This window comes from Saccopteryx leptura, chromosome 11 (genome assembly GCF_036850995.1).
Source record: "Saccopteryx leptura isolate mSacLep1 chromosome 11, mSacLep1_pri_phased_curated, whole genome shotgun sequence".
NCBI lineage: Eukaryota > Metazoa > Chordata > Mammalia > Chiroptera > Emballonuridae > Saccopteryx > Saccopteryx leptura.
The window spans coordinates 64,430,028-64,673,820 of NC_089513.1; the positions used below are offsets into that span (position 1 = coordinate 64,430,028).

The 243,793-nt window shown below is 45.7% G+C and overlaps 2 protein-coding genes, 1 long non-coding RNA gene and 2 pseudogenes across 7 annotated transcripts; 3 read left to right on the forward strand and 2 right to left on the reverse strand.

Moving 5' to 3' along the window:
- Positions 1-5,798: 5,798 nt before the first annotated feature.
- On the reverse strand, positions 5,799-5,917 carry LOC136383596 (small nucleolar RNA U3; annotated as a pseudogene).
- A 47,581-nt stretch (positions 5,918-53,498) lies between these two features.
- On the forward strand, positions 53,499-61,609 carry LOC136383566 (uncharacterized). Of its 2 annotated transcripts, XR_010747426.1 has the most exons (4): positions 53,499-53,793; positions 56,292-56,387; positions 58,186-58,413; positions 59,296-61,609. It is a non-coding gene; the product is annotated as an uncharacterized lncRNA (long non-coding RNA). The 2 variants fall into 2 exon arrangements; XR_010747427.1 differs by lacking the exon at positions 56,292-56,387.
- Positions 61,610-79,560: 17,951 nt separating this feature from the next.
- ALDH1L1 (aldehyde dehydrogenase 1 family member L1) lies at positions 79,561-166,733 on the forward strand. Its single transcript, XM_066353561.1, has 23 exons — positions 79,561-79,575; positions 114,892-115,043; positions 116,859-117,093; positions 117,965-118,130; positions 119,962-120,063; positions 120,890-120,979; positions 121,854-121,991; positions 124,512-124,637; positions 129,734-129,825; positions 135,050-135,197; positions 136,815-136,934; positions 138,114-138,241; positions 143,729-143,879; positions 146,299-146,369; positions 149,916-150,021; positions 151,710-151,797; positions 154,666-154,759; positions 156,332-156,431; positions 158,414-158,512; positions 160,811-160,976; positions 161,895-162,000; positions 163,611-163,810; positions 166,429-166,733. The coding sequence occupies exons 2-23, from the start codon at positions 114,917-114,919 to the stop codon at positions 166,482-166,484; spliced, it is 2,709 nt and encodes a 902-aa protein (XP_066209658.1). The 5' UTR covers positions 79,561-79,575; positions 114,892-114,916; the 3' UTR covers positions 166,485-166,733.
- Positions 150,869-150,996, reverse strand: LOC136383605 (U4 spliceosomal RNA; annotated as a pseudogene).
- Positions 166,734-171,037: 4,304 nt separating the features above from the next.
- SLC41A3 (solute carrier family 41 member 3) lies at positions 171,038-241,937 on the forward strand. Of its 4 annotated transcripts, none has more exons than XM_066353092.1 (11): positions 171,038-171,108; positions 186,067-186,335; positions 206,663-206,770; positions 217,301-217,372; positions 223,065-223,209; positions 226,677-226,823; positions 228,723-228,867; positions 230,315-230,394; positions 232,501-232,635; positions 237,024-237,172; positions 238,974-241,937. In XM_066353092.1, exons 2-11 carry the CDS (start codon positions 186,099-186,101, stop codon positions 239,181-239,183), a joined length of 1,428 nt encoding a protein of 475 aa, XP_066209189.1. In that variant the 5' UTR covers positions 171,038-171,108; positions 186,067-186,098; the 3' UTR covers positions 239,184-241,937. The 4 variants fall into 4 exon arrangements, with proteins under 4 accessions (XP_066209189.1, XP_066209188.1, XP_066209191.1 ...); XM_066353091.1 differs by lacking the exon at positions 171,038-171,108 and adding an exon at positions 171,155-171,235; XM_066353094.1 differs by lacking the exons at positions 171,038-171,108; positions 206,663-206,770 and adding an exon at positions 171,155-171,235.
- Positions 241,938-243,793: the final 1,856 nt, after the last annotated feature.

Here is a 243,793-nt window from a genome sequence, read left to right on the forward strand (position 1 = left end):
TTGCCCAGGAAGGATGATTTGAATAACCACAATCCATGACCACTCTTTCTGAAGTGCTCATTTTTTCACTATGACTCATAGAGGGGTGCCAACCGGTGGTGGGATTCAGCTGGTTCACACCAGTTCAGCAGAACTGATACCTAATTTTTTGTTGAGTTCAGCAAACAGGTGTTAAAATGGCACTTGTCATCAGGGTTCTCTCTAAGGTGGGCGCCTGGTAAGCTGCCCAGTGTGGAAGTCACAAATTTATATTCCTGTTGGGCGGTGTTGGGCAGATAAAATATATTATGCTCACTTTGTTAAAGATGGCACTGCCCACGTGGAGGCCGTCACCCAGGTGATATTAATGTGTGTTGGGGGCGGGCTATGGGCAGGCAGAATCCTTGTAGCCTGGGGCTTGATTTGGGGATTAAGCCTTTCCTACCCTTTTTGATGTGGGGTGGTACAATCCCATCATGCCCCAGATAAGTAACTTTGTATTAGAGACTTCCCTATTTTGTATATTGGATTAAAGGTTTTGATTTCTGCACTATAAAATGGGGACAGAACGGGAGCTTGCTCTCTCTTGGTTCCTGAGATTATCATTAGAGAGCAGAGAGAGGCCATGTGGAGGAGGCCAGGAGAAGCAGCTAAGATGGCGGAATGTTGAGTGAGAAGCCAGTTTGTGCAGAGTTTGTGCAGGGAGAAGGAAGGAGATGGGGAACAGAGGTGAATAAGTCTGGTGAGCTAGAAACCTTTGATTCTAGGAAACTCAGATAAGTCAGTAGCTTTGTGAGCACTGAATGAGTGGGTTTTGGAGCCCAGTGTGTGTTTTTACTTGCTCACCGGGTGCAAGCTAGGATTAAAGATAATGGTCCATCAGTTTTTGGCTCCGTTGTTTCTTTACCGACTGTCTGAATCCAATGCGAACCTGCATGGGCCAGGCTGCTGTGATAGTGGCCCTGGCTACTGGCCATACAATTCCTTACTCTTTCTTCATGTTCATCTGTGCAACAGTGTATTCTTAGTGCCCATAGTGATGTTCATTCTGTCCATAGATAAAAATATTGCCAGTAAGGATGCCAGTCAAGAAGCAATATGGAAATACAAATATCTCAAATAACAGTTTTATTGTTCTTTGTCAGATATTATTTAATATTTTAAAGCTCTTCCTTATAACATAATGTAGTTTTGTGTACCTCTTTTGTTATTCTTATTTAAGTATTAGATGCATGAAATAATAAACTGCCTTTTGATATATTGTTTCTTTTATATGTATACTTAAAATGGTCATCAGGGCAGAGAACTGGTTGTTAGATTATTTGAATCCCACCACTGGTGCCAACCCCAGGGCCTCACATGAGGGAAAGAGGACTATGCCCGCACTGGGGAGCTTCCCCACTTCCCCTGAGCAACAAGCTTGAAGGGACATCCATGAACTTGGTCTTGCCTTGTCCACCTTGGCATTGATCTCTTGGGAACCTTCAGCTGCAAGTAAGGAAACACCAAGGAAATACCTGTGAACAGAAAGGACATTTATTTCACTTGAGAAGTTGAGACTAGGGGCTTCAGGGCAGGCTCAATAGCTTAACCTTGTTCCCACTGAGTGGTTTCTCCCTTCCCCAGCCCCTGGCAGCCACCAATCTGTACTGTCTCTATGGATTTACCTATTGTGGGTGTTGGACAGATAAAATATATTATGCTCACTTTGTTAAAGATGGCTCTGTCCACGTGGAAGCCCGTCGCCCAGGTGATATTAATGTGTGTTGAGTGTGGGCTGTGGGCAGACAGGATCCTTGTAGCCTGGGGCTTGATTTTAGAACTAAGCCTTTCCCACCCTTTTTGATGTGGGGTGGTACAATCCCATCATGCCCCAGATAAGTGACTTTGTATTAGAGACTTCCCTATTTTGTATATTGGATTAAAGGTTTGGATTCCTACACTATAAAATGGGGACAGACCGGGAGCTTGTTCTTGGTTCCTGGGATTAGCATTAGAGAGGAGAGCAGGGAAAGGCCACATGGAGGAGGCCAGGAGAAGCAGCCAAGATGGTGGAGTGCTGAGTGAGAAGCCAGTTTGTGCAGAGTTTGTGCAGGGAAAAGGAAGAAGATAGGGAACAGAGGTGAATAAGTCTGGTGAGCTAGAAACCTTTGATTCTAGGAAACTCGGATAAAGTCAGTAGCTTTGTGAGCACTGAATGAGTGGGTTTTGGAGCCCAGTGTGTGTTTTTACTTGCCCACCAGGTGCAAGCTAGGATTAATAATGATGGCCCACCAGTTCTTGGCTCCATTGTTTCATTACTGTCTGTCCAAATCCAATGCAAACCTGCATGGGCCAGGCTGCTGTGATAGTGGCCATGCCTACTAGCCCTATAGTGGGTATTTAATACAAAAGGAAACTTTTGGGCAAACAAGTGTGTTAGGCTTGCTCACTGGTATCTTGCCTGATTGATGCATGAGCTTGGGGCAGCACCACAAGTGTATGTAAGGCTGTAGCTGCTTGCCTTCAGGGTGGCAGATTATAGATTGCAGATTGCCTGCTGCAATTGAGAGGGGTCATGCTTTTCTATTGTTTGCCAGAGAAGGGTTTTTCCCCTCTGGCCTGTTAGCTCATCAGTCCAGAGAGAGAAAGAAATGGTTTTCTCTGCATCCCTGCCTGCTTGCTCATCCGCTGTTGCAAGACTCTAATAAATGGAATGGCTCACAGTTCCTTTACAGTCTACCCGAATCCAATGTGAACCTGCAAGGCCACGGCCACCCACCTTCCATCTGGCATAGTTGGTAGGATTTGGATCAGATCAGTATAGAGCCAATGCTACCCTTGAAGGGTTTGATAGAGGAGTGGTCATTGTTCTTCAGCATATGGTTCACCTTGGCTGTTCTTTTGGGGGCCATGAGCTGAGTGTTTTTTACAGCCCTTCAAAAAGAGACCAGGTGCCAAAGACAGCATGAACTGGAACAAGCACTGGAGAAGAAGGCCGACCGGGTTCGAGAGCTGCAGTGTGAGATGCAGGCTGAACACCAATGGTGTCTGGAACTGGAGCGATCTCTGGAGAAAGAATTACAGGTTTGTGAGCTCCAGTTTGCCCTGGAAGTGGAACACTGGCACTGATAGTTGATGGAGAAACAATTCCGGGTTCAAGAGCTTGAATCTCAGCTTCAGATCAAGAAGGTAAAAACCCAGCAGCCAAGAATCCCTCAGGGGCAGGCATAGCTGCCTCCACAGGTACTGGAGCACTCTGTGGTCTGTTCTTACACCCAGGCAGCACTGAGGGAGTTGGGGGGCACAATTTAGGCAGAAACCTACCAAGCCCCTGGTAGCCTGGTTGCTGCAGTTGTGAAACATAAGGGTGGATGGCATCATGCTCTCCAGAACATAGATGGAGAAATTGGCCACCATTACCATGCACTTCTCCTTAAGGCATTGTCTTCAGAACTGCCATGACAACCCAGGAAACCATACCCTGTTAGAGTGGGTGATGGCTGCCATTTGTACAGTCTGGCAGAATGCTGGAGACTTGCCAGGAGCAGTGAGTAGGTGGCATTGCTATAGTGAGCTAGTAAAGGTCCTTTGTAAACTAGGTACGAAGAATGTTTCTTTCAACCTGCAGTCCCATGGGCCAGATGAGGAAGTATTTATGGCAGGGATGAGGGACTTGCTCTCTGCAGTACCCTATCAGCCCTTTTTGGGTCACTAGTGGCTATCTTATGACCCTATGTGGGGCAGCCCATCAATGTGGTTACACAGATGGTAGCAGATTTGGGAGAGCTGGAGGCAGCATGGGATCATAAAGCAGTGAGGGCTGACCATGATGCCCCCCTTACTAACAAGGGAAATAGGTCTGTAAAGGTTACCTGAACACAGATGTGGGTAAATTTGCAGCTGGAGCAGAGAGGGAGAAATTGGATGGCAGGTTTAATAAAGGTTTTTTAGAGCTTTGGTGGCAGCTTGAGCTGGAACAGAAGTTCCAGCCACTGAAAAAGCAGGTGGTCTTGGCAGCTGCCAAGAAAATGACTGGTCAGGTTGCACAGTTGCAGGATTACTTGTTGGAGACAGTTGTAGGAAAGGAGGATCCTCTCCAAGACCCATTTTTCCAGTTTGAATAGGGGGAAGGCCGAGAGACCTGCCTCACAGGGGTGGACAGAAAGGCCTGAGGCCCCGTGTGAACTCGACAACCCATCCATCACCTTCTCATGTGCAGCAGGTGTTGGCATTAGAACATAATAGGTGCTTTTTTTTTTTCCAGCAACAGATAAGAGAACTATCAAAGTGGCACAGGTCTTGAATTGTTTGAACTTGCCAGGCCCTGTAAGCTTGCTAAAGGTTTTGGATGGGGCTTGTGGCAATGAACAGAGTGCTTACGGAAAGGCGCTAGGTCCGTTAATAAAGAGCTGCATGCCTGGTTGCCTGTAATGGAACTTTACCTTGGTGATTTACATAGATAGTTGGGCTGTCTATCATGGACTGATCGTTGACTGGTATAATAAACTCTTGCACTACAACCAGAGGGGGGCACTGGCTCCCTTGTTGGGTGTATATGTCCCTTTTGGATGGTGTGAGAGGCCCTGATGGGGGGAGGACCCAGCTACAGTGGAGGCCCTCCTGCACCAGGAAGCTGCTCTTATCCAGGTGCAGAAATGCACCAAGGACACTTTATGGTTTTCATAGACTCAACCCTGGACTATACAGGCTCTCCCACTTACTGCGGGGGAGGGGGCTAAAGATGAGCCTCCAGTTAGTATCTTGGGGGCAGAGGGCTCAGGGAGACATGGTGAAGGGTACCTTTGTAATTACTGTAACTGTATAACTTGTGCTGTTGCTGTAGTCTATTTATGTAATGTACCTCACTACTCGCACAAGGAGAATCACGGAAGATACCTGTTGTGTAGACTGTGAATCAAGCAACCCTAAAGGGGTGGAATGTTGGGCAAACAAGTGTGTTAGGCTTGCTCTCTTGTGCTTTGCCTCATTGGTGCATGAGCACGGGGCAGCACCATGTGTATATAGTCTATATAAGGTTGCAGGTGCTTGCCCTCGGAGCAGCAGATTATAGATTTTGAATTGCCTGCCACCACTGAGAGGGGCCATTTTTTGTTATTGTTCACTGGAGAAGGGCTTTTACCCTCCTGGCCTGTTTGCTTGTCAGTCCAGAGTGAGAGAGAGAGAGAGAGAGAGAGAGAGAGAGAGAGAAGCGATTTTCCTTGCCTGCTTGCTAGTCCGCCATTGCGAGACTCTAATAAATGGAATGGCCCACCATTTTCCAGATCCACAGTTCCTTTACTGTCTGCTGGAATCCAATGTGAACCTGCATGGCTCTGGTTACCGGCCTTACAGAAACCTACAACGTGTGACTTTTTATGTCCGGTTTCCTTCGCTTCACATAATGCTTTTGAGGTTCATCCTGTCTTAACACCTGTCAGTATTTTATTCCTTTGCTATGGCTGTGAGATAATAAACAATTTGGCCTTTGTCCCAGGGGATGAGCTTCTAAAGCCCTTGGGATTTTCTGAGTAATAGATATCTTTGTCATTTAAACGAAGTGACTGATGTTCTTAGATACCTTTAGGTCCAGGCTGATCACCAGAAAGTCCAGCCCCTGATTAGAGAAGGTTGGGATTTTCAGCTCTGGAGGGGAGAGGGGCTGGAAATTAAGTTCAATCACATGGCCAATAGTTTAAGCAACTATGCCTATGTAATAAAACCCAATTAAACCTCTGGGCACTGAGGCTCAGTGGTGTTCCTGGTTGGTGACCACATTGTTGTTGTGCCAGGAGGGTGACACACTCTCATTCCATAGCAGTGGGTGGGAATTGTGTCTTATTTCTCAGACCTGCCTGTAACTCTCTTCATTGGGCTGGCCCTCCAGATCTGTATTTTTACAATAAAACAGTAAGCATAAGTAACAAACTATAGAAATGATCCCTGAAAGTATAGTCTTAACAGTAAGCATAAGTATAGTGCTTTCTTGAGTTCTGTCAGTCATTTTAATGAATTATGGAAACCAAAGTGATCACAAAAACCTCTGAATTTATAGCCAGCTAGTCAGAAATATGGGTGGTTTGGAAGCTCCTCGAGGCTTGCAGCTGGTGTCTGAAGTGGGAATTATCCTGTGAACAGTGTCCTTAGCCTGTGGAGTATAATGCTGACTCCAGGTGATTATTGTCAGGGCTAAATTGTAGACGCAGTTTAGTTTTTATCAGATTAATGGTTGAATAACATTCCATTATATTTATATCACAATTTGTTTATCTACCCATCCATTGATGTACATTTGGACTATTTGCACCTTTTGGTTATTATTAATAGTGCTACAATGAATATGTATTAATATTTATTTAAATATCTGTTCTAAATCCTTTGGTTATCTAATTAGAAGTGAAATTGCTAGGTGATATAGTTATTCTGTGTTTAACTTTTTGAGAAGTCATTAAGCACATTCATTCACACTGGCTGAATTATTTTATGATCCCATCAACAATGAACAAGGGTTCTAATTTTTCTGTATCCTTGTTATCTTTGTCTGTTCAGGCTGTTATAACAAAAGAGCAAAGATATTGTGGCTTATGAAGAACAGAAATTTAATTCTCACAGTTATGGGGGCCGGAAGTCCAAGATCACAGTGCCAGCCTGGTTGGTGAGAGCCGTCTTCTTGGTTCATAGCTGGTGCCTTCTCACTGTGTCCTCACATAGTAAAAGAGGCTAGGAATCTTTGTAGGCTTTCTTTGATAAAGCACTAATCCCAATCACTAAGCTCCACTCTCATGACTAAAGAACCATATTTTTCGCTCTGTAAGACGTACCTGACCATAAGATGCACCTACAGTTTTAAGGAGGAAAATAAGAAAAAAAAAGTTCTGAACCAAATGGTGCGTTAAAATATTTAATAAAATATACCACAATAATATTTCAACAATGTAAACTCAACAGCAGTATTAACCACCATTAGCACTGTTATGAACAAATGAGAAGAGACTTTAATGTTCAAATACAGGTAGTGACATTTTAAAGAACAGAGGGGAGGATAAAGGGGAAGAGAAAGGCCTCGATAATATGACAAGTCTGAGGTCTTTCTTGTGCTTTTTTTTTTTTTCACAGCTAATAAAATAAGAATGAATTATGAGTGGAAGTGGTCCTTGAAGGCATACTTACCTTGGGATGATATGCATGGAGCTGTAATTAGGGTCCCAGTAGTCAGACCTAATTTATGCTGCCATCTTTCCTTCCAAGTCAATTCTGCCTTCTAGTCCTCTGCCTTGAAAACTGATTTCATTTCCATTTGAAAAAGTATATATACACATGCATTCATATTTTTAAGACATATGTGATGGCAAGCATATTATACATAATTATTTTTTATTTTTTATTAAAAAATGATTTTTCTGGACATCCTCTGGTCCTTACTCTCCCATTCCATACAGAAGCCCTCTGAGAACACATGATACAAAGTTTCCACATGTACTTTCATATTTTTTCCCATATTCAAGAATAAGCTGACCTAGATATCTATCATCTATCTATCTATCTATTTGCATATATGCAATCTCCTTATTGTTCCTTATTTTCCAAAATTGAGATCATAGTATACATATTTCTTGGCTCTCAGTCAACTGTACCATGTGAAATTTCTCCAAGGCAACCGATCTAGCTCTAATTTAGTGCTTTTTACTGAAAGTCTAATAGACCTAAGTGTGGCAATACCACACGTTTTCAACCATTATTTTATTCATAGCCATCCAGGTTATGTCCAGGTGTGTTGGCTTTTGCCACTATAAACACTGTTGCAGTAAAAGCTATCTGTATCTATATTCATATCTATGCAGTCTGTAGTCATAAGAGATGTTGATGTTGCTCAACATTTATTGTCATTGATGTCAATTGCAAAGACTCTTACATGTTATGCATCTTCCATAAGCCTACAAGGTTGTTCTTTCCCCCACATTTTCACTAGACATAGGAACTATGGATCTTTTAAAATTTGTCTCATTATTATTTCCATTTGTATTTTTCTGTCCACAAATACATTCAGCCATCTCTTTATATGTTTGGTGGCCATTTGGATTTGCTTCTCTATAAATCATCTATGCTGTGCTTTGCCCATTTTTCTATCAGACTGTTCATCCTTATCAACATATCATGTAGCTCTTAAAATAAGTAAATAAGTAAAATAAGTAAAATAAGCATTTCCTCTTCTTCATTCATTATATAAATAATAATAACTGTGTGTGGGACCAAGTGGGTACTAAAAATATTGAGGGGACCACTCTGTAAAGTACATAATTATCTAACCACTATGCTATACATCTGAAACTAATACAAAATAATATTGAATATAAAATTTTTTAAAAAATAAATAGATATTATAGCAAAGAAACAAAAAAGAATATGTGCCCAAACCAGTGTGTATAGCTGATTTTGATTGTTTTGGTGAGGGTACACTATATAGCAGAAAGACTTCCAAATGAACTTCCATGTCAAATTCAATGTTTATTGAAAAATATGTAATAAAAATGTACTATTTTGAAGAATATTTAAAAATTAGTAATTGGACTTCCAGTTTTGGCCCAGACATATAAGGAACCTGGAAGTCACCACCCTTCTCCTCATAACAAGTAAAAATAATACTTAACAAACTAAAAATATTTTTTATAATTGAAACATCAGAGAATTGAAATTGTAGGGTAAACCACCACTTCAAAACTTGGAGATACAGATGAACACAAATTATGGATTTAACTGTGTAGCCCAAAAGATATGCTAAATTCCTAACCGCCCAGTACTTCAGAATATGATTTTATTTAGAAGTAAGGATATTGCCTGACCAGGTGGTGGTGCAGTAGATAGAGCATCAAACTGGGATACAGAGGACCCAGGTTCAAAGCCCTGAGGTCACTGGCTTGAGTGCAGGCTCATCCAGCTTGAACATGGGCTCACCAGCTTGAGTATGGGGTTACCAGACTGAGTGTGGGATTATAGAATGACCCCACGGTCACTGGGTTGAGCTCAGAGGTCACTGTCTTGAAGCTCAAGGTTGCTGGCTTGAGCAAGGGGTCACTCACTCTGCTGTAGCCACCTCTCCTCCCCCATCAAGGCACATATGAGAAAGCAGTCACTGAACAGCTAAGGAGCTGCAACAAAGAATTGATGCTTCTCATCTCTCTCCCTTCATTTCTGTATGTCCCTATCTGTCCCTCTCTCTGTCTCACTCTGTCTCTGTCACACAAAAAAAGAAGTAAGTACAGTTGTCCTTCACCATATCACAGTTCACTTTTTGTGGTCTCACTGTATCACAGATTTTTTGCTATATCATGGGATTTTGTGGTATATAGGTATTTTTATATATTTATTATTTTAATTATTTTTGCAGTAAAATAAGCATTTTCTAGCCTAAAAATGAAAAACAATATAAAAATATAAAAAATATTAATTAAAATATATTAAAAGAATATTAAATCAAAATAAAATATGTAGCATACAGCAGAAGAGTAGACAAAGACTTGCATTTATGGAAAATGCAGCTACAGCCGCTTCTGCTTGAGCTAGTTTGCCCACGTGAGAACGTACATTGCACACTATTGGCTGATGGACAGGAGGCGACCAACCAGAGCACTGTGTTCTGTATCTTGGGTGGTGATTGACTCAGTGACCATAGCATCAGTCTCCTCTGTCTCCCACATATAGTATGCATTCAGCATCTCATCTTATCCATTTCATATCAATTTCTGATTGCTGCATGTAGTGTTGCTCTTTGGTGTTGTGTTTTCGTGAATTTTTGTAAAAATTGAATTTATTTTAAGCTCTATGATGTCACCCACACATTCTGCACCTTCTAAGGCTTCTGGCACTGAACCCAAGCACCAGAGGAAGATGCTTACCATCGCAGAAAAGGTAGAACTCCTCGACATGCTAAAGAAAGGGAGAAGCGGCCCTGGCCGATTGGCTCAGTGGTAGAGCGTCGGCCTGGCGTGCAGGGGTCCCGGGTTCGATTCCCGGCCAGGGCACACAGGAGAAGCACCCATCTGCTTCTCCACCCCTCCTGCAGCGAGGCTCCATTGGAGCAAAGATAGCCCAGGCGCTGGGGATGGCTCCTTGGCCTCTGCCCCAGGCGCTAGAGTGGCTCTGGTCACGACAGAGCGACGCCCCAGAGGGGCAGAGCATCGCCCCCTGGTGGGCAGAGCTTCACCCATGGTGGGCGTGCCGGGTGGATCCCGGTCGGGCGCATGCGGGAGTCTGTCTGACTGTGTCTCCCCGTTTCCAGCTTCGGAAAAATACAAAAAAAAAAGGGGGGGGGAGGGAGAAGCTATGTGGCTGTAGGCTGCCATTACAGGATCAATGAATCTTTGACTCACTACATAAAGAAGGATAAAAAGAATATAAGGGCAATGGCAACAGTGTCTTTTCACAAGACTGCAAAGAGGGTGGTAACTTCCTGCAATAAGGCCATTGTGAGGATGGAGTTTGCGTTGGCTCCGAGGATCAGTGACTGCAGGAAGAGGAATATCTTGCTGGATACCAACACCATTCGCAAAAAGGCCAAGAAGTTTTACAAAAATTTTGCTGTAAGTGGTGATGTTTGCAATGGTGACAAGGATGACAATGCAGAAGCAGGACCATCAAGTGCTTCTCCCACCAGAACAACCCCATTCAATGCCAGCAAAGGCTTGTTTGACAAGTTTCAGAAACACTTTGGACTTAAGAGCATTTCTCTGCATGGAGAATCTGCCTCTGTGCCTAAAGCTGGAGCCGAAGAGTAAGTGAATGAAAAACCTTCTTGCCCAGAAAAAAAGCAGCACCAGCAACTCCCCATAATTATGTTTCTCACTTGGAAGAAGACACTAATTACACCTACACCTTTCAACAAAGACAGAAGTTACGGACGAGGGTGAAGATACTGCACCGCCTGATGAAGCACCTGATGAAGTGGCGCCTTCAGGAGAGCTGTAATGCTCTTCTTGGCTGTGCGGTACATTCATCTCCTCATCATCACCTTCATCATCATCAGTACTGCACAGCTAATTCATCATCCTCTTCATCATTCAAGTTGTAGTATATTCAATGGTGAGTACCCATATAGAATTTTATACATTGTTAAAATCACATAGGTTTAAGAGTGTAGGAAGTGTTTAAGAGCATAGAAAGTGTTCATAAGAGTGTGGGAAAGGTTAATAAGAGTGTGGGAAAGGTTTATAAGAAGGTTTCTAAAGCCTTAAAATACATATAAATAATAAAATAAATATAAGGTTTCTACTTCACAGATTTTTGCCTATTGCAGGAGGTTCTGAAATCTAATCCATACGATAGACAAGGGACCACAGTAAGGATATTGAAGAGATAATTAGTTAAGTTAAAAAGAGGTCACACTGCCTGACCAGGCAATGGCGCAGTGGATAGAGCATTGGACTGGGATGTGGAGGACCCAGGTTTGAGACCCCAAGGTCGCTAGCTTGAACGCGAGCTCATCTGGTTTGAGCAAGGCTCACCAGCTTGAGCCCGAGGTCTCTGGCTCCTGCAAGGGGTCACTCAGTCTGCTGTAGCCCCCCTCCCCCGTCAAGGAACATATGAGAAATCAATCAATGAACAACTAAGGAATCACAATGAAGAATTGATGTTTCTCATCTCCCTTCCTGTCTGTCTGTCCCTATCTGTCTTTCTCTCTGACTCTCTCTGTCTCTCTAAATAAAAAAAATAAAAAATAAAAAAAGCCCAAAGAATCCACAAAAAGACTACTAGAAACAATAAGCTAATACAGTAAGGTCGCAGGATACAAAATTAACATACAGAAGTCAATAGCCTTTCTATATGCCAACAATGAAACAATTGAGAACAAACTCAAAAGAATAATCCCCTTCACGATTGCAACAAAAAAAAATAAAATACTTAGGAATAAACATAACAAAGAATGTAAAGGACTTATATAATGAAAACTATAAACCATTGTTAAGGGAAATCGAAAAAGATATAATGAGATGGAAGAATATACCTTGCTCTTGGTTAGGAAGAATAAATATAATCAAGATGGCCATATTACCCAAAGCAATATACAAATTTAATGCAATTCCCATCAAAATTCCAATGACATTTTTTAAAGAAATAGAGCAAAAAATCATCAGATTTATATGGAACTATAAAAAAACCCGAATAGCCAAAGCAATCCTAAAGAAAAAGAATGAAGCTGGGGGCATTACAATACCTGACTTCAAACTATATTATAGGGCCACAACAATCAAAACAGCATGGTATTGGCAGAAAAATAGACGCTCAGACCAATGGAACAGAATAGAAAGTCCAGAAATAAAACCACATATATATAGTCAAATAATTTTTGATAAAGGGGCCAAGAACACACAATGGAGAAAACAAAGCCTCTTCAATAAATGGTGCTGGGAAAACTGGAAAGCCACATGCAAAAGAATGAAACTGGACTATAGTTTGTCCCCCTGTACTAAAATTAACTCAAAATGGATCAAAGATCTAAACATAAGACCTGAAACAATTAAGTACATAGAAGAAGACATAGGTACTCAACTCATGGACCTGGGTTTTAAAGAGCATTTTATGAATTTGACTCCACAGGCAAGAGAAGTGAAGGCAAAAATTAATGAATGGGACTACATCAGACTAAGAAGTTTTTGCTCAGCAAGAGAAACTGGTAACAAAATAAGCAGAAAGCCAACTAAATGGGAAATGATATTTTCAAACAACAGCTCAGATAAGGGCCTAATATCCAAAATTTACAAAGAACTCATAAAACTCAACAACAAACAAACAAACAATCCAATAAAAAAAATGGGAAGAGGACATGAACAGACATTTCTCCCAGGAAGAAATACGAATGGCCAACAGGTATAGGAAAAGATGCTCATCTTCTTTAGCTATTAGAGAAATGCAAATCAAAACTGCAATGAGATACCACCTCACACCTGTTAGATTAGCTATTATCAAGACAGGTAATAGCAAATGTTGGAGAGGCTGTGGAGTAAAAGGAACCCTCATACACTGTTGGTGGGAATGTAAAGTAGTACAACCATTATGGAAGAAAGTATGGTGGTTCCTCAAAAAACTGAAAATAGAACTACCTTATGACCCAGCAATCCCTCTACTGAGTATATACCCCCAAAACTCAGAAACATTGATATGTAAAGACACATGCAGCCCCATGTTCATTGCAGCATTGTTCACAGTGGCCAGGTCATGGAAACAACCAAAAAGCCCGTCAATAGATGACTGGATAAAGAAGATGTGGCACATATACACTATGGACTACTACTCAGCCATAAGAAATGATGACATCGGATCATTTACAGCAAAATGGTGGGATCTTGATAACATGATACGAAGTGAAATAAGTAAATCAGAAAAAACCAGGAACTGCATTATTCCATACATAGGTGGGACATAAAAGTGAATCTAAGAGACATTGATAAAAGTGTGGTGGTTACGGGGAGAGGGGGGAAAGGGAGAGGGAAGGGGGGAGGGGGAGGGGCACAAAGAAAACTAGATAGAAGGTGACAGAGGACAATCTGACTTTGGGTGATGGGCATGCAACATAATTGAACAACAAGATAACCTGGACTTGTTATCTTTGAATATATGTATCCTGATTTATTGATGTCGCCCCATTAAAAAAATAAAATTATTTAAAAAAAATAAAAATAAAAAAAGAGGTCACACTGAAGTGGTGTGGATCCTTAATCCAATATGACTGGAGTCCTTATAAGAAGAGGAAAACTTCAGAGACACTGACCCACAGGAAGAAAATGCCTCATAGAGACTGAGGCAAGGCTACAAGCCATGGAACATCAAGGACTGGCAGTCACCACCAGAATCTGGGAAGAGGCAAATAAGAATTCTCCACAAGTTTCCGAAGGGGCATGGTTCTGTTGAAACCTTGATTTAGGACTTCTGGCTTCCAGAACTGTGAGAGAATAAATTTTTATTGTTTTAAGGCACTCAATTTGTGGCATTTTGTTACAGCAACCCTAGCAAACTTATACACAGAGAAACATAGCCAAGGTCAGCTTCACTAGTGCAGAAAACACTGGAACCATGGGCTGGTATAAATACCTAAATGGTATTTTTATGAATTGTTGGAGTCTGAGTGTGAACAAGGATGAGACTAGGCAGCTACAGAAGGCAGGGCATAATCTTGGGGGGGGGGTTCCTACACTTCCATGAATTTTACCTCCAGGAAGTCTACCAGATCCTTGTAGTGAAGAACCAAGAAAAATTACTCTGAACCTTTGGCAATAGGAGGTCATAACAGAGGCTAACTCTCCAATGAAAAGGACTTTGCCAGATACTTAGCTCATTTGCGTTGAAGGACAGTGATATGATTCTAGTTTTCATTAGGTTCGCTGTGTCACTCGAGCTGGGGAGAGAACAAAACTCTTAGAAACATCAGTGAAAGTCACAGCCCAGGGACACAGACCCGCTGAAAGACTGAGCTTTAATAAAAAAGCTATAGAATGGTTTCCTTCTCCTTTCTTACCATCACACTAATAGAACTTCAGTATACTATCAGTGGTTTACAGCTGAAAAGTTTGTAAGGCTCAGAATTTTTTTTAAAAAGGAGTTCTGAGGGAAATATAAAGACAATAAAGGAGTCAAAAACAAGGACACTATAAGAATTTGAAGCCTTTAGCACCTACAGTTACAGTAAACATTAAACACTGTCAAACCCCTAACCATATTAACATCTAACCTCACAGTAAAGGTCTACCTATTTCAGTACCTATTACCCAATATATTATGTCCAGCTTTCAACAATCAGTTACAAACCACGCTAAAAAGATAAAACTAAACAAAACACAGTTTTAAGAGACAAAACAGTCATTAGAACCAGACTCAAATATGACACATTATTAAACAGGGAATTCAATGTACCTATGATACATTGTTTTAAGGACTCTAATAAAAAAAAGTAGACAACGTGAAAGAAAAAGATAGATAATGTATGCAGAGATAATAATAGCAGGTAAACTTTAAAAAGAATGAAAAAGAAGATGCCAGAAATAACAAACAAATAATGTCTTTGATGGAGTCATCAATAGATGACCGAACATGGCAAAACAAAGAATCAGTGATCTTAAATGTATGTCAATAGAAACCTCTCAAACTGAAATGTAAAGAGAAAGAAAGAACAACAACAAAATATCCAGGAAACTGTGGGACAATCACAACATGTGTAATATGTGCAATATAAAATACCAGAAGAAGAATAAAGTAAGAATAGAGTAGAAAAAATATTTAAAGTAATATCGCTGAAACTTTCCAAAATTAATGACAGAAAGTAAAGCACAGATTTAGGAAGTTCAGAGAACACCAAGCAGGGTAAATATTAAAGGAGTTGTGTCTGGCATATCATATTTGAACTGTACAGAAGCAAAGACCAAGAGAAGATCTTTAAAAAAATAAACACCCTACCTAAAAGAAAGCAAGGAGAAGAATTACAGCAGAATTCTTATTATAAACCATACAAATAAGAGAGTGAAATAAAAATAAAAAACTGAAAGAAAAAAATCCATCAACCTAGAATTTTGTATCAAGCAAAATTATTTTTCAAAACTAAAAGAAAGATAAAGACTTTCTCAGACAAACAAAAACTAAGGGAATTTATTACTAGCAAAATTGTCCTGCAAGAAATGTTAAGAGAAGTTTTTCAGGGAGAAGGGAAATAATTTAGATCAGAAACTATGATATACATGTAAAAGGAAAACATTGGAGAACATTAAATGAAGATAATATAAAGTTTTTTATTTACCTTATTCTTCATTGCTCTAGTAAAAATATGCTTGTCCAAATTCATATTAATAACCATCTATTAGGTTATTACAGCATATAAATAAGTGAAAGAAAAGCCAGTAATTTTACAAGAGACAGAAAAACGACATTGAAATACTCTAACATAAGGTATTGTACTATCCATGAAGTAATATACTGTTATTTGAAAGTAGATATAAATTACTTGTTAATGAATATTGCAAATACTAAAGCAACTATTAACATTTTAAAGAAGAAGTTAGTTGATATGCTAAAAAGAGGAGAGAAAATGTAATCTTATAAATGCTAAATTAAAAACACAAAAATCAGAAAAAGAGTGAGTAAAAAATAAGCACAGAAAATATTTCAATGGGTTTATTTCAAAATAAACCCAATGCTATCAATAATAACTTTAATGGTCTAAATAAACAAATTAAAATACATAATCAGGGTGGATTTAAAAAAACAATATCCAGGAGATTCCAAGATAGCTTCAGAGCAGGTGGAAGCTACACTCACCTGCTCCCGACATCAAACTAGATTTATGGCTAAATTATAGAGCAATCAACATGAATAACTAAGTGAAGGCTAGCTGAACTAAAATATTATAACCAAGGATTTACAGAAGAAGCCACATGGAGACTGGTAAGAAGGGGGAGGATGAGGAAAAGGCTGGTACCCTCACCTATGTGTGGTGGTGGCTAAGAAGAAGAAGGGATATCTCTTCCCAAGAACATGGGTCTCAACCCCTGGCAGGGATCATCACCCCAGAGCAACAGAGGTGGGAAGAGGATCCTGCACAGCGTCTGGTGGTAAAAATGAGAGGGGAGCCAGTCCACCTTGAAGAGAAGGGAGTCTGTTAGAGACCCAGATGCCACCTTCCCAGGGTTCAGCACTTCTGTTGTTACAGCACCAGCTTGGAAACTGCACTGCCCAGTCCTCCAACTTCTGGTAACACTACTTTGCCATGTTTGGATCGTGCAGAGGGGTCTGCTGTCTGCACCCAGCAGGGACCTTTGGGGTGCTTTTTTTCTAGAGAGCTCTTGGCAGAGACTCAGACAATGATTAAACTGTGCAGCTTTGGAAAGGAGACCATTTCTCCCCATCTCTAGTGCACAGCTGGTGCCCCATCCCCACCCTGCCACTCCTCCTGTTGTGGCTCCACCTGCTGAATTCAGTTGCCCAGGAGGATCCGAGTGCTGTGAGAGCTGAAACTTTCAAAGTGCCTCTTAGGGAGGCTTTTGTTTGGGAGTCAGATGGGTGAGTGCCAGGTTATGTGGCTACATTATGGGGGGCCACTCTTATCTCCCTTCTGAGCTCAGCCCACCATATCTCAGGAAGGGAAAGGTGAGCCCCCTCCTACAAGCTTTTTGGCAACACCCCCAATGGGAAACTGGGCCTGCTTTACCAAGTCCTGGGGGCTCTGCCCTGCTGAGCTCAGTTCTGCAGAGTGGAAGGGAGTACTGCTTGGAGCTGAGAAATTAGGAGTGTGTTTCTCTCAGAGGCAATTGTCTAGGATTGGGACAAAGGGTTGGTTCCCTCCTACAGGCTTAGCTGGCATCACCCTCAGTGGGAGGCTTTTGATCTGTCCTCTCAAGACCAAGTTACTCCACCCTGTTGAGCTTGCTCCTGCAGAGGGGAGGGCTGGCTGTACCCAACCTGAGCCTACGGCATGCTCCTCCCGGGGGAGGTAGAGGTAGATATTTTGGCAGAAACTGAGTGGTGTACCTTTAGAGTAGAGATACATTTTCCTCATTGAGTGCATGACCATCTGGACCCCAAGCAGGAGACAACGAGCCCCATTGTCCTGAACCCAGTTACCTCACCCTACTGAGCTTGTTATCTGTGGAAGTGTCTGTGGGTCACAGCCAGCCTGCACCCACTTACAAACTTTTTTTGGAAGGCTCTGGAAGAAGACAAGGCAACCTTAGAAAGAGGCAGCATAGCCTACAAATGGAAGCAGACCTCAGAGAGTCTTGGACTTTTTAAAGATCTGTCCCCAGCTCTAAACAAGAGGAAGCCAACCCTGTGCCCAGACTGGCTCCTCCCAAGCTCTCTCAGGTCCAGTATACACAAACACAAACAGTGTATATTGTGGTAGCTCCTGACAGGTAGCCAAAGGCTGCTTACACAAAACATCTGACAATGACCAGGTACCAAAACCTCACCCAGGTGGACCCAGAGCCAACACAACCAGTGGTTGGCTTCAGAAACAACAGAGCTAGACCCAACTATCCACACAAGTGGCACACCCACAGGGGATTACAGCAGGCACAAGACCCTGTTGGAAACAACTAAATCTGAAGGAGTAGCCTCTGCACAGCTTTGCATACATAGTAATTAAAGCTTATCCTTATAGTCTGTCAGCCAGAAGAGATAGCTCCACCCACAATAGGGTCACTGTATTCAAGACTCAACTATAATAGGACAGTGTACATAACCCACAAGAAATATTTATGGAATATGGAGTTCAGGAGATCTGAAAGATTGTGCCACTAAACCTAACAAGACTCCTACATCATAAAGTCATCATAACAAATTTGGGAGTCATAGCAGATCTATCTAATAAAACAGAAACAAAATAGAGAGACAAAGAAATACACCTCAAATGAAAGAACAAAAAAATTCCCAGAGAAAGAATGAAATGAAAACAATCAAGATATCAGTTGCAGAGTTTAAAACAATAGTTATGAGAATGCTCAATGACATTAGGGGGAGAATGGATGATCTCACTGAGAACTTAAACAAAGAGATAGAAAACATTAAAAAGGACATAAAAGCCAGTAAAAAATGAAGAACATAATATCTGAAATAAAGACTATAAGAGAAGGAATTAATACTAGGTTAGATGAAGCAAAGGATCAAATCAGCAATTTAGAATACAAAAATAAAGGTAAGTAACCAAGCAGAGCATCAAAAAGAAAAAATTATTTAAAAAGATGAGGAAAGTCTAAGGCACCTTTTGAACAAGATCAAGTGTAACAACATCTGCAATATAAGAATACCAGGAAAAGAAAGTGAACAAGGGATAGAGAACCTGTTTGAAGAAATAATGGCTGAAAACTTCTCTAACCTAGCGAAGCAAAAAACCACACAAGTTCAGGAAGCACAGAGAGTCCCAATCAAGATGAACCCAAAGAGGCCAGCACCAAGACACATCATTATTAAAATGTCAAACCTTAAAGACAAAGAGAGAGCCTTAAAAGCAGCAAGAGAGAGACAATTACTTACATACAAGGGAGCTTCTGTGAGGTTATCAGCCGATTTCTCAACAGAAACACTTCAGGTTAGAAAGGACTGGCATTAAATATTCAAAGTGATAAACAGCAATGATCTATAATCAAGACTACTCTAGCCAATAAGACTATCATTTAAAATTGAAGGCAAAATAAAGAGCATCTCAGAAAAAAAAAAAAGCTAAAAGAGTTCATTATTACTAAATAAGTATTGCAAGAAATGTTGAAAGTCCTACCTTAAGAAGGAAAAAAATAAAAGAAAGAAATAGAGGAATATAGGTATTAAGAATAAAATGGCAACAAGTGAGTACACATCAATAATAACCTCAAATGTAAATGTATTAAGTGCTCCAATCCAAAGATATATGGTAGCTCAATGGATAAGAAAATATGGCTTTTATATTTGCTATCTACAAGAGAGCAACCTTATAACAAAACATACACGGGGATGGAAATATAAGGGATGAAAAAAGATACTCCATGCAAATGGAAATAAAAATAAAAAATAGCTCAGATAGCAATACTAATATCAGACAAAATAGATACTTTTTAAAAGGCCATAACAAAAAAAATAGACTTTAAAAAAAGGTCATGACAAGAGACAAAGGTCACTATATAGCAATAAAGGAAGCAATCAAACAATGCTATATAGCTCTTGTAAACATTTACACAGCCAATGTAGGAGCATGTAAATATGTAAATCAAATATTGGTGGACATAAAAAAAGAGATTGACAGCAATACAGTCATAATAGGAAATTCAACAGCTCCATTGACATCAATGGTTAGATCTTCCAGACAAAATATCAACATGGCAACAATGACCTTAAATAACATACTGGACCAGATGGATTTAATTGATATTTACAGAACATTTCATCCCAAAGCAGCCCAATATACACTCTTCTCAAGTGTACATGATACATTCTCAAAGATAGACCATGTATTAAGACACAAAGTAAGTCAATAAATTCAAGAAGATTGAAATCATATCAAGAATCTTCTCTGACCACAATAGTATGAAACTAGAAATGAATTAAAATATAAAAAAATAAACACATGGAAGCTAAATAGCATGTTATTAAACAATAAATGGGTTAACAATGAGATCAAGAAAGAAATGAAATGTTACCTGGAAACAAAAATGAACACAAAATAACCCCAAATCTATAGGACACAGTGAAAGCAGTCTTGAGAGGGAAGTTCATAGCATTACAGGCCTACCTGAATAAGCAAGAAAAATCTCAAATAATAATAATAATAATAAAGAATTAGACACAAAACAGCAAAGCTCAAAGTAAGTAGAAAAAAATAAATAATAAAGATAAGAGCAGAAATAAATAGTATAGATATTTAAAAACCAAAACAAAATATCAATAGAACCAAGAGCTGGTTTTTTGAAAAGATAAAAAATGACAAACCTTTAACTAGACTTACCAAGAAAACAAGAGAAAGAATCCAAATAAATAAATCATAAGTGAAAGAAGAGAAGTAACAACTGACACCACAGAAATACAAAGTATTGCAAGAAAATACTATAAACAACTATATGCTAATATTTGGACAACCTGGGTGAAATGGATAAATTCCTGGAATTATACAATCTTCCAAAACTGAATCAGGAAGAATCAGAGAATCTGAATAGATTGAGTACAGTCAGTAAAATTGAAACAATAAACAATAAACTCCCAGCAAACAAAAATCCTGGACCAGATAGTTTCACAGGCAAATTTACTAAATATTTAAAGAAGAACCAACACATATTCTTCTCAAACTATTTCAAAAGATTCAAGAGGAAAACTTCCAAGCTCTTTTTTTTCAAAGCCATCATTATCCTAATTCCAATATCAGATAAATATACCACAAAAAATTTTTTTTAAAAAGAGAGAAAGAGGCCCTGGCCGGTTGGCTCAGCGGTAGAGTGTCGGCCTGGCGTGCGGGGGACCCGGGTTCGATTCCCAGTCAGGGCACATAGGAGAAGCGCCCATTTTCTTCTCCACCCCCGCCCCCTCCTTCCTCTCTGTCTCTCTCTTCCCCTCCCGCAGCCAAGGCTCCATTGGAGCAAAGATGGCCCAGGCACTGGGGATGGCTCCTTGGCCTCTGCCCCAGGCGCTGGAGTGGCTCTGGTTGCGGCAGAGCGACGCCCCAGAGGGGCAGAGCATCACCCCCTGGTGGGTAGAGTGTCGCCCCTGGTGGGCGTGCCGGGTGGATCCTGGTCGGGCTCATGCGGGAGTCTGTCTGACTGTCTCTCCCCGTTTCCAGCTTCAGAAAAATACAAAAAAAAAAGAGAGAGAGAAAGAAAATTATAGCCCAATATCACTGATGAGCACAGATGCTAAAATCCTCAACAAAATATTAGGTAACAGGATCCAACAATACATAAAAAAGATCATATACATCATGATCAAATGAGATTTATTATGGGGATGCAAAGTTGATACCATATTTGCAAATTAATAAACATGATACATTACATAAATAAAATGAAAAATAAAAATTACATAATATCAATAGATGCAGAAAAAAACATTTAATAAAATTCAACATCCATTTATGATAAAAACTCAATAAAGTGCGAATAAAGGGATCATACCTCACAATAATAAAGGTTATATATCACAATCCTACAGCCAACATTATATTCAATGGGCAAAAAACTTGTTTCCCTTAAGATCAGCAATAAAACAGGAATATCTGCTTTCATCACTCTATTCAACATAGTACTGAAAGTCCTAGCCACAGCAATCAGACAAGAAGAAAAAAATAAAAGGCATCGAACTTGGAAAGGAGGAAGTCAAACTGTCATTATTCACAGATACATGATATCTTATATAGAATACCCTAAAGACTTCACCAAAACACTAACTCTAATAAATGAATTTGGCAAAGGGGCAAGATACAAAATTAGTATTCAGAAATTGGTGGCATTTTTATTTATAGATAATGAAATATCAGAAAGAGAAATTAAGAAAACAATCCCAGTTTTTATTGCAACAACATAAAGTACCCAGAAATAAATATAACCAAGGAGGTAAAAGACCTGTACTAAAAAAATTGTAAGATACTGAAAAGAGAAATTGAAGAAGATATAAATAAATGAAAACATATACTGTGTTTATAAATAGGAAAAAGTTAACATCACTAAAATGTCCATAGTACCCAAGGCAATCTACAGATTCAGTGCAATTTTTATTAAAATACCAACGGCATATCCCACAATATAAGAACAAATATTCTAAAAATTTATATGGAACCACAAAAGACCCTGAAAATCCTCAACAATATTGAGGAAAAAAAATTGAAAGTATGACACTACTTAATATTAAACTATACTACAAGGCCATAATTATCAAAATAGCATGGTATTGGCATAAGAACAGGCCTATAGATCAATGGAACAGAATAATAGAGCAAATAGAGCACAGAAGTAAGTCCACACATTTATGATTAATTAATATTTGACAAAGGCGGCAAGAACATTTAATAGGATTAAGATAGTTGCTTCAATAAATGGTGTTGAAAAAAATTAGACAGATACATGCAAAAAAATGAAACTAGACCACCAACTTCCACTATATACAAGAATAAACTTAAAATGGATTAAAGATTAAATGCAAATTGTAAAAACATAAAAATACTAGAAGAAAACAGAAAACACAGGCAGTAAAATTGTAGACGTTTGTTTTTTTTATTCAGTGGGAAGAGGGGAGGCAGAGACAGAATCTTACATGAGCCCCAACTGGGATACACCCAGCAAACCCACTAGAGGGAGATAGATGTTCTGTCCATCTGAGGTGTTGCTCTGTTACTCAGTAACTGAGCTCTTCTTAGTACCTGAGGTAAAGAACATGGAGGCATCCTCAGTGCCTGAGGCCAGCTTGCTCCAATCAATCCATGACTGCAAGAGGGAAAGAGAGAGAGAGAAAGAAGCAAGAGCGGGGGTGGGGGGGTGGGATGAAGAAGCAAATGGGCACTTGCCCTGTGTGCCCTGACTGGGAATCAAACCTGAGACTTCCACACATTGGGCTAATGCTCTACCACTGAGCCAACTGACCAGGGCCAATACTTCTTGTAACAATATATTTGCAGATATATCTCATCAGGCATGGGAAACAACAAAGAAAAAAAAAGCAGTTAGGACTAAATCAAACTAAAAAGCTTTTCTACAGCAAAAGACACCATTAACAAAATGAAAAGAGAACTCACGGAATGAGAGAACATGTTTTCCAATGGTACATCTGATAAGGGGTTAATTTCCAAAATATATAAAGAACATATTACTCAACACCAAGAAGACAAACAATACAATTAAAAAATGGGCAAAGGACCTGAATAGAAACTTCTCCAAAGAGAACATAAAGATGGCCAATAGACATAGAAAAAAATGCTCAATGTCTTTAATTATCAAGAAAATGCATATTATAACCACATTGTGATCTTACCTCATGCCTGTCAGAATGGCTATCATTAATAAATCAACAAAAACAAGTGCTGGTGAGGACATGGAGAAAATAAAACCCATGTACACTGTTGGTGGGAATGCAGACTGGTGTAGCCACTGTGGAAAATAGTGATGTTTCCTCAAAAAATTAAAGAAGAAATTGTTTTTTTGGCCCAGTGATCCCATTTCTGGAAATATAACCAAAGAATCATGAAACACTAATTTGAAAAAAATATATGTACCCTTATGTTCATTACAGCATTATTTATAATAGCATGTACAGTATCTGGAAACAGACCAATGCCCATTGGTAGTGGATAAAAAAGCTGTGATACATTTACACACTGGAATAATACTCAGCTGTAACAAAAGAAAAAAAATCTTACCTTTTGTGACAGCATGGATAAATCTGGAGACTATTATGCTAAGTGAAATAAGGCAGTTAGAGAAAGTCAAATACCATATGATTTCAGTTATAAGTAGAATTTAATTAATAAAAGAAACTGATGAAGAAAATAGAAACAGAGGAATGTATACATGGAACAGACTGACAGCTGTCAGAAGGGAGGGGGGCTGTATGAAAGAAGGTGAAAGGATTAAGCCAAAAACCATATATATATGGTGGAAGTGGGCAAAATGGGATAAATGGGAACAGATAGAGACTTTACTTGGGGTGAAAGGCATACAATGCAGTGTACAGATGTTTTGTTGAATTGTACAGTTGAAATCAGTATGGTTCTGGTGAACCAATGTCACCTCAATAAATTCAGTAATAAAAAAATTATAGGGAACTAGAAAATACCCAAATAACCACAGCAATCTTTTTTTTTTTAATTTTTAAGATTTAAAAATTTTTTTTATTCATTTTAGAGAGGAGAGAGAAAGGGAGAGAGAGAGACAGAGAGGGAGAGAGAGAGGAGAGAGAGACAGAGAGAGAAGGTGGGGAGGAGCTGGAAGCATCAACTCCCATATGTGCCTTGACCAGGCAAGCCCAGGGTTTCGAACCGGCGACCTCAGCATTCCAGGCCGACACTTTATCCACTGTGCCACCACAGGTCAGGTACCACAGCAATCTTGAGAAAGAATAAAGTCAGAGGTATCATCCTGCCTGATATTAAATTATACTAAAAGCTATAGTAATCATAACAGCATGGTACTGGCATACAAACAGGCACAGAGAACAGAGAGCCCAGAAGTAAACCCATGTTCATCTGATCAATTACTATTTCACAAAGTAGTCAAGAACATACAATGGGGTAAAGACAGTCTATTCAATAAGTGGGTTTGAGAAAATTGGACAGATATGTGCAAAAAAGAAATGAAACTAGAACACCTTCTTACACAATATACAAGAGTGAACTCAAAATGGATTAAAGACTTAAATGTAAGACCCAAACCCACACAATGACTAGAAGAAAACATAGGCAATAAATTGTGTGACATTTCTCTTGGCAGTATTTTTTCTAAGATATCTCTTTAGGTAAGTGAAACAAACAAATGAAAAATAAACCAGTTGGGCTATATAAAACTAAAGGCTTTTGAAAAACAAGGGAAACAATTCATAAAACAAAAAGCCTAATGAATGGCAGAAGATATTTGCCAATGAAACATCCAATACAAACAATCCAGTTTAAAAATGGGCAGAGGACCTGAATAGACATTTTTCCAAATAGGACATACAGATGGCCAATAGACATATGAAAAGATGCTCAACATTACTAATCATCTGAGAGATGCAAATTAAAACCACAATGAGATACTACTTCACACCTGTAGGAATGGCTATCACCCGTGAATCAACAAATAACCAATGTTGGTGAAGATGAGGAGAAAAGGGAACCCTAAGAATTGTTGGTGGGAATGCAGACTGGTGTAGCCATTATGAAAAACAGTATGGGCAGTCCTCAAAAAATTTAAAATGGACCTTCTTTATGACCCAGTGATTCCACTTCTGGGTATAATTTCCAAGAAGCCCAGAACACTAATTGGAAAAAATACATACACCTTTATGTGCATTGTAGTATTATTTACAATAGCCAAAATATGGAAACAACCTAAGTGTCCATCAATTAGTGAGTGGATAAATAAGTGGTGTACTATTATACAATGGAATATTATTGGGCCATAAAAGAAGGATGAAATTTTACCATTTGTGACAGCATTGGTGGACATAAAGGGTATTATGTTAGGTGAAGTAAGTCAAATAGAAAAAGAAAAATATCATATGGAATCTAAAGAGCAAAACAAAATAGAAACAGATTCATAGATACAGGTTGCCCCAGGGGAGGGGTTCGGGTGACTGGAAGAAAAGGTGAAGGGATTGAGAAGAGCGTAGTGGTGGGAGTCTCAAAATAGTCACAGGAATATAAAGTACAGCATAAGGAATATAGTCAATAATTCTGTAATAACTATGTATGGTGCCAGGAGAGGACTTCACATATCATGAGGAACACTTTGTAAAATATATGATTGTCTAACCACTGTGCCGTACTCCTGAAACTAATACAAAATGATATTGGATGTTAACTGTAATTAAAAAATAAGAAAAATATTAAAAAAATAATTTGGCATCCAAAAAGTAAAATCCAAAAGCAATATGTTGACTAGAAAAAGTTTTCTTTTTTTTTTTTCAGAGAGAGAGAGGGATAGACAGGGTCGGAGAGAGATGAGAAGCATCAATCATTAGTTTTTCATTGCGTGTTGCGACACCTTAGTTGTTCATTGATTGCTTTCTTATATGTGCCTTGACCACGGGCCATCAGCAGACCGAGTAACCCCTTGCTGGAGCCAGCAACCTTGGGTTCAAGCTGGTGGGCTTTTTGCTCAAACCAATGAGACTGCACTCAATCTGGCAACTTCGGGGTCTCGAACCTGGGTCCTCTGCATCCCAGTCCAATGCTCTATCCACTGCACCACCGCCTGGTCAGGCAAAAAAGTTTTCTCAAATGCAAAACATTTACAGCTTAAAAAAAGGGCATGGTAAAGTGAAATGGCAAATTAGGGAAGACCAGAATCTGTGCCGTCACAAATGCATTGAACAAACTAGCAAAAACGGCCAGAATCCATTGTTTAGAAATGCTGGAATGTCATTCAAATCTTATAGCAACCAGGAGAATGCTTAATCAAGAGAAACCAGCTGAATCTCATTAAAAGACCTCTGTGGCATTTTCATTTATCCTGCTCCCGTTCATTCCCTCCTGAGTGGTGGGCCTGAGATAGCAACCTGAGTTCACAGCACAGGTCCCTAGTACTGGGTGGAGAAGAACAGACGTTGTTCTGAAAGAACTGTCATTATGGGTTTTTCCCTGTCTGGTGGATGGCTCCCTGAAGAAATGAACCCCAGTCTTCAGTATTCCATCAAAAACATTTAAATACAAATATCAACATCACTGCTCTCTGGAACAAAGACAACATTTGGGGCAAACAATAGACTAACCAGTCAGTATGAGAGGAAAGTCTTGGGAATGAGATGGTTCTGAGAACAAAGGCTTTTAAAAGCTACCACATATTTTTGGGGAGCCCATAAGTTCATGTGCCTGCCCAGGGCTAGATGCATGTTTTAAAAAGACTTTAGAAGGCTCTAAGCTCCACTCTGGCTGACCTTCAGACTTTGTATGAGCCAGAAATGAAGGCTAAGGCAGTTATAAACTGTCAACTGAATGCTAAAGTTATGCCTTAACATACAAGCAGGGCCCATCTTGCAAAAACAGGGAGAGTTTTTCTCCTCAGGCATTTAAGCAAATCTCTGTTGGCTCCTGAGCTGACCAGTAGGCATGACCTCCATGGCCACACAAGACAAAGAACACAAATTTCACAAAGTTAGTTCAGAAAAGTTACTAAGCATACAAACAACACCTATGAGAAACAGCTTTCCTGGGGATAGAGAAGAATCTGATTTTCATAACAGTTATAATACTCAAAATGTTCAATTTCCCACAAATTCTCCAAGGTCAGCAGAAACCAGACAAAGACATTACAAGAAAGAAAGACTAACAAAAGTATCTGTCATGAGCACCTCTGCATGAATCCTCAGTGGAATATTCAACACTTCAATTCAACAATATATAAAAAGAATTATATACTGGATTTATTCCAGGTATGCAAGACTACTTTAACATTAGCAAATCAATTAATGTAATCTATCACATCAAGAGACTGAAGAAGAAAAACCAAATGATCATGTTTATAGATACAGACACAGGACCTGACAAAATACAATAGCCATTCATGATTAAAAATTTTTTAAAAAGTTCCAGCAAATTTAAAATACAAGGAAACGTCCTCAACTTGATAAAGATCACCAGAAAAATCCTACAGCTAGCATCATACTTAATGGTGAGAAACTAGATGATTCTCCTGTAATATCAGGGAGAAGGAAATTCCTATTCAACATCATACTAGAAGTTCAGGTAATGCAATAAGATAAGAAAGGGAAGTAAAACATACAGATTTTGAAGAAAGCAGTAAAACTCTATTTGTTAATGAATAACATAATTGTCTGTGTAGAAAATTCCAATGAGTCAGATGAAATTTCTAGAACTAATAAGTGATTATAGCAAAGAAGCAGGGTACAAGGTTCATATAGAAAGTCAATTGCTTTTTTCTTCTTCTTCTTTTCCAAGTGAGAGAAGTGAAGATATAGAGACAGACTCCTGCATGTGCCCTGACCAGGATCCACCCAGCAACCCCTGTCTGGGGCTGATGCTCTGCCCATCTGAGGCCATGCTTGCAAATGAACTATTTTTAGTGCCTGAGGCAGAAGCTTCATGGAGCCATCTTTAGCACCAAGGGCGATGCGCTTGAATCAATCGAGCCATGGTTGCAAGAGGAGAAGAGAGAGGGAGGGAGCGAAGAGGGAGAGGAAGGCTGGAGAAGCAGATGGCCACTTTTCTAGTGTGGCCTGACCAGGAACTGACCCTGGGACATCCACATGCTGGGCCAATGCTCTACCACTGAGCCAACCAGCCAGGGCCACTTGCTTTTCTATATACTGGCAATGTATGTCTGGATTTTGAAATTAGAAACACAGCTAATTATATTAGCACAAAAAGCAATGAAATATTTAAGTATAAATCTAACAGAATATGTACAAGATCCCTAGAACGAGGATCTAGGATCCAGATCAAGAATCTAGAATTTTATGGAGGATAACCATAAAACTGATTTAAAAAACATGAAGATCTGAATAAGTAGAAATATACTCCGTGTCTGTATAAAGGAAGACTCGATATGGTTAAGATGTAAGTCTTTTCCAACTTGATGTTATAGATTCAATGCCATCCCAACCAAAATTCTACTAAGTTACTTTGTGAATATCAACAAATGAATTCTCAAGTTTATACAAAATGGCAAAGGCCCAGAAAGACCAATACAGTAACAGTATTGAAGAAGAAAGTCAGAGGACTAACGCCACTTAACCTTAAGGCTTAATGGAAAGTTACAATAATCAAGACTGGTGTTGACTAGAGCAATGGTTTCCAACCGCAGGTCCGCCAGAAAATTTGTGCCTGTCTGCACAAGAGGCAACCACCATAATGTTATATGAAGATTATAGACCCAATGATTATAGACTTTAATCTTCATACAATATGAGGGTGGTTAACTCTCAAAAACTGCTGGTGTAGAGAACAGACTAAGATCAGTGAAACAGAACAGAGAACCTAGAAATAGATCTATAAATAAAGTCAACTGTTCTTTGTCAAAAAGCTCAGTATCAAGTCACAAATCATTTGATAGCATGTAACCTTGATGTGCTGTGATGAAAATGGCACTCTTGTCTCTGTGGTCTTAACCCCTAATTATGAGTAAACATCAGGTAAATTTCAATAAGGGAGCACATACAAAATGCTTAATCCTCAAACTGTTAAGATAACCAATAAAAAAAGGAAAAATCTGAGAAACTATTACAGTCAAGCGTAAGGATATATAACAAGTGAATATAATATGCTCTCTTGGGACAAAAGAATATGTTAAGAAAAACTAAAAATACTGGAATAAACTTTGGGTTTTAGTTAATAATCATGTCTCAGCACTGGTTCATTAATTGTAACAAACCGACCATACTAATGCAGGATGTTACTTTTAGAGAGAATTAGATAAGGGAGTATACAGACATTCGCACAATCCTCTCAATCTTTCCATAAATCTAAACAGCTCTAAAAACAATCATTTTTTTTTAATTTTGGGAATTTTCAGTGCATTGTGATAATAAAAAGCTGACTTTCTTTTAGTTGGTTTTCTAATTCTCTCCAGTCAAGGCACCCACTATTGTCTGAACTGAGGGTGGGACCACCTCCTCCACTGCTTTGTGTCTTGTATTTGTGTAATGATGATTCCTATTTTACTTGATATTTTTTCTATCTTCTTTATCTTGCAATTATTTTTTCTATTGGGTTTTTATCTTTTTATTACTAATATGTCAGAACTTTCAACACCTAAATACTATTAATTTTCAGTATTAATTTTCTAGGGTAACACAGGGCAGCTGAGAACAACAGAAATACATTGTCTCACAGTTCTCACTGGGGGCTGGAAGTCTGAAATCACAGAGCTGGCAGGGCCATGCCCTGTCTGAAACCTGTAGAGGAATCTTTGCTTGACTCTTCCTAGCTTCTGGTGGTTGGCCAGTGACTATTGGCATTCCATTGTTTGAAGAAGCATCACTTCAATCCTCCATCTTCATATGACCTTCTTCCGTCTGTGTGTGTCTCTGTCTTTATGTCCAAATTTTCTTTTTATAAGGACAACAGGTATATTGGATTAGGGCCCACTCTAATGACCTCATTTTAACTTGACTACATTTGTAAAGACCATATTTCCAAATACAGTAACATTTTGGGCTAATGGAGATCAAACCTTCAACCCCTTTTTTGCAGGTACACCTTCCAACCTAGAATACTCTCAGCAGGTCATTTCAGCTGTGAATTTTTTTTTTTTAATAGTGACATCTTTCTCTTTTAATATTTGTGGTGCTTTTTAGCATAATTTAAATATATTTTCATATAGTTAACTTAGTCATATTTTACTTTTCTGACTTCTGAAAAGACTTTCTCCTTCAAGTTTTTAAAATTATTACCCTGTATCTTATTGAAATGATTTTATTGATGTTTTTACATTTAAAATTTAATCCATCTTTATGGACAGAAACATCGCTTGAATTAAAACACAATGTATACATCTTAAAGACAAACAGTTCTAACCACACTGAAAGGGAAAATGTCTTCTGACTTTTTAATTTAGCAAAAACAACCCAGCAAACAATTAGCACAAAACAACCCAGTCCCCTGCCCACTTCCATGGAATCAGTAAAATGCACTGTTATCCAGGGTGGTGTTTAGTCTTGTGTTCTTTTTTGGCTTTTTTTTTTTCAGGCTTAGCATGAAAAGAAAGCAGCCAGAGACTCCTTCCTATCCTCCCCTTCCTTCAAAGGCTGTTCCCTTAGCAACACAATGAGAGCCTTAGAAATGAACAGTACAGAAAAGACTGGATTCAATTACTAGTCCAGGACTGTAACAGTCCTCAGTCCCCATCTCCGAGGAAAGAAAGGATGTCACCCATTCTTACATACATGTACAGACTTACACCCATGATCACACACATATGTTATAGTCAGAAAAAGTGGACAAATACAGAATTGAAAAGTACAACTCTATTATTGTCTTGAAAGGGATAATTAATATAATGACACTTTTTTTCCCCTTCCCCTGTCAGTGTTTTTGTCTCATTTCTTTGTCTAATGTATTGTATAGAATTTTGTGGACAATGTTGATTGACAGCATAGATCTTGAATACTCTATCTGCAGTTTCTAAGTGCCAGTGGCTCTGAAATCTAAAAATTATTTCACAAGATTGTAGCAAACTCATTAGGAAATAATACTTGACCTGAACTAATGTAAGCCATTTGTACTCTATGTGCACAACTTGGGGGAAGCCAATTTGGCTGCTGAGATACTAGTGCACTTGATTATGTAGTGCTGCCCCAGCCCCCACTGGCATTGTACCTAGTATATAGTATATATACAATATTGCCTTGAAAAAACCTGAAAGACTCTAATCATGAGATTGAGCTGATCCTAAGGGTCTCAGTGAAGGGTCTTTGCATTCTTAGCTCATTAAGCATGTATATTGTTTGATGCGAATAAGAATGCCTCTAGAATTCATTGATTAAACCTGACTTTAGCTGTTGGCTTGTGACAGATAATTTTAGTTTAAATAAAATTAACTTTTAAATTCAGTTTTAAGGGCTTTCCATGACATTCATATATAAAATTTTGCTCTATTTATGTTGTCTACCACATCTGGGTCATTTTCTTTTTCCATGAAAATAATTTAGTTGTATTTAGACCTCAGTATTTTCAGACTCCTTATTTTTGTGCTGGCATGTGAGGAGCTTGGCAATTGTCACCATATACTTACAAAGAAACAGCCAAACAAACTGAAAATCAGTAACTCTTCTTAGATCCACCAGAGAATTGAGATCACAAGGAAAACCAATGCCCCCAATATTGGAGAGACAGAGAGGTGAATACAGAGAATCACAAGTTATCAGAAATGAAACCTTTAAGCAGAAACCTCCTGGGAACTGGTGCTCAGAGAGAAAAACCTGAAGTATAATTGATGAGTTGCTAGAGCTTGATAAAAATTTCTTGGGGGGGGGGATTGTCACATCTTTGTGAATTTTGCTTCCAGAAACTTTACCAGCTTCTCACAGTAAAGATGGAGAAAAATCCTCTGTGCTTCAGGCAGGGGGGAAGGAAAAAACAATCCTTTGAGCTATACCTGAAGCACTCAGTTACTTTTATTAAGGCCTGCCCTTAAAGGAAACTATTTACCACATAGCCTGACTATTTTTGATGAAGGGAAATAACCAACTCCAGGCCCCTTTAGCTTTTCTCTGACCTAACAAAAACAAAACAACTGAGATGGAATAGTAAGGGACACAACCCAGAAGTGCAGGCTCACTAAAAAAAATGAGACCCTAATCCCTGGCTGGGTAGCTCAGTTGGATAGAGCATTGTTCTAATACACCAACATTGTAGGTTTGATACCTAGTCACAGCACATACAAGAATTCTACCCGTAGGATGATGTCAGAGTAATGGTAGCTTGAGAGATACTCCTGAACTCTCCTCCTAAAATTTCAACAAACTGAACAACTATAACACAGCAAAGAAACCCCAGCTGAGCTCTCAGGTGTACCTGAAAGATCCATGCACCAAATGGACTAAAGGTGGGATGGGGTGAAAAGGGGGGCAAAAGATAAAACATATTCACAGTGGACTTTGCAGAGGAGAGGGGACAAACCTGGGGTGACCTTTTTTTTCTCTGCTGGACTATGAGGAGGAAGGAAGGTCCGGCTCTCTGGATTTTGTCTGAGGAGTACGGAGAGAAAAACTTGGAGGGGCTGAATCTCCTGCTGCTGGGAGGAGTGGTGAGACAGAGGGGCAGAGAAGGAGGTAAACCAAAGCAGCCAGAGTGTGGGGTCACAGCCAGTGTTCCCATGCTCTGCCTGCAGCCCACGCTCGGCAGAGATGGAGAAAACTAAAGTGCGGCGGCCACCAGCCTCCCAGATCCTGCCTCCCTCACCTTGGTTGGGGTACAAAGAGTGGCAGAGACAAACCTCACAGCTAGATCTACATAGCCACTCTCTCCTCTGGGAAATGGAGATGCTCCATGTCCAGTCCCTGGGTTGGTTGAGACGTGGAAGGAGCTCCTGGGAGTCTGAGATTGCCATTGCTAAAGCTGTAAGGCCCTCACAACACACCCCACCAACTAGGGGGCTGCAGCCCTGCCTACATCATTGCAACAGCAACACCTCAGGAGACAGCCCAGGCACAGAGCTAAAAGCTGTAATACAGCAACACCTACTGGCAGAAACCTATCAGAACAGAATTTAAATTTTTTTCTTTTTTTCTTTATTCATTTTTAGAGAGGAGAGAGAGAGGGAGAGAGAGAGAGACAGAGAGAGAGAAGGGGGGAGGAGCTGGAAGCATCAACTCCCATATGTGCCTTGACCAGGCAAGCCCAGGGTTTCGAACCGGCAACCTCAGCATTTCCAGGTTGACGCATTATCCACTGCGCCACCACAGGTCAAGCTCAAAACAGAATTTAAATTTTACTTTTTTCCCATCTTTTTCCTTTTCTTCTTTATTTCTCTTTTTTCTTTTGATTTTTAACTTTAATTTTTATATTCCAAATTTTTATAGGTGTTTAGTTGCTGATTTTTTTGTTTGCTTTAGCTCAATTCTTTGATGGTTTTTCTTCTTTACTAGTGATTTTTAAAATTTTTATCTTATTGGATATTTTATTTTCATATTTTATTTTTTTTCAGTTTTTCTTAGGGTTTGAAACAATACCACTCTCAAATGCCATCAAGAAAGAACAAATGCAATACTATGACTACAGGAGACAGAGACATAGTTCAGAAAGAAAATTAAAAATACCCAGAAAAAAATCTCAATCAAATAAAAACCATGGAGTTAAATGATAGATAATTCAAAACTGAAGTTCTGAAAATACTCAGTGAGATGTGAGAAGACACCAATAGGCAAATTAATGGGCTCAAAAAACAAATAAATGAAGAAAATGAATACCTCACCCAGGAAATTGAAACTTAAAAAACAGAGATGGAGAACTAAACACATGAATTGAAGACTTAGGTAGAAATTTTAGCTAATAGAACAAGACAGATAGAGGAAAGAATCAGTGGCGTTGAAGACAGGCAACTAGAGACGCTACAGAGAGAAGAGAAGAGAGACTCATAAATTTAAAAAACTGAGAGAGCACTACAAGAATTGTCTGACTCCAGCAGAGAAAGAGCAATATAGGAAAAATTGATATGTCAGAAAAAGAAGAGAGGGAGAAGGGAATGGAGAGCCTATTTAAACAAATAATTGATGAGAACTTCTCAAGCCTATGGAAAGAGTTAGAGCCTCGATACAAGCAGCAAACAGAATGCTGAGTTACCTCAACAGAAACAGACCTACTCCAAGGCACTTCTTAATAAAATTGTCAAAAATTAACGACAAAGAAAGAAACCTCAATACAGCTAGTGAAAAGAAGACCATAACATATAATATATAAACAAAAGTTCTTTATGTTATCATCAGACTTCTCAGCAGAAACTCTACAAGCCAGAAGAGAGTGGACCCAAACATTCAAAGCACTGAAAAAGAGGAATTACCAGCCAAGAATACCATATCTATCTAAGTTATCCTTTAATTATGAAGGAGAAATAGAAACATTTACAGATATATGGAAGTTGAGGGAATTTATCACTGGAAAACACCCATTACAGGAAATACTCAAAGGGGATATTCAACCAGAAACAAAGAACAAAACAAATCAAAGCTACAAGTAAATGCTCCAACAAGGTCACAATAAAAACAAGAATAACTTGTGAAAACAACAACATAAAAAGGGTGGGGAGAAGTATCAGCAGTAGCAAAGGAGGATGTAGCACAGAAGCACTCATATGACAAGACTCTTGTACATATGAACATTTTTTTCTTAACCTAATGGTAACCACCCACAAAAAAGCCACTACTGAAACATATAACTTAAAAAAAAAAGAAACAGGGAAAGAAATATGAAATACAACAAACAAACAACCCCCCCAAAAAAACCCAAAAAAAACCATGACAGAAACAAAAAGAGAAGAACCAAATAGACAGAGAGCTACCAGAAAATAAAACAAAAAATTGCTTTAGAAAACCCTCAAGTGTCAATAATTACCCTAAATGTAAATGAACTGAACTCACCAATAAAGAGGCACAGAGTAGCAGATTGGGTCAAAAAGCAAAACCCAACCATATGCTGCCTTCAAGAGACACATCTAAGCTGCAAGAAGAAAAGTAGACTCAAAGTGAAAGGTTGGAAAAAATTCTCCAAACCAATAATATCCAAAGGAAAGCAGCTGTAGCCATACTCATAACTGACAATGCTGACTTCAGGACAATAAAGGTAACCAGAGACAAAGATGGACATTTCATTATGATAAAGGGGACAATTGTATCAAGAAGGCATAACACTTCTTTAAAAAAAAAGGAGAAGGCATAACACTTTTTAATATATATGCACTGAACCAGGGAGCACCAAAATACATAAGACATCTACTAATTGATCTAAAAATAGAAGCAGACAAAAACACAATCATACTTGGAGATTTTAACACACCATTGATGGCTTTAGATAGATCATCCAAACAGAAAATCAATAAAGAAATATTGGCCTTAAATGACACTCTGGACCAAATGGACATAATAGACATTTAAAGGACATTTCATCCCAAAACATCAGATTGCACATTCTTCTCCAGTGTGCATGGAACACTCTCAAGGATAGACCATCTGTTGGGCCATAAAACTAACATCAACAAAATTCAGGAAGGTTGAAATTATGCCAAACATATTTTCTGATCATAAGGCTTTGAAAATAGAATTTAACTGTAAGAAAGAAGTAAAGGATCCCACAAAAATGTGGAAATTAAACAGCATACTTCTAAAAAATGACTAGGTCAAAGTAGAAATAAAAAGAGAGATTAAAAAATATATACAAATGGACAATAACGATAACATGACATATCAAAATTTCTGGAATGTAGTGAAAGCAGTATAAGAGAAAAGTTTATAATATCACAGGCTTATATCAAGAAACAAGAGAGATCCTCAGTAAATAACCCAACATCTCACCTTAGGGAACTTAGGGAAAAAAAGAACAAAGGCAAACCAAAGTCAGCAGGAAAAAAGAAATACTAAAAATTAGAGCAGAACTAAGTGAAATAGAAAACACAGAAACTATAGAAAAAATTGATACAACAAAGAGCCAGTTCCTTAAAAAGATCAATACAATTGACAAACCACTGTGTAGACTCACTACAAAAAAAAATTAGAAGGACTCATATAAACAAAATCTGAAATGAAAAAGGAGAAATTACCACAGACATCATAGAGATACAAAGGATTATAGTAGAGTATTATGAAAGATTATATAGCACTAAATTCAACAACCTAGAGAAAATGGAGAAATTTTTAGAACTATACAATCTTCCTAGACTGAGTCAAGAAGAAGTGGATAACCTAACTAGACCTATAAGAACAAAGGAAATAGAAACAACTATCAAAAACCTCCCCCAAAACAAGTGTCCAGGACCAGATGGCTACATTAGTGAATTGTACCAAATACTCAAAGATTTGGTACCTATTCTTCTCAAAGTCTTCCAAAAAATAGAAAAAGAAGCAATACTCCCCAACACATTTTGTAAGGCCAACATAACCCTTATACCAAAACCTGGCAAGGACAACACAAAATAAGAAAACTATAGACCAATATATCTAATAAATACAGATGCAAAAATCCTAAACAAAATGCTAGCAAATCGAATACAACAACACATTAAAAAAAAACACATCACGGTCAAGTGGGATTTATTCCAGGAGCACGAAGATGGTTCCGTGTACGAAAATCAATCAACATAATACACCACATCAACAAAACAAAGAATAAGAATCATATGATCCTATCAATAGATGCAGAGGCCCTGGCCGGTTGGCTCAGCGGTAGAGCGTCGACCTAGCGTGCGGAGGACCCGGGTTCGATTCCCGGCCAGGGCACATAGGAGAAGCGCCCATTTGCTTCTCCACCCCTCCGCCGCGCTTTCCTCTCTGTCTCTCTCTTCCCCTCCCGCAGCCAAGGCTCCATTGGAGCAAAGATGGCCCGGGCGCTGGGCATGGCTCTGTGGCCTCTGCCTCAGGCGCTAGAGTGGCTCTGGTCGCAATATGGCGACGCCCAGGATGGGCAGAGCATCGCCCCCTGGGGGGCAGAGCACCGCCCCTGGTGGGCGTGCCGGGTGGATCCCGGTCGGGCGCATGCGGGAGTCTGTCTGACTGTCTCTCCCTGTTTCCAGCTTCAGAAAAATGAAAAGAAAAAAAAAAAAAAATAGATGCAGAAAAGGCATTTGATAAGATACAATGTCCTTTTATGTTTAAAACACTCAATAAAATCAAAATAGAAGGAAATTACTTCAACATAATAAAGGCTATATGTGACAAATCATCAGCAAATACCATACTAAATGATGAAAAACTGAAGGCTTTTCCTCTAAAATCAGGAACAAGATAAGGCTGCCCACTCTCTTCAATCTTATTCAACATAGTTCTGGAAGTTTTAGCCAGAGCAATCAGGCAAGAGAAAGAAATAAAAAGCATTCTGTTTGGGAAAGAAGATGTAAAGGTATCACTTTTTGCAGATGACATGGTCCTGTATATGGAAACTCCCAAAGACTTCAGCAAAAAACTATTAGAAACAATAAACCAATATACAGTATAGTCACAGTATACAAAATCAATGTACAAAAGTTCACTGCTTTCCCATATGCCACTGATGAAACAGCAGAAAATAAACTCAAAACAACAATTCCTTTTACAATTGCAACAGCAACAAAAAATACCTAGGAATAAACTTAACAAAAAATGTAAAGGACTTGTAAACTGAAAATTACAAAACATTATTAAAAGAAATTGAAAAAGACACAGTGAATTGGAAAAATATTCCATGTCCATGGATTGGAAGGATAAACATACTTAAAATGACCATATTACCCAAAGCAATATACAAACAATGCAATTCCTATTAAAATCCTAATATCATTTTATAAAGAAATAGAACAAAAAAATCACCAGCTTTGTATGGAACCATACAAAACCCTGAATAGCCAAAGCAATCCTGAGGAAAAAGAATGAAGCCAGAGGTTTCACACTACTTGACTTCAAATTATACTGTAGAGTCACAGTAATCAAAACAGCATGGTATTGGCAGAAAAACAGACATACCAATGGAACAGAATCAAGAGCCCAGAAATAAAACCACATATACATGGACAAATCATCTTTGACAAAGGAGCCAAAAACACACAATGGAGAAAAGAAAGACTCTTCAGTAAATGGTCCTGAGGAAGTTAGAAAGCCACGTGCAAAAGAATGAAACTTGACTACAGTTTGTCCCCCTGCACAAAAATCAGTTCAAAATGGACCAAAGGCCTAAATATAAGATCTGAAACAATAAATAGCATAGAAAAAAAATAGGTACTAAGCTCATGGACCTTGGCCATATAAAACAATTTATGAATTTGACCCCAAAGACAAGGGAAGTAAAGGTATAAATAAATGAACAGGACTATATCAAACTAAAAAGTTTCTGTGCAGGAAGAGAAACTGACAAAACAAATAGGCAGCCAACTGAATGGGTGATATTTGCAAACAGCTCTGATAAAGGGTTGATATCCAAAATATATAAAGAACTTACAAAACTCAACAACAAACAAGCAAACAATCCAATTAAAAAATGGGGAGAGAACCTGAACAGACACTTCTCCCAAGAGGATGTACAAATTTCCAACAGACATATGAAAAGATGCTCATCTCCACTAGCTATTAGAGAAATGCAAATCAAAACTACAATGAGATACCACCTTTGTAGTGCCGGTGGTTGAGGCCAGGTTCCAGTTGTGTTGTTTCCAGATCTTCTTGGGTTGGTGTCAGCTGGTGTTTGTAATCCACTTCGGGCTACTTGTCTGCTGTTACTGTTGTTTTTGCTGTTTGTGTCGGCATTTTTTATGCCTTAGCTGAATCAGGTATGAGGAGCCCTTTCTTAAGATACCATTCTAAAAAGGGTTGTTAGGTCCTGATGATGCTCTTTGTATCTGGTTGCTGGATGTGCCAGCCCTGGACCTCCCTGGCTGGAACCTGGTGCAGACCAGTGGGGGTCACTGTCTATGACTGGTCCTTAGCAACCTCCTTGGAGCTACAGGCAATCCAGAATTCTCTGCTGGGCCCTGGTGTTGTTGTAAATATCAACTGCACTTCTAGGTTGGCTTTTATCTACTCTCGGCCAATGGATGTGGCTGCTGTGTTCCAGAGGGGTGGTCTTCTCACTGGCCCTCTGTCGCCACCATTGCCTTTTTGGGCATTTGGGCACTGGCACTGACAGTGCCAGCCTGCTGCTGCCACTGCCACTGCCTCTGCGGGCGCATGTGTGTGGGGGGTTGCGGGCCACTGTGGCCCACCACAGACTGCCCTGGGATCGCTGGCCGCTAGGGGCCACCCATGAGCGCTGGCCTCTTTGAGAGCACCGGCCACCGCGGGCTGCCCCGGGAGCGCTGGCCACTGCGAGGCGCCTTGGCAGTGCAGGCACCGGAGCGTGGGCTCAGGTGGCGCCTTCACCGCTGCTGCAGCTGGGCTCGCCCGCCCTGTGACAGGTACTCAGCAGCGTGGGGGAGGGCAGTGTAGGCCAGACTTCAGCACTCAAAACCTGTGTTTCTGACTTGCCCCTTGCGTCTAAGAGACTCTTTGCTCTGACTGGAGTAGGAGAGCCTCCGGTGGGCAGGGTAATTGCTTCCCTTTGCTGGTTTTGCTTCTCCCAGGAAAAATGGCCCCTTTAGATTTGGGGTTTTGCTTCTCCCAGGAAAAATGGCCCCTTTAGATTTGGGGACTGACTCAGCCCAGGGCTTAGGGTGGCTGTCTCCCAGGCTCTTTCCCTGTGCCTCTGAAGTTACACTGTCCTCTTTGAAATTCAGCACTCTCAGGGCCCCTCGCTCCCAGATCCCTGGGTAAGTGGTTGAGAACAAGGTTTTTGTACAGTCCCTTTAAGACAGAACCTGGTTCCAGAGTCCTGTCTTCCTCTCACAAACAGTAACCTGGCTCTTCTCTTAGCTAATCACTGTCCACATGCCTCCCCTAGTCTCTGAGGCTCTAGGCTGGGGCTCTGGTCCTGGGGCTGAGGACCTACAACACTTTGGGCAACCCGCTCTGTCATGAGAGACCCTTTGAGCTGCCACTCACTTCTGAGAGCGGGACAGCTCTTTCGGCATCTCCGCCCTTCCTACCAGTCTCAGTGTGGTTTCTTTGGTGAGCCTTGGTTATAGAATCCTCTTAGTTTAGTCCAAAGTTGGTTTTTCAAGGTGATTGTTCCCAAGTTAAGTTGTAATCCACTTTGGTTCTGGAAGGTGGGAGTTGGAATGTCTGCTTACATCGTCGCCATCTTTGGAGCCCCCCTTGCTGTTTTGTTGTTTTTTTTTAATGATTTTAATGTCCTTTTTGATACTTGCTATCTCTTTATTTAGGTGTTCATTATGTCCATCCATTGTTGCTCTAAGATCCTTGAGCATCCTAAAAATCATTGTTTTAAACTCTGCATCTGGTATTTTGGTTATTTCCATCTCATTCAGTTCTTTTTCTGGGGATTTCTTTTGTTGATTCATTTGGGTCACATTTCTCTGTCTGCCCATTTTGTCTGTGTATTATGTCGTGCTGTCTGACTTTGAAATTTTTGTGTGGTCTTTATGAAGAAGATGGGCTCAGTGGTACTGTCCTCCAGGCCACTTGTTTTCCTTGTTCTAGGAATGCTTCTTGAGGGTACTATTTTCCCTCTTTTTGTATGTGAGTAGTAGATTCAGTTGGTTCTTTTATGGATACATTTCTCCCTTTGGCTGGCTGGCTCTAAGGGTAAACCTTGATCATGTGTATTCCACACTGTGCAGTGTCTGTCCTGTTGGGCATATTTATTCTCCACAGTGTCTGGTGTCTGCTACACTCCACCTTTGGATGTGCTGCATCCAAATTGATTCTTCTAATTCATGAACATAAAATATTTTTTCATTTCATTGTGTCTTTTTCAATTCTTTCAATAATGTTTTGTAGTTTTCAGAATATAGATCCTTCACATCTTTTGTTAAGTTTATTCTTAGGTGTTTTTATTTTTGTTTTTGCAATTATGAAAGGAATTGCTTTTTTGAGTTCATTTCCCAAAGTTTTATTGTTGGCATATACAAAAGCAATAGACTTTTGTATATTGATTTTGTATCCTGTGACTTTACTGTATTGGTTTATTGTTTCTAATAATTTTTTGGTGGAATCTTTGGGGTTTTCTATATACAGGATTATGTCACCTGCAAAAAGTAATATCTTTAACTTCTAAAAGGCATCCATATTGGGAAAGAATGTCAATATGGATGCCTTATGTTTATTTTCTTGCCTGATTGTTCTGTCTAGAAATTCCAGTACTATATTGAATAAGAATAGAGAAAGTATGCATCTTTGTTTTGTTCCTGATTTTAGAGAAAAAGCTTTTAACAATTTAGCATTTAGTATAATATTAGCTAATGGTTTGTTATATATGACCTTTATTATATTGAGGTACTTTCCTTCTATACCTATTTTATTGAGTGTCTTAAACATAAAGGGATGTTGTATCTTATTGAATGCCCTTTCTGCATCTATTGAGGTCATATAAATTTTGTCCTTTGTTTTGTTGATGTGGTGTATTACATTGATCGATTTGCATGTGTTGCATTATCCTTGTGCCCCTGGAATAAAGCCCACTTGATCATGAGTATTATTATTATTATTATTATTATTATTATTATTATTTGTATTTTTCTGAAGCTGGAAACGGGGAGACAGTCAGACAGACTCCCGCATGTGCCCGACCGAGATCCACCCGGCACGTCCACCAGGGGGTGATGCTCTGCCCATCCGGGGCGTCACTCTGTCATGACCAGAGCCACTCCAGCGCCTGGGGCAGAGGCCAAGGAGCCATCCCCAGCGCCCGGGCCATTTTTTGCTCCAATGGAGCCTCAGCTGCCGGAGGGGAAGAGAGAGACAGAGAGGAAGGAGAGGGGGAGGGGTGGAGAAGCAGATGGGCGCCTCTCCTGTGTGCCCTGGCCAGGAATCGAACCCGGGACTTCCGCATGCCAGGCCGACACTCTACCACTGAGCCAACCGGCCAGGGCTGAGTATTATTTTTTTTAATGTATTGTTATATTTGATTTTCGAGTATTTTTTCTAGGATCTTTTTTATCTGTATTCTTTGGAAATATTGTTCTGTCACTTTTTTCTCTGTGTTGTCCTTGCCAGGTTTTGTTATCAGGCTTATGTTGGCCTCTTAAAATGTATTGGGGAGTATTGGTTCTTCTTCTATTTTTTGAAAGACTTTGAGAGGAATAGGTACAAAATCTTTAAATGTGTGGTAGAATTCCATTGTGTAGCCATCTGGTCTAGGACTTTTGTTGTGGGGGAGGTTTTTGATAGTTGTTTATATTACCTCCCTGCTTATGAGTCTATGTAGGTTTTCCATCTCTTTGTGACTCAGGTTAGGAAGATTGTATAGTTCTAGAAATTTATCCATTTGTTCTAGATTGTTAAATTTGGTGGCATATAATTTTTTATAGTATTCTATTATGATTTTTTCTATATGTATGATGTCTGTTGGTAATTTCTCCTCTTTTATTTTTAATTTTATTTAAGTAAGTCATTTCTCTTTTTTCTTTAGTGAGGCTAGCAAGGGATTTGTCGATTTTATTGATCTTTTCAAAGAACCAGCTCTTTGTTGTGTTAACTTTTTTTTTTTTAGTATTTTTCTTTCAATATTTTTGAAATATTCATATATTCTTTAGTACTGTATTTGTTCTTTATTTTACTTAGTTCTGCTTTAATTTTTCCTATTTCCTTTCTTCTGCTGACTTTTAGGTTGCCTTTGTTCTTCTTTTTTTAATTCCTTAAAGTGTGATGTTAGGTTGTTTACTTGGGCTTCCTCTTGTTTGTTCATATAAGCCTGTAATGATATAAACTTCTCTCTTAGTACTACTTTTGCTGCTTTCCAGAAATTTTGATATGTCATGTTGTCATTATTGTCTATCTGTATTTATCTTTTGATCTCTGTTTCTATTTATTCTTTGATCCAGTAATTTTTTAGAAGTATGTTGTTTAATTTTTACATTTTGGTGGGTTTCTTTACTTCCTTTTTATAGTTGAATTCTAATTTTAGAGCCTTATGTTCAGAAAATATGCTTGGTATAATTTCAATCTTCCTGAATTTGTTGATGTTAGTTTTGTGGCCCAAAATATGGTCTATCCTTGAGAATGTTCCATGCACACTGGAGAAGAATGTGCAATCTGATGTTTTGGGATGAAATGTCCTTTAAATGTCTATTATGTCCATATGGCCCAGAGTGTCATTTAAGGCCAATATTTCTTTATTGACTTTCTGTTTTTGTATTGATGATCTATCTAAAGCCATCAATGAAGTGTTGAAATCTCCAAGTATGATTGTGTTTTTGTCTGCTTCTATTTTTAGATCAGTTAGTAGATGTCTTATGTATTTTGGTGCTCCCTGGTTCAGTGCATATATATTAAAAAGTGTTATGCCTTCTTCTTTTTTTCTTTATTATTTATTTATTTATTTATTTATTTATTTTTGTATTTTTCTGAAGTTGGAAACAGGGAGGCAGTCAGACAGACTCCCACATGCGCCCGACCGGGATCCACCCAGCATGCCCACCAGGGGGGCAATGCTCTGCCCATCTGGGGTGTTGCTCTGTTGCAACCAGAGCCATTCTAGTGCCTGAGGCAGAGGCCACGGAGTCATCCTCAGTGCCCGGGCCAACTTTGCTGCGGGAGGGGAAGAGAGAGACAGAGAGGAAGGAGAGGGGGAAGGGTGGAGAAGCAGATGGGCGCTTCTCCTGTGTGTCCTGGTCAGGAATTGAACCCGGGACTCCTGCATGCCAGGCCGACGCTCTACCACTGAGCCAACCGGCCAGGGCCTCTTTTTTTATTTTTTAAGAAGTGTTATGCCTACTTGATACCATGTCCCCTTTATTATTATGAAATGTCCATCTTTGTCTCTGGTTACCTTTGTTGTCCTGAAGTCAGCATTGTCAGATGTGAGTATGGCCTACACCTGCTTTCCTTTGGATATTATTGGCTTGGAGAATTTTTTTCTAATCTTTCACTTTGAGTCTACTTTTGTGCTTGCAGCTTAGATGTGTCTCTTGAAGGCAGTATATGGTTGGGTTTTGCTTTTGATCCCATCTGCTACTCTGTGCCTCTTTATTGGTGAGTTCAGTTCATTTACATTTAGGGTAATTATTGACATTTGAGGATTTTCTATAGCTATTTTTTTGTTTTATTCTATGGTAGCTCTATGTCTATTTGGTTCTTCTCTTTTTGTTTCTGTTCATTATTTTTTTTTGTAGTATTCCATATTTCTTTCCCTTGTTTCTTTTTTTTTAAGTTGTATGTTTCAGTAGTGGCTTTTTTGTGGGTGGTTACCATTAGGTTAAGAATAAAACATTCATATGTACAAGAGTCTTGTCATATGAGTGCTTCTGTACTACATCCTCCTTTGCTACTGCTGATACTTCTCTCCTCCCTTTTTATGTTGTTGTTTTCACAAGTTATTCTTGTTTTTATTGTGACCTTGTTGGAGTTTTTACTTGTAATTTTGATCTGTTTCTTTCTTTGTGTCTGGTTGAATAACCCCTTTGAATATTTCCTGTAATGGGGGTTGTTTGGTGATAAATTTTCTCAGTTTCTGTATGTTTGTAAGTGTTTTTATTTCTCTTTCATATTTGAAGGATAACTTAGATAGATATGGCATTCTTGGCTGGTAATTCCTCTTTTTCAGTGCTTTGAATGTTTGAGTCCACTCTCTTCTGGCTTGTAGAGTTTCTGCTGAGAAGTCTGATGCTAACCTAATGGGCTTTTGTTTATATGTTATGGTCTTCTTTTCACTAGCTGCATTGAGGATTCTTTCTTTGTCATTAATTTTTGACAATTTTATTAAGAAGTGCCTTGGAGTTGGCCTCTTTGGGTTGAGGTAATTCATCATTCTGTGTGCTTCTTGGATCTGAGGCTCTTTTTCCATAGGCTTGAGAAGTGCTCATCAATTATTTGTCTTAATAGGCTCTCCATTCCCTTCTTCCTCTCTTCTTTTTCTTCTTCTGATATATCCATTATTCTTATATTGCTTTCTAATGGAGTCAGACAATTCTTGTAGAGCTCTCTCAGTTTTTTACATTTGTGAGTCTCTTTCTTCTCTCTGTAGCATCTCTAGTTGCCTGTCTTCAATGTCACTAACTCTTTCTTTTATCCGGCTTGTTCTATTAGCTAAACTTGCTACCTAAGTCTTCAATTCCTGTATTAAGTTCTTCATCTCTGTTTTTAAAGTTTTAATCTCTTTGGTGACGTATTCGTTTTGTTCAGTATTTTGTGTTCTGAGCTCATTAATTTGCCTATTGATGTCTTCTCACATTTTATTGAGTATTTTCAGAACTTCAATATTGAATTCTGTATCATTTAACTCCAAGGCTTTTATATGATTGAGATTCTTTTTTGAAGATTTTTTATTTTCTTTTTGAAACATATCTCTGTGTTTTGTAGCCATGGTATTTGGTTTCTTTCTTTTTGATGGCATTTGATAGTGGTATTGTTAAGAATCCTAACAAAAAAACCACCTTAAAATATTGAAAATATAAAAAATATACTAATTTTAAAAATTATGACAAGTAAAGAAGGAAATCCACAGGAAAGAATATCAATGCAAAGAAAAATATCAGAAACAAAATATTCACAAAGAAACAAGAAGAGAAATATAATAATTAAAATGAAATTCAGAAATCAATAAGAGAAAAGGAAATAAGAACTTTAAAAAAAGGATAAAAGGAAAAAATGAAAAATTAATTTCAGTTTTGAGAGGTTTCTTCCAGTAGATGTCACTGTATTACAACTTTTAGCTCTGCAGTTTCTTGAGCTTTCCTCTGAGATGTTGCTGTCGCAATGATGTAGGCGGAGCCACAGTTGCATTGGTAGGTGAGGCTTGTTGTGAGGGCTTTACACCTCTAACAATGACAATCTCAGGCTTCTGGGTGCTCCTTCCCATGACTCAACAGACCTGGGACCAGACTTGGAGCACCTCTGATCTTCAGAAGAGAGAGTGGCTCTGGTGAGCTAGCTGTGGCATTTGTCTATGCTGCTATTCCATACAGCAAAATGAGGGAGATGGGATCTGGAAGGCTTGGGGAATGCACTTTAGCTTCCTCTGTATCTGCAGAGTGTGGGCTGCAGGCAAACAGCAGGAACACTGGCTGTGACCCCACACTCTGGTGCTTTGGTTTATCTCTCCCTCAGCCCTTCTGTCTTACTGCTCCTCCAGGCAGAAGGAGACCCAGTCACTCTGAGTGTCCCTCTTTGTACCCCTCTGACAAAATCCATAGAGCCTGGGCTTCCCTCCTCCCTGTGGTCCAGCAGAAGAAAAAAAAACAGTCACTCCAGGTTTGTTTCCTTCCCTCTCCGAAGCCCACTGCAATTATGTTTTATCTTCTGTTCTTCTTTTCACACCATTCTACTATGAGTTTATTTGGTGCTTGGATCTTTCAGGTGTACCTGAGATCCCAGCTGGGGTTCCTTTGCTGCATTATAGTTGTTCAATTTGGTGAAATTTTAGGGGGAGAGATCAGGAGTATCTCTCATGCCACCATTAATCTCCCCATTATTCTTTTGTTGCTCTTTTTGATGAAGTCAGACAATTTTGTAAAGTTCTCTGATTTTTTTTAGATTCTTGAATCTCTTTCCTCTTCTCTCTGTAACATCTCTCGTCACCTGTTTTTTGATGTCACTGATTCTTTCCTCTACTTGACCTGTTCTATTAGGTAAACTTGCCACCTCATTTTTCAATTTATGTGTTGAGTTTTTCATCTCTATTTTTAAAGTTTCAATCTACCTGGTGCAGTATTCATTTTGTTTTATGAGTGCATTATGTTGCCTATTGGTATTTACTTGTATCTCATTGAGTGTTTTTAGAACTTTAATTTTGAATTCTCTATCATTTGACTCTAAGGTTTTCATGTGATTGAGATTTTTTCTGGAGATTTTAAAATTTTCTTTCTGAATTACATCTCTGCCTTGTGCTCTCATGGTATTCAATTTCTTCTCCCTTGATGGCATTTGAGAGTAATATTGTTAAGAACTCTAACTAGAACAACTAAAAAAAGAAAATTGAAAAAATACAATGAAAAATTTAAAAATAATGACAAGTATAAAAAAAAAAAACCACAAAAGGAAATACCACCCCCCCTCCCAAAATAAAACACTTCCATGTCACTGCTGTTTTGTAAACTTTCCTTTCTTTACCTCACTGGGATCATGAATGTGAACAGTCCATCTGCTCTCTCCAGGTTCAAAGTAAGAGCAAGACTTTACACCAAAAAATTGGGAAACAGCAATCCCATGCCTACGTGTGTACTTGAAAATACTACATGTATATTGGAGAGAACTACGTGTGTACTCAAGAAAAATGTGTGCATGTTCACCAAAAGCATGCACCAGAATGCTCCTAGTACTGCTGCTCCTCATAGCCTTAGACAAATGTCCACCAGTGTTAGAATGAGGCAATCAACTGTGGTTTATCTATGCCATGGAATACTGCACAGTGGTGTGAATGAACTTCAGGAATGACGGTCATATAGTGTTTCATGGAAAAAGCTAGAATATCTACATTTTGATTTTATGCACATAAAACCCCAAAGTGGGCAAAATGGACTCATGGGGTCAGAAATCAGAAAAGGGTTTTTCTTTGGTGGAAGGAGGGTGAGGGATCAAGAGAGTTTCTGGGGGCTTATAATGTTCTGGGTATATACCCCCAAACCTTGAAAACATTGGTACACAAAGACATAGGCACCCCTGTGTTCATCACAGCATTATTTACAGTGGCTAAAACATGGAAACAACCAAAGTGTCCCTCAATAGAGGATTGGATAAAGAAGATGTGGTACATATATACAATGGAATGCTATTCAGCCATAAGGAATGATCACATAGTGACATTTATGACACCATGCATGAACCTTGAGAACATTATACTGAGTGAAATAAGGAAATCAGAAGAGGCTAAGAACTATATAGTTTCACACTTAGATGGGATATAAAACTGAAACTCATGGACACAGATAAAAGTGAAGTGATTACCAGGGTTAAGGGGATGTGGAGACATGGGGGAGAAAGTGGGGGAGAAGAGAGTAATGAGGGAAAAATGTACAGTGATAAAAAATGATTAGCCTTTCGGTAATGGGTACACAACATAATCAACAGTTCAAATGCTATAGAAATGTTTACCTGAAGTCTATGTACGCTTATTGATCAATGTTACCTTGTTAAATTTAATTTTCTAAATTAAAAAAAAAATGTGTGACTTCTTTGATCTGGATGATGCTTAATGGGTATTTTTGTGTTAGAGTCAGCAAGGTGTACACTTAAGGGATGCATTTTTCTATATGCATATTGCGCATAAAAAAGTAAAAAGAAAACAAAACGGTCTGGGCCATCAGAGTGAGGTGATGGTACTTCACAAGGATAAGAGTCCTGGCCTCCTTAATGCCTTCTAATTATGCAAGTGCCAGTGGGGTGCTGAGAGTGGGTGGAGTCTTCCCAAGAGCAGCAAAGGCATTTCCACATCTCCTTCAGGCTCTGAAGACCCCGGCAGGAAGGTCCACATCCTGGGGGACAGCCCTGTTGAGTTCTGGATCCAATGCTTTTGGCTGCAGCCCTGGAGGTGTCTCTGGGACCGCTGGCTGCATTGTCTGCAGGCAGACAGGGGGAGAGCAGAGAGGGAAGTGCAGAGAGGAGGATGTAGCTCAGAAGTGTGGCTGGGACAGGAGTGTGACCAGGAGCGGATGGCAGTGCACTGATCTCTCAGGTCCCCCTTGAATGATGGGAGAGGGGCTGGCCCTGGCCCTCCATGGCAATCTGGGTTCTGGCAGGCAGGGCAGGGCAGCAGCTGGGGGCGCCGGCCGAGCCTCTCCCTGAAGCCAACCCCAAGGCTCCAGGCCTCTGTCCTCATTTGCAGCAGGACAAAGCTCGCAGTCCTCTCCTCTTCTGGGAGGGCAGCCACAGTCAGGAAGTGCAGCCAGGACAGCAGGACACTCTTGTCACATAAATGAGATGTCCTAAGGCAGTAAGGTCTCAGACCCACGTGGACTCCGGCCTCGAACACTGGGGGTAGGCTGTTCCGTGTGGGAGGGAGGAAAGCCCGGTTGGGGGCGATGGCCAGGGCTCCCGGCTCAGATTCCAAATCTGTGACAGCTGACGGTTCTGTGCAGCCTCTCTGTTTTCAATTGAGTAAATTTTTGAGCAGGTAGTGTTTACTTGGTTCAAGAATCAAGATGATTTTTTTAAAGTTTACTTTTTTTTTTTTTTTTTTTTTTTTTTTTTTTTTTTTTTACAGAGACAGAGAGTCAGATAGGGACAGACAGAGAGGAAGGGAGAGAGATGAGAAACATCAATTCTTTGTTGCGACACCTTAGTTGTTGTTCATTGATTGCTTTCTCATATGTGCCTTGACTGCGGGCCTTCAGCAGACCGAATGACCCCTTGCTCGAGCCAGTGACCTTGGGTCCAAGCTGGTGAGCCTTGCTCAAACCAGATGAGCCCATGCTCAACCTGGCGACGTCGGGGTCTCGAACCTGGGTCCTCCACATCCAAGTCCGATGCTCTATTCACTGCGCCACCATCTGGTCAGGCTAAAAAAGTTTACTTCTTAACACCAACTCTTCCATCCCTGTCTGCTCTTCTGCGCCCACTTTAGACACGTTTAGGAGCTCTCCCAGTGTTACAGTTTATGCCAGTAGGAAATGCAAGCAAACAGAAATACACAGTCCACTCCATGCCTTTCTCATTGTTCTGTGCCTTGCTTTCTAAAAAATGTAACATGGCCTAGAGAGCTGTCAGGCCTGTGCACGGAGGGCCTCTTTGTTCTTTTGGACAGCAGAGCTGTGCTCCTGTGTCCTTTTAACCAAGGCCCCGTGCGCAGGCACTTGGCTTGTATGTGTGCCATTTTGCACCCATGCAGGTATGCCTGTAGTCATCTTTTCTGTTTTTGTCACCCAGACTTAATCCCCCACTGATCCCTGAGGCCCTCGATAGCAATGTACCAGCCTCAGCTCCCTGGAGAGTTGCTAGAGCTGCGTGTCATGTGGTCCTGACTTTCTGGTTGTCCTCCCCTCTTAGCCTGCACCCGCAGGAGGCCCCAGCTCAGGGAAGGGTGGACAGCGCCCGACCTCCTGGGACAGTCCCATAGTGGCACCAGTGTGAGCCTTTGTTTATAGAGACCAGGTCATTGAAGTGGCTCCTCTCGTCTTGTTCACCCACTCGGGTCATGGGTGTTTTCAGAGAGCCTTGAGTAGTTAGGTTCACAGGACATGGTGCGACTCCAGCCCCAAGTGTGCTCCTGAGTCCCCGGCGATGAAGTTCTGGTGTAAGAGTTGGGCTGTGTGCTAGAGACCTAGGCCAGTGTGGAGAGAAGCTCGGGAGGGTCTGTCCACAGTGCTGGCACCCCTGCGGCCTTGCTGGGCACAGAGGAGGAGTGAGGCACAGTGCCAACCAGCCTGAGCAAGGATTGGAGGGGTATTCAAATGACTTCTGACTCCCAAGCCAGATCTGAGAATAGAAGTGAGCTTTCTGTCTTGATCCCAAAACGGATTCCCAAGGTCAGTAGGGCTAGGCACTGGCCTTTCCCAGTGGCTTCTAGAAGGTCCATGACTCTCAAGGCATAGCGTCAGAGAATCCCAGAACTCACCCAGGAGCCTATCCTGTGAGGCACAAGATGAGGGGAACTGTACCAACGAAGAGCAGATGCCAAGAATCAAGAGGATGCATCACCTCAGGTTAGCGATGGCCATGGAACCAGAATGCCCCCTCTGTGCTGTGCCTTACTTTAAATCTAGACTGAGAAGTTTGTCCCAGGTTTGTGGTGAGACCGGGACCCCGGGCCCATGAATGAGGCCAGGACCCCTGGTTCACACATGGTACCAAGACCTCAGCCCATGTGTGAGGCCAAGACTTCTAGTACATGTGAGAAGCCAGGACCCCTGTCCACATGTGAAACCAGGGCTCCTTGTTCACATGAGAGGTCAAGACCCCTTTTTACATTAGAAGCCAGGATCTTTGCCTACCTGTGAGGTCAGGAACTCTAATCAGTGCGAGGCTAGGACCCCAGGCCCATGTGAGAAGTTAATACCCTAAGCGAGGAGGTGAGCTGTATGTTCCAAACATGTGCTTGTGACCTGAGTATAAAGCCCATTTTCTAATTGTATATGAAATCTAGGTCTTAGACCCAGGTTTCAATCTATCTGTGAGATTATTCATTATGTCAACATTAAATAAGTATTTATCAAGAGCAGAGGTATATCGTGCTGTTTTCTCCAGCGGTCCACGGCAGGGCTGTGTTTCCATGCCCTATTGACTCGGTCTTAACCAGGAAGGTGTGAACAGCAGCAGAAGCTTTAAGCGCCATCATGTGGTTGCATTATTGCTTTTTCCTCTTCCATCAGACTGGCATGACCTGGGAGCGGCTGCTGCTTCAGCCCTGTTTCTTGATGAAGGTGACATGGTACAGAGACCCAGCTAAGCTAAGGCCCAGACATAAATTTGAGTGAGAAATAAACCTTTTCCTTTCTACACCACTAGGATCAGGGGTCATTTGTTACTGTTGTGTAAGTTTCTTCAACTGACCAATATAAGTGCCTGCCTTGTGCTGGGCAATGTGTTCTGGGTGGAGAATATAGCAGTGAACAGTCTTGTAGGAACAAATCCTCCCCTCTACCTCCAACAGGGAAGATTGGGGGAAAGCAGGTTTAGGACAAAGTTCAAGAGTCCTGTTTTCAATATACTAAGATTGAGGTGTTCCTAAGATATCCATCCAAATGGAATCGTCAGGTATATGGCTGGATATAAGAATTTGCTGTTCATAAGAGAGGTTTGGGATGCAAGTTTGGGCCTCACTGGAACTTAGATTGCCAGTTAAGAGCTAGGCATTATCAAAAAATCCGGTAGCTCAGACAGCCTAAGGAAACAGAAGCATTTTGGAAACCCACATGATATCGGTTGGGGTACAGGGGAGAGGGCAGGAGGAGGATGGCTGTAATGCAGGGGTCGGGAACCTTATGGCTCGTGAGCCAGATGTGGCTCTTTTGATGGCTGCTTCTGGCTCGCAGACAAATCTTTAATAAAAAAAAAGTAATAATGTTAAAAATATAAAACATTCTCATGTATTACAATCCATTCATTTCCTACCGCTCATGTTCATAGTTGTGGGTGGCTAGAGCCAATCACAGCTGTCCTCCAGGACAACACCAAATTTTTATTGGATAATGCGTAACGTACACGGGTCATTGTATGGCTCTCACAGAATTACATTTTAAAATCTGTGGTGTTCATGGCTCTCTCAGCCAAAAAGTTTCCCGACCCCTGCTGTAATGCATGGAATGGAGATGATGGCTGTTTGTTTTCAAATTAATAAAACAGAGACCCTTGATCATTGGAGGACTTGAGAATGACCAGGCTGAAGAGATTTCAGGTCATATACCACACTCCTTAGAGCAATACTTTCAAGTTGGGTCTGCCTATCACTGGTGATATACAGGTCAGTGTTACAGGAGATTATATTACATATTCTATTAGCAGTTATTTTATAGTCGTTCTAGTTGTTTAGGTAGGTGCCTTTTATTTATAGCATCTGACACTGGTTTTTCATCTTCATTATACACGTATTTTTAAAAAGATATTTAAACTAATATATAATTTGATTTAAAAAAATTTTAATAATTGTACATACGGTACACAAATATGCCACCCAAACCGAGTGATGCAGGTTGGAGAAACACTGCCTCGAAGGTAATCATAGGACAGAGGAGGGAAAGGGGACCCAGTGAAGTTACGTAACCTGGCTGAGACCTCCCAGCTAGCCAGGGATGCAGCTGGGACTCAAGTCACGTCTGAAATGATGCTCCACCCGCTCTGATGTCAGGAGGGGAAGGACTGGGCTTAGCACCGGGGGGTCCCCCACAGAGGCCAGCCCTGCTCGGCCCTCGCGGCTCTGCTGGCCCCAAGTTCCCAGGAGTGGGGCAGGGCAGCCCTTAGAATCTCTACCAAACAGCTCATTTTCCAGCGCAGCCAGTAAGCACTTCGGACTTCGGTCTCTCTTGGGAACGCTCTGCCCTAACTGACTTTAATTATTAACAAAGGGCCAAGTGGCGTGCTTGAGTCCTCTGGGCGTGCTGAAAAAAATCAGCCTCCCAAGTAGGAAAACATGGTAATAAAAATTTCTAAATACAATTTGGGGAAAGATTATGAGTAGAATGGAGAGATGTATGGAAGTGAAACCACAGCCAAATTGTTTCATGTTTTCTTCTTCTTTTTTTTTTTTTTTTTTGTCAAAATGACAAATGACAAAATTATTTCAGGAGTAAACCCTGACTGAGATGTTATGAAAGCCACATGCCTTCTAAGGCCTCTCTGCAGGCTAGACTCTGTGCTGGTGGGGAGCAAGGCAGGGAGAGAAGGGGGCCTGGATCAGGAGAGAAAGTTCGGTTGGCTAACAAACACCTGACCTCTCCAGGTGGCCTGGAGACCTAGCAAGCTCATGAGCACATGAGACAGGGTCTGGAGAAATCCACTGACAGAAACCCAGAACCGAGATTACGACTTTGCCTCTGTTGTGCGCTTACTGTGACACCGATCAATTTCTTCTTGGAGCCTCAGTTTTCTCATCTGCAAATTGAGGTAATAACTGCTACTTCCTAGGGTTGTTATGTAAAGACAGTGAGATATTTATTGTGTGTGACACATGGCCTGGCATGCGTCACTTCCCATTTACATAGGAGCCTCACCTCTCTGCTGCCATTGGCTGTTTTTAATTTCAAGCAACAGAAACTGGTTGACTGTAGCAAGAACCAAAAAGTGATTTGGGTAGCTCACAGAAGCATGAAAATGTGAAAAATCAGTTCTTCAGAAGCGGAGCTAGGTCAGTCCCTGGCAAGCCCTCTTCTCGGGAAGCACGGGGCAGTGGCCTAGGACAGATGTTCTCCAGCTTAGTGTTACTTAGCTCAGGAGTCAGAGTCCTGGGGGACCCAGGGTATCATTGGATTGTCTCACAGGGTCTTGCCTACGAAATGCCTGGCCTGATTTTTCACCAGGACTGCATGCAATACGGACATGTAGTTTCCCACAGCAAAATTAACAAACACTCTCAATTGTATTCATGAGTAGCATGGAGAAAACATCCCAGGATTCCTAACCTTTGGGAGTGTGACTCTACCTGAAGCCATGAACCCTCTCTCTGTGACAAAGTCCCTCTGTGAGCAGTACAGGCAAGTTCCTGCGGAGTACTTCTAATGGTTATTGACTCCGTGAATCTTGCCTTGAAACCCCAAGTTGAGAAGAGCCGATATTTTAGAGGTTTGCATGGCAAAGGGAGGGAAGAGATGGGTGAGACTAAGGTGGAGGAGGAATTTTTAGCATGGAGGAGACCTAAGTAATCATCAGTGGGGGGTGGTAAGGTGGAGAAAGAGTCAGTAATGATGAAAGGAGGCCCCTAGGCAGCTGAGAGAGCAGGGTCGAGAGCGCTGGGAGCTGGGGAACTCAGAGAGGTGAAGGACACCTCCCCTCTGGAACTAAAGGGAAGGCAAAGAAGAGAGAGCAAGCGGGGCCAGGCTCCCTCAGCCTCACAGGTTTGCGGGAATGAGTGTTGAGCATAGTGTTATTTCTTCCACAGCATTTATTGAGCCTCTACTGTGTGCCAGGCCTTGTTGTAAGTCATGGTGCCTGTTGCCATGGAGTTTGAACAGGGCAAATAAGTGAGTAAAATTACAGTAGTAAACACGACTACTGCAGGCACTGCTCAGAGCTGGAAGGAACTGTACTGATATTGAAGTTAATTAAGAGGACAGTGGAAAGCACTTCCAGTCAGCAGCTGAATGAAGGGAAGGAGCGTCAAGGTGGGAGGCCCCAGCCGGGAGACAGTGAGGGCCTAGGCCCCGAGGGGCATCTCACTCCAGATCTGCACGCTCGCTGCCCTGCGCAGCTGCCCACAGGGGCCTCAGACGGAGTTGGCAGTAGAAGCAATGGTGGCTGAATGGACTAGGGGTGGATGACGTGTACCATGCCCTCCCCATCTGGGCCTGGGTCTGCCCTCATTCTCACTTCCCCGGGCACTCCCTTGCTCTCTCTGGAGCTTGCCAGGCACACATCTGCTCCACAGTCGGTGTTCAGCACACCTTTCCCCCGGGTGTGCCCTTCCCTAAGTGTGCCCATCCCCAGGGGCATGGCACCCTCACTTTTTAAGGACTGCTCAGCCATCATTCCATGATGAAGATTCTCTCTCTCAGCCCTGTGCTTAGTATGCAACCTCCCAACTCTACTCTTTCTCTTCTCCCCTTTAGTTCTCTCATTTCACACACCTTGTAACTCCCGTGTTTGTTTTGTTTACTGCCCACCCTGATCACCAGGTGTAAGTGCCGTGCAAGCATGGCATGTTTTTAAGAACTGTGTACTTTGCTGTGCCCATGACAGTGTCTGACCCATACCTGTGTTTCAGCATATGCTCATCAAAACAGCGAGTAGATGTTGCTGCATCCATCTCCCTTCTCTGAGTTTTTTTTTTTTTTACAGGGACAGAGAGAGAGTCAGAGAGAGGGATAGATAGGGACAGACAGACAGGAACGGAGAGAGATGAGAAGCATCAATCATCAGTTTTTCATTGCATTGTTCATTGATTGATTTCTCATATGTGCCTTGACTGCAGGTCTTCAGCAGACCGAGTAAGCCCTTGCTCGAGCCAGTGACCTTGGGTCCAAGCTGGTGAGTTTTTTTGCTCAAGCCAGACAAGCGCGCGCTCAAGCTGATGACCTCGGGGTCTCAAACCTGGGTCCGCCGCATCCCAGTCTGAAGCTCTATCCACTGCGCCACCGCCTGGTCAGGCTCCCTTCCCTGATTTTAACTTCTGGAGCATAGAAACCCTGCCTTTTTCATCAAAGCCAACACACAGTGGGTACTTGTTTAAATGTTGGTTGAACTTGGTGGCCCATCTGTCACAATGTTGCAGACACCAATAATTTCATGAAGGTTCAGAAAAACAAATATAATCAGGGTTATCCAGGGCCGGTGCTGGTGGGACAGCTGCCTGCACCAATGGCAAAGCTCTGTACCCCATGAGTAAGCATTTCATTACAAGGTGACTTCATGGGGGTTTGTGCAATCTGTACAGCAAATAACTCCCACAGGTCCACAGCATCATTCCCACGGGGACCTACGAACGCCAGAAACCAGGGGCGGCCCTCTCCTGGGAAGGGAACCCAGTGCCGTAATCAAACTGTCAGGTGAGAACTAGACTTATTGAGTGAGGGGATCCGTTCATAAGTTATGTACAAGACTAACCACTGTGCTGTGCACCCGGAACAAATATAATGGCGAATGTCAACTGGAATCAAAAAAGGTCAAGAAAAATAATAAAACCCTTCAACCACACAGACACGCACACACACACACACACACACACACACACACACACACTTTTTTAAATTAAATAAATAAATAATAAAGAGAAAATAAAACAAGGGACAAAAAAACCTCAGCAGTCACCGTAGAAACGGAGAGATGGCCTGGCCTGATCTTGACGGGGCACTTGCTGGAGGACTCGGGAGCCAATGGTCATGGCACAGGCCCTCCTGTTGCTAAGCAGGGCTCAGCATCGGCACCACGAAGTGCTGCACCTCAGTCCATCAGAGGCTGCAACGCCCAGGTCTTCCTTCTTCTCTTTCTTAGCTCGTGTTCTTACTTCTTGGCTGGCAGTGCCTGCCTGGTCTGGCCTTTCTTCAGCCAGTGGATGCCTTCCTCACCTTATAGTGTCTGTGGCTGCCTTCAGCGCTGGCAAGGCGGGTCCTGCAGCCAAACCACCCAGGGAATAGGTCTTTAGGGCATAGATTCCTGCCCTGAAGTTCCCAGAGGAACTTCTAAGGCAGTGGTTCTCAACCTTTCTAATGCCGTGACCCCGCAATACAGTTCCTCATGTTGCGGTGACCCCAAACCAAAAAATAATTTTGGTGGCTACTTCATAACTGTAATTTTGCTACAGTTATGATTTGGAATGTAAATACCTGATATGCATTATGTATTTTCCGATGGCTTTAGTCGACCCCGCTGGGGTCGCGACCCACAGGTTGAGAACCGCTGTTCTAAGGGCATGCAGTCACTTGTCTATTCATTAGTTCACTTGACAACGACACCTCTTTTTTGAGTGCTTCCTGCTGCAGACATAGTTCTGCATGCTGGGGATACAGAGTGAGCCAGCAGACATCCACGTCTAGATCCTACAGCAGAGAGGGAGAATGGTGACACAAGTCAGCTCACAAGTGTATGTCCTCGGCAAATGACAATGCTATTGCAGGCCTTTCTCCTCCAGTTCCTTCAGATCTCCCGTGAGCTTCTTTTGTCCCCAAGGAGAAGTCGAATTCAACAATGCTGTCAGTTTCTTGACTTTTTAAAATTCAAACTTCATTTTCCAAGTTTTGTCAGTCAGGAGAGGTTAGATTATGCTGCAGTAACATATTAACCCTCAAATCTCAGCGACTTCATACAGCACAGGTTTACTTCCCACTTGCTCTAAGTGCACGGTGGCCCACAGCTCTCCAGGGTGGCTCAGGGACCCGTTGCTGCATTGTGACTCCATCATTCCCCTCCTGAGGGACAGGGACTTAGTCATGTGCAGGCTCTTCTAATGGCACTTCTGCTCACAGCCATTGGCCAGGAGAGTGGTGCGCACATGGCGAGGTGGTATTACAAATGGGAATGCTGGGGTGGGGGTGGGAGGCATGGAGGATATTTGGGGAGTAGAGATAACTCGGCCACCACCTCCTCTCACAAAATAGATATTCCACAGCAAGGGGGTGTGAGGAGAGAAGTGGAGTTACACACACTGGGTAAGTTCCCAAAGGCGACAACAGCTCCACCAGAATAGCCCCTGAGTCACCAGTCGTGAGAAAGAGTCCACACGGTTCTTTCTAGGCTGAGTAACAGTCACCCACTGGCCCTGGTCAGCCTGCTGTCTGCAGAGCTTCCAGCCAAGTCATTTCTTTGTGTGGAGCCAAGCCCCACACCTGACCCCACATCACTGGCCAGTTCTTCCAGCATACGAAGACCCATTGAAGAAGGTGTGTGGGGAAGAGCCCTCTGCAGCTGAGTAGAGTGAGTGGCCACTGTACCAACCGGAGGCGAGCTGCTCTACACAGCCCAGACAGCTGTGACAAACAGCCTTGCCAAGTGAGACTGCATAGTGAAACTCGGACTGCAAAGGGAGAGGACATGTATGGGAGAAAGAGGCCCAGGAGGGCCCTTGGAACCCGAAGGGTAAGTACAAGTTAGTAGAAAAAGAGGGCAGAGGTAGCAGAAGAGTACACTGAAAGTGAGTGAGTGACCTTCAAGGGACCAAGAAGGGCATAAATTCAGTTTGGCAAAAAATAATCGGATCAAGTAGGCTGTTGCCTCATCCTGAACAAAGTCTCATGCATGAGTCCTTAAATTGGGAATGGGCCCCTGGAGTAAGGCAGGGGGATGACAGAGAGAAAAAGCAGCCCAGCCCACCCTGCAGAGTAGGCCTTTGGTTGCTCGATCTCACTGAAACTTCCCTGGAGCCTTCAGAAATGTCAGAGGAGGAGAAGCTCTTGTCTGTCCACCCCAAGTCCCATCGGTCAAGGGATGCCTCATGAGATGTGAACAGCTCTCGCATCTGGATTGCCAGCTGATGTCTGGGGATCTGGGAATCTCCAGGCAGGAGTCGCTGACAAAGTAAAGTGGAAGCCACACTCACACGGGAAAACATCCTTGTGTCAACTTCTATTTCCTGCCTTGGAAAACATTTCCAGAATGACCTGGTTTGAGTGCCAAGCTCTCAGGTGCCTCAGACTGTCACACCCGATCACATCTCCGGACAGGTCTGGCTTCAAGGCTCCCAGGGGAGCACAAGGCAGAATCTGCAGGGGCCAGGCATTCTGTGTGCATCTTTGTTTATTTTTTGTCTTTTTCCCCCTTCACTAAACTTTTTAAAGAAGATACAGAAAATTTTGATTAAAACATATCTTTCTAATTTCCCCCCTTGCTTTCGACCCCCCTTTCAGTGTGCAGGACACAGGCAGCCCAGACCAGGTGTAAGTACTTTGTTACTGGTGTTACATGAGCGACTTTTATAGTTGTCAACCATGAACTTTTATTTTGATGTATTATTTATTTTAGATTTCTACTATGGCCTGACCAGGTGGTGGCGTAGTGGATAGAGCATCAGACTGGGATGTGGAGGACCCAGGTTCGAGACCCCAAGGTCACCAGCTTTAGTGTGAGCTCATCTAGTTTGAGCAAAGCTCACCAGCTTGGACCCAAGGTCGTTGGCTCGAGCAAGAGATTGCTCAGTCTGCTGAAGGTCCGTGGTCAAGGCGCATATGAGAAAGCAATCAATGAACAACTAAAGTGCCACAACAAATAATTGATGATTGATGCTTCTCATCTCTTTCCATTCCTGTCTGTCTGTCCCTCTCTCTGACTCTCTCTCTGTCTAAAAAGAAAAAAGAAAAAAAAAAGAGAAAGCAATCAATGAACAACTAAACTTCTACTTATGCTAACTTGAATTACTGAACAAGACTTTGATTCTCTAATATTTTAGAATTCCACTGGATTGCATGTGGAATTAGAATGTTCATCCCATTGCCCCCTGTGAGGCTGAGTGAGCGCTGAGTGAGCCTGCCATCATCTTCACCCACCTGAACTCTCTTGGTCCTCCCATAGGTGATGTGGCCTCAGTCTGTCTGGGACTACCCCCACCTAGGTGAGGCCGGGTTGCTGTGGCCAAGGCCAGTAAGCCCAAGAGAAGTCCAGCCTCTCAACACTTTGATGTGGTGGTGGGGAGCCATTTCTTAGACATATGGGCCTTCTGTGGGCTCTGCACAAGACAAAACTCATCTCCTCTCCTCACCACAGAAGAAATTTTGCGTAAGGAATGACACATGCCACATCTCAGGCTGGGCTGGGGCAGAATGGGGACCACTGTGGACTGGAGGAAAGGAGGAAGTGGAGGCTGCATCTGGGGTCATCTTTGGCTCAAAGGCTTTCATCCAGAAGGGCTTCCCTCCCTGTGTGTACCGTAAGGAAGCACCTCATTGGTCTCAGTCTTGCTATGTGGGACCTGTAACCTGAGACAACTGCCCGCTTCCTCTGTAAACAGCTCAACAGGCTTCTTCCAGCATCCCTGACCCTCCAGGAGCCGCGAGGAATAAGGAATACCCTTGGTTGCTGGACCAACAGAGATTTCCCAGAGGCAGAGGCTGGGAGGGTGAAGCTGCTCGCCTCACTTCCCCATGAGGTGACAGAAGATGCCACTGATGCTGCATACCAGGCCCCATCCAGCTGGTGGCCTCACCTCAGCTCTGCTGGACTCTATGCTAGCCTTTCCCGCATCTTCATCGGCATTTGACTACAGAAAACACAACAACCAGTGCTAAACCAAAGGGTTCCTCTACCTAGTCAGGAGAAGGTGGGCAGATGGCCCAGAGCTCAACACTCTGGTTGGGGTCATGCTCTGCCATCCCGAGCAGGTGGCTCTGTCCCAGGTGGGCAGAGAGTGAGGGCATCTGCAGGTGCTGCCAGGGTGCAGGGAGGACATGGGCACAGCCCTTCCCATGGACACCCACTGAATCCCTTCACACTGTGTCCTGAAGCCACCCAAGTGGCAAGAGAGGTTGGAAATATTGTATTTTAATTTCTTCTAGTCCCCATAGAAGAAAAAAATAAGGGAGAAAGTGGGTAAGAATCAGTGTTGGTGAGCTAAGTGAGAGTTTCTGACACAGTTGTTAATGTTTGTTTTTATAGAAACACTCTATGGACATAAACATTCAAGGAACACCCAAAAGCCTACAACACAAAGACCAGCTTTCCACACGCCACCCGTCCACTTCCTGTTGGCTCTGCTTCCTGTGGGTGACCCCATTCACTTCTTCAAGTGCTGGTGTTTCCCACCCTCAGTCCCCAGTGCCTGGACAGTGCCTGCCACTTAGTAGTCGGAATTTTAAAACTAGAAGTTAAATACTAATTGAGTTGATCAATATATTGAAAGATTGTGCTTAAACTATTATTGATCAGTGAACAATTAAAATGATTTAGTTGATTTTTAGAGAGAAAGGGGAGGAGAGAGAGAGACCACAGAAACATCAACCTGTTCCTGTATGTACCCTGACCCGGAACCTCTGTGCCTTGGATGACACTCCAACCCTCCAAGCCATCTGACCAGGGCTCAATGGACAAGTTTTTAAATGTTCTAGCCAGAGACTTTGGACTTCAAACCAGCGACCTTTGGTCTCAAGCCAGCAACCATGGGGTTATGTCTATGAGCCCACGCTCAAGCCGGTGAACTCGAATTTTTGAACCTGGGTCCTAAGCATCCCAGGTTGTTGCTTTATTCACTGTGCCACCACCTGATCAGGCTCTTTTTCTTTTTCTTTCTTTCTTTCTTTCTTTCTTTCTTTCTTTCTTTCTTTCTTTCTTTCTTTCTTTCTTTTCTTTCTTTTCCTTCCTTCCTTCCTTCCTTCCTTCCTTCCTTCCTTCCTTCCTTCCTTCCTTCCTTCCTTCCTTCCTTTCTTCCCTCCCTCCCTCCCCCCTCCCTCCTTCCCTCCCCCCTCCCTCCTTCCCTCTCCCCTCTCTCCCTCCCTCCCTCCCTCCCTCCTTTCTTTCTTTCTTTCTTTCTTTCTTTCTTTCTTTCTTTCTTTTTTTCTTTCTTTCTTTTTAACATTTATTTATTGATTTTTAACAAAAGAGGAAGGAAGAGGGTAGAGACAGAGAGAGAGAGAGAGAGAAAGACAGAGACAGAGACAGAGACAGGAATAGCGACCTGTTCCTGTATGTTCTCTCACTGGGGATCTAATTGGCCACCTCTGCACTTCGAGACAATCTTCTAACCAACCAAGCCATCTGGCAGGTGCTGAATTTTTTCTTGTTTAATTATTTTGTTATTCTTAGAGTTAGATTTTTAAATTTGCTTAATTTTCAATGTAGTGATCTTAGTTTTATTATTTTCAGAGTGCCCCATCACACGTGCAAATGTGTAGTTATATTCTTTTGGGGCCTTCATCCTAGTGGATAGTCTGTGAACTCCTGTCTTGGCACTGCTGGGCCCCTCTCTATGTGGACTCCTTGTTGTCTGGCCTCCCTGTCACCCTGAGACCAACCTCTGCCCTTTTCTTGTACTGGTCCCCCTGTTTCCTTGATCCAAACCTTGCTGTTTCTTGGTTTATTCTGGATCGTACACTCTAGTGTCTTCTAGGAGAAAATGTGGTGTGTGTGTGTGTATATATATAAAATTTCAATACTTGCTTGTCTTAAAAAGTACTCCTTCTATTCTAGCTCTGAGCATTGAGTACACACTAACTTTGTAATTTTGGGGGTGGTACTTGGGAGAAATAGCTAATTTGGGTCTGGGGTAAGGGGTGCACAAAATGAACTTGCCACATTCTCTAATAAGAGAAAGCAAGGAACTTTCAAACAATAAAGGAAGCATGGCAACTGTGCTCAGAAGACTCGCTGAAGAGGTTCTTCTGGCCACAGATAGGACATTTGAACAATGGGGAAAAAATAACTGCAAAGAATTGACATACACAAAATATATAAAATTCCATGAGTCCCTAATGCTACTTAAAATAATGGTCATTGAGGCCCTGGCTGGTTCACTCCGTGGATAGAATATTGGCCTGGCATGTAGATATCCCAGGTTCAATCCCTGGTCAGGGCAAACATGAGAAGTGATCATCTGCTTCCCTTCCCCTCCCTCTTTCCTGTATCTCTCCCTTCCCCTCTCACAGGATCTGAGGAGAGTTTGATTGGTCAAAGCATCAGACTCAGGTGCTAAGGATAGCTCAGTTGATTCGAGCATTGGTTCAAGACAGGGGTTGCTGTGTGGGTCCTGGTTGGGGCAGATGTGCGAGTCCTTCTCTCTATCTGCTCTCCTCTCACTTAAAAAAAAAGTCATTGATCACTTGACCAGTGATGGCACAGTGGATAGAGCATTGATCTGGGATGCTGAGGTCTCAGGTTTGGAATCCTGAGTTTGCCGACTTGAGTGTGGGCTCATCTGGCTGGAATGCAAGCTCACCAGCTTGAGCATGGGATCTTTGACATGATCTCATGGTCACTGGCTTGAGCCTAAGATCTCTGGCTTGAGCAAGGAGTCACTGGATCAGCTGGAAATGCCCCCGCCCCATCAAGGCACAAATGAGAAGCAATCAATAAACAAATAAAGTGATGCAACTATGAGTGATGCTTCTCATATCTATTCCTGTCTCTCTCTTTCTCTCTCAAAAAAATAACATTAAAAATAAATTAATTAAATTAAATAAATAAGGCCATTTTTCACCTTTGGGAGATGCTAGTGAAACTGGGAAAATGAAACAATGAATTCAGGCAATGAACACAACAAAAGAGACACAATCAGATATTGTGTACTTCCTGGTGAAAGTAACAACACAATTTTAGAAGTATTCTCACCAACACACAAATAGGTCAACTTGAGTCCCATGCCTCTAGCTCCAGCTACCAATGTGCAGCAAAGGACTGTGACCCCTCCAAGTCCAGCAGAAGACTTGACAAGACAATCCACTTTGTTTCTTCAACAAATAAATTGCAAAGAATTGACAGAATGGGGTTGGGGGACAAGGATAAAGGAGAGGCAGAGAAAGAGGAAAAGAGAAGGAAAGGGAGAGAAAGGAAAAAAGAGAAAGATAGGAAAAGAGAGGAAGAGGGGAAAAGGTTAAAAGAAATTTAGGAGACATATCAACATTTACAATGTGTGGACCTGATCAGACCTTCATGTATTATATGTAACAACTGTGGGAATTTTAACACGTACTGAATGTTTGATGATATTAAAAAAATTTTAATTTTATGGTGTGATATGAGGTTGTAGTTGTTTCTTAAAAACAGTTTTACCTTTTCAGCAATACATTCTGAAATATTACAAATGAGATCACATGATGTCTGTTTTTATTAAAAATAAGCTAATATTGGGGAGGAGAAAATGGATATAAATAAACAAGACTGACCATGACTTGATAATTTTTAAAGTGGGATAATAGAAGCAGTAGATTTTATTATATTATTGTCTCAAATTTTGTATGTTTAAAATGTTTCATAATAAAAATTAAACCAAAAAAAGGACAACAAACTATAACATATATTTTGTAAATACTACTGAGGCCAACGCATTTTTAACTATTAAATTTCTTCAAAAAGAAGTTTGTTAAAGTGAGCTTAAAATACAATAATTAGTAGCATTCTGCAAATTATAAATATACATTTGCAGAAGTATTTCTAAAAACTTATTTATGTGATGCAAATGGGTTCTTGTGGCTTGGGATAAACTTTCTAGTGACATCACAGATTTTAATGCTGTATTTCTCTTAGACTTAAGAGATGATGACTTTTGAAGAAGTGTGTTAAGGCCTTGACAATAGGCCTATGGTAATAATTTATATTAATAACAAAGACGCACAGTTTCCACAGAATTGTTTCATAGTAAAAAATCAGTTAGATTCCCTATCTGCTGACATTTAGGCACTGAAGCATTTTTAAGTTAGAAAAGGTGTGTAGAGTAACAAGCACAGTAATGTGACTTTAATTTTGTAAAATAAACAATAGCAACATCAGTTACACCAGGGAAGTCTGAAGGAGTTTAATGTGTGTGGGGGATGGGGGAAGATTATTCTTCATCTACCTTTGGATTGGTTTACATTTTATACTTAGCGTAGTAAAGTTTGTATTAATTTATAGCCTTTTAATAATTTATATATACAGATCTTAGGTGTTCCATTTAATGAGTTTTGAAAATTGCATAATCTGTTATAACCATGACCCAAAAAGCTATAGAACATTTTCATTAACCCAGAAGGTTTCCTGGTGACCTTTTCATGTCAACTGCCCTCCACTTCATTATCAACACTGTCTCGGTCAACCACTGTCTGACTTTTATCCCATAGATTGATTTTGTCTGATCTTCCCATCCTATGGATGGAATCATACAGCATGCATTCTTCTGAGTCTGGCTTCTTCCACTTAACACAATGTTACCACATGTATTTGTTCCTTTTCTTTAATAAGCCATATACCACTGTATAGTTATATCACACTTTGCTTACTCTTTCACCTTTTGATGGCCATTTGGGTTGTGTCCAGTTCTTGGATATAATGAAAAACTGTTTTGAACAGTCTTATAAGACTTTGTATGGATATATGGTTTTGGTCGTTTGGTTAAAGTATCTAGGAGTGAAATGGCTGGATCATAGGGTATGTAATTATTAATATTTTCAATGAAGTACGTTGAAAAATAAAGTAAGAAAATGACAGCAATTAAAAAGGGTAGTTACTGGCCCGATAGGCAAACATCTGTTACAGGGAACACAAAAAGGTATGTTCTTCCAATTGCCTGTCTCAAATGGTGCCTCCTCATGACCCTTTATTATTTTTTAAATTTTATTTAAAAAATTAAATTTAACATGGTGATATTAGTCAATAAGAGTATATAAGTTTCAGGTAAACATTTCTATAGCATTTGAACTATTGATTATGTTGTGTGTTCATCACCCAAATTCAAATTATTTTCCATCACCTTATATTTGTCCCTCTTTACACCCTTCCCCTAACCCCCTTCCTTTTCCCTTATATCCCCTCCCCCTGACTACAACTGCACTCTTATCTATGTCCATGAGTCTCAGTTTTATATCCCACCTATGTGTGAAATCATACAGTTTTTAGTTTTTTCTGATTTACTTATTTCACTCAATATAGTGTTCTCAAGGTCCATTGATGTCATAAATGTCACGATGTCATCATCTGATTTGGGGGTAGATACCCAGTAGAGGGATTGCTGGGTCATATAGTAGTTCTATTCTTAATTTTTTTGAGGAACCACCAGACTTTCTTCTATAATGGTTCTACTAATTTGCATTCCCACCAGCAGTGAATGAGGGTTCTTTTTTCTCCACAACCACTTCAACACTTGTTATTAACTGTCTTGTTGATAATGGTCAATCTAACAGGTTTGAAGTGGTATCTCATTGTGGTTTTGATTTGTATTTCTTGAATAGCTAGTGAAGATGAGCATCTTTTCATATATCTGTGGACATTTGTATGTCCTCTTAGGATAAGTGTCTCTCAGTCCTCTCCCTAGTTCTTTTTTTTTTTTTTTTTTTTTGTATTTTTCCAAAGCTGGAAACCGGGAGAGACAGTCAGACAGATTCCTGCATGCACCCGACCGGGATCCACCCGGCACGCCCACCAGGGGGCGACGCTCTGCCCACCAGGGGGCGATGCTCTGCCCCTCTGGGGCATGGCTCTGCTGCGACCAGAGCCACTCTAGCACCTGGGGCAGAGGCCAAGGAGCCATCCCCAGCGCCCGGGCCATCTTTGCTCCAATGGAGCCTCAGCTGTGGGAGGGGAAGAGAGAGACAGAGAGGAAGGAGAGGGGGAGGGGTGGAGAAGCAGATGGGCGCTTCTCCTGTGTGCCCTGGCCGGGAATCGAACCTGGGACCCCTTGCATGCCAGGCCGATGCTCTACCACTGAGCCAACCAGCCAGGGCCATCCCCAGTTCTTAATTGTATTGTTTGCTTGTTTGTTGCTGAGCTTTGTGAGTTATTTATGTATTTTGGATATTAACCCCTTACAGAGCTGTTGTTTGCAAATATCATCTCCCATTTAGTTGGCTGTCTATTTGTTTTGTTGTCAGAGTCTTTTGCTGTGCAGGAGCTTTTTAGTTTGATATAGTCCCATTTATTTATTTTTGCCTTTACTTCTCTTGCTTTTAGGGTCTAATTCATAAATTGTTCTCTACAGCCAATGTCCATGAGTTTAGTTTCAATGTTTTCTTCTATGTATATTGTTTCAGACCTTTTTTTTTTTTTTTTTTTTTTTTTTTTGATTTTCCTGAAGTTGGAAACGGGGAGGCAGTCAGACAGACTCCCGCATGCGCCCGACCGGGATCCACCCGGCACGCCCACCAGGGGGCGATGCTCTGCCCATCTGGGGCGTCGTTCTGTTGCAACCAGAGCCATTCTAGCACCTGAGGCAGAGGCTACAGACCATCCTCAGTGCCCGGGCCAACTTTGCTCCAATGGAGCCTTGGCTGCGAGAGGGGAAGAGAGAGACAGAGAGGAAGGAGAGGGAGAGGGGTGGAGAAGCAGATGGGTGCTTCTCCTGTGTGCCCTGGCTGAGAATCAAACCCGGGACTCCTGCACGCCAGGCTGATGCTCTACTACTGAGCCAACCAGCCAGGGCCTGTTTCAGATCTTATATTCAGTTCTTTGATCCATTTTGAACTAGTTTTTGTGCTGTGGGAAAAACTGTAGTCATTTCATTCTTTTACATGTGGCTTTCCAATTTTCTCAGCACCATTTATTGAAGAGACATCCTTTTCTTCATTGTGTGTTTTTTGGCTCCTTTGTCAAAGATTATTTGCCCATATGTATGTAGCTTTATTTCTGGGCTTTCAATTCTGTTCCTTTGGTCTGTATGCCTGTTTTTCTGCCAATACCATGCTGTTCTGATTATCGTGGCTCTATAGTATAATTTGAAGTCAGGTAGTGTGGTACCTCTGGCTTTATTTTTTCCCCTCCAGATTCCTTTGGCTATTTGAGGTTTTCATGGTTCCTACAAACCAGGTGATTTTTTTGTTTTATTATTTTTAAAGAATGACATTGGCATTTTGATGGGGATTGCATTAAATTTGTATGTTGCTTTGGGTGATTTGGCCATTTTTCTGTGTTGATTCTTCCAATCCATGAACATGGGATATTTTTACATTTCATTATGTATTTTTCAATTACTTTTAATAATGTTTTGTAGTTTTTAGTATATAGGTCCTTTACATCTTTTGTTAAGTTTATTCCCATGTATTTTTGTTGTTGTTTTTGCAATTATAAAAGAAAATATTTTTTCAATTTATTTTCTAAAGTTTTATTGTTGCTGTATAAGAAAGCAGTAGACTTTTGTATATTGACTTTGTATTTTGTGACTTTATTTTATTGGATTATTATTCAAAATAGTTTTTCAATGGAGTCTTTGGGGTTTTCTACATACAGGATAATGTGATCTGCAAAAGGTATACCTGTACTTCTTCTTTCCCATTATGGATGCTTTTTATTTTTTTTTCTCTTGCCTGATCACTCTAGCTAAAACTTTTAGAACTACATTGAATAAGAGTGGAGAGAGTGGGCAGCCTTGTCTTCTTCCTGATTTTTAGAGAAAAAGCCTTTACTTTTTCACCATTGAGTATGATAGTAGCTGATTGTTTGTCATATATGGCCTTTATTATGTTGAGGTACTTTCCTTCTATTTTGATTTTATTGAGTGTTTTAAACATAAAGGGATGTTGTATCTTATTGAATGCCTTTTCTGATCTATTGATAAAATCATATGATTTTTTTTCTTTGTTTTGTTGATCCATTTGTTATATTGATCAATTTCCATATGATGAACCATCCTTGCACTCCTGGAATGAATCCCACTTGATTATAAAGTATTATTATTTTTAATGTGTTGTTGTATTCGATTTGCTAGTATTTAGTTTAGGATATTTTCATCTGTGTTTCTCTCAAGCATCAACACGGTTAGCATGATGACTTCTGCTATCTCATTACTCCTTAAAAACCACCTCCAGGCCCTGGCCTTTGGCTCAGTGGTAGAGTGTCAGCCTGGCGTGCAGGAGTCCCGGGTTCGATCCTGGCCAGGGCACACAGGAGAAGTGCCCATTTGCTTTTCCACCCCTCCCCTTCTCCTTCCTCTCTGTCTCTCTCTTCCCCTCCCTCAGCCAAGGCTCCATTGGAGCAAAGTTGACCCAGGCGCTGAGGATGGCTCTATGGCCTCTGCCTCAGGCGCTAGAATGGCTCTGGTCACAACAGAGCAATGCCCCAGATGGGCAGAGCATCGCCCCCTGGTGGGCATGCCAGGTGGATCCCAGTCAGGCGCATGCAGAGTCTGTCTGACTGCCTCCCCGTTTTCAACTTCAGAAAAATACAAAAACAAACAAACAAACAAACAAAAAAACCCCACCTCCATATCCCTGCCTCCATACTCCCCCTGCATTCGTTTTTACTCTTTTTTTTCATCTGGAATCTTTCTCATTTTTTCCTAATTTAAATTCAACCCAGCCCTGCAGGCCTTATCCTTCCAAGGAAGCTCAATGCACCCCAGGCCACCCTCACACTTTCTCATCTTTGATTTCTGCCATGTCTATATGTTCATCTCACACACTGGCTAAAGTCACCTGAGGAAGACTGTACCTGACTCTCCCTTAGTTTCATTTTTTTCTCTGCAATGAGCTCCTGGGGGCCATCTTCAAGCCAGGGGCTGTCACAGGCACTGAGGATACAAACAAAATAACTCAAGATTTGTTTTTACACAGGGGTCAACAGGTTCTGCCTGAAGCTGGTGAGGTCCCAGGCAAATGATTGTAAACTCCCTGACTGTCCACTTAGCTCTTCAAAGACATTTTTGTTTGTGACTCCAGTTTCTCAGCTGTATCCTGGTTCAAGGTCTGGAACTGTATTAAGGTTAACTCATATTTCTACCTCTATATGTGCTATGATCGGAACGTGATTCCCCCAAATTCATATGCTAAAATCTTAACCCCCCCCCCCAAGAAAATGATGATATTAGGAGGTTTGGCCATTGGGAGGTGACTAGTCCATGAGTGTGGCCCTTATAAAAGGCACCCCACAGAGCTCATGTGAAGACACATGAGAAATTTGTGACTTAGAAGCAGGTCCCCACCCAAGCATGCTTAGACCCTGATCTCAGATTTGCAGCATCCAGGACTGTAAGAAATACACTTATGTGATTATAAGCCCCCAGTGTGTGTTTTGGTATAATAGCCAAAACGAACTATAACAACATGTAACATCATGTTTTCCCATTTTAAGAATATCAAATACCAAAGAACACCATCCTGAATTCTATGTTGCCGCTGGGGAGAGGTTCTAAAAATAGGACATCAGGTGATACTATGAGCAATTTAAAAAATGAACTAGAAGAAGCACAGGGTAGTCTCACTTTGAATAGGAGGCCACAGAATTGAGCTAAGGGGAAGAAACACTGGCCCAAATTTGAAAAGAAAGTTGAGGTCATGTGCTTTGCTTGTTTTGATTTCCCAAAGGTTATAGACCTTAGTTAATATTTTCTTTGCAGGGTACACATAGTACCTCCCAGAGTTCCTAAAGGACAAGCTTAATCATCCTTATACAACAGAAAGCAAACCCATCTCTCCATCTGGTCACCCACCCACATGTCCCTGAGCAGACTCATCCTCTAAACGGCCCCTAGATTGGAGCCATAGTTCCATCCCCTTATTGAGAACATAAGGCTATGCAAGCACCCAGTTTCCTCAGCCACCTAGGGGTCTACAGAGAGTTCAGGCAAAGGCTCTCTCTGTTGGGCATGTCCTCAATCCACACTAACCACTGGTGCCTTTTTTGCGTCAGGTCCTATGCAGGGTTCTGGGGCCCACAAATGTCCTTGCAATTCAAAGAAAATAACAAGCATTTAGAAAATTATACATTAGACTATAATCTGTGCTATAAATATGGAATTCTGAAGGGAAGAGGCTGGAGAAGGCTTCCCAAAAGAGATAGTACACAAACCAAGCCCCAAAGCATAAGCTCAGGGAGGTAAAGTCAAGGGGCATTCCCAACACAGTAAGCTGGGCTGGCAGAAGTGTGTTTAGAATGACTCACTCAGAGATTATTACAGAGTTCTAGGATGCAGAAGAGCTGGTTTCTGCCACTTTCTGACCCTGGGCCCCATTTCTCTGTCTGGTCTAGAAAATGATGAGTTCAAAAACCACACATTATCACTCTCGCCATATTTCATTTGTTAGTAGAAAGTCACTGAGTCCAGCCCATGCTCAAGGGCTCAATGAACTGTATTTCTCCTCTTGACAGAGAGATTGTCAAAGAGTTCAAATTAGTACTGCTTACCAAATGGTCATTAATTATTTACAGTTCTCTTACTTGCAAAACATACACACCCTTCCTAACGTTCCCCCACCCCCACCCCCACCCCCAGTCCCATCCCACCACACAATGAGCTCAAAGTCCAGAATCTTTCCATCCAAATCAGGTTCCATTCCATCCAAATCAGGTTGCATTGTGAAGGACGCCCCTTGAGTGTACTGTATTTTGTTCAGTCTACCTCCTTAAGTACAATTGCTCTCAATTTGAAGACCTGTGAGTTCCAGAGAGAAGTTGTCTGCACCTTTGCTTCCAATCCCGCCCCACAACATACAATGGTGGGACAGGCATAACATAACCACTGTAGATAATGGGGACAGGGATGGGAGGCGCATGAGTGTTGCTAGTCTCCACAATTGTGAAGAACAACTGGGCAGAAATGAGAAGTTCCTTGATTAAGACTCGGTCTAACTCTGGCCTCTCCGTGCTCTTGGTTCCACTCTTGGACTCTCTGTTCTGCTCTCAAGTTATCCTTTTGTTCCCATAAAATGTAGCCCTGTTGGTATCTGTGTGCTTTCTTGGAGTGATTCTTGCCAGTAGAATTGGCAGGGTAGGGAGGGCAGTTCCAAAAGTCTCTTTATTTTGTACTATCTCTGATCCTTATAGTCCAAGCTCTAAACTGGCACTATTTTGCTAAATACTTCTTTAAAGATAACTTTGTGTGCTTTCTATAAATCTTCTTGACATTCACTCCTCTAGACCAGTGGCCCCCAACCCCCGGGCCACGGACCGGTACTGGTCCATGGACCATTTGGTACCGGTCCGCAGAGAAAGAATAAATAACTTACATTATTTCTGTTTTATTTATATTGAAGTCTGAACGATGTTTTATTTTTAAAAAATGACCAGATTTCCTCTGTTACATCCATCTAAGACTCACTCTTGATGCTTGTCTCGGTCACGTGATACAGTTATCCGTTCCACCCTAAAGGCCGGTCCGTGAAAATATTTTCTGACATTAAACCGGTCTGTGGCCCAAAAAAGGTTGGGGACCACTGCTCTAGACAACTGGTATCTCTGAGATAAAGTTTTTCTTTACCTTGGGCTTTGGATAAATGACAACCTTAAGATTCTTGGAAGACCCACTCTTTAACTAAATACTCTGAGGTGCCACTTTTGATCTTTTTGAGAACTTAACAAAGAATTTTACAGCTATACCTTTGGCTCCACACGTTTTAATATATATGCAAGCCAGGTAGGACTTTCAACATTCTGCCTGAAAATTTCCTTAAACCAGATTACCCAGTTCCTTGAGCATATTTTGTACTTTCCACGTTACTGCAGGCGACGGTGTTGCTAAACTTTCTGCTTAAACTTCCCTCCTCTCCTGCCTTGTATATCTGTAAAGCTTTGGTTTCTTTTCTGATTTTATAACACCTTTGTGGGGTGTCCAATCTCCAAGTCATTCTTTTGGTTCCTGTCATCACCTATTATTCTGCCTTCTCTATTCTAGCTTTAAGGTTTTTCTCACAATACATTACATTCCCATTACAGGTCTCTGACAATCAGTCATTTATTCTACAAATTTTATTGAGCACCTTCTGAACACAAGGCACTACATGAAATGTTAAGAAATTTCTGGGGACTAAATAAAATAGTCTTTGCTTTCATGTCCTAGTAGGGGAGGTATGTCAATCAAACAATCCCAGATGCCAGGATAAAATTACAACTGAGGTGGGTGCATGAAGGAAAATTAGAGGTCCCTCTATAGACATACACTCTGTTATAGTGGGAATGTGCTTAAGAAAAACTTCCCGGAAGATGTGGCATTTTAGTAGGAACCTCCCAAAATATTAATGAGGCATCTTTGAGGAAGAAAATAGATAGCATGTGGAAAGTGTATGAGTCAAGAAGATCAGTGTATGTGAAGGACAGCAAGGAGACCTGGAGGCTGCAGCAGAAGAAAGGAGAACAGCTCCTGAGAATGGGCTCGAAGGCACAGTAGAGAAGGGTCACCTCATTCATGGGTGTTTATCCCGGCATGTGGTCATTAAGCCATTCAACAAACATTTAGCATCTATTCTATGACATCATTGTGTACTTGGGAATACAACAGTGAATACATCACACCAGTTTCCTTCCCTCAAAGAGCATGGAAGCTAGTGGTAGAGAGAGAGAGAGAGAGAGATAATAAACATAATGAAAAAAAAATCTCAGCTATAAAATAAGCGCTGTGAAGAATTACAACAGAGTAATGTGCTAGAGAGTGGCTGAGGTACTTTAGACTGTGTGACCTAGAACAGTTTCTCCAAGGCTCTGCATCAGATATCTGACCTGTAAGCCACTACGTGAAGACGAGAGAGGACATTCTTCTCTCGTATGAGAGGAGAATGGTTCAGCAGAGGTCAATGTCAAAGCCGGAGGTTGGTGCAAGCTTGCCATGTTCGGGCACTGAACAGAGATCCATGTGGCTGTAATTCAGATAGAGACAGCCCTCAAAAGAAGAAAAGCCAGGAAGGGCATAGAATAGCCCAGCTGCGTGTGTGGCAGGAAGGGCATTCCCAGAAGGAGCCACCTAGATGAAGGCTGGAAGTCAGGGAACAACTGACGGGACTGATTTATTCTCCTCTGTATTCTTTTTTTCCCCCTGATGGTTTTTGGTCCAGAGGTAAACAGATAACCCTGCCTGATACAGGACTGGTCGGGATGGGAGCCAGGAGCGGGGTCGCAGCATCCGGACTAGGGGGAGGCAGCGCTGGCAGAATGGCTGGGCAGGTGGGCTGGACACGGGGCAGGCACAAATCCCGAAACGCACCAAGACACGCAGTTACTGCCTTTCTCAAGTACATGGAGGGTCAGAGCGCAAGGAATTTGTTGGCTCTACCTGTGTCCACAGTACCTGGTAGGAACTCGACACATTGTTTTTGAATGAGTGGGTGGGTGAAAATTATCGGATTTGGCAGAAGTTTCCTCTTACCAACTCAGCCTTGGAAGTACTCAGAACATCGGGGCGCTTTTCAAAGCCCCGTGAATTCTGGGAGGGTTCCTAGCAAGTCTTGTCTATCAACGCAAACAGGTCCAGAGAGGGTGCGCGATGCGCCCAGCCTCACGGTCAGTGCGCGTCCTTCCCAGCGCGGCCCACATCGGCTCTCGGCCCGCCCCCCGTCCCTGCCCCTCTCGCCTGGGTCTGGCGCCTCTCCCCTCCCGGGCTCTAATCTTGGCCGTGACTCCCGAACTGGCCAGGACCGGTCCCACCTCTCCGCCTCCCAGGCCAGCCCGCGCCAAGCCTCAGCTCCCGGCGCGCAGCACCCAGAGGTCCCTTCAGGCTCGGTGAGTCCCCGCGCGCCGGGCCCGCCTCCCCGCCCGCAGGAACGCCGGCTGTCCCGGCTCCGGGCCATGGGGGCTCCGGGCCATGGGGGCTCCGGGCCATGGGGGCTCCGGGCTCGGGAGCTCTGTGAGGCCTGGGGTCGGGATCTGGGCTTCCCCGTGGTGCAGCCGAGCCGCTCGCCTGGCCTGGTGTCTTCCAGCTGAAGGGTCGCGGCGGGGGGCTGGGTGGCCCCAGGCTGGAAGCTAACCGGAGCCGGAACCGCCCCTTGCGGTGGACGTGACAGGCCACGCTCACAGGAGAGAACACTGAGGTCTGGAGAGAAACAGTGACAAGCCGAAGTTGACACGGGTGGTTCGTGACAAAGGGACGATCTATCCCCCTGGGCTGTCTGCTCCCATTCCGAAGTTCCTTACCCCATTCTAGGTACAGGAAAGCTATCTCCTCAGAGGTCCTGTGCAGGAGAAGTTCGGACTTCGGAGCCCCAGTGGGACCCCACAAAGTCCTTGAGGTTGTCTCACTCAGAGCCCATCACCCTATACTCGACTGTATCTGTCGGGGCCTCTCAGCTGCCACCTGCCTAGGGGAGACAGAAACTCCCCCAGGTGCCCACAGAACTGGAAGTTAATAAAGTAAAGTACGTCCAGGCTTGCAGTTAAGAGGTGTGGGCTCTGGCGTTTCTCCCCATTCCCCCCCCCCCCACACACACTCTGTGATTTTAGGCAAGGAAACTCTGAATCTTAGTTCTTGGCTGACATTGGGCGGTGTGGAGGGCAGAGGCGCCAGACCGAGGGAAGAGGGGTAGCGCGGTGAACAATAGTAATAGTACTTATTTCTTCAGGTTGCTTTAGAATTACGTGAACCTATGCACCAAGTCTGGCCCTAGGAGGCCCTCTGTGCACGGTGACTGGTTACTAACCTTTGCAACAATGTTGGGAGACAATCCTGTGATATCCCTTGTTGAGGCAAGCAGACTGCGGTTCAGAGAAGAAAGCGATTCGCCAGGATTAACCAGGTCTACAGCCTCGGGGGGACTTCAGGAGAGATACTCCTCCGGGGACCCTGGCTGGGGGAGGGCGGAGGCGGATTAAAATCGATTGAGGCTGCAGGTACAGAAGAAAATATTGGGCCCCTTAAAAAAAAGAGGGGGGGGGGAATACATGTTAACCATATTTTTAAATAAAAAATATTACGTACTATTAATGTTAAAATTGCACATGTGAAACCAAACTTGGTGTCATTAGAAAAAAGTGTAAGGTTGGGGTTTTGCGGGGCCCTTCAGAAGATTGCGGGTTTGCCTGTCATTAATCTGCCTCTCCCTGGGAGGTAGAAGTGTGCAGCCAGCCAGGTGCCCAGCTGAACTGGCTGATCTCTGGGGAGGAGTCAGCTTTGGGCCCTCCAAAGGGCAATTAGAAGAATGGGACACCTGTGGCTGAATGAAGGCTGCAGCCTGGCAGCTCATCTTAGCCTTTGCCCCTTGCTAGAGCTGCATTCTTTGGTGGAGCACAGGACTACAGCCTAACAGGTGGCTCAGGGCGGCCGCCCCTGCGCCTGCACAGCACAGCTCCCTTCTCTTGGGCTGGGTCTGTTTGGGTATGAGATCTGTGAAGTCATGAACGTCTTGCTGCAACAGGGCAGCCCGCAGCGTTCTCAGAACCGCCTGGAGCAAGGACACTTAGGGGTGCCAACAGGAAGGAGGAATAGATTGGGAGCCTGCCAAGCAGGCCACGCGGGCTCTGTAGTCTCTTCTTTCCGGGCTCCGCCCCCTCGCTGCACCGGATTTTTTTCCCCCCTGCAGAGGGCCGATGGTTGGCTGAGGCCCCTCCCAGCGCTCCTCAACCGTGACCACAGCCCCCTCGTGTGGCCGACTCTACCTAACCACTTCCAAAGAAATCTTTTTTTATACTCCAATTTTCCGCCAGGAATACATGCCCAGTGTCCAAAACAAAACAAAACAAAAAATAAAATAAAACCAAAAAACAGAGCATTCTATAAGAAGATAATTACACTCATAAAAAAAAATACTAGGCCCCAAAATTCTATCCAGTGACTTTTAACATTTCTGAGTGAATCCTCCAGGCTTTTTACATTGCAGGAACACAAACAGAGACACCTGCACACACATCTTATTTGTTGGGGTGTTTTGGCTCATGAATTCCTGGGAACGAAACATTATGTTGTCGCTTCTGGCCACTGCATAGCTTGCACAGCATGAAGCACCATTATTTTAAAATACTCACATCTTTATTTGCTTGTCCAAACATAATTTAGAAGTGAAATTGCTAAGTCAGAAGAATTATTTTAGTATTTTGATATTTATTGCCAAATATTCCTCCAGAGAGTTTATATCAGTTTATCAGTGCACCAAATTATCTATCACATACCACTATCAGCAGTATATAAGACTGTCCATTCTCCATAGCCTAGCCAACATCAAGTATTTATATTGTTTTAAGTATCTTCCAAGTCTATAGGAGGAAAATAGTCCCTTTTTATTTACATTTTGACTACTCATGATTTGAATATGTTTTTATTTGTCTATTAGCAGGGGTTTTTTGTCAAATTCTTTCAGAGACATGTAAAATTTTCATGTATGAAAGATTATTAAATACTGTTTTTTACTCTTCTCCTAAGTGTCAGGCTTGTAAAGCCCCAAATTTGCCAGTATTTTTTTTATAAATAAATGTTTATTAATTTTAATGGGGTGACATCAATAAATCAGGGTACATATATTCAAAGAAAACATGTCCAAGTTATCTTGTCATTCAATTATGTTGCATACCCATCACCCAAAATCAGATTGTCCTCTGTCACCTTCTATCTAGTTTTCTTTGTGCCCCTCCCCTTCCCTTTTCCCCTCTCTCTTTTTCCCTCCCCCCCCAACCACCACACTCTTGTCCATGTCTCTTAGTCTTGTTTTTATGTCCCACCAATGTATTGAATCATGCAGTTCTTGGTTTTTTCTGATTTACTTATTTCACTCCGTATAGTGTTATCAAGATCCCACCATTTTGTTGTAAATGATTTGATGTCATCATTTCTTATGGCTGAGTAGTATACCATAGTGTATATGTACCACATCTTCTTTATCCAGTCTTCTATTTTTTTTTTTTACAGTGATTAAAGCCTTTAAGCAAACTCTTGGCCAATACAGCAAGAATCCATAAAAGAGTAGTGTCCTTAACATGTTCACCAAGTCCAATTTGCCAGTATTTTATAATACTTTAATGTTCTTTTTCTATATTTAATAACTTAAATATTTTTAAAACCCAATTGGACTATATTTTTGAGTAAGATGTGAACCATAGAGCTAGATTTATTTTATTTATCTGATTATTTAAATTAATAGGTGTGTTTCTTTAAGAACAGATTTTTCAAAACTCCTATGCTCCGCCTGTCAATTCCTGCCTTTCCCCCTAAACCCCTGACACCTATAGATCATTTCACTGTTTCCTTAGTTTTGCCATTTGGAGGCTTTTATATAGTTGGACTCATACACTATGTAGCCTTTAAATATTGGCTTCTTTCGCTAAGTAAGTGAAAGTTTTCTCTAAATGCAGGTGCATTTAAGGTTTCTTTATGTCTTTTTCATGGCTTCATAAATTATTTGTTTTTAGCATTGAATAATATTTTTAATTAATTAATTTATTTATTTAGACCAGTCTGCATTCCCACCAGCAGTGCAGGAGAGTTCCCCTTTCTCCACATCCTCACCAGCACCTATCATGTGTTGTTTTGTTAATGAGCACCATTCTGACTGGTGTGAGGTGGTATCTCACTGTGGTTTTAATTTGCATCTCTCTAATGATTAGTGAGGTTGAACATTTTTTTCATCTGTCTATTGACCATCTATATGTCCTCTTGGAGAAGTGTCTGTTCATTTCTTTAGCCCATTTTTTGATTGGATTGTTTATTTTCCTGGTGTTGAGTTTTACAAGTTCTTTATAAATTTTGGTTTTTAACCCCTTATCAGACGTATTGTTGAACATGTCCTTCCCATTGTGTGGTTTGCCTTTTTATTTGGTTTATGTTGTCTTTAGCTGTACAAATCTTTTTAGTTTGATATAGTCCCATTTGTTTATCCTGTCTTTTATTTCACTTGCCTGTGGAAATAAATCAGCAAATATATTGCTGTAAGAGATGTTGGTGAGCTTACTGCCTATGTTTTCTTCTAAGATGCTTATGGTTTTACTACTTACATTTAAGTCTTTTACCCATTTTAAGTTTATTTTTGTGAATGGTGTAAGTTGGTCTAATTTTATTTTTTCGCAGGTAGCTGTCCAATATCCCAACACCATTTGTTAAAGAGACTGTCTTTACTCCATTGTATGCTCTTACCTCCTCTGTCAAATATCAATTGTCCATAAAGGTGTGGGTTTATTTCTGGGTTCTCTGTTCTGTTCCATTGATCTATATGCCTGTTCTTATGCCAGTACCAAGCTGCTTTGAGTACAATGGCCTTGTAGTATAACTTGATATCAGGAAGTGTGATACCTCCCACTTTATTCTTCTTTTTCAAGATTGCTGAGGCTATTCGTGTTCCTTTTTGGGTCCATATAAATTTTTGGAATATGTGTTAGCTATTTTTGAAGTATGTCATTGGTATTTTAATTGGTATTGCATTGAATTTATAAATTGTTTTGGGTAATATAGACATATAATGATGTTTATTCTTCCTATCTATGAACATGGTATATACTTCCACTTGTTTGTATCTTTCTTGATTTCTTTTATTAATGTTTTATAATTTTCTGAGTACAAGTCTTTAATCTCCTTGGTTAAATTTACTCTTAGGTACTTTATTTTTTTTGTTGCAACAGTGAAGTAAATTGTTTCCTTAATTTCTCTTTTTGACAGTTCATTGTTGGTGTGAAAAATGCCTCTGATTTCTGTGTATTAATTTTATACCCTGCCACCTTGCTGAATTCAGTTATCAGGTCCAATAGTTTTTTAACTGAGACTTTAGGATTTTCTGTATACAGTATCATATCATCTGCAAATAATGATAGTTTTACTTCCTCTTTTGCAATTTGGATGCCTTTTATTTCTTCTTCTTGTCTGATTGCTGTGGCTAAGACTTCCAGTACTATGGTGAATAAGAGTGAAAGGGGGGCACCACTGCCTTGTTCCTGATCTTAACGAGATTGCTTTTAATTTTTGCCTATTGATTATGATGTTGGCTGTGATTTGTCATAGATGACCTTTATCATGTTGAGGTATGTTCCCTGTATTCCCACTTTGCTGAGAGTTTTAATCATAAATGGGTGCTGGATTTTTACCAAATGCTATTTCTGCATCTACTGAAATTATCATGTGGTTCTTCCTCCTTCCTTTTGTTTATGTGATGAATCACATTGATTGATTTGCGAATATTGTACCATCCTTGCCTCCCCAGAATAAATTCCACTTGATCATGATGTATGATTTTTTTCATGTATTGCTGGATCCGGTTTGCTAATATTTTGTTGAGGATATTAGCATCTAAATTTATCAGGGATATTGGCCTATACTTTTCTTTCTTTGTGTTGTCTTTGCCTGGTTTTGGAATCAGAATAATGCTCCCCTCATAAAAGCAGCTTGGAAGTTTTCCCTCCTCTTGAATTTTTTGAAATAGCTTGAGAAGAATAACAGTTAGTTCTTCTTTGAATATTTGGTAGAATTCACCTGTGAAGCCATCTGGCCCAGGGCTTTTGTTGGTTGGGAGTTTTTTGATAACTGTTTCAATCTCATTTGTTGTAATTGGTCTGTTTAGGTTTTCTGATTCTTCAGATTGATTTTTGGAAGATTATATGTTTTAAGAAATTTGTCCATTTTATCTAGGTTGTCTAATTTTTTTGGCATATAGTTCTTTATAGTATCTTCTTACAATATTTTGTATTTTTGTTGTGTCAGTTGTTATTTCTTCATTCTCATTTTTAATTTTATTTATTTGAGTTCTCTCTCTTTTTTTCTTGGTGAGTCTGGTTCATCAGTCTTGTTTACCCTTTCAATGAACCAGCTTTTGGTTTCATTGATCCTCTGTATTGTTTCTTTAGCCTCTATGTCATTTATTTCCACTCTGATCTTTATTATTTCCTTCCTTCTACTACCTTTGGACTTTACTTGCTGTTCCTTTTCTAGTTCTTTTGATGCAGGGTTAAGTTGTTTATTTGAGCTTTTTCTAGTTTCTTAAGGTATGCCTGTAGTGCTATGAACTTCTCTCTCAGAACTGTTTTTGCTGTGTAGCATAAATTTTGAGTTGTTGTATGCTCATCATCATTCATTTCTAGGAGTTTTTAAATTTATTCTTTGAGCTCATTGTTAACCTACTCGTTATTTAATAACATGCTATTTAGTTCCCATGTGTTTGAGTATTTTTTAGTTTTTCTGTTGTGTTGATTTCTAGTTTCATGCCATTGTGATCAGAGAAAGTGCTTGATATGATTTCTCTTCTTAAATTTGTTGAGACCAGTTTTGTGCCCTAACATGTGGTCTATCCTAGAGAATGTAGCATGAGCACTTGAAAAGAATGTATATTTTGTTGCTTTAGGGTGAAAGTTTCTGAATATATTTATTAAATCCAGTTGATCTAGTGTGTCCTTTAAGTCTGTTGTTAATTTTCTCTCTTGAGGATCTATCTAGTGATATTAGTGGGGTATTGAAATCCCCTACTATTATAGTATTGCTGTTGATCTCGCCCTTTATATCCATCAAATTCTGCTTTATATATTCAGGTGCTCCTATATTAGGTGTGTAGATATTTATAATGGTAATATCTTCCTGTTGAATTGCTCCTTTTATCATTATGTAGTGACCTTCTTTATCTCTTACTATAGCCTTTGTTTTAAAGTCCATTTTGTCTGATTAAGTATTGCTACCCCAGCTTTTTTTATTTCCATTTGCATGAAATATTTTTTCCATTGTTTTACCTTCAGTCTATGTATATTTTTTGTTTTGAGGTGTGTCTCTTGTAGACAGCATATGTACGGGTCCTGTTTTCTTATCCATGCCGCTACCCTATGTTTTTTGATTGAATCATTTAATCCATTTACATTTAAGGTTATTATTGATATGTAATTGTTTATTGCCATTTTATTCTTTAAAGCTATATTCCTCTTTTACTATATTCTTTTCCTTTTTTGTTCTGTTTACAACAGGCCCCTTAACATTTCCTGCAGCATTGGTTTGGTTGTAATGAATTTCTTGAGGTTTTTTTTTTTCTTTATCTGGGACACTTTTTATTTCTCCATCAATTTTAAATGATAGCCTTGCTGGATAAAGAAGTCTTGGTTGTAGGCTCTTGTTCTGCATTACTTAGAATATTTCTTGCCATTCCCTTCTGGCCTCAAGTGTTTCTATTGAGAAGTCAGATGTCATCCTTATGGGTGCTCCTTTGTAGGTGATAGCCTGTTTTTCTCTAGCAGCTTTTAATATTTTCTCTTTATCTCTTAGCTTTGGTATTTTAATTATGATGTGTCTTGGTGTAGATTTCTTTGGATTTCTCTTTAATGGAGTCCTCTGTGCTTCTTGAACTTGTGTGACTTTTTCCTGCATCAATTTAGGGAAGTCTTCAGTATGATTTCATTGAACAAGGTCTCTATCCCTTGTTCTTTCTCTTCTTCTTCAGGAACCCCTATGATGCAGATGTTGTTTCTCTTTAGGTTGTCACAGAGCTCTTTTAGTTTCCTCAGATTTTTTAAGCCTCTCTTCTTTTTGCTGCTCCACTTCTGTATTTTTGTTTATCTTGTCTTCTATATCGCTGATTTGATCCTCTGCTTCATCCAGCCTGCTTTTTTTTTCAGCCTGCTTTTAATTGCTTCTAGTGTAGTCTTCATTTCTGATATTGTATTTGTTATTTCTGACTGGTTCTTCTTTATTATTTCAGTGTCCTTTTTTTTTTTTTTTTTTGTATTTTTCTGAAGCTGGAAACGGGGAGGCAGTCAGACAGACTCCCACATGCACCCGACCGGGATCCACCTGGCACACCCACTAGAGGGCGATGCTCTGCCCATCGGTGCATCACTCTGTCATGACCAGAGCCATTCTAGTGCCTGGGGCAGAGGCCAAGGAGCCATCCCCAGTGCCCGGGCCATCTTTTGCTCCAATGGAGCCTCGGCTGTGGGAGGGGAAGAGAGAGACAGAGAGGAAGGAGAGGGGGAGAGATGGAGAACCAGATGGGTGCCTCTCCTGTGTGCCCTGGCTGGGAATCGAACCCGGGACTTCCACACGCCAGGCCGATGCTCTACCGCTGAGCCAACCGGCCAAGGCTTCAGTGTCCTTTTTGATGCTTGTTATTTCTTTATTTATGTGCTCATTTTTTCCATCCATTGTTGTTCTAAAATCTTTCAGCATTTAATAATCATTATTTTAAACTCTGCATCCAGTAGTTTGCTTATTTCCATCTCAATTCATTTTCTGGGGGTTTCTTTTGTTGATTTATTTGGGTTGTACTTCTCTGTCTTCCCATTTTGTCTGTATACCCTCCTCATTTGGGTGTATTTTTTGCAGAGCTGGCTAATCTGGTGTTGGTGTTGTCTGCCTCCAATTTTCAGTTGTGTTATTTCTAGGTCTTCTTGGGGTTGGCATCAGCTGTTGTTTGTAATCTGCTGTCCTGGTTTTTGTTTTAGGATAATGCTCTCCTGATAGAAAAAGTTAGAAAATAGTCCTTATATTTTTATTTTCTGCAACAGATTGTAGAGAATTTGTCTAATTGTTTCCTTAAATGTTTGTTGGAGCTTACCAGTGAACCCTGGTCCTTTCTGTTTGAGGATGGTATTATTGATTCAGTGTCTTTAACAAACATAGACTAATTTAGATTGTGTTTCTCCTTGGGTGAGTGTTGCTGAATTTTGTCTTTCAAGGAATTGTTTCATTTCATCTAACATCAAATTTCTGGGTGTAAAGTTATTTATAATATTCTTTCATTATTATTTTAATGACCATGAAATCAATAGTGATAGCCTTTCTTTCATTTTTGATATTAGTAATTTATGTCTTGTCACAATGGCAATCCAAGTCATGAGACAAGTGCTGGTGCAAAGAGAAAGATATTTGCTCAAGAGCTGGAAGCCTGAGAAGATGGGACATTTCAGAAACCCATCTTAACATCTCAGTGTAGGCAGAGGTTTTTATAAGGAAAGCAAGGGAAAACAGAACAAAGAAATCAAGGGGAGGAGGCTGAAAAGTTTTTTATGTTCAGGCCAGCACACTCTGTTCAGATAATGGGTTGAAGGTCAGTGTATCTCCTGGAGCTGAAAGTCTGAAGGTTGGAGTCTGCTTCTTATGTTCACACTGGAACTGAAACTGCTGATTCCTGCAAAGTGTACTTTAAAAATTGTTTTATTTTTTTAACATGCAAGCACTAGTTTTGAGAGAAAAGATTAGGTTAAAGTAACAAGCTGAGGTTGACACCTACTTCACAGGTACGTTTATATAAATTCTGTTCTATAGTTAGATTAATATAAGTAGTATAGCATATTCATTTTCTGTTACAGTTCTCCACTGTCAATTTTCTTTTCATATTCATGCAATTAGAGGTGTCTTCCTAAACTATTGGGGGAATGAAAGATTTAATTCTGTTGTAAAGCAGACTTTTGTGAGTTAAAAGCAGAGACAGTCTGACAGGTGGTGATGCAATGGATGGAATATTGACCTGGAACATTAAGGTCCCAGGTTTGAAACTGCAATGTCACCAGCTCAAATGTGGGGTTGTTGTTTTGAGTGGAAGATAATTGACATCATCTGAAGGTCACTGGCCTGAGCCCCAAAGGTTTCTGGCTTGAGCCCCAAAGGTCACTGGCTTGAAGCTCAGGGTTGCTGGCTTAAGAAATTAGTGGGTGCTCACTGGCTTGGCTTGAGCCTCCCAGTCAAGGCATGTGCAAGAAACAATCAATAAACAACTAAGGTGAAGCAACTATAAATTTATGCTTCTCACTCTCTTCTTTCTCTCTCTCTGTCTCTATCTCCCTTTCTCAAAAATCAATTACAAAAAGAAAAGCAGATACATTTCTTAGAGGTGCCTGTTAGGCAAATACAATTTTCCAACGCAGGAAAAACAAGCTATAAAAACTTTAAAACAATAAAGATAAGCATCACAAAGAAAAGAATAGTTTAACCTGATTTTAAAATTTCTCTTAACATGGAGTCCTTGTGGTATCCATGAAAATAGACTTGCAAATCAATTTTTACTTTCCTGAAAGAGAGGAATGTGGTGGCCCAAGGTCTGTTGCAGCCAGGTAGCTTTTGTCTAATTTTTGCAACACTTGTTTTTACCTGAGATAAACATGCAACAGGGGGAGTTGATGGTCACCCACACACACCCCTGTTTTGCTAACATGTAGACAAATTTGCTAAAGAAGCTATTTCTGTGACAGATGTATGAAGACATTATCTGTCCAGGTGTAGCATGTAGAATAGATAGGAAAATGTAAAAAATATTTTGTCACTTAGGCATGGAAGAGTTCTGTCTTTTGAAGAGATACTCTAGTCTAGATCTTCAGGAGTACATGTCCATTTCTCTGGAGTAGAGTCAGAGCCCTCTTCAGGTGGGGCTCTTTTTACTTGAATATAATAAACCCAGAGCTTTATTCCTGCAAGTTTCAAAGACATGTGTGTGTCATCAACAGATCATTAAGAGGCTGATCCATTGCTCAGCTCTTCTGCTCCTTAATTTCTTTAAGTTTTTATTTAGCAGGATTCTGTCTCCTCGTTAAAATGGGTACAATGGCTCATCAGTTGGGTAGGAGGACCTAGAGAGAGCAAACTTATGCAAGGCTGTTAGTGTTTGTCCTAAATGTTGTACATATTTTTAAAATTTTATCTCATGTTCTAACTCTAGGGAGCATTTGTTTCATCTCAAATGTGTTTACTGGCATAATTTTGCTAAGGTTTTTCTTTTTCATTTTTTTCTCAGTTAGATTCCCTTTATTCCGAGGTACTTTTTCCTCTCATGTTCTTTTTTTAAAAATTAATTTTAATGGGGTGACATTAATCTATCAGCGTACATAAGTTCAGAGAAAACATCTCCAGTTTATTTTGACATTTGATTATGCTGCATACCCATCACCCAAAGTCATATAGTCTTCTGTCACCTTCTATTTGGTTTTCTTTGTGCCCCTCCCTTCCCTTCACCCCTTCTTTCCCCTCCCCACCCCCGGTAACCACCACATTCTTGTCCATGTCCCTGAGTCTTATTTTTATGTCCCACCTATGTATGGTATCATATAGTTCTTAGTTTTTTCCTGATTTACTTATTTCACTCAGTATAATGTTATCAAGGTCCATCCATGTTGTTGTAAATGATCCAATGTCATCATTTCTTATGGCTGAGTAGTATTCCATGGTATATATGAACCACATCTTCTTTATCCAATCATCTACTGCAGGACTTTTTGGTTGTTTTCATGTCTTGGCCACTGTGAAAAATGCTGCAATGAACATGGGGCTGCCTGTGTCTTTATGTACCAGGGTTTTTGAGTCATGGGGGTATATTCCCAGTAGAAGGATTGCTGGGTCATATGGTAGTTCTATTTTTAATTTTTTGAGGAACCAACATACTTTCTTTCATAGTGGTTGTACTACTTTACATTCCCACCAACAGTGAATGAGGGTTCCTTTTTCTCCACAGCCTCTCCAACACTTGTTATTACCTGTCTTGTTGATAATAGCTAATCTAACAGGTGTGAGGTGGTATCTCATTGTAGTTTTGATTTGCATTTCTCTAATAGCTAATGAAGATGAGCATCTTTTCATATATCTATTGACCATTTGTATTTCTTCCTGGGAAAAGTGTCTGTTCATTTCCTCTTTCCATTTTTTTATTGGACTGTTTGCTTGTTTGTTGTTGAGTTTTATGAGTTCTTTGTATATTTTGGATATTAGGCCCTTATCTATGCTGTTTTTTTAAAAATATTATCTCCCATTTAGTTGGCTGTCTGTTTGTTTTGTTGTCAGTATCTTTTGCTGTGCAAAAGCTTCTTGGTCTGATGTAGTCCCATTCATTTATCTTTGCCTTCACTTCCCTTGCCTTTGGAGTCAAATTCATAAAGTGCCCTTTGTAACCAAGGTCCATGAGTTTAGTACCTATGTTTTCCTCTATGTAATTTATTGTTTCAGGTCTTATATTTAGGTCTTTGATCCATTTTGAATTAATTTTAGTACAAGGGGACAAACTGTAGTCGAGTTTCATTCTTTTGCATGTAGTTTTCCAGTTTTCCCAGCACCATTTTTTGAAGAGGCTTTCTTTTCTTCACTGTGTGTTGTTGGACCCTTTATCAAAAATTATTTCACCATATACCTGTGGTTTTATTTCTGGACTTTCTATTATGTTTCATTGGTCTGAGTGTCTATTTTTCTGCCAATACCATGCTTTTTTGATTATCGTGGCTCTATAATATAATTTAAAGTCAGGTATTGTAATGCCCCCAGCTGTGTTCTTTTTCCTTAGGATTGCTCTGGCTATTCGGGGTTTTTTATACTTCCATATAAACCTGATTATTTTTTGTTCCATTTCTTTAAAAAATGACATTGGAATTTTGATGGGAATTGTATTAAATTTGTATATCACTTTGGGTAATATAGTCATTTTGACTATATTTATTCCTATCCAAGACCAAGAAATATTTTTCCATTTTATTATATGTTTTTTGATTTCCCTTAACAATGTTTTGTAAGTTTCATTATATAGGTCCTTTACATTTTTTGTTATGTTCATTCCTAGGTATTTTATTTATTTTTTTGTTGCAACCATGAAGAGGATTGGTTTTGAGCTCATTTTCTGATGTTTTATTGTCAGTATATAGGAAGGCAATGGACTTTTATATATTAATTTTGAATCCTGTGACCTTACTGTATTGGTTTATTGTTTCTAGTAGTCTTTTGGGGTTTTCATTAAAGTCTTTGGGGTTTTCAATGTACAGGATCATATTATCTGCAAAAGTGAAACCTTTACTTCTTCTTTCCCAATATGAATGCCTTTTATTTCTTTCTCTTGTCTGATTGCTCTGGCTAGAACTTCAATAAGAGTGGAGTTGAGTGTTCAATAAGAGTGGAGAGAGTGAACAACCTTGTCTTTTTCCTGATTTTAGAGGAAAAGTCCTCAGTTTTATGTCATTTAATATGATGTTAGCTGATAGTTTATCATAGATGGCCTTTATTATGTTGAGATATTTTCCTTCTATACCTATTTTTAAGTGTTTTAAACATAAAATGATGTGTTTTATTGAATGCCTTTTCTGCATTTATTGAAAAGATCATATGGATTTTGTTCTTTGTTTTGTTGATATGGTGTATTCGTTAACTGTTTTATGTGTGTTGAACCATCCTTGTGATTCTGGGATGAATCCCACTTGATCATTATGAATTATTTTTTAATGTGTTGTTGTATTTGATTTGCTAGTATTTTGTTTAGTATTTTAGCATCTGTATTCATTAAAGATATTGGTCTGTAGTTTTCTTTTTTTGTGTTGTCCTTGCCAGGTTTTGGTATGAGGGTTATGTTGACCTCCTCATAAAATGTCTTCAATTTTTTGGAACACTTTTGAGTAGAATAGGAATCAAGTCTTCTTTGAATGTTTGATAGAATTCAATAGTATAGCTGCCTGGCCGTGGACTTTTATTTGAGGGAGGTTTTTAATAGTTGTTTCTATTTCCTCCCTGCTTATGGGTCTTTTTAGGCTTTCTGCTTCTTCATGACTCAGTCTAAGAAGATTGTACTGTTCTAGGAATTTATCCATTTTTTTCTATATTGTTAAATTTGATGGCATATAGTTTTTCATAGTATTTTACAATAATTCTTTGTATATCTATGATATCTGTGGTGATTTTTCCTCTTTTATTTTGGATTTTGTTTATATGAGTCCTTCCTCTTTTTTCCTTGGTGAGTCTTGCCAAGGGTTTGTCAATTTTGTTGATCTTTTCAAAAAACCAGTTCCTATTTTATTAATTTTTTCTATAGTTTTTCTGTTCTCTATTTTGTTTATTTATGCTCTGATATTTATTGTTTCCTTTCTTCTGCTGTTTTGGGTTGTCTTTGTTCTTCTTTTTCTAGTTCCTTAAGATGTGAAGTTAATGGTTTACTTGGGCTCTCTCTTATTTGTTCATATAGACCTGTAGTGATATAAACTTCCCTCTTATTACTGCTTTTGCTGCATCCCAGAGATTCTGATATGTTGTATTGTTATTTTCGTTTGCCTGTATGTATCTTTTGATCTCTGTGCTTATTTCTTCTTTGACCCACTCATTTTTTAAAAGTATGTTGTTTAATTTCCACATTTTTGTGGGTTTGTTTACCTTTTTTGCAGTTGAATTTTAGTTTCAAGGCTTTATAATCAGAAAATATGCTTGGTATAATTTCAATCTTTCTGAATTTGTTGATGTTATTTTTGTGGCCCAACATATGGTCAATTCTTGAGAATGTTTCATGTACACTAGAAAAAAATGTATACTCTGGCACTTTGGGATGAAATGTCCTATAGATGTCTATCATATACAATTGTTCTAGTGTTTCATTTAAGGCCAATAATTCTTTATTGATTTTCTGTTTGGATGAACAATCTAGAGCCATCAGCGGTGTATTGAGGTCTCCAAGTATAATTGTATTTTTATTGGTTTTTGGTTTTAGGTCAGTCAGTAGCTGTCTTATATATTTTGGTGCTCCTTGGTTTGGTGCGTATATATTAAGAAGTGTTATGTATTCTTGATTCAATGTCCCCTTTATCATTATGAAATGACCATTTTTGTCTCTGATTACCTTTGCTGTCTTGTAGCCAGCATTGTTAGATATGAGTATTGCTACACTTGCTTTTTTTTGGACGTTATTTTCTTGGAGTATGTATTGTTATCCAACCTTTCACTTTGAATTTGTTTTTATCCTTGTAACTTAGATGTGTATCTTGTAGGCAGCATACAGTTGGATTTTTAAAAATTCACTCTGCTACTCTGTGTCTTTTTATTGGTGAGTTCAATCCATTTATGTTTAGTGTAATTATTGACATTTGAGGGTTTCCTGTTGCCATTTTATATATTGCTTTCTGATAGTTTTGTATCTTGTTTGGTTCTTCTCTTTTATTTTTCTATCATTTGTTTTTGTTTGGTTGTATTCCATACTTCTTTTCTCTGTTACATCTTTTTTCCAGCCATGTACTTCTGTGTTGGTGTTTTCAGGGGTGGTTACCATTAAGTAATGGAAAGCATACATATCATGTTTATTGTAGTACATTATCTCATGAGTGCTTCTGCACTCCATCCTCCTTTACTACTGTTAATCTTTGTCCTCTCCCCTTTTTTGTTTCTTTGTCACAGATTAATCTTGTTTTTATTATGATCTTGATGGATCTTTTACTTGTAGTTTTGTTTTGTTTTGTTCTTTGTGTCTGGTTGGAAAACCCCCATTAGTATTTCCTGAAGTGGCGGTTTTCTGGTGATAAATTTGCTCATTCTGTATCTGTGAATGTTTTTATTTCTTCTTTATATTTGAAGGTAGCTTTGATGGGTATAGTATTCTTGGCTGGAAGTTCCTCTCTTTCAGAACTTTAAATATTGGGACCCACTCTCTTCTAGCTTGTAGAGTTTCTGCTGGAAAATCTGTTGATAATCTAATTGGCTTTCCTTTATATGTTGTATTCTTCTTTTCCCTTGCTGCCTTGAGAATTTTTTCTTTGTAATTGGTTTGTGCCAATTTCATTATGATGTGCCTTGGAGTAAGGTTTTTTTTCAATTTTAATGGGTGACATTGACAAATCAGGGTATATATGTTCAGAGAGAACATCCCCAGGTTATTTTGACATTTGATTATGCTGCATTCCCATCACCCAAAGTCAAATTGTCTTCCATCACCTTCTAATTGATTTTCTTTGTGCCCCTCCCCTTCCCCAACTCCCTCCCTCTCCTCACCCTGTAACCACCACATTCTTGTCCATGTCTCTGAGTCTCATTTTTATGTCCCACCTATGTATGTAATCATATAGTTATTAGTTTTTTTCTGATTTACTTATTTCACTCAGTATAATGTTATCAAGGTCCATCCATGTTGTTGTAAATGATCTGATGTCATCATTTCTTATGACTGAGTAGTATTTTATAGTATATATGTACCAAAGTTTTTTAATCCACTCATCCACTGACAGACACTTGGGCTGTTTCCAGATCTTTGCTATTGTGAACAATGCTGCCATAAACATGAAGGTGCATTTTTTCTTTTGAAACAGTGCTATGGTGTTCTTGGGGTATATTCCTAAAAGTGGGATAGTGGGTCAAAAGGCAGCTCAATTTTTAATTTTTTAAGGAATCTCCATACTGTTTTCCACGGTGGCTGTACCAGTCTGCATTCCTACCAGCAGTACAGGAGGGTTCCCTTTTCTCCACATCCTTGCCAACACTTGTTCTGTGTTGTTTTGTTGATGAGTGCCATTCTGACTGGTGTGAGGTGATATCTCATTGTGGTTTTAATTTGCATTTCTCTAATGATTAGTGATGTTGAGCATTTTTTCATATGCCTATTGGCCATCTGTATGTCCTCTTTGGAGAAATGTCTATTCATTTCTTTCACCCATTTTTTGATTGGATTGTTTGTCTTCCTGGTATTGAGTTCTACAAGTTCTTTATAAAATTTGGTTATTAACCCCTTATCAGATGTAGAGTAGGTTTTTTAGAATTAAGATAACTCAGTGTTCTGTTTGCTTCTCAAATTCAAGGCTTTAGTTCTTTCTACAGATTTCGGAAGTTCTCATCTATTATTTGTTTGAATATGTTCTCCATTCCATTTTCTATCTCTTCTCCTTCTGATATATCCATTATTCTTATGTTGCTCTTTCTGATGGAGTCAGACAATTCCTGTAGGGTTATCTCTTTTTTTTTTTAATTTGTGAGTCTCTCTCCTCTTCTCTCTGTAGTACCTCTAGTTGCCTGTCTTTTACGTCACTAATTCTCTCCTCTATCTGGCCTGTTCTATTGGCTAAGCTTGTTACCTCATTTTTCAGTTCATGAATTGAGTTTTTCATCTCTGTTTGATTTATTTTCATAGTTTCAATTTCCTTGGTGAAGTATTCCTTCTGTTCATTGAGTTGTTTTTTGAGCTTCCTAAATTGCCTTTCTGTGCTTTCTTGTATATTCCTGGGTATTTTTAGGACTTCAATTTTAAATTCTTTGTCATTTAACTCTAAGGTTTCTAAGCTATTGAAATTTTTTTCTATAGATTTTTTCTCACCGACCTGAACTAGATCACTGTCTTTCGTATCTATGATATTAGATTTCTTTTTCTTTAATGGAATTTGAGAGTGGTATTGTTAATAACATTAATAAGAGTTGACAAAAAAATTTTTTTGAGGAAACGCAGTGAAAAACTGAAAATTCTATTGTGCTAAGTGGAACGAAAATAAGTAGAATGGAGGGCCTGGGCTGGGGGGGTGACAAAGAGGCAAAAAATGAGGTAAAACCCACAAAATGCCACAAGGAAAAAATTTGGATCAAGAATGAAATAATTTGTTTGTAAATGATGGTTGAATGAGAGAAATAGTGTAAGAAAAAAAAAGAAAAGAAAAAACATACAGTGAAAAATGAAAATTCTATTGTATTAAGTGGCAAAAAAAACTATAGAATGGAGAGCTGGAGTTGGGGGAAATGCTAAAGAGATAAAAAGCAAAGTAAAAAGCACATAAAATGCCACAAAGAAAAAATTTGAATCCAGAATAAAATAATTTGTTTGTGGGTGAGATTCAAATGAGAGAAAAAGTGAAAGAGAAAAGAAGAAACAAAAAGAGAAAGAGAGAAAAAAAATTGAGTTAAGTTTTTTGGAATGTAACATTCATAGAAAAAAAAAAGAATGGAAAATGTAACACCTATGGGTGATAACGTTTAAAATGAAAAGAAGGCCCTGGCCGGTTGGCTCAGCGGTAGAGCGTCGGCCTAGCGTGCGGAGGACCCGGGTTCGATTCCCGGCCAGGGCACATAGGAGAAGCGCCCATTTGCTTCTCCACCCCTCCGCCGCGCTTTCCTCTCTGTCTCTCTCTTCCCCTCCCGCAGCCAAGGCTCCATTGGAGCAAAGATGGCCCGGGCGCTGGGCATGGCTCTGTGGCCTCTGTCTCAGGCGCTAGAGTGGCTCTGGTCGCAATATGGCGACACCCAGGATGGGCAGAGCATCGCCCCCTGGGGGGCAGAGCACCGCCCCTGGTGGGCGTGCCGGGTGGATCCCGGTCGGGCGCATGCGGGAGTCTGTCTGACTGTCTATCCCCGTTTCCAGCTTCAGAAAAATGAAAAAAATAAATAAATAAATAAATAAAATAAAATGAAAAGAAAAAAATAAAATGGAAAGAGGATAAAATGACCAAGGTGGAAGGAAAAAAAAGGATTAAAAATACAAGAAAAAATGGAAAAAGTTATAAAGACTGTGGATTTTTTTTCTGGTTTTGAGAAGTTATCGTCTTCCTTTTTCTTACTTCTCTCTCTTTTTGGCCAGTGGCACTTTACCCCAGGTTCTGTCCCTGTGGCACTCTTAGGCAGAGATTTGCTGTTGTGTCACTATGGTGATGACATAAACTAGGCCTTAGTCCCGTTGGTAGGCATGGCTTGTTAGCGTTTGCAGGCTCTGACAATGGGATAGTCCATTTTCCCAGAGCCTCTCTCCAAATCTCTCCTTCCTGAACCAGCAGCCTGGGACTCAGCTGTGAAGTTGCCCCAGCCACTGCCTGGAGAGCAAGAGGCTCTAAGAGCTTCTAAATCCCCCCTGTGTCCCCACTCAATGCAGGGTTCTGGGTAAGGTGTTGTCAGCCAGAGCCGCCAGCATAATAAGGCAGGGCTGGGAGCCAATTGCCTTTCAGGTATCTTTTTGTGAGCCTCCAGGCATGCCTCAGCACTCCGCAGATCTGCTCTCTACAGGCGGTCTGAAGCTGCCTGTGTGCCCTTCCCCCCACCAATTCCTCAGTTCTCTTCCCCAGGAGTGTGCTTTGTTAGCCTGTATGGCTGGCAGAGGTGCTGTGCCCAGACAGGTCCAAGTGTAGGGAAGCTGGTTTTCATGCACTTCCTGCACACTATTGTTTGGGACGCCGGGATTATTCAGAAAGTCTCATAGCCCACAGAGAAGGTCACTACTGACAGTCTCGGACCAAGCCCCTCTGTCTGGGAACGCGGGCACCCATGCCCAAAGCACCAGGTGGATTCACTCGCACATTGCCCGTGCTCCCTGACAAGGGATACTGGAAGTAAACAAGGCAACTGCTCTCCCACCTCTGCCAGTGTCTGCCGCTGTCGTTAGCTCCACTTGGCTGAGCCATGGACACGCTCTCTCCTTGGCTTGAATGTCTCTGCCCTAGCCCAGCTTTTTCCACGCCCTTAGCTCTCACTTTCTCTCAGTTCCATGTGAAAGCAGCCCTTGCTCAGGTCACTGAGGAAAGCGGAATACTCCATTCTCTGTCTTATTTCCTTCAGAGTGGGTTATATATTCAGCCACCTTTTTGCCCAATCGTACCTTTGTTTGATGTATGTGTATTTCAGATGCTCCTGAGATTGTTTTTCTGTCTCTAGTTGTTGAATTTGTTGAAGTTTCAGGGAGAGGTATTAGGAGCACTCCTCACAGCGCCATTTCCCTCGCCAAGGTTTTTTTCAATGTATGGTTTATCTTTTCAGTTTTTCAGTCAGTTGAGGTCTACATGATGCATGTAGTTTCCATGGGATCCACAGTGCTTTGCTTATATTCTGATGTAAATGAAGATCCATTGTCACTCTGAATCCTATCAGGAAGTCTAAACCTAGGAATATTTGTTTTGATTAAAATTTTGCTACTTCATTGCTTTTTTATGTTCTGGTGTGGTATGATTCTATCCATCCAGAAGAGGTATTTACAAAAACTAGTAGGAACTTGAAGTTTGTCCTAGGTATTTGGGAAAAATCAATTTGCCAGCCCTCAAAGAGACATATTCCTTTATATTGTAACTTTTTTTCTGTTATCTTGTGTTAAGTCTTGGGGTTATTTTGGCACATAAATGACATCCCTAGGTTATCCTCTGACTTGTTCTTTGTAGGTTTGGCCCCTTTAAGTGAGGGCAAACTAAATCAGCCAGTGCAACCCTTCCATAGTGTGTTCCCTCATGCTTCCTCACTGGGTATACTAGAGCCTCTGGGAGCAAAATCATGCCATAGGCATTAATTTTTCATACAGAACTAGAGTTAGTATTAGTAAATCCCCACTCATGGGCTCATTCTTCATCCCATTTGGCATAATGGGGTTTAAACTCTGACAGGTCCAAGCTGGGTATTGAAGCCGCAGTTAACGAAGTCTCTCAGGCGGCTTGTTTCGCTGCCCCATCAGCTACTTGATTCCCTTCAGCTATTTGGGAATTATCTTTCTGATGTCATGAACAAAGCATAATAGCAACTTGGGCTGGCAGGTTCACTGCTTCAGGTAAGTTCAGAAGTTCTGTTCGGTGCTTAATGTCCTTATTTCCTGAGATTAAGAGGCCCCTTTCTTTCCATATTGCGTCGTGGATGTGTACTATCAAAAAATAAAGCATATTTAGCGTCAGGATAGATGTTTGCTTGGCTGCCTTGAGACAGTGTTAATGCTCTGGTGAGAGCACTGAGGCAGCCTTCTAGGCCATGGAAGCTGCAGACTGGGCATGTGCCTCTGTTGCCTTGTAGATGGTCACTACAACATCCCCAGCTCTTCCTTTCCCATTTTCCATGAGGCTGCTTCTGTCAGTGTGCCACTCCCGGTCCAAGTCTACCAGCTGCTGGTCTGACAGGTCTGGTTGGCTGGAGTAAATCTGGTCAGTAATTTCTAAACAGTTATGTTGGAGGTCTATTACCTTACTCAGTAGTGTAGCTAGGTTTAAGATAGTTGTAGTTTGTAAGGGAACATTTGGGTTATCTAGCAAGATGGCCTGGTATTTGCCCATCAACCCTGGTGCTAGCCCAGGGGTTGGGAAGCTATGGCTCACGAGCCAGATGTGGCTCTTTTGATGGCTGCATCTGGCTCGCAGACAAATCTTTAATAAAAATAATAATAACGTTAAAAATATAAAACATTAAAAATATATATAAAACATTCTCCTGTATTACAATCCATTCATTTCCTACTGCTCATGTTCATGGTTGCAGGTGGCTGGAGCCAATCACAGCTGTCCTCCAGGACAACACCAAATTTTTATTGGATAATGCCTAACGTACACTGGTTGTTGTATGGCTCTCATGGAATTACATTTTAAAATATGTGGCGTTCATGGCTCTCTCAGCCAAAAAATTTCCCGACCCCTGTGCTAGCCCATATTTACCTTTTTGTTCCAACAGGGTTAGAAATTGATGTAGTACAAATACTGTGATAGATTGTCCCAGAGTGGATTTCTCTACTTCCCAAAGAACATCACAGGTTGCTGCTATAGCTCAAAGGCAGGGGGCCATTGCTTGGTGGTATTTAAGACTGAATAAGTAGCTACTGTGTCTACAAAAAAGTCAGTTTGTTCCCCACTGTATATTGTACCTGGGGCTCCTGTGGGGAAATAGTGATGGGCTGGGAGATGTCTCGAGGAGTCCCTGGGCCTCCTTATGCATCATCCAACTCACTGCCCTGTTCTACCTTCAACCTAAGAGCGCCCACTGTACAACTTTGATAGTGCTTCGGTGTGCCAGCACTGCATTGTTTGTGTCCTCATTCAGCTCTACAAGGGGGACCACACCAACAGGGCTAGGAGTTCCATTAGGATTGTCCTGGTGAAGCTGGTGAGCTCTTTATTAGTTTTCTTTATAACGAATCTTCTCTTATCAGCTATTCGAAAGATATTGAGAAGGGCCTGTACATCTGCTCAATTTGGGTGACGAGTGGCAAAAATTCTGAGGGTTCTCCTGGTAAGAGGCATTAGAGTGCTTTCAACTAAGCAAATCTGAGGTGGGATATGAAGTGTGTGCTCAATAGTAGCCAGCAGACTGACCTTGCTAGTTTGTTCCACTACAGGGAATTGTGTTAGAGCGTATTGCCCACCTCTGGTCAGGGGCACTCCCTGGCCAATTGGGTGCCTTGTCTTTGAGGTGCAGACTGTTTATCATATAGAGGTGGGGCCACTGCCCCTCTTGGCCCTGGCTCAGAGGTGTCTGTTAATGGGGGAGGTGGTGGTGGTGGGAGAAAGCCTCCCGCTGGCAGCCCTGGTACCCTGGACACAGGGCATTCAGGAGACTGGTTTTTCATTTTTAAAAAATAAACACTTCTGTAGCTTACACAAACCTTTTAGTCTCTTTTTTCTTAACTTATTCAGAAATAATCAACTTTAGGACAACCCATTTTCTTAAAAACATGTTGCCATAATATACCTTTTATTACCAAAACCATATATTTTTTCCAATTTAATTAAATTTTTAATTCTGACAAACCTTAATTTTTAGTGGCAACTAGAAGTAAGTAATTAGCATTCTTTAGATTGATACTTTTATGAACACATTTCATAACTTCTAGAAATAAGGTTCTTTCATTAGCAAACACATATTTTCAAGAGATATCACAGAGATAATATGAGCCTTTTTTTGTAAACCCAGGCAAAGCAAACATATATATGTATAGTTTATGTTAGTAACACTAAAAGACATCAAAATTAAACCTGTTTTAATATCAAACTTTTCCCCAGACCACATGATCCTCAAAAGCATATTTGGGGCAATTTTATTTTTTACTATCCACGTAAACCACATTGCTAATAATTGTAGAGAAGGCAAGATTTTTCATTTGTCCTTGACAACTTTTAAGGAGGCTGGAAAGGAGTGTGGAGAGATGTCAGGCTCGGGCAACTTCAGCCCCTTGATTTTTCAAAAATGGCACTTTCTTCTCTCACATTGAGGTGGGGCAGGGGCCTCTGCTGTTCCCAGAGCCTGAACAGAGTTTGAAGTAGTATTAATTTCCCCACTGTTTCTGAGACCACAACAACCCCAAGACTTCCAAGAGGAGGATTTATGGTGTGTAAAAGACTCATTTCCTCCTTTTTTTCTTCTTTCTGAGTTTTATTGTCTGGGAGGGGAGTGAGACCTTTTTCCTCACACTGAAATATCTATTTAAATTTTTTCTGAATAGAATTCTATTATGTAACAACATGAAAGCTGTACATAAGAGATCTTACACTATTTACCAGACCTTTGGCAAAGCAATTCTAATTGCAGTATGCTATAGTAGTTTAGAGAACCATTCAAGGGCCATCTCTCCTCAGAACCTAAAGTATACATTGGCCAAGTAGTATTACAATAGAAAATCGTTTTCTTCTTCACCATTGGGTCATAACTAATTAATTGTAGAGCTGTCTGCCAAAATTTGAACTAATGGAATTTTTTCTGGGATAGAGGTGACACATTCCATTTTACTCTGTTGTTACAGTTTTTCAAGTAGTTATTAGAATAAACTTCAAAAAACAATAATAATTTCCTACAGTGCACAGAATCACAAGCATTAGACCAATTCTTTAAGAGGTACAGAATAAGCTAAGAGCAGCTGGAACCCAAATTTTCATTTTAGACAGACAGATGAGAGATCTCAAACCAGATCCTCTGAAAGGAGGGGTCTTAGAATCTGATCTCATACCAACCGGTACTGCAAATAACCTTTACAAGGTCCAGATGACACAAAGCCCAAATGGCAAAGACAGAGGATTCCCAGTGTGCACAAAATAGCAAGAATTTTAGACAGTCAGACAGATGAGAGCTCTCAAACCAACTCCTCCTGTGGAGAAGTTGGGGTGAAAGTTGTAGAGCCTTATTCTTTGCCAGAACAGTACCACAGGTGACTTGTAGCTGAGTCCAGACTGAAAAGCCCAGATGGCTTGATAGAGAGCTCCCGGTGTGCACACCCATTCAGCTTAACCAGCGCAATCCGTCAATGCCCAGAGGCCCATTTCCTTTCACCAGCTAAGCATTTCAAGTGGCTGATGCCTTGAGAGAGAGAGAGTCCCCAAGATAATGAACTGTAAGCAGCTGCTGGGAAGTCACTGCCACCCCTGCCACAGGGTCAGCCTGCCACAAGCCGCTGAGACCCCAGCTTCGGCTCTCCAGGATTTACCAGTATTCATGTTTCTCCTGGCTAGCTTGCTAATAAGTATTACCAAAGTCAGGTCCTGTTGCGTGTCGCAATGAAAGCCAAACTTGTGAGACAAGTGCTGGTGCAAAAGGAAAGAGGTTTATTCAAGAGCTGGCAGCCTGAGAAGATGAAGAACTCCTATCCCAGAGTCCATTGGTGCGGTCTGTCCGCAGGCCTGCCACTGCCGCCTTGGGCATTCAGGCACGGGTGTTGCTGGTGCCAGCCTGGCTGCGGTAGCTGTGGCTTCTGCCTCACCTCCATGGGTGGGACTGCAGTGCATGCCTGGTCTGCAAGTCCTGGCCGGCCCCCTGCCTCTTCCCAACCCCTGCAGGGGGGACTCCATTCACTCTTCTGGGCTGCAAGCCTTGGCGGACCCCTGGCCTCCGCCTCAACCCCGTGGGTAGGACTGCTTTCACCAGATGGGCCACAAGCCTGGACCAGTTCTCTGGCCTCCAGCCTGCCCCCATGGGTGGGACTGCGCTCACGTGTACCACCTGCCCTTTTGTGAACACTCAGCAGTGTGGGGGTGGTGTTGTGGCTCAGACCCTAGCACTCAATACTGTATCCCTGACGGGCTTCCTGCTTCTAAGTGACTCTGCTCTGACTGTATAGCAGGAGAGCTTCTGTTTGGTTGGTGATCTGCTTCCCTTTGCTGGTATTGCTGGTTCCAGGGAAAACATTCACTTTAAATTTGGATAGTGACTCAGCCCAGGGGTTAGGGTGACTGTCCCTCAAAGTGTTTCTCCCTGTGCCTCCTAAATTACACTCTCTTCCTGCTACTCTGGTCCTCTCAGCTCTCCCCGTCCCCTGGAGCCCCGGGTGAGTGGTTGTGAAAAAGGTTTTCTGTGCAGTCCTTTTAAGACGAATCCTAGGTCTGAGAAATCTGTCTCTTTCTTGCAAACAGTATCCTGACTTGTTTCGCAGCTAAATACTGTCTGTACACCTCTTCTAGGCTCCGGGGCTGCAGGCTGGGGCTTGGGTCCTGGGGCCCAGGACCCTCCCCTCTTCAGTATAACCCCACCACCATGCAGGTTCCTCCAGGCCGCCCCTCGCTCCTGGGAGCTGGGCAGCCCTCTCTGCATTTCCGCTTTTCTTACCAGTCTCAGTGTGACTTCTTCGGTGATCTTTGGTTATAGATTCCTCTTGGTTTAGCCCAAAGTTGTTTTTTCCAGATGATTGTTCTTCAAATTAAGTTGTAATCCACTTTGGTTCTGGGAGGTGGAAGTTGGAGCATCTGCCTACTCCATCGCCATCTTGCCGCCTGTCTGTTGGCTTCTTTTTGTATTTGAAATTTCCCATTTGCCTGTCTGTGGATGCAGTTTCTATTTTTATAATGCAACCGTGTTGATTGATATTAAAGCCTCCATAGATTACATTTTTTCCAGCCAATGAAGTTTCATATTATGCTTATTTTATTCTATTAAAGAACTCTTTTTCATAGTGAGGTAAGCCTGCCACATTAGGAAAAGAGCAAGCTTTCCATTGGTATAGCCACCTGCATTCTGCAGTTCCTACTCAACTATCTCTGATTGAAGCAGCAAAAAAGACTATAAAGATGTATTGTAAGTAGATTCCTTTTCACCTTCTCTTTTCCACCCCTATCCACCATTACCACCAGCTTTTACCCTTCCGATAACAGACCACCCAACACTGAGATGCCAGTGCTTTTCACTGGGTGTTGAATTTCCCTTCTTCAGATAAGTTGATGCATCACTTTCATTATAGGACATTCTTACTGGCAAGCTCTATTACAGTTCCTTACTGACCCCTTCCCCCTCAGTGTGTTTCTATACCTGAAACTAAGCATCATTATTTATTATCCTATCAGACTGCTATTTTTCCTATGAAAGCATTAGGAAGAAATCAAAATATTGTTTTTTCTCATATTTCTACCTACAGTGAGAAGATGAGAGCTAGACTAAGATCTTATATCTGTCCCAGTTCACTAATCTATATTACATACCATATCCCCTACAAACACTTAAATTTGTGATCTTTGCACTCAGGAGACCCCATTTCTCAGGTACAATAAATACTGATTTGTGCTGTAACTCTCAGAAGGCATACTCTTTGCCTTAATTTTTTAGGCATGTCCTACATCCCCACATTCAGATCTCTGCCACCCAGGGATGCTGGCAGGACACTACTAGAGTGAATTCCTAGCAGGAGGATGAAGCTTATGGCTGGAGCTTAGTATGTACTTTCACCTACCCTCTTCTCCCTCCAAATTTCTCACCCACATCTGGCTTCAAAAGCACCAACACACAGTATCTTCTTTCTTCTTTAGTTAATTGTACAGAAGTGTGTGATGAAGACCAAGTTTAGTAGGGCATAATGCTTGGAGCCCATGGAAACAGATGCTGACTTTCACATAAAATTAATGGTCACACTGTTAAAGCTTTTAAAAATACATTATTTCAGAGTTTCTTTTTCATTTATATAGTCAACGAATAAACATAAAAAACTAGCAGTCATATATTCATTTTAACATATATTAGAATGACTAACAGTTCAATCCAGAATTTAAAGATGTTCAAAATTTATACACACACACACACACACATACACACACACACACATACAGAGAGAGATAGAGAGAGGGAGTGAGAGAAGTCCTAGGCAGACCAAAACACTCACTTAAAACAACTAGAAGTTGGATAAATTTATATCTATATCTATATCTATTATATGTACTTATAATGTATTCATTTAAAAGCACCAGAGAACTTCAGAAGCAATAAGAACTAGAGGGAATAAAGTTCTAGTGAAAGAACTTTCAGAGATGAAGCAAAGATATATAGATTTTTCCCCCTATAGATACTTGCTAATATGTGTGGTGGATAAAGTACGGGATTCTTGGTTTGATTCAGTCAAGTCTACCACTGAGGACAGAGAAACTGTAGGCATTTTATTGATCACACAAAAATGAAGTGACAAAATTGCTGTCTTAAGGGAGCTTACACACATGACTATTTTTTTGTTGTTGTTGAATTCCAAAGCTGCAAAAGATGGAAGACTAAGAGTTAAGGCCCTCTGAGAGGGATATCACAAATTCCCACAGTCTCTCAGTGCTAAGGAGACAATAACTTTCCCAGGTCTAAGTCTGGGAGGACCAAGCCCTAGGAAAAGGGGTAAACCAAAAGGAGTCTAAATTTTACTAAAACTGCAACAAAACATCAAAACTAACCATAATGTACTGAGCCATAATTAGATTAATATAATTGGCTCTGGCTGGTTGGCTCAGTGGTAAACCATTGCCCTGATGTGATGTTCTGGGTTCAATTCTCTGTCTCGATACACAGGAGAAGTGACAATCTTTTTCTCCAACCCCCTTCTCTCTCTCTCTCTCTCTCTCTCTCTCTCTCTGTCTTCCCCTCCTACAGCCATGGCTCAATTGGAGTGTGTTGTCCCTGGGTGCTGAGGATGGCTCCATGGCCTCTGCCTCAGGCTCTAAGAAGAGCTTGGTTACTAAGCAACAGAGTAACACCCAAGATGGGCAGAGCATCACCCCCTAGTGGGTTTGCTGGGTAGATCCCAGTCTGGGTGCATGCAAGAGTCTGTTTCTCATTGAATAAAAAAAGAAAGATTAACATAATTGCCAACCTCAACACCACATCTACTTAACAGAGGAAAGGCTGAACTTTCTCTGGTAGAATATAATATTATGAGAAGTATGTACTTTTAACACACAATGCTTGTAGTTAACAGAGAAATTTTAAGATATTTAGAGATAAGACTATATAAACAATAAAGAAAGAAACAGACAATACAGACTCACAGATTATCTAGATACTTAAGTTAGCAGACTAAGATGTTAAAATAACCCAAAATAGTACACTCAAAAAAATAGAGAAAATATGGAGCATTTCCAAGATATTTAAAATTTAAAAATAAGGAAGAATCAAATATACACTGCAACTAAAAAAACATTCTCCAAAATCAAGAACTCAGTTGGATGGATTTGTCAAGAAGCTGGATACATCAGAAGACAGTATTAGTGAACTGTAAGAGGGGCCAATAAAAAGTAATCAGCTATAGCACAGAAAGAAACAAGAGAAAAAAAAAGAACATAAAACATATATTGTTACACTTAAATCAAATAAAATGTATGTAATTGAAACTTCAGAAGAGGATTAGAGAGAATGAGATAGATAACAAATTTAAGGACAGAAGCTTTTTAAGACTAAAGAACTGATAAGTAAAATTAGCCACAGATTCAAGAAATTCAGTAAACCTAAGCAGGATAAATTCAAAGAAAACCACACCTAAACAAACCACACTAAGACCTAAAAAGGACATTTATTACAAGAGAGAAAATTACAGACTAAGCTCTCATAAAACTAGAAATGTAAGTGAATTTCCTCAAATGATAAAGAAGAAAAACCTACTGCTAACATCATCCTTCATGGTGAGAGACTGGAAGCTTTCCCCTAAGACCAGGAGTTGACAATGAGGCCCATTTTCACCATTGCTATTTGATTTTGTACTGGTAGTTCTAATCAGAGTAATTAAGCATAAAAAAGTAATAAAAGGTGCCCAAATCGGAAAGGAAGAAGTGAAAGAATCATTATTTACAGATGAAATGATCTTGTAGATAGATAGTTCCCCCAAATCCAAAAGGAATCTGAGCTAGTATATAAATTCAGCAAAGTTTTGGGGTATAAACTCAACATGCAAAAAATCACTTGAGTTTCTATACAGTTTCAGTGAACAATCAAAAAAGGTAATTTTAGAAGCAACTACATTTCAAATAGCATCTAAAGAAATACCTAGGAATTATCTAAGGTAGTAAAAGACTTGTGCAGTAAAAACTATTTAGACATTGTTGAATGAAATTAAAGATATTGGCTCTGGCCAGTTGGCTCAGTGGTAGAGCATCACCACTGAGCATGTCCTGAATTCGATCTCAGTCAGGGCACACAGGAGAAGTGATCATCTGCTTCTCTACCCTTCCCCCTCCCTTCTCTTTCTCTTTCTCTCTCTCTTCTCTTTCTGCAGACATGGCTCATTGGCTCAAGCGAATTGGCCTTGGGCACTGAGGATGGCCTCTGCCTCAGGTGCTAAAAAAATGGCTTGGTTGCTGAGCAATGGAAAAACAGCCCCAGATAGAGCATCAACCCCCCTACTGGGCTTGTGGTAGATCCTAGTCGGGGTGCTTGCAGGAGTCTTTTTCTCTGCCTCCCCCCTCTCACTAAAAAAGGAAGAAAAAAAGGAAGAAAGAAAGAAGAAAGGAAGGAAGGAAGGAAGGAAGGAAGGAAGGAAGGAAGGAAGGAAGGAAGGAAGGAAGGAAGGAAGGAAGGAAAGAAAGAAAGAAAGAAAGAAAGAAAGAAAGAAAGAAAGAAAGAAAGAAAGAAAGAAAGAAAGAAAGAAAGAAAGAAAGAAGGAAAGAAAGAAAAGAAGAAAGAAATATTAGAGATCTAAATGAATAAAAGACATGTAGTGTCCATGTATAGTAAGGAATAATATTGTTGTAGTATGTTGTCAGTACTACACCAAATGATTAATAGATTGAACACAATCCTTATCAAATTCCAAGAGCCTTTTTGCCCCCCAGGAATGTAAGAGGTAATCCTAAAATTTATTGGAAAGGATCTCAAATAGCCCAATCAATCTTGAAAAAGAAAAGCAAATTTTTAGGACTCACTATCTGATTTCAAAACTTACTACAAAGTTAACAATAATCCAAATGGTGAGGTATTAGTATAAGAATAGACATATGGCCTAATGGAATAAAATTGCAAGTCCATAAATAAAGTCATACATCTGTAGCCAGTTGATACTTGACGAATTCACTACATAATGAAAAAATAGTATCTTCAATAAATGTTGCTGGAGCAATTAGGTCTCTACATGCAAATAAATTAAGTATTCCCCTAACACACAGAATATATAAAAATTAACTCAAGACTGGTCAACAACCTAAATATCAAGGCTAAAACCATAAAACTCTTAAAAGAAAAGGTAGGGGTAAATAATTATAATCTTGTATTTGGCAATAGAATTTTAGATATACACAAAAACAGGAACAAAAAAAAGAAAAACAGATAACTTGGACTTTATCAAAATTAAAATCTTTTGTGCATTGAAGAATGTACACATATCATATTCAGAATGTAAGGGACTAAATATTTAAAAGTCATACTTCTGATAACGTTTTAAGATTCATAATTAATAAAGAACTCCCACAGTACACCAACGAAAAGATAACCTGATTTAAAAAATAAGTATACATCTACCAGTGGAATTGCTGAATAATATGATAATATGGTTATTGTATGTTTAGCTTGTTGAGAAACTGTTTTCCACGGTGACTGTACCATTGTATATCCCTGCCAGCAATGTATAAGGGTTCCAGTTTTTCTATATCTTTGTCAACAATTATTTTTTTTTATTTTAAAATTATAGCTGACCGACCTACTAGGTGTGAAGTGGTATCTCATTGTGGTTTGTTTACATTTCTCTATTGACTAGTAAGGTTAAATATCTTTTCATATGCTCAATTGCCATATGTATATCTTCTTTGGAGAAATGTCTATTGTCTTTTCCAATTTTTAATGTTTCAGAAAAAGGGATTCAAACAGATGCTTGTATACCAATGTTTATTGTAACATTATTCACAATAGCCATAATATAGAAACAGCCCATGTGTATATTAACAAATGAATGGATTTATGGATGTAAACACACATGAAGAGAAAGAGAGAAATGTGTGTGTGTGAGTATATATATAAAGTTTCTTTTTAAAAAGAAATAAAGTTTGATATATGTTACAACATTTGAAACTTGAAAATATTTTGCTAAGTGAAAAAAGCCAGAATCAAAAGAACACATGCTGTATGATTTCACTTACATGTGACACCAAAAATAGACAAATTTATACACAGAAAGTAGGTGAAAAGTTACCAGGAGTTGTTGGTGGTGGTGGAGAGTGGGAACTTATTGCTTAATTGGTACAGAGATTCTGTTTGGGGTGATGAAATTGTTTTGGAAATAGTTGTAATGCTTACATAACACATGTAAATAATGCTAATGAGCTATATACTTAGAAATGGTTAAAATGGCAAGTTTTATGTTATATAACTTTTACCACTATAACAACTTAAAACAAAACACATAGTAACACATATAGTAAAAACCTATAGTAAACACAAAGATAAACAAACTAACCAATGGAACAGAATGCAGGTTTGAACATAGATGTACAGATTTTACAGATACATGCTTCTTTTCAATGGAGAAAGGAAGGTCTTTTCATTAAGAGGTGCTGAGTTAATTTGATACCCATATGGACAAATATTTCTGGACTTCTATATCACACTTTACACAAAATCAATTCCTGGGATTGCACATTTAAATATGAAAAGCAAGGCTGAAGCTACACCCTTGACACTCTCCTGAGTCTTTGGTGCTTTTACCTCACAGAAGACTCAGTTGAAACTATGGAAGGGCAGACCTCATCTCTGGATCTCAGAGGCCACACCCACCAGAATCCTGGGGCCCCACCTTACAGAGGTCTGTGAAAAAACTCTGGACAGACTGAAACCTGGGGCTGAGGGGTGGAGCCATACCCACCACCATTCCCAATCCCTGAATTGCTGCAGGCTCTAGACTCTAGAGACCAACAAGCAGCCAGCAGATTGAGGCTGCAGAGGGAAGGACTCAGGGAACCTTGGACTTTTAAGCGGACTTTCCCCCAGGCCTCATGTGGGTAAAAGCCAGCCTTGGTACCTGACTGGTATTTCCATGTGTACCTGGGCCCAGCAGAGGCAGCCACAAACTCTGGATTGCTTGTAGCTCCAAGAAGGTTGCTGAGGGACAGTCATGGGCAGTGTATCCCACTGGTCTATGCCAATTTTCTGCCAGGGAGGTACAGGGCTGGCACATCCAGTGGCCAACTGCAGAGAGCATCAGTTCAGGACCTAAAACCCTTGCTAGAGTGGTATCCTAATGAAAAGCTCCTCACACCTGGCCCAGCTGAGGTGAGTTCTGCTCTCTGTGATCAACACCTACACAGTGGCTCATGTATGTTGGATAGGGTGGAGCTACACAGTCAGCTAGCCTGGGTGCTGGGTATACTACCCTTCTGAGATAGACTGCAAAGGGGAAAAGGAGAGAGGCTTGGAGCATGGACATTCAAAATCTGAGTTCCTGTGAGCCTACTGTTGGATCTGGTCAAGGGGCATAGCCACTTTCTGGAGGGCACAGACAGACCCAGGAAAAGACTCTCTCAATCTTCCTCCCTGAGAGCAGGGTCTCATCAGCTGTAAGAATTTTTGCAAAGGGGACTGTTGGCCCCACTCGATCTGAACCTGCTTTTACCTTGGGAGAAATAAAATTTGAGTATCCTGCTATGGCTGAGGGATTAGGCTCTGGAGTAGTGGCCACAGTTTCTATACTGAACTACTGCCCAAGAGACCCTTGAGTAGGGGGTCCCAACAACGTTGTATTTCCAAATTCAGCTTCCCTAACCCAATAAGCTTGCAACTTGTAGAGGGATTGGTTGGGTGAAGCCAGTCAGGGCCCACACTACAGTCTTTCTACAGAAGACTCTGGGAAGAGCTGCAAGAGGAAGTGGAGCAGCTGAAAAGTGGAGGTAAATCTTATGGAGACTGGAGCTTTTACTGAGCTGCTGTCAGCTCTAAGCAGGAGGAAGTTGGCCTTTCCCACACTACCTGGGCATAAAAAATTCAGACACAAACAGCAAAAAGAGCAGTAGCTGCAGACAACTAGCTCATAGCAGATTCCAAACAAGAGCTGACGCCAACCTAAGAAGATCTAGAACCAACACAACTGCTAGCTGGTGGAAAACAGCACCAACCCTAGACTCAGCTAACTACACAAGCAGCACATGCAAAGGAGGAGCCTATAAATGGACAAAATGGGTAGACAAAGAAAAGTGACTCAAATGAGTCAACAAGAGAAATCCCCAGAAAAAGAATTGAATGAGATGGAAGAAACCAAAATACCAGATGCAGAGTTTAAAACAATGATTTTTTAGGATGCTTAAGGATCTAAGAAAAACAATGGATGAACACAATGAGCACCTAAATAAAGAGATAGCAAGCATCAAAAAGAACACGGAAATCATAAAAAAGAACCAGTCAGAAATGACAAATACAATATCAGAAATGAAAACTGCACTAGAAGGAATTAACAGTAGTCTGGATGAAACAAAGAATTGAATCAGCGATTTAGAAGATGAGATAAACAAAAGCACAGAAGCAAAAAGAAAAAAGGCTCAAAAAGTCTGAGGAAACTCAGACTCTGAGACAGGTCTGTGACAACATGAAGAGAAACATCAGCATCATAGGGATTCCTGAAGGAGAAGAGAATGAACAAGGGATAGAGAACCTGTTTGAAGAAATCACAGCTGAAAACTTTCTTAAATTGATGAAGGAAAAATTTGCACAAGTTCAAGAAACACAGAGAGTCCCATTAAAGAGGAACCCAAAGAGGCCTACAGCAAGACACATCATAATTAAAGTGCCAAAGTTAAGAGACAAAGAAAGAATACCAAAAGCTGCAAGAGAAAAGTAGTTAATTACCTACAAAGGAGCCCCCATAAGGATGACATTCAACAGAAACACTTGAGTCCAGAGGGACTGGCAAGAAATATTCAAAGTGATGCAAAGCAAGAATCTACAACCAAGACTTTTTATCCAGCAAGGTTATTGTTTAAAATTGAAGGAAAAATAAAAAGCTTCACAGACATATTTATTGCAGTATTGTTTACAGTGGCCAAGATCTGGAAACAGCCCAAATGTCCATCAGTGGAAGAGTGGACTTAAAAGCTGTGGTACATATACACAATGGAATACTATGCAGCCATTAAAAAGAAGAAAATCTTAACTTTAGTGATGGTATGGATGGACCTGCAGACTATTATGCTAAGTGAAATAAGCCAGGGAGAGAAAGACAAATATCATATGATCTCACTTATATGTGGAATCTAAGGAACAAAATGAACTGAGGAACCAAATAGAGGCAGAGACTGGGTCACAAGGACCAAAGGGACAGCTGTCAGAGGAAACTGGGATGAGGGGATGAGATCAGAGAAGGTGAAGGGATTAGTGAAATTATATACACATAACACAGAAATACAGATAGCAGGACAGCAGGTCCCAGAGGGAAGGGGGGGTGGAAGTTGGAGGGAGGGGGTGCAAAGGGGATATATGTAGGGGCATGAGGTAGGGGAGAAGGGTGTTGTATTCAGTGTGATGCTTGAATCCATGTTAGTGTAATATATTAAAACTTAAAAGTGAACAAAATAAACAATCAAAATAGAAGTAGACTCATAGATACAGACTAAGAGATGTTAGGGGCAGAGGTTGGAAGAATTGTTGAAAAGGGTGAAGGATTTAAAAAATATAAATTGGTATTTCAGAATAGTCACAGAGATATAAATTGCAGCCCAGAGAATATAGTCAATAATATCATAATAACTGTGTTGGGGGCCAGGTGGATACTTAAAATATCAGGGGGGTCACTCTGTAAAATACATGATTTTCTAACCACTCAGCTGTACCTCTGAAATTAATGCAAAATAATAATGAATGTAAAACATAATTGAAAAATAAAATATATTAAAAAAAGAACTGAGAGCAAATATATATATGAGAAGCCAAAGCAAAAAAATAAATTTAAAAAATTGTTTTCTTTTTAAAATTAAGATGACGTGACATCTGCATCATGGCAGCATGAGTTGTTTACTTTGTCTTTCCTTTTAAGTTACAAACCGTAAGACATCCATAGCTCCACAGAAGGCTCTCAGCACTGTATAGCAGGAGGCCTGAGAGAGCCTTTCATCTGTACAGCTGAGGGTGGGTGGAGTGTACCTCGTGGAGGCAGCATAGCCAGAGTAGCAGTGGTGGCAGAGCCCATGACCAGAGGCTTCAGGAGCCAAAGCAGTGCTCGTGACACCTATATCCCTCCCCACTGTGGTTACTATAACCTTGGCCCTCCCAACAGTAAGGGCTGCACCCAAGACCCCAGTACCCGTGGCAGCAGTAGTGGTACCTGTGACCTAAGGCTATAGTCACCATGATAGTGCCCAAGACCAGAAGCTCCAGGAATACCAGTAGCACATACAACCCAGATGTTGCCCTGCTCCATGGTGGCTGTGACTGACAATGGTTTTCCCCATGGCAGGGGATGCACTCAAGACCCTGGTGCCCACAAAAGCAGCAATGGTTCCCATAACCAGAACCTCCAGGAATGGTAGTGGCACCCAATACCTGAGGCTCTAGGAATAACAATGGCAGCCCAGTGACACTAAGAGCAGCAAGGCACCAGCAACCTTGGAGGCACAAGGTGTAACAGCAAAGTCACTGGGTCACCACTGGCAAAGGCAGCAGAGGATAGAATGTGCTAGCTCTCAAAATAACTAGAGGCAACTCAGAAAGGTGTTTGTTACTTCAAATGCACCAGCAGAGGACAAATTCATTAAGCACAATGAAAAATTATAATAACACAGTATCACAAAAAGAAAATGAGAATTTTTCAGAAACTAAAAGTCATGGGAGACAGTGATCTAACTGACTGGGAGTTCAAAATATGTTTTAGAGAAACTCAATGAACTGCAAGAAAATTCAAGGAGGCAGTTCAATGAGCTCAGGAATAAAACTAATGTACAGAAGGAGTACTTTTACCAAAGAGATTAAAACTCTAAAAAAGAACCAAAGAGAAATTCAGGAGCTGAAATTCTCAATAAATGAGATTAAGAATGCATTAAAAGCACTGGAAATAGGATAGACTATGGAAAAGAGAATTAGTGAGCTCAAAGGTAGAATTCTAGAAATGTCTGGTGAGAAAAGAGCAAGAACTAAGGCTAAAAAATTGAAGAAAATCGGCCCTGGCCGGTTGGCTCGGTGGTGGAGCGTCGGCCTGGAGTGTGGAGGTCCCTGGTTCGATTCCCAGACAGGGCGCACAGGGGAGGTACCCATCTGCTTCTCTACCCCTCCCCCTCTCCTTCCTCTCTGTCTCTCTCTTGCCCTCCCGCAGCTGAGGCTCCATTGGAGTGGGGTTTGCCCGGGCGCTGGGGATGGCTCTGTGGCCTCTGCCTCAGGCGCTAGAATGGCTCAGGTTGCAACAGAGCGAGGCCCTGGATGGGCAGAGCATCGCCCCCTGGTGGGCGTGCCGGGTGGATCCCGGTCAGGCACATGAGGGAGTCTGTCTGACTGCCTCCCTGTTTCCAACTTAAGAAAAAAGAAGAAAAATGTTGCACACCTAAAACTTATGTAGTGATATAAACCAATATTACCTCTATAAAAAAATAAAATTAAGACTTATTTTTAAGCACTTTTTTTTTGTTTGTTTGTTTGTTTTTTATCTGGAGCTGGAAACGGGGAGAGACAGTCAGACAGACTCCCGCATGTGCCCGACCAGGATCCACCCGGCGCGCCCACCAGGGGCTACGCTCTGCCCACCAGGGGGCGATGCTCTGACCCTCCGGGGCGTCGCTCTGCCAGGATCAGAGCCACTCTAGCGCCTGGGGCAGAGGCCAAGGAGCCATCCCCAGCGCCCAGGCCATCTTTGCTCCAATGGAGCCTTGGCTGCGGGAGGGGAAGAGAGAGACAGAGAGGAAGGAGGGGGGGGGTGGAGAAGCAAATGGGCGCTTCTCCTATGTGCCCTGGCCGGGAATCGAACCCGGGTCCCCCACACGCCAGGCCGTCGCTCTACCGCTGAGCCAACCGGCCAGGGCCTAAGCACTTTTAAGTTTACAGCAAAATTAAGGAAAAGGTATGGAGACTTCCCATATATTCTTTGCTTCAACAAATGCATAGCTTCCCTTATTGCCAACATCCCCCAGGGAGTGGTACATTTGTTACCTACTCTTACACAGTAGTATCTCGGCTCCTTAGTTCACATGACAGTTCACTTTAGATGTTGTACCTTCTCTGGGTTTGGACAAGTGTATTATACATGTATCCGTTTTTCTAATATCATAGAATATTTTCAGTACCCTAAAAATTCTGTGCTCTGCCTATTTATCCTTTCCCCCTCCTCTAATCCCTGATAACCGCTGGTCTTTTTGCTACATTGCCTTTTCTAGAATGTTGTATAGTTGAAATTCTACTGTAAGTAGCATTTTCAGATTGGCTTTTTCACTTAGTAATATGCTTGTAAGTTTCCTTATTTCTTTTCATTGAATGATAGCTCATTTATTTTTAGTCCTGAATAGTATTTCATAATCTGAAGGTACCAGACTTTGTCAAGCTATTCGCCTACAGAAAGACATCTTGGCTGCTTCCAAGTTTTGGTAATTATGAATGAAGTAATATAAACCTCTGTATGTAATGTAACTTCTCAGTTCCTTTGGGTAAATACCAAAAAGCATGATTGCTGGATTATACATTAAGGATATGTTTAGTTTTGTAAGAAACTACCAAGCAGTATGACTGTATCATTTTGCATTTCCACCAACAGTGAGAGAGAGTTCCTGTTGTTTCACACCCTCACCAGTATTTGTTGTCAGTGTTGCTGACTTTGGCCATTCTAGTAGGTACATAGTGGTATACCATTGTTTTAATTTGCATCTCCCTGATGACATATGATGTGGAGCATATTTCCATATGCTTATTTGCCATCTGTATATCTCCTTTGATGATGTATCTTTAGGGCCTTTGACCCATTTTTTAGTCAGGTAGTTTATTTCCTTATTGTTGAGTTTTAAGAGTTCTTTGTATATGTTGAACACCAAGTTCTTTACCAGATATGACTTTTGCAAATATTTTCTCCCAGCCTGTGGCTTTTCTTCTCATTTTCTTTACAATGCTCTTTTCCAAAAAGGAGTTTTTGATGTCAATGGTGTCCAGCTTATCCATTTTCTCTTTTATGAATCTTATCTTTTGTATTGTATCTAAAACAGTTACTGCATACCCAAAGTCTTCCCAAAGTCCTCTAGGTTTTCTACTGTGTTACCTCCTAGTTTTCTAGTTTTGTGTTTTACATTTAGGTCTTGATAAGTTTTGAGTTAATTTTTGTAAGGGTATATGGTCTAGATTCATTTTTTTGAATGCAAATATTCAGTTGTTACAATGCCATTTGTCAAAAAAGCTATCTTTGCTCTATTGTATAGCCTTTTCTCCTTTGTCATACAAAAATGATTTTAGAGGACAAAGACTATTTTCATGAACTTGGTGTGGGCAAAGATTTCTTAAATAGAATACAAAAACCATTAACCCTAAAGAAAGTTTTTGATAAAGTATACTATATTAAGTTTAGGGACTTCCCTTTTCATCAAAAGACACTATAAGAGCGTTGAAAAAAAAAGCCACAAAATTGAAGATATTTTTCATATATATATGAAAAATACATATTTTTCTAAAGACTCATGGTCTAGATTATTTAAAAACAGAAACAAATATAAGGTGATGAAAAATTATTTGACTTTGGGTGATGGGTATACAACACAACAGTTCAAATGCCATAGAAATGTTTACCTGAAACCTATGTACTCTTATTGATCAATATCACCCTGTTAAAGTTAATTTTCTAAATAAAATTTTTTAAAAAACAAAAATGTTCCTGCAAATCATGCGGAAAGGTTCATCCAATGGAAATAATAGGCAAAAGAATCAAAAAGTCAATTCCCACAAAAATATATGCAAATGGCCAGTATACCCAGAAAAAGCTGCATAACTTCATTAGCCATTAAAACCCCAATACAGCTGTATTTCATGTTAGCAAAATAGCTGAACTGAAAAGGCACAAGTTCACAATGTAGAGCACATGGAAGTGGAAGCTGGTACAACCACTTTGGAAAACAGGCAGAATGTGCTAATTCCAAACATTTTCATACCTGTGACCCAGCAATTCAACTTCTAGGTCCATGCCCCACAGAAATGTGTACCTATATACAGTAGGAACCATGTGGCAGAATCTTTATAGTATCCTTACTGGTAATACTCTCAAACTGGAAAACCACCCAAGTGTCAATCAACAGTACAGTGGATACATAAACATTGTTATTACCTTCACACAATGAAGTACTATGTGGCAATGAGAATGACCACAGTACCACAACATGGATAACATTGATTGGGAGAAGTCCACAAAACATTACAATGAATGATTCCATTTAAAGAAATGAAATATATATATTTTTAAAAACAGGCAAAAGTATCAGATGCTGTTAAAAGTTCATTTACTCTCAATGGGGTGTAGTGACTGGAAAAGGCTCAGGGAGGCTTCTGGAGTAATTCTTTTTCTGATGATTACAAGGTTGTCTTCAATTTGTCAAGATTCATTCATATTTATATTCTGTGCACTTTTCTGAGTATGGGCATGTAACTTAAATAAAATTTCCCCCAAAGTATGTATGTTTTTGCAAGTGAACAATTAAAGAAATGTATCTGAGAATAATAGGTTTTATAGATCTGAGAATGGTGAGCAAATGAGCAGACATTGGAGACATTTGCATGACCTAGCTATGCGTCACTACATATGTCTTCCTTCTTAGCCAGCCCAGTGACACCCTTTCCACTTCCCATCCCACCTTCAGACCTCAAGCCTGTCCATCCAGCATGCTTTCCTGTGAGGCTGAGACGGACAGGACCTCAGGCCCAGGGCTTGCTGGTTCCTGTCTCAGGGCTCAATTTATAGGCTGAAGCAAGTGGCATCTTTCTCATTAACAAATAAGGACAAGTGGATTAAAAAGCTGTGGTACATAGACACAATGGAATACTATGTGGCCATGAAAAAGAAGGAAATCTTACCTTTTGCAACAACATGGTTGGGCCTGGAAACTATTATGTTAAGTGAAATAAGCCAGGCAGAGAAAGAAAAATATCATGTAACCTCACTCATTCAAGGAATCCAATGAACAATGTGAACGGAGGAACGGAATAGAGGCACAGGCGGGATCAAAGGGACCAGAGGGACAGCAGTCAGAGAAAAAAGGGATGAGAGGATGGGATCAGAGAAGGGGGAGAGATTAGTGAAAGTATATATACATAGCACAGCGTTATAGAGAGCAGAAAAGCAAATCCTGGAAGGAAGGGGGGGGAAGCGTTGGGGGTAGGGGGGCAAAGGGGATGTTGAGGGGAACACGGAGGTGGGGGAATGTATTTGGCACGACACTTGAATCTATGTAAACACAATAAATTAAAATTAATTAAAAAATCAAATAAGGAAACTGAGGTGTAGTGTAACTTGACCAAGGTCACAGACTTGTTAGTTACAAAATATGCTCAAATATACCTCAGGGAAATTGATACCCAGTGTTTCATTCCAATTTTGAGGGTTTCAAGGAGGAATCCGTGATTCTATAATCTCTGTGCATCGCACCCACTGTAGCATCTAAATCAGCCCTCTGCCCCTGCTCTCCCCCTGGTGGAACCTTTTCCTCCGGTCCTTGTGCAATGGCAGTGGGCTGCCACTAGGGGGCCTCAGAGTGGGCTCAGAGGTTGGGGGAGGGGCACGCAGGAGAGGCATTGTGCAGTGGCCACACCTGGACCAGGGCCGGCTTCCTCAAGGCCAGCGAGCCCAGACTAATGCCGCAACTTTATTCCTTCCCCAGGTCCTTCTGACCCACTCGTGCTGCAATGAAGATCGCAGTGATTGGGCAGAGCCTCTTTGGCCAGGAAGTTTACAGTCACCTTCGGAAAGAAGGCCATGAGGTTGTAGGCGTGTTCACCATCCCAGACAAAAATGGGAAGGCAGACCCCCTGGGTGAGTGCGTGGCCTAGGAGTAAGGAAATGGGGTGTCCAAGAAGGCAGGTAGCAGCAGCTGGGAGCAGAAGCCTTCAGGATCTTGTGGTGGGGCTGTGGGTGTCCCTGGTTGATGGCGGCCACAATGGTCCACTTTGAATCCTGCTCGCTTGTCAATCTGCTGCCCAGCTTTTCTGGAGACTCCTTCACCACCTAGTCAGGGGGTGAGGTGAAGAGACATGGAAGCGCTCCACCTGCTGCCAGGGCCGTGTCCTCTACTCCAGGTTTCTCTGACCCGAGGACTCAGGGCCAGAAAGGGATGCATGGCAGGAGTCACTATGCCTCCGCCACCGGAAGGGCCTGATACACAGAGGGCTGAGCCCTACCCTGGGAGTTTCTGTTTAGAGGGATGAAAGGGGGTCTGAGGATCTCAGGTGATGCTCATGCCCTTGGGTCTAGGAGGAGCACAACTTGAGAATCACTGGCTGAGATGGGGACCTCAGTGTCATGGCAAGATGCAAGGGCCTCAGCTCAGATTCACAGACTCTCCAGGGACACTCATGGGTCCTTCTGTGGGGCTGACCAGGCACAAGGCTTTGGTTCCTAAGGAGAAGTTGAGTCTCCCCAGACAGTAGAGCAAGCTGACCCCAGGCTCAGCTCCAGCACTTCTCCAGAGTCAGCCAGGCCTTGTTCCTAGACCTGATCCCACTGTTATCCATGACCCAGCTCCCAGCCACTAAGCAACCTCTGACACCAGCCCCTGAGCCTGGACCTAGACCGAGCCAGGCTGGGGCTGTTACTTGACCTTACCTCAGATGTCCTGCAGAAGTATTCCCTGGGTCACAGTGGGAACAGCTTTTGCAAACTCAGTCCAATCTGTTCTCACTGATACTACCCTCACTCAACATCCCTGAATGCCAGGGCACAGGAATGGAAGGGGCTAGAAAGTGGGTCAGGTCCCCTCAGGGGCCTGACATCAGGAGCGCTAAACGAGAGTCAAGCACAGGGAAGTGCCCTATGGTGCTAAAGAGGAACAGGCCAAAGAGAACTTGAAGGTGCTGGCATAGTGACTGCAGGGGGCCCCTGCCACCTGTAAGGCTGGGGGAAAACAAGGGGAGGAGCTGTAACTGCTAAAGCCTGGAACCGGGGTTGTAATTCCTACCCATACAGAGCGTGTGTGAGCCATGGGCACTGGTAACGGCAGGAAGAGGGGTGTGAGGACAGGGACTGGGACCTTGGAATGCAGACACCAGCAGGAGGGGTTGTGTGCACTGAGGCTGCTTCTGCAGATTTTGGAAAGACAGCGAGTGGACTTAGCTGCCCCTCTGGGGTGAAGAAGTGAGGCTGCAGTGACACTCACAAGACAAGAGCTCTTAGAAAGGAGCAGGCTCTTCCCCCCTCCCTCTCTCCCTCCAGCCTGTCAGGGTCCCTCCAGCTTTTGCAGGATGCAGGGTCCTAGACCCCACCACAGAGAGAGGAGAAGGGTGGAGAAACAGTAACTTGGTGATGGGCCCGGTGAGGCCTTGGGGAGTGACGTGAGAGCAAGAGGTCAGCTGCCACTGCTCGGGGTCAGGCAGGAGTGAGGGAGAGGGCGGGGCTCGGACGGCACGTCTTGGTGGTCAGCAGAAGTCAGTCCAGGCAGAGCAGTTCCTGCAAACTCACCCTCGGTTGGTGCTGTACCCTCTGTGCTGCCGGCGGAGCCCAGCTGGGCAGTGGGGAAGGTTGAAAGGGACGGGCTTGGGGAGAAGATGCAGGAGTCACACTGCTGGGAAGGCAGAGGTAGCCATGTGTGGGTTGGTGGGAAAAGGGGCAGATTTATCACTCACTGTCCCACAGGCCTGGAAGCTGAGAAGGATGGCGTGCCAGTGTTTAAGTTCCCTCGCTGGAGAGAGAAGGGGCAGGCTCTGCCTGACGTGGTGGCAAAGTACCGGGCTCTGGGTGCCGAGCTCAACGTCCTGCCCTTCTGCAGCCAGTTCATCCCCATGGAAGTCATCAATGCCCCGCGGCACGGCTCCATCATCTACCACCCGAGTCTGCTCCCCCGGCACCGAGGAGCCTCAGCCATCAACTGGTGAGGTGGCAAGAACACCCCGTCTGCCCGAATCATCACCCTCCCCTGGCCTGGAGCTTTCCTCTGGGGCTGCAGAGCAGGCGTCATGCAGGGGTCTGCCCTGTGCTGCCAGAGGACATCCACACCCTGGGGTGGGGAAGCGTTGTCAGTCAGCAGGAAGGCTCCCGAGAACTGGGCATAGGCATCGTTAAGCACTCTGAAGTCCCACTGTAAACTGCAAAGTGGGTAGTTGCTGTTCCCATCTTGCTGTGGGGACTCGCAAACAGTGTGTCAAGGCGCTTGCCAGAGGCCTCACCCAGGAGGCTGCCAGGGCCACCAAGCCCAGCGATGTGCCCAGAGGTCTGCTCTAACCTCTACCTGCTGCCATACTTTCAGTAGCACCCCACTTAGAAAGAGGTAGAGATGGATGATGCACAGCACGGAGAAGACAATGAACGGGGTGTGTCTCGTGGGTGGAACTGTTTCAATGAGCAGTCAGGGTGGGGAGACATCTGAACTGGGCAGAGATAGTGGATTTGCATTCAGACGGGTCTGGCTGGAATTCAGGCACCAAGATCTCCAGCCACATCCCTTCACTTCTCTGGATCCGTCTCCTTGCCTGTAAAGGGGGCAGGAATGCCTCTTACACCAGTGGGAAGATAAAGTTATGTGAGGCAGGCCAGGCTTTTGTCATATTACTTGGCACATGGTTGGTGTCAATAAACACCCTTTTCCTTCTTCCCAGTCTGCTCAGAGCAGGTATCAATCCTCAGGGGCTGACGTGACAGGAGGGTGTGCTGGAGTATGGCAGGGGCCATAAAGGCTGCCCCCAGGGCCTCCTTCTCTGTGCTCCTTCCTGCTGGACTCCAGGTTTCATTCTTCTGCTCCTTAGGACCCTAATTCATGGAGATAAAAAAGGGGGGTTTACCGTCTTCTGGGCAGACGATGGCCTGGACACTGGGGACCTTCTGCTCCAGAAGGAGTGTGAGATCCTCCCGGACGACACCGTGAGCACTTTGTATAACCGCTTCCTCTTCCCTGAAGGCATCAAAGGGATGGTAAGTAGGCTGGCAGCTGGCTTTGCCACATGTACCCACAGGGCTGTTGGTCCCAGACAACGTTTCTAGGCCCAGCCTGCCCCTGGGATCTGTTTCCCCAATTCCAGGATTCTGGGGGGAGAGAGCTCTCATTTCACGTTTTCAAAAAGGCAGGATTAGAACATAAAATATATTGGATTAAGCAGGACTCATACTTACAACTCACAGAACCCAACTAAGAAGCCCTAGACAAAAGGGGGAAATGTTTAGCTCATTTAATAGAGAAGAGTAAAGGCAGGGATAACGTCAAGCAAGGCTGAATCCAGAGGCTTAAGCCATGTCACTAGGATTCTATTTTTCTCTTTTCTTCACACTGATTCTTTCTCTGTTGAGCTTCTTTCTTAGGTTGCTTGCCTTTAAATGAGAGGAAAGATAGTCACTGGTAGCTCAAGGCTTACACGTCTGGGTTAAAGAGAAAGAGAAATCCTTCTCCTAGAATTGATGAATGAAAAATCAGAGAAAACTGCGATTGGCCAATTTGGGGGTCATGTGATCACCCTGAACCTATCACTGGCCAGAATGATGGAGTACTCTGATTGGCTAGCCTCTGACTGGCTGTGGCCTGTTAGAGAAGAAAAATTCCTCTAGTTTAGTCTTGTGGACTGAATTTTCTGCCCCTTAGAGGCTTCTGTTAGCAGTAGAAGACACAAGAATGACTGATATCAGAGACACTTGTGCTTGGCATAGTAGGCAGACGACCATGGGACCTGACTCCAAAGGGTTGGTGTGTGTGCTGGGCTGCTGATGGTGCAGCAGGAGGAGCGAGCCAGGAATGGCCAAAGGCAGACACATTACTGCTTCTCAGCTGCCAGCAGCAGCAGGAGAGACAGGAGGTGGCCTCCAAGAGGAGGTCTTTTGCTATTTGGAAGTAGCAATCAGCATAACAATGATGTGAAAATGTTCACTGCTGCCGGCCTGTCAGCTGCCCCTTGCCCTCAGCTGGTCTGGTCTACTGCCTTCTTGTATTTTTCAGGCGAGCTAATTAGACTCTTTGTATTCTCTCCCATGCAAAGTCAAGTCGCTGGAGATTTGATGAAACAGAGAAATAGGAAACCATTAAAATATCCTTTAAGGCTGCAGTGTCCCATAGGGAAGCCGTTAGTCACATGCAGCTATAAATTAAATCAATTTTAATTAAAAATCGAGTTCCTGAGTCTCAGTAGCTGCATGTCCAGTCCCTAGGAACTACACATGGCTGATGGCCACCATACACTGAACTGGGCAGTACAGGTGTAGAAGGTGCTCATCACCACAGAACATCCCATGGGGCACTCCTGCTTTTGACATCTTACTCTACCTTCACTTCTCAGTGTCCTTGTCTCTGGGGGCTCTCCCCCGCAGCCCCTTCCTCACAGTGAGCCCAGGCTTCTTGACTTCCCTCCGCCCCCACCATGATTCCTTCTCCCACAATCTTCCTCTTTCCTTTAACAGAGAAACTGCTTTTCGCTTAATCTCAGACCTCCAAAGCTGTCATGAGGCTCATGATCCATTCTCCTTATTAGGCAGGGAAGGTTTTAGATAAAAGCATGGAAATGTGTGTGTGTGTGTGTTCTATACAATCTTTTAAAACCTTGTATAGCAGAGAGGGCAGGGTTTTCTTCCCATTGTACGGATTGGAATTGGATTCAGACTAGGTCCACCTCTTCCGACAGGAGATATTTCTTAGGTGCCTGTTGTGCGCTGAGCATGTATGATTAGTGTGGGGCGGGGTCCAGACTTGGGGTGAACCCAGGGGATAACACTAAGGGGAAAGTCTTAATGTTGGGGATGCCGACCAACCGGGTCTTCCCAGGTGCAGGCTGTGAGGCTGATTGCCGAGGGCAAAGCCCCCAGACTCCCTCAGCCTGAGAAAGGAGCCACCTATGAGGGCATTCAGAAGAAGGAAACAGCCAAGGTGAGTGCCAGGGCTCTGCCCACCCTGAAGTCTGTCTGTGCTTGGGCTGGGGGTGCAGAGGGTAGCCTGAGGAAGCTGGGTTTCTGGCTGGGCATCTAGGTTGTAACTGAGGCCAGAAGAGAGGGCTGCATGTGCTGCGGAAGCGTGAGCAAAGCTGGGGGTGGGGAAGGTACGAGGTAACTGGACAGGCAAGGAACGGGGTTCCTTCTGGCTTTTTCCTGTTTCTCTTTAGGAAGAGTGGGCAGGTAGGGTCTCCAGAGAGAAGTTTATGTTCGGGTGTGTGTGTGTGCGTGTGTGTGTGTGTGTGTGTGTTGTTGTTGTTGTTGAAGTCTCTATGATGAGGAACAAAAAGTAATTCAGTTCCTCAAAGCTGTCGCAAGTAGCAAGGTCTTGGGTGTCCACGGACCGTATCTCTGCTCAGGGCTTATGAGGTGATCTATGGGGGTCTGTGTAAGTCCTGTAGGCTGGGAGACGCTGTTGGTAGGGCACTATGGGGTGGACCTGCACTTATGCTGGAGACTCTGTAAAAGGCCTTGGCATCTCACAATGGAGTATATAGTCTTCCGCAAACCATCAGTTTACATTTACTCAACCAGTGCAAGTCGGAAGCTCAAAGAGCACCCAGAATGTGGTGCCAAGGAGAGAGACCTACCCAGCTCAGGGATTCAGACCAGTGTCTGAGAAGAAGCCAGGCTTCCCAACTTTCTTCCTCGAGTGTCACCTCTTGTCAGACGTCATCAGGGATGGAGGGGAGGGCAGAGGTGTTACCCAGTTGGCCCGGGAGTGCAGAGAGAGACCAGCTGAGCAGACACGTCCTGCCCCACAGATCAATTGGGAGCAGCCAGCGGAGGCCATTCATAACTGGATCCGTGGGAACGACAAGGTGCCAGGCGCCTGGACAGAGGCTTGTGGGCAGGTATGTCCGTGCATGGCTGGGATGAGCTAGATGCACTGCTGTGCCCCACTGACTGCACAACTGGTTGACAACTAGCCACTTCCCGGAAGTTCAACCCCACCCAAATGCTCCCCCAGGGCCACAGGACCTCCCCGTCATCTGGTGGCTAAAGGGTAAAGGAACAGCACAGTTCAAGGCAACCAGACCCTGCAGCAAGTCGGATGTTGAGTGCTATTGGTTGCAAATTATTTTTTACTCTCACCCCTGGGCTCCTGGAGACCCCAGGCTCACCCCTGACTTTTAATTGGCCCCAAGGAAAGGGGCAGCATGCTCAGGCCAGGAGGCGAGCAGGAGGCAAGCCAGATGTTGCTTACAAACTCTCTGGAGGTATCAGGGTCTGGCAAGACTGTGAGCGGGGACTTGGTCTGCACCCCATGAAGGGCAGTCCTGTCCTCCAGAAAGTCCTGAAATGTCTGAACCCTTGATCACTGACCAACTGCTCAGACTGTGTACAGGAGTCCCTCTGCCGCCCTTACACATGGCCCTTGCCACAGACCCCTTGCAGAATTACCAGTGTTTGGTGACATCCCCATGGTGGGCATCCTCACTTCGTGATGCCTTGAAAAGATTTTCTCCCTATGTCTGTAACCTGAGATCTGAGGCTGGGGCCAGGACAAAGGGTCTTAGGGTCACTCAGGGCTTAAGGTTCTCAGATGCCTCCAAGGCTCCTCCAGGCCTCGCTTGTGCCCCGAGAGGTCGACTCCTAGGCACACACTGCACTGGCCCCAAACCCCACCTCATCGCCCTAGTCCTGCTCTGCCCTGCCTATGCTGCTGACAGTGGGGACCTCCTCTCATTCACCATCTTCTGGTTTTCCTGTCCTGTTTCCGAACAGAAGCTGACATTTTTCAACTCGACGTTGAACACTGCAGGCCTGGTGCCTGAGGGAGAAGCTTTGCCCATTCCGGGAGCCCATCGACCGGGGGTGGTCACCAAAAAAGGACTGGTCCTCTTCGGGAATGATAACAAAATGGTAACAATGCTGGTGTGGGCCGTATGTCCCTACCGTAGTTTCAAGGCCACACAGACTCCTGGCCAGGGTTCCTGGCCCTGCAGTTAAACCCCAGGTTGTTCTGGAGAAAACAGGAGAAAATAAGATGGTACGATCTGGAGTCCACATGTGCCCTGACCACTGGGTCTGCCCACTTCTTTGAATCAGGAAGGCTGATTTCTTTCTCCTTATGACCAGGTGCCCCCAGCCAGAACTGGGCATCCTGTGAGGGCATCAGAACCAGGGAGAAGCCCTCTACAGGGAGCCCTGAACTCGGGGCTTGTGTTAGTCCTGCAGAGTAGCCAAGCACCACTGAGTGTGGTCATTGAACCTCTCTGCCTCAGTTTCCTTCTCTTTGAAAAGTCATGCCAGGTACATAGCATGCTCTGATTTGTATTAGCACACTCTGCAACTCAGAAATAGCTAATATCTATGGAGCACTTTCTGTGTGCTGGGCACAGTTTTAAAAACAATTCATATGTATTAAATTTAATTCTCCCAACAACCCTATTAGATATGTATTAATATTATACCCATTTTACAGAGAAGGAAACTAAGCACAGAGATTTTAAAAACCTACCTAAAGTCACCCAATCTAGTGTGTGGCAGAGCTGGGATTCACACCCTAAAATTCTGGCTCCAAGGCCCACCCACCGGCAGGCCCCAGTACTGTACTAGTAATGCTCACTCCGTGCAGTGGTTGGACAGGTCGAGGCCTTAAGATTCCAGGACTTTGAGCACTTCAAGAAATTTTGACAAACCCTGTGGATGTTGAACCCTTGGCTGCGTTGGTGTGTCCAGGCCAGATGGGGTGTGTGCTGCACTGCTTAGGACTGTTTGTGAGCTTGCTCTGGGTGCTTTCCTGCAGTGCTCTGCCCGTGAGGGCCTGAGGCTGCCATCAATGTCTGTGATTTGCAGTAGTTGGGTGTTTTAGGTATTCATTATTGATAAATACAGTTGGAAAACCAGATCTGTCTTGGGTCAGGTTACATAGAAGCGGCTCCTGAGATAGGAGATCCTGTGTGTGATTTATGGAGGGAGTGCTCTTGAAAAATCATGTACCACTTGTGAGGAGCAGGCTAGGACAGGCTCTAGAGCAGGGGTCGGGAACCTTTTTGGCTGAGAGAGCCATAAACACCAGATATTTTAAAATGTAACTCCATGAGAGCCATACAATGACCCGTGTACATTACGCATTATCCAATAAAAATTTGGTGTTGTCCCGGAGGACAGCTGTGATTGGCTCCAGCCACCCGCAACCATGAACATGAGCGGTAGGAAATGAATGGATTGTAATACAGGAGAATGTTTTATATTTTTAATGTTATTATTATTTTTTATTAAAGATTTGTCTGCGAGCCAGATGCAGCCATCAATCAAAAGAGCCACATCTGGCTCGCGAGCCATAGGTTCCCGACCCCTGCTCTAGAGCAATCCAACCTTAATCAGGACAGGCTCTGCAGTGTGACTTGCATCCGCCCATTATGTCCCAGCATTGTCACATTACTCGCTCCTTGGTTTCTGCTACCCCGAGGTAGAGTGGGGGACAATGAGGCATATCCCTGGCCTCTCTGTGCAAGGCCATGCTTATCTGCCATCATAGGTGAGGGTAAGGGTGCAGAAGTAGGCCACTGACAGCCCACCCTGGCAGCAGCTGGAGGATGGAGGCTCCAGTTCAGAAGGCCCTGTGGCAGGGGAGCGCTGCCAACTCTGTCCTCTGAGATAGCCGCAGGGACAACAGAGCGCAGGAGGCAGTCTTGGTGGAGACGCTTGGCTGAACCATCTTTTGGGAATTTCCGGCGGGGTGTGTTAAGGCATGTACAGAATATGCCATTCTTATAGACCTCCTATCAGACAGAGATGTCCTCCTCTACTCGTGAATACATCTCCTCTTCCTACCTCTTGCCTCCTCCCCCAGAGGGGGCATAGATGACCTTCACCAGATGTTCCCACGGGGTTTGGGGAGCTGAGCTATACTGGTGACTAATTGTTTTCTCAATTGGCTTTCAAAGTAGTGCTGGGATGATTTTGTCTAATACATGGGCGTCAGTATTACAGAAATAATCAAGTCATTACACATGACAAGAACACAAAAGCGCGGTGGGAGGGTTGATAGGGAAAGTGAGCATGAGCTCTACGATTTCTTCCGTGGTGTCCCCACGCCGAGCTTCTCTCCTCTCCAGTCATCTGAGACCCCCTGGGCCTTCCTTGTGGTGAGGGTTGGAGACAAGCAGTGTCTGCGGACTGCCCGCCCCTGCGGACCGCCCGTCCCTGCGGACCGCCCGTCCCTGCGCACTGCCCGTCCCTGCGGACTGCCCGTCCCTGCGGACCGCCCGTCCCTGCGCACTGCCCGTCCCTGCGGACCGCCCGTCCCTGCGCACCGCCCGCCCCTGCGCGCCGCCCGTCCCTGCGCACTGCCCGTCCCTGCGGACCGCCCGCCCCTGCGGGCCGCCCGTCCCTAGCGCGCGGAGCCACAGGTGCTGCCAACCCCTCTCTCTGCAGCTGCTGGTCAAGAACATCCAGCTGGAGGACGGCAGGATGATCCCAGCCTCGCAGTTCTACAAGGGGGAAGACAGCAGCGCCGTTGAGCTGACGGAGGCGGAGCTGGTCACTAGGGAGGCTGTGCGGGTAAGAGACGACCTGGGCTCCTGACTGGTGGGAACGGGGGCACCGCACATGTACTTTGTGAATCGCACTTCCTGGAGTCAGGCTGTGCCCACTCTCTGCGGCTGTGCGCTGGCACCAGGCAGTGCTGTTTCTATCCTGTCTTGGGGCTCTCTAGATCCTCTTGCCCCTTCTTTCTCTACCCTGGGGAACTTGAGATTTGGCCAGTTGTCTCTGACTCTTCTAGGGACTCACTGTCAACAGTGAAGCGGAAGCTCCTGGAATAGCTAAAATCCAGGTGCCAAGCCCAAGGTCCTGTGATAGAACACGTGCACTAGAACCTTCCAGAAAGGCTCCCCTAGAGGGAGCGCCCTGCAATTGACCAGCTCAAGGGTCATAGGCAGACTCAGACCCCATTCCGGCTCTCCTCCTCCCAGGCTGGGCAAGGCTTCCCTCTCTGATAACCAGTTTCTTTCACCTGAGTTCAGTAGTGGGTCACTTCTCAGAGGTGTTCCTACCTCCCTGATCCCCCCACCCATCACCCTCTCCCTAGAAGGCCTGATACTGATCATACTTAGCTTTATTGAATTGATGGCATCGGGTGAATTTCCAGCCATTCACTCACTCAATTATGTATTCAACTACTTATTTAAGAAATATGAATTGAACATATGTACCCTGATTTATCAATGTCACCCCATTAAAATTAATAAAAAAAATAACAACAGCCAACACACACACACACACACACACACACACACACACACACAATACGAACTGAACTTCTTCTAAATGCCAGGTGCTAAAACAGATACTAGGAATGTGACAATAAACACTGTCCCTGCTGTCAGAAAGTGCCCTTTCTAATGGGGAACAGAGCCAATGAACACTCAAGCAAATGAACAGAATAGTTTTAGACAGGGAGAAGTGCTGTGAAATAACAGGGCGAAGGGAATATGGCCCCCGGAGGCTCGGGGACAGCTTCAGAAGGAATAATCAGGGAGGAGAGTCGGGCTTGAGTGGAGGGAGGCCCGAGTGCAGAGAGACTAGCTGGGGGAAGACCTTCAAGACAGAAGGAACAGCAAGTGCAAGCTGAGAGGGGAGGCCCCTCCCTGTGTTAGAGAGCCACAGGAAGGCAGTGCCACTGGAGCCCAGGAAGGAGGGCTCTGATGGAGGAGGAGGGCCACTTAGAAGGTCACACTGGTGAGAGTGTATGTTGACCACAGTGTAGATGGCAGGACTCAACAAGGAAGAGACATGAGGACACTAAGAACTTACCTTGTTGAAAGCTGAACAATTGCCTGACCAGGCGGTGACGCAGTGGATAGAGCGTCGGACTGGGATGCAGAGTACCCAAGTTCAAGACCCGGAGGTCGCCAGGTTGAGCGTGGGCTCATCTGGTTTGAGCAAAAGCTCACCGGCTTGGACCTAAGGTCACTGGCAAGGGGTTACTGGGTCTACTGTAGTCCCATGGTCAAGGCACATATCAGAAAGCAATCAATGAACAACTAAGGTGTCGCAACAAAAAAATAATGCTTGATGCTTCTCATCTCTCTTCGTTCCTGTCTGTCTATCCCTATCTCTGACTCTCTCTCTGTAAAAAAAAAAAAAAAAAAAAAAAAAAAAAAAGAAAGCTGAACAATTGACTGTTAAAAAAAAAACAAAAACGGGGGCCATGACCAGTTGGCTCAGTGGTAGAGCATCGGCCTGGCGTGTAGGAGTCCCGGGTTCGATTCCCGGCCAGGGCACACAGGAGAAGCGCCCATCTGCTTCTCCACCCCTCCCCCTCTCCTTCCTCTCTGTCTCTCTCTTCCCCTCCCGCAGCCAAGGCTCCATTGGAGCAAAGTTGGCCCGGGCGCCAAGGATGGCTCCATGGCCTCTGCCTCAGGCACTAGAATGGCTCTGGTTCCGACAGAGCAATGCCCCAGATGGGCAGAGCATCGCCCCCTGGTGGGCATGCCGGGTGGATCCCGGCTGGGCACATGCGGGAGTCTGACTGCCTCCCTGTTTCCAACTTCAGAAAAATACAAATAAATAAATAAATAAATAAAACCCCAAAAATGTATTCATTAAAAAAATATTCTGGGCCCTGGCTGGTTGGCTCAGTGGTGGAGTGTCGGCCTGGCGTGCGGGAGTCCCATGTTCGATTCCTGGCCAGGGCACACAGGAAAAGCGCCCATCTGCTTCTCCACCCCTCCCCTCCTCCTTCCTCTCTGTTTCTCTCTTCCCTTCCCACAGCCAAGGCTCCATTGGAGCAAAGTTTGCCAGGCGCTGAGGATGGCTCTGTGGCTTCTACCTCAGGCGCTAGAATGGCTCTGATTGAGGCAGAGCGACGCCCCAGAGGGGCAGAGCATCACCCCCTGGTGGACATGCTGGGTGGATCCCGGTCGGGCGCATGCGGGAGTCTGTCTGACTACCTCCCCATTTCCAACTTCAGAAAAATACAAAAAAAAAAAAAAAAAAAAATTCTTGGAGCAATTGCTCTGGCGCTGGCCCAATGCCAGTGCTGAGATGACAAGGCGAGCTGGACAAACTGGCCTCCTGGAGCTTACAACTGAGCAGCACTCAGGGTGGGATGAGATTGTGTATTTGTAGAGCTAGGCCTGAGTCAAAAGCTGCTACAACTCAGGCCATCTGTGAAATGGAAAGAATAAACCCCGCCTCCATCGATGCTGCCAGTAGTAGAGGAGAGAATGCATATGAAGAAGGTCAGTTTCGTAGCACCTATTAGGATCTCAAAAACATGTTGGCAATGAACCTAACAGTCGTCAGGAGAAGCAGATACTTCTGAAGTGTGTACACACACAGAGTTTGAAACACTTTGGGGATAGTACTGTATTTAATCACTGAACAACTCCATGAAGCTGGTGCTTCATTGCCTTCATTTCCAGCTGGGGAGCCCAGGGTGAGGCAGACGCATGGCCACTGAAGGCAGTTCTCGGGCTGGCTCCCAGGCGCGCCACGGCTACCCATAGGACCTCTCAGTCATTGGCATTGCTGTCATTGCTAATGGGTCAGTGCTGGGCTAGGCCCTTTCAAGGATGTATGGTCTAGAGATGAATGGCGTGGAAGGGAGAGGGCCAAGAGGGAGAGGCCAATGTGGGGCAGTTGCAGCCGGCAGCGTTGGTGGAGAGGGTTCGTCCCGGTGGCCGTAGAAGGGATTAGCCTCTGTTCTCCATTCAGCAGCACTCACTAGGTGACTATTGCCATACGAGGTAGATCACGGGCAACCGCCCAGCCCACACGCCCCTGAGCGGAGGCTGTGCAAGCATTAGAGGTGGCACAAACACCATGTTTACTGAGATTCTTCTGTGCTCCAAGGGCTTTGCCTGCCTCACACGAGGAATCCTCCCACAGTGTTGGCAGCCCCTGGCGCAGGTGAGGAAACAGAGGTGCCAGCAGGCCGCCTGTGTCTCTATGGCTTGTTAGGGATCAAGCCAGGATCTAATGGAGGCTGTGTGGCTTTGGGGTGCACTGCCTTTCAGAGGTTCCACACCCATCCAGTAAGGGCTGGTGTGTCTCACGGGCACTCTGCAGTGGCATACTCCCATGCCAGCCAGTAACCAGCGGTCCCAGGTCTGATGAGTGGGAGGAGCGTAGCCACTGCCAGCAGAGCAGTCAGGGAAGGCTTCAGGGAAGAGGTGATGCGCCGTTGGCTCTGAAGGATGCTCAGGATTTAAGTGTGAACTGGGGGCTCAGGGAGAGTTGTTGCCAGTGGGCGAGGGCCCAGGTGGAAGTATGAAAGGCAGGCAGCATTCATGTGGGACAGAGTGGCTGAGTATTGCTAGTGATAGTTACACGGAGGATGGGAAGGGTAAATCCAGGACACCTTCCAAGAAAGAAAGAGGAGCGCCAGAGAGGGATGGGGCTAGGGGTCATGGGACGCTGCTCCTAATTGGGCCTGCACACACCCCCATCCATGACCAGCCACGTCCTGGGGCTCAGACAGAGTGTGACCTCTCCCAGCGCTTGTCCTGACAGGTCTGGCTGGTAGCCAGCCCAGGAAAGTTGTTCCATCCTGACTTGACAGGCAGCCTTCTTAGGAGGCTGGGTGGGTGCTGCCCACTCAGCTGTCCCTGCCCGTTTTCCATACACGCCCACATGACAGGCTGTCAGGCCCCGCTGCCCTCCACAGATCTGGAGACAGAGGGCACAGAACCAGCTGGCCTTTCAGTAAGGACAAGACCCACGCCTCCTGAGCCCTCTCAGTGTGCCTCGGTCTCACTCCCAGATCTACCCCCGTTTTTTTGTTTGTTTGTTTGTTTTTTGTATTTTTTCTGAAGCTGGAAACGGGGAGAGACAGTCAGACAGACTCCCACATGCGCCTGACCAGGATCCACCCGGCACGCCCACCAAGGGGTGATGCTCTGCCCACCAGGGGGCGATGCTCTGCCCCTCCGGGGCGTCGCTCTGCCGCAACCAGAGCCACTCTAGCACCTGGGGCAGAGGCCAAGGAGCCATCCCCAGCGCCCGGGCCATCTTTGCTCCAATGGAGCCTTGGCTGCTGGAGGGGAAGAGAGAGACAGAGAGGAAGGAGGGGGGGGGGGTAGAGAAGCAAATGGGCGCTTCTCCTATGTGCCCTGGCCGGGAGTCAAACCCGGGTCCCCCGCTTGCCAGGCCGATGCTCTACCGCTGAGCCAACTGGCCAGGGCCTCTACCCCTGTTTTGTTCTTCCTTCCACATCACAACACCCCCACGCCAGTGTCATGCTGGGGTGTCCAAACCTAGACACAGCACCATGGTAAGCTCAGAGGAGGGGGTGCAGAATGGCTCGGGGGAGCTCGGCCCTGCCTTTCTGGTCCCCAGCCGTGCTCTCAGCTCCGGCATGTCCATCCTCCTGCCACGCCTGGACTGCCATGGGACCCCAGAGAACCTGGCGGTCAAGGTGAGGTGAGTGTGACAGCAGCAAGCAGCCAAGTGGCTTGGGCTGTGACAGCCCCTCCTACCCCAGGAGGTGGTCAGTCCAGGATCTTCAGGCTCCTGGAAGTAGCTGCCCTTTGAGAAGGATGGGAGCCATTCCTCACCCCAGGCCATCCATGCGCAAGCCAGGAGCTGCTCTCACCCGGCGACACCTCCTCCTGCTCCCTGGGAGCAGTGTCCTCACCATGCCTGTTTTTCAGAGTGTCTGGAAGAGGATTCTCCCCAACGTCCCGGAGGTGGAAGACTCCACTGATTTCTTTAAGTCGGGGGCCGCGTCAGTGGATGTGGTGAGGTAAGACCAGGAGTGGAGAGGTCCCATCTCAGGTGTCTGAGTCCAGGTCACTCATCAAACAAAACTGAATGGCAAGGCCCTGGCCGGTTGGCTCAGTGGTAGAGCGTCGACCTGGCGTGCGGGGGACCCGGGGTTGTTTCCCGGCCAGGGCACAAAGGAGAGGCGCCCATTTGCTTCTCCACCCCCTCCCTCCTTCCTCTCTGTCTCTCTCTTCTCCTCCCGCAGCCAAGGCTCCATTGGAGCAAAGATGGCCCGGGCGCTGGGGATGGCTCCTTGGCCTCTGCCCCAGGCGCTAGAGTGGCTCTGGTCGCGGCAGAGCGAAGCCCCGGAGGGGCAGTGCATCGCCCCCTGGTGGGCAGAGCGTCGCCCCTGGTGGGCGTGCCGGGTGGATCCCGGTCGGGCGCATGCGGGAGTCTGTCTGACTGTCTCTCCCCGTTCCCAGCTTCAGAAAAATACAAAAACAAACAAACAAAAAAAAACTGAATGGCAAGAGGCTGCCACCCTCTGCTGTGCTCATGACTGTGCAGGTCAGTGATCCAGATGAGTGCAGCCCTGCCTGGCAGTCCACCTTGAACGGCTGCAGGTCAGGGGGCTGAGCACTGCGGGAACAGCTGAGGGGCGGTACACCGCTGCTAGCCAGCTTCTCACCGCCATGCTTGGCACCTGGCCTGCGAGGGCTGGCCACTGCTCGGCCGGCTCTTGACCAGGCACCTGCATGTGGCGGCTTGGGGACATGAACTCTTCTCGGTAGGGGCTCACGGTGCTGGGACAAGAGTGCCAGAACACAGGGCAGGTGCAGCAGCACCTTCCATCACCCAGCAGGAACGTCTCTTCTCCTCACGGCCACTGCTCTGATTGGCCTCAGCAGTCAGCAGCCCATCCAGACTCAGGGCAGGGGCAGGGGGCTTAGACCCATCCTCAGTGGGAAGGTGTCAGCTAACTTGCGGCTCTGGTTTAAAACTGCCGCAAGCCCCAGCACCCCCCAGTGAAAGCCGAGGTGCAGGGGTGGAGACAGGGAGACAGGCTGGTAAGGCCTCAGCAGATGAATCTAACGTCACAGGTGTCCGCATCAGGTGTGTGCTGGGGGCAGGGGAATCAGGTTTGCAATATTTTAAAAATTGAGTTATAACTTTATGTACAGTGAAATGCGCAGATCTTAAGACAACAGTTTGGTAAGCTTTGGTTAAACTTCTGTAAGCCACAGAAGCTATAGCATATGTAATATAAGAAATATATAGCACCAGTTGTATCTTAATCAAGATAGACACCAACCTCACCCCAGGGGGTTCCCTCCTACTCTCTTCCAATCAGTGGCTTCACAGCTAATGGACAATCTAGCACCATAGATTCGTTTACCTGTTCTTCAACTTCCTATGGATTTCCTGCTTGCCATTTTACAGTGTATAGAGAGAAGGATGTGGAATGTATTTTGCTTATAATCAATAGTAACTTAATTCAGTCTGGTTTAAGCAAAAAAAAAAAAAAAAAAAAGTCCAAAAGTCTTATCCACAGCTGACTACTCCAAAGGCTCAAATTATGGTTTTTACCTTCTCACTATCTGTTGCTTCATTTGGGGGCAAATGTTCTCTTTTCTAATTTTTGCATCTAGAGGGTGGGACAAAAAAGTAGGTTTACAGATGTGAGTACACAAAACACAGATATTATTCTTGTATTATTATTTATTAACAACTGTATTATTTTTCATATGAACAACTGTAAACCCAGTTTTCATCAGATATATGGGCCTGTAGTTTTCTTTTCTCGTTTCTTGCACCAAATTCTTATTTGACTTAGGTATTAGGGTAATGCTTGCCTTGTGAAATGACTTTGGGAATGTTCCCTACTTTTTAATTTTTTGGAAGAGTTTGAGAAGAGTTGGCATTAATTCTTTTTAAATGTTTGGTAAAATTCATCAGGAAAACCACCTGGTCCTGGGTTTTCATTAGTTGGAATAGTTTTATTGCTGATTTAATCTTTTTATTGGTCATTGGTTTATACAGATTTTCTATTTCTCAATGAGTCAGTTTTGGTAAATTATATGCTTCTACTAATTTGTTCATTTCATCTAGGTTATCAAATTTGTTGTCATATAATTCACTATAGTATTCTTTTATGATTTTTTTCTTTTCATTTCTGTAAAATTAGTATAATCTCTCCTTTTTCATTTATACTTCTAATAATTGGAGCTTTCTTTTTTTTTTTTTTCTCCCCTGGTGAGTCAGCTAAAAGTTTGTCAGTTTTATTAATATTTTCAAGGTACCAGTTTTGTTTTCACTGATTTTCTCTATTATTTTGTAATTCACTATTTTATTTATTTTCTTAATTTTTATTGAGGTATAGTTTGCATACAATATTACTGTATTTCCCCATGTAGAAGACACTCCTGTGTATAAGACGCACCTTAATTTTGGGGCCCAAAATTTGAAAAAAAAAATTTCATAAAGTTATTGAACTTAAGTTTTATTCATCGTAAAATTCATACAACTCCTCATCACTGTCAAAACTTCTATCTACTAGCTTGTCCTCATCTCTAACTGATGATGAATCATTGTTTTCATATATTGTCTCATCCTCAGTTCCATCTATGGCATTTGAAATGCCATAACCACTGTATAAGAGGCATCCAGTTTTTAGACTCCAAATTTTTTGAAAAACAGTGCATCTTATATATGGGGAATGTAGTATCTTAGTTTTAGGTGTACAACATAGCAAGTCAACACTTATATACTTTATGATGTGATTACCACACTACATCTAGTAACTGTTACTATGAAAAATTGTTACAATAGTATTGTATATATTCCCTAAGCTGTATACTAAATCTTCAAGGCTTACTTATTGTATGACTGAAAGTTTGTACCTCTAATTTCCCTCTATCTTTTTCACCCATCTCCAGTCCCTCTGCCCTCTGGAAACATCAGTTTATTCGTTTTGAGTTTATTTTTGTAAATGGTGTAAGAGAGTGGTCCAGCATGGGGTGGTTCAATTATCCCAACACCAGTTATTAAAAAGACTGTAATTTTCTATTATCTGTTTGTGTCATCTTTGATTAATTAATCACATAAGTGAGAATTTATTTCCAGGCTCTCTTTTCTGTTCCATTCATTTTTTTGTCCATTCTTGTGTCAGTATCATACTGTTTTGATTATTACAGCTTTGTAGTATAATTTCAATTCACAAGACATGGATGGTATCTCCAACTTTGTTGTTTTTTTTTCCTAAAGAGTGCTTTGGCTATTTGGGATCGTTTTTGATTTCATATAAATTTAGGATTATAATTTTTCTACTTCTGAGAAGAGTGCCATTTGTATTTTAATAGGTATTGCATTGAAACTGTAGACTTCTTTGGCAGTGAACATTTTAATAATATTATTCCTTCCAGTACATGAGCACAATGTATGCTTCTATTTATTTGTGCCCTTTTCAGTTTCTTTCTTCAATGTCTTATAGAGTTTCAGAGTACAGGTCTTTTATTTCCTTGATTAAATTTACCTAGGTATTTTACTATTTTTATGATAGTGTAAATGGGATTGTTTTCATTTCTTCTTCTGATCATTTATTAATGTATAGATGCACAATGTATTTCTGTGTATTAATTTTATGTCCTGCAACTTTCCTGAATTCATTTATTAGTTCTAATAGTTTTTGGTGGGGTCTTTAGAAGTTTTTATACATTGTATTATGTCATCTGCAAATAATGACAATGTTACTCTCTCCTTTACAATTTGTATGTCTTTTATTTCTTTTTCTTTTTTGATTGCCATGGCTAGGACTTCCATTATGATGTTGAATAATAGTGGTGCAGTTAGGCATCTTTGTCTTGTATCTTATCTTAGAGGAAAAGAAAGGAAAGAGAAAGAGAGAGAGAGAGAGAGAGAGAGAAATAAATAAATAAATAAATAAATAAATAAATAAATAAAGCAAGCAAGCTCTGGTCAGATAGTTTGGTTGGTTGGAGCATCGTCCCAAAGCACAGAGGCTGCCAGTTCAATCCCTGATCAGGACACATACAGCAACAGCTGAATGTTTCTGTCTCTCTGTCCTTGCTTCTCTCTTTTAAAAAAATTTTTTTAAAAGGAAAAAGATAAGAACTATATGATTTCATTCATAAATGGGATATAAAAATGAGATTCATAGACATAGACAATAGGATGGTGTTTACCAGAAGAAGGGGGAGGGGACAGCAGGGTGTAAAGTAGACCAAATATACAGTGATAGAAGATAGTGTGACTTTGAGTGGTGGGCACACAACACAATAGACAGATCATGTACCATGGAGACAGATACCTACTACCTAAATGATCCTATTAACCAACGTCACCCCATTAAATTTAATAAAAATAAATAAAAATCCTAAAAAAGTCTTTAATCAGATATATGATTTGAAAATAATTTCTCCCAATCTGTGACTTGTTTTTTTTTTCACTTTTAACAAGGTCTTTTGAGATTATTATTATTAATCTTCTATTAATTATTATTGATGGTTAGATTATCTCATTTACTCATCACAAAATATATAGTAGAAGAGCTATTATTACTCCCATATTACAGGTAAAGAAACTAAGACTCAGAAGAGTTTGTCATTTGTCCAAGGTCAAAAATTAATAAATGATGGAGCCAGAACTTAAAACCAGGGCCTTCTGAGTCCATGGACTAGGATCCTTTTTTTTTTTTTTTTGGTATTTTTCTGAAGCTGGAAATGGGGAGAGACAGTCAGACAGACTCCCGCATGCGCCCAACCGGGATCCACCCGGCACGCCCACCAGGGGGCGACGCTCTGCCCACCAGGGGGCGATGCTCTGCCCCTCCGGGGCGTCGCTCTGTTACAACCAGAGCCACTCTAGTGCCTGGGGCAGAGGCCAAGGAGCCATCCCCAGCACCCGGGCCATCTTTGCTCCAATGGAGCCTTGGCTGCGGGAGGGGAAGAGAGAGAGACAGAGAGGAAGGAGAGGGGGAGGGGTGGAGAAGCAGATGGGTGCTTCTCCTGTGTGCCCTGGCTGGGAATTGAACCCAGGACTTCTGCACGCCAGGCCAACGCTCTACCACTGAGCCAACTGGCCAGGGCTGGACTAGGATATTAACCTCAATTCTATACTAGTTTTGGATGCTGAGATGAAAATGTCTTCTGGATAATGTGTTGGCCACACCACCCCTGCTGCCAAAATAATCAGGCCTGCTATGCCTCTTTCCATGCTCTCACTTTTTGAACTATTATTTTCTTCAGACTGGTGGAAGAAGTGAAAGAGCTGTGTGACGGTATAGAATTAGAAAATGAAGACATCTACATGGCGACCGCCTTTAAGGACTTCATCCAGCTGTTAGTGAGAAAGCTGCGAGGGGATGACCAAGAGAGCCAGTGCGTCATTGACTACGTGAGTTCGGGGCTCCTCCCCGTGAGCAGGACCCTGTAGACCCCTCAGGCATCCGCAGCTATGGATCCAAATGACTCGTGAGGGGAACCTGGATTTACAGAAAGGCAGGACTTCCAAAAGCCCACTGTTCCGAGTCGTAAGCTCTCCCTGGCAGCTCTGGGCAGCCTAAGGACGCAAGGGCAGTGGGGAAAACTCACCAGAGAAAAACTGCTGTCTAAGGCTCAGTAGATGGGACAAGTCATGTCCCAAGACATGAGACCAGGATATTATGAGGCCCCTTACAGGGTACTCCTCTCCACCTTTCTCCTTTGGGGGGGTTTCCAGCTACATCTCTCCAGTGCTTCCAGCCCCTGTCAGATCACCCTGCCTTAACTCTGCTGCCCCTGAGTGGCCCTAGCCTCTAGTTCCAGTATAGCCATCTCCTCCATTTGTCTCTGCTGCTGATCTCTGGGTTGACTCATGGCTTCTCAGCTCTTCCGTAACTTGTGTAACTAGTTCTTTGCATTAGATTACTTTTGTTTATTTTTTAAATTTTATATATTTATTTATTTGTATTTTTCTGAAGTTGGAAACAAGGATGCAGCCAGACAGACTCCCGCATGCGCCCGACCAGGATCCACCCGGCATGCCCACCAGGGGGCGATGCCCTGCCCATCAGGGGGCGTCGCTCTGTTGCAACCAGAGCCATTCTAGCGCCTAGGGCAGAGGCCATAGAGCCATCCTCAACGCCCGGGCCAACTTTGCTCCAATGGAGCCTTGGCTGCGGGAGGGGAAGAGAGAGACAGAGAGGAAGGAGAGGGGGAGGGGTGGAGAAGCAGATGGGCGCTTCTCCTGTGTGCCCTGGCCGGGAATCGAACCCAAGACTGCTGCATGCCAGGCCGACGCTCTACCACTGAGCCAACCAGCCAGGGCTAAATTACTTTTGTTTAAATACCAGAAGAGAAAAGAAAGCAAGAGGGAAAGGAATTGGGAATGTTGTCTCAATAAGGAAAACAAATGTTTCTATAATCGGCTTGTGTTATGGAGGAGTGAGGAAATAATTGCAAATCTGTTTCGTAAAGAAACTCTTGAAAATTATCCCCAGGTTACCTTGGTAAGCCACAAACTGTCATAGTAATTAGCTTTGCAGTAATTTGTTTGGCTGGTAGTTTAAAACAAAAGCTGATGAAAAAAGTACAGATGGTCAGAATGGCCCTCAGGTTGGCATTGGGTTCATGGGCAAATGACTGGTGACCACGTTTCAGGACGGGGTTAGCATCCCAAAGGCTCCGACACTCAGTAAGAAAGTGAGTGGTGAGGCGGATATCATGTCTGGGACAAGGGCCTGTCCACCTACTTTCTATGCCTGAGGCCACAGCGGGTAAGAACCAAGGGTGGGATTTCAACCCAGGCAGTCTGGCCTCAGAATCTATGCTCTTCCTTTCTTCTTACCAGTCAGGTTCTCAGACCTTCCACATAAGAGGTCCTCTGGGTGTGAGTGAGTGCACAGGTATGCACGCGCCAGTGTTTCTCTACCTGAGTGTTTCCTATGTCTCCATGGGGGTTTGTGCCAGTCATTGATGGCCGCTTGTGAAGAATCCGTGCTACGGCTAAAGCCTGTGAAACCTTCCTTCCCAGGTGGAGATGACAGTGAACAAGCGGACCCTTCAAATGCCCCACCAACTCTTTATTGGGGGCACATTTGTGGATGCCGAGGGTGGCAAGACCTTCGAGACCATCAACCCAACAGATGGAAGTGTGAGTGCAGCCCCGGCACCTGCTTCTTCTCTACTTCCCGCCACGCCCCGTCCGTGGCGTCCTCTCCCGTCTACGCCCCTATCTAACCTCTCGGAGTCCTGCCTAGGGAGCCTCCCCTTGGACACAAAAGGGGTGCAGTGAGTCTCCAGTCCTCCTTACAGAAATGGCATTGAGGGTGGGAGGGGCAGAGCAGGGGAAGCAGGACTCTGACTCTAAAGCGGGTCTTGAGCCTGCTTCAGAGACTGGGAGTAGAGCTCAACCCTCCCAAAGACGGCGAGGAGATCCTTCCCTCCCCTCCACACTTCAACTGTTATCCCATCGTGGCCCCGCTTTCTCGAATTTGGGAAATTCTAATATTGGGAAATTCTTCCTTGAATCTTGTGCTTGTTAGGATTCTTGACTCTGGTGCTCTCGCAGCATGACCTATGCACACAGGCATCCCCACACACGTACGTACCAGAAGCAACACTTACTCTCACAGGCATACAGCCTGTCCCAGCCTATAGCATTGCTGTAGTCCCTGCAGAAAACAGATGGCACACTCAGAGTGGCTCGTGTGAGCGAAGTTTAAAGAAAGGGCTTCACAAAGAGATGGACAAGATGTGGGGACACAGACAAAGGGTACAGTGCCCTCGAGCAGGCACGCTGAGTGCTGTTATGGCCTCAAAGCCTCTTTCGGGCATCTTGAGGCACAGGCTGTGTGGACAGGGCTGCCCAGTGGGCGCTAGCTGTAGTGACGAGCGAGGAAGCGCTGGCCTCACCCCTCCTGCCCCTCACTTCCACCTGCCCCCACGCCTGTGCTGGAGGGAATGCAATGCAAAGAGGGGCAGTCTAGCCACCTCCAATGTCCAGCCTATTCCACTTAAGAAGTAGACCTTCTGCTTGAGACTCATTAAGTGAGTGGGTCTATACTCTTGGTTTGAAAATGCTCAGGCTTAGCCTGCAGCCCAAGTCTGTGGCCCTGTGTGGGCTCTGCGGGAAAGTGAAGAGAAGCTCCCCGGTATGTAGAAACACAAACAACCCTTCCCCCAGCCCATCTTACCCTCACTGCGCCCTCCCAGTGCCCTGCCATCGGCAGACCTTCTTCTCTGCGTGCACCCAGGTAGTCCCAGCACAGGCAGTTTCTGTGTCTGTGCCCACCGAGCCCACGGAGGGCTTCAGAGCTCTGCTCCTCCGCAGGTTATCTGCCAGGTTTCCCTGGCCCAGGCCAGTGATGTTGACAAGGCAGTGGCTGCTGCAAAAGATGCCTTTGAGAATGGACAATGGGGAAAGATCAGCGCACGGGACCGGGGCCAGCTCCTGTACAGGTGAGAGAGCCACACACCTACCCATCAGCCACCACCACCATCAGCTCGAGTTAAGGATGGATGCTCAGGTCCTGTCAAGGGGAGTGGGGGTCCTAGACAGGTCACGGAAGCCTGAAGCTCATAAAAGGCTGCTGCTTAAAGGAAGTGACTTGAGAGGCAAGAGGGAGGTTAAAAGTAGCGTTTGGGGAAAGGCGCCCCAGGTAGAAGAGACTGTGAACAAAGATGAGGAGGTGCAGAAGTGAGGAAGTGCCTCAGATGGGAGCCACAGACTGGCAAAGCTAACAGCCGGTCTGGGCAGAGCGGACAGACAGGGTGCTCACCTGGACGGGCCCAGGCTGCAGGCGGGATGGGGCTCCTGTGCACAGGTGCTGGCGAAGGCAGGGATGCGGCTTAGCCTCACATTTTCCATTTTCCTTTTTTGTTTGTTTGTTTTTTAAGTCAGGGTGTAAATGGCTCCCTCTCCTTAGTTGCAATCAGAAGTCTTGGGGAAGGAATTGGAGATGCTCTGGCTTGTGACCACAAGGTTGAAGTGAGGGTCAGAAGAGAGGAACTGCCCCCTTAGAACTAGGTGGTCCCAGTGCAGTGGAGAAGTCACCCCCACAGAACTGGGGTGATGTTTCCAACAGAAAGGAGGATGCTGGACAGATGAACTGAGCGGTATCCAAAATCCTGATGAGCTTGTTTTAGGAAGCTGGCTTTGGTGCTGCAGGTCTGGGGAAGCCCAGGCATGGAGACTGATGATGATGCAGTCCGAGCGTGCTTGCCATTGGCCAGGAGAGGCCCCACACTGGCCGTGCAGTCAGAAGGTCTCTTGTTTCTACTCCAGAGGTCAGGAATGCCACGGCAGCCCCCGCAACAGGAGAGCAGAGAGAGGGGTCTGCCTGGTTTACAAAATGGAACAGAGATGGTGGGGTCTGGGAGAGGCGAGGGCTATGGAGGTTGGGCACACCAGAGTGCCTTAACCTTAGTTTCAAGACCTCTTGAAAAACCCCTAAGTTTTAGAAAGCACTTGACCAGTGACCTAGAGTCCCTGAGATCAGTCAGAGCTATGAAGCGTGAATGCCGAGGCTGGTGGTGGCCAGTCACTGGGCCTGGAATAGGGACCTTGTGGCAGATGGCACCGGCCCAGAAGAAAGTGTCCTTCCCTCAAGGTGCTCTTCCACCACTTGGTGGCCCATGCAGTAACCTCAAAGCTAGTGAGGAGGTGGTGCCACGCACAGCCGAAGTGGAGACTCCAACTGAGTAGACAGACATCTCAAGGTCGTTGAACTCCTAGTGGCTTGAACCCTCCCCCGTGCAGCCTGCAAGTCACCAGGGAGGTGGTGTGCCCATTTGTGCCCATGGCTGCCCTGGGATTTCCCAGAGAAATGGTTACAGAGCAACTTGGGTTCAACGAGGGAGGTAGGACCCCCATGGGTATTATGGGATATAGAATGTATTGTAGGAATAAAACAAAATGCAGTTGTGGGAGAAACTTGGAAGAAGATCCAGGTGGGAGGGTTAGAAAAAGTCACTAGCCAGCTGCCCAAAATCCCAAGGAGACAAGATAGAACCTCCCTGGGAATCTGGGAAGTCGGCCATACCTAGCTTTCAGAGTGGGACCACAAAGCTCTAACGGAGATGTCTGTGTTCAGGTTCACCTCCAAGGGTCTGGTGGTGGCTATAGAATTCATATAACCTAGGAATTTGGGAAAGGTTTTAAGGCATCACAAAAAAGAGGTATAATTTGGAATGATCATAATATGAAGGCAACTGGAAATGCGGTACTGGCATTCTTGATAATGAGTTATTTTATAAATAAGAGAAACAAAACAAAATATTCCTTCTGCTTATTAGTAGTGTGATGTTGGCCTTCCCAATTAACTGCACCAGAACCTGTTTTTTTTCAAAGTTTTTCTTTTATGGTGTTAGTTGTTAAGTTACTTTTATCTATTTTCCTGCGGGTGTGCTGCATGTCCTCAGGTAGACTTCAAGTTTATCGAGGTCATAGAATTTCAGAGAATCACAATCTTAGAATCGATCTAGTGCAAGACTCTCTTTTTACAGGTAAGTTGAGCCTTAAATAAATTACAATTTTATAAAAAATTACACACCAGCTGATACTGGTTTAGAAGCCAAGTGTCTTGATGGTCAGGTTCATGTTTGATCCTTTGTGTAACATATTTTTTTGTGTGTGTGTGACAGAGACAGATAGACAGAGAGAGGGACAGATAGGGGCAGACAGACAGGAACTGAGAGAGATGAGAAGCATCAATTCTTTGTTGTACCGCCTTAGTTGTTTACTGATTGCTTTCTCTTATGTGCCTTGACTGGGGCTGGGGGTACAGCAGAGTGAGTGACCCCTTGCTCACACCAGTGATCTTGGGCTTAAGTCAGTGACCTTGGGCTTCAAGCCAGTGGCCTTTGGGCTCAAACCAGTAGCCCCACGCTCAGGCTGGTGAGCCTGTGCTCAAGCCAGATGAGCCTGCACTCAAACTGGTGACCTCAGGGTTTTGAACCTGGGTACTCTGTGTCCCAGTTCAACATTCTATCCACTGCGCCACTACCTCGTCAGACTGTGTAATGTATTATATATATACATACACATACATTTGATATAACATATGTGTAACTGTCTCAACCATATAATGTGTAATGAGATGCTAAATATTCATTATTACTCATTGATCACTAGATGGTTGTAACAAATATAAACTTCATAATATCATATTAATCTCCTGGAAAACTACTATCTGTAGTTCAAAAGTGTTGCCTACCTTACCTCTGAGAAAAACTACCAGTATTGGACAACTAATATCTTTTTGGTTTGTTAATGACTCATGTACAGTGAACACAACTGGTCTCAAGTGACGTTCTTCATGGCAGTAGAAAAGTGCCAACCAGTGTGCTCAGGTCACGGTTCCTTTAGTAAGTGTGCCCTGGGTATCGGATTTATGAAATGTCATGGTTTAGGAGTGCAGGGGTTAGAGGGAGCTGGGACTGATCAATGAGAAAATAATGACCACAAGAGGCAGCAATTCACAATAGGCTTTATTGGGCTGTCAGTGGGATAGTCCCCAAAGCAGGAAACCCTCCACCTAGAATGGGAGGGGGCAAGGGAATTCCTGAGGGTCCACAGGGACTGGAGAAGGAGCTGTCAGGTCCAGATGATGTCACTCAGCATCAAGAAGGGGGTCTCTGGGCAGGAGGGCTCTGGAGGTAGGGGCTATAGCTGCACAGCCCATCTCAGCAGTGCTAACAGCTGTCAGCGAGGTTCTGTGAGGATGCAAAGTAGAATGGCTATAAATGGCTGAAAGTGGCTGGTTTGGACTATTTTGAAAAATAATTAGATATGTAAGAGTTGGCACCAGTGGGCTTTCGGGCTAGTGAGTCCCAACCTGCAGTGAGAATATGAACAAGCCGGGGGCTATCTTTGACTCATTTGTCATACAGATTTATACGTTTGGCTCATCTGTCCTTGATATCTACAATATGGTGTTTTCAGTATTTGGTCCATAATTTTTCTCAAGAAGTAATTTACCCAGAAAGTGTCCTGGGCACTATTTCTAAGGCAACAGCGTGACTCTGCCACTAATTTGTTGTCCTCATTCAGCCCATAGTTTTACTCACCAATCTTGCATAGCATGCTGCCCACATGCCCAGTGACTAGATGCTGTCCCTGCCCTCAGGGGAGAGGCAGCAGTCCTGACATGCTCATCTGAGTGACTAGCAGGGGCCATCGGGAGAGGGCTGAAGGAAGGCAGGGATGCTAGCACAATGGTGCAAGGAGATGGGATTGCACTGGGGTGGGTGGGATTAGGGTCACCTTCCCACAGGGTCTGAAATGGGTGCAGAAGGTGGTGGCGGACACCGGAGGAAAGAAGCGCAGTCTGGGCCCAGGGCATGCAATGTGGTCCCCAAAGGTCCCAGGCAAGAGGCTGGACTCACCTGAACACCCGAAGGAGGCCTGTGTGCAGAGGCAGGAGGAGGAAGGCAAGGGTACCACAGCCCCAGGAGGAAGTAGGTGGGTCCCTGGGGCTGGCTGGTCAGACACAGCGTTGGGGCCGCATCCTGAGCGTTGTGAACTGAAGGTGCAGGCAGGAGGACGAGAGCAGACCTGGGTGTTGGGGCCTCGCCAGTGGCCACAGGCAGAAAGGAGCAGAGTGGGAATAGGGCAGCAGGCTGATCCCGTACTCATCTCTGGGCTAGAGCTTCCCCATGTGCAAGATTGAGGGCTGCTCTAGATAGGTGGTCGCCAGCTTTCCCCGTCCACCCTGCCCCTGGACGCGTACGACGCTTATATCAGGAAGGGGCCACCATTCTAACTCCTAGGCTGCGCACAAGAGCACACCCGCCAGAATCAGGGAAGAACAACTGGACATTCGCGTGCTCGGACTCCGGGGGGGTTTTATAGCCACGCTTCCCCTCGCCTCTCCCCCACGCTCCCCCTCGCCTCTCCCCCACGCTCCCCCTCGTCTCCCCCCCACGCTCCCCCTCGCCTCCCCCCCCCACGCTCCCCCTCGCCTCCCCCCCACGCTCCCCCTCGCCTCCCCCCCCCACGCTCCCCCTCGTCTCCCCCCCACGCTCCCCCTCGCCTCCCCCCCCCACGCTCCCCCTCGCCTCCCCCCCACGCTCCCCCTCGCCTCCCCCCCACGCTCCCCCTCGCCTCCCCCCCACGCTCCCCCTCGCCTCCCCCCCACGCTCCCCCTCGCCTCCCCCCCACGCTTCCCCTCGCCTCTCCCCCACGCTTCCCCTCGTCTCTCCCCCACGCTTCCCCTTGTCTCTCCCCCATCATCCCTCTCTCCGCATCCAGAGATGCCAGCCTCAGGAGGAGACTCCACTGGCTTGGCTGGTGCTGGAAGCCAGGCTGGCTCCCCCTGGAGGCTATCCAGAGGGAGAGGAGGGGTCTCCTGGGATGACGACCTCCTCGTTGGAGGCAGGCAGGCTGGCTCCCCCTGGAGGGGGGTCTCCTGGGGTGATGACCTCCTCGTTGGAGGCAGGCAGGCTGGCTTCTCCTGGAGGCTATCCAGAGGAAGAGGAGGGGTCTCCTGGGATGACGACCTCCTCGTTGGAGGCAGGCAGGCTGGCTTCTCCTGGAGGCTATCCAGAGGAAGAGGAGGGGTCTCCTGGGATGATGACCTCCTCGCTGGAGGCAGGCAGACTGGCTTCCCCTGGAGGGGGGTCTCCTGGGATGACGACCTCCTCGTTGGAGGCAGGAAGCCTCCTCCGCAGGATCATGTGTGAGGATTATTATAAAATGGTCAATCTATCCATATTTCAGGAAGGAAAAAGGGAGGAAGGAATGAAGGGTGGGACCTAGGGCATCATTCTCACACTCATCCAGTGAAGTACATGTCACTTCTCTATCTCACAGAAGGGGAGACTGAGGGCAGCACCTCTGAGCGTGCAGGGCACAGCGCCTGCCTCCTGGAAGGGGGCCCTGGAGAAGCCGACCAGGTTGGGCCGGGCCTGAGCCCTCTCCCTCCCCCCCACTCCTGCCTTGCCCAGGTTGGCAGATCTCATGGAGCAGCATCAGGAAGAGCTGGCCACCATTGAGGCTCTGGACGCAGGTGCTGTCTACACACTGGCCCTGAAGACCCACGTGGGCATGTCCATCCAGACCTTCCGCTACTTTGCTGGCTGGTGTGACAAGATCCAGGTGGGGCCCAGCTCCTGCCCCTGTATGAGTGCTCACTCAGTCAGGCCCGGGAGGAATTCCGAGGGCAGTGCAGGACTCCGGGTGCTGGCTGGTGTGACAAGATCCAGGTGGGGCCCAGCTCCTGCCCCTGTATGAGTGCTCCCTCAGTCAGGCCCGGGAGGAATTCCGAGGGCAGCGCAGGACGTTGGGTTCTGGCTGGTGTGACAAGATCCAGGTGGGGCCCAGGCTCCTGCCCCTGTATGAGTGCTCCCTCAGTCAGGCCGGGAGGAATTCCGAGGGCAGCGCAGGACTCCGGGTGCTGGCTGGTGTGACAAGATCCAGGTGGGGCCCAGCTCCTGCCCCTGTATGAGTGCTCCCTCAGTCAGGCCCGGGAGGAATTCCGAGGGCAGCGCAGGACGTTGGGTTCTGGCTGGTGTGACAAGATCCAGGTGGGGCCCAGGCTCCTGCCCCTGTATGAGTGCTCCCTCAGTCAGGCCGGGAGCAATTCCGAGGGCAGCGCAGGACTCCGGGTGCTGGCTGGCACGCCTGGAGGCCTGCAGTGTCTCTGTCAGTTCTGGGTTTCATGCCTTCTCCTCTCTCCACGGGGCTGAGCAGTGTGGGCAGTGACGGAGCTAGGCTGCCACCGCTCAGCACCGAGAAAACACCATTTATTAGCTCCAGTTTCTACAGGTGGGAGGAAGTCCGGGTGGGCTCAGCTGGGTTCTATGCCAGGGTCTCACAAGCTCGATGTCAAGGTGCGACCAGGCTGGGCTTTATCCTGAAGCTCTAGGGGAAAACCTGCTTCTGGTATTGATGAGTTCAGTTCCTGTGCTGGCAGGACTGAGGGACGAGTTCAGTTCCTGTGCTGGCAGGACTGAGGGACTGAGGGATGAGTTCAGTTCCTGTGGTGGCGGGACTGAGGGTGAGTTCAGTCCCTGTGCTGATGGGACTGAGGGACTGAGGGACGAGTTCAGTCCCTGTGCTGATGGGACTGAGGGATGAGTTCAGTCCCTGTGCTGGCGGGACTGAGGGACGAGTTCAGTCCCTGTGCTGATGGGACTGAGGGACGAGTTCAGTCCCTGTGCTGATGGGACTGAGGGACGAGTTCAGTCCCTGTGCTGATGGGACTGAGGGACGAGTTCAGTCCCTGTGCTGATGGGACTGAGGGACTGAGGGACGAGTTCAGTTCCTGTGCTAATGGGACTGAGGGACTGAGGGACGAGTTCAGTTCCTGTGCTGGCGGGACTGAGGGACTGAGGGACGAGTTCAGTCCCTGTGCTGGCGGGACTGAGGGACTGAGGGACGAGTTCAGTCCCTGTGCTGATGGGACTGAGGGACGAGTTCAGTCCCTGTGCTGGCGGGACTGAGGGACGAGTTCAGTCCCTGTGCTGATGGGACTGAGGGACGGGTTCAGTCCCTGTGCTGATGGGACTGAGGGACGAGTTCAGTCCCTGTGCTGATGGGACTGAGGGACGAGTTCAGTCCCTGTGCTGATGGGACTGAGGGACGAGTTCAGTCCCTGTGCTGATGGGACTGAGGGACGAGTTCAGTCCCTGTGCTGGCAGGACTGAGGGACGAGTTCAGTCCCTGTGCTGGCGGGACTGAGGGACGAGTTCAGTCCCTGTGCTGATGGGACTGAGGGACGAGTTCAGTCCCTGTGCTGGCGGGACTGAGGGACTGAGGGACGAGTTCAGTCCCTGTGCTGGCGGGACTGAGGGACGAGTTCAGTCCCTGTGCTGATGGGACTGAGGGACTGAGGGACGAGTTCAGTCCCTGTGCTGATGGGACTGAGGGACGAGTTCAGTCCCTGTGCTGGCGGGACTGAGGGACTGAGGGACGAGTTCAGTCCCTGTGCTGGCGGGACTGAGGGCCTGGGAGCCCGCTGACTGCTTGCAAGACTGCTCTCAGCTCCTGCAGACCGTGCTCTGGTCCTTCCCCTGGCCCTTTATTCCCCCATCTCTTTGACTCTCTTCTGCCACTAATTAGAGAACACTGCTCTTATGAGGGAGGGCCCTTGGAGTTATGCTAGGCCCACCTGCATCGTCTTCCATCCCAAGGTCAACAGTTCCGCGCTGCACCATTGCTGGAGGAGTAGCTAGCGGTGTCCCGGGTTGCGGGGACCAAGTGGGCCATCATCAGAGGTTTGCCCAGGGAGACCCGTGGCCGTGGAGCTCACAGTGTCTCTGTTAGGTCTAGGCTTCCTGTCTTCACTGTGGGGCTGAGGAGTTCAGGCAATGAGGGAGGGGGGCTGCCCTCCCCACTCCCATCTGAATCCAGATGTCCCCATTATATATAAGCTGGGAGATTGATGTCTCCTACCCAACTGGGTAGTGAGGGCACCAGGACACACTTCCCTGGGCCCCAGGGGCACGCTAGCTGCCCAGAGAAAGGGGTGAGGAACTGGAGCTCCCTCCCTCTGACACCCCCATGTTCCTTCCAGGGCTCCACCATCCCCATCAACCACGCCAGACCCAACCGAAACCTGACCTTGACCAGGAAGGAGCCGATCGGGTGAGTCTCAGCGCAGGATGGAGAGGCCACACGCCAGGGGCTTCCCACACAGCACGCTGCGTGGGGCCCTGATACCGCCTTCTGTTTCTGTGTTTATCCAACAGCTATTTATTTGCCAACTGCCATGTACCAGGCATTTCAGGGGAGGGGGATATAGCAATGTTCAAAACTGATGAAAATGCCTACTCTTGGGATAAAAACAGCTCTCACTTGCACAGTACCTGTTCTGTGACAGGTACTGTTTTAACAACTTTGTAAATATAATTTTTTTTTTAATTTTTCTAACTGCCTGAAAACAAGCAATTTCCCCTGGTTTTTTTTTTGTTTGTTTTTTGTTTTGTTTTTTTTTTGTATTTTTCTGAAGCTGGAAACAGGAGAGACAGTCAGACAGACTCCCGCATGCGCCCGACCGGGATCCACCTGGCACACCCACAAGGGGCGACGCTCTGCTCACCAGGGGGCGATGCTCTGCCCCTCCGGGGCGTCACTTTGCCGCGACCAGAGCCACTCTAGCGCCTGGGGCAGAGGCCAAGGAGCCATCCCCAGCGCCCGGGCCATCTTTGCTCCAATGGAGCCTTGGCTGCGGGAGGGGAAGAGAGAGACAGAGAGGAAGGGGGGGGGTGTGGAGAAGCAAATGGGCACTTCTCCTATGTACCCTGGCCAGGAATCGAACCCAGGTCCCCCGCACGCCAGGCCGACGCTCTACCGCTGAGCCAACCGGCCAGGGCCTGTAAATATAATTTTATGTAATGCTCACAACTAACCCTGCATCAGTCAGGGTCATGGTGGGAAACAGAGAGTATACCCTAAAAATTTGTCTGAAGAGATAATAGAGGTGCATAAAAATGAGGGACTCCTCCACAGCCCCCAAGGAACAGAAGAACTGGTGGAGAAAAAGGCAGAGCGGAGACAGGTGCTCAGTAGGAGAAAGAGAAGTGTCCAGTCGGCACAGACAAGACGAGGGACAGGGTCAGCGATTTCAACGCGACAGTGAGAGGCCCTGTCCCACCACCAGCCGGCCCAAAGGCCAGGGAGAACGGACTGTGAATGCAGGAGGGCCTCTCCTTGAGCCCGCGGGGAGGGCTGAGATTGGCGGGAGGTGATGTGGGATCCAGGGCAGGGGTTTTCTGAGCAGCTTCAGCTGTGGGGAGAAGAAGAGTATTACCTCTACGGTGCTGAGAAAGAGGGAAGTCTGGCTCCTTCTGAGGCTTAGAAAAGGTTAGGAAATGAAGGAGCCCACCTCGCTGCTTCTCTCAGCATCCTTCCATGGCTCCCAGTGACCTAAAGGAAAAGCAGACTCCTGGCCCTGGCTGCCTGCCTGCTGGGGGCCTGGTGCCCGCGACCCCCTCCCATCACTGTGCTCTGCCACGGAGGCCTCCTTGTGAACCCTGAGCCCTCTGTGCACCTGCTGCCTTCTGTGTATTTGCACCGACCCTCCCCCAGCCTCCGGCCCCTGGTCATGTAGGTATCATTTGTGTGGTGACCTTTTTGCCAAGACCAGTGCCCCAAGTTAGCTTACTCTGTAGTCTGCAATCTCATTTTGTTCTCTGCACGACACACGTCATCCAGACTGATGCCGCTGCACTCCCAGGACACACACAGAGCCTTCTAAAAGTGTCTGCAGGCAGAGGAGGGGGTGGCTCCAACCAAAGTGCATCCACCAGCTCTCCTGGCCAGTGTCCCAGTGACCCTAGGAGTGCGGCCACAGCTGTGGCATCCCTCCATCAACTGTATGTACACAACCTCCCGAGGGCCAGTGGGCTCTCCTTAGTGTCACCTTCCAGCACCCAGGCACATTGGACAGACCCCTGGGACGAGCAGGAGGCACCCCACAGCAGCGCTCAGGGAAGGAGAGTGCAGCAGGGCAGTGGCCGGGGGTGCAGGCCTCCGTGTAGGGGAACCAGAGCCATGAGATGTCCCGTTATGAAAAGCCACCAGGTGCAGATGAGGCACAGTGGCTAACGGAAGGGTGTTCTCGTGGCAGTTTGGCCACGGTTGTATTCATCTTGCCCTTGTGTCCTATGTCCCTTTGACCCCATGCCAGGACCTGCTCTGCAGACTCCCACTCCGAGGAGCTGCAGCCTGTCCCCTATATTAACAAGTACAGAGGTTTGCTCGAGCCACCATGACGAAGAACTGGGAGGCTCAAACAACACATACATACCATCTTAGCATTTTGGGGGGTGGGCGTCCCAGATCAAGGCATCTTTGTCAGGGTTGGTTTTTCCCATGGCCAGAAGAAAGAATCTGCTCCAGGCTTGTCCCCTGGCATCTGCTGACTCCCCGGCAGTCTTGGTGCTGCCTGAGTCTGTCTTCATGTTCACAGGGAGCGAGTTCTCCCTGTGCGTGTGTCTGGTCACATGGTGTGCTCTTCATAAGGACAGCACTCATACTGGGTCAGGCATCCACCTTTCTTCAATAAGATCTGATCTTAACTAATGACAGCTGCCATGACCTTATTTTCAAATGAGCTCACATTCTGAGGTCCTGGAAGGAGGACTTCAACATACGAATTTTGGAGGGTACAATTCAGCTCACGTCAGTGGGACTTATTTCTCCGACATCTTTTCCTTTTTGGAGACCCCACCACCCAGCCCTCTCTATCCCTGGTGACCTCACCACTTCCCTGGAAACCCTCGCTTTGATGATCTCTCCACCTGTCTTTCTTTAGGTTTGCTGGGTGCACATGATGTGGGAAGATGGCTTTCCTCCGTGTGCCTCGTCACTCCCAGGAGGGTGTGGGCTCCTCATCCATCATCTGTGCTGCTCTGCCCCCGCCTTGCTCCCACTGTGCCCGCCCCCACTACCTGGGGTCAGCTAGGCAGTGGGCTTTGGGGGAGCATTCCCTGATGATGAAAACACAATTGCATAATCAGTGTGGGGGTTTTGCGTGCACTAGCTCCCACAGGGGAAAGAAACGGGCAGGGCCACATGCTGGCTGGGACCACAGGTGTCATCAACAGGTCCCTCAGCACTGTGGGGTGGCCTCCCCTTCACAGAGACACAGCTCGGCCAGAGGCTTTCTCCTTGGCTGAGAGTGGGGCAGCACCAGGTGCCAAAGCTTATTAGATAAGGCCTCCAGGACGCCTCTGGGTTTCTCTCCTGCATGGGAGAGCCCTCTCCCATATCCTCCTGGCCTATTTGTGTGACCCTAGATCCTGTCCCGCATCCCCTGCCCCCAGCCTGTCCTGTCACTCTGGACCCTCTCCTAGGCCCTGCTAACTGCCAGGCTCTTACCCGTGCCTGCCTGCTGTCACCTCCCCCATGGCTGTGCCTCACCAAACTGCATTTCTAGACTGGTCTCGGAGCTCCCGGCAGAAACCGTGCAGTGTCCCACGCCATCGTGCCCCGGGAAGAGGGGCTCTTGCCGGACTGAATACATTCCCCATCAGGGCCTGGAAGGGCACATGGGAGCTGGCTGTGGTGCCGGAGCAGGAAGCCCACCTTTGGACTGGACCGCAGGCCCGGGAGAGCGGAAGAAGCGGGCAGGTCCACTGTGGGACCTGGGCTGAGTGGAGATGAGGGCCTTCTTCTCTTGTGTGGCAGGGTCTGCGGCATTATCATCCCCTGGAACTACCCCCTGATGATGTTGTCCTGGAAGACAGCCGCCTGCCTGGCCGCTGGGAACACGGTGGTGATCAAGCCTGCCCTGGTGGGTGTGCACAGGGCCTGTGGGGTGTGCGGAGGTGGCGGGGAAGCACCCTATCGAGGAGAAGCCTGGTCCTGTTTCTCCTGAAGGGAGGAAGGGTGCTGTTGTTGAGAGCCAGCCTGTGTGGGCCCCGCCCACCGTGGACAGAGGCAGCGCACAGGCGGGCCAGTGCCAGCCCTAGGCAGACTGTGTTCCTTCAGCCGTGGTGGCTGCAGCGGGATAGCTGTGCTGTGCATGCAGCTGCGGAGAGCAGTTAGAGCCAGGACTCTTGATTCAAGGGCGCAGTAACCCTGTGTGGTGTCCCTGGCCAGGCTCTGTGTTCCCAGACAGCTAGCAGTCGTCTATTAGGAAAGCTGGTGCCGGGGTCTCCTATTTGGCTTCAGACACCAAAGTCCTGGACGGAAGTGGGGTGAACAATAGGATTTGTGCGTTTGCCACCCCAGCCCCTTATAAAGGGGACACAGAGGTGGGGCATCAGGGGCTGCTCATGCAGTTCAGGAGGGTCTGAGCAAGGTCCCCACAGGTGAAGACACCCCCTCCTCCACGGCTACAGCATCTTCATTGGTGCATTGACAATAACAGCCCACCATGCCTGCATCCTGGGGACGTGAGATGCTCCAGCAGGTGGCTCTCAACAGCGCCCCCCAGAGGTCTCCCACCCCCCAGCTTCTCTGGGGCAGTTTGGCCCCTATGGTATTAACGTAATAAAAACATGATAGCTGGCATTTATGGTATTATACTGCTTAGAGTTAGGCACACCTTGAGCATTTTAACAAATTAAAAGTAATTTTTATATAGTTGCTTATTTAAGTATCACAACAACCCCCTGAGATGACCCTTAACCTCCCCTTTTCATTGGGAAGTTAGTTGTCCCTGGAAGACACACCCCAGGCCATTGCCCTTAAAAAAGTTTTCAGTTAGCAATAATCACGCCTCGGATAAACCTCATAGGCTACCATATCGCCACTGTGCAAAGCTGGCCATCGCCCTGAGGAGCACAAGACCCTATTCCCAGGGCCCACACCCTGCAAATTTGGCCCCTCAGCCCCTAAGCCTGATGGTGGGTGGGGCACATCACCTTGACAAGGAACGTTACCTGGGCCCGCAATTTATTCCCTGCTCTTCCAGAAGAGGGTCGTTGCTGGCTGGTGAAGGGCGGGGCACTGCCTCTAGCCATGGAGTATCATAAGAATCACAGCCGGACCCCAGAGACCCAGGCCTTCCCTGGGCTGAGGGCTGCCAGAGCCCAGCAGTGGGCAGCTAAGGCGTCACCACAGCCAGAGAAGGAGGCTGGCTTTCCTGATGGGCAGGGAATAGGTACACAGCCTTCTGAGTATAATGCCCTGCTGGGCAGTCCTCAGACTCTGTACCCCCCAAGGGCTCAGGGTATCAGTGACTCGTGTAGGGAGGAGCCCAGGACTGGCTGGGGCCTGAGGTCTGGAGCCCTGCCAGGACAAGGTGCTAGAAAGGTACTCCAGGTTGGCGGGCCCTGTTCCTGGCTCCCAGCCAGAGCTGGGGGGAAAGCTGGCTGGGTTGGTGGTACCAGCTATAACGAGGCATGAACACGGCTTTCCCCAGGGCTCTTCCTGCCACAGCTGCCCCTCCCTGTTTGCTAGCTAGGCTCTTGGGAGAGGATGGCGTAACCCCGTTTCCCGACCTCTCCTGACCCAGTCTTTCCCCTGCCTCCTTAGGTGACCCCACTCACAGCCCTGAAGTTTGCAGAGCTGACCTTGAAGGCTGGCATTCCCAAGGGAGTGATCAATATCATCCCAGGGTCTGGTAAGGGCAGTACATGGGGACATTGGAATCTGGGGGAGCCAGGGCTCCGGGCAGCTGGAGATACACTTGGTCAGAACAGGGCCAGCTACCTGATGTGCCCTGGCAGGCGAGCAACTCAGTGGAGAGCCAGTGGAGTGGGGAGAGGTGACCCTGAAGCCTCATTGAAAAGAAGATCTGGCCCTAGCCGGTTGGCTCAGCGGTAGAGTGTCGGCCTAGCGTGCGGAGGACCCGGGTTCGATTCCGGCCATGGCACACAGGAGAAGCGCCCATTTGCTTCTCCACCCCTCCGCCGCGCTTTCCTCTCTGTCTCTCTCTTCCCCTTCCGCAGCCAAGGCTCCATTGGAGCAAAGATGGCCCGGGCGCTGGGGATGGCTCTGTGGCCTCTGCCCCAGGCGCTAGAGTGGCTCTGGTCGCAACATGGCGACGCCCAGGATGGGCAGAGCATCACCCCCTGGTGGGCAGAGCGTCGCCCGTGGTGGGCGTGCCGGGTGGATCCCGGTCGGGCACATGCGGGAGTCTGTCTGACTGTCTCTCCCCGTTTCCAGCTTCAGAAAAATGAAAAAAAAAAAAAGAAAAGAAGATCTGAGGGGTGACTAAGAATTAGCCACATTGGGGGGCAGGGTCTATGTAGAGATTGGGGTGAAGTGGGGAGGCCATGGGGCTTTAAGGACAAGTGAGGTTCCAAGCATTCCAAACCGGCGAGGCAGCAGACGCCCGGCTCAGCACTCCTGGGCCCCCCATACCCGGGCCCCGTACACCCAGTCTCTCCATGCCTGATGCTCTCTTGGCCAGGCTGTGTCCCCAAAGAAGGCCTCTTGAGTCTGTGATGCTCTGGCACCTGCGCCCCGCAGCCAGGCCAGGCAATCCTCGGCTCTCTGCTGGAGACCAGGGAAGGGCAGGGAGTCTGGGTGCCTGCGCCCTCGGTGTCTGCCTTGTTAGGGTGACAGCCACGTGAGGCGTTGGTCTGGGCCGCCATCACAAAGTACCACCCAGCTGGGGCTTCCACAACAGACATGTGTGTGTACCGTTCTGGAGGCTGTGAGTCCAAGGTCAAAGTGTGAGGAGGGCTGCTGCCTCCCGAGGCTCCTCTCCGGGCTCTCAGACGCCTTCTCTGCCTGCGTCCTCACGGGGCCGTTCCTGCGTGTCTTATCTAGTCCTCTCTTCTTGTAAAGACTCCCGTCAGGTAGGATTAAGGAGAATAACCCTAGTTGGATCGGTTATCGACCTCATTTTACCTTAGTTACCTCTTTAAAAATCCAGCCTCCAAATACGGACAGTCATGTCTGAGGTACTCGGGGTCAGGGCTTCAACACATGTGTCTGATGGTGGGCAAAGGTGTAACGGCCACCATAGCGAGAAGGCATCTCCAGACAGAAAGATGACGCAGGCCACTCCATAGAACACAGCAGAACTGTTACAGGGTGATTTGCTTATTGGGGAGACTGGGTCAGAGCAGAGGAGACGGCCCAGCAGCTCTGCACAGATTAGTCTCCACTAACAGGCCTCTGTTACTGTACCTTTTCTGTAGTGTAACTAGGGTACTGAAGACCGACAGGATGAAGGGGCAAAGAATGCAGCAGGGCCGGGGGCCATACCTCCTGCTGGTCTTGTGATAGATGATTGTGTATAATAGATAAATAGTTTGATATTTGTCCTGGTTGTCATGCCATTCTGGCTGTTACCAACAAAAATATTTATGGCTACATTTTAAGGAACACAGATAATCATCTTCTAGAAACTTATGATAGACTTACTAAGGACAGTGAGGTTGGTCAAAGGTCACAGTATGGAACTTAAAAATGAAATGATATCCAGCACACAGAGATGGAGTTGGTTTTATTCGCCTCTACATCTACATAATATGGATGTTGAAGGGATACAATTATGCCTTTAAAAAGTGACAGCAGGCCCTGGCCGGTTGGCTGAGTGGTAGAGCGTTGGCCTGGCGTGCGGAAATCCTGGGTTCAATTCCCGGCCAGGGCACACAGGAGAGGCGCCCATCTGCTTCTCCACCCCTCCCCCCCTCCTTTCTCTCTGTCTCTCTCTTTCCCTCCCACAGCCAAGGCTCCATTGGAGCAAGGATGGCCCGGGCGCTGGGGATGGCTCTGTGGCCTCTGCCTCAGGCACTAGAATGGCTCTGGTTGCAACAGAGCGATGCCCCAGATGGGCAGAGCATCGCCCCCTGGTGGGCGTGCCGGGTGGATCCCGGTCGGGCGCATGTGGGAGTCTGTCTGACTGCCTCCCTGTTTCCAGCTTCAGAAAAATACAGGAAAAAAAAAAAAGTGACAGTACCGCCTGACCAGGCGGTGGCTCAGTGAATAGAGAGTGTTGGACTGGGATGCCGAGGACCCAGGTTTGAAACTACAAGGTTGCCAGCTTGAGCGTGGGCTCATCTGGTTTGAGCAAGGCTCACCAGCTAGAGCCCAAGGTTGCTGGTTTGAGCAAGGGGTTACTCGGTCTGCTGTAGCCCCCCTTCCCCCCTCCCCAGTCGAGGCACATAGGAGAAAGCAATCAATGAACAACTAAGGAGCCGCAACAAAGAACTGATGCTTCTCATCTCTCTCCCTCCTCTTTGTTTGTCCCTATCTGTCCCTCTCTCTCTGTCACAAACCAGGAATTGTAAAATTCTGTGAATGATTTGGCCAATGATTGGTGAATTATACTGTTCCTGAAGAGGAAATAAAATAATTGGGCTTTTTCTCTAAAAACAAACAAACAAACAAACAAAAACGTGACAGCACCAAGCACACAAACCGCAGCCCAGACCTCTGGCCTCTGGGTGGATGAGTGAGGGATAACGGGGCTCATGTCTCCCCACTCCAGCACCTCAGAGGCCTCCCTGACTCCCCTCCTTCCATCCGTCCGCAGGCTCGCTGACTGGCCAGAAGCTCTCAGACCATCCCGATGTGCGGAAGGTCGGGTTCACAGGCTCCACAGAGGTGGGGAAGCAGATCATGAAGAGGTAGGTGGTGGGGTGTGTCCGAAGCCCACTGACCTTCAGGATTTCTAAGAGTACATGACCACCCATTTCTGTCTCTGCTCTAATGGTTTCATGTGTGGGGAGTCCAGCCACATCATGACAATTCTACAGGGAAAAAAAAAAAGCAGCTTTTTCTTGTATTAAAACAATGTCTCCCTGTCGTAGCTCCTAATGCAGGGCAGTGTTTTCTCTCCCTGGGACAATTCCGAAGTCCCTGACCCCACAATTCCACAGGCCCTGCTGTGCCCCATGAGGTGGAGTTCATGCCCCTCAGCCCTCTGTGAGCCAGCCTGGGCCGTGCCCTCCTTCTCAAAAGGGCACCGTGCTTGTGCAAATTACCATGCTTGTGCAAATTGCAATAACCTTATGTAACACCCACTTTGGGGTCAGAAGCCATGGCCAAGGTGACTGGTGAATCACGTCTGTAGCGTCAGTAGAGGCTGGTGATGCCGCAGCTTTTGAGTACACCAGGGGGCACTGCTCCGGTTCACTTTGAGTGCGATGGGGCGAGCCTTGGCTTTGAAGAGAAGGAGGTTGGAGAAAGCGAGGGACTGACGGTGGACAGACAGATGAATGACAAAGCTGGGGAGGTAACTGCAAGTAGTTGAAGCAACTTATTAAAGTCTTCTGGTTCAAAAGCTGGCCATTCTCTCCTGTGGTGTGTAGGTGAGAGTCACATCTGAACGTGTGTGTGCAAAATCCGGAGGGGGGGACTCAGGAAATATCCCCTCAGAGAACTCCAGGGGAGAAGGGTTTGGGTGGTCAGCATCCTGTGGCTCTGCGGCTGCCGTCTTTCTGGGATCCTCTCCAAGGCCCCGTGGCTGGTGCCTGAAACGAGAGTACTCCTCCTGTAGTCAGTCCTGAGCAAGGAGCATCCTGCCCTGGCTCATGCCTCTGGCCCAGTCCACCGAGTATCCCTTTGAAGATAGTATTATCAGTAAGTCCGCTGATGCAATATGCATTAGACCCCCAGCCACTCTGTTTGCACCCATCACTAAAAATCTGAGGTGCGACACCCCTACAGTCCCACAACTGCCCCAGCGGGGAAATAGTTCCGTTTTATTTATTATCACTTTGACATTTATTGAACACCAGTTGCATGACCAGACAAATGCCTGCCCACTCCGATGGGGCTTAAGCTCCGGTGAATGGGGTCAGCAAACGCACTGTGGTGCACAAGAGCTCGGGTTTTGTATGGGGTCAAGGCAGGCGCACCCTAACAAGGCGGCTTTGAAATAGAGGCCTGAAGGAAGTGAGGAATGAGCTTCAGAGACATCTGACGAGAGAGTGACCGGGAGGGGGGCAGTGAGAGCAAGGCCCCGAGGAGGGCGTGGCTCTGGGTGTTGGAGGAAGAGGAGGCACAGGGGAAGCCAGTGAGTGAGGGGCGAGGAGGAGGAGATGACCTGTGGGACTGGTCCCGCATGAGGCTCCGCATGGCCCTCTGCTTGCTCTTTTAAGTAAAGCATGTTGTGGAGCTTCCCTTGGCTCCTCCCCCCAACGCCCCTGAAGGCCCATCTATCATGGACCCAACGCCACCAACACTGTATCTTTCAGCTGTGCCATGAGTAACTTGAAGAAGGTGTCCCTGGAGCTAGGCGGGAAGTCCCCGCTTATCATCTTCGCTGACTGTGACCTCGGCAAGGCTGTGCAGATGGTGAGAGCTATTCTGCAGGGTGAGGGGCAAGTGGGAGCCAGCGTGGGGAGGGTCTCTCTGATGTAGAGTCAAACTCGCACATTTAACCTAGACTGTACCATCACCGCACGCACAGACTGTGGCAGGAGGGGGCCTTTGGGATGAGGGATGACATGTGCCCTCCAAAACCAATTTCCCAAGAAGTTTCCTAACTGTAAGGATAACCAGCGTCAGCTTCCTGGACTAGGAAATGTGCTGAAATCAGTGTGCGACCTTTCCTAGTCAAGGAAAGCAAAGCAGAACATCCCCACCCCCAGCCTCTGGCTATGTCTACACTGGCCTCACTGTGCCGCTGACTCGCTGGGCAGTCTTAGGCAAGTTACTTAACCTTTCCGGGACTCCATGGTCTCACCGGTATGGTGGGGAGAATAATGGACCTACCTCCCATAGTTCAGTGGCCCCCAATCCCCGGGCTGCGGACCGGTACCGGTCTTTGGGCCATTTGGTACCGGTCCGCAGAGAAAGAATAAATAACTTACATTATTTCCGTTTTATTTATATTTAAGTCTGAACGATGTTTTATTTTTAAAAAATGACCAGATTCCCCCTGTTACCTCCGTCTAAGACTACTCACTCTTGACGCTTGTCTCGGTCACATGATACATGTATCCGTCCCACCCTAAAGGCCGGTTCATGAAAATATTTTCTGACATTAAACCGGTCCGTGGCCCAAAAAAGGTTGGGAACCACTGTCATAGTTGTTACAAGGATTAAACAAGCTCTTACGTCTGAAGGACTTAGAATGGTGGCTGCACATAACAGATGCTGTGTTTCAGTTCTTACATTAGTACGGTCATTGTATGCCTCACTCCCTCGCTGAACAGTAAGGCCCTGTTTAGCCAGGTGCCCAAATGTCCTGCTGTGCCTGGAAGGACACAAATATGATAGGGAGTCCAGCCTCACTAGATGGAGAAGCCGAGGGAGGCCAGTCAACCCAGGGATCTTGGCGCTGCTGCTGAGGCCCAAGCTGCTGGGCCAGAAGCCCAGGCCATGCCTCTCTGGACAGTAGAGCCCCAGCGTTCAGGAGACCGGAGCAGCCAGACTCTCACTCCTTCCCTGGTCCTTCACATGATGCTCCCCAGATTCAAAAAGCAGGCCCCCTTGGGCCTGTGTGCACATTTATTCTGGACTCCTGCCAGGAGTTGGCCTTGAGCCTGGGCTGGCAACCTATTCCTTCCAAGACGGGCCGGCTGCCCACCTTTGCCCACCCTCTGTCTCTTGTTGCATGCTAACAGCCTCCCCAGACTCCATTCCAAGGGTGTGTGCTCTGATTCCTTGTGAGTCAGCCCAGGAAGCCAAGCCGGCACGCGGGTCTGCAGGCACACTGCACTTCACCCCTCTTCTCCTCCACTGTGCAGCACAGATGCAGGCTTGGCCCCAGTGGAGTGCATGTGCACAGCGCTGGCCAGAGCTGGCCACAGTAGGAGGCCAGGACATGTTTATTCCTCCCCTTTTATTTTCTTTCTTTTTTTTTTTTTTTTTTTTTTTGTATTTTTCTGAAGTTGGAAACAGAGAGGCAGTCAGACAGACTCCTGCATGCGCCCGACCAGGATCCACCCGGCATGCCCACCAGGGGGCGATGCTCTGCCCATCTGGGGCATTGCTCTGTTGCAACCAGAGCCATTCTAGCGCCTGAGGCAGAGGCCACAGAGCCATCCCCAGCGCCCGGGCCATCTTTGCTCCAATGGAGCCTTGGCTGCGGGAGGGGAAGAGAGAGATAGAGAGGAAGGAGAGGGGGAGGGATGGAGAAGCAGATGGGCGCCTCTCCTGTGTGCCCTGGCCGGAAATCGAACCCGGGACTCCTGCACATCAGGCCGACTGAGTGAACCGGCCAGGGCCTCCTCCCCTTATCTTTATGAAGGGGATACCAGGGCCCAATGGGAGTGAGGAGCTGGCACCCCTGGGAGCAGCTGTAATACAGCATTCTTGTCCATTTGCCAAAGGGGATGAGCTCCGTCTTTTTCAACAAAGGCGAGAACTGCATTGCAGCTGGCCGGCTCTTCGTAGAGGACTCGATACATGACCAGTTCGTGCAGAAGGTGGTAAGTAAGTTCTGCCACAGGGTCTCAGAGGTGCTGGGGCACAAGAACAGTTACCCAGGCTGCAGGAGGCTTGAACCAAGTGGAGATAAGCACCATTCACCTGGGGCAAGGAACCCTCAGGGGGAGCTGGACTTTATTATTTAAGCAAGAAGTAGAAACCCAGCAGCTAAAATGAACATAACCAGAAAGAGTCTATCTTATATTAGATCCCTAGCCGTGGAGTCTGAACCAGAAATTCATGTGGCTTACCAAAGGTGAGCTCTCAGATTCATGCAGGGTCCAGGAGAGAACAAGACTGTAGACCTGGTCTCAGGTAACTTCCAGCCTTGGCCTGACACTCAGACAGGAGCTTTGAAGCACAAATGACACTGCCCGGGCATGCCCCTGAAGTCAAGGAGCCAGGCTTTTGTCTCCTGCCAAAAATTGTTGACTGTGGCCTGTCTACCAGCTGGTGGAGGGCAGCTCCTGTCAGCTCCCAGGACCTGGCAGCAGCCACCTCTCACAGCCACTGCAAAGCAGGTGCCCACAGGTAGAGGGATTGGGGTAGGGTGCTGACAGCACTTCTACATTCGTACAGCCCATCCAGAAAGGGAAATCCCTCTTTCCACACCAATTCTGTTGGAAAAGGCTACGGGGAAGGATGTGGGTTGGTGTGACCAGGTCTCTGGTCCACCCCCGATCCATTCAAGCCTACAAGGTTTGGGGGACTCTGGTTAGCTCAGCTCCAGCCAAGAGCCCCTTCCAGCCTCGTGTCATGGAGTGCAGAATCTAAGCCAAATGGACATGCAAGGGGATGCTGGAGGCACAACGCCACGGGCAGGTTTGAGCAAACTGTACTGAGAAAGCCAGGGAGAATGATAGAGTAGGTCTGGGTTCAGGATGGGATGGCGTTAGGGAGGGGCTCCTGGAGAAGACCTTGAATAATGGAGAGAAGTAGGAGAGGCAGTGAAGAAAGGAACAGATTTTCTAAAAGGGGGTGAAACACCTTTTGCTACATAACAAACTGCTTCCAAAGCTAGTGGCCTGAGACAACTGCTCTCGCAGCCCAGAGTCCTGTGGGCTGGCACTGTGGACACCAGCTCAGGTGCTCCTGAGCTTGCTCACACATCTTCAGTGAGTCACCAGGTCAGCTGGGGCACTTGGTGGCTATGTGGAATGGCTTGTCTTTGTCCCCACGAGCCTTCATTGTAAAGTTTGTGCCCAGGCACATGCATGGCCCATGGCAGGACATCCAAGAGTGAAAGTGGAAGTCCAGCTTCCTCTTGGAGTCCACTGAGGTCCGCTGGGGGGAGGGCAGGGGGAGGGCCCAAGTACAGGGAGTGACCTGCACATGCAGGAGACTCAGGAAGGTCGCTCTGGGAGTCCTGGGGAGACGGGGGGGCAGTCAGGTGGTCATGGGGAGACGGGGAGCAGTCAGGTGGTCGTACAGGAGCACCGTGGGGGCTTAGAACAGGTGTGGGGACTCTTCAGGACAGTCAGAGGAGCTAAGGGGACCTGGTGGGAGGGTGGGGGTGGGGTGGGGGCTTGAGTGTGTTTTGCATCTTACTAGGCCTGGCTGGGGATGTGGAGCCTGCACAGGAGTGAAGAGGCCCTGGCCACAGAGGAGAAGGCCAGTTCAGGCCTGACCTCGAGGAGGCTACAGTGAGGGCAGGAGAGGACCTCGTTTGGTCCTAGGAAGCCAAGGAAGGAGCTGGGGAGGAAGTTGACCAAGGTGGCAGGGGCTGGCTGAGGCCACAGGGAGAGCTTTTGGGAGAAGGGGGCCTTCGAGTTGGGTTCTGCAGCGGGCAGAGGTGGAGGCAAGGGTGGGTGAGTCAGGGCCCAGGCCTCTCCATTGCACTGTCTGTCCCACCTTGTCACCCTGGCACCATGGCAGGTCTGCTGTTTCCCCATCCTGTCCTCATCCCATACCCTGCAGTCCCAGGACACCCTTCCTTCAGTTCCTTAGCACAGGAGGCCGGGTGCAGGATCAGTGGAGAGACACGCCCTGTGCTGCCCCCACCCCCTCACAGGCACACCTGCCTCTCTTTCCTACTCGCCTATGTCCCTGCACAACTCTGTTTCCCAGCCCGTCAGACACTAGGCTTGGCTCTCCTTGTACGTAGCACACATTTGAGTCTCAGCCTGGAAGGTGGGTTGGGAACAAGAACATGGAATGCCCTGAGTGCCAGGAACTGGCCTGGGGACTCTTACAGGGGCCAGTGGTTAGTCATTGGAAATGCAAACGAGAGGGGTCAGGTGAGGAGCAGAGTCAGAAGCTGCGGCACCCGAGTGAGACCTGACCGGGAGGACTTCCTGCAGGTAGAAGAGGTGAGGAAGATGAAGATTGGCAACCCTCTAGACCGGGACACCAACCATGGGCCACAGAATCACCAGGCCCACCTGCAGAAGCTGATAGAATACTGCCGGCGCGGCGTGCAGGAGGGGGCCACCCTGGTCTGTGGCGGGAATCAAGTCCCTCGGCCAGGTCAGTCAGAACGCTCCCAGCCCACTGGGCAAACTGAGGCCGCAGGCAGCGGGGCCTGTGAGCTCCTGCCCAGTTCTCACCGGAGGGAGCTGAGGCCGTTTCACAGGGACTGATGGAAAGCCAGCTGAGAGGCTGCACTAGCCAAAGAATCCATATATATTTTCAGAATACATGTCACTAAAAAAAAAACAACAAGTCTTTGTCATAGTCCTGAGCCTTGGCCAGACTTGGATCTCAATGTCAACCCTATCATAAACCAGCTCTAACCCTCATGTTCCTCAGCAGCATTTATTTTATTTTTTTATTTTTTATTTTTTTCTGAAGCTGGAAATGGGGAGAGACAGTCAGACAGACTCCCGCATGCGCCCGACCGGGATCCACCCGGCACGCCCACCAGGGGGCGACGCTCTGCCCACCAGGGGGCGATGCTCTGCCCATCCTGGGCGTCGCCATATTGCGACCAGAGCCACTCTAGCACCTGGGGCAGAGGCCAAAGAGCCATCCCCAGCGCCCGGGCCATCTTTGCTCCCATGGAGCCTCGGCTGCGGGAGGGGAAGAGAGAGACAGAGAGGAAGAAGGGGGGGGGGGTGGAGAAGCAAATGGGCACTTCTCCTATGTGCCCTGGCCGGGAATCGAACCCAGGTCCCCCTCACGCCAGGCCGACGCTCTACCGCTGAGCCAATCGGCCAGGGCCCTCAGCAGCATTTAGTTGAAAGGGTTGTGAGACTCACATGAACTCACCGGTCTGGGGCAGGAAAGTCACCCAGAGAACATGGCGTCCACCATGCAGTATCCGAAACTGCATGGCCGGAGTGGTATGGGTGTGTGGTGGCTGGCAGGACCCAGCCTGGGCAGTGAGAGGCTACAGGACTGGAGGAGGGCCTTCCCCCACCCCATGGGCCTCTGTCTCTCCCACAGGTTTCTTTTTTGAGCCAACCGTTTTCACAGACGTGGAGGATCACATGTTCATAGCCAAGGAGGAGTCCTTCGGGCCTGTCATGATCATCTCTCGGTTTGCCGATGGGTAAGGAATTCTGCTTACGTCTCTCAAGGCCTAATTTTTTGTCATGCATTCCTGGTTTTTTTCTATGGGCTTGAGGAGGCAGAAGGAGAACTTAGACAGGCTGGGGGCTGGGGGTTCATCCTGGGTGCCTGCAGAATCCTCGTCAACTGCTGAGCCGAGACAAGCCCCTGGGGACTGGCTGGGCTTTGGGTCCCCGTGTGAGCCTTCTCTAAGCCAGGGGTCCCCAAACTTTTTACACAGGGGGCCAGTTCACTGTCCCTCAGACCGTTGGAGGGCCGGACTATAAAAAAAAAAACTATGAACAAATCCCTATGCACACTGCACATATCTTATTTTAAAGTAAAAAAAAAAAACAAAAAAAAACAGGAACAAATACAATATTTAAAATAAAGAACAAGTAAATTTAAATCAACAAACTGACCAGTATTTCAATGGGAACTATGGGGCTGCTTTTGGCTAATGAGATGGTCAATGTGCTCCTCTCACTGACCACCAATGAAAGAGGTACCTCTTCTGGAAGCGCGACGGGGGCTGAATAAATGGCCTCAGGGGGCCGCATGTGGCCCGTGGGCCGTAGTTTGGGGACCCCTGCTCTAAGCCTTTGGCTTTCATGGTGTGTTGAGCTGTGTCCTAAATATCTACTGCTATGTAATAAGCCACCACAAAACTCAGAGGCTTGAAATAGCAAGTTATTTATTTCACCCCTGAATGTGCAATCCGGTAGGATTCGATGGGGCTGACCGCCTCTGCTCTGTGCCGCGTTCGGGCCTCGACAGCGATGCCTGGAGTTGTTGTCCTCGGGGAGGCGCTGAGCCTCTCCACAGGCGCTCTCTCGCGTCAGCCTTGGGATCTCTGCTCCGCACCGGGCTCCCACGCAGACGCTGGGTGGAAGCTTTAAGGCTTCTCAAGACCTATCAGTCAGCCTCAGAAACCCCAAAACACGCCATGTCTGATTGGCCCAGCAAGTTGCCAATACCAGCTTGGGTTCAAAGAAAGAGGGCTGGACCCTGGCCATATCTGAACCACCACAAGTTCTTTTATGGATGGACTATTATTTTTCAGAGTAGAACCTTTGAACAGGTTATAAAATGGCGCCTCCTCCTAATACACTCTACTTCCAACTGTCAAAAAATTATCAAAATTATCATCATATTCTGATTGTATTAGAATAAGCTACTTTTCTAACCATCTACCAAGCAAGTATTGTGCTACATCTTCAAGGAACATCTAGACCTAGCTCCCTAGGGAACAGCCAACGCACGTGCATGTCCCTGTGTGGTGAAGGCCCCCCCCTGCCTCCTTTAAGTTCCCGTCCACCCTCTGTCTTTAAAGTGAGGAGCTTACTCTTGTGACCCAAAGGGTCCTGTGGCCGACTGTGTGCAAATTCAACTCATCTCTTCCTCTTTCTTTACCACTGTTCTCTTCCTGCTGCCGCCCACCTCCTCCACTGAAGGCCTGTCTCATTTCTCCTCAGAAGGTCCTGAGTGGTGGGGAGCTTGGAGGGAGCTGGGCTCCCCCTTTGGGGGAGGGGATGCAGGTCTCCCCGAATCTCATATCCAGGACTGCTCCCAACCCTTCTTCACCAAGTTCTTCCTGGATTTTCCCTGCAGTGACGTGGACACTGTGCTGTCTCGGGCCAACGCCACAGAATTTGGCCTGGCTTCTGGTGTCTTCACCAAGGACATCAGCAAGGCCTTGTATGTCAGTGACAAGCTGGAGGCAGGCACCGTGTTCGTCAACACATACAACAAGACTGACGTGGCTGCTCCCTTTGGGGGGTTCAAGCAGTCTGGATTTGGCAAAGACCTGGGTAAGCTAAGTCTAAACATCTGCTAGAGTCCCATGTTTAGATGGGACCTAGAGAGGTGCCAGGTCCCCTCCCAGGGACCAGGGATGTGGCATTGACAGCATGGCCATTGGTGCTCGTGTCTCACTGGGAAAGGACAGGTGATAATTACAACAGTAACCAAACTCCTTCTAGAAAGTGAGGCAAGCTGGAAAACAGACAAGACAAAGTATGCGGGTGAGGAAACTGGGAGGGGCATGTTAGCCAGGAGCATGGGGGGCTTCTCAGGGAGACGGCTCCTGCCTTAAGACCCCCGTGGTGGGAGGAGCTAGCCATGAAGACCTGAGGGTGTGTTCCTGGAGCAGGGGAGGATGGGTCCCAGCCGTGGTCTTGGAGCCACAGAGAGGCTGGTGTGGTCCCAGGATGGGTGGGACTAGAATAGAACAGGCCCAAGAGGCAGGCAGTGGCCAGATTGAGGGATCCAGAGACCATAGTCAGGGCTGAGGCTTCCTACTCGGGGAGAGGGGAAGCCATAGGGCCAAGTGTGTCCACTGAGGCAGTGTGAGTCCCTAGGGTAGAGATAAGGTCACCAAGGTGACAAGCCAAATGCCAGCTGGCCTGACCTGAAGGGGAAAGTGCAGCTCTACCCCAGCCCTCCCGGGGAGGCTGCTGCATAACCTAGGGTGAGTCCCATCCCCCATCCTGCCATCCCAGAAACCAGCAGTTGGGGACCGCTCAAGCTGGGGATGGCAGAGCTGATGCTAAGGTTGGCAGGGAGCAACAGGAACGAGAGAATGGGTGATTGTCTCTTAGAAACCTCCACCCCTTCAGGCCTCCCCTGCCTAGCTCAGAATCCTCAGGGAAGTTCGGGCTGAGCCTGAAACCAAGGGCAGTTACTGAGGGTTTTCTTTCTCCTTCCCTCCATCTTTCAAGCCCTGAGGAAAGCTCCAAGGGATTTTCTGAAAGGAGCCCAACAATAGCCCTCAAAGCCTGACTCACTACACTGCGCGTGCAGAACCTGGCACTTGTGCATGCAGATACAGGCACACACTCGCACACAGGCAGACACCTGCACGTCTGTGCACACACATGCACACACATGCACACTCACATGCATGCTGGATACTTTCGCCCCCTCTGTCCTTGCCTTCCCTGGGCTACCTTCTTGGTGTCCTCCATAGCCCATCATCATCCAGGGGGGGCTATGGGTCCCCAGAACATGATCTCTGTCATTGATGAGTCTTCCCCTGACGAGCTTTTCCAGACCATTTCTCTGCTTCCCCTGTATCCTGTGCCCACAAACCAGGTCTTCCAAAGAGCCTACCTGGGGGGACCAGAGACCTCACTGGGCCCCAGCGGGTGATGAGGGCAGCCCGGGCGGCAGTGTCGGGCTGCACGGCTCCCGGAGCCCCAGCGGGTGATGAGGACAGCCCGGGCGGCAGTGTCGGGCTGCACGGCTCCCGGAGCCCCAGCGGGTGATGAGGACAGCCCGGGCGGCAGTGTCGGGCTGCGTGGCTCCCGGAGCCCCAGCGGGTGATGAGATGAGGACAGCCCGGGCGGCAGTGTCGGGCTGCACGGCTCCCGGAGCCCCAGCAGGAGATGAGGACAGCCCGGACGGCAGTGTCAGGCTGCACGGCTCCCAGAGCCCCAGCGGGTGATGAGATGAGGACAGCCCGGGCGGCAGTGTCAGGCTGCATGGCTCCCGGAGCCCCAGCAGGTGATGAGATGAGGACAGCCCGGGCGGCAGTGTCAGGCTGCGTGGCTCCCGGAGCCCCAGCAGGTGATGAGATGAGGACAGCCTGGGTGGCAGTGTCAGGCTGCACGGCTCCCGGAGCCCCAGCGGGTGATGAGGACAGCCCGGGCGACAGTGTCGGGCTGCACGACTCCCGGAGCCCCAGCGGGTGATGAGGAGATGAGGACAGCCCGGGCGGCAGTGTCAGGCTGCACGGCTCCCGGAGCCCCAGCGGGTGATGAGGTGATGAGGACAGCCCGGGCAGCAGTGTCAGGCTGCGTGGCTCCCGGAGCCCCAGCGGGTGATGAGGTGATGAGGACAGCCTGGGTGGCAGTGTCAGGCTGTGTGGCTCCCGGAGCCCCAGCGGGTGATGACATGAGGACAGCCCGGGCGGCAGTGTCAGGCTGCACGGCTCCCGGAGCCCCAGCAGGCGGGGGAGTTGTCAGGCAGCCACAGGCCCCTCCTGCTGGCTGAGGGGCTGGAACATACCAGCCTCATACAGCCAAGTTCTGGGGCCCCAGGAACCCTGTGAGGCACCCCTTCTCCCAGTCACAATTTGATGGGGAATTAGCTGGAAGGCAGCAGTGGGGAGGGGCTAGCACATCTGGGTGACCAGAAGGTACCGAGAGAGCCTCCTGGCTGCCCTGGAGCTGGGAAGCTGGCCCCCCTCAGGTGGACGTGGGTGGAGCTGGGCAGGTCTCTGGAACGCTGGCCTCAGATGGGTTCTGTATTCCGATGCCTGTTGGACTCCTCCCCACAACTGATGGCTGACCCCCTAGTCTCGGTTCCTCACCCGTCACTGGGGCCGAGTCAAAGTTGACCCCACTTCCTCGCTGCAAAGATCTGTGGGATAATATGCCTGCAGGAGGTGCTATGACGACGGTTCCAAATGGCATGTGCTGTCTTGCAGGAGAGGCAGCCCTAAATGAGTACCTGAAGATCAAGACAGTTACCTTTGAGTACTGAAGGAAGGTCTCATGAGAAGAAAGCCGCTGTCGCACAATCTGATCTGCCTCTCCTAGCAACCTGGCTGCCCTCTCGCCCCTCCCGGGTGCACAGCACCTCCACCCAAAGTGGCCGTGGGAAGTCTCCTGCCCGCAACCCTTGTCCCTGTCGGGGACCCCAGCCCTCCAACCCCAGTCCAATCAGAGCGACATTTGGCTGGCTGAAACAGTGGCCCTGGGATGAAATGAATAAAGCTTCTGATGAGCAGTAGCCAGCACCGTGTGTCTTTTCTGCCCATCTGGCTGTGCCCTGGGCAGCCCTGCAAGTCCATGACCACAGTCAAGTTCGTGGCCCCAGAGACCAGTTGCCCTGGGAAGAGACACAGAATTGAGAAATGGGTGTGTATCAGCCGCAGCCTGAGAAAGCAGGTGCTGTAAAGGAGTGAAAAGGTCAGAAGGTCTGTGTGGGTCACCCATCCCCTGCCCAGACACCCAGGGAAGGAAGCAGCAAGGGCTGAAGAAGCTCAGACTGTGAGGCAGCTCAGCGCCTTCGATGAGTGTGGCCTGTGTGGGAGCCCCCCCAGGGCAAAGGGCCTCAGCTGGTCAGACAGCACTGCAGTGGATAGTGGCTCCTGAACCACCGTGGGGTCATTGCCCTAGAGCCCTGGTCGGCACACTGCGGCTCACGTGCCACATGCAGCTCTTTGGCCCCTTGAGCGTGGCTCTTCCACAAAATACCATGTGCAGGCACTACCTCGATAAGGAATGTACCTACCTATATAGTTTAAGTTTAAAAAATTTGGCTCTCACCTGACCATGAGGTGGCACAGTGGATAGAGCGTCAGACTGGGATATGGAGGACCCAGGTTCAAGACCTCAAGGTCAGTCACCAGCTTGAGCGTGGGCTCATCTGGTTTGAGCAAAAGCTCATCAGCTTGGACCTAAGGTCGCTGGCTCGAGCAAGAGGTTACTCGGTCTGCTGAAGGCCTGTGGTCAAGGCACATATGAAAAAGCAATCAATGAACAACTAAGGTGTCGCAACGAAAAACTAATGATTGATGCTTCTCATCTCTCTCCGTTTCTGTCTGTCCATCCCTATCTATCCCTCTCTCTGACTCTCTCTCTGTCTCTGGAAGAAAAAAAAATTGGCTCTCCAAAGAAATTTCAATCATTATACTGTTGATATTGGCTCTGTTGACTAATGAGGTTGCCGACCACTGCCCTAGACTGGCATTTCAGACCAGGGCAATGCGCAAAGGGATTGTGAACATGCCTTAACACAGCAATTTACATCAGAGCAGACAAATCCCACATCTTCCCCTTCCCTGGGTCCACACTATTTTGCCTGAAACACCCCTAGAGCCAGGGCATCAGTAGCGGAGTCTGAACCAATGCAGCTGGCCTTGGCTGGTCCCGCTGGGCTCCTCCCAGTCTGAGGCATTCACAGGGCTCAACCCTGTCTTCCCAGCAAACAGCCCTTCACAACAGAGGAGCAGGCAGCACCTCGAGCACAAGCCTATCCAAACCCAAATCATGCCCTCTTTGGACACACACATAGAGCTAGGTTTCAGCCAGTGCACCCACCATAGTTCTACTTGAGACCTCTAGCTTAGATGTGCAACACTAGGCTCCTAGTCTTCCCTTCAAGAATTGTCCTGAAACTGTAAACTAAGTATAATCAAAAACCACCTGGTTTTCCCCTCCTATAAATTCCTCACTTGAGTGTCTCCTTTACTTTTACACAGAACACTTCATTTCTGAGGCCTCCAAATGTCTGAGGGATTTTTCCCACATCAAGCCATTTTCTGCAACACCAACTGAGTGTCCTATGATTTAAGTCAATTCTAACACTGTCTGGGAATTGCATTGTAACCTGCACGCTCAGTCCCACAAGACTGCTCCTGCCCCTCTTCAGGTTAATCTGGAGATGTCAGTTAGTACAGTGGTCCCCAGGACCGGTACCGGACAGAAAGAATAAATAACTTACATAATTTCCGTTTTATTTATATTTAAGTCTGAATAATGTTTTATTTTTTAAAAATGACCAGATTCCCTCTGTTACATTTGTCTAAGACTCACTCTTGACGCTTGTCTCATAAGTTCAACAATTATATTTAAAAATACCACAGTTTTTACGCCGGTTGCATAATTTTATTTTGTGCATTTATCCATCCCACCCTAAAGGCCGGCCCATGAAAGTATTTTCTTACATTAAACTGGTTCGTGGTTCAAAAAAGGTTGGGGACCACTGAGTTAGTAGGTCCCAGGTTACCTTCAACTTCTATCCAATTTAGCTATAAATTGGAGATTCCCATAACCTCTCTAAATCTTTAGTTTCAATTACCAAGAGCAGCTCACAGAACTCTAGGTCTATTTTCTTAATTCCGCACACTCCCACTCAGGACCTGGAATTACTAGCTGCACTGGTTTGCGGCAGATAAGTTCTATGTTTTTTGCTCTGTGCAGCAAGTGGCCCCAGGCACTATAGGAAATAGTTAATCTATAACTGGTTGACTCAGCTACCCCTGCAGGCTCCCTTCCCTTCTTGTTTCTTCCTCCTTAAGGACAAGGGGTAGAGCCTGACTGGGTGGTGGCGCAGTGGATGGAGCGTTGGACTGGGACGCGGAGGGCCCAGGTTTGAGACCCCGAGGTCGCCAGCTTGAGCGCGGGCTCCTCTGGTTTGAGCAAAAGCTCACCAGCTTGGACCCAAGGTCGCTGGCTTGAGCAAGGGGTTACTCGGTCTGCTGAAGGCCCATATGAGAAAGCAATCAATGAACAACTAAGGTGTCGCAACAAAAAACTGATGACTGATGCTTCTTATCTCTCTCCATTCCTGTCTGTCTGTTTCTATCTATCCCTCTCTCTGACTCTCTGTCTCTGTTAAAAAAAAAAAAAAAAAAAAAAAAAGACAAGGGGTAGGGGACCTGACTTCTCCTTCCTTAGAGGCAGGTGTGAGGGGAGAAGCATAGATGGATTAAGAAAAGAAGGAAAGTTGCAGAAATGATTGAAGCTGGCTGATGGGTGTGGGGCCATTTTTATTGTGTTACTTTTGTAGGTCTGAAATTTCCATAATTTAAAAAGTTAGCCACAACAGCAAAACACTAATCCGGGAGATGTGATGGCTGCAGGCTATGCCTTTGTAATGGCCGGTCTTCATACACCCTTTAAAGAAGAACTTATACCCCCTTCCTCTTTCACAGTTAACACTTCCACTTCCCTGCTGTGTTAAATGTTTCATCAGTTGTAAGGTCAGCCGAAGGAGGACACCCGAGTTCAAGCAAGAAAAGTTTATTAGGGGGTCATCTGCCAGGCTGATTCCTAGATGGTCAGCAACCGGTTCTCTAACAGGTAGGGTTAAATAGGGGATTCGAGGGTGGGGCTGGTGGTCGCTATGAGGGAAAGACGGATTAACCATAAGTAAACTAGGGGATCTTCCACACCCAGGTGAGTCAGTCCGGATGTCTGGGGGGGAGGTGATCTGGAATTGGGTCCAGTTTGTTTGTTTGTTTTTCAGAGACACAGAGAGAGAGTCAGAGAGAAGGATAGACAGGGACAGACAGGAACGGAGAGATGAGAAGCATCAATCATTAGTTTTTTGTTGTGTGTTGCGACATCTTAGTTGTTCATTGATTGCTTTCTCATATGTGCCTTGACCGCAGGTCTTCAGCAGACCAAGTAACCCCTTGCTCAAGCCAGCAACCTTGGGTCCAAGCTGGTGAGCTTTTGCTCAAACCAGATGAGCCTGTGCTCAAGCTGGAGACCTCGGGGTCTCGAACCTGGGTCTTTCGCATCCCAGTCCGATGCTCTATCCACTGCGCCACCGCCTGGTCAGGTTGGAATGTCCAGTTTTTTAATGTCCCTTTGTCTACTTAAGGGAGGAGAGGGTCATGCCACCCCACCCCCAACCCTATCAATCAGTATTTTCCCACACAGGTGCCTTAACTTCCATAGACACATTGTTTCTTTACTGCTGACTGCATACAATGCCTCTGGGGCACAGGGACCTTACGGCTGGGCTACAGATTGCCACTGCTAACAGGTATCTGTTGCTCAACCAGATGCAGTAAACTAACCATAGAGTACAGAACATCCGACCCTCTGGGCGTGACACATTTCAACTCACAATACCAGACAGGACCTGACTACCTACCCTGTAAAAGATATCTCCTCCCCTTGCTTCCTGCTGACGCCTTTCTGGTCTCAGCCCATCCACTGGCAGATGCTTTAATAAACTTTTTACTTAAAAACCTCTCGGGCCTGGTTCCTCCGGACCTCACAGAGACTGGGTTTCCACCTTTGTAAGCCAGCCTCCAAAGAGAAGCTTCCCCAAATGGCTGTACAGAGTATTCACTGGAAAAAAAAAAAAGATGCGAATAGCTGGGGCACTCAGGAGTGACGCCAGCCTGGAGCTGGCATCTAACCCCGAGCCTGCCCACCGAGGAGAGGGGGCGCTTGGCCCCGGGGGCGGGGTCTGGGCCGCCCAGCCTCTGGGCCGCCCAGCCTCTGGGCCCTGGCTGCGGGCCGCCCGCCGGCCCAGCCCCAGGGCGAACGGGGGCGGGGCGGTTTCCTCTGCGAGCCCTTCCCGCGGCGAGCACGTCCTGCGCTCCCGGGCCTGCTGTCGGTCGCGGTCTCTCCGGAAGCGTCCGGTAAGCGAGGGCCTGCGCTCCACGGGGGGCGGGCCCCGGGCGGTTACGCGGAGTGGGGGGCCCAAAGGGAGACCCAGGCGGGGCGGGGACGTGCGGGGCTGCAGCCGGAACCGGGATGCTCAGAATGGTAAACGCTGGGCGGGGGGAGGTCCGAGATGGTCCCGAGGGCGATGTGCGGAAGGGGGAGTCGGGTGGGAGCCCCGAGCTGTGGGAGCGCGGCCCCGGACCCACGGCAGGGCGGTGCGGGGTGGATGATCTAAAACGCGGAGAGGGAAGGGAAAGGAGGGGAGGAGGGGAGGAGAGGGGAGGGGTGGGGAAGGGGACATGGAGTCCCGGGTGGGGCTTGGGGCGCTGACTGGGGTACCGGGTAAAGGGGAGGGACACCAAGGGCCCAAGGCGGGAGCGGTCCCAGCAGGGTTGGGGTGGGGGGCGTGCTGGAGAGAGGACCCCGAGCGTACGGGTGGGGACAGGTCCCCTTTTCAGGTAGCTCTGAGGCTCGGTCCTCCACAGCGCACTCGCCCCACATCTGGTGTCTAGGCTTAACTGTCCAGCTCCCCATGCAAATTCTCCAGCCCTCTCCCGCTCGCCAACTGATCAGAAACTACTCAGGTGGGTCCAGCTGTGCTTGTCTTTAAAGGTCCTCTAAGTGGTTCTGAGGCTGAAGTAGTTTAAGAACCACTGATCTAAACATTGGAACTCTGAGGGATTTGAATCTGGGACGGGACCAGCTAGGTGTCCTGTGATGCAAATGAATTATTTTAGTCTTCACAACTTCTTGTGAAGTAGGTGCTATTGTCCTCATTTAACAGCTGAGGTGATGGAGGCACAGAGATTTAACTTTTCCAAGTACACAAATCTAGGGAGGAAAGAAGCTGATACAGGGGATCCTTGGGATACAACACACTTCCGTTCCTGGCCCTGGCCGGTTGGCTCAGCTGCAGAGCATCCGCCTGGTGTGTGGAAGTCCTGGGTTCGATCTCTGGTCAGGGCACATAGGAGAAGCGCTCATCTGTTTCTCCACCCTTCCCCCTCTCCTTCCTCTCTGTCTCTCTCTTACCCTCCCGCAGCCAAGGCTCCATTGGAGCAAAGTTGGCCCCGACACTGAGGATAGTTCCATGGTCTTTGCCTCAGGCGCTAGAATGGCTTCGGCCACAGCAGAGCAACGGCCCAGATGGGCAGAGCATTGCCCCTCGGTGGGCATGCTGGGTGGATCCTGGCCAGATGCATGCGGGAGTCTGTCTGACTGCCTCCCTGCTTCTAACTTTGGAAAAATACAAAACAACAACAATTCTGTTCCTACTACAGTGATGTAACCCAAATTTTGGTGTAAGTCAAAACACACCCTAGCCTAAGTCACTTACCTATCCTAACACAGTTGTAAAATCATAATCTGGAACATAGAAACACAACTAAGCCACAGAAAAAGGAAAAGGACATAAATATACTGTATTGTACATTGTTCTGCAGTAACAGAAAAAGTGACAAAAAATGAATGTAAAAAAAAATCCCTTACCTTTATTCCTGTGGTTGGCCTGCACACTGGAAGGGGCATTGCAAGGTGGGAGAGAGTGACCTATTGGGAGGAGGAAGCTGGAGTGGCAGGAGAACCTGCAGAAGGTGCTGGAGATACTGGGTCAGGTGAATCAGGATTGCCTAAGGAACATGCAGGAGCCATTGGAGATCATTCTACCTGTACTACAGGTGTTCATCTTGAGAAGCTGCTGATGTAGAGGGTACAGGATCTGTTGTGGGCCTCTCTACCTTCTTAAAGAATTGTTCCTGGCTAGTCTGGAAGGTTGATCACTTCTTTTCCAAAATCTGCCTATAGCATTGCAAGGCATCCATAACAGCTCTGTAGACCTTTCTGAAACTGGCATCGCTGGAGTCCTCAGCCTGAAATTTTGCCAACCCATCCTCCACCATAGCAATACTCTCTGTCAAACTCTTGGTAGTAAATCTCTTGGGTCCTGGGGTTTTTATCTCTTCCTCTTCAATCAGCTGCTTCCCCAGCTGAATGAGGTCCTCCGCAGACATCTCCTTTCCATGTGACACCAGTAGCTCTGTGACATCCATCATGATGGCTTTCCTCTTCTTTGAAGCGCTGCCATCTGAAGACTCTGACTTTCATTTAGGAGCCATGAAAAGGGCCCAAAAGTCACCAAACAAAGCAACACACATGGGACACTTGTCTTTTTAACAGTCCAAAATCGCATAGGTTAAACGTATTGGAGAATACCAATTCCCTTACTCATACACTGCGTTACTGTGTATTCTTCCGCTGCTCACAGACTATATAGTTTGCCCATGTTGTCCGTAAGTATGACGCTAAAGGTGTAAGCCGAAAAACACTCACGTCTCAATGTTTTAAAGTTTTTATGGGAATGAGCATCATTAACTTGAAACGTCATATGTTGAGACTGTCGTTACCCAAAAGCCCCCTTTATCTAAGAAACAATAACCCCCTACAGAAATAACTAACATTTACACCTATATTTTCTTAAAAGAGTTGTATAATTTTAGCTCTTAGGTTTAGGTCTTTGACCTATTCTGAGTTAGTTTTTTGTATAAATATATGGTTTGAGGTAGAGGTCCAAATTTGCTTTCCTTTTGCATGTACACATTCAATTATCTCTGCACTATTTACTGAAGAGACTATTTTTCCATTAAATAATCTTGGTATTGTTGAAAATCAATTTACCGTACTTTATATAAATGCATGTGTTTATTTAAGGACTGTCAATTCTATTTTTTTGATCTATATCAGTGTTTTTCAATTGCTGGTCATATCTGTAGTCTTTATACAACATCAAGGTGGTTAACTCTTTTGTGGACTGGCACAAAATTTCTGGCAGACTGGCACCCATCCATCGGCTAGCAATAAAAAAAACACTGATCTATACTTCTGTTCTTAATGCCAATACTATCCTACCTTGACTACTGCAGTTTCAATAGTTAAGCTTTGAAGTCATGAAGTGTGTGTTCTCCAACTTTGTTCTACTTTTCCAAGATTGTTTAGGATTCTGGATTGCTTGCATTTCCATATAAATTTTAGGATCAGCTTGTCACTTTTTCCCCAAAAGGCCACTGGAATTTTGACAGGGATTGCATTGAATGTGTGTATCAATTTGAGGAGTATTGTGATCTTTACACTGTTAAGTTTTCCAGTCTGAACACAGAGTATCTTTCCATGTATTAGGATTTTTAATCATTCTTTCAACAGTATTTTCAGTTTTCAGGGTAAAAGTTTTGTACTTCTTTAGTGAAATTTATTCTTAAGTATTTTATTATTTTTAATGTTATTTCAGATGCAGTTTTCTTAGTTTAATTTTTATTTTTTTGTTGCTAGTATCTAGATATAAAACAATTTTTGTATTGATTTTTATATCCTACAATGTTGCTGAACTTAATAGCTGTAATAATTATCTGTGTACAAGATAAATTTCTACGTACAAGATCATATCTGTAAATATAGTTTTATTTCTTTCTTTCCAATTTGGGTGCCTTACCTTTTCTTTTCTTACCTAACTGTGATGGCTAGAACGTCAAGTACAATGTTTAATAGAAATGGCAAAGGCAGGCATCCTTGTTTTGGTTCTAATCTTAGGGGGAATATTTTTTTTTAATTTTATTTATTTATTTTTTACAGAGACAGAGAGTGAGTCAGAGAGAGGGATAGACAGGGACAGACAGACAGTAACAGAGAGAGATGAGAAGCATCAATCATTAGTTTTTCATTGCATGTTGCAACACCTTAGTTGTTCATTGATTGCTTTCTCACATGTGCCTTGACCACGGGCCTTCAGCAGGCTGAGCAACCCCTTGCTGGAGCCAGCGACCTTGGGTCCAAGCTGGTGAGCCTTGCTCAAACGAGATGAGCCCACACTCAAGCTGGCGACCTCGGGGTCTCGAACCTGGGTCCTTCCGCATCCCAGTCCGATGCTCTATCCACTGCGCCACCGCCAGGTCAGGCAGGGGGAATATTTTTAATCTTTCACAATTAAGTATGCTAACTGGGTCTCTCATAGATGTCCTTTATCAGATTGAGATAAATTTATCAGATTGAGGTAGAGGTCCAAATTCGCTTTTCTTTTGCATGTACACATTCAATTGTCTCTGCACTATTTACTGAAGAGACTATTTTCCCATTAAATAGTCTTGGTATTGTTGAAAATCAATTTACTGTACTTTATATAAATGCATGTGTTTATTTAAGGACTCTCAATTCTATTTTATTGATCTATATCAGTGTAGATGATATAGATCTTCTCTTTCTAGTTTTTTAGTGTATTTATCATGAAAGAGTGTTGGATATTGCCAAATGCCTCTTCTGAGTCTATTAAACTGACCATGTTTTTCCACCCATTATTCCATTAATCTGAGCTATTGCATTGATTGATTCATAAGATATATTGGTCTGTAATTTTCTTTTTTTATTATTTAGAAAATTAAATTTAACAGGGTGACATTGATCCACAAGTGTACATAGATTTCAGGTCAACATCACTACATCATTTGAATAGTCGATTATGTTGCATATCTATCACCCAAATTCAGATAATTTTCCATCACCTTATATGTTTCTCTTTACCTTCCCCTTCCTTTTATCTCCCTCCCCAGGTAATAATGTCACTGTTATCTATGTCCATGAGTCTCAGTTTTATATCTCAGCTATGTGTGAAATCATACAATTTTTAGCTTTTTCTAATTTACTTATTTCACTCAGTATAATATGCTCAAGGTCCATCCACGTTATCATAAATGTCACTATGTCATCATGTCTTTATGTGAGTAGTATTCCATTGTGTATATGTACCACATCTTCTTTATCGAATCCTCTATTGAGGGACACTTTGGTTGTTTCCTTGTCTTGGGCACTGTGAATAATGCTGCGATGAATGTGGAGGTGCATGTGTCTTTACATACTAATATTTTTGAGTTGTGGGGGCATATACCCAGTAGAGGGATTGCTGGGTCATATGGTAGTTCTATTCTTAATTTTTTGAGGAACCAGCATACTTTCTTCCATAATGGTTGTACTAATTTGCATTCCCACCAGCAGTGAATGAGGGTTCCTTTTTCTCCACAGCCTCTCCAACACTTGTTATTACCTGTCTTGTTGATAATAGCTAATCTAACAGGTGTGAGGTGGTATCTCATTGTAGTTCTGATTTGCATTTCTCTAATAGCTACTGAAGATGAGCATCTTTTCATATATCTGTTCGCAATTTGTATGTCCTCTTGGGAGAAGTCTATTCAGATCCTCTCCTCATTTTTTAATTGGATGGCTTGCTTGTTTTTGGCTGAGATTTGTGAGTTCTTTATATATTTTGGATATTAACCCCTTATCAGAGTTGTTGTTTGCAAATATCTCCTATTCTGTTGGCTGTCTATTGTTTTATTGACAATTTCTTCAGCTTTGCAGAGCTTTAAAGTTTGATAAAGTCTCATTCATTTATTTTTGCCTTTACTTCCCTTGCCTTTGGGGTCAAATTCATAAATTGTTCTCTATGGCCAAGATCCATGAGTTTAGTATCTATGTTTTCTTCTTTGTAATTTATTGTTTCAGGTCTTATATTTAGGTCTTTGATCCATTTTGAATTAATTTTTGTGCAGGGGGACAGACTGTAGACAAGTTTCATTCTTTTGTATCTGGCTTTCCAATTTTCCCAGCAACATTTATTAAGAGGCTTTCTTTTCTCCGTTGTGTGTTTTGGCTCCTTTGTTGAAGATGATTTCTCCATATATATGTAGTTTTATTTCTGGGCTCTTGATTTTGTTCCGTAGGTCCGTGTGTCTATTTTTCTGCCAATCCCTGCTGTTTTGATTATCGTGACTCTGTAGTGTGCTTTTAAATCAGGTTGTATGACACCTCTGGCTTCCTTCTTTTTCTTCAGAATTGCTTCAGCTATTCGGTGTTTTTGTACGGTTTCATACACACCTGCTGATTTTTTTGTTCCATTTCTTTAAAGAACGACATTGGAATTTTGATGGGGATTGCATTAAATTTGTGTATTACTTTGGGTAATATGACCATTTTAACTAGGTGCATCTTTCCTATCTATGAACATGGAATACTTTTCCATTTCATTGTGTCTTTTTCAATTTCCTTTAATAATGCATTGTAGTTTTCAGTATATAGATCCTTTACATTTTTTGTTAAATTTATTCCTAGGTATTTTCTGTTGTTGTTGTTGCAACTATAAAAGGGATTATTTTTTTAGTTCTTTTTCTGAAGTTTCATTGTTGGCAAATATTCAAGCAATAGACTCTGTATATTGATTTCGTATCCTGTGACCTTACTGTATTGGTATACTGTTTCTGTTAGCCTTTCTGTGGCATCTTTGGGGTTTTCAACATACAGGATCATGTCATCTGCAAAAAGTGCTACCGTTACTTCTTTTTTTCTGATCTGAATGCCTTTTTTTTTGTGGCAGAGACAGAGAGAGTCAGAGAGAGGGACCGATAGAGACAGACAGACAGGAAGGGAGAAAGATGAGAAACATCAATTCGTCGTTGCGGCTCCTTAGTTGTTCATTGATTGATTCTCATATGTGCCTTAACCCAAGGGGGCCACAAGATACCAAGTGACCCTCTTGCTAGAGCCAGCAACCTTGGGCTGAAGCTGGTGAGCCTTGCTCAAACCAGATGAGCTCGTGCTCAAGCTGGCAACCTTGGGGTCTCGAACCTGGGTCCTCTACATCCCAGTCCAATGCTCTATCCACTGCACCACCACCTGGTCAGGCTCTGAATGCCTTTTATTTCTTTCTCTTGTCTGACTGCTCTGGCTTAAACTTGTAGCACTCTGTTGAATAGGAGTGGAGAGAGTGGGCAGCCTTGTCTTGTTCCTGTTTTTAGAGGAAAAGCTTTCAGTTTTTCACCATTTAGTATGATATTAGCTGATGGTTTGTTATATGGCCTTTATCATGTTAAGGTACATATTTTCCTTCTATACCCATTTTTATTGAGTGTTTTTTAACATAAAGGGATGTTGTATCTTATTGAATGGCTTCTCTGCATCTCTTGATAGGATCATATGATTTTTGTTCTTTGTTTTGTTGATATGGTATATAACATTAATCGATTTCTGTATGTTGTCCATCCTTGGGCTCCTGGAATGAATCCCACTTGATTATGATGTATTATTTTTCTAATGTGTTGTTGTATTTGATTTGCTAGTATTTTGTTTAGGATTTTTGCATCTGGATTCATTAGAGATAATGGTTTATAGTTTTCTTTCTTTGTGTTGTCCTTGCCAGGTTTTGGTATGAGGGTTATGTTGGCCTCATAAAATGTGTTGGGGAGTATTGCTTCTTGTGTTTTTTAGAAGACTTTGGGAAGGGTGGATACTAACTCTTCTATGAATGGTAGAATTCACTAGTGTAGCCATCTGGTCCTGGAATTTTATTTTCAGGGAGGTTTTTGATAGTTGTTTCTATTTCCTCTCTGCTTATGGGTCTGTTTAGGTTTTTGCCATTTCTTTGTGACTCAGTCTAGAAGGATTGTATAGTTCTAGGAATTAATCCATTTCTTCTAGATTGTTGAATTTGGTGGCATATAATTATTCATAGTATTCTAGTATAACCCTTTGTATATCTATGATATCTGTGGTAACTTCTCCTCTTTCATTTTGGATTTTTTTTTTATGTGAGTCCTTTCTCTTTTTTCCTTAGTGAGTCTAGCCAGGGGTTTATAAATTTTATTGATCTTTTGAATGAACCAGCTCTTTGTTGTATTAATTTTTTCTATAGTTTTTTTGTTCTCTGTTTCATTGAGTTCTGCTCTAATTTTTACTACAGTGGTACCTTAAAATACGAATTTAATTCATTCTGTAACCAAGCTCGTAAGTCAGTCAACTCATATATCAAACTGCCGACAATGGACCCGTGCACCAACACGCCAACTAGTAGCAGCTTCCCAAATCACGACTCGTATCTCGGAATTTTGCTCGGATCTTGAACAAAAATATGGACCAAGTCACAGCTCATATCTTAAAAAAAACATTTGTATGCTGTTCTGTTCGTATCTCAAGGTATCAAGGTATCACTGTATTTCTTTTCTTCTGCTAATTTTGGGTTGCCTTTGTTCTTTTTCTAGTTCCTTAAGATGTGATGTTAAGTTATTTACTTGGGATCTCTCTTGTTTCTGGATATAAGCCTGTAGTGATATATCTTCCCTCTTATTACTGCTTTTGCTGCGTCTCAGAAATTTTGATATGTCGTATTGTTATTTTTGTTAGTATGTATAGTATATCTTTTGTCTCTGCTTTTATTTCTTCTTTGACCTAGTCATTATTTAGAAATATGTTGTTTCCCACATATTTTAGGTTTCTCCTTTTTTGTAGTTGAATTCTAATTTTAAAGCCTTATGGTCAGAGAATATGGTTGGTATCATTTTCATCTTCTTGAATTTGTTAATGATAGTTTTGTGGCCCAACATATGGTCTATTCTTGAGAATGTTCCATGTACACTAGAGCAAAATGTATACTCTGAAGTCCTGGGATGAAATGTCCTGTAAATATCTATTATATCTGTTTGGTGTCATGTGTTGTTTAAGGCCGATATTTTTTTATTGATTTTCTGTTTGGATGATGATTCTAGAGCCGTCAATAGTGTACTGAAATCTCCAAGTATAAATGTGTTTTTGTCATTTCTATTTTTAGATCAGTTAGTAGATGTCATATATTTTGGTGTCCTTGGTGCATATATATTAAGAAGTGTTATGTCTTCTTTATACAATGTGCCCTTTAACATTATGAAATTACCATCTTTGTCTCTGGTTACCTTTGTTGTTTTGAAGTCGGCATTGTCAGATGTGAGTGTAGCTACACCTGCTTTTCTTTGAGTATTATTTGCTTGGAGAATCGTTTTCCAACCTTTCACTTTGAGTCTACTTTTGTCCTTGCAGCTTAGATATGTCTATTGAAGGTAGCCTATGGTTGGGTTTTGCTTTTTAATCCAGTCTGCTACTGTGTCTCTTTATTGATGAGTCCAGTCCATTTACATTTAAGGTACCATATTCCTCTATGTACAAGATGCTCCCATATATAAGATGTACCTTAATTTTGGGGCCCTGAAATTTGAAAAAAAATGTATTATATAAAATTATTGAACTCAAGTTTTTTGTTTGTTTGTTTGTTTTTTGACAGAGACAGAGAGAGGGATAGATAGGGACAGACAGACAGGAAGGGAGAGAGATGAGAAGAATCAATTCTTCATTGTGGCACCTTAGTTATTCATTGATTGCTTTGTCATATGTGCCTTGATGGTGGTGGGGGGCTACAGCAGAGCAAGTGACCCCTTGCTCAAGCCAGCAACCTTGGGCTCAAGCTGGTGAGCCTTGCTCAAACCCGATGAGCCTGCGCTCAGGCCGGCACCTCGGGATTTCAAACCTGGATCTTCTGCATCCCAGTCTGAAACTCTATCTACTGCGCCACTGCCTGGTCAGGGTGAACTCAAGTTTTATTCATCATAAAATTTATACAAGTCCTCATCAAGCAGGAAAAAGTGGGAAATACAAGTAAAAAATATCTTCAACCACTGTATAAGACGTAACCAGTTTTTAGACCCCCCAAATTTTTGAAAATGGGTGCATCTTATACATGGGGAAATACGGTAAATATTGACATTTGAGTATTTCCTCTAGCCCTGTGGTCTCCAACCCCCGGAGGGAATATATTCTGCTGTTGTTAGGTATTCTATAGATGTTTGTTTAATCTAATTGGTTTATAGCGATGTTAAAGTCATCTATTTTCTTGCCGATCTTCTAATTGTTCTATTGATTATTGAAGGCGGAGTATTGAAGTTTACAGCTATTATAGTTTAATTGTCTTTTTCTGACTTCAGTTCTGTCAGGTTTTGCTTCATGTATTTTGTGGTTCTTTTTTGGGTGCATATTATAATTGTCATGTCTTCCTGATATAGTGAACCTTTTGTCATTATCAAATATCTTTCTTTGTAGTGACAATTTGTCTTAACATTTGTTTTGCCTTATATTAGTAAAGTACTCCAGCTCTCTTTGGTTACTGTTTTCCTATTGTATCTTTTGTTTTTTTCTTACTTTTCATAGCATATCTTTAAAATCCTTTCAGTTCCAACCTATCCACTTCTATTTAATGTAATTACTGAGAAGATAGGATTTATATCTGCCATTTTGCCATCTGTTTTGTATATTTTCAGGTTTTTTTCTTTTCCTCTAACCTTCATTACTGCCTTCTTTTATTTATTTATATATTTTTTATTGATTGATTTTTAGATAGAGAGGAAGAGAGAGAGAAAAAAAACATCAATTTGTTTTTCCACCTATTTATGCATTTATTGGTTAATTCTTATATGTGCCCTGACGGAGATCGAACCTGCAACCTTGTTGTATCCAGATGACTCTCTCACTAACTTAGCTACCTAGCCAGAGCCTCGTTATTTTCTTCTTTTGAATTAGATACATATTTATCTAATCTATCATTTTTATTTTCCGGTAAAGTAAATATATTTTAGTCATGTTCTTAGTGGTTGCCCTGGGAATTACAGTTAGCACCTTAACTGATAACATTCTAATTCAAATTAATAGCACTTTAGTTTCACTAATATATAAAACTTTGTTCCTGTAATAGCTCTGTGTACTTTCTCTTTGTGCTGTTATTGTCTTACAAAATTGCATGTGTATACTTTGTGTTCCATAAACAGTTATTTATAACTATTGGGTTATGCAGTTGTCTTTAAATCAGATATAAGGGGAAAAAATCCAAAAAATGCATTTATACTGTTTTTTACATTTGCCTATATAGTTACCTTTATATTGCTCTTTATTTCTTTATGTGGATTTGAACTATTGTCTAGATCCTTTTATTTCAGCCTAAAAGAAACCATTTGGTGTGTTAGTGACAAATTCAGTTTTTATTTATCTGGGAATCTTAATTTCTTCTTTATTTTTGAAGGATCCTTTTGCTGCTGATAGAACTCTTGACAGGGCCCTGGCAGGTAGATCAGTGGATACAGCATCGGTCCGGCATATGGGCAGCACAGGTTCAGTCCCCAGTCAGGGCACATAGAGGAAGTGACCATCTGCTGCTTCTCTTCCTCTTTCCCTCCCACAGCCAGTGGCTCAATTGGTTCCAGCTTGGTTGGTCCCAGTACATCAGCCTCAGGTACTAAAAATAGCTCAGTACTGGAGCATGGGCCCTAGACAGGGTTGCTGGATGGATCCTGGTAGGGATACAGGTTGGAGTCTACCTCACTATCTCCCCTCCTCTCACCTAAAAAAAAAGCAACACCCTGGTTGGTTAGCTCAGTGGTAGAGTATTGGCCCAGCTTGTGGATGTCCCATGTTCTATTTCTAGTCAGGGCATACAGGAGAAGTGACCATCTGCTTTTTCACCCCTCCCTCTCTCCCTTCTCTCTCTCCATCTCTCTCTCTATCTCTCTCACCTTCTCCCACAGCCATGGCTTGGTTGGAGCAAGCTGGCCCCGGCACTGAGGATGGCTTCATGGCCTCGCCACGGGCGCTAAAATACTTGGTTGCTGGGTAACAGAGCATTGGCTTCAGATGGGCAGAGCATCACTCAGTAGGGGGCTTGCAGGGCAGATCTCAGTCAGGGCACGTACAAGGCAGTCTGTCTTTCTTCCTCCCCAATTCTCTCTTAAGAAAAAAACAACTCTTGACAGTATTGTTCTTTGAGCACTTTTATATGTCTTCCCACTGCCTTCTGTCCTCCATGGTTTCTTATGAGAAGAGAGCTATTAATCTTATGTAGCACTCCATGTATATGATTTATTTCTCTTTGCTTTCAAGTGCTTTCAAGATTCTGTCTCTCTTTTTATTTATTTTTTATTTTTTGCCTTTTGCCTTTTGACAGTTTAATAATGGTGTGTCTTAGTGTGGCTCTCTTAAATTTATCCTACTTAATATTTGCTGAGCTTCTTGAATGTGAAAATTTGCTAATCAGATTTGGAAAGCTTTTTTCCTTTATGTTTTTAAGTATTTTTTTATACTTTTGATATTCCCATTATGTGAATGCTGATATGCTCAGTGCTTTCCTATGTGTCCCTAAAACTTGTTCATTTCATTTTTTGTTCTTTAGAATGAATAATTTCTGTTTACTTATTTTTCAGTTCAGTGATTCATTATTCTCTCTGCTCAGCTCAGCTATTGAGCTCCTCCAGGGAATTTCACATTTCAGCTATTATATTTTACAAATCCAGAATTTATTCTTTTAAAAATAATTCTTTTATTGGTATTCTCTATTGGGTTAAACTTTACTTTCATACTTTCTTTTAGTTGTTTAGACACGATTCCTTAAATTCTTTAAACATATTTAATGTAGCTGATTTAAAGTCTTTGCCCACTCAATGTCTGAGCTTCCTTACGGATAATTTATTTATGTTTTTTGTATTTTTCTGAAGTGAGAAATAGGGAGACAGAGAGACAGACTCCCACATGCACCCAACTGGGATCCACCTGGCATGCCCACCAGGGGACGATGCTCTGCCCTTCTGGGCCATTGCTCTATTGCAGGGGTCGGGAACCTTTTTGGCTGAGAGAGCCATGAATGCCACATATTTTAAAATGTAATTCCATGAGAGCCATACAACGACCCGTGTATGTTATACATTATCCAATAAAAATTTGGTGGTGTCCCAGAGGACAGCTGTGATTGGCTCCAGCTAACCATGAACATGAGCGGTAGGAAATGAATGGATTGTAATACATGAGAATGCTTTATATTTTTAACATTATTATTATTTTTATTAAAGATTTGTCTGCAAGCCAGATGCAGCCATCAAAAGAGCCACATCTGGCTCGCGAGCCATAGGTTCCCGACCCCTGCTCTATTGCAACCAGAGCTATTCTAGCGCCTGAGACGGAAGCCATGGAGCCATCCTCAGCGCCTGGGCCAACATTTGCTCCAATGGAGCCTCGGCTGCAGAAGGGAAAGAGAGAGACAGAGAAAAAGGAGAGGGGGAAGAATGGAGAAGCAAATGGGCACCTCTCCTGTGTGCCCTGGCCAGGAATCAAACACAGGACATCCAAATGCCAGGCTGACGCTCTACGACTGAGCCAACTGGCCAGGGCAGGGATAATTTTTATTAATTGCTTTTTCCACAGTATATGGGCCATACCACTTATTTTTTCTTTTGTGATGAGACAGAGAGATACAGAGAGAAGGACAGATAAGGACAGACAGTAAGGGAGAGAGCAGGAAGGGAGAGAGATGAGAAGCATCGATTCTTCGTTCGGCACCTTAGTTTTTTATTGATTGCTTTCGCATATGTGCCTTGACTGGGGAGCTACAGCAGATGGAATAACCCCTTGCTCAAGCCAGCAACCTTGGGCTCAAGCTGGCGAGCCTTGCTCAAACCAGATGAGCCCGCACTCAAGCCAGCGACCTCGGGTTTTGAACCTGGGTTCTCCGCGTTCTAGTCCAACGCTCTATCCACTGCGCCACCACCTGGTCAAGCTGGGCCATACCTTAATGTTTCTTTGAATGTCTTTATTTTTTTTTAAACAAATACTGGACATTTAAAGTTATATAATGTGACAACCCTGGACATCAGATTCTCCCCTCTAGGGTTTCTTGTTATTGCTGCTTGTTATAGTTTTTATTTCTTTAGTGACTCTTCTGAATTAACTCTTTAGTCTATATTCTTTATTGTATATAGCCACTGAATTCTCTGCTTAGTGGTCAGGTAATGATTGGCTGGAGATTTTCTTGATCACCACGGCTGGACCCAGTAAGTCTCCCAGTCTTTGCCAAGGGGACACACCTTTAACATTCATTCAGTCAGGTAGTTATAACTCTGCCTTAACCTTCACTTTCTGCCTGTGCAGAACCTCCACATTAGTGAGAGGGATGGGGAGAGTGAGAATGCTTAGCAGGGGTCCCCAAACTTTTTACACTGGGGGCCAGTTCACTGTCCCTCAGACTGTTGGAGGGCCGCCACATACAGTGTTCCTCTCACTGACCACCAATGAAAGAGGTGCCCCTTCCAGAAATGCCGCGGGCGGGGGGGGGGTGGATAAATGGCCTCAAGGGGCCACATGCGGCCTGCAGGCCGTAGTTTGGGGACACCTGGCTTAGGGCATTCTCAGGTATTTCCTGGGCATATGCTTTGCTCAACACGGGTGCCCTTCTAAATTCCCAGAAGTGTGTAGAAACTTTTTAAAGCCTGCATAGGCATCTTATTCCCCAGCTTTTCCTTGTAGGTTTTTGGTTAGTGTATTATTTTTTCAACTATTGTCTACTGCCTCAGGTAGCCACAAAGTGCCTATAACTGTTTCAACAAATGTCCCCTAGAGAAAAGCGTTTTTACTCTAAGCAACCTATAAGTCTGGTGAAATACAGACTGTTTGCAAGTGCTACCTTCCAGGGACCCCTGATCAGATCAAGTAATGAAAATGCTCTGGGAATGAGGTTTTGAAAAAGCTCTGAGCCATTCCGTTCCCTCCAGGGTGTTTTTAGAGTTTTTAAGGCTGCGGCAGAGGGGAGAGCAGGGCATGGCACTAAGGCGAGCTGAAACTTTGAACATTACAGTGTTGCTGTTTGTGCTGAGATTCAGCATTTTCTCTTGAATAACTCTGTGTTGCTACAAGCCTGTGATTAATTTCCAGAGTTCGAAAAAAGTTGCTTCTGACAATTTTCCTGTTGGTTTTATGAAGGAGAGAATTTTCAGAGATCCGTATACCATCATTTTTGCTGGCTCCAATTTGTCTATTTTAATACTCTCTTCTGTCTGTGTATGGTTTGTTTTTTTTTTAATTCTCAAACATGTGCATGTTAAATAAAAAAAAAAAAAGTTTGTAAATTGAGGTTGCAGGTGGACATGTGGAGCAGGCACTGGGTGAGGGCTGTGGACTGAGAGAATGCCAGCCTCCGTTAGACAGAAGGGCCCACGGACGTACAGGGCGTCACCCCAGGGAGGGTCGGGAGCTCTGCCCTACCATCCCTGTTGCCTTGTGTCTCCCAGGTTACGGCTGCCAGGGGCTCAGCTGCGCTCACATGGATGGGACAGAGACCCGACAGCGGAGGCCGGAGGAGCTAGGGCTGCTTCAGACCCTCAGCACAGGAAGACTCCTTGCAGCCTCAGAAGATGAGAGCCAGACGGTGGCCACTAAACCACTGGGGACTGAGTGCAGCAGGGAGACCGCCTTATCCATTGGCTTTCAAGTGGTAGTGCCCTTCATATTTGCAGGCCTGGGACTGTCTGGGGCTGGCATACTTCTGAATCATTTTCAGGTAAGAGGGCAGAAAATGGGATGATGGTGGTGGGGGCACTGCCTAATGTCACTCTAGGAGTAGGTCACTACACGGGGCCCAGCTGGAGGAGCATGGGGTAGGGCAGTGGTCCCCAACCTTTTTTTGGGCCACGGACCGGTTTAATGTCAGAAAATATTTTCACGGATCGGCCTTTAGAGTGGGACGGATAAATGCACAAAATAAAATTATGCGACTGGCGTAAAAACTGTGGTATTTTTAAATATAATTGTCTAACTTACAAGACAAGCGTCAAGAGTGAGTCTTAGACGGATGTAACAGAGGGAATCTGGTCAGTTTTTAAAAATAAAACATCGTTCAGACTTCAATATAAATAAAACGGAAATAATGTAAGTTATTTATTCTTTCTCTGCGGACCAGTACCAAATGGCCCACGAACTGGTACTGGTCCGTGGCCCAGGGGTTGGGGACCTCTGGGGTAGGGCATCCTCTTCTCAAATACATCTTTTCTAGAAATTGGTAGAGGTTCTTTTAATTACTGGTGGCAGAGGCTAAATGTAACCTAGATTAAGCTTTAAAAGACAGTTTTATTAGCTTATATAATTGAAATCTCTAAGAGGTTGACTTTAAAGCATGGTGTGATCCCACAGCTTAAATGGTATCAATATGCTGGCTCTATCTCTCCGCTCTGCTTCATTTTCAGACAGGATTCTGTACCTAGAGGGGAGGGTGACCTTGGCAGTCTGTCCTTTGTAAATGTGCTTTTTAAAAAAGAAGAGAGAAGGAGAGAGAGAGATCTTTGTCTATATCCACATCAGTCCCCCAAAGTTGAGCTTGGTGTCAGATGTCCACTCCTATTCTAATCACTGTTCCCTGAGGTATTCTCTGTTTGGCCAACCTGACTTATGTTTTAATCCCTCTTCGAGGGGAGGCAGGGCCCCTGGATTTACACCCTACCAGAATTCCATAGAGTCAGGAACTGGGATTTACCATCAGACAAAAAAGTCCATGTACCAAACCGTCCCTGTTCTTCCGCCATCAAAGCCCCGTTTCTTTCATCAGCATGACCTTCAGAAGTCTTCCCTGGAAAAGCATAGTATCCAAGAATGCTAAGTAATTACTGGCCAGATATTTCCTGATAGTTGGCAAGCAGCTGAGGACAAAAGTTGTCTTCAGTAGGCTGTCTGGGAGAGGCAGGGCTGACACACCTGCCAGTCACCACATCTGCCTCCCTCACTGCCGTAGGTCTGTGCGCCGTGGGGCTCCACGTCCCGTCCTTCACTCATTTGGAACCAGTCAGCATTTGAATCCCAGTTTGCCACTTAGCCGTAAGGTTTCATGTAAAAATCTGATTCCTGTTTTAGCTGGAAAACCTGGCAAGCCTTGAAACATTGGCCCCACATTCTCTCGTGATAACATGAGGGAGGAAGGACTCGAAGGGCTGACTGAGTTTGAAAAAGTAACAAACCCCAGCTGGGAAGCCCTTTATTAGATCCCTGAAAAAAATTTTGCAACACAGGCAAGAAAAATGGGATATGTGAACAGTCAAGGACAGATGGTTCAAACCTCTCATACCCCCTTCCCTCCCAGAGACACAAAAGTCACACGTCCATCTGCAAACAAAGAAGTCAAAGAAATCAGGCACTTGTCAGTGAAAGCTAAAGCTGTCAAAGTATAAGACTCAGAAAAGCTAACTTCAGGGAGCTCGTGTCTTCTGCCTTTACTGGGTCACGCTGATCCCCCGGCTAAAATAAACACCCCCTTCCAGCGCTCGTCTGAGTATTTTTGTCCTCCTTTATTTCCTGCAACAGTTTACAATTTTTTCTTTTAAGCAACACTTAAAAATCAGACTTCATGTAAAAATCGGATTCCTATTTTATCTGGAAAACCTGGGAAATCTTGAAACATTGGTCCCACGTTCCCTCGTGGCCACAGTCAGTGGTTGCTGCCCCCCCCCCAGGTGTCCTTGCCCTTTGGTTTGCTGCGGGACCCTCCACTCTCTCCTGTTACACCCCCTTATGTGGCTGCTGCTGCCCCCCCCAGGAGTCCCTGCCCTCTGGTTTGCTGCGGGACCCTCCACTCTTTCCTGTTACACCCCCTTACGTGGCTGCTGCTGCTCCCCCCCAGGAGTCCCTGCCCTCTGGTTTGCTGCGGGACCCTCCACTCTCTCCTGTTACACCCCTGACGTGGCTGCTGCTGCCCCCCCCAGGAGGCCCTGCCCTCTGGTTTGCTGCGGGACCCTCCACTCTCTCCTGTTACACCCCCTTACGTGGCTGCTGCTGCTCCCCCCCAGGAGTCCCTGCCCTCTGGTTTGCTGCGGGACCCTCCACTCTCGCCTGTTACACCCCCTTACGTGGCTGCTGCTGCTCCCCCCCCTCCCCCAGGAGTCCCTGTCCTCTGGTTTGCTGCGGGACCCTCCACTCTCTCTTGTTACACCCCCTTACGTGGCTGCTGCCTGCCCCCCCCCAGGAGTCCCTGTCCTCTGGTTTGCTGCGGGACCCTCCACTCTCGCCTGTTGTACCCCCTGACGTGGCTGCTGCCTGCCTGCCTGCCCCAGCTGTTCTCACTGACCCGAGCTGTCCAGCTCCTCCTAACACCACAGCACCGGTGCCTGTCAGCTCCACAACCGGCTCAGGCCCCGGGATGGCCGTCTCGCAAACCGGAATGCCTGTCCCAGTCTGACTCAGCCCCATTCCCTATGACTGGTCTCCCTGAGTCCTGACCCTCAGCCCTCCTCTTCCTCCCAGTGGCCTGGGGCCCTCTAGCACCACTCCCCTCTTTAACCAGTGGTTAGTCAGCACTGCTATAATCTCAAGAGCACCTCAGCACCGGGCTTCCACACCCCAAAGAGTTCCTCCCATGAATTCCCCCCCCTCCACACACACACCTCAGTGCCACCTCCCACTACCCAGCACGGGCCTCCCGCCTCCTCCCCACCCTCCTCACTCTGGTCTCACTCCCTGGAGTTTAGTCTCTATACCAGGGATATTCAAGAATTCTATTTTATTGAGTGTTTCTATCAGTATAGCATCATGAGTATGTATCCTTTGTATGCACACACACATTGATACACATATGCGTGTGTATATTTATATATACAGCGACATATATATTTTTATGCATACTCATATATATAAATCCCCTCTACATACATACATTGGTTTAGAAATTATACACACAGGCACATGCGCATCCACACTCAGGTTTATAAATTACATATGGAGAGGCACTGTAATAGTATATACCGTATTGCTTAAGCGCCCGAACTCTGGGGCTAACCTAACTGGCTTCGAGTTTGACCTTTGTCACTTAAACAGTTTGCTCTCCGTTCCCCAGTTTTCTCTTCTGTGAATTAGAATTGACCCTGTAAGGCTGATAGGAGGACTGTGAAGTGTTTGTAACAGTGCCTGGCATTAGAAAGCACTTATGAGGGTTTAACTGCTGTTATTCTTGTTTTCACTGATATTCTTTCACAGGTAGTACTCTGCAGATTTTTAAGAACTTATACAAAAGGGTAAAAAAAATAGACAGAAATACCCATTCTAGCATTTCTGTGTTTTAAAGCAAAGTATGAATGCCATTTTATTTATTTATTTATTTTTAGACTTTTTAAATTTTTTAAATTTTATTTATATTTTTCTGAAGTTGGAAATGGGGAGGCAGTCAGACAGACTCCTGCATGTGCCCGACTGGGATCCACCCGGCACGCCCACCAGGGGGTGATGCTCTGCCCATCTGGGTGTCACTCTGTCACAACCAGAGACATTCTAGTGCCTGAGGCAGAGGCCACAGAGCCATCCTCAGCACCCGGGCCAACTTTGCTCCAGTGGAGCCTCGGCTGCAGGAGGGGAAGAGAGAGACAGAGAGGAATTAGAGGGGGAGGGGTGGAGAAGCAGATGGTCGCTTCTCCTGTGTGCCCTGGCTGGGAATCAAACCCAGGACTCCTGCACGCCAGGCTGACGCTCTACCACTGAGCCAAACGGCCAGGGCCTTAAATTTTATTTAGAGAATCAAATTTAACGGGGTGACATTGGTTAACAAGACATTCTAGCATTTCTTCCCTGTCTCATTGGATTGTCTGCACCCCACGTGGGGATCACTACGTGAAGTGCCATATCAGGTGGATGTCCATGATGCAGATCTTTCTGAGTTTTAAAATCTCTGTTGATGTCTTGATTGCCAACAGGATAAAACCCAGACTCCTGCAATGGATATCCGAGTGTCCTCAGCTCACTCCAGCTTTGTCGGTTAGGATGGTTTCAGCCATCAACACAGGGAAGCATAACCAGTAGTGGGTTAAATAAAAAGGAAATACATTCATCTCCCCAAAAAGAGGCTTCTAGGACAGGGTGATTCCTGGGTAGGGAAGTGTTGTCATCACTGAGCAGCGATACCTCCAGCCCCGGATCTTTCCAGATTCTTGCCACATCAGTTTTGTCCTCGGCCGGTGTTTTTCAACTGCCTGTCCGCCGACCGGTCTTCCAGCAATTTTTGTGCCAGTCTGTGAAAGAGTTAACCACCCTGACGTTGGTTGAAGATTATATGCCCAATGTTCTTAAACAGATTTGCTTATGCTCAGGATGATTTCTGCCTTAGTGGCCCCCCAAATAATTCTATTTTCGTGGGTCCCCAAGTGTAAAAAAGGTTGCAAACCATTGCTCACTGCCACATTATGTCCAGAGAGAGACAAATGGACCGTCTGCTCTGGTTCCTCTTCCTTAAGCATAAGGATACTTCTCTAGAAGCCTCCAGCAGAGCTCACAACATTTCGCTGGCCAGATTTGAGGCGTGCCCCACTTGAAAAGCGAACACTGGCAGGGGGGATGGAATGGCCGTAATCGGCTCAGCCTGATTAAGCTGAGCAGAGGAGAAGATCGCCTGCCCCACAAGGTGGGTTTCTTTGTGCAGGTGGGTTCTGTGGGGAAGGATGAAAAGGGGCAGTGGAGACTGGAAGCTCAGCCTGAAGGTGTCGGCAGGGTTGGTTCCTTCCGAGGCCGTGCTCCTTGGCGTGTGTATGGCTGTCTTCTTTCTCCCTGGGTCTTCACCTGGTCTTCCAGGTCTGCAACCAAATTTCCATTTCTTATAAGGACACCAAACATTTGGAATTCAGGCCCGCTCTAATGACCTCATTATAATTTAATTAACTCTTTAAAGGCCTTAGCTCCAAATAGTCATATTCTGAGCTACTGGGGGTTAGGACTTTAATTTGGGGGGGCAACACAGTTCAGCCCATAACAACAACTTAAAATAGTATTTCTAACATGCTGCAATGAATAACCTTAACATTGTCTACAGGAGTGGGATTAACTGTTGCAAATAGAATTGCTGGGTCAAAGGGTACATGCATTTGTGACTTTGCTAGACATTGCCAGATCACCTACCCGAGGGGCGGGACCAGTTCCACTCCCTGCAACACTGTAGGAAAAGAGCTGTTCTCCAGCACCCATCAACATAGTTTATTGTCAGCCTCCTTGATCTTTAACAACCTGATAGATGGGAAATTGCACTTCATTGTTCACTGTATTCGATTCTATTGCTGGGGAACACATTAGCCCCCATCTTAGCCGCATGAAACAGCACTCACTTCTCTCATGGTTGCAGTGGGCCTAATCCACTGTAGCTGGGTTCTCTGCTTCATTGCCTCTCACGGCCTTAGTCATCCTCCCAGCTCACTCACGTGGTGTGGACAGGACTCAGCTCCTGGGTGGGTGCATGCACTGAGGGCCTCAGTTCCTCACTGGTCGCTGCCCAGAGGCCACTTTCATTTCTTTCCCCCTGAGGATGTCTCTAGCATGGCAGCTTGCTTCACCAAAATGTATGGTCTGAGAAGGAAATAATAGTCTGCTAGCAAGACAGAAATCACTATCTTTGGTAACCTAATCACAGAAGCAATATCTTCGCTTCTCTTGGCTAGAAGCAAGTCACTGAGCTCAGCCGACACTCGAGGAAAGAGATTATACAACGGTGTCAGTACAGGAAGCAGGGATCATTGGGGCCATCATCGGGGGCTGCCTGCCAACCATGTTCAGTGTAGTGCAGTTTGCATTTCTTATGAGTGAGTGAATGAGTGAGGTTGAATATCTTTGGATATTTTTGTTCCTCTTTGCTCATATTTCTATGGAGTGGATATCCTTTTTCTTTATTGCTACATAAGCTCTTTATATATTAGGGTAATTGGCCCTTTAACTTTGAAATGGCTTGTAAATGTTTTCCATTGTTCTGCTTATCTTTTGACTTTGTTTTTGATGTGGGTTTTTTTTCTTGCTGTGCATATATACACTTTTTTTTCTGTCTTTTAAGGCTGTCAGCCTATATCCTCCTTAGAAACAGAAGCTGCCTCATCTTATACCATTCTCCAGCCCCTGCCTGCCACACAGGCCAGCATGTATTATGGGGTTAGGGAACACGGTCACATGAAGTCAGAATTCCACTCTTGGTCATGAGCCTGTCTCAGTGCTACGTATGTATATCAGGAGTTCAAACCGGCAGTCCACAGACATTGTGGTCTAGAGAGTGGTCAGGGCCTGATGTGAGTGGGTAGGTTAAAGCGAGGGACGGCCCAGTGAATCACACCTCAGCAAAGATATGGAGCAGCCTTGAGAGGCAGAGAGGGCAATAGGCTGGCTGAGGGGAGAGGCAAGGGGATGGGGAGTTATGTGGCTGATGCAGAGGGTGAGGCCAGCCTGTCGTGATCTCCTCCTCTTCATCCCGTTGGTGACGGAGGGATTCCCACCCTAGGGTTACGGCGATGGTTGAATACATGACACCCAAACCTGGACAGTTGAGATCAACAGCAAGTTATTAGACATGTGGATTCACAGCCGGGGAGAGGACAGCACATGTCACTCACTGCCCAAAGGAGGGTGCACTCGGGACAGAGTGAGCCTGCCAGACTGTAGGAGGCACTGTGTTTTATCGAAAGGATTGGGGAACCCCTGGATTCTGCCGGAGTGAAGGACTGTTTTGTTCCCAGCTGGCAGGGAACTAGAGTCAACTGCTCAGGGAGAAGAAGGTACAGTCCCCATGAAAGGAAGTGTTGTAGGGTAGGATAGAGCAGTGGCTTTCAACCTTTCTAATCCTGGGAACTGGGGACAATCGGAGAATTCTTTGGGGGACCGCTAAGGCAGTAATCACCTTGAGCATAAGTGAATTTGAGATCTCTGGGTCTATAATCTTTATACAGCATCAGGGTGGCTCTGTTGCGGAACCCACAGCCCGGCAGTGGACAGATGAGATCACAGAGTGTATCAGTCATGTGTACTCACAGCTGGGGGAAGAGGACGCTGCCTGCCACACAGGGGTGTGCTTGGGAGCAGAGCGAATTGCCAGGGGCTGAAGGAGGCAGCCTTTGTTGTGACAATAGGGTGAGGTGCCCACTGGTTCCTCTGGGTGGGTGAGATTAGCTTGTTTGAATAATCTCATAGGCTGGCAGGAACTAAAACGCACTAATCGAGGATATTGGGGAACTGTGGCAGTACCCCCTGCTAAGAAACATCGCTTAGCTGGGGGACCTTATCCATTGGAACAGATACGGGAGGGTAAGTTGTGGTTAGGCCATGGTTTCACCAGATGTCAAGGCAGTGAATCATAATTTTAGGCTTTACACCACTCAACTTATGGAAGGTTGACTGGTTTTCTTTTTCCCTTTGTTTCTATAATTCTGTTTTTGTTTAGTCAGTTATTCATTTATTCATTCACTCATTCATGCGACGTGTGTGTGTGTGCCGTGGGCCGGCACTGTGCTGGACGCTGCGGTGGACACAGCAACCAGGCCCTGCTCTCACGTCGTCAAAGTCAAGTGGGGAGAGACAGACAGAACAAGCATAAGTCAATGTGAGGTAGCAGGTAAGGGCTATGGAGAAAAGAGAGCTGGGTGATAGGCCTCAGCCTGGAAGAGGGAGGCCGGAGGGAGGCCGGAGAGGGCCTTTCTGACGAGAAAATGCTGGACTGAGGTCTGAGTGACACAAAGTAGCCGCGTGGAGAAACGTCCTGAGCACAGGCTGGACCGAGGCGGGAGTGAGGGGCCGTCCGTTTTTACTTGTGGGCGGGTTCTGCTAGCCAAAGCAGAAACAAAATACAGAGAGGAACTTTCCTGTTATGGAAAATGTAATTGGCTTGATTTCTAAGAACTTAACTGGGTGGGAAGAATTCAGGCCTTTGGGAATGACCATTTGGCCCATAATCAGCCCAGGCCCAGGGTGACCCATGAAAGGAAGAGGGGGCCATGTGGAAGGTGTACTCCCGGGAAAATAACTATGCACAGGTACCTGCATAATTATATATTATGAAGTCTGACCATATTTAAAACTATAGAGAAATCGCAGGAGCTGCCAGAGTTAGAAGAAACTGATGGCTTGTTGGGGCCTCTCTAGCCGTGTGCGTTGGGAGTGATGTGGTCAGGGTCTCCGGTCAGCGGAGAAGGGTTCTGTTTTAAACCAGTTAGCTCCCTTAAACACAGTTAACTTCTGCAACTCTTTTCCAGAAACGTGCTGTATCTGTCAGCCTGCTACTGGTTCAGACTCTCATTTGAGCCAATAGAAAGCACAGGTCCTGTGGATGAGAGAACGGTCAGGGAGTGCACAGCAGGGAAGGGCAGTGGGGGCAGTCTGCGTGGGGTCAAGGGCTGAGGGTCGTAGTCCTGCCTCTGATGCTAACTGGGGCCAACTGTTTGGGGCCTGTGGAGGGCAGTGCTTGGTGGTGAACACTCTGGTGATATCTGGATGGATTTAACATGAAATGATTCGTTGTGAAAGGGCACCGAGAAGCACGGACTGCTGCACAGAGGGAACAGAAGAGCTGTCATTCTTTCATACGTTGGTTCATTCATTTGCTGGTCATTGAGTGCTTGTGTGTGGTTGACTCTGCTCTGGGCTCTCACCATCCCTTGGCTTTCCTTCAGAGCACTCTCCACAGGTCAGAATTCTATTTTCATTCTTATGATCGTCTACTATACTGGCGAGCTCTCTATCTATCTGTTCCGCTAACAGATGCACCACATCGGTCAGACCTGAGTCTGGCAAAACTTAGGCTCTAAGTCAGGAGTCCCCAAACTTTTTACACAGGGGGCCAGTTCACTGTCCCTCAGACCGTTGGAGGGCTGGACTATAAAAAAACTATGAACAAATCCCTATGCACACTGCACATATCTTATTTTAAAGTAGAAAAACAAAATGGGAACAAATACAATATTTAAAATAAAGAACAAGTAAATTTAAATCAACAAACTGACCAGTATTTCAATGGGAACTATGCTCCTCTCATTGACCACCAATGAAAGAGGTGCCCCTTCCGGAAGTGCGGCGGGGGCTGGATAAATGGCCTCAGGGGGCCGCATGCGGCCCGCTGGCCGTAGTTTGGGGACCTCTGCTCTAAGTGCTCATCTGTGGGATAATGAGTGGATAATTTCCCCTGCTGTAAAGGTTGCAGCAGTGAGTCAGCCAGACTCCATTCTCAGGAGGAGCGCAGTCCCCGGAAGGGAGGGGAGGCTCACGTGCAGTTCAGCTTACCTTCAGAGAGTTTTAGGGAAAGTACTTCGGGAATTCTGGGGAAGGAGATGTTAGGCTGTGGCCAGGAGGCTGGGGAGGCCTCGCGAAGAGGAAAGCGCCTCGGTTGGCCGTGAGGCCGGGAGGACTTTGTTCTGAGCCGTGTGGGGGCCTGCAGAAGGAGCCGGGGAACACAGGCATTGTCCGCGGGAAGGTCCGCAGGAAGTGCCTTCTGTGGCATGCAGGCTATGACTAGGGACTAGAAAGAGAGAGGGCTCGAAGAGGTGCTTTTTTTTTCTTTCTCAGATTATAAAGAGCATTGAATGCTGGCCGCAAAATCTAAACTTTCTCAGGTAATAAAGTGACAGCTAACGGTATTTGAGCAAACATGTAAGTTGGAGAGGTTCTGCGGGATGTTAGTATGAAGAGCATTTGTTCCTGTTGGTGGGCAGACCGGTTAGGAGGCAGTAGGGGCCATGGTGAAGGTCGTGTCCATGGGTGAGAGATGAGGGGCACATGCAGGAGAGATTTGGGGACAAGCAGTTTGGATGTGGGGTTGAGGTGGTCAGGGGAGGAACCATCAAAGTGAGATTTGGGTTTCTGGCAGAACCATTCATTGAGGCTAGAAGCTTAGAGGAATGGGTTGGAAGAAATGATCATGAAAGACTAAGTTTCAAGTACTTGTCCCTTTACGTGGTCGGGTTAAATACAGTCTGAAAGTTCAGGGTAGAGTTCTGGGTTGGGGAGAGAGGTCTGGGAGTTGTTGGTTTATCTGAGGAGAGTAAAGTCAAGGGTGGGGATGGGATTCCCCAAAATGTCCCAGTTATCTACTGCTCTGCAACAAACCGTACCAAAATCTTGTGGTTTATTTAAAGCCAGTCGTTCAGTTTGATCACGAGTCTGTAGGGCGTTGGGTCGGGTTCAGTGAGAGTGGCGTCTGCAGCAGTGGCTTGCTGGGCACTTTGCCAATCCTCTGCCAGTCCAGGAGAGTTCACATGAAGCTTCTGTCGACTGGAACCTCAGCTGGAGCTCTTGGCTGGAACCCCTGTTTTGTCCTCTCCATGTGACTGCTTAGAGTTTCGCATAGCATGGGGTCTGGTTTCCAAGCATAAACATCTCAAGAGATGGGAAGTAGAAGCTGTCAATTTTTCAAGATCTGAGCCTAGAACCAGACTGGCACAGCTAGCCTGTCTCCTTCACTGTGTTCCATTGGCCCAGCAGTCACAGATTGAAGAGGACATAGAACTCTTAACTCTCAATGGAAGGAATGCCAAAGAGATTTAGATCTCATTAAGTCTGGCTCTTGGAAGGGCTTAAATCTGTTGAATGAATGAGTAAATAAATGGTATGAGGGAGGACCTAAGAAGGGGCATGTCTGAGACTCAGGGAGACAGTTATTGGAGATGTGTGGTTGGAGTTGGAAGGAGAAGAGGTAGGTTTGGGGAGGTTGCTAGGACCTAGATCGGAAAGGGCTGGGAATGTCAGGCTGACGGGATGGGACTTAAGCGTGGATAGACATGGGAACCAGTTAAGTGCCCAAGAGGGCTGTTGTCTAGGAACAGGAGCAGAGGTGAGGCCCAGACCCGGGCCTGGTCTAGGTGTGGTCCTCGGGTCCATAGGTTAGTGTGCATCCGACCCTCAGCTTTGGGCTTCTGCTTGCTCTGGCCTTGATCCCTGCTCCAGCCTGCCCTCAGGTCGGGACAGTCTGTCTCTGGCACCTGTGGGATGCACAGTGGACACACCTAACACCAGAATCCCTGGAAGTCAGAGGTGGCGCTGAAACCCCTTCTCCAGGCCAGGTTGGTCTTACCTCTGTAGCAGAGGAGAATGTGATCTCTTTGGAAGCATGTTTGCAAATCTGGGCCCTTGAGATACCAGGGCTGTGGCTCTCCTGAACACAGCCTCTGTGTGTTCTACTCCTTGGGCGTTGAAGTTTAGGTGACCACAGGTGTGTCTTTTCTTGGGGACCTGCAGACCCTCAGAGGGCTCTAGACCAGGCCCGTGAAGTGAGTCCTTCATGCTGAGATTTCTCTAGGTCCTTATCCTCCAAGAGTAGAGGCTGCTAGGGCATGCATGTAGAGGTGGGCAGGCCTCTGCGTGGCCCTTGCCAAGGCCGGCCCTCACGTGGCTCCATCTCAGGGTCAGCCGAGCCAGCATGGGCCAGAGGACTGGACACTGTCAAGGTCGTGCCGAAGGACAGTGAGCCTTCTTGTGGCAGGCTAGCTGAGGGAGGTCCCGGCTGACGTAGCGGCCACTCCCTGAAGAAAACCTGATCTGCAGAGAGAGGGACAGCAGGAGCTAGCTTAGGCCTGAGTGAAGCTCTGAGTAACACTGGCCTTTTCACCTCCCTTGTTTGCTTTGGCCCTCATCTGAGGGGCAATTGGGGAACCCTCTGCAGGCAGTGGGGAAACCCTCAACAGGCCTCTGAGGGGCAGTGGGGAACTCTGCACTGTATCCGTCAGACTTCTTAGGGAACGTGTCCTGGTGAGGAACAGGAGGACAGAGGACGGACGGAGGGCTCTGGACATCTTGCTCCTGGGGACGCACCCGACAGCCTGAGCATGGTGGTCACCCAGCTGCTTCTGGAGTTTCGCTTTCAGGGCAAGAAGCTGCGAGGCTTCAGCTGTGAACTTACGCGGTCCCCCCGCGGGGTCATCCCCCAGACCGCCTTCGCTGTTATGTGCCAGATCGTGGTGCCCCTTTTTCTCTCGGGCGTGGGCATGATGACTGCCGGCCTGGTGATGAACACCATCCAAGTGCGTACTGGGCGTCGGAGGGGCAGAGCGGGGACTGGGATTTGGGGGTGTCGGGGTTCCCAGGCATCACAGATAGGACAAGATGGGGGATGCAGAAAGCCTCTGAGGGGACTGCAGCCTGGGCCAGGCCTCAGTGCCCAGGAGCCCTGGCTCAGCGCTGCTGGCAGACGGGCCCTGTAGGACCTCAGTGTCAGAGATTTACAGAAACCTCTGACGACTCGCTCAGAAAGTCAGCCTGCGTGTGCCACATCAGTCCCGTGAGCTCAGACCGTTTCCTTCCTGGGAATGTAGATTCACGAGTCGGGTCCTGAAGGGTTTGATTCTTGGCTCTGCCATTTGCTCACTATCTGAGGGAAGTTTATTAGTGTCCCCCCGCCTCGGTTTGCCCATCTGCAGGTAGGGCTAATAAACGCCCCCACCTCACAGGATTGTGAAGGTGGATGGTGGAGTGCCCCTTGTGTTGTGGCCTGAGGGTGATGGGCACTACTCTGTCCAACCCCCAGAACCTTTCTGGGCCTCTTCTATGGGAGGACAAGGGGCAGAGTCCAGGCCAGCAAGGAGTTGTGGTGGTTCTGTTGGGTAGAGGCGTTTGCCGGGAGGCCCTCGAGGGATCATATACTGGTGTTCACTTCTGGTTTGTTTGTGCCCTTAGGTTGGCTCAGGTAACACTGTTTGAATCACTGGGGTTTTTCTCTGTCTACTTAGACATTTCTTATATAGTTAGTGTGTTATTTTAGAAAAATTAGAAGATGTCCATAAGTGAAAGGGAGCGGGTACCCACAATGTCTTCAGTGTCGTGCTGTGTATCTATCAAGAGCAAGTCAATACAGGAATATATGGGATCCTACTGCATAATGTGCTGTTTTTGTATGTTTGTTTGTATTTTTCTGAAGTAAGAAGCAGGGAGGCAGAGAGACAGACTCCCGCCTGTGCCTGACTGGAATCCACCCAGCATGCCCACGAGGGGGCGATGCTCTGCCCATCTAGGGCATTTCTCCACCCATCTAGAGCGTTGCTCTGTTGTCACCGGAGCCATTCTAGCACCTGAGGCAGAGGCCATGGAGCCATTCTCAGTGCCTGGGCCAACTTTGCTCCAGTGGAGCCTTGGCTGCAGGAGGGGAAGAGAGAGATGGAGAGAAAGGAGAGGGGGAAGAGTGGAGAAGCAGATGGGCACTTCTCCTGTGTATCCTGGCCAGGAATTGAACCCGGGACTTCCACACACCGGGCCGATGCTCTACCACTGAGACAAATGGCCAGGGCCTACATAATGTGCTTTTTAATCTGTAAAATTAAATTTAGTTTTTTACCCATGGGGACATCTCAGATTGCATTCTTCTTCAGTGCACACAGCACCTCCTCATGAATGGCCATGCCACATGTCCCTGTGCACCAGTCTCAGAGCTGGAACGTGATGAGCAGCACCCCCCCTCCCCGGCCCCTCAGCCTCTGAGTGAGGCTCAGGATGACTCCCAGGCAGCCTCTGCTTCATACCTCAGTGGACGGGACACTTACCCCTCCTGGGGCTGGCGCAGCTATCAGACACTGGCCAGCTTGCCCTTAGAAAACTTGTGTTCATCTGGGCTTGTGACCTGGATACTCATCCATCCTGCCCTTGAACTTCCTTTCTGGAGCCAATCCCAGAAGGTCAGCCCTGCCCTGAGACCCTCCTGTAGAGGGCCGAGGCAAGGCGGGAGACTCCGCCCTGAGTCTCCTCGTCCTGACCTTCCATAGCCAGCTCAGGTGGAGCATGGAGTGGAGGGCCTTCACCCCGCTGTGCGTCCCCCAGTTGCTGCGGCTTGGGAGAGCTGTCGGTTGGGAGAGCTGGGCAGAATCTGGAAGGTTTAACAGAATACGGGGGAGCGAGGGAGAGGGCGCCATCAGCAGAGGTGGAACAGCAGGCCGGGCCGGAAAGACGTCTAGCTGGCGGGCAGAACAGCTTTCCGGACTGTGTGTTCCAGCAGCATCTGAAAGGCCAGCATGAAGAAGAAGGGTGTCCTGGGGAAGGCTGTCTGCACATTCAGTCATTGAGTCATTGAGTTTGGGGAGGTCCGGCAGCCAAAAGAGATAAAATGGCTCTGGAAGTCACGGCCTGTTCCTTCTCCCCACTTCGCAGATACGGTCTGTGACTCCAGTGCGCTGTGAGGTTCCTCACTGCGGCTCCGCAGTGCAGAGAGCGGCCCTGGCAGCTCTGCTCCCCAGAGGTTCCTCACTGCGGCTCCGCAGTGCAGAGAGCGGCCCTGGCAGCACTGCTCCCCAGAGGTTCCTCACTGCGGCTCCGCAGTGCAGAGAGCGTCCCTGGCAGCACTGCTCCCCAGAGGTTCCTCACTGCGGCTCCGCAGTGCAGAGAGCGTCCCTGGCAGCACTGCTCCCCAGACGTTCCTCACTGCGGCTCCGCAGTGCAGAGAGCGTCCCTGGCAGCTCTGCTCCCCAGAGGTTCCTCACTGCGGCTCCGCAGTGCAGAGAGCGGCCCTGGCAGCACTGCTCCCCAGAGGTTCCTCACTGCGGCTCCGCAGTGCAGAGAGCGGCCCTGGCAGCACTGCTCCCCAGAGGTTCCTCACTGCGGCTCCGCAGTGCAGAGAGCGTCCCTGGCAGCACTGCTCCCCAGAGGTTCCTCACTGCGGCTCCGCAGTGCAGAGAGCGTCCCTGGCAGCACTGCTCCCCAGAGGTTCCTCACTGCGGCTCCGCAGTGCAGAGAGCGTCCCTGGCAGCTCTGCTCCCCAGAGGTTCCTCACTGCGGCTCCGCAGTGCAGAGAGCGGCCCTGGCAGCACTGCTCCCAAGAGGTTCCTCACTGCGGCTCCGCAGTGCAGAGAGCGTCCCTGGCAGCACTGCTCCCAAGAGGTTCCTCACTGCAGCTCCGCAGTGCAGAGAGCGTCCCTGGCAGCACTGCTCCCAAGGGAAGCCCCGCACCAGGAGGAGTTCTGACTCCTGGCTTCAGCTTTACCCAGGCCGTTGCCTTCCCGGAGCAGTAGGAGGCTGCACGCTAGGGCCTCGGGCTTAAGAGCCTGTAGACAAAGATGACCTGGCTCGTCAAGCACGCTTCCTGAGACCGAATGCACTAGTTGGGTTCTGACTTCACTTTCTTTCAATTTGGGACCAGTGGACTCTTTCTGTGGTCTGTGTTCAGTCTATGGTTGGCCTTGGGGATTGAGGCCCAGTAAGTGGCCAGAGTATCAGTTTGGTTTTTTTTTTCAAAATATTTTTTCACTTATACAGGAAGGTGTAGGAATATTTCTCTTTTTTTTTTTTTTTTTTTTTTTTTTTGCGTTTTTCTGAAGCTGGAAACAGGGAGAGACAGTCAGACAGACTCCCGCATGCGCCCGACCGGGATCCACCCGGCACGCCCACCAGGGGCGACGCTCTGCCCACCAGGGGGCGATGCTCTGCCCATCCTGGGCGTCGCCATGTTGCGACCAGAGCCACTCTAGCGCCTGGGGCAGAGGCCACAGAGCCATCCCCAGTGCCCGGGCCATCTTTGCTCCAATGGAGCCTTGGCTGCGGGAGGGGAAGAGAGAGACAGAGAGGAAAGCGCGGCGGAGGGGTGGAGAAGCAAATGGGCGCTTCTCCTATGTGCCCTGGCCGGGAATCGAACCCGGGTCCTCCGCACGCTAGGCCGACGCTCTACCGCTGAGCCAACCGGCCAGGGCATATTTCTCTTTTTTATAAAGTAAGTATCGGAGCTGAGGTTAAGCTCTCTCTCTTTGTGGCCCTCACTGTCAGTTCATTCCTATATTATGAGATCTTGCATGTCCTTGCAGACCTTTTAGGGGTTATATACGCACGTGCTCCTGGAGACAGTAGAGTGGTTTTTATTGTTAGAGTATATGATCACTCTTCACAGAGATAAATCAGACACGATCCTTGCCTGTGAGCAGCTTACAGCCGAACGCAGAGAGGAGAGATGAATTCACTCACTTATCCAGTTCTTCCTCCCTTCATTCAGAACATTTTGCTGAACCTGCGGCTGCTCCTGGGCCCCGGGTCTGCAGTGGTAAGCAGAAGCAGACCCGCCTCCAACTTCCTGGCACTGGTCGTCCAGTGTGCAAGGCAGACGCTCACCAGCTCCTCCTCGGGTGGGTGAGAGTGGAGGCTGTAAGCAGACATCTGCCTGGGAAGAAAGAGGGAATGACCCATTCTTCCCAGAGGAGTCAGAGAATCCACAGTCACAGGACAGTGGGAGGTGGGCCTTCAGGGATAGGGTAGCAGTTTCCAGGATGACGCGAGGAATAGTAAACATCCCAGGCAAAGAGATCAGTACGTGTATCGAGATGGACAAATGAGTGTGTGTCTGTGAAGCGTGAGGAGCAGACACGGCCCCTGTCGTGGGGACAGGCTCCGGGCAGGCAGTAAGGGGCACCCTCTGCTTTGCTCAGGAGTTTTAAGTTGTATACTGAGAGCAGAGGGGTTGTTGATGTTGTTATCATGGTTTTAATAATAATACCGTGTTTGTTTTATTAAGGTATAGCACAGAAGTGTAGCAAATTATACAAGTCACACGTATGCAGTGTGATGAACCACTCACGGTAAACGCACGTCAGGGACCACCACCCAGATGGAGAGCTCTCTCAGCCCTCCGTGCCGGGCCAAACCTAAACCACTCTTCTGACTTCTAATACTACAGACTGGTTTCGGCTGTCCTCAAGGCATGCTGCTACGAAGAACATTTTTGTATATGGTTTTGAGGGTACGGGCCAAAGGACTCATACCTATTGGGTACATGTCCAGGAGCGAAATGGGCAATGAGGGGTTAGAAAGGGCTAGTGACGTGGTCGTATATGTACAGCAAAACTCCACCACACGGCGGCACCAGTGATACCCTGGAGGGTGAAGCTCCGGGCCACAGGGCAGTGCGGGTGGCTGTGCTCACGATTCAGAGCTCTCCCAGCACAAGAATTGTTACTTCTTTTTTTTTTTTTTTTTTTTTTTTTTCCAAAGCTGGAAACAGGGAGGCAGTCAGACAGACTCCCGCATGCGCCTGACTGGGATCCACCCGGCATGCCCACCACGGGGCGATGCTCTGCCCATCTGGGGCATCGCTCTGTCGCAATCAGAGCCATTCCAGCACCTGAGGCAGAGGCCACAGAGCCATCCTCAGGGCCCAGGCAAACTTTGCTCCAATGGAGCCTTGGCTGCAGGAGAGGAAGAGAGAGACAGAGAGGAAGGAGAGGGAGAGGGGTGGATAAGCAAATGGGCGCTTCTCCTGTGTGCTCTGGCCAGGAATCGAACCCGGGACTCCTGCATGCCAGGCCGACTCTCTACCACTGAGCCAACCGGCCAGGGCCAAGAATCGTTACTTCTGATGGATCTCAACCTTCCCTGTGTCTCTGGTAGATGTCTCAGCCTCCCCTGTGTCTCTGGTAGATGTCTTTAAGTGTTGCTGAGAGGGCAGTGACCGATTTTAGACAGTTACGGAGATTTGGATGTCAAGATGTTGGAGATCATGAGGGGTTAATTCATTAAGTTCTGGCTATCAGAGCAGGAAGGATGCTTGGAACTACAGTGGGTGGAGCAGGGCGAGGGGCTGGGTGAGGAGGGTTGAGGTTAGAATCCTGAGTTTGAGGGATATCAGGATATCCTGTGGGATGTCAGTCAGCAGTTGGGTCAGCAGATGTAGCTCTGGCTGTAACTGGAGCCTAACTCAAAGTGACTAAAAGCATTCATGATCCCTGTAAAGAAGCCTACATCGGACAACTCCGGTGCTGGTTCATTCACTGTCACCCAGTATCTGGGGTCCCACTGTCTCTCCGCTTTTCCCTTCCGTGTTTGTTGACTTTATCCCTGAACGGACTCCTCATGGTTGTGTGATGCCTCATATGTCTAGACCTGACTTCTCAAGTCTCTTTGGCTGTGCCCGTGTCCCAGCCCACACCCAAGCAACCCCTTGCAGAAGGATGGGACCCCCATAAAGGCTCACCTGCCAGCCTGCACGTCCTTCAGGTTGCTCATTGATGGAGAGTGGGGTGGCCGTGGCAGGTGACCCACGCCTCGGAACGGAGCGGATGTGGACAGAAAGGAGAACTGGAGATGAAGTGCACAGGACAGCCAGGGTTACCTCAGGGGGTCCGCGGCCTCCGGTCTCCCCAGCTCTGGGTTTCGCTCTTGCAGAAAGTGGACTTTGAACGGGCTGGGCTGGACTCAGGGTGGGAGAGGTGGCTCAGAAGCCATGTGTCGGTCAGCGGTGTGGTGGTGGCCTGGTCCTCTGCTTGGCTTGGTTAAGTCTGTCCTTTACAGAGAGTTTCTCATCAGTGGAATTGGAATCTTGGAAAAAAAAATTGACCCTGTGTTTTCTTGAGAAAATGTACTAGTTCCCGTTGAATCAGTCTCACAAGACTATCTTGTAACCTGAGCCCTGTCCAGAGTTAAAAAACCTGTGCCCATTTTAAATCAAGATTATTAGACTTTGGTGAAATTTCCAAGTTGAGAGGTCAGCATAGGGCAGGGGCTGTGGCCCTGGATGCCAATGTGGACAGTGCAGACATGTGCCTGTCACCCAGTAGAAGTGTCATGCAGGTTTCAGTGGGGGTGGGGTGGGGGTGGGGGGGTGGAAGGTGCCCCAGCACAGAGAGAGCAGCAGGATGGAGGCTAGAAGAGCCAGTGGGGTCGCCCACTTGGAGGTCACTGCTTCCTTTAGGGAGAGGAGTGTTGCTGTGGATGGCCGGGTAGTCAGAGACTTGCACAGCATTTAATTATGACAGGTGACAACAGCAACACATTCAAAATCTGGTGATGTTGACTGAGAGAGGTGGAAGGCTTCCATGACAGGGAGGCTGAGGGAGGGGCTGGTGGGTACTTGGTGTTGCATGTCGGCAGGGAATGGGAGCGCACAGGAGCATGCCAACTCGCTGCCTGGGGGCCGGAGCCCAGCCTGGGGAGAGGGCCTGTGCCTGTGGACTGCAGGGAGGCTGTGCTCCCACGCTCTTTCCGGACGGGCGGTGGCAGCGGGGAGGACAGTGGCACGGCAGCACTAGGGCCAGGGGCTTCCCGGTGACCGGGACTGTGATAATGGTGCACCTCCTTGCCTGCTGGCGTGGTTTTCTTAGGAACGTTTAGTTGGGAGAGAGCAGACTCATAAACCCACCAGAGCAGGGAAGGATTCTGAATTTCACAGCTTTGTAGATAAGGTAAGGGAGAAGCCAAGGAGTGAAGAACCCAAGAGCAATGGGCCTTAGAAAGGCTGGCCCAGCCCCCTCTCCAGGCCTGGGAGACACCTTGTTGTGCTGCTTTGTGGATTCTCTCCAGGTTCCGGGATGTGGGTGGCTCCACACACCCTCACACAGGCCTTGTCTCAGGGAGTGGGGCGCCCCAGGCCTCCTGTCTCCTAGTTGATAGTTTTTATTATTATTTTTTTATCTCTAGCATTCTAAAACCAGGAGGGGCTTCTACAAGAGCATAGGGATTACAGATACCTGTCACGTCCAAGGAGCTCATCAAGTAATTCAGTAGGATTGTTACAAATTGGGGAATAATCTAGTTGCATGTTAAACAGGTTGGAATCGTTTTCACTTCACAAAGAATTTCTTTTCTCTTTTAGTTTTCTTAAAACAGGCATCCCTTTCATTCTTTTTATTTTTAATTTTTATTACTTTATGTCTGATTGAGACCTGTATAGAGGCACAGTTTATCTGTTTTGACAAATCCAGAGCTTCCCAACCTGATATTCCAGGGCACCTTGCACTAGGCCTTGGTGCCTGGTGCCACCTGGGACTCCCTGTCCCTGATAGCAGTGCCACAGGCCAGCCCCGGCTGTCCCAGTTTATAAGAATCTCCCAGCTTTGAAACTGGTGACTCAGTCCCGTTTCTATAAACCCACTGTGTGCATAGCCGACCAAGCATGTCCACAGGCCAGCCCAGCCCAGCCCCAAGTTCCCAGGGGCTCAGCACTGGAGACACCAGGGGACTCTTGAGGCCACTGCTGCTGTGCCCTGAATATTATTAAGAATAACTCATGGCTTCATCATTGTTTTGTGTTTACTTTAAAGCCATTTAAGAAACTATTTGGTCTTACTCATTTATTTTACAGACAGTGAGCAGTAACTTACGGGAATTCTCTGAAGAAATGTCTTGAGATTTGCCAGTATGTGTGGATTAAGCTTCTTATTCTGTCCCCTGCAGCACTGGCCTGTGTTTGTGGAGGTTAAAGACCTGTTGACATTGGTGCCACCCTTAGTGGGCCTGAAGGGGAACCTAGAGATGACACTGGCATCACGACTCTCCACAGCTGTAAGTGGACATCCGGGTCACCTACCTCTCGGGGAGGGACATATCCTCCCCACCAGGGCTCCCCAAAGTAGCACATAGGTGAGGGGTTAGACCAGGGGTCGGGAACCGTTTTGGCTGAGAGAGCCATGAACGCCACATATTTTAAAATGTAATTCTGTGAGAGCCATACAACGACCTGTGTACGTTATGCATTATCCAATAAAAATTTGGTGTTGTCCCGGAGGACAGCTGTGATTGGCTCCAGCCACCCGCAACCATGAACATGAGCGGTAAGAAATGAATGGATTGTAATCCATGAGAATGTTTTATATTTTTAATGTTATTATTATTTTTTATTAAAGATTTGTCTGCGAGCCAGATGCAGCCATCAAAAGAGCCACATCTGGCTCGCGAGCCATAGGTTCCCGACCCCTGGGTTAGACTCTAAAAATGAGGGTGTTACTGAGTTTTGTTTCATCATAGTGCTTGGTCACACATCCCAGCCTATTGTCTAGTTTTCCCATAACCAAGCTGGACTGCTGGTGTGCCCGGGCCCAGCCCCTGTGTGCCCTGAGTGTCTCTTTTAACCCAGTGTCAGGTAGAGCTCTGTGTCCCTGTGCCCAAGCCTGTGTGCCGCCCCGCTTAGCCAGCTGGACCCTGAGCCCAGCGCCACACGTCCACACTGAAGCCACAGTGAACACCACAGGCTTGGTGGAGGAGCCATTCAGGAGCCAGAGCAGTCAATGCTGTTAATGATCTCTGTGAGGGGTTTTGTTCTTTAGAAGGGCTCCTTAAATGCGCTATAACCAGGGGTGTTTTCCTGTGGGCTCCAACTAACAAGGTTCCTAGCCTTGCCCCTCTTTCCCACCTGCTTCCTCTCCCAGCTCTCCTGGGAGCTGAAATTCTGTTCCTCCCTCTGAGGACCGTTTGACTCCAGTATGTGAAAGAGGCCTGTGGCAAGAGGAGGTATGGTGTGTTCAAGAGGCTGAGAGAAGACAGATAGACTTCACTGGAGTGCAGAGGGCAGGGAAGGGGCTGCCTGCAGCAGGAAGCTGGGGGTGGGGTGGGGAAGGGGTGGTTGGCTGAACAGCAGCCCCCAAAGATGAATGGAGAAGGTTTTCGCAGATGAGATGAAGTAAAGAACCTTGACACGAGAGAACATCCTGGATTCCGCCCATGTCGTCAGAAGAGCACTATAAAGGGGAGGCAGGAGGCAGTTTTAGACAAAGAGAAGAAGGCTATGAGAGAAACAGAGTCCCAGAGAGAGGACGTGCTGCCACTCTGAGATGGAGGAAGAGCCACGAGCCAAAAAACCCCATAGCTTTCCCTACTGGAAACATCAAAGGGACTGATTCTCCCCTAGAGCTCCCAGAGGGGGTAAGACTCGACTGCCTCCTCGACTTTAGCCCTGTAGGACTCGTTTCAGACCTCTGGCCACCAGCACTGTAAGGGAATAAATTCCTGTTGTTTTAAGCCAGTAAATTTACACTAATTTGTTATAGCCACAACAGGGAACCTGACACATGGACAGGTCATGTAGAGCTGTAGGACCTTGAAATGTTTTAAGTAGCAGGAGACGCGCAGACACACGTACAGGCACATGCTCACCCACATGTGCACATACACACGGGCGTGGCTGGTTATACCGACTACGTTTGGGAGGAGAGGGGTTGGTTGTTATCTCTGCCGTGCTGGCATTTCAGGTGTTAGGTTATCACGGTGCTAAACTGCATTTTAAGCACTTCACTACAATGATTGTATCTTAGTGTTGCAGTTCTTTTAAAATACATGGAACATGCAGGGAAAAAGAATGATTTAGTAGAATTCATTACAATGGTCTGTGAGCAGCCCCATTAATATCACAATGGAACATTAAAGGCATTCAACACCCATCCTTAATTTTTAAAATCATTATATTAAGGTATGAATTAATATCATAAAAACTCACAAATTTTACATGTATAGGTCAGTGCCTTTTAACCAAAAATAAATGCATACCTAAATACCCAATTAAGATAGAAAACACTTCCATCTCCCTAAAAAGCTCTCTCACTCCATTTTCTAGTTGGTTCAGTACCCCCACCACTCCGTCCTTGGCAGCCTCGTCTCCACCGAACACTTTTTCCTTCAACACCCATTCATAATTTTAAAAAATACTCTTAGTGCAACTTGAACCGGAAGACTATTTTCTAATATTGTTCTGGATGTTTTAGCTAAAGTAATTAGCCACAGCAAGCAAATGAGAGCCTTCGATGTTAGAAATCAGGAGAAAAACTTTCTATTAATATGCTTGTCTCTTTGGAAAACTCTAAGCAGATTAACTGGAAGACTGATAAAACTAATAAGAGAATAGTTAAGTAACCCCATTTGAAAATATCTAGATGAAAATTTGAAATGGACATGGACATATGTATACATCTATATACTTTCACATCCACTAAAAATACAAAATGAAATTGGAAAGAAGATAACTATCAAATGGTTAACTAATTTTAAAGCATCTTCAGACTGAAGCTTCAAAAAGAAATGTGAAGGCCCTTGCCGGTTGGCTCAGTGGTAGAGCATCGGCCTGGCATGCAGGAGTCCCGGGTTCAATTCCTGGCCAGGGCACACAGGAGAAGTGCCCATCTGCTTCTCCACCCCTCCCCCTCTCCTTCCTCTCTGTCTCTCTCTTCCCCTCCCGCAGCCGAGGCTCCATTGGAGCAAAGTTGGCCCGGGCGCTGAGGATGGCTCTGTGGCCTCTGCCTCAGGCGCTAGAATGGCTCTGGTTGCGGCAGAGCAACGCCCCAGATGGGCAGAGCATCGCCCCCTGGTGGGCATGCTGGGTGGATCCTGGTTGGGCGCATTCTGGAGTCTGTCTGACTGCCTCCCCGTTTCCAACTTCAGAAAATACAAAAAATAAAAAGAAAGGAAGGAAGGGAGGGAGGGAGGGAGGGAGGGAGGGAGGGAGGAAGGAAAGAAAGAAAGAAAGAAAGAAAGAAAGAAAGAAAGAAAGAAAGAAAGAAAGAAAGAAAGAAAGAAAGAAAGAAAAGAGAAAGGAAAGAGAGAAAGAAAGAAAGAAAGAGAAAGAAAGAAAGAAAGAGAGAGAGAGAGAAAGGAAAGAGAAAGAAAGAAAGAAAGAAAGAAAGAAGAAAGAGAAAGAAAGAAAGGAAAGAAAGAAAGAAAGAGAGAGAGAGAAAGGAAAGAGAGAAAGAAAGAAAGAAAGAAAGAAAGAAAGAAAGAAAGAAAGAAAGAAAGAAAGAAAGAAAGAAGAAAGAAAGAGAGAGAGAGAGAGAGAGAGAGAGGAAGGAAGGAAGGGAGGGAGGGAGGGAGGGAGGGGAGGAAGGAAGGGAGGGAGGGAGGGAGGGAGGGAGGGAGGGAGGGAGGGAGGGAGGGAGGGAGGGAGGGAAATGTGAAGACCTGTGGAAATAGAACAAAACTCTGTAAAGGGGAATATGGATTTGGACACATAGATACGAAGTTTCTGACTGGGGAAAGTCAGTGTTGTTATCAGTTCTCCTCGTTTCAGTTTATAAAGTTAATATACTTAACTATCAATATGCCAAAGGGATTTAGGGAAACGTTTGACATTTATCTGGAGGAATGAGTGAGAATAGCCGAGAAAATAGTAGTGAAAAAAAAATGGTGAAATTTGATTTTCAGATTTTAAAATTTAACTTAAATCTATAGTAACTAAAAATATTTTGCAATTATTCTCAATTTATATTATCATAAAACAAAACAGAACTTCTAAAAATAAGTTCAGATATATAAATATCTGTTATGTGATAATATTGGCATTTTATTTTTTTTTAATTTTTATTTATTCATTTTTTAGAAAGGAGAGAGAGAGTGGGGGAGAGAGAGACAGAGAGGGAGAGAGAGGAGAGAGATAGAGAGAGAGAAGGGGGGAGGGGCTGGAAGCATCAACTCCCATATGTGCCTTGACCAGGCAAGCCCAGGGTTTCGAACTGGCGACCTCAGCATTTCCAGGTCGACGCTTTATCCACTGCGCCACCACAGGTCAGGCCTGATTGCTTTCTCATATGTGCCTTGACCGGGGGCCTTCAGCAGACTGAGTAAACCCCCGCTCGAGTCAGTGATCTTGGGTTCAAGCTGGTGAGCTTTTTGCTCAAGCCAGATGAGCCCGCACTCAAGCTGGCAACCCCGGGGTCTCGAACCTGGGTCCTTCCGCATCCCAGTCCGACGCTCTACCCACTGCGCCAACGCCTGGTCAGGCAATATTGGCATTTTAAACCAAGGAAAAAAGTTGAATTATTAATAAGTGGTTCTGAGATCATTGGTTTATTCTTTAGAAGTAGTTTTTCTTTCTGTCAGACATAAATGTGTATTTTTAAAGATTGAGTAATTTAAAGTAAGCACGATAACAGAAAACACACCAGCATTTGTAGAATCTGCTGATAAGAAATGCTTTTCCAGAAGCCTTGTCAAAACTTGTGCTAGTTACCTAAGGCTGCCTGCCACACAACGCCACAGACTGAGTGGCTTCAACGGCAGAAATGCATTGTCTCAAGGTTCTGAAGGGTGTAAGTTGGAGATCAGTGCCTTGGCTGCTTTCTTCTGAGGCTGGGCGCGAGCAATGTTCCGTGCCTCTCTCCTAGCTTCTAGTAGCTGTCTGGCAGCGTCTGGTGTTCCTTGGCTCGGAGACACATCGCCCCTCTCTTTGTCTTTGTCTTCACTTGGCTTTCTGCCTCTGTTCCTGTCTGTTTCCAAATTTCTTCTTTTGATAAGGACAGCAGTCATATTGGATTAGGTTACCCATCGTATTCCTCTGTCACCTCATCTTAACTGATTACTTCTGCAACAACCATATTGCTAAATAAAGCCACAGACGGAGGTATAAGGTTAGGGAGGCGAGGGAAGACACAGTTGGACCCGTAACAGTTTCCTTGCATAAATTTAAAAGGAAAATAAGCAAAAGGGCAAAAACTTATATAAAATAACAGAGTTTGTATCCTTAAGTAGCTACGTAGCTCTCTCATGACTGTGGCTGTCCTTTAGGTCAGTGGTCCCCAATCCCCGGGCCGCAGACCGGTACTGGTCCGCAGAGAAAGAATAAATAATTTACATTGTTTCCGTCTTATTTATATTGATATTTAAGTCCGAATGATGTTTTATTTTTTAAAAATGACCAAATTCCCTCTGTTACATCCGTCTAAGACTCACTCTTGACGCTTGTCTCGGTCACATGATACATTTATCCGTCCCACCCTAAAGGCCGATTCGTGAAAATATTTTCTGACATTAAACCAGTCCGTGGCCCAAAGAAGGTTGGGGACCACTGGTTTAGATGACAGTGATTCTTTGTTGGTTAAGCATCGTTGTATTTAGTTTTCCTTTACTCTGTGTATCTGTGAATGCTGCCCTCCTTAGAGCAGGCTACCTCTGTTGACTGGGGGGAGAGGCACAGTGTGTTGCCTGGAACTGGTCTTGTGGATCTGGGGGGGCTCTGCATCCTGCCGGTGGCCACTCTAGGCACTGCTCTGCCTTTTTGTTTTTAACCCCAACACACACTCTTATTGCTTCCAGGTGTCCCACTGTTGCCACAAGCCAGGCAGGCAAGGGAGGAGGCCACCCCTCCTTAGCTTCTGAATCAAACATCCTTTCAGTTGTTTCAGGCCCCCTTCTGCCCCCATTGTCTCCAGGGCCACCTCAACTTTCTGCAGCGAGCCTTTCCTGCTTTCATTTTCAGTTATGGGTTCTTCTTATAACCTAACTCAGAGACGCCTCTTCATCTGTGTTACACTATAGAAAACTCTTCTTGTTTTCTAGCACTCTTTTTACATTAAAAACAAAACTGTCTCCTCAATGCTAGGATGAATCCTGTGATACTGGATTGGAGGCAGAGATATTAGTATTAACTCATGTTTATTTCAATATGTATGCAGATAGATACAACGGCAAATGTGAATGGGTGTGCATACCTGGGTTAGTACACACATACATACACATTTCCAACCTCCATCCAACATAACGACCCAAAAGTAATACCACCCCAGTAGCACCTAGCTCACCTAGTGTCCAGACATTGTTTTCTGATACCATTCTCCAATAAAAGGGCCCTGCATCTTTGGGAAAATGGCTCATTCTAGGGCTGGGGCATGGAAAATACAAGATGAATTGGAATATCCGATGGACGTGCTAAAACAGAGGTGGGGACATGTCAGAGAGAATCAGGAACCAACCGGGAAGAGCTTGCACTGCTCACAGCTGCAACAATTGTAGCAACAAAATAAATTGGAAGACACAATATTGTCTTATGACCTCAAAAATAAAATGACTACCCATGATTCCATACATACCATATAAATTAAGAATTAAGTCAGTAAGTAATGAGGGAGAATGGATAATGCTATTTAGAGAAAAATTTAAGCGAATAAATGTGGAAAGATGAAAATGCAAAACCACCATTAGAATTCCACACTGTTTATTGTTATAGGCAAAATCTGCGGATGCATTAGTGAGTGGCACTTTTAGGAGAAATAAGATCTTTGCCTAACTTCAGAGGATCTCCCCAAACATTTGGGAATTGCTGTGGTAGGTTTAGCAGATGTCCCTAAATCTTTGATATGCTCTCCTGGAGGAGCTGAAGTTCAGCTCCCCTCCCCTTGAGCGTACACTGGACCTGATGACTCCATTCTAACTAATAAAGTATAGGAAGGGGAAAATAGTTGTTCGCAGTGAAGAATCCTGGCGGATACCACCTTCCCCAGTGATCAAGGTTAGTGTCACCCGTGGTTAGCCATGTTGGTATCATGCACCCCTGGATACCAAAAGGAAGGGCACTTCACCTCTGCAGTCTTGACACTCAAAACCCATAATCTCAGTTTAATCATGAGGAAACACCAGACAAACTCAAGTTGAAGGACATTCTCTAAAGCAGGGGTCCCCAAACTTTTTACACAGGGGGCCAGTTCACTGTCCCTCAGATCATTGGAGGGCCGGACTATAAAAAAAACTATGAACAAATCCCTGTGCACACTGCACATATTTTATTTTAAAGTAAAAAAAAAAGAAAAGAAAAGAAAAGAAAAAAAAAAACAGGAACAAATACAATATTTAAAATAAAGAACAAAGAACAAGTAAATTTAAATCAACAAACTGACCAGTATTTCAATGGGAACTATGCTCCTCTCACTGACCACCAATGAAAGAGGTGCCCCTTCCGGAAGTGCGGCGGGGGCCGGATAAATGGCCTCAGGGGGCCGCATGCAGCCCGCGGGGCCATAGTGTGGGGACCCCTGCTCTAAAGTATCTGCTCTTCAAAAAGGTCAAAGTCATGAAAGACAACAAAAGGTGAGGAACTGTCACAGATTGGAGGGGACCAAGGGGACAGTGAAGACTAAGTCAGTGGGTGATCCTGATTTATTTCCTGACACAGAAAAAGGACATTAGTAGGAAAACTGGGGGAGTCCAAGTACATCCTCTTGTTCAGTTCATAGTGTCATACCAGTGTTAATGTCTTAGTTAACGATCATCCCATGGTTATGTAAGATGTTAACATCAGGAGAAGCTGGGTGAAAGGTATGCAGGAAGCTCTATGTTAACATTATAACAACTTAAAAGATTGTCTTTCCCTACTCCCCAATTTGGGTAAGGATATATTTTTTTTTTTTTTCTTATTTGAAAAAAATATACAACCCTGGCCAGTGGCTCAGTGAATAGAGTGTTGTCCCAGAGCACTGAGGTCTCAGGTTCAATCCTGGGGTCACCAGCTCAGTCCTGACATCCTGACTCAAGCCCGAGGGCAACGGCTCTACCCCAGGGTCTCTGGTTTCTGCCTCGGTCAGGGCATGTATCAGAAGCAATCAGTGGGTACACAGCTAAGTGTAACAACAAGTTGATGCTTCCCTCTCTCTCTCCCTCCTCCCCCTTCTCTTCTATTTTCTAAAACAAAGAGAAAAAAGAAAGGAAGAGGAAGGACGAAAGAGAAGGAGGGAGGGAGGGAGGGAGGGAGGGAGGGAGGGAGGGAGGGAGGAAGGAAGGAAGATACACAAAGGAATAACATTTTTTTTTTACTGTGAATGGGTAAATGTTCTTCTGAATATATACCCAGGAAGTCAGGATCAAGCGGGAAAGAGATGGCACACACAGGTGGGAGTGGAGCAGAGTTTGATGAGTTCGTTCACCAAGTTGTGGGCACAGTTATGGGAGACCACAAAGGGACGTTGAAGCACCCAGGACTGGCAACAAGAGGAAGTGGTGATTACCAGGGCCTAAAGGGGCGGGAGGTGGGTTGTCCTCAGACCTGGGGGAACAGGACCTACAGCTATGGGGGAGGGCCCCCAGGCTGGAGCTGTGGGTCTGGGTGGCAGAACAGCCACTGGCCAGTGGGAATGACACAGAGATACATACACCCCAGCCTCACTTTCTGCTGGCCCTCCATTATCTTTCCATGGCTCCTCATTGGCCTGAACCAAGCAGAAGCAGTAGGACAAGGGAGCTTGTAGGTGCAGCCACATGTGTCACCTTCCAGACATGACCCAGAGCCAGAGGAGTACTTGGAGACGATCCATCACATCACAGTCTGAGTCAGTGAAACAGCCTGTTTGATGCAGACAGTAAGGAAAATCTAGTACATACTGAGAAAAGATCCCACAGGATTTCTCAGAGGAACCTATATTTATAAGATTAAGGGGTTTAAAATGTGTAAGTGTATGTGATCCAAATAAACATTTAGTTAGTAAGGGGCTTCCCGTAACCTCTTCTGCTGAGATGAATCTGAGTGGCCTCTGCAAAAGATGCTCCACCTTCCCATGAATTTTCTTTTTACGGTCTTGGCAAAAGCCAGCAACCCTGTGCTTCGTTGGCTTTGTTCCTCAGGCCCTTACCCTGATCTCTCTAGAACCACCATCCAGGGTTAAGAAATGTCCCTCTACGTTGATAGAGACCTACCCCCTGAAGACCCTGACCCCCGGTTTTCCTGTTGGTCTGATAGGTGTGCCGCCCCCTCATCATCCTGCCCTGCTTCCTTCCCTCCATCTCTCATCAGTCCAGGAAAAGGGCCCTCTACCCGTCTTTATCTCTACACCAAACCCCAACACCATCCTGGATGATTCCCCCATCCACATGGCTAATTCATTCAAAACCCAAGGCCCAATTTTTGGACAGCTTTAGATTCAGTAACCTTGGCCTACAAATGATTCTGGGCTCTACACAATCCTGGTTCCTCCGTATCCCACCTCCTCCCACAGCTTCTTTCCCTCTGGCCCTCCTCTGCCCTCCTCTCTATGAGGTCTCCAAGCTTCACCAACCCTCCAGTCCCTGGCCTATAATGTACCTCTGGGCACCAGCAGACACCTTCACACAGAAAAACGGCTTCTGCGTGGGTCCTAGAGGTGATAGACTTGTCTATTTTAACCATTTTACAAAGATGGAAATAAAACCTCTTGAGGAAAGAATACCTTTCAGATTCATATTCAGGTCATGGGCCAGCAGCAAGGCGCTGATTTAATGAGAGCAGCACAGCCTTGGAGCTGGTTGGTAGATAGGAAACATTGAGTCCTGGGAGCACGCAGTGCGGGCATGGAGCGGAGAGGAGGGGGAGACTGCTGGCCTCGTGTTTGGGGCACATCGTGGTTTCTGCAGCTGTGTTCTGCTCTACCTTGTTCCCCTGTTCCTACAGGGACCCCTCAGGAGGTGTTTGCAGGAAACTGATTGAGGCTCTGAGACTTTTCTGTGATATGTCCCAAAGAGCTGTCATGCTGAAGACAAAAAGCCTCCCCTTATTTGTGCAAAGAGAAGTGATTCTATATTTTCTCTTGGAGTTCAGTAACTCTACTGAACCCACTACAAAGGAGCTAGGAAAATATGTTTGCTTTGAGACCTTTTCTTATCTTCATATGAATTTTGCTGGAAATGCTAATGCTATTCGGAACTGACTACCATTTTTACAGGAGGAGGTCGTATTTCTGATTCTGCTTTTCCATCCTAAAAGAAGAGGGACTTACATGGGTTTCTGAAATGGGCTGATTTGCAGAGATGAAGTTGGGGTGGTTGGTGGTCCTTTCAGATGTGACTCGCCGGAGTGGGGAGAAGAGAATTGCAGGTGTGCGGGAGAACACAGCCAAGGGTCTGGCAGAAGCTGCCGTCCAGGTTCCCAGAGGCATCCTCCCCCGGTCTGTGGATGACCTTGGGAGTCACGCTGCCCTGCAATTGTGGGTGGCATGTATACCTTTGTATACAGGCATGCATGTATACATATCTGTGTGTTGGACACTTGAGTATGGGAGAGATGATTCATGACATCATCTGATTCTCCCATCCAAGTACTAACCAGGCCCGACCCTGCTTAGCTTCCGAGATCAGACGAGATGGGGTGTGTTCAGGGTGGTATGGCCGTAGACACACTATCTAATTCTCAAAGGTACCTACCTGTGTCTTTACTTCTCCACTCCCAAGTCACTGTTTTGAAAGCTAGTCCGAATAATTTGGTCTAATGGTATTTGCTGATCCCTCTCCTGAGAGACTGCCTTTTCCAGGAAGGACTGGCCTGGGCTTTGGGTCAAGTCAGACTTAATTTAACCATTTGTCCCTTTCTCTCCATGCTAGGCCAATACAGGACAAATTGATGACCCCCGGGAGCAACAAAGACTCATCAACAGTAACCTCGCCCTCATTCAGGTGACTTTCCCCTTTGTCTGATTGATGGATTTCCGCCGTGCTTTTGAATCTGCAGCCGGCCGCTCCAGGTAGGAAGAGTAGAGGCTAAGTGACCCCTCCCTGCGCTTCCCTGCACTCTGGACTGAGCTGTGGGGGTGGGATCTGTTCATCCAGTCACCCATGCCCACCAGGTCACACTCTTCCAGTAGCTGGAAGCTTCTCAGAAGATTCGCCTGCACTTGCTGGCTGCTTCCTCTTGTAGCCTGCAGCTTCTCCTGCTCCTGACCTACCCCGTGCTTGAAAGGCCTGCTGCCTTCCCCCGGTGCCTGCCTTGTGTCTGTGATTTTGCTTATTCTTTCTAGAGTGTCTACAGATCACTCCTACCTGGACATTCCTCCCTGACCCCACTCTTACCTCTCTGCCTATTTCCTTTCAGCCTTTGCAGGACCCTCCCCTCGTCCCTTTCTCTAGCAGACCTGGTTGGGCTGAGTGTGCGTCCTAGGAGTTTCAGAGACAGGAAGCCGAGGCAGGAGGAGCCTGGCAAGGAACTGGCTCAGGGGCTCAGGGAAAGCTGGGGTTGGATCTACAGGAAGGTGGCTGCCGCCAGCCAGAGAACCTTCTGAGCTTCTCTGGTTGGGGGCAGCCCGCGGCCTCACAAAGAACCTGGACTGTGAGATCAGACAGGCCTGGGGGCAAGGCCACCAGTGATTAACTGGAGGTGTGGGCAGGGCACACAGACTTGATTAGCATTACCTCCCTGTTCATCAGATTAGGAGGACCCTGACTCCCTCTCCCCTGGGTTCCAGAGCCCCTATCTGTAGCTCTACTGGGCACTTCCATCTGCCTGTCCCAACAGTAACCCCGAAGCAGCATGCCAGATCGGGCCTCCTCACCTTTCCTGCTCATACTCCCCGGATCTGAAGTCCCCAGCTCCGTCTAGCTGAATGGTTGAAAGCTCGATCTGGGGGTCCATCAGTCGGGGACCCTCAGGCAAGTCCCTTCACCTGACCCGTGAGGCGGGTTGCTGTAAGCTGTGGGTCACAGGAGAGGCATGGTGTCTAGTTTGCACGTGGGAATCAATCGTGCTAGCTCTGCCTAGTAAATAGTCTTACCACTTAATCAAGCTGGGAACCGAGTCACCCTCATCTTCTTTGCCCCGGTCCTTACGTCCGATCACCGAGCATCCTGCGTCTGAGTTAGGCGGCAGCCCAGCCCTGCCCCTCCTCGCCTTGGCCTCTTGGTCCACCATGCCCTGCAAACCTCCCCTGTTTTAACTGCTTCGGGCTTCTTAACATTCAGCTCACCTCTTCATGGTCACCTGAGTGACCTTTTCTAAAACCCGAAGATGAGCAGACTTCTTCCCTGAGCCCTTTCGTTGGTTCCCCTGACCTAAGTGTGGGCCGGGCGCAAACAGTGTCGTGGTCTCGTCCTGCCTTCCCTGCCGGCCTCGTGCCTTGCACACGCGGACATCTCTCCTTGGGGTGTCCTTTCTCCTTGTCCTTTCTCACCTGGCAGCGAAGCCCTTTGCAGACTCCCGTCAGGTCTCTGTTCCAGCCTGACACCAGGTGCCCCTCTTTGGTCCCTGCATGTGCTGTGGGGCTGCCCTTGTTGCAGTTTTGTGTTTAGATGTCTGCCTTCTCCACTTGAGGTGCTGTGCATGGGCCAGGACCACCTGTGATGGTACACGGATAATTTGTAGCCATATATGGCCTGTAGCTAAAGAGCTTCAGAGATTATATGAGACATTCATGATACTTCTAACAGTGGGCCTGGCAAGGGGCAGGTAATAAATACTCCGCTGCAAGTCACTGGTTTCACTTTCCTGTTTTACACCAAATCCTTGTTTGTATGTGTGTACATTTCCACAGGATTGATTCTTTTTTTTTTTTTTTTTTTTTTTTACAGGGACAGAGAGAGAGTCAGAGAGAGGGATAGATGGGGACAGACAGACAGGAACAGAGAGAGATGAGAAACATCAATCATCAGTTTTTCATTGCGACACCTTAGTTGTTCATTGATTGCTTTCTCATACGTGCCTTGACCGAGGGCCTTCAGCAGACCGAGTAACGCCTTGCTCAAGCCAGCGACCTTGGGTCCAAGCTGGTGAACTTTTGTTCAAACCAGATGAGCCCGCGCTCAAGCTGGCGACCTCGGGGTCTCAAACCTGGGTCTTCCGCATCCCAGTCTACGTGCCACTGCCTGGTCACACAGGATTGATTCTTAACAAACATTTATTGACTCCGGCTCTGAACCAGGCAGTGGCGTGGCACATGGTCCTATGATAGTGTGATCATTTTGTCCCCTCTATTTTTAGAAAGCTCAACATCAAAACATAACTGATGAATCAAATTTCACAAACTTGTTAATAATTTCAGTGTATTTCATCATGTAAATACAACAAAGAGTGATAAGTAAAAATTTTGATGACTAGTAGGACCTAGGAATTTCCTGGTAAGTTGAAGGGCAGCTGTCGAGACCTGGCCTGTCAGGGCCAATGCAGAGCTGTCCAACCTCAAACCTGTTTCACTTCAGTTAACCAGCCACCTGTGGGTACACCTGCAGGTGTTTAGAGGCTTCTACTTGATAAATATACGGCAATGATAATGTTATCTTTGACACAAATATTTTAAGAGAATTGCCTACAAGTTTACAAGGTATAAACAGTTAAACCTCCACATTTTTTCCAAAAGATTACAAAATATTTGATTTCTTAGTATTAAATTATAGCATTAATATTCATATTTGAAGTATTACTTTCTCCATAATCTCACCAGCATTGAAAGTATTATTCTAGACTACTTTTTGTCTTTACCATAGACAATATGTGATATGATTTTGTTTTTAAGCATAAAAAATAGTATACTATACATATAATTCTGTAATTTGTACTTTTCTCTAAATATCATTATCATTACATGGTTTTTTTGTACACAGTGCACTTGTTTCCCTGGGAAATGCTCTAGATCATAAGGTACATAGATAATTTACGTCCAAATTTTCCTTCAGAATTCCTGTACCAATTTAACCATCATCAATGCATGAAACCATTTTTTCATGTATTTGTCAATATGTATTTTATATTATCAACCTTTCAAATTTATTTTTTCCTAGTTGGATAGGTAAAAATAGTGTATCCCATCTATGCATTGATTCATGTATCCATTTATTTGGTGACCACAGATGAGGCTGACTCCAGGCTCCCTTCTCAGAGCTGAGGATCCCAGCAGAAAATACGACAGCACTTTCCTTTTTTTTTTTTTTGTCTGGGAAGCTTTTTATTTCTCCTTCGATTTTAAGTGATAGCCTTGCTGGATAAAGTAGTCTTGGTTGTTGGCTCTTGTTCTGCATTACTTTGAATATTTCTTGCCATTCCCTTCTGGCCTCAAGTGTTTCTGTTGAGAAGTCGGATGTCATCCTTATGGGGGCTCCTTTGTAGGTGATAGCTTTTTTTTCTCTTGCAGCTTTTAGTATTTTCTCTTTATCACTTAGCTTTGGTATTTTAATTATGATGTGTCTTGGTGTAGGTTTCTTTGGGTTTCTCTTTAATGGAGTTCTCTGTGCTTCTTAAACTTGTGACAGTTTCTCCTGCATTAATTGAGGGAAGTTTTCAGCTATGATATGATTGAACAGAGTCTCTATCCCCTGTTCTTTCTCTTCTTCTTCAGGAACCCCTATGATGCGGATGTTCTTTCTCTTCATGTTGTCACAGAGCTCTCTAAGAGTTTCCTCAGACTTTTTGAGTCTCTTTTCTTTTTTCTTCTCTGCTTTTAATAGAGGAAGACCAACAGTAGTTACAAATAAATAAGATGCCTTCAAATTGTGATTTCATTTAAAATTTTCCTGACTACTAGGGAGGTCAGTTATCTTTTTGCATTTTTCTTGCCCATTTGTATTTTTTTTCTTTTTTTTTGTGACAGAGACAGAGAGAGACAGATAGGGACAGACAGACAGGAAGGGAGAAAGATGAGAAGCATCAATTCTTCACTGTGGCATCTTAGTTGTTCATTGATTGCTTTCTCATATGTGCCTTGACCAGGCGGCTCCAGCAGACCGAGTGACCCTTGCTCGAGCCAGTGACCTTGGGCTCAAGCTGGTGAACCTTGCTCAAACCAGATGAACCCATGCTCAAGCTGGTGACCTCGGGGTTTTGAACCTGGGTCCTCTGCATCCCAGTCCAATGCTCTGTTCACTGTGCTACTGCCTGGTCAGGTTATATTTCTTTTTCTGTGACTTCCTTGTCCACATTCCTTATGCATTTTTGTTTCAGGTTATATTATCATTGTTATTGTTCATGTTGTTGATTTGCAAAATGGCCTTCATTATTCTGGATACTAATCCTTTATTATATATATTGGAAATATTTTCTCTAAGTCTACCTCTGTCTTTGAATTTGTGGTATCTTGTACCATATTGAAGTCATATTGGGACTTAAAGTTTATCTGTATTTTTTATAGATTTTAAATGATATATCTTTAGTAGATTCCTCTCCTATCTGAATCTGAATATATTATTCTTTATTCTATTTTACACTTTAGATTTTTATGTTTAGACATGCACATAGGTGAATGGTATAAAAGAGGAATTTTTTTTTTTCCTAAACAGATACCCAGTTTCTCTTATCTTGCCCTATTTATTCATAGTTACAAATTTTATACAGATTTGAAATGCTACTTTTGTCATATTAGATTTTCACGCATTTATGATTCTATTCCTGGACTCCCATTCTTTCTTACTGATCTGTCTACTTTCTGCCAACAAACCATATTAATCACTATAGATTTAAAATATATATTGATAATGAATATACCAAAACTCTGTCTTGATCTTCTTTCTCAAAATGGTTTTGGTTTTTCCCACACATCTACTTACCCTTTGTAAAATTTAGAATGAGTTAAGTTTCATGAAAAAAATCTTTTGGGGGACTTTGATTGGAATTATATAGGTGAACTTGGAGAGCATTATTCATCTTTAGAAGACTAACTGGCCCCATTCATATATGTGGTAGAACTCTTTTGTTTTTTCAACCTTGTTTAATACAACATGTTTCCACTGAGGTGTTTAGAATTACTGAGAGCAAATGCCAGTATTGGTACTCGGGTCTGGGCTGCCCCTGGTACTGGTCTGAGTGGGCACAGAGATGTGTCCTGCCTGGATGTGTCTCCACCTGGATGTGTCCCCACTTGGGTGTTTCTTGCCTGGATGTGTCCCCGCCTGGGTGTTTCTCACCTGGATGTGTCCCGCCCCGGTGAAATGGGAACTGCAGCTGGGGATGGGGGAGAATGCAGAGAACAGGGCACCGGCCTGCCAGGCAAGTACCAAGGGAGGAAAAGAAGGGAGAGAAGGGAGTGTGCTCAGAGGCCTCTGACGGGTACTGCAGAGCAGGGGCATCTCCACGGGGGAGGTGCACGGTCTGCTGCTGGAGGTTACAAATACTTACCCAGAGCAGTGAGAGGACAGCCGTGCACCAAAGCCTAGTGGCCTTTGACCGAGGGCTGAGTAGAAGATGAAGAACGAGATTCCGTGATAGAAGATGGCACAGGACACGAAGCAGAGGGGAAAGTAGCAGTTTTCAGGGGAAATGGGTGGAGGGAAGGTGTTAATCTTTTGTTTTTTCCCTGACCCCTCTCGGTCAGAGAGGAAGCGTGGTGTAGGGTGGGAGGAGGAGAGCGGTGGTCCCGGGGACCCTTCCTCATGATCTGATCTCTGCCGGCAGGTGCAGGCCACCGTCGTGGGGCTCCTGGCTGCCCTGGCCGCCCTGCTGCTGGGAGCGGCATCCAGGGGGCAGTTTGACTTTGAGAATATGGAGCTGCTGTGCGCCAGCAGTGTCACCACCGCCTTCTTCGCGACCTTTGTGCTAGGTGAGCTGTGCCCCCAGACCCGCAACCTCCCTCCTCCTGGCTGGCCGCCGTGCTCCACTCCTCCTGGCTGGCCGCTGTGCTCCACTCCTCGGGGCCCCGCTGTCAGCTCCACTCCTCCTGGCTGGCCGCCGTGCTCCACTCCTCGGGGCCCCGCTGTCAGCTCCTCTCCTCCTGGCTGGCCGCCATGCTCCTCTCCTCCTGGCTGGCCGCCGTGCTCCACTCCTCCTGGCTGGCCACCGTGCTCCACTCCTCGGGGCCCCGCTGTCAGCTCCTCTCCTCCTGGCTGGCCGCCATGCTCCTCTCCTCCTGGCTGGCCGCCGTGCTCCACTCCTCCTGGCTGGCCACCGTGCTCCACTCCTCCTGGCTGGCCGCCGTGCTCCACTCCTCGGGGCCCCGCTGTCAGCTCCACTCCTCGGGGCCCTGCTGTCAGCTCCACTCCTCCTGGCTGGCCGCCGTGCTCCTCTCCTTGGGGCCCCGCTGTCAGCTCCACTCCTCGGGGCCTCGCTGTCAGCTCCACTCCTCGGGGCCCCGCTGTCAGCTCTCTGTGCTTTCAGTTCTGAAAGATGGGTCACTGGGGTGGTGGAGCCTGGGGCCTCCTTCCAGGGAATGGGGGAGAGCCGGCCAGGTCATGACCCCTGTGGGCAGGTGAAGAGGGCAGTGCGCCCCATCCTGTGTGGGGCATGTGTGCGGGGAGGGGCTGCCAACTCCGTTTCTTTCCCCATAGCTTGTTTAAAAACCAGCTGGTGCTGTGCAGACGCACTCATCTCTGCTCGTCTGTCCATCATTCTGTCAGTCCATGAGCGCGTCAGGCCTTAACTGCTTCTGACCACTGTTCACGCGTGGGCCTGCGGTGGGCTCCGCAGTCTACAGTCACGGTGGGAAGCGAGGCATTCTCTGACCGCCCCTCACAAGCTCTGCTCCCCGTCCCGTCCTGTCCCGTCCCCACGGCCACCACGCGCTTCAACACCTTTCCTCTCCGAACAGTGGGGAAAGGCTGCAGTCCTCCTGTTTCTCCCTGTGCTTCCTCTCTCACCTTCCTGCTGCAGTGTCAGCTCCTCAGAGCGTGAGGCCCCGTCTCCTGCTCTCCACCTGCCGCTCCTGTACACAGCCTGCCACGCAGCAGGCGCTTCCTGCGTGGGTCCAGACGGCGGAACACAGAGGCCTGGGCGGGCGTAGCCTGTCCTCAGGGCTCACAGTCAGTGGAGAATCAGCTGGCTGTGTAATTACCGTACAATGTCACCCATTCATTATTACTCAGTGTTTACTGCATGTCTGCTGCGGGCGAGGCACTGTGATGGTGCTGGGATATGCTCGTGAGCAAAATGCACAGAGACCCTGTTTTGTGATGTTTCTGTTCCAGTTCAGAGTCAGGGTCAACATGGGAGCCTGTAGATGCTCCTGCTGAGAGTCGGCGCTTCTCCTCCTCCAAGGCCTTCTCTGGTCAGCTCTCTAGAGTAGCCCTGCTCACAGTCACGCTTTACTTTTAGTATCCGATTTATTTACTTCAAATGCTTGTCCATGTCTTTGTATACTGCCTGTTCCTCCACCCAACATGCATTCAAGTGCGAGTACAGAACCCAGTGGTCATTTAAAACGGGTCCTGACATACAACCAGCTCCCAAATGTCTGCTGAATGAATGGACTTTGTTCTGGTTCTCCTGTGGGTTCTGTGGCTGCTTGTATGTTGCAACACGTGCAAGTGAAAGCAGGAACGAGTTGTAGCTTTGTAACTTGGATTTGGATTTGCACCTCTGTGCTGCTCTCTGACTGCCCACAAAACACCTTCTAGCTCAGCTCTCTAAGTCAATGCAGTGGCTTATTTGGTGACCTTGTTCCTACCAAGCAGCTGATCGCTGCGTTCCTATGCTAGGGCGCATGATTGGGAGGGGGATATAAGAGTGCAGAATCCTAGGGGCGGATTCACAAGCTGTGTGTGCTTCCTGGGCTGGATGTGTGTACCTGGTCACATGCCTACACGTGGGCATGGGGCGGGGTACAGTTGCTCAGTCTGATCAAAGGAAGGGCAGGATGAGTATGCCAGATGTTCTGGAGAAATAGAGTCCAGGAGATATTTGGCATAAGTCTTCTCTGAAAACAACACAATCAAGTGATTCAGGCCAGCCTTGTTCCCATGGGGCTTTGTACAGAATGCCATAGCTCCCCATTTTACAGATGAGGAAACTGAGGCCCAGAGATGGGGTGAAGCTCAGCTGCATGAATATAATCAGGATTATCCAAAGATGTGTGCAAGGTCAGAAACGTTGCCAGTGTCTCACAGTACGATCATGACAGGACTGTGCCATACAGCCAGGTGGCGGTGGTGGTTTTTAATAAGTGATCTCGAACTGTCATTGTCCCTGTATCTAGTCCCGGTGGGATTGTCACCAGACCACCAGCTTAGCCATGCAAATTCAGATTCACTTAGAACTGATATTTCAAAAGGGGTACAGTAGTTATGACCTGGTCACAAAATAGGGCACAAACTGTAACTGGTGGTGGCAGCTTTAAGGTGACATTAAGGTGATAATTCTGATTATTCTTTGAGTTACAGAACACTAGGCAAAGTATTAAAACATCAAAGCCAAGATACAAAGCGTCTTTATTAAAGACCCATATGAGATGCTGTTGGATTAAGTCCTAAGCAGCACATGGGGGCTAGAAGTCTGCATGTGACAGTCACCTCAGAACAGAAAGTAGGACCTGGAGAGGTAGGGTAGCCACTAAAAGGTATCTCTCAGGTCTTCAGCGGGGAGCAGGTCTTCAGTGCTACTCCCTAAAATCCACCCGTCCTGCATTCAGAGGACACACGCCGGCTCTACCCAGTGGTGGCCCTGCAGAGCTCCCGAGATGGGCCTGTTCCTCGGAGACATGGGCCTGCACACGTGCCTTTGGCTTGAGGACCGCTGACAGTCCTGTACTGCACTGCAGTCTGCACGCCCTCACCCCGTCTCTCTCCTGCTGCAGGGGCTCTCCTGGACTGCAGACCCTCCTATCTGCCCTCCCAGGCTTTGCCCTAACAAACCGCTCACATGACTAATTCCACTGGGCATCTGCTTCCCCGCGGACCCCGACAGGCACAGGGGGCCATGCTCAGCCCCTGGGACTCCCATTGCTCAGAGCAGCTTTGGTGCATCTTCCCTGCAGTGAGGAGCTATAGCTTCATGTCTGTAGTTCCAGCTGGTTTGGAAGCCCAGGAGCCACCTGGCCGCTGTCTCCCAGTGGGTTCCAGTGTGTCATCGAAGCTTTCTGGCTGCTCCTTAGCATCATTCAGAAAGTCACAAAGCAGAGGCCCACATGCTGGTCTTCTCAGGTGGCTTGGCTCCAGTCTCAGCTCGTGCTGACAGGGAGACGTTCCTGAGCAGCGCCCTGGCCGCCTTCTCCTGTACGCCTTCTGCTCTGTGCTGCTGAGCCTCTTCAGGGTCAGCTGGTTTCCTGAGCTCTGAGTCTCTTCTCTCTCCTCTCTGCAGGAGTGCTGATGGTCTGTGTAGTGATTGGCGCTGGAAAGCTCGGGGTCAACCCAGACAACATTGCCACGCCCATCGCGGCCACCCTGGGAGACCTTATCACGCTGTCCATTCTGGCTTTCGTTAGCAGCTTCTTCTATAAACACAAAGGTAGGGGGCCTCAAGGAGGAGGACCCACCAGCGAGGCTGAGTGGGAATGTTTGCGCTTAGCCTGCAACGTTCGAATAGGGCAGCACAATAAGGAACCTGTGGGGCTGTCATGGATCCTCTAGACAGAAGGCTCTCTGACTCCATGACAAAAGCCTGGAGTCACGGAACAAGTCAAGCTATTCTCCCCGCTGTCCCTTCAGCTGCCTCAAGCTCTCCCGGCTGTGTTAGACGGGACACGCTGCTCAGGCCACCGACACATAAGGTGTCGGTTTCCGCCTTAGGACCGTGGTATGCGAGGAGGCCAGCGAGGCCCCGAGGCTGGTCTGGTCACCTCAGCGCATTCTCACAGGTGACAGCACCTCCTTGGGGAAGGCAGTTCACACTGGATACATGACAACTGCCCAGGAAGTGACTCCCAAGGAGGAAGATCGCAGGCACAGCAGCAGCGGCAGCATGAGATGCTCCCCTGCAGGGGGGAGGCGGGTGAGCCGGGGTTTCTCAGGAGGCAGCCGGGCGGCCATGCAGCTGCTGAGGTAGGAATTGGCATACTCCACCAGAGGCCCCCCAGGGCTGCCAGGGAGACCCAGAGTTTGCTCATGCTCTGGGCAGGTGGACAGGCAGCATCACCCTCGCCCAGAAGGTCCTCCCCTGCTGGGTTTCTGCAGCCATCACTCCTGAGTTCCACCTGGTGGCGGTCTCGCTCAGAGGGCTGTGCATAATGCTCCCAGTAAGTTTCCGTTCTGAGCACAGTCAGGAGCCCAGATGCTTGCCCGCAGGTAGCACAGATGAGTGAAGTGGATGGTGATGAGGACAGCGAGGGGCTCTGGGACATGTGGTGACAGTTGCTGGGAGGAAATGCCCCAAAGGAGGAGCTGCGGTTGAGCTCCCGTTTATCATGCTCCACAGAAACATGGACCCAAGGATTGGAGACATCACCCGTTTTTTCTTGTTAGTGACAGAGCAGAGCAATAGGGCACTGCTGACCCAGAGTGCCCAGGCACTGGCACCGTCTCTGTCTTGGTTCTGAGACTGGCTCCTTGCCACCCCGGGAACTGCCTACCACCAACAATATTTCATGATTTAAGAGATTCTCAAAGTTCATGTAAGTGGCAATGAAGCGTTAATAATAAGATGACCTGATTTTACTTTTAAACTGAACTGAATTTAAAACACAAAGATTTGTGTAGGGGTTAATTGTGTTTGGTTTGCAAAATAAAAGTCACAGATGTCCCTTCCTCCCCACCCCTGTTATAACCCTACTGGAATAGTATATTTCAACACATGACTTATTAGATGTTGAATTGTCCATCTCTCCAACTAGACTGTGGATTTATCTTGGATGCACGGGAGTGGGGTGTTCACGGGGCCTAGTATGTATCGGCTAAATCTTCCCTGACAAGGTGTGAACCATTGACAGTCACACCTGTCAGTATAGTTGGGATGACAAGCCTCGCACAGGGGAACGGAAGTATTCACCACGGGGCTGGGGGGATATGAGGTAGAACTTCCGCTGAGGCTTCTAAAGAGTTCTAGAAAAATTGGACTAGATGCAAAAATTTCCTGCAAGTAGACACCCCTGTAGGCTGCTGTCTCCCAAAGTGTGTGACGCTAGCCTAGAGCTTATTGGGGTGGGAGAAGGCAGAAGAGGGTACTTAGGTCAGGAAGATAACAAAACCAGAGAAATGAAAGTGAAGATGGCAGGAATTGAGGACAGAGAGGAGGTTTTCTGGAGAAAGTTCTTTGGAAGGTGTGGTAGGATAGTCCACCCTACACTGACGAGCACAGGGGTGTCTCCTCATAGAGCCTTTAGTTCCCCGTCCACCTCATCCCTCCCACCCAGGCCACAGCGACCAGCCACCCAGCTGCGTGCAGCCCGGTTTTCCTTCTTTCTTTCCCCAGACAGTCGGTTTCTGACTCCGTTGGTCTGCGTCAGCCTCGTGGCCCTGACCCCGGTGTGGGTCCTCATTGTAAAGTGGAACCCACCCAGCATGAAGGTCCTAAAGTACGGGTGGTTCCCAATCATCCTGGCAATGGTGATCAGCAGGTGAGCATGCGTGAGGGGGTCTGTCCCTCCCTCCCTCCCTCCCCGTGCCGGCCCCTGGCTCTGTGCTCAGTAGAGTGGCCTGAGCGCCCAGGGGGCCCTGGAGGAGGAGGAGGCTCGCTGCCCTGTGGCCAGGGGCGGGGAGAACTGGAGCTGTGGGCTCCTTCCCTCATTACCAGGGCTGGTTTAGTCACACCTCTGCACTATTCATTTCTCTCTTTTTCACCAAGAACCCCTACACTTAATTTGTGTCGAGAGGCAGTCCTGTTTACGGTTGCCGGCACCAGAGAGCCAGGAAGAGCCAACCTGGAGACATCAGAGGACTGCACTGGTGCCTGGCCCCCTGGCCCTCTTAGTGCTGTGGGGCCCGGTCTCCACTCCCTGCGGCCATAGCTCTCACGGGCCTGGAACCCCTGCTTAGGCTCACGGAGTCCCTTGCCTGGCCTCAAGACAGTGGCTCCGAACACCATGTCCACAGCATGGCTGCTGGGGGGACCTGGGGGCTGCGGGGTTAGTCCCCCTGGGGCCTTGGGTCTTCACTGAGCCCAGGTCTTCTACCCTCCAGCCTTGTACTTGAGGGCCCTGTCCACTAGCACAGTGGTCCCCAACCCCCAGGCCGCAGACCGGTACTGGTCCGTGGGCCATTTGGTACCGGTCCGCAGAGAAAGAATAAATAACTTACATTATTTCCGTTTTATTTATATTGAAGTCTGAACAATGTTTTATTTTTTAAAAATGACCAGATTCCCTCTGTTACATCCGTCTAAGACTCACTCTTGACGCTTGTCTCGGTCACATGATATATTTATTCGTCCCACCCTAAAGGCCGGTCCGTGAAAATATTTTCTGACGTTAAACTGGTCTGTGGCCCAAAAAAGGTTGGGGACCACTGCACTAGCATACCCTGGCGGGGCCACCCCAGTCCTAGCTGACGTTCTTTCCTAACTTTGACTCTCAAAGAGGAGGGGTTACGGTCTAGGTGCCTTTGTGCCTGGGTTTCTTACACAGAGTGGTCTCACTTCAGGGCTCTAGGGGCGGGGCAGCCTTTGCCGGATCCAGGGGCTGGTGGGAGGTGGTCTTGCCGCAGCATCTTCCAAGGACAGGCAGCAGAGGATTAACGCAGGCTCGTTTCTGGCTAAGGAGCAGCTCAGTTGCAGTTTGGCTGTCACCAGACAGAGCTCGGCCAGCTAAGAGGCCTCGGGAAGCAGTGTGTGGTTTGTTTTTAGTGGGCTGACATGATCTGAAAGGTCTGAACAGCCAGGACCATACCAGAGGCGGAATGCGTGTGTGGATACAGAGGGCACGGGAGACCAGGTTGGCCACAGCAGATGTTCTGTACAGGGCAAGGAAAGGGTTTGCTGAACTGGCACGACAGCCCGATAAGGCAATTTGCTGGGCCACTCGCAAGCATAAACCCGAGTCGCTTGACTGCCACCTGCTTTCTCCCTAGTTTCGGAGGACTCATCTTGAACAAAACCATTTCTATAGAGCAATACAAAAGCATGGCCGTATTCACTCCCATCATGTGTGGTAGGTATTGGCGAGTCCCTGTCACCTGGGGCTCCTGGGCTGGGGTGGCCCTGGGCCGGGTTGGGGGCCCTGAGCAGCAGCAGTGTCAGAGGCCCGGCCACAGGCCCTCAGGCCAGTCAGGGAGCTGGGCAGGCAGAGGCTGCGGAGGCTGCTTTTCCGCAGGTAGAAGGGACCCCAGGGAGAAGCCATGCCCGTTGCCACCCATTGCGCCTGCTTCTCCCTACCTACCTCCAGGTGTCCCCGGGCCCCAAGCTTCCCTGCAGCACTCACTGCACCCCACGCCTTGGAAGTACACGGAACCTGACCCAGGGTCGGGCACCTGCAGAACAAAAGCGGCCTTTAGAACTGGAGGGTTGGCCTCTTGTGGTTTTTCCTTCATTTTAACTTAGAGTCATTGGTGACATTTAGGACTCAGACGTTCTACATACACATCTAGATTTCTGCCTTGCAGAGGCAGGCTGTACCAGGGCTGAGTTTACACTGGGGGTCGGGCCAAGTCAGCCGCCCCTGAGACAGGACCTGTGTAGTCCAGTGTGCCTCAGTCTCCTGGCCTGTTGTCTTCTACTCAGCTGTTCACTGATTCACCTTCTAGGCTTAGACCCTGTGGGCATCGTGTGAGGATCCCTCTTACGAAAGCTCGGAACATCTTGGTTTCTGTAAGGCTCTGTAAATGGGGCCGCTGGTCAGGGGAGGGACCAAACATGATGACTGATTGCACAGTTTGCTTGCTGCCCAGTTTCTGGCTTTCTGAAATAAGCTCCAGAGGTCCCTGGGCCAGCCCCGCCCCCACCTCCATGGGAACTCAGGCCTGTGTTCCTTGCCTGTGAGTAGGCGTGCACCTCCACAGAGTCCCACAGGGCCTGTCCCCAACAGAAGGACCGGTCATTGTGAGTGCGGACAGCCACAGCCAAGTCAGGCCCAGATGGCTATAAGCTTGGCAGGGTGCCTTTGGATGGCTCCGGTCCAGATACTTACAAGGCTAAGCAAGCAATTTGAATGAATTAAGCAGTTAAGACAATAGCTAGGCAGTAAGAAGTAATGGGGAACAGGGCACATACGTGTTCCCGGTGTGAGGGGAATAGTGTTGTTCATCTCTGGCTACTTACTGCATGGTAGGGACTAAGGACCAGACTTGCCTGATTTGACCTGTTTGGAGAATCTGGGAATCGGGATTAAAGGCCGAATTTGTAAATGCTCCTAATTAATTTGTTTTATTTTTTTAATCATGTGTGGGCCAGGAAAAATATATTGGTAGACATCCTCCGCCCAGACCATTTTTTGCATCTTCTGGAAGCCTGAGGCAGTCGGCCTTTGCCCCTAGAAGTCACTGGGACACAGCTGACCCAGTGAGAGACTGTTCTCCAAGGAGCTAAGGAAATAGAATGGGGGCACCCCAGCTCAACCTCCGAAGAAGACAGTCTCCCTCAGTGGGCTCTGTTCTCTGCCAGCCCCGAAGTCTGCCCCTGCAGAAGGAGCCACCTGGCTTGAGTCCCCTGAGCCCTCTGGCCCTGGCAGCCTGGCAGAGCTGGGCACGCCAGCTCCCTGCGGAAGCCAGGAGCCTCAGCAGTAAACCCCAGCTCTGCTACCCTATGATCATCTCTCCTCCCTTGTTGCTCTTACCCAGGTCTCTTTTCTCTCCTTTCTACCTTGAGGTGAAAAAAAAACCTCTTCTGTTTTCTGAGATATGCCAGTCGGTGGTCTGGTTCCTGTCACTTCTTGTGGCTTTGGGTAGTTTATCTAGATTTCCTCTCATAGACCTTTTTTTCCTCTCAACTCTCTCATTTCCTGAATTGCCTCCCTCCTCCCCTCCCTTGCACTCTCCCTCTACCCAACAAACATGTATTGAGAACTTCCTTTGCAACACTTCCTTCACCCTAAGAGCTGTCAAAGCGATAACAGTTACTACCTTGATATCTCACTCATGAGGTCCAGGCTACCCTTGTTTGGGGCCAGACCAGGTCTGTGGTCAAGTGGGAGGGAAGGAAAAGAGATCGAATGCAGAATCAGTCAAGGAAAACTTCCTGGAGAAAGTGAGCCTAAAATAAGGAATGGGACTTAGAAACTAGCATTAAAGAACGGGAAACCAGGTTCTTTTTCTCCTCGCAGGTGTTGGTGGCAATCTGGTGGCCATTCAGACCAGCCGGATCTCCACCTACCTGCACATGTGGAGCACACCTGGAGTCCTACCCCTCTGGATGCAAAACTTCTGGCCTAGTCCATGCTCCACTTTCTGTACCTCAGGTGGGTCTGATGTCTTTCAGTGGCCATGTGGCCATTTCTTTATAAACAAGTAAAAATTAATGTCATTGAAATCTGATGTTTGTAGCAATGGTGTCTAAGACCAGTGCTGAGCTCAGCACATGATTTTCAAAGATACAGCTCCATCTCCCAGAAACCTGACTCTCCAACCCTGCCTTTAATTGATTCATTCACTTAGTCAAATATTTATTGAATGTCTACCCAGTACTAGGTGTCAGGTTGTAGTGGTGACAGAGAAAGCTGTTTCTTGATCTCCTGGGATATATGTGGTCTAGAAGAACAGATAAACACTCCCCAAAATGAACACATAGTTACAAGTTGTGATAATGTTCTAAAAGGCAAAAGCACAGGGTACAATGAAAAAGAGTTACAGGAGATAGCTCAGATCTGTGGTTAGAAAGTTCCTCTATGAGGATGAGCATGGTCACTCTGGGAGGAGGCATGCTGGAGCAGAAGGAACATGAGGCAGAAGGCACAGCCTGTGCAAAGGCCCAGAGGCAGGAAGGGGCTTGGCAAGTCTGAAGAGCTGAAAGACCAGTGAGACCTGAATGTAATGAGCAAGGGAGAGAATGAAGGAAACTGAGGTCAGAAAGATAGGAAGGAGTTGATCACATCGGGCCTTGAAGCTTGAGAAAAGAAACTGGATTCTATTCTGAGAACCACTGGAAATGACTGGAGGTGTTTTATCTTTTCCTTGATTTTAAAAATTGGATCTTTCTCCCATTACATTTTCCTTTATAATTTCCTTTCTGTTTCAAGAACAACTTTTAGCCTTTCTTTTAGGTAGGTCGGCAGACACATTCCTAAAGGATACTTTCACTGGATATAAATTCCGGGATTAATAATAGTTCAACACTTGAAAAATGTGCATTAATGTGGATTTCTTTGAGGTTATCCTCAAAGGGTTCTTGGAGGTCACTCAGCTTCCTGAATTACATTTTATCTTTTGCCATATTTGGGAAATTTTAAGCCATTATTTCTTTGAAGACTTTTGCAGCCCCACTCTCTTCCTCCTTTCCTTCTGGTGTTCTGATGATATGAACACTTGATGTTTTCTTATAGTCCCACAAATCCATGAGGTTCTCTAATCTTTTCCCCAGGATATGTTACTCTGGGGAAATATATTCTTCAGAGTAACATATTAAAAATATGTCATTTATTTTTTTATATTTAGTTTTTGTCTTTTTAAATGAGAGGAGGGGAGATAGTGAGACAGACTCCCCTGTGCACCCTGACCCTGTCCAGAATCCACCCAGCAACCCCTGTCTGAGACCAATGGTCAAATCAATCGAGCTATTTTTAGTGCCTAAGGCTGGTGCACTCAGACCAACTGAGCTATCCTCAGTGCCTGGGGCTGATGCTCAAACCAATCGAGCCACTGGCTGCAGGAGGGGAAGAGGGAGAGAGGGGGGAGAGAAAGAGGGAGAGAAGCAGATGGGTTCTTCTCTTGTGTGCCCTAACTGGAAATTAAACCTGGGACGTCCATATGCCTGCCCGACTCTATCCACTGATTCAACCAGCCATGGCAACTCTCTGTTATTTAGATTGACTAATTTCTATAGTTTTTTTTTTCATGAAGAATACTCATTCTTTTCCTTTGTCTTCTTCATTCTGCTATTGAGTCCTTCATTGAGTTATTTGGATTTCTTTGGGCTATTGTATTATTTTAGTCCTAAAATTTCCATATAGTTATTTTTTTGTTATCTTCTATTTCCTTTTTGAGGTTTTCATTGAACTCTCTTTCATATAATTCTCCCATTTGTGTAATCTCACTATTAATGTCTGTTGGTTGTGTTTTCTCATTAAGCGGAGGTTTATCTTGTGAGAATGAGTGATTTTAGGTGGAATCCCAGACATCTGGAGTATTAGAAGACTCTGGATCTTATTGAAGTCTTCTGTTTTAGCTAGCCTCCTCGGACACTGCACCACTAGGGGGCAGGGGAGGCACTGCTTCCTCCCTCCCGGGTTGGGGGAGACGACTCAGATTCCCCTCCTTCTCCACTGATGCCCTAGGAGAAAAGGAGCAGCTCATTATGGTGGGCAGGGGAAGAAGCCGTGTTTCCCTGACACCACTGTTGCTGGGAGGGAAAGGGGTGCCTTGTGAGTGCTCCCCCTGTGAAGGATCAGTGTGACCCTCACTGATATGGTGGGTGGGGGGGTGGTCCTCATTTACCTCTAGGCAGGGTACCGCTTCTTTTCCACTAAGCCTTCTCTTCTACCATCTCGGCCAAAGGCAGTGAACACCACATCCCACCTGCGTAAGGGCAGGCAGAAGTCCGGCGTCTTCACCTGGCCTTTGCCGATGGGTATGGGGCTGCTGTTTCTTCTGTGGTGTTGGCTGGCGTAGAGCAGTTACTGTCTAAAGATTTTCAGTTGTGCTTAGGCTGCCCCTTTTCGGGAGCTTTGGCTAGGGAAAGCAAGCTTTGTGGAGTCTTTTTTTGGTCAGTAACCGTTGGCATTTCCGAGTTACTGGTTCTTCACCACCCAGTCTGGGATATATTAGACCCCAAAGCCCAAGTCAGGGGGACTCACCACCATGTTATTCCCTGGCCCAGCTTGCCTTTTTTTTTTTCCATCTTTCAGAATCTTCTTACGTTTATTTTATATATAATGCCCAGGGTTTTTAGTTGTATTTATTAAGAGGAATAGGAATGTGTGTCTAACCATCTTATCTTGAATTAGAAGTCCCCATTGTATATTCTGACTTAGCATTTGATTATAGAAAAAGTATTTAATTTCTATGTTATTTATGGACCTATCTTAGTTCAGGTTGCCTAAGAGAAACATAGACTGAGTGGCATATAAACAACAGAAATTTATGTTTTATAGTCTGGTGGGTGGAAGTCAAGATGAAGGCGCTAGCAGATCCATATCTGGTGAGGGCCTGCTTCCTGGCTCACAGACAGCTATGCCGCACCGTGTCCTCGTGTGGTGGGAGGGGTGAGAGCTCCCCGAGGTCTCTCTCATAAGGGCACGCATCCTTTTCATGAGGATTCCACCCTCATGACCTAATCACCTCACAAGGCCCCACCCTCTAGTATCATCAGATTGTGTGGTAGATAACAACATAAAGTTTAACTTTCTACAAGTTTTCGAAACTTTTTATGTTAGTTTCCAATAATTTTATTGCTTCCTTCTTTTTAAGTTTTTTTTAAAAAGAATCTTTCTACACCTTTTCTAATTTTTCATCATGAATAGATTTTGATGCTCTTGTGTGTTCTGTTCTCTCTCTACGTACCATTCTAGACTTTTTTTTTTATTTTTTCAGAGACAGAGAGAGAGTCAGAGAGAGGGATAGATAGGAACAGACAGACAGGAACGGAGAGAGATGAGAAGCATCAATTACTAGTTTTTCGTTGCAACACCTTAGTTGTTAATTGATGGCTTTCTCACATGTGCCTTGACCGCGGGCCTTCAGCAGACCGAGTAACCCCTTGCTCGAGCCAGTGACCTTGGGTCCAAGCTGGTGAGCTTTGCTCAAACCAGATAAGCTCGTGCTCAAGCTGGCAACCTCAAGGTCTCAAACCTGGGTCCTCCACATCCCAGTCCGATGCTCTATCCACTGCGCCACCGCCTGGTCAGGCCGTTCTAGACTTTTCAGCTTCTAACTGCATATGAATTTTCTTTTTATTATTAAATTGATAAAATACTTTATATTAACTCATAAGCAAATGGAGACTAACTTTTCATCAAAACTCTTTGTGTTTGAGAAGCCTATCACATTCACATGTTATAGTTCTGAGGAGATGGGCAGAATAAATCACATTTCTTACAGAGTCTCAGACTCAGAGTGCTGGATCCTGAAGACATAGCGGTGATCACTCACACGTCACCGACGTGACCGGAGGCCCAGTCACTCACTCCGCACACCGAGCCTTTGTCTGCCTTCCGACCCCCCTGAGCTCGCTCCACCTTCAGACCCGTGCGCTCCTCCCTCCGGCCAGAGTCTTTCCCCGGGAACCAGATCTCAGCCTCAATGCCGTGTCCTTGGTAGAGCTTCCAGTCTCTAACAGCTCGTTTCCACTAACAGACACTGCATTCTCTTCCACATTACCCTGACTTGTTCTCTTCCTGGTACTTGTCACAATTTGAAATGACCATTCCTGTTTGTTTCTTTGTTTATTTGTTTCTGCACACGATTCCAGTTTTTCTGTCTTCTCTAATATGTCAGCTCCGCGCGGGAAGGGACAGTACTGTATGCTCATCTGCTGAAGCACGCCTGCCACATAGTCCACCGGGGCTGTGTGAACCACCCGTTGGCACTTTCAGAAAGTAGCTGAATGACTGCGGATGCCTCAGAAGAGACTGTCACATGCCAAGGCGGCCTCTGTTGTCAGGCGGGTCACACAGCCTCCATGGTTCTGTTCCAGAAACCAATTCCATGTCAGCCCGCGTTCTGCTCTTCCTGGTGATTCCGGGCCATCTGGTTTTATTCTATGTGATCTCCCTGACGGAAGGCCATTCAGTCCCAAACAGCAAGGCCTTTGTGGTGTTCTACCTGCTGGCAGCCCTGATCCAGGTAAGGACAGCGGTGGCGGCAGAGCAGATGCAGGGCTCAGGCAGCGGTCAGGCTTTGCTCCCTGTCCTGGGACAGACGCTGAGAGCTGGAGCTGGAGGTTCCTAGACATGCAGCCAACAGTCCCCATCTCCCAGGAGGCACTCAACTCTTTCAAGCCCAAGGGCATGATCCAGACCCAGAGGCCACTCCACACTTCCTACTACACACTCCCTCCTGCAAACTCCACATTGTACACGGCATAGACTCCCCTCCGCACTGCACACTCCTGGCTCTACCATCCACAGGCACAGGCCATACCGCATACAGCTCAGTCCACACCTCGCCAGCGGCTCAGAGGAGCCATCCTGAAAATGCAGCGAGTTGCTGTAAAACAAGCTGATGAGCAGGTCCAGCTGATAAAATGGCCATGTGCGTCACTCATCACAGACAGAGGCTGGCCAGGGAACAGGCTCCTGCTGGGGTGTTGCTAAAAGGCTTGTCTGGAGTTTAGTCGGGGCTGGATGGTGATAAGGACATGGAAGAGATTAAGCTGGTGCCTTCCTCAGGGTCGTACACAGCAGACTGCCAACAATATAGCTGGCTGATGCCTCGGTGGGCCCGGGCCATCGGCAGGGGTCATTGTGGTACTGGTGGGCGGTTCTAAGGAACTAGTGTTTTCATCTGCAATAACAGTATGCCCTTGACCCTGAAGGATAGGCTGGGCCAGCCTGAGAAACTGTCCTGAGCAGCAGCAGGAAAGGGACTGGGTTCAGCCTTCAACAAGGGGCTGAGATGCCTTGAGATCTGACCGGGGCTGTGTGGACTGTCCTCTGGCACCTTCAGGCAAGGCCAACCACCCAAAGCTGCCCAGGAGAGAGCCCCAGAAAACCCCAGCTGAAGTCCAGCAAGATTTGTGTCTAAGGTTCCAAGGATGTTGAGTGGAGCTGGTGCATCAGAGGTCACAGCAAGTGAGCAGCAGGAGATCTGTCTGGCTCTTCAGGCTGCCAGGATCAGGGCCCAACCACAGGGAGGGAGGCTAGGCAAGTGGAGAGGGTGTATTCTCTGGGGGCCCAACCACAGGGAGGGAGGCTAGGCAAGTGGAGAGCGTGTATTCTCTGGGGGCCCCACCACAGGGAGGGAGGCCAGGCAAGTGGAGAGCGTGTATTCTCTGGGGGCCCCACCACAGGGAGGGAGGCTAGGCAAGTGGAGAGTGTGTATTCTCTGGGGGCCCAACCACAGGGAGGGAGGCCAGGCAAGTGGAGAGGCTGTATTCTCTGGGAGCCCCACCACAGGGAAGGAGGCTAGGCAAGTGGAGAGGGTGTATTCTCTGGGGGCCCAACCACAGGGAGGGAGGCCAGGCAAGTGGAGAGGCTGTATTCTCTGGGAGCCCCACCACAGGGAAGGAGGCTAGGCAAGTGGAGAGGGTGTATTCTCTGGGGGCCCCACCACAGGGAGGGAGGCTAGGCAAGTGGAGAGGGTGTATTCTCTGGGGGCCCAACCACGGGGAGGGAGGCTAGGCAAGTGGAGAGGCTGTATTCTCTGGGAGCCCCACCACAGGGAAGGAGGCTAGGCAAGTGGAGAGGGTGTATTCTCTGGGGGCCCAACCACAGGGAGGGAGGCTAGGCAAGCGGAGAGGGTGTATTCTCTGGCCCCTGCCCGGTTCAGAGTTGGGCATCATCCCCCAAGAGAAGCTCATGGAAAGGGGCTACCTGGGGTTGATGCCCACCTTGGTGTCTGGCCTTGCAGTCTGCTAGGTTTTCTTCATGACACTTGGCCTTCTGACTTGATAACTATCTTTTGTGTCTACTCGCTCTTATGACAGGTGACAATCCTGCTGTACCTGGCAGAAGTCATGGCGCGGCTGACGTGGTACCAGGCCCTGGACCCTGACAACCACTGTATCCCCTACCTCACAGGGCTCGGGGACCTCCTCGGGACTGGCCTCCTAGCACTCTGCTTCTTTCTCAGCTGGTCGTTGAAGAGCAAAGCAGAGCTGGATGGCATCTCTGAACCAGCATCTGGACCTCCCTAACGAGATAAGGCAGCTCCAGTTAGTCCCTAGAATGCTTCCCTCAGAAGCACTGTGTGTGAGTGAGACTGCCTGTACCCACGATGGGAAGGAGTTTGTGAATGAGTATATGGACGTGCAGATAGCAGGATGCTCAGGCCTGAAGATTCTGAAGGAAGAGGCATGTCCAGTACACGTCGGGGGCTGTTTGGGCCCTGTTTCATGCCAGTGCAGCCCACATTGGGGTGGAACAGGAGGGAGATCTGTTTGTGCCCGAGCCTCAGGACTCCCTGAACCTTGGCGTAACTGCTATCCTAAGTCCAGCTCGGTGGGCCACTGCTGGTGTGCCCTGCAAACGTGTGAGCCATTCCCAGGACAGGCCCTTACACACCTCATCTGCTTTCAGCATTACTCTTGTCACTGCTTTCTTTTGTTTTTTGAGGGGTCTTTTGTTTTTGTTTTGTTTTTCAGGGTTTTTTTTTTAGCAAAAACCTCTGTTTAAGTTTTTTTTCTTTTGTTTTGAGAGACAGAGAGAGGGACAGTCAGGAAGGGAGAGAGATGAGAAATGTCAATTCTTCGTTGCGGTTCCCTAGTTGTTCATTGATTGCTTTCTCATATGTGCCCTGACCGGGAGGCTACAGCAGACTGAGTAACCCCTTGCTCGAGCCAGCGACCTTGGGTCCAAGCTGGTGAGCTTTTTGCTCAAACCAGATGAGCTCGCGCTCAAGCTGGCGACCTCAGGGTCTCAAACATGGGTCCTCCACATCCCAGTCCGACGCTCTATCCACTGCACCACCGCCTGGTCAGGCACTTCTGTTTAGATTCTAATGATCAAAGAAGTATAAAATAAAGCTTAGAATATACTGCATTTGGCAATTTGTGTTTGTAAAGATGCTAATGCAACCATGAGACTTACAGTTTATAGGTAACCAAAAGCTCTGGCATTTCTCTAGTACAATGCTTGTCATACTGTAGTGTCCAGCCTAAAAAACAGCAGTATCACCATAGAACTTGTTAGAAGTGCACATTGTTCATCGTTCCTCCCCCCAGCCCTGACAGCGCAGAATGCCTTCACCACACCAGTCCTTTCACTGCACTCTGAGAGCCATTGCTCCGGAACTCTTTTTAAAAATATGCTCTCTGTTTCTTATTAGTTCATCATAACAACTTTGGCCTTGATTGGGACTGAAGATTATTATCTTTTGTAGACCTTAAACGAAGAAGACAGCCAGGTATTTCTCCAGCGATATTTGGGAACAACAAAGAATTGCAATTTGAGACGTGCATTTTAATGGTGACCATGTGCCAGTTCAGGAAACAGGAGAGGAACACTTTATGGGTGTGGGAGGGCTGCTATACGTGAAGAGTCTATTGGAAGGAACTGCAAGTTCCAGGTATAGTGAATTTTCATGGGCTGACTTAATGGCAGTTTCCTGTTGGTTGAGCTGCTCCTGGACAAGGAGGAATCTTCCTCCTGCTTAAGTAGTAAAGTAGTGTCACTTCCGGTAAGAGTTGGAAGGTACTCTCTACCTGTTGGGGTCAGTAGTGTGCATTAAGTGACCTGCATTAGAGTGTTCTCGACTCTCCCAACTCCATTTTAAATGAGGTTTCTGCTTATTGATTTTCATACTTCATATGGTAAAAAAAAAAAAAATTCTTCAATAAATATTGGCAGACAACCTCTTGTATCAATCAGTGTCCCAGAAGGAAAAAGACAGCAACCAACAGGTGATTTGGCAGAGTTTAAGAAAGGGACATTTGACAGATCAATGGGAACAATGGGTGGAGAAGCCCCTGGGCCTGGGCACAGTGGGAACCTGTGACCACCAGCATCCACTTGAGCAGGAGTATGATTAGGAGCGGGTGCCTGAGAGGAGGTCTCTAGTCAAGAAATATAACTACTACCAGCTTGTTGCCTGGCAGAGAACCATGAGAATAAATACCCCAACCTTACTCTCTGTGTACCCTTTTACCTCCTTCCAGTGTCTTCTAACAGCCAAACCCAGCCAAAGAAACGATTAGGGGTGTCATTATGGTTGGTCCATAAACGTGTCAGCCTCCCGGGCACATAGTCAGGTGAGGTTAGAGAGTGGATCTAGAGGGACACGTGGAGAATGCCCAGCACATCTACAGTGCAAAGCCTCAGGCTGGGTACTAGGGATGCACTGTGAACAAAGGGCTCATATTGTCTCAAGGGCTGCTGAGGAGATGGTCAATAATCAACACCATACCAATAAGCAGTGAAGCTCTAGCCCCAGTGAGTCCTGTGAAAGAAGCACATAGTGTTGCGGAAGCATATAATAATGAGAGCTAAGATCTATTGAGTACTCACTGCCGTTTTCTGAGCATTTTACCTGTGTAAACTCAATAACCACAATGATTTGATAGCAATAAATACTATTATCCCACTTATAGATTAGGGAATTGGGGTATTATTGCAGGACACTGAAATGCTCACCTTCTCTGACTTCCATCTTGTTCAAGCCTGCTTTATACCCATGACTACATGCTAATCTTCAGAAGGAATTCTGCTTACAGCTTGAGTTTTACAAAAACAGCCCCTTACCAGAACTGCCTCTCTTTGGGAGATAAGGGAAATATATACAAAAATAATGATTATTTATCAAAGATTGACAGGAGCCTCATTACTGGACTCAAGTCAACTAGAATCAACAGACTAAGAACTAAGAAGTTTCACATTCCTCACCCTTCTGGCACCCAGTTGTCTGAGGTCATCAGTCAAGCTCAAACTCTCGTTTTCCCATTCCTTTGATATGAAAGAAGCCTGAATTCTGTACTTTTAAGATCATTCTTTAAGATGCTAGTCTGCCATCTCATCTTGCTGGTGTTCAAATAAAGTCACTTTCTTTGCCCCAATACCTTGTCACTCAACTCATTGGCAGTTAGTTGTGCAGCAAGCCATGTGAACTTGGACTGGGTTGCATTATGTGATTTCTTCACTTTCCTATGGTCTTACATCTAGTGAGTGGTGGAGCCAGGATTTGAACTATAAGGCAATCTGGCTCAGACCCACCTTATGCAGATAGTTCAGAGATTTGACCAAGACAAAAGTTCAAGAAAGGTTTTCCATTAGGAGGTGCCATTTAAGCTGAGATCCAAGGGTAAGTAGGAATTAATCAGGCAATAAGTGAAGAGATTTGCAGGGGAAGGTGGAAGTGGAAGGTAGAACATTAAAAAGATGGGTCTCTCTTTTTTTTTTTTTTTAAGAGGACAGGAGATAGTGAGACTGACTCCTGCATACACCATGACCAGGATGCACCTAGAAACCCCCACCGAGGGCCAATGCTCAGATCAACTGAGCTATCCTCAGTGCCCAGGGCCAACATTCAAACCAGTTGAGCCATTGGCTGTGAGATAGGATAAGAGAGAGAAGGGGAAGAGAAGCAGATGATATAGCTTCTCATGTGTGCCTTGACCTGGGATCCAACTTGGGACATCCACATGCCAGGCCAACGCTCTATACACTAAGCCAACTGGCAAGGGCCAAGATCTTTATGTATAAGGCTTTGAGTCACTGTCCAGTGTCCTTTTATTCCAACCTGAAAGACTCCGTTCATGTCGAGCATGTCTAGCAGTAAAGACCTTCTTAGCTTTGGTTTATCTAGGAATGGCTTAATTTCTTGCTCATTTTTTGAAGGACAGTTTTGCCAGATATAGAATTCGTGGTTGACATATTCTTTTCTTTTTATACTTTGAATACATCAACCTGCTGCCATTGGGCCTCCAAAGTTTATAATGAAAAATCTGCTAAGATCACATTGGGATAAATATGATGAAGGCTATCTTTCTTTCAAGAAGATCATTAACAAGAGTCAGCAGAGCTTCTCCAGCCTCCAAAGACTTCCATAAAATTTAAAGTATGAGGACCTTGCATGACACCAGTATGGTAAAATTGTTCCACTTGATTGACTCAGCAGAAACATTCTTCTTAGTCTCAGAGCATGTTAGCAGGGAGACATGTCTGATTATTTACAGAACCATAGCTGCATGACAGAGAAAGAGGCCTGAGGAGAATTCTGCCAGTTAGTATATGTTGTACAGTATTGCCACCAGGAGAGCCATGTTCATAGGAACTTGAAAGTAGGTGTGCTTTTTGGTGGTGAGATAAATAGAAAAAGTACAGGTGCCCTGGCCGGTTGGCTCAGCGGTAGAGCGTCGGCCTAGCGTGCGGAGGACCCGGGTTCGATTCCCGGCCAGGGCACATAGGAGAAGTGCCCATTTGCTTCTCCACCCCTCCGCTGCGCTTTCCTCTCTGTCTCTCTCTTCCCCTCCAATGGGCCAAGGCTCCATTGGAGCAAAGATGGCCCGGGCGCTGGGGATGGCTCTGTGGCCTCTGCCCCAGGCGCTAGAGTGGCTCTGGTCGCAATATGGCGACGCCCAGGATGGGCAGAGCATCGCCCCCTGTTGGGCAGAGCGTCGCCCCATGGTGGGCGTGCCGGGTGGATCCCGGTCGGGCGCATGCGGGAGTCTGTCTGACTGTCTCTCCCCGTTTCCAGCTTCAGAAAAATGAAAAAAAAAAAAAAAGAAAAAGTACAGGCTTCGGCCTCAGCAATGGGTTTGTCAGCAATCAGCTGAACACCTATGTGGCCTCAGCCATGGGTTTGTCAGCCATC

Excerpts from the sequence above, each read along its gene's own strand:
- ALDH1L1 (XM_066353561.1), top strand. The coding sequence starts at position 114,917 with ATGAAGATCGCAGTGATTGGGCAGAGCCTCTTTGGCCAGGAAGTTTAC. Across the intron at positions 121,992-124,511 it reads TCGGGAATGATAACAAAATG|CTGCTGGTCAAGAACATCCA; the intron begins GTAACAATGCTG and ends CTCTCTCTGCAG. Across the intron at positions 156,432-158,413 it reads TCGGCAAGGCTGTGCAGATG|GGGATGAGCTCCGTCTTTTT; the intron begins GTGAGAGCTATT and ends CATTTGCCAAAG.
- SLC41A3 (XM_066353092.1), top strand. The coding sequence starts at position 186,099 with ATGGATGGGACAGAGACCCGACAGCGGAGGCCGGAGGAGCTAGGGCTG. Across the intron at positions 230,395-232,500 it reads ATTCACTCCCATCATGTGTG|GTGTTGGTGGCAATCTGGTG; the intron begins GTAGGTATTGGC and ends TTCTCCTCGCAG. Across the intron at positions 237,173-238,973 it reads TGCTGGCAGCCCTGATCCAG|GTGACAATCCTGCTGTACCT; the intron begins GTAAGGACAGCG and ends CTCTTATGACAG.